Source organism: Sorex araneus, chromosome 6, assembly GCF_027595985.1.
Source record: "Sorex araneus isolate mSorAra2 chromosome 6, mSorAra2.pri, whole genome shotgun sequence".
Lineage (NCBI taxonomy): Eukaryota > Metazoa > Chordata > Mammalia > Eulipotyphla > Soricidae > Sorex > Sorex araneus.
The window spans coordinates 166,601,601-166,878,120 of NC_073307.1; the positions used below are offsets into that span (position 1 = coordinate 166,601,601).

The window sequence follows — 276,520 nt, forward strand, 5'->3', positions numbered from 1 at the left end:
GGGGGCGGGGCTCGGAGGGGGCGGGGCCTCCCGTCTCCGCCAATGGGGGCTCCCGGGAGGCGGCGCTCGCCCTCGGACCGCGGCGGCGCGGAGCCCGCGCCCCTCCCCGGGGGCGGGCCCTCGGGGGCGTGGCCGCCCCGCCTCCGCCAATGGCGCGCGGGCCGCGGGGGCGGGGCCAGCCGGGCCGGCCGCGGCGCTCGGCGCTGACGCGCGGCCGACGCGCCCGACGTCGGGCACGTTGACGCCGGCGACGCGCCGCCGGGCCCGCTCCGCCGCCGAGTGCCAGTGTCCGGCCGCGGGCCGGCCTTGCTGAGTGGGGGCGGCGGGCCCGGGGCCGCGTCGCGGGCCGGGCGGCGGGCGCGGGGTCGCCCGCACCGAGCAGCCGCCGCCCGCGGAGCCTCGTCGCCGCTCCCGCCGCCGGGCAAGGTGAGGGCGCGGGCGGCGGCGGCGGCGGCTCGGCCTGGGGCCCGGCGCGCGGCCCGCGCGGCCCGGGGTCAGCGCGGGGGCGCGGGGTCGGAGGTCAGCGCGGGGGCGCGGGCCCGGGAGCGCGCGGCGGGGGGCGCGCCGCCGGGAGTCCCCCACCCCACGCCCCCCTCCGCCGCCGCCGCCGCCGCGGGGTCCCGGCCCGGCGAGCGCGACCCCGGGGGCCCCCGCGCGCGCGCCGCGGTGGCGGTCGCCCCGGGGACGGCCCGTGCCCGACACCTGATCGCCGTCCCGGCTCCCCTTTCACGCCCGCCCCTGCCGGCCCGGTCCCGGCCCCCACGGGGCGCCTGTCAGCTCGGACCCCGCGCCTGGCTTCCCCCAGGAGTCAGCCCGGGACACGGCGGGGACACCGCCGGGTGCGGCCCGAGAAGGGAGCGGGACCAGGGCCGCGCGCACGCCGCCTTCTCTCCCGCACCGGGAAGTGGAGCAATAAAAAACAAACCGCGTGGGAGCCGGCCTGCTCAGGCCCGCACCTAGAAAGTTCAGCTCTGTAAACAGGATTCCTGGGGGTGGGCGCCGCCCGGGGAGGGCGATGGTTGCCGCGGCGGTGTGGTCACTTAGGGAGGACCAGCGTGCGTCCACTCTCCAGCCTACGCCGGGCTGCGCGGTTTCCCAGACCCGAGCCGGAGAGCGAGCGAGCGAGGTGCAGTGCCTCTGCCTCCCCCGCTGACGGCCCCCCGCCCCTGTCCTCCTAGATGATGTGCGAGGTGATGCCCACCATCAATGAGACCGAAAGCCCCCTGGGCGGCGGCGGGAGCCCGGGCGGCGGGACCCAGGACAGCGGGTCCCCGGCGCCGTTGGACGCCGACTCCCAGTTTGAGCAGCTGATGGTTTCCATGCTGGACGAGCGGGACCGGATCCTGGACACGCTGCGGGAGACCCAGGAGACGCTGGCCCTCACCCAGGGCAAGCTACACGAGGTCGGCCACGAGCGCGACTCCCTGCAGCGGCAGCTGACCTCCTCGCTCCCGCAGGTGGGTGCCTCGCGGGGCGGGTGGCTTCCGGGAGGGCTGGGCGAAGGCCCTTCTGGACCAGCCCTTCCCGGATCTGGAAGTCCCAGGTAGGTAGGTGAAGGTCGCTGGGGAGGGAGGGGGCGAGGTGGGGACTGAGCACTGCGGCCGGGCTGCACCACACACACATGAGCCCCGGCTCCGGGCGTGGGAGAGGGACAGGGAGCAGTCAGGCTGCGGTGCTGTCAGCCGGGGCTCATGTCCGACGGGCGGTGGGTGGAGGTCCTGGGGGCTACCGGCAGTGTCCCGCAGGGCCCTGTGCTCCGTCAGGCGGGCCTTGGGCCGAGCCGGGAGCCTGGTTCCTGTGGGACTTTCTCCGTGACCGAGGAGCTTCGCAGCGCTTTGAAGCGCACTGGGAGCGTTAATCTCCGCATCTTGCCGAGATTACGGACCCGATCTGGAGCCCATTCAAAGGCTTTCCTCGCGGAGGCTTTAATGACAGGTGCGGGGAGGGCGTCACGGGGGAAGTGTGAGGTCAGCAGCCCCCAGCCCTGGGGCGGGCCGGTTCCCGGGGTTCCGGGCTCCCGGGTGGCCCGGAGAGGCTCAGTGGGAATCCGCACGGGAGCAGAGACGCCCAGCCGCGGTCAGGGCTTCCGAGAGACGAGCCCGGCGCTGGCTTTCCCTCCGGCCACACCCCCTCGACGCGCTCTCAGTCCCGCCTTGCGGCCGCTCACGAACTCCCTGCAGTTCAGAGACGTCGGATTCGCTTTTCATCGGAAAGTTGGGGTCTGGTCCCTCGTGCACCTCGGCCCTGCAGCTCTCGGGGCCCCTGGACTCAGGCCCCGCCGCTGCCCAGGCCTTAGCGCCATCCGAGGGCCGGGCGGCCCCTCGGCCTTCTCCTGGCCTTTGGTTCCCCAGCCAGCCGCTTCGTTCGTGGGGTCCTGCATCCGGGGGCCAGGCCGCCCTCGCCCTGCGTCTCACTCCCGCTCGGCCAGCTTGTGGGGAAGGCGGGGGCTGGTGTGCTGACTGAGGCCGTGTGAGTGCACGCGAGTGTGTGCATGTGCGTTTGTGTGTGCATGTGTGTGCGTGTGTGCGCATGGACTCTTCTTTTCCAAGTCGAGTTTTGCTGTTCTCTGGATAAGCAGGCAGTGGCGTTGCTGGCACCCTGGGCGTCCCGGCGTCAGTTCCTTTCGGAATCTCCCTTCGTATTCCGTAGCGGCCACCCCCATTTCCGGTCCCCCGAGAAGTACAGGTGTTCCGGCGCCCCTTTCCTCTGGACCTGCGCCAGCGAAGGCCGTTTGCAGCCCTGCCGTGCCAGGCCCTTCTCAGAGGTGCCGTCCCACCGTGGCTGTCCTGCGCGTGTCCCCGCTTCCGAGTGAACCTGTGGGTTTCTTGGCGTGCCCGTTGGCGGACTGTCTCCCAGATCGGTCCGTTTGGTGGTGGCGGCGTTCGTTCTGTTGTCGAGTCGTGCGAGTTCTCTGGATGTGCACCCCGTGTGGAGTGTCTCACCCGGTCGGTGGGAACCCTTTAGGTTTCTCTGGTGCTCTCGACCTCTCTGTGGCCGATGTCCTGGAGTGTGTCACGGCATTCTTTGCACATTGTGTGATTTCACATGACGTTTCTGGCTGGTGTGCGTGAGGAGCTCGGGTCTGTTTCTGGCCTGTGGCGTCTGGGTTGCACAGCCATCCCTTGCCGAGGCTGTCCTCTCTGCAGGGTCTGGGCACCCTCGGGGACGTCGGAGGCCGTGTCCCCAGACCGGCGGGGTCGTTGCTGGCTCCCGGTGCCTGGGCTGTGTCTCGTTCTAGCACCATGCTGTTTCGATTATTTTTACCCGCTTGTGGAGTTTGAAGTCTGAATACTTCCACTTTCCTCCTCCTCTCAGAACTCCTTGGCTCATCAGGCTCTTTGTGTTAGGAACTTTAGAACTGTTTTAGTTATTTGAAAAATGCCATTGTGGTTTTCAGAGGGATTACGTTAAATCTGTGCGAAACGTTAGGTAATGAGGACAGTTGAACCGTGTTCTTCAAGTCTGTGACCGTGGCCGTGGTTCTTTGCCGTGTATTTTACAGCGCCTGTTGGCAGCGTACTGGTCTTTCACTGCCTCCGCTGCCTTTTCTAGAGATGCTTGTTGTCTGTTTTGGGGTCAGACCCAGCGGTGTCCAGGGCGTCACCCTGGCTCTGGGCGCAGGGATCACTCCTGGTGGGGCCGGGGGTCAGGCCTGGGTCCCCACGTGCAAGGCAAATGCCGGCCCGCTCAGCCCCTCCCAGAGCTGGTTTATCAGACTGGTGAGATGCGAGGCTCTTCTCTCCGTTGAGTATTCCTCTCACGCGTGCTGTGAATGGACGTGTTTGTTCAGGTCAGATTTTGGTATCCCGAGACGCGGCTGGTGTGTTTACTTAGGAGGGGTGTGGGCCGGCCCATCTCCGTTGCACAGATTGCGCTGGTGCCTGGGACCGCTGAGGCGCCCGTGCATGCGTGCGTGGTGAGGGGACGCGTCCCGGCAGAGAGGAGGGGCCGGGGTGGCTGGGCGGTGGGCGGGGGCGCGGCCCTGCCAGCTTCCCCGGGAGCCATCAGGGCCTGAAGCAGCTTGTTGTACGGCGAGTGCCCGCACCCGTGCCAGCCGACAGACCGTCCCTCTCCTGGCACTGGCTCTGCGGTGGCCCTCGTGCTGGGGGTCCAGCGAGCCTGCGCGCCCGCTGAGGAGTGGGCAGGCAGCAGACTTAGGCTTCTTTTTTTTTTTGGTGGTTCCTTGTCTTTGGGTCGTGAGCGAGTGGGGTTACTCCTGCCTCTGTGCTCAGGTCTCCTCTAGGCACCGCCGTCTGGGGCCTGTGTCGACACGGGCCAGGTTACTTTTCTCCCTGGGCGTTGGTGCTCTGCGGGGGGAGGGGCTTGGGTTTTGGGTTTCTTCCTTGCTTCAGGGTCATGCCTGGAGGTACTCAGGGCTACTCAGTGCTCCGGAGCGACCCTTGGCCGTGCCAGGGGGCCCCGTGCGGTGCAGGGGGGTGTCTCCGCTGGCTGTGTGACTGACCGGTGTCTTTGGCAACCGCAAGGTTCATCTTCTTATTTACTCTTGTTTTCCGGGGGGGGGCCGTGGGACTTGGAGCTGTCGCCCCACACACGTGACACCTGAGCTCTGCCCCTGGGCCGTGTCCTGGCCCCGACGCTGCTGTCCTTTCCCCCCTTTGGGCGGTGGTGGAGAGCACCTGGCAGTGCCCGGGGGTCGCTCTTGGTGCTGCCCAAGGGTCCAGCCGGGTCAGGTGTGCAGGTCAAGCCCGCGACCCCTGGGCTCTGTCTCCAGGCTCCCGCCCCAAAGTTTCCGCTTGAAGGTGGCAGAGTTGATCCCTCGTGCTCACCGGGAGGTCGAGGCCTGGGGCGGGAGAGCAGGGGCGGACCCCGCAGGTCTCGGAGGCTGGCGTCCCCTCCCGGCACGCCCGGCGGGAAGGCCTTCGGGGTGTGGTGCCGTGGGGCCTCCTTCCCCTCCACACAGTGGCAGACGCCGTGCGGCTTCCCATACCCCCCTGCGCCATTTATCCTTCTGTTTTTTATTATCCTTTCTGGGGTCGGGCTGGGCCACGGCGGGCCGTGCTCAGGGCTCGCTCCTGGCGGGCTTGAGGAGGACCCATACGGGGTGGGGGGGACCCGGGGCCGAGCCTGGCCGCTGCACTCACACTCGGCCCCGCCTTTTGTTTTTACACCCTCCCCCCACCCTTCCTTGCCTGGTGGCGGTGCTTCTCCTTGGCAGGGTCACGTGTTTGGCTGGGGTTGCCGCAGTGTCCATACACACGTGCCAGGGTGTCACGGGGGGCTCAGGACCCGAGACATGGGACCCCAGGGGCTGCGACTCGGGACCACATGGATGCTGCATCACCTCTGTTCTCTCTCTTTTCTTTTTTCCCCCCTTTTCGGGTCACATCAGGCGATGCTCAGGGGTTACTCCTGGCTCTGCACTCAGGATTTACCCCTGGCGGTGCTCGGGGGACCCTATGGGATGCTGGGAATCGAACCCAGGTCGGCCGCGTGCAAGGCAAACGCCCTCCCTGCAGTGCTATTGCTCCAGCCCCTGCCTCTGTTCTCCGGGCCTCTGTCAGTCTTGTCTTTCCGAGAACCCTACACTTCCTGAGTTACCGGGGCTGGAGTCATGTTGCCTCATCTTGGAAGTTTTCCACCTTTGTTCCGATGCAGGAGTACCTTGACCCTTTGCACAAGTCAGAGAAACGTTTTAGAATCTGCTTGGTCGGTCTCTGGGAGCGCCTGGGCCGCCCCGGCCTGGAGAAGGCGGGGAGTGTGGGACACAGTGTAGCCTCCCGGCCTGATGCCGGCTTCCTGTCGGCGGGCTTGAGGCTCCGACTGGGGGGCGCCCAGGGGTCGGACTCCTGTGTTTGCTGTGGGCCACACCCAGCGGTGCTCAGGGCTTACTCCTAGCACTGTGCTCAGGGATCGCGCCTGGCAGGCGGCTGGCGATTGAACTCGGCCCTGTCCCTCCCCGCCCGGGGTTGGAGCTCGGCTGCTGTTCTCCGGCTGAGGATGGTTCGTCAGCAGACACTGGCCTTGCGCTCGTGAGGTCCTGGGTGCAGTCCCCAGCCCTGCGCGGACGGAACAGAAATGAACCGTTCCTCACAAGCGTGCGGAGACGAAATTGGGTTTCGTGTATCTGTCGCGTGTGCTTGTTTCTAATAACAGCATATCAGCGTGGCGTGGGGCTGCTCCTGCCTCGGTGCTCAGGGTGGCGGCTGCGTGCTGCCCGCTCCCAGCGCCGGCCCGTGTCCCTGCGGCAGTCGGGTCGGAGGCGGTGCAGCCCGACTGTCCTGCCCAGCCTCTCCCCGGGGGCGCTGTGTGGGCACCCAGGGCCGGCTGCCACACGCCCCGGCCCCCTTCCTTTTCTGCCGGGGGAAGTTACTGTCCCTTGCTGGTCGGGTCCCCCTCGCCCCCGGCGCCTGCAGAGCTGCTGGGGCTAGTCGGGCTTGGTGCTAGGCGCCTGGGCCCGGTTTGGAAGCATCTCCGAGAGAGAAGCGGGCGGAGGGGGACGGGCAGGAGCGTGCGGGCTGCCCACGAGGCAGCGGGGCGGGGCCAGCGGTGGCTCTCGGAGGTCACAGCAGTTTCACGGTGGCCCGGCTGCTTCTGCAGTCAGAGACTATGGCCCTGGCCACAGGAAGCCTTGAACCCACCGGTCCTTTCCTGCTCGAACCCTGGCCCACAGCTTCTCGGTCGAGGCGTCTTAGCCGCTGCCCCTCCCTGTGGCCTCCCTGCGGCATCCTGGATCTCTTTCCTGCCCTCGGGCTGCCCCGCCTCGGCGCTTTCCCTTGGCCTTTCTGCCCGTCCTTGGCGGCTGCCGAGCCCGTGGCCGAGTTCAGTTCCAGCTACTGTGGTTCCCGGTCTCCGGCCCGGCCGGCGCTCCAGCGAGACCCTTCCTTGGGCCAGGCCTGTTTGTGACCAGTTCTGGCTGGTACCTGACAACTTTCGGGCCGCTCTGGGCCGTTTGTCTTCCTGCTTCCTCCCTCCGGTCGGCATGTTAGCTGAGGGCGGGTATTCAGAGCTTTTCCTTGGCCCTGGGGTGACCCTCTGCCACCAGGCGCGGCCGAGGATGCGCCCGTCAGTACACAGATCCGTTGTCCTTCGGGCGCCCGTCCACAGGCGGCGGGGAGTGTGGGTTCGTCACTGTCTGAAGCAGCGTGTGGGGTCTCGGCCACCGTCTCTCTCGTCCTTCACTTCGGAGAAGAGGACGCTTCCTGGTCTCGGCCGCACTCCGCTTGGTTCCAGCCCCAGGCCGGAGCCCCAGGGCATGGCTTCCGGCTGGCAGCTGCGTGACGACCGATGGTATTTACTTGCCTGCCCGTGGCCAACCTGGGCTTGATCCCAACACCCCGTATGGTCCCCCAAGCCCCTCCAGGGGTGACCCCTGAGCGCAGAGCCAGGAGTGAGTCCCGAGCACCCCCGGGAGTGGCCCCAAAATAAAGATTAGAAGAAAGGCTGCTTTAAATTTTCCCTCCGGTTTTATTTTCAAGTAGAAATGCAGCTTTTACTCTTCGGGTCTGGCGTGAGGGTTGACCAGCCTTCCCGCGAGTCCTGCATGGAGTGGCCTGCGCGCAGCATCCAGGGGCCTGGGGCCCGCCGTGCACACCTCCCTGTAGGCGAGTTTCAGGGCCTGGCCATGGACAGCCCCCAGGCTTTATACGTGTGTGCCCCCCAGGGGTGCCAGGCTCTGCCCTCCCGCGCCATCAGGGCCCTCCTACGGGTTTTCTGTCTTGTTAGCCGGCTGAGGGCCTGGCAGACTCAGTTTCTCCCCCAGGCCGTAGAACCCCTCAGCCGCCGCCCGCCGGCTGTCTCCACCGTGAGGGCTGGACCGGCCCTGCCCTGCCCCAGGCGCCTGGCGGTGACCTTCCTGTCAGTGAGCTGGTGGCATTGCCCCGTGCTGTGTGGTCACGGTGCGCTGAGGTGTCTCGACGGTCTGCCCCCCGGGGCCCCTTTCCCGCAGACCCACACGGCGCCCCTGGCCGGGTCCTTCTCCACCTTGAACGCTTGTTTCCTGACCCAAACTGTCCTCCACGATGGGGGTTTTCTGGCCTCCCACCTGGGCCCCCTTCTCCGAGGGGGACTCGTCTGGAGGCCAGTGTTGGGGGCTGCTCGGGGCCCACGGCCTCTGGAGGTCATTTCGGGAGACAGCTAGACAGAAACAAGCCTTTTTGTTTGTCTTTGGCTGCACCCGGTGGTGCCCAGGGTCCTGGCTCGGCCCTCAGGGCCTCTCCTGCTGGTGTGCAGGGCACCGTGGGGTGCCGGGGTGGAACCCACGCTGCGTGTGCCAGGCGCGTGCCTCCCCCGGGACCGCCAGTCTCCAGTCCCAGGCAAGAAGGTTGTTAATTTGTATTTTCTTTACAAATTGAAGTGCCATGTCCCCTTTTTTCATGTTTCTACCTTTTGTTCTATCCTGTTCTGATTTCTAGTGAGACGACTATTTTCCTAAGCCTGGGGGCGGGGGGCAAGAAAAGGACTTCAGCGTTTTAATCCCCTGTTAGAATCCCCCTACGGAGTGCCGTGCCGTTTGAGAGTTTCTTTGTGGTTCTTTTTTTGGTCCTGGGATAAATATATCTGACGCTCCGTAGTTAGAAACTTGGGCTTCAGGGGACGTGGAGTCGGGGCCACGTGGTCTGAGAGGCGATTTCCTTTGCTTGTTTCTGCTTAATTTAAGGTTTGCGCTTTTCTCTGGGGGGTGCTGTGTTTTCAGATACCCGACGCACTGCCGTGACCCCCGCGTCAGGCCCGGAGAGCAGAGGTCCCCCAGTGCCCGGCAGCTGGACCGGACCCCGTGGCCGGAGCCTTCCCTGCTCCTGGCCGGGCTCCTGCTGGTTCCCTGCAGGAAATTGCGTTTTGTCTGGAAGAAGCCAGCGCTCTGGAGCATGTCTGTTTTTTTAAGTTTTCCTTCTTGGCAGTGGGCTGGGGATGGGCCAAGCATCCGGCTGCCTCGTCCTCTCGGGCCTGTTGGTGGGAGCGTGGACCGGTGCTGGGCAGTGTCCACCGAGGCTCAGGGGCCACTTTAGGCCACTCAGAACTGCTGAGCCTTGTATTTTCTTGAAATCTTAAGATAGTATTAGGGCTGTGCGAGTATGCCCCCCGCCCTGGCCACACACACACACACACACACACACAGACACACACACACACACACAGACACACACGAGTATGCCCCCCACCCTGGCGCCACACACACACACACACACACACACACACACCCTTAAAAGTAACTTGCAGGGCCAGGGGAGGGCCAGCCAGATGAGGGGCTGGTGTCCTGCCCCCCTACAGCCAGGGCCCAGCGTGGCCGGGGTGGCCTGTCTGCAGCCTCAGTTCGGGCCTCCCGGGGTGCTTCCTGCCCATGGAATAGAAGCTCGTGTGTGACTCCGTGAACCGCAGTGGCGCGAAGTGGCGGCTCTGTGTGGCGTTGTGCTCTGTGGTTTTGTGGCCTGAGGAGCTGGCACCTCCTCCCTGGCATTGTGACGGACTGCCAGCGGCCGCCACGTGGAGAGCGGGCGGGCTGGCCTCTGGTCCCCGGGACCCCCCCGCACCCCCCACGGCGCACCCCGGCTTCACCCAGTGGGAGCACGTCGGGGTCCCTGGGACAAGCCGTGTGTGGAGGTCACCGCGGGAAGGGGACCACGCCATCAGCACCCCAGGCTGGCGGGGCACGCTACGTGCCCCTGTGAGGGCGCCCCGGGAGAGCCCTGCCCTGGCAGAGGGCGTACAGGGCCTCTGACGGTCCTGGCAGCGCAGCCCGCCCCGCCCAGCTACTGCCACGGCCCCCCCGCCGGCCTGTCCCCGCGCGCCCGCTGGTGCTGACCCTCTGTCCGCCTGGCCCGGGGCCCTGGGCTGTCCCAGGCTACTGCTTCCTGGCAGTGCCCGGTGCTGCCCGGGCTCGGCCTGCGTGAGTGGCCAGCTGGCCTTGGCGTCGGTGCCTCCACCCTCCCCGGCGCTCGGCACCAGCTCGGCCCCGCCAGACACAAACCCCTTCACTGTTGTCGTGTGTCTGTCTGGCTGTAACTGTGTGTCTGTGTCTACGGCTGACTGTGTCTGTCCGTGTCTGTGTCTGACTGTGTGTCTGTCTGTGACTGACTCTGTGACTGTATCTGTATCTGTGTGACTGTGTGTGTGACTGTGACTTTCTGTCTGTATGTGTGTGTCTGTCTGTGACTGACTCTGTGACTGTATCTGTATCTGTGTGTGACTATGACTGTGTCTGTGTCTGTGTGTGTCTGTGACTGTCTCTTTGTGACTGTCTCTGTGACTGTGTCTGTCTGTGACTGTGTCTGTGGTTCTGTCCACCCCTTCGCCGGGTCTGTGCGGACGCCAGGAGCTGCCCTCGTCTCTCCCGGGCCTCCTTCCCTGGTGCCCGGCAGGGGTGGCGTGCGGGTGAACGTTGGCCCCAGACGCTGCCACGCAGTCTCCCGCCTCGCCTTCCCCTGCCAGCCCTCTTGCCCCTTGCTCGGGCCTCGTGCCCGGTGTCCCGCGCTCCCTGTCCTTCTCTTCCCCGTCTCCAGTCCCTGGGGCACGCAGCTGTTCTGCTGTGGCCACTCCCTGCCCCACGCCTGCGCCCGAAGACCCCCGGCCCAGCCAGACCAGTCCGTGCCCCCACGGCCCTGCGCCCCCTGGCCCCGCAATTCCCTCCTTGCCGACCTCCTCCCGGGCGTTCCGGGCATGTCTGGGGGGCGGGGCGCGGCCTGCTGTGGGTCCGGGCTGGTGCTCGCCCGCCTTTCCCACAGGCCGCAGGCCCAGCCGCTCAGGAGCCGAGTGGCCTCTGCCCTCGCCCCCTGCCCTGCCCGGGCCTGTGTGCTCGTGGGGGCCCGAGGCTGCCCGCGGCTGGGGGCGCGGGGCCCGGGAATGGGTCTTACCCGAGTGTGTCGGGGGGGGCCGCCCCCGCCAGAGCCTTAGTCTGGGGCGACCCCGTGCTGCCTCCTGCCCGTGGCCGGCTGGCCGGGGACCCCCTCCTCGCTCCCCGAGCTGCCCTGGGCTGGGCCCCCCCAGAGGTGCTCGCTTCCACCCGGGCGGGCGGCTGTGGGGTGAGGGGAGTGGAGCAGAGCTGGCCAGCGTGCAGCGTGGCCAGGGCCGGATGGCTGCCGATGGGCCGCTGTCTTTGGGGTTCAGATTCAGGGGGACTGGGGGGGGGCTTCCGGGCACCCCACTGGTGCCAGGCTTTGGCAGGGGTGTCGTGCAGCAGGGCGTCTGCCGGCTGTGAGTCCAGGACCCGTGTGGTCCCTCGTGCTCCGCCAGGAGGCGCCCTGGGCAGGGCGGGGGTGTGCCCGCACCCCACCGCGCCCGCTGCCCCTCTCGGGCTGATCTCGGGTGGGTCTGAGCACCCCGCGCTCCTTGGCGGCAGGGCTGTGCCCAGCAGTGCCTGACAGGGCTGTGGTCCTGCTGAGCCCACGGCCTCAGTCACACACGTGTGCGTCACGGCCTGGCCCTCAGAGGGACCCTGCAGCGACTGGGGCTCCCTCTTCAAGCCCCGGGTTGTGAGTTCAGATCAGCCCTGGAGGCTTCCCTCAGCAACCCCTGCTGCTTCGAGCTCAGCCCTGCCAGACTCTGTGTGTGTGTGTGTGTGTGTGTGTGTGTGTGTGTGTGTGTGTGTGTGTGTGTGTGTGTGTGTGTGTGTGTGTGTGTGTGTGTGTGTGTGTGTGTGTGTGTGTGTGAAGCCCATGGTGTGAAAGGCGTGTGAGTGCCGCCTGCCTGGGTTGGCACAGCATGAAGGAAGCAGGCGGGGTGGGGACACTGGACTGGGGCAAGAGGGCAAGTTCCTTTTTGAACCCAGGCATGGGCCCGGGCTGCCCCAGGCCGAGTGCTCACCGGGCGAGTGCTCACCAGGTCTCGCGGCAGTGTGGTCTCGGCACCGGAGCCCTGGCGTGCCGCGTCATCCGCAGAGAGCTCTCCCCCGTCCCGCCCCCCTGCCCCACGGGCCCCTCCCCGCATTTGTGCTCGCTGCAGAGCTGCTTCGGGGCCCTGTCCAGAGGCGGGGCCGGGCACCGTGGCCTCACCCATCCTCCCGAGCCCGCACCAGCCTCCTCCCTGTGTCGGGCGAGGCGGGCGGGCTGCGCGCTCACCAGCCCTCTCGCGCCCCCAGGAGTTCACGGCCCTCAGCAAGGAGCTCAGCGTGTGCCGGGAGCAGCTGCTGGAGCGAGAGGAGGAGGTGGCCGAGCTGAAGGCGGAGAGGAACAACACCCGGGTGCGTCGCGGGGTCTCCTGGGGGGACCCGCTTCCCTCTCTCTGTCAGCCGCGTGTCCCTTGTCTTCTCCCCGGGGGCGGCGGCTGTTGCCCTGGGCTGAGACAGGGCTCGCTCCTTCCCGGAGCCCGCGACTCGGGCTCAGCAGCGGGCCGACGCAGTCCCCCGCCTGGCTCGGCGCGGGCGCCTGCTGGGCTCACTCGGGCTCCCCCTACAGCTGCTGCTGGAGCACCTCGAGTGCCTCGTGTCCCGGCACGAGCGCTCGCTGCGGATGACGGTGGTCAAGAGGCAGGCGCAGTCGCCGGCCGGCGTGTCCAGTGAGGTGGAGGTCCTCAAGGCGCTCAAGTCCTTGTTCGAACACCACAAGGCCCTGGACGAGAAGGTCACTAGCCCTGCCACGTGCTGGGCTCCCCGCGGGTGGGAGGGCCCTGAACGATCAGCACCCGGTCGCCCCGGGGCCTCGCCTGATGAGCACCCTGTGCCGGCAGGTGCGTGAGCGGCTGCGATTGGCCCTGGAAAGGTGCAGCCTGCTCGAGGAGGAGCTGGAGTCCACGCACAAGGAGGTGAGTGAGTCCCGGGCCCGCGCGTGCTCTGAGGCCCAGCGTCCTTCCCTCCCCGCCAGCCCGTCGGAGGCAGCTGTGCTCGGCGCAGGGTTCCCCTTCTGTTTCTGGAAGGCTTCCCAAAGGGCCTGTTTCCCTCCTTGGTTTATTCTCACGTTCTTTCCCCTCCCCCCATTTAGTTAATGACTCTTAAAGAACAGAATAATCAGAAAAAAACACTAACCGATGGGGTGCTCGAACTAAACCATGAAGAAGGAAGTGCACCGAGCACAAATGGAAAGGCAAGTCAGGCTCTGTCCTGTCTCCTCTCCTCTCTGGCGGGGCATCTGTCTATGTGCCTGCGGGTCTGTCTGTCTGCCGTGTGAGGTCTGTCTGTCAGTGTGCCTTCAGAGTGTGTGTGTCTGTGTGTGCTTGTGGGGGTCTGTCTGTGTGTGCCTGCGGGGTCTGTCTGTCTGTCTGTCTGTGTGTGCCTGCGGAGTCTGTCTGTCTGTCTGTGTGTGCTTGCGGGGTCTGTTGTCTGTCTGTGTGTGCCTGCGGGGTCGGTCTGTCTGTCTGTGTGTGCCTGCGGGGTCTGTCTGTCTGTCTGTGTGTGCCTGCGGGTCTGTCTGTCTGTCGAGGACCCTCGTGCGTCCCTGCCCCGGCCCTGTGCAGTGGGAGGTGGTGCCCAGTTACTCGGAACTTGCACTCCTCTGCCCACAGCGGTCCTCTGGCGGCTCGCTGGGCCCCGAGGAGGACCAGGCCAGAGTGCTGGAGTTGCAGGACATCGTGGACAAGCAGTCACGGGAGCAGGCCCAGATGAAGGAGCGCCTGACCGCCCTCTCCAGCCAAGTGGTCGAGCTCGAGGAGGACCTGGACACGGCCAGGAAGGACCTCATCAAGTCGGAGGAGATGAACAGCAAGCTGCAGCGCGACGTGCGCGAGGTGGGCTGCACACGGGCGGACTCCCGCACAGTGCTCCCACACCTTCAGCCTTCTCACGCTGCCGTCTCTCTCTCACACACGCACACACACACCATCCCCCACCCCAGCAACACCACCCTTTGCGGGAGACCCTCTTACAATTTGAGGGATTTCATTTTTATTGCTTCAGTGTTTTGGTTTTGGAGCCACACCCACTGCTCGGGGCCAGTCCTGGTGGGACGGAGGCCTCGTAAGCGGTGCTGGGATCGAGGTGCCTCACCCACGGTGCTCTCCGCCGGCCCCAGTTTGCACGTTATGCAAGAGTTTAAGGCGAAAAAGAGATTTACATCTGGTAACGTGATCCTTGGCAGTAGTAGATTACTGGTACAGCACATTCGGTACACGGGTTTGAAATTCTCTTTTGGAGACGTGTCACTGTCTAACTCATTGTTGTACCGTTTGGCGTTCTCGTGTGCCGGAGAGAGAGAACAGCAGGGCGGGTGCTGGCTGAGCCGCCCCACCTGGGTCTGAGTGCCAGCGCCTCCCATGTCCCTGAGCCCCGGCACGAGTAATCCTTGAGCACAGAGCCAGGACTAAGGCCTGAGCACGGTCAGCTGCAGCCCCAAAACCAGAAGGAAAAAGCCTTCGCTGCGCTAAGTTTTGGGGCCAACAGGGAAGGCCCTCGGTCGGAGTTCCAGGCTGTGAACAGGCCTTGGACCCGCAGCTCCAGGATAAACGCAGCTAAATCTTTTAGCTCGAGTGTAGCTGGGCCGGGCTCCGTGTCACTGTGTTAGCAGGGCGGTCACCGGGCAGGGTTCCTGCAGCCTCTCCCCAGGAAAGGAGACGGTGTGTGGGCACACGGGAGGAAGGCGGCCTGATGCCAGCTGTCCCCCATGCCAGTGTGGGCCCTCGGGGGCTCTGCCTGTGGTGGCGGCAGGCAGCAGGCGGCAGCCCGGCTGGGCTTGGCGTGAAGACAGACGCGTGTCCGGGGCGGGACTTCCCGTGGGCCCCCTGGCAGGCCGCACGCCCTCCGCGGTGTGCCCGCGCTGACCGGCGCCCTCCGGAACCCCTGCCGCAGGCCTTGGCCCAGAAGGAGGACATGGAGGAGAGAATCACCACCCTGGAGAAGCGCTACCTCGCGGCCCAGCGGGAGGCCACCTCCGTGCACGACCTCAACGACAAACTGGAGAACGAGATCGCCACCAAGGATTCCATGCAGCGGCAGGTGGGCGGCCTTCCCCTGGACGCCCCCGGGGGGCGGCGGGTTTCAGCACCCTCGCGTGGAGCGCCCCCTGCCGGGCCCTGACTGCCCCGCGCCCGCCCGGCCCGGGTGCTGGTGGCCGCTTAGACACGCTCGCGCTGAGGATGGCGAGCCCCGTGAGGGCCAGCGGGGCCGGAGGGCGGGGCCGGCTGCCCGGACAGTCGCGGGCCTCGGGGGGAACCCGCAGCTCCAGGATAAACGCAGGCAGGCGGGGTGGGGCAGGGCGGGGCCTGGCCTTGCGCCCCGGTTCTCGGGCCCTGCCGCGGTGGCCACAGACTGGGGGCGGGCGTGAGTTTCACTGCACGGGGTCGAGACGCTTATCGTGAGGCTTCAGAGAGAGGTTGGGGAGTGTTACCCTGGGGGGGTCTCCCCGGGGGCCTCCGCGCAGCGGTCTGTACGTGCAGACATGAGGCTCCTCTCCTGTGCTGGGTCTGGGCCCTGCAGGAGGCTGCGCTCGCAGTCCCAGAGGACCAGGCAGGGCCCGAACCCAGGCTCCGGCGTCCCGAGCACCGCGGCCCTTGAGGGCCATCGCTCTGGCCTGGACCGGACGTTTCCTTGCCTGGGTGTCCTCTGCCGCCTGCACTTGCTCCCTTGGCCCCTGGGGAAGCAGAGGGGGGCGGGACGTGCCCGTCAGCCGCTGTGCTCCCGCCACTGAGCTTTCGGGGATGGTTTTTGTTTGTTGTCGGGTTAACACCCAGCAGTACTCGGGGATCGAACCCCGGTCAGCAGTGTACAGGGCTGGTGCCCTCTGCGTGTCCTCGCCACGCCTGCGGGCGCCCGGGAGGGCAGTGCCTGCCAGCTCCCATGGTGTGAGCAGCCGTTGTGGGTCTGAGCAGCGTCCCGACGGGGTCTGAGTTTAGGGGCTGTGCCCGACTGCACTCAGGGCCGACTCCTGGCTCTGTGCCCAGGGACACTCCTGGCGGGCTCGGGGGGCCCTGGGGGTGCCAGCCGCCCTCTGGCCGTGGCACCAACGCGCGGTGTGGGTCTCGCCTAGACGGAGGACAAGAACCGGCAGCTGCAGGAGCGCCTGGAACTGGCCGAGCAGAAGCTGCAGCAGACGCTGCGGAAGGCCGAGACGCTGCCCGAGGTGGAGGCCGAGCTGGCGCAGCGGGTGGCCGCGCTCTCCAAGGTACGGCTGTCGCCGGCGTCGGCTGCCCAGGACCCAAGGCCTCCCTGTGCGCCCCTGTCCCCTGTGTGCCCTGTCCTCTCGGCCCTGTACTCCTCTGTGCCTGTCCCCCTCTGCTGTCTCCGTGTGCGTGACCTTCGAGCTCTGTTGCTGCTTCCGGGGCCCCTCGCCGGCGCTGGCCTGGGTGGACGCGGCGCGGGCAGCTGGCCTTTCCCAGAGGGGCCGGGCCCTCCGTGACGCTGACGTGCGGCAGCCAGGAAGAAACTGTCACGTGACCCGGTCGTTCGTGCCACCGTGTTCCCCCTCGCTGCCCGGCGCCGGCAGGGCAGGGGCCCACGGCCTGCGGTGTCGGGAGCCTGGTCGCCGTGCGGGCGGGGCCGTCCCCACGCGGGGCCAGTGCTGGCCAGCGCCTCTGCTCTCTCCCTCGCCGTCTGCGCGTCACGTCCGCGTCTCTCTTCTCCCCTGTCGTCTCTCCTGTCCCTCGTCGGCTCTAGCCTGACGCTCTGTCTCCGGGAAGCCCTGCTGCTCCGGACGCTAAGCTGCTGGCCCTCGCCGCCCAGCTCGGGAAGGTAGAGGCGGGCGTCGCGCCCGCGCCCGGGGGGCCTGCGCTGCTCGGCGCCGCCGCGGGCCGCTCACGCTGCGCTCTCGGCAGGCGGAGGAGAGGCACGGGAACATCGAGGAGCGGCTGCGGCAGATGGAGGCGCAGCTGGAGGAGAAGAACCAGGAGCTGCAGCGGGTGCGTCTCCGGGCGGGGGGCTGAGGCATCGAGGTGTTTTCCCGGAAGGCGCCAGGCCCTGGTGGGTACAGAACGTCCGGGAAAGAGTGGCCGCCGGTGACGTCGGTCCAGCCCCGGTCGTGCTGAGTTGGTCACGGGAGCGAGTCCTGGCCCTGCCCCTCGCCCACAGGGGCCCCTCGGTCTCGCCTTTGGGTGCACTTCCCGGCTTTCAGAGAGGTTTCGGGGGGCTTCCGGATCCGGCCTTGATCCGTTCAGAACCCGCCTGTTGGGCGTCAGGCGCTCTGAGGGTTGGCGCCACGGGGTGGCTTTACGAGGACCTTCGGGAAGGGGCCAGCCCAGCCCCACCCGGGCCCCTGGGCACTGCCGTCAGGTGGCCCCGGGACCCTCCCACCCAGGACTGGGAACACAGGCCATTTCCAGGAGGAAACTGGGGGGAGTTCAGTCAACGTGACCGCCTGGTGGCTTTGTGGCCTCACACTTTAAAATCACTTCCCCGAGCACAGCGCCAGGAGTTAGCCCTGAGCGTTGCCAAATGTGGCCCCCCCCAGCCCCCAAATTACTGCTGCTAAAACTCCTTAAGGAGATGATTATATGTGACCATCTCACACGTAAACTTCCTTTACGTGGAGGTTAACATTGGGAATGAGCTGCGGCAACTTTGTTTCCAGAGTAAAATTGTACCTTAGTCTGTAATTGGCATCATTCGCCACCTCTGAATGCAGAGCCAAGCTTGCTGTGTACACACCAGAAATTCTTGCAACGTGTAGATAAGTCCGTCCCCATGGCCAGACTCCGTCTATATGGCCAGATTCCTTCTCTGAGTCAATCCCCCTGCGCCAGATTCCGTCTGTACGGCCAGATTCCTTCTCTGAATCCGTCCCCCTGCGCCAGACTCCGCCTATACGGCCAGATTCCTTCTCTGAGTCCATCCCCCATGGCCAGACTCCGTCTATACGGCCAGATTCCTTCTGAGTCCATCCCCCTGCGCCAGACTCCGTCTATACGGCCAGATTCCTTCTCTGAGTCCATCCCCCATGGCCAGACTCCGTCTATACGGCCAGATTCTTTCTCTGAGTCCATCCCCCTGCGCCAAACTCCTTCTATAAGTTCATCATCTCTGGTCAGATTCCTTCTGTGAGTCCAGATTCCTTTTATAAGTTCGTCCCCTCTGGCCAGATTCCTTATTTTTGTTTGTTTGTTTGTTTTTGGTTCACACCCAGCGATGCTCGGGGGTTACTCCTGGCTCTGCGCTCAGGAATTTCTCCTGGCAGTGCTCAGGGGACCCTATGGGGTGCCGGGGATCAAACCCGGGTCGGCCGTGTGCAAAGCACACACCCTCCCCGCTGTGCTATGGCTCCGGCCCCATGGCCAGACTCCTGTGAGTCCAGACTCCTCCTGGGACCTCGGTCCCCTGCGCCAGCCTTCTTCCCACGCGTCCGTGCCGAGTCCCTCCCCGGCGGGTGCAGACATTCCTGAGGCGCCTGAGGCCGGGCTCTGGCCTGCAGCGATGCCCGGGGCTGAGGAGTGGCCGGGCTGCCCGCAGGGCTGTGTCTCGCCCTCTGCGCCCGCTCTGGGAAGGCTGTGAGCTGTGTTTCTCCCCGTCAGGCCAGGCAGAGGGAGAAGATGAACGAGGAGCATAACAAGCGCCTGTCGGACACCGTGGACAGGCTGCTGTCCGAGTCCAACGAGAGGCTGCAGCTGCACCTGAAGGAGCGGATGGCCGCTCTGGAGGAAAAGGTAGGGGACGGGGTCGGCCGCCGGCGTCAGGGCCAGGCCCGAGGCTCCTCTGAGCAGCACCAGGGCCCCGCGGCCTCCTGGGCCCCTTGTAGGAGGCCGGCTTCTGCCTCGGGTGCCCGCAAGGCTTTGGTCCGCCTGAGGGCGCTCAGGTGTCCTCCTCACCCTCCTGGGGGCCGGGGCCCGGCTCCATCCTGCCACCTCAGGGTCCTCGAAGCGCCACCGAGTGTCACCCCAGGGGGGTGGAGGTGGGAGACGGCATCGTCTCTGCACGCGGCTCCCGCAGGGCTGCTCCTGCTCGGCTGGGCCCCAACGTGCTCGGACCCTGGTCTGGGGGCCGGCCTGGCGCTGGGAGTGCTCCTAGGTATGGCCACCGTCAGGGGTGCCCCGCGGCCCGAGGGCCAGCTCCAGAGCCAGCCTCTGGCATCAGCAAGGCCTGCGGGGAGGGCGCGTGCCTGCACGCACACCCCAGAGAGCCCCCAGTGCTCGGGGCCCCTGAGCCCCGCCACTGGCCCGGAAACCAGACACTGAGCAGCCACGGGGCTGGAGGGGCAGCTCGGGCCGGGCGCTGGGGGTGGCCCAAAGCCAGACCCTGAGGAAAAGGAGAACCGTCAGGAAGAAGCCCGGGTCACACGGGCTGACGGCCGCTGGGACCTAGGGCCGCCCCCGTTCAGCTGCCCTCCTTGGCCGCACACGGCCACCCCCGCGCTGCTTCCTGGAGCCGGGGTGTCCCCCGTGGCGGCGTGGCCGGGCAGTGCTGAGGGGCTGCTCTGTCCCTTCCAGAATTCTCTGTTGCGAGAGGTGGAAAGTGCGAAGAAGCAGCTGGAAGAAACTCAGCACGAGAAGGTACTCGGGTCTGCCTCGGCCGGACTCTCACCCGGGCCCCCAGGGACAGCGGCCCCAGCAGGAGGCCGGCACAGGCGAGGCTGTGCTGAGCAGGCCAGAGAAATGGCCGCGGGGCCGGAGCAGAGGCACGGCCGGGAGGGGCTCGCCTCTCACACAGCACCTCCAGGGTCGGCCCCGGCACCCCGTAGGGTCCCCCAAGCACTGCCGGGAGTCAGCCCTGAGCACTGCTGGGTGTGGTCCCAAACCAAGAACCAAAAGGTCGATTGAACGTTATTTCACACAAAACCTTACCTAATTACATAACATAAAAATTAACAGGTTGGGGGCTGGAGCGATAGCACAGCGGGGAGGGCATTTGCCTTGCACGCGGCTGACCTGGGTTCAATTCCCAGCATCCCATATGGTCCCCCGAGTACCGCCAGGAGTAATTCCTGAGTGCAGAGCCAGGAGTAACTCCTGAGCATTGCTGGGTGGGACCCAGAAAGCGGGAAAAAAAAAAAAATAGCAGGTTGGGGCTGGAGAGACAGCACAGCGGGGAGGGCGTCTGCTTCACACACCGCCAACCCGGGTTCAGCCCCCGACGTCCCAGAGGGTCCCCCAAGCACCGCCGGGAGTGATCCCTGAGTGCAGAGCTCGAGGAACCCCAGTGGGACCCCAGAACCAGACAGACTCACAGACCGCCTCCCTTTGCTCTCGCGCTGGGAATCTTGGTGCTGGCCCTGGACAGTCGGGGCCCTCCCGGCATGGCGGCCTTGGTGGGGGTGGGGGTGTAGTTGAGTGGGCGAGAGAAGCGAGCGGGGGCGGGGCAGGGCAGGGTCGCGCTCGGGAGGGGTGTGTGACGCGGGCGCCGCGCCCTTGCTGCAGGACCAGCTGCTGCTCACCGTGGAGGCCCTGAGGACCGAGCTGGAGCAGACACGGCTCCGCGGCGCTTCCCTCCACCACGGGTACGACCCGGCGTGGGTGCCGGGGGTCTGGGCGCAGCGGGCAGGGCGGGCAGACGTGCCGGGCCCTGCGTCCGGGGCCCCAGAGAGTCCAGAAGTGTGGGGGGCGGTAGGGATGGGAGGCGCCGGGGCTGGGGGCTCACAGGGAGTCCGGCCTCGTGTCACGGGGGCGCCTGGGCACGGGAGGCCGGAGCCAGCTGTGGGCAGTGCCTGTTGGCGGAGTCGGGCCCGATGAGTGTGGGGCAGGGCAGCACGGTGCCCGCTGGGGGAGTGGGACCTGCCGTGGGGCACGCGAGACTCTGCAGAGGTGCCCGTGTCCCCTGCCCTGGGCCTCAGGCCTGCGGGGTCCGCACTGACCTCTGTCATTGGGCACGTCGTGTCGCGTGCCCACACGCACACCACACACACACACACACGCACACACACATGCACGCACACACGGCATCATCTGCCGTGCTGTGTGTGGCTGCACGCAGAGGTCTGGCTCTCAGCTCGTCCGTCTGCCCACCCTGGCTCTGCCCTGGCGCCCCCAGGCCTCAGCCTCTGGTTGTAGGAGTGTGGGGGGTTGTGAGACGCCCCTGGTAGAAAGTGCTGGAACAGTAGGGGGCACGCCCGGGAGGGATGCTGTCCCCTCCCTGGGGTCGCGGAGGGGGCGGGGCCCTGAGCGGTGCCTGGCCAGGCCTTTCTCTGCGTCCTGCTGCGTCCTCCAGCTAACGGCCTTTTCTCTCCCGCTGCAGCCGACCCCACCTGGGCAGCGTGCCTGACTTCCGGCTGCCCATGGCGGACGGCCCCGCAGACGCCTACGGCAGCGGCGCCGTGTTACGGCGGCCCCAGAAGGGCCGACTGGCAGCTCTGCGCGACGAGCCTTCCAAGGCAAGGCCCCGCCCCCGCTGCCCTCGCCCTGAGTTGCAGTTAAGGGGCGAGTGTGTGTGTGTGTGTGTGTGTGTGTGTGCGTGTGCGTGTGAGTGCATGAATGCACGCAGCCCGCCCCTTTCCGCTGCTGCTCCCTGGCTCACGCGTGCTTACGGGCCTGCGTTTGGGGGCTGGAGCAGATGCAGGTCCCCCACCCGAGGCGCCTGCATGGGCCCAGGACCTGGACACGCCAGGCGCCCAGTGCCAGCCTCGGGTCTGCGTGGCCCTGTGGCCCGAGGAGCGGCAGCGGGTGGCAGGGGTCGGCCGAGGGGAATGGCAGCTCTGGGGGCTGGGCCACCCTGGGGGTCGGGGGGGGCGGTGACTCCCTGCGCCCCGCCCCCTCCCAGCCAGTGTGTGCTGCGCTGCCCCGTCCTGGGGCCTAGTTTACCCGGGGGCCACCCTGGCCAGTCGGGACTTACCCCTGGCTCTGCTCTCAGGCGTCCTTCCTGCCGGGTCCTGGGGCCATCCAGGGCGCCAGGGATCGGGCCCAGGCCTGCCGTGCGCAAGGCAGCATCCTGCCCGCGGCTCCGCCATTCCGCCCGCTGCTGTTGGCTCTTGCCCAGTGTCCAGGGTGCTGGTGGCCCACGTGGCATGGAAGGTTGTGCGGAGCTCGGACCCCGCGGCCTGGCCAGGCCCAGACCCCCACGGCAGCCCCGGCCGCTGCTGGGGAGCAGCTTCCCTCGCGGCCGCAGCTGTGGGTGTGGGTCTGCACCCTGGCTGTGACGGCCGCGTCCCGTGTCCCCGCCCTCGCTCACGCGGCCCCGCCCGCCCCTAGGTGCAGACGCTGAACGAGCAGGACTGGGAGCGGGCCCAGCAGGCGAGCGTCCTGGCGAATGTGGCCCAGGCCTTTGAGAGTGACGTGGACGTGTCCGACGGAGAGGAGGACGGAGACGCGCCCCTGAGCTCGGCGGCACTGCTGTCGCCCAGCGGGCAGGCCGACGCCCAGACGCTGGCCATGATGCTGCAGGAGCAGCTGGACGCCATCAACCAGGAGATCAGGTGCCCGTCAGGGCCGGGGCTGGCGCGGGGCGTGAGGTGACGGGGCCAGCTCGGGGGGGCAGCGCCATCCTGGGGGACCCGGAGGAGAGGCCAGTGCAGGTGGCACCCTTGCAGCCCGGGTCGCTCAGAGCGGGCCTCCGAGAGGCCGGGTGCCGTGCCGCGCCCCCTCTGCCCTGCCCACCACAGCCCTGGAGGCCCCCGCAGGCAGTTCCTGTGGCACCGTGACCCCACCTTGGCTCTCAGCTGTGAGTCTGCGGGCACCCTGCATCCTCCATGTCCACTGGGCGCCATTTGCGGGCAGGGCTCGGCGGCCCCCACTGGGCTAGGACCCCCCCCGGGCCACACCTGGCCTGCCCTGGGTACTCAGGTGCCAGCTCGTGCCCGGCCCATGTTGACAGACCTCAGCCTCTTGGGCGCCCTGCGTGGAGCTTTGATGCTTCGTCACCAGGTCTGGGACCTTCAGGGCTGTGGCCTGAGGTGCTGGGGGGTGTCCACGCAGGCCCCGCCGGGTACCTGCCAGGCCAGGTGTGTGCTTTGGGATTTCTGCACCCAGCCCCCATGCACGGAATTTTCTAGAACTGCTTTCACGTTTGCCGATAGAGGAATGCCCTGTCTGTGCGGTTTTAGGCTGATCCAAGAGGAGAAGGAGAGCACGGAGCAGCGGGCCGAGGAGATCGAGAGCCGGGTGGGCAGCGGGAGCCTGGACAACCTCGGTCGCTTCAGATCAATGAGCTCCATCCCGCCTTACCCCGCCTCCTCCCTGGCCGGCTCCTCCCCGCCCAACAGCGGCCGCTCCACGCCCCGGCGGATCCCGCACAGCCCGGCCCGCGAGGTGGACAGGCTCGGCATCATGACACTGGTGAGTGCCCACTGCTGGCGCATGTGTGCATATATGCATGTGAACGAACACGCGAGCACACGTGCAGACACACCTGCAAACATGTACACAGACACACATGCAGCCTCCATGTGTGAGGGACTGCTGGCATATGTGTGAACATGTGCACTTGCAAACACGTGCATGAACATACAATCGGACACACATGCGCATATATGTGAGCATATACAGAAACATGCGTGAATACATGTGAACATAAACGTGTGTGCACAAGCAAACACATGAACATATGTGTGAACATGTACATGTGAACATGCACATGAACATTCAAGCGAACACACAGGCAGCATATGCCGATGAGTGCCTATGCAGCTGCCTATGCCATGTGCATCATGCAACATACACAAGCACATGTGAACACACATGTGCTGCGATGATCATGCTGGGGGTGTCAGGAACTTTAATTCCAGCTGCCGTTTGGTCATTCGGGGAAATTCATCATCGATCCCTTCTTGTCTGTTGTTTGGGGGGCTGCCCTCACGGGTGGGGGACAGGGGAGCGTGTGTGGTACCCGAGATCCAGCCTGGGCTGGGCACGTCCGAGGCAAGTGCCCTGCCCGCTGCCCAAGTGACAAGGACATTCTAAATACGGGGGTGCTGGTAGGGTTGGGGCCACACTGGCGGTGCCTGGTGGGGCTCAGACAGTCTCCTGTGGTACTGAGGATCCCACTGGGATCGGCCAGATTCTGGCCAGACCAGTGTGTCTTGGTGAGCAGGTGAGAGTGTCCCCTGAGCGGCCAGTGGCCAGAGTTGTCTCCATTGCTTGGGGGATTTCTGGGGGCCACACTGGAGAGCTGCTGGTCTGGGCCACGGGTGTGATGTGCTGGCCTTCTCTGTCGCCCGGTGTCACTGCGGCTAGGGTGCGGCCCTCTGGCAGCTCCAAGGGGTCCTTCCAGGGCGCCCCTCCCCTGCCTCCCTGGGCCCGCGTTCCGATCAGTCAGATCTCATTTCCCATTGGAAATAGCGTGTCAGAAATAGACTCTGCTGTCTGCACACACCCACCCGGGCTCAGTCCCTCCGTCCCGCATGGTCCCCTAAGCCCCACCAGGAGTAATTCCCGAGCACAGAGCCGGGGTGAGACCTGAGTACCGCCAGGTGTGTCCCACGGAGCACAAACTCCACAGGGCACCCTGGGAGTGCTCAGCCAGGCAGCTCTGCGGGGGTAGGCATGCACACGGGTGCAGGCGCACGCCCGGGGTCCCAGCACAGGGGGGTGGGTGGGCACGGGGCTGCAGGCGTGGCCCCCTGCCCCCCGTCGCCCTTGTCTCACGGAATCGTCAGGAAACGGGCTCGTTCCTCTGGGGCAGCTTTTCGGTCCGATTCTAGGAAGGTCTTCCCAGGACCGTTTCCTGGCCAGCCGGGAGCAGAGCAGGCCGTGCCCAGGGGCCCCGACCCCCAGCCATCTCTCACGGTGTCTGTCCTCTGCATCTGTCCTTGGTCACGGGAACTGTTGCTCCCGTGACACGTCCCCAAGTTGTGTTTTACTTGTGCTGCGGCCTTCCCTGCGGCGTGTCTGCCGCTCTGGCCCCGAGTGCGTAAACCCCGCGTGCGTAAACCCCGCGTGTGTAAACCCAGCCTCTCTTCCTTCCCTTGCACGCTGTCAGCCTAGCGACCTGCGGAAGCACCGTAGAAAGGTAAACCGTCCCCTCGCCCCGGGGAACCCCGAGAGCCTGCCCCGGTGCGCCTGGGGCGGGGCCTGCGTGCACGCGGGGCTGTGCTCTGCGCAGAGCTGCAGTTACGCCTCCGGATAGACCCTCTGTCACAGCCTGAGCTCACGGCACTCGAGGGGCCCATGCCTGGGGGCTGGTGTCACCCGCTCCTGGCAGGGTCTCTCCGGGAGGGCGCGGCCAGGCAGCAGAGAAGCCTGGCGGCCAGGGCGCCTTCGGACCTGCCCCACCCCCGCCTGGGGACGTGGAGCAGCCCCTTCCTCCCGCACCCGCACCTGCCGCCCCCCGCGCCGCTCTGCGTCTCTGCAGGGCCGGGCACGCGCCCAGTAGGCTCCGTGTCTCTGCCCGACGAGGCAGCCCGTCGGCTGCGGCGCCGGGCCGCTCAGATGCCAGTGCTGTAGGCTGGCATCCGTGCGCTCGTGCCGTCCTCGCTGGCAGGCTTGTCCAGGCCCCGCTGCTGTGCGGTGAGGTCGTGGGCGACAGCCCGAAGGGTCTGCTCTGCCCTGGCCCCACGCGTGTGCCCAGCCCGAGGTCTGCAGTGGGGCCCTCCCCAGCCGTGCTCGCAGGCGGGGTCCCTGGTGGCAGAGACCCTCTTCCGTGACCCCCGCACGCCGTTGCCCGGTTCCTCCGAGGCTTCCACGCAGGCCGTCCCCGGGACCGCGGGAGGGCGCGCTGAGCCGTGGGGGTCTCGAGCCAGCCTCACCGGCTCCCGGAAGCGTGATTTGCTGGCACGCGTGCCCGTGAGACCGCGGCCCTGGCCCTGTCCGCCCTGACGCTCCCGTCTGTCCCGCAGCCGCCGGCCCCTCGGGACGAGGTCCCGGACGACAAGACAACCATAAAATGTGAAACCTCGCCCCCGCCCTCCCCGCGCGCCCCGCGCCCCGAGCGGCTGCACAAAGGCGCCGTGCACACGGTCAGCCACGAGGAGCTGCGGGAGCTCCGCAAGTGAGTGCGGCCGGGGGGCTCTGGGGAAGGGCCAGGGGTGGGGGACGTGCCCCCCCGAGGGGCGGGGAGCCCCGGGCGCGGCTGAGACTCGTGCGTCCCCAGCTCGACAGGCTCGCAGGACGGCCCCGCAAGCAACCCCAGCAGCAGCAACAGCAGCCAGGACTCGCTGCACAAGGCCCCCAAGAAGAAGGGCATCAAGTCCTCCATCGGCCGCCTGTTCGGCAAGAAGGAGAAGGGCCGGCCCGGCCACGCCAGCAGGGAGTCCCCGGGACAAGGTGGGCCGGCCACAGCCGGACAGGGCAGGGGGCCGGGACAGGGTGGGGGGCAGGGCAGGGGGCCGGGACAGGGCGGGGGCCGGCCACGCCGTGCACTGGCCCGAGGCGCCTGACTCTTCCCTCCTTGTAGCTGGCGTCTCAGAGACAGAAAATTCATCCCCGGATGCCCTAGGACTTGGCAAACTGGGAGGACAGGCAGAAAAAAATCGTAAACTCCAGAAAAAGTAAGTTTTTCTCTCGTTCCCCTCACTTTTCCCCTCGTGGGTGTCTGAGGACCTCGAGGCAGTGGGTCCCCCCTGGGCAGGGCCGGCTTGGGCATGACTCGGCCCCTTGTGCTCACTGTGCACGGCCTGGTCTGGCCCAGCTGGCGTGACTGCCCGTGGCCCGGCAGAGTGGCGGGCGGCAGAGCACTGCGTGGGGGGGGCGCGGGGAGGGTGGTGGGTGGACGCTGAGGCAGCCCTGGAGCGCGGCCGGGCGTGGCCCACCGGCTAGCAGCCCGGCGCGCCCCGCTCCCTGGGGCGGGGAGGAGCTGCCCCTCCCCGAGACCCTGCAGGGGCCGTCCTGCCCGGCCATGCCCAGGGCGTGCTCCTGGCTCTGCACTCAGGGATCCCTCCTGGTGGGGCTCGGGGGACCCTCGGGGATCGAACCCGGGTCGGCCGCCTGCAAGGCAGGTGCCCTCCCCACTGTGCTGGGGCTCCCGCCCGAGACAGTCTGCGTTGGCGTCTGTGCGTGAGCGTCCCTTGCCCTCCCCGGGCCAGCAGCTGGGCCGGGCAGCCAGGAGGCCCCCCCGCATGCTCCCCGGCTGAGCTGAGAGGTCCCGGGAGGCTAACCAGGGAGAGTGCCCGAGTGCAGAGGGTTCCCGTGACCTCAGTGGGTGTTTCCGTCCCGGCCCTTAGCCAGTGATAAGGCTGACTTTAAGGAAAAAGCTTTACTTGTGAGGGTGGAAAAAGGTTCAAGTTACCCAGAAAAACGCTGGCATCCAGCTAAGGTTCCCGGCGTCGGGAGAGCCGAAGTAGACTGCAGAAACGTTTCCTTTCCATCAAGCCTGACTTACCCCGAGATCTCCCCGCTTCTGGGCTGGGCTAGAGGGGGTGCCCGGGGCCTGACCTGGGGTGGGCGCTGGCCCTGCCGGGAGGGTCACTCAGAGCAGGAGCAGGTGCAGGGGGCTCCGCAGCCTGGGAGTGGCCCCTGCGCATCTCCCCATGGCGGGCAGGAGGGGCAGCGGGGCGAGTGGGCGTCCAGCGGGGCGGTGGTGTTGGAGGACGCGGGCAACGGGTCCTGTTCGGAGCAGGCAGTGTCCAGGGCAGCCTGGGAGATGCTCCGAGGGCTGGGGCCTCGCTTGGCGTGTGCAGGGCCCCAGGGTTGACCCCTGGCAAGGACCAGGGCAGGGCACTGACCGCCCCTCTCCGGGGCTGGACAGCCCGGTGGGCAAGGGCCTGGCCTGCGTGTGGCCAGCCGGGCTTTGGTCCCCAGCACCCCGTAGGTCCCCCAGACTCCACCAGGAGTGACCCCTGAGCACTGGTGGGTGTGGCCCCCAGACCACAACCCTCACTGGGTGGCCCCTCCCATGCTGAGGGGCAGTCCCAGAGTCCCGTGGTCCATGCAGAGCCTGAGTTGCTGTCCAGGGGCTCTGTGCTGCCCGTCACGGCCGTGGCCCAAGGGAGTGTCTCCGGGGCTAGCGCCCCCTCCCTGCGGGGAGCCCAGGGCCGGGTGCGCTGACCGCGTCTGACCGCGTCTGTCCGCAGGCACCAGCTGCTGGAGGAGGCCCGGAGGCAGGGGCTGCCCTTCGCGCAGTGGGACGGGCCGACCGTGGTGGTCTGGCTGGAGGTACATGCTGCCCCCCCGCCCCCCCGCCCGCCCCCAGGCTGCTCCCGAGCCGGCCCCCAAGCCTCGTCTCCCCGCAGCTCTGGGTGGGCATGCCGGCGTGGTACGTGGCGGCCTGCCGCGCCAATGTGAAGAGCGGCGCCATCATGTCGGCCCTGTCGGACACGGAGATCCAGCGCGAGATCGGCATCAGCAACCCGCTGCACCGGCTCAAGCTGCGCCTGGCCATCCAGGAGATCATGTCGCTGACCAGCCCCTCCGCCCCGCCCACCTCCAGGACGGTAGGGCCGCCGCGCGGGCTGCGTCCACTCTGCAGTCGGGGTTTGGGGAAAGCAGGGAGGGAGCTCTGCAGGGGCAGCTGGCAGTGCCCGCCTGCCCAGGGGCACACCGCGCGGCCTCGCAGAGGGTCTCGTCGCTCCCCGAGCCCCCCAGCCCCCGGTGGGCGCCGTGAGCCCCTCCCCTGCCGCGTCCCGAGTCCCGGCCGTCCTCCCGGGGCGGGGCCAGGGCTGGGGGCTCACGCCTCGGGCACCCGCCTGGCAGGGTGACGTCCCGGCCCGCCCCCAGCCCACAGGTGGGAATCCCTCTGCCCCCGCGGCCCTCCGGGGCGGCCTGCGGGGGTCTCCCTCTCTGCACCCACACGCCCTGCCAGGCCTGGGCTCGGGGCCTGGGGCTGGGCACCGCCGTGCGGGCACTCAGGCCGCGGGGCTCCGTCGGAAGCGTCCTCGTGTGGTCGTATGTGTTTGTTTGTGCATGTGTGCGTGTGCGTGCGTGTGTGGAGGAGGGGCGCCCAGTCCTCTCCACTCCGCGGCCCGAGGCTCATGCGCCTGCCGCCTGTCCTCTTTGTCCCTGCTCCCCTGGACGTGCTTGGTCACGGGGCCACCCCAGAGCACGGGAAATGTCTGGTTAACACACGAAGAGATGGAAACGCTCGCAGCCACGCCACACACGGTCAGTGCCGGCCCCGGCTTGCCCGCCTCTGCTCCCGCCCGCCCGCCCGCCCGCCGCGGGCCCTTTGTTAAAGCCGAGACTGTCCCTGTCGGCTGACTTGCCCCATAAGCGTGTCCTCGGTACCAGCTGAGCTGACGTGTGAAGTGGGGTCCTTGCTCAGCCCTGGGGCACCCCCGTCCCCCGCACCCCTGGGGACGCCGAGCGGGTGGGTGGGCTGTCAGACATGTGAGCCAGGAGCCCCGGGAGGCTGGGGGGCCGCTGAGGGGCGTGGAGGGCTTGGCATGGGGCTGCATGGGGGGCTGCATGGCCGCATGCTGCCTGGCCCGCGGGACTGGCTCGCTCCCGCGCTCCTCCCCGCACCGCTCCCCCGCACCCGCGCCCCGGTACTAATAGTTCTGTTCTCTTGCATCCCGACCACGTAACCCCAGGAAGAGGCGGAGGGAAGCTGGGCTCAGGTTGGAGACTCTCTATAACCCTTCGTATGTACGGCCACAAAAAGCGTTGGGAGGATGGAGCCTTGTAATTGCCTTTTCTTGACTTTCTAACAATCCGCTCAGGGTGTTGTCGGGCTTGGCGGGGCCCGGTCGTGCGGCCAGGGTCCCAGAGCACGCCTCATGGACAGTTCTGAACGTCCCTTGTATGGCGCCACGGTGCTTGCACTTGAACTAACGCTTTGTTCCCCGCGGCCGGGGGCTCAGCCGGGGCTTTCTGAAGCGCCTTCCGCTCGCGAGCTCGGGCGGCTCACGGGGGCGTTGGGTTTTCGGATCCACCGTCGGTCGTTGCATGCTCAGAACCTCCCGTGGCCACGTGACTCGCAGCTTCCACGTGAGTTCACTGGCCCTGGGAGGCGACCCCGGCGTAGGGCAGCCCTGAGTCACGGCGTTTGAGTCCCCGGCGGGTCACCGGCCTTCAGGGTCTGCTGGTGGGGCCAGCGGGCCTGGTGCTGACCGCAGTGCTGCTCTGACCGCAGGGCTCCGCCTCTCGGCGCCCCAGTCCTGCCACGCACCCCTCTCCCACGGCTCCACTGCGGGGAGCCCACGGGGGGCTGAGGGACAGCGCGGCATGGACAAGCCCGCACTCGCCTCTGCGGCGCCGGGACCCTGGTCAGCCAGCGCGGGGGCGGGCGGGCGGGCTCAGGCCTGCGTCTCCAACCCCAGCGCCCCCCACCCAAGCATCTCCAGAGGGTCCGAGGCGCAGGAACACCCCAGGCTGGTGGAAGAAACACGATTCTTTAATCTGGCTCCTAGAGTAGAAGGAACTCCGTGGCCCTCTCCCCAGTCGTGAGCGGGGCGTGGCCGTGACCGGCCCCGGGGAGGAGGGCAGGGCCCGTCCCATCCCTGTTACGAGGCAGGCGTGAGGGCCGTGGGGGCTGGAGCGGGGGTCAGCAGAGAGGGCACTGGCCTGGCCCCCCGTCTGGTCCCTGAACCCACCCGGAGTGACCCTGAGTACAGAGCCAGGTACAGCCTAAACCCCCCCCCAAAAAAAAAACCCCAGGAAAGGCCGTGCCCAGCAGGAGCCTGGACGCCGGGCGGGGCGGGGCCACGGGGCCGGTGCCGCGGGGTTGCAGCCTGCCCTTGGCGTCCCTCAGGCCCCTCGGAGACGGGGAGGCGACAGGGGCGGGGTGTAGGGAGGACACCGTGAAGGGGTGGCCGGCGCCAGGCCCACCGGCGCGGGCGGGTCGGTCTTCCCTGCCGTCCCCTCCCACCGGCAAGTAAAGGCCACCCCAGGTGCAGCCGTGAGACTCCAGCGGCTTCTGGCCAGCCGGGCGGGGGCAGGGAGGCGGGCGTGTCTGGGCTCCCCGACACGTGCCTGGCCCCCGAGGGTGCGCGGGCAGGACTCCCAGCCCTCGGGGCCCCTCTCCGTGCAGGCCTCGGTCTGCCGCCTGCAGGTGGGTCTCCAGGCTGCCCTCGAGGCCGGCTCCACGCCCCTCCTCGTCCCGGGCGCCTGTTTGCCCCGGCGGGTGTCGACAGTGAGTGGCAGAGGCCGTGCAGAGCCGTCCGGGCCCAGGGCTGCCCCGTCCCTGATGCTGAGGTTTCCGTGAGGGAGGTGCGAGGGGCCCTGCAGAGCCCGGCCGAGTCGGACCCCGGGCCGGGCCGTGAGGACGGGGCAGGTGCCGCTCCTGCATCCGGCCGGGCCTGCTGCGCCTCCCCTTCTTGGCCGCGGGTGTCCCGGTCGGTGGCTTGCGGCGGCTCGGGGTGTTCTCGCACGTCTGGTCCTGTCCCGTGTCGTCCCGCCTTGGAGAGGGACGAGGCGTGTCCCGGCTGCCGGGAACCTGCCATGACCGGCGTCTCCCCGCACAGACTCGCAGCAGGACTCGGTGCGGCTCTGCGTGAGACGGTGGGCTGGCAGGGACAGACCCTCCCCGCGCCCCGCCGCGGCCTCTCTAGAGACGCACCGTGTCGCGTCCACTGTCTGGCCACCCCGTCGCCTTTTTCACCAGTGGTCAGTGACGGCTTTTCGTCCTCGAGTGTTCTGCCAGGGGCTGTTCGGTTGTTAAACTGTTTCTTAAGAACCAGATTTTTTTTTTTTTGTCTTTTTAAATTTTCTGTTATTTTCCTGGTTTGGGGGGCCAGAGAGATGGCTCAGTGGCTAGGACCTGGTCTGCCTGCGGTGGGCCGGGTTCCCTTCCACACACCACGCGGGAGCGGACCCTGACCTGCTGACCGGGACCCCAGGCACTGAACAAGACGGGCCGTGGGCCCCGCCTGCCGCCCCTCTCGTTGGTCTGTTCGAGGTGGTTTGGTTGCATCGGGAGATTCTTCGCTTCCCTGAGCAGTGACTGTGCCGGGGTGTCGGAGAACCGCCTGGGACGGCAGCCCGTGCTGGCCGCCGGGAGCGTTGAGTTCGGCGCTGGCCCTTCTCTCCCTTGGAAACGGCCATTTCTTTCACTTCTGTTAACCTTGTGGAGCTGCGCTGTTTCCTCAGGGGAAGTTGGAGGTGTTTGCTGATGAGGAAGAGATGAATATGGACGTTGTTACGTTTGAGAATACTTAGATGCAGTAAAACTGTGGCCTGCCGGGCGTGTCCCTGGCCAGCAGGCTGGACGTTCCTTCAGACTTGTTCATGAGTCGTGGTCATTCTCTGTCGCTCTATCACCCTACACCGGTCCCGGGCCGGGGCCACTGTCTCCCTGGGGCTGGGGGGGTGAGGCACTTGCCGTGCGATCGGCCGGCCCCCATGTGGTCCCCCGAGCGCAGAGCGGGGGGTCCCTGAATGCGGTTGGGTGGGCTCCAAAACACAGCCCGTGGAGTGTCACCGGCAAACGTAAGAGGCGGCAAGGTCCGGAGATGGGTGACTGAGCGCCCGTCGGTTCACCCCTTATGCCGCGGCCTCCCCAGGCCTGACCGCGTGCCCTTGTGCGCAGACCCTGGCCTACGGGGACATGAACCACGAGTGGATCGGCAACGAGTGGCTGCCCAGCCTGGGGCTGCCGCAGTACCGCAGCTACTTCATGGAGTGCCTGGTGGATGCGCGCATGTTGGACCACCTCACCAAGAAGGACTTGCGCGGCCAGCTCAAGATGGTTGACAGCTTCCACCGGTGAGGGGGCGCACCGCGCCGCGGGGACCCGGGCGTGCCCGCAGCGGCCGCCCCCTGACCCCTGCGCTTCCCACGACAGAACCAGCTTCCAGTGCGGGATCATGTGCCTGAGGAGGCTGAACTACGACCGGAAGGAGCTGGAGCGGAGGAGGGAGGAGAGCCAGAACGAAGTCAAAGGCCAGTGCCCGGGTGGGGGGCGCCAGGGGACACGGGCGGCGGGGTCGAGGGGGCCCGGTCTGTCTCCCCGGGAGGCTCTGTGGCCGGCACTCCCGTCTCCGTGTCGAGAGACTCAGGTACAAATGGGGCCGGGCCGGCGAGGGGCTGCACGAGGGGGCGCCCGCTGTGGTGATGCAGCCGCGCCGAGCCCTCGGGGACCCCAGGCAGGGAGGTGGCCTCTGACCCCATCCCTGCTCCGAGCAGTGGCTTTTTTTTTTAGGGGGGGGAGGTCACACCCGGCGATGCTCAGGGGTTACTCCTGGCTCTGCACTCAGGAATCACCCCTGGCAGTGCTCAGGGGACCATATGGGATGCTGGGAATCGAACCCAGGTCGGCCGCGTGCAAGGCAAATGCCCTCCCCGCTGTGCTATTGCTCCAGCCCCCGAGCAGTGGGCTTGTCCCAAGATCCGGGTCCAGTGACAAACCCCCTGAAAATAACTAGAAAGTGAGAGTCATGCGGCATATCTTACCGAGTGGCGACTCTCCAACCTCTCGCAGGCCAATTTTTTCAGTTCTCGCTTCTCGTGATGCTCGAGCTTTCCTCCAGGCTCCAGGATGCCGCGGATACCCTCGTCTGTCTCTCGGGGCCGAGACCGCGGGGCTGGGGACAGGGCGGTGCGGGGAGCGCGGGTGCCGGGGCCAGGGGGGATGGCCGATGTGTGAGGGGCTGTGCTGAGGGACACAGCGCCAGGCAGGGCCCAGGACCCCGCGCCGGGCAGCCCGGCCCCCTGGAGTCGTCCTCACTTGAGCCCGAGTCCGAGCTGAGCCTGGCTGCACTCGCTTCCGGGGAACGTTCTGTGACCCCAGTGGTCACAGCGGAGAGGGCCGGGCGGGGCTCTGGCCAGCAGCGGGGTCAACTGGGGAAGAGTTGGGGGCACAGGCTCCGGGGGCCATCCCGGACCCGCTCTGCACACAGGCGCACGAGCACACACACACACACACCCGGGGGCCATCCCGGACCCGCTCTGTGCACAGGCACACACACATACACACACACACACATACACGGACCGCCATCCTGGACCCGCTCTGCACACAGGCACACACACACACACACACACATACACGGACCGCCATCCTGGACCCGCTCTGCGCACAGGCGCGCACACACACACACACACACACACACACACACACACACACACACACACACACACACACACACATACACACACACGGGCCGCCATCCCGGACCCGCTCTGCACACAGACACAGACACACACACACACACACACACACGCCACCATCCCGGACCCGCTCTGCACACAGGCATAGGCACACACACACACACACACCCCTGACTTTCCCCTAATGCACGCGCTTGTGCCCGAGCCCCCCGTGACGCCTGTGTCCACGCGCAGACGTGCTCGTCTGGAGCAACGACCGCATGGTTCGCTGGATCCTGTCCATCGGCCTCCGCGAGTACGCGAACAACCTCACCGAGAGCGGCGTCCACGGCGCCATCATCGCCTTGGACGAGTCCTTCGACTTCAACACGCTGGCGCTCCTGCTACAGATCCCGACCCAGAACACACAGGTGAGCGCCCGGCCCGGAGAGCACCAGGGGTGGGGCTTGCCGCACTGGCCGGGCCTGCTGAGTGACCGTCCTCCCCGCAGGCCCGCGCGGTCCTGGAGAGGGAGTTCAACAACCTCCTGGCCATGGGCACTGACCGGAGATTCGATGAAGTAAGTGCTCGGCCGAGGGCCCCAGTGGTCTCAGGCTGACCGGTGGGGGACGGGCCTCGCTGAGGGGGTCAGCACTGGGGGGCTGCCGCTCCAGAGCACTGTGGAGACGAGGGGGCACCTGGCGGGGCGGCCCGGCTTCTCTCCCGGGAGACGGTGCTGGGGAGCCGCTGCCCACATGGGGCGGGCACGGGCAGCACCCGCCCAGGGCCGGGGACCGTCCACCCAGGCCGCCCCTGCTCTGCCCGCCCCACCAGGACGACGAGAAGAGTTTCCGGAGAGCTCCGTCATGGAGGAAGAAGTTTCGGCCCAAGGACATCCGGGGCTTGGCCGTGGGGTCCGCAGAGACCCTCCCCGCCAACTTCAGGGTGGCGCCCTCGCTGTCCTCCCCCGCCATGCAGCCAAAGAAGACGCAGCTGGACGGTAGGTGGCGCAGCGGCGCCTGTATCTGTCTGTCTGTCTGTCTGTCTCCGCCCGCCTGCCCGTGTGAGTGTCGTGACCTGGACCCTAACACCTGTCCTCGCTGGCCGTCCTGCTTCCTGTCCACCCTTGTCTGTGGGTGTCGGCGTCTCCCGCTCCTCCGCTCTGCGCTCGGGGCCTGAGGAAGGGCCGCCCGGGAAGCCAGACACCGGGCCCGGGCCTGTGTCTCCTGGCGCTTGCAGGCGCCCGAGCTTGTGCCGCAGCCAAGGGAGACACGGCCCCCAGGCCCTGCCGTGGACGGACACGGGGCCCTGGGCCTCACAGCCCACTCGGGCCACAGTGCCTGGTGCCGCCCCCTGAGAGAGCGACCCCACTGGCCCCCCGCGTGGCCAGCCCGCGTCCTCACCCGTGCCCGCCAGTCTCACTCCCTGCACGGGCCGCACCGCGTGTTTGTCAGCCAGCAGCACGGGCGCCCGCGCCTCCAGAGAGGCTGGGCCAGGCCTCACTGCTCTGAGGCGGCCATTGCCCACCCCGGCCCCCTGGGCAGCACTGACCCGTCGCCCAGGCGCCCTGTGCCCAGCGGCTGGGGCTCAGCTCCGCCCTCTGCGGCTGGCCCCGGCTCACAGGACCCTCCCAAGCCTGCCGGTCGCCCGAGAGTTTAAGGAGCAGAGCTGCATGTCAGTGACCCTTCCTGCCTGATCCAGTGTCCGTGTACATGAGTGTGGGAGCGTGCATGTGTGTTCATGTGTGCGTGGGTGTGTGCATGAGCATGAGTGTGTATACGGGTGTGAGCGTGCATGTGTGCGTGTGCATTCACGTGTGCCTGCGTGTGCGCATGAGTGCGTGCGTGTGCCCGCGACTAACTGCACGCCGTGTGTGCACGCTCCCCTGTGCTTGTCGAGCAGGCAGTGTGCCGGGCACGCAGAGGCTGGACCCTGCTGCAGTCAGGACCTACTCCTGCTGACGCGTCCTGACGGTGAGTCGGCGCTGGCTCCGTGTCCCGCGTGCCCGGACCCCCGTGCCAGCTCATCTGTGGCGTCTGCTCATGTCTGGCGGGAGGCAGGGGAGGGTCAGCTCGGGCTGGGGCCGCTAGCCTGACCCCCGGCAGGCCTTGGCTCGGCCTCTCTGTGGCTTCTCACTAACTGGCGACCTTTAGGAAACGCGGCCAGCTGGGCCCCTGGGGGCCGTGGCGCTCGGGGTGGCGGGCCGGCTCCTGAGACGCTGTCTCTCCTTTGCAGTGTACCCCCACTACTTCTACCGGTGACAGGAGAGGATGACATTGCAAAGTCCAGCACTCTTGCATCTGTTAATACTTGTCCTATGGACCCTAAGATATTTTATTACAGAGGTTTCAACGAAAATTTCATGACTACCATAGAGAAAATATTTTAGAACTTCATGTTTCTTATATTTATGTAAACTTACAACTGCATTTATATACTTTTTCATGTATATCCGGCCTATACATATCTTTCAAATCAATTCATGTTCTCCGGCATAACTGTAGACTTTCCAATGAATGTACTGTGATGCTCATGTGTGTAAATCCTGTGAACAGATCATGCCTTGTAAATGATGCGTTACTGTAATTACCACTGTTCCATTTTTAATAATAGGCCGTGACAGAGAAGGGGCTCGGCTGCATTTGTGACAGCTCGGGGACCCCGGCGTGTTGCCGTGGGAACACCGCCTCTGAGCACGGGCCTTCTGTGAGAAGCTGAGCCGCCTGCCGGGACGCGCCCGCCCTGGGCCTGGGAAGGGCAGGGAAACACGACTGGGTTGACCCAGGGCGGGGGCAGCGCCCCCCGGCAGGACCGGCGGGGGGGCCCTGACTGCCCCCCCGCCCCCCGAGGACCAATCAGGCCCGCACCTCGAGCCAGCGCCCACCTCTCCACCTTTCTCCGTCAACGTGTCCGTCAAGCCGTGAGCCTGTGTGAGGACCCGCCCCGGGCGGAGCCTTCGCCGAGCCCGTCCCGCTTCCCACCGGGAGGCTGCAGCTGCCAGCATTGGTGCCCGCTCTTAATCTACTTGTATAATTTATGCTTTTCTATTAATCTTTTGTGAACTCAGATTATGTAACAAAGTATGTACAGTCTACTTTTGAACTATTTTTATCACAGTATTATTTATTGCTTCTTTCAATAAAGGCCTCAAGTCATTTTCACTGCCGATTCCCAGTTCTGAGCCTGCCCTGGAAGTTGGGGTGCGGACAGAGAGGCCGCGGGGGCAGGGAGGGGCTCAGTCCCCGCCATCCCGTCTGGCCCTCTGAGCACTGCTGGAATAATCCCTACGTGCAAAGTGCACTCCTCTCCCTGTCTCCACTGGACAGCACTGTCCCCTCCCCCCCCACGTTCTGTGCACCCCGTGTGGCTCCAAAACAAAACAACTCAAAGTGTTTTTAAAAAAGTAACCGCGGGGCTGGAGCGATAGCACAGCGGGGAGGGCGTTTGCCTTGCACGCGGCCAACCCGGGTTCGATCCCCAGCATCCCATATGGTCCCCTGAGCACTGCCAGGAGTAATTCCTGAGTGCAGAGCCAGGAGTAACCCCTGAGCATCGCTGGGTGTGACCCAAAAAGCAAAATAAATAAACGGGAGGGAGGCAGGCCTCAGCCCTCCCGGGGTCCCGCAGCCAGGCCCGGGTCGGCCTGAGCGCCCGAAGGGAAGCTGCACCCCGGAGTCCACTGCAGGCGGTGGCTGTGGTGCCCAGCCCGTGACTCGAGCCACCAGGAGCCCACGTGACCCCAACTCGAGCCACATGTGTCCTGGCCTGCAGGGCCCCCCACTCCTGTCGCTCCCGTCGCTCCACTCGGGGGTCCTGGCGGGACCCGGGTGCCCCTTCCATCCCCCTGGGGTGGTCCCGGGCGTGGGGCAGGTGACAGGCTCCGGCTCCCGAGAGGCAGGCAAGCCCCCGGGCGCTCCTGACTTCACACGTGTCTCGATAAAACATGAGCAAAGTCCGCTGGCCCGAGTCCAGCGTGGGTAAGGCCCATGGCCAGCTGGGCTCGACTCCCGGCACCCGTGTGGCCCCTGGCACTGCCAGGAGTGATCCCTGAGCACTGCAGGTATGGCCCAACCCCCCAAAAAACAATTCAGGGGCGGCGTCCAGGGAGAGCGGCAAGGAGGCAGCGAGGGGCTGCCGGCTGCCCCCACCCCGTGCCCGCTGCTCTGCGGTGCTCCCACTGCTGCCCCCTGCTGTCCCCGGCTGTGGGGGTTCCCGGCGAGGGGGTCACGCTCCTCTCGGCCGCGTGTGAGGGACCTCGGGGCGCAGCAGCCCGGGCTGGAGAAGCAGGACCTGCCCGCGAGCCCACAGCCTGTCTGCACAGCCCCTGCGGCCCCGGCCCCCGCGAGGACCCCCTTTTCCAATGGCATCACGGCCTGTTGGTGGGGTCCGGCCTTGCTGGGGCACCTGGGCGCCCCCTGGACAGGACCGGGCCTGCCCTGCCCCACCCGGAAGGCGGGGACACGCCCTGCGTCCCGGCTGGCCAGGCCCTGAGCTGTGTCACACTCCGTGACACATGTGGAACACGCTCCTGAGACTGGGAGAGCCTAGGCCCTCCCCGGGGGCTGGCCCAGAAGGCCACGGAGGACACGTGCAGGACCCCCCCCCGGGGACAGCGGCCTTTCACCCTGAGAGCCCCCCACTGGCCAAGGAGGGGGCAGGGGGCTGCCTTGTTCCTTCAACCAGCAGTTTCGGCTGGGAGCTGCTCGAGGGGTGGGAGCACAGGCCCCGTGGGCAGGGACCCCGTGTCTGACCCCTGGCCCCACACGGTCCTCCCAGCACCCCCGGGACTGGCCCCTCCCCCAGGACACCGAGCACTGTCGGGTGTGGCCCCAAACCAAAATCAATCTCAATCCAAAACTCTGAAGCCCTGACGGCAGCCCTGTCCTGGGCGTGCGGACGCCGGACTGGACACTGGCTGTGCCCGCACAGGGGCAGCTCCGGGGACACTGCATCGGGCTTTTCCTCCAGGCGGGCTGGACGCATCTCAGCACTTCCTGTGGTCCCCCGAGTCCACGGGGAGAGAGTCCTGAGCTCACAGCCAGGAGCCAGTCCTGCGAAGCCTGGGGGTGGCCCCAAAGCAAATTGAACAGGCTGTAGTGGGGGGCGGTGGGCAGCTGAGGGTCCCGGCTCCACACGTGCGTGTCCACCAGACGCTCTCCTCAGCTCAGCCACCGACAGCTCCACACCCAAGTCAGCGGGGGCCGGGGCGACAGCACAGCGGGGAGGGCGTTTGTCTTGCACGCGGCTGACCCGGATTCGATTCCCAGCAACCCAGACGGTCCCCCGAGCATCACGAGGAGGAGTAACTCCTGAGTGCAGAGCCAGGAGTCCCCCCTGTGCATCGCCGGGTGTGACCCAAAAATAATTAAAAGGGGGGGCTGGAGTATCGGGTAGGTGTTTGCCTTGCACGCGGCCCACCGGATTCAATCCCCAGCATTCCATATGGTCCCCTGAGCAGCGGCAGGTGTGACCCAAAAATAAAAATGATGAAACTTAAAAAAAGTCAGGGGCCTGAGTACAGCCTGGAGGGTGTATTTGCCTGGCACACGGCCAGCCGGGTTCGAGGCACCCCGTATGGTGTGATTCCTGAGCGCAAGGCCAGGAGGAACCCTTGAGCACCACCGGGTGTGACCCAAAAACAAGAAAATTTAAAAATCAGATGATAGGGACAGAGTGATAGCTCAGCAGGTAGGGCAACCTGCCTTGCATGCGACCGACCCGGGTTCGATCCCCAGCACCCTCATGGTTCCCCAGGTTCCCCGGGACCTCTCCCTAAGAGCAGAGCCAGGAGCAACTCCTGAGCACCGCCGGACGTGCATCCCCAAAAAACACTCAGAGGAAAGTGGGTGGTGACACAGGGAAACGGGGCGTGTGTCTGAGAGCAGCCAGGGGCCGCCCAGGACCGTAGCTCCTGCCGTCCTCTGGATTCCATGAAGCCCAGCACTGGCCTTGGAGAGAACCTGGTCGCCTGCCTCCCCCTCCCCCTCCTCCTCACAGGGCACCGTCCAGGGCCAGCCGGAGTGGACAGTGCAGCTGGTGTCCCCACGGGGGGATGAGAGTCTCCAGGTTCCTGCGCCTCCCCTCCCCGTCCTCCCCGGCCGTCCCCGTGCCACCCTCGAGTTAGGACTCTGGGCACTAACGCGGGGGCTGGGGAAAGACTGTCCCCAAGGCCTCGCAGTTCATCACTTCGCGTCACGCCTGACCCCAGGGGAGGGGACCGCGGCCTCGGCACGACTGAGCCTGGCGCGGGTGGTCACGGAGCTCAGGGAGCACCGAGTGCCACCCCATTTGCGCATGTGCACGAAACGGGCGGTAGCTGCCTGGAGCAGTAATTCCACGGGGACGCACTGCGCTACGGACTCGGGTTCTGCTTGGGTTTGGCTCTGCTGTGGGGAGCACGCCCAGGGGTGCTCAGGGGCCACTCGGGGGGACGGGTCGGCCGAGGTCAGCCCCTCCACCCGACTCTCAGCTGCCCAGGGTGGGCGCTTCTTGCTTTCTCTCTGCCTCTGCGGGCCCGGTCCCAACTCTCACAGCTGCGACACCTCCCGCGTGGTGGCCGGGGCCGGCCCCAGGGCGCAGCGGGCTCTGTGTGCGTGTGAGGCCCGGCCCGGTCCCCTGCACCTTGAGGTCCCTCAGCACCTGCCGGGAGTGACCCCCCCCCATCAGAGAGTCAGGACCGAGCCCCAAGCACGTCAGCTGTGGCCCCCAAGTTAAAGCAGCCAAGACGGGAGCACTTGACGGACCTTCCCAGCTGAGGTGCCCCGCACTGGGCAAGCCGCCCCGCGTCCCCGCCTGGCTGCTGTGATGTTGGGGACCCCGCTGCGAGCGGCCCTGGGACCACTGTGTTGGCGGGAGCCCCGAGGCGCGGTGGCCAGCGGCACCCCATCCTGCCATCCCCACGGTGAAGCAGCAACACCGTGCCACGCAGCAGAACCCCCTTCTGCCAGGCCCAGCCGTGCCCAGCTCCGGTGCCGCCCACGGACCCTCTCCGGGAAGGGACATGCCACCTCCCCCACGCCCTCTCCCCGGCCCCAACCCTCAGCCACAGGCAGTTGCTGTTCCATGTAACTTTGGGGCGTCTGGCAGACGAGCCAGAGCAGCGGCGTCCGTCTCCGTCCGTTCCGTCACCTTCTAGCTTCTGAGCCGTTTGCACCCCCCCCAGGTTGATTTCACAATCCCCCCGAAAGTTCACCAGCTGCCACGGTTTCTGTCTATTGCCATGTGAGAAATTCCACCCAGGGGCTGGAGTGGCAGCACAGCGGTGAGGGCGTTTGCCTTGCACACGGCCGACCCGGGTTCGATTCCCAGCATCCCATATGGTCCCCCGAGCACCGCCAGGAGTGATTCCTGAGTGCAGAGCCAGGAGTAACCCCTGAGCATCGCCGGTGTGACCCAAAAAGGAAAAAAAAAAAAGAAAAGAAAGAAAGAAAAATTCCATCCAGAACTAGGTGAGGCGAGGGGCCGGAGAGCTGGGACAGGGGGGTAAGGTGCTAGCCTTGCACGTGGCCAATCTGGGCTCTGTCCCTGGCAGCCCACTGGGTCCCTCAGCTCTGCCCAGAGAGATCCTCGAGCACAGAGCCAGGAGTCAATCCCTGAGCACTGCCAGGAGTGAGCCCCGAGCACAGAGCCAGGAGTCAGCCCCTGAGCACTGCCAGGAGTGAGCCCCGAGCACAGAGCCAGGAGTCAATCCCTGAGCACTGCCAGGAGTGGGCCCCAAGCACAGAGCCAGGAGTCAGCCCTTGAGCACTGTCGGGTGTGGCCCAACTCTCCCCACTCAAAAAGTCCAGTTTTGGGCTCCGTGACAGTGTCCTGTGTCTCAATTTGGCAGCTGGGAGATCTGCTGGTATACAGGCCACTCGGGGGGGGGGGGCGGTGGTCAGCCGGCAGGTCCAGCTCGAGTGCCCAGCGCGGGCCCAGCGTCTGCCACGCCCCTGCAGCTGGCAGGGCTGCTCCACGACCAGTGGCCGAAGATTCAGGGCTCAGGGCTGGGCGAGGGGGCAGGAGAGCCCGTCCCTGCCGTTCCGGATATGAGTAGTGAGGCCCCGCGGGGTTCGGAGGGGCAGAGACGCCTGTCTCTCCCGCCAGAGGAGGTGCAGGACGCGGCCTCCCACCCGTCCAGACGCTGGAACCTGCTCCCAGTCTGCTGGCAGAAGTGCCTGGGCCTCTGGGGACGGTTAGATCCTAAGGATGGCACCTGGGGAAGGGGTGGGGCCCAAGGGACGGGGCCCGCTGTGCTGAGAAGGGCACAGTGCCGCGGCTTGGAGGGGCAGACCCTGGCGCTACCGGGAAAGCTGTGCAGAGAGGCCTCAAGAAACAGAAGAGGGGCGGAGCCATAGCACAGCAGGGAGGGCGTTTGCCTCGTACACGGCCGACCCAGGTTCGATCCCCAGCATCCCATAGGGTCCCCTGAGCACCGCCAGGAGTAATTCCTGAGTGCATGAGCCAGGAGTGACCCCTGAGCATCGCCAGGTGTGACCCAAAAAAGCAAATAATAATAATAATAATAATAATCATAGCACTGTCCTCCCATTGTTCATCAATTTGCTCGAGCGGGCACCAGGAACGTCTCCATGTGAGACTTGTTACTGTTTTGGGCATATCGAATATGCCATGGGTAGCTTACCAGGCTCTGCTGTGCAGGCGGGATACTCCCAGTAGCTTGCTGGGCTCTCTGAGAGGGGCGGAGGAATCAAATAAAAATACAATAGTAAAAAAAACCTTCCTGGGGCTGGAGTGACAGCTTAGCAGGTAGGGCATTTGCCTTGCACTTGGCCGACTTGGGTTCAAATCCCAGCATCCCATATGGTCCCCCGAGCACCACCAGGAGTAATTCCTGAGTGCAGAGCCAGGAGTAACCCCTGTGCATCGCCGGGTGTGACCAAAAAAAAAAAAAAAACCTTCCTACACACACACACACACACACACACACACACACACACACACACACACACACACACACACACTCTTTACCCACAGTACTCCCCTTGACAGCCAGGGGTCTGATCAGGGCTTTGCTCGATGTGGAGCAGATATTCCCCAGGAGCCAGGTCTCCTTCTCTTCTCCACTCCCTGACCAGGCCACTGGGGATACTGGCTCTTGGAGAACAATAATAATAAATTTAAAAAAACTATTTAACAAAAAAAGAAGCGAAGAAGTCAGCAAGGGCCAGAGATAGCACTTCTGAGTACCCCAAGGAAGAATATGCTAAATGCACGGAGGGTTACTCAGTGCTCACTGCGGTGGCATCCGTCCTAGTTAGGGAGGAAGTGACCAAGAATGCCCACCGATGACAGCTCCAGACAAAGGAGCTGGGCAATATAGATGTACAGAAATACTATTCAGCTACAAAAAGGACAATATTTTTTTTAAAGATTTATTTATTTTATTGCTTTTTGGGTCACACCCGGCATTACACAGGGGTACTCCTGGCTCTGCACTCAGGAATTACTCCTGGAGGTGCTGGGGGACCATATGGGATGCTGGGAATCGAACCCGGGTCAGCCGCATGCAAGGCAAACGCCCTACCCGCTGTGCTATCGCTCCAGCCCAGGACAATATTTTTTATGTCCTTCTGAGCTCAGCATTGTAAAAGAATCAAGATACAGTTAAATTTTTCTTTATTTTAAATTTTATTACTGAATTTTGTTTATATTAAAAACATTTTATATATTATATGAATAATCTGGCTGTGCTATATGGATAGCAAAGCGGGTAGGGCGTTTGCCTTGCACACAACGACATGGATTCAATTCCTCCGTCCCTCTTGGAGAGCCCGGCAAGTACCGAGAGTATCTCGCCTGCACGGTGGAGCCAAGCAAGCTACCTGTGGCGTATCTGATATGACAAAAACAGTAACAACAGGGGCTGGAGCAATAGCAGAGTGGGTAGAGCATTTGCCTTGCACACAGCCAACCCGGGTTCGATTCCCAGCATCCCATAGGGTCCCCCGAGCACCGCCAGAAGTAATTCCTGAGTCCAGAGTCAGGAGTTGCCCCTGTGCATTGCCGGGTGTGACCCCAAAAAGAAAGAAAAAAACAAAAAAACAGTAATAACAAGTCTCACAATGGAGATGTTACTGGTGCCCGCTCGAGCATATCGATGAACAAGATGACAGTGACAGTGACAGTGACAGTCCTTCTGAGCAGAGTGGAAGGATCTGGAGGGGACTCTGGGGAGCCAAGTCAGTCAGGAGAAGGAGCAATGGGTGGGATCCTCCACGCCCGCTCTGGAAATAGCTGGTGACGGGACAGAGGGGCTGTGGACGCCACTCAGTGCTGGAAAGCCTGGAGAGGCCCAAGGTTTGATCCTGCAGCAAGTAAAAAAGAGAGAACAAGAGAGAAGAGAAAGAAAGGCAGAGAGGGACCGGAGATAGGCCCGCTGGCGAGGGGCCTGCACCACGCACTCCCAGCCCGGGCTGGCTCCTGGCACTCCTGTGGTCCCCGGAGCACTGCCAGGAGCATCGCTGAGCACAGAGCCCAGAATAAGCCCTGCGCACAGCTGGGCATGCCTCGAAAGCCAAAAGAAAGGGACAGGAAGAAGGAAGAAAGGGAAAGGGAGAGAGGGAGGGGGAGAGAAAGAAAGGAGAAAGAAAGAAAGAAAGAAAGAAAGAAAGAAAGAAAGAAAGAAAGAAAGAAAGAAAGAAAGAAAGAAAGAAAGAAAGAAAGAAAGAAAGAAAGAAAGAAGGAAAGAAAGAAGGAGCAGATAGTTGCTCCACTCACTGCTGACCCAGGTTCGATCCTGGCATCCAGTGGTCCCTGAAATACCTCTGGCAAACCCTGGAGGGGGTCCCAACTTCTAAAAATAGAAGAGATGAGTCTTTAACACCTGATATCTCCTTCCCCAATCTATGCCTACAAAGTAGCTTCTTTTTTTTTGCTTTTTGGGTCACACCCGGCGATGCTCAGGGGCTCCTCCTGGCTCTGCACTCAGGAATTCCTCCTGGCGGTGCTTGGGGGACCCTATGGGATGCTGGGGATCGAACCTGGGTTGGCCGCGTGCAAGGCAAAGGCCCTCCCCGCTGTGCGATCGCTCTGGCCCCCAAAGTAGCTCCTCAAACATCTCTTGTGTGGGTTCCCGTCCACCCTCCCGCATCCAGCTCAGGACCCTGCCCTGGTCCTCGCACACAGCCAGCAGCAGGGGCGGCCAACGCAAACGTCTCCTCTGCAGGGCTCCTCCCTCTGGTGACTGCCCTTGCCCCACTGCCCTGGGGGGATGCCGGCCCTGCCCGGGGCCACACACACCCTCCCGCAGTGCCCGCTGTCTCCTCGGACTCCGGTGGTGCTGAGACGCCTCCTGGCCCCACCGTCTCCGTGTGACCTCCCCGGGTGACAGAAGGTGGGTGGAGGACAGGTAGAACGATGGGCAGATGGGGGTCGGGAGATGATAGCCCTGATGAGGGCGGTCCAGCTGCTGAGTGGCCACCAGTATCTCTCTCCCTCTCTCTCGCTCTCTGTGTCTCTGTCTCTGTCTGTCTCTCTCTCTCAGGAAGCCACACCAGGCAGTGTTCGGGGCTACCTCCAGGCGGGGCTCAGGGGCACCATATGCGGTGCGGGGGCTCGAACCCGGGGCCAGCAGCGTGCAAGGCGAGCGCCCTCCCCGCTGTCCCGTGTCCTGGTGCGTTCTCAGGCTCGCCGTGGCGCTGCCCAGCTCCCTTGCGGCCTCTGCCCGAGGAAGGGGCTCGCGACACCTGCAGGCTCTGCCGCGGGGGCTCCGGGCGGGCCGCGGAGCCGCAGCCGCAGCAGAGCCCACGGCGGGGGCGTGGCCGACAAGGGGCGTGGCCTCTAGGCGAGGGGGCGGGGCCTCGCAGGCCCCGGATGCGGCCCCGCCCCGCCGCGGAACCGGAAGTGGAGCGGGCCGGGGGCAGCGGCGCGGCGGAGCCGGAGCGACCCGGGCGGCCGGGCCGGAGCAGCGCGGGCGGCGGTGAGCGGGGGGCGGGCTGGGGGTGGCCGGGCCGGGCCGCGACGGGAAGGAAGCGGCGGCCGCGGCGGCCAGGGACGCTTCCGCTTGCGGTTGCGGTTGCGGTTGCGGGGGCGGGGGAAGGGAGCCGGGGGGCCACGGGGGGCGGGGGGCCACGGGGGGCGGGGGCGGCGGGGGAGGGGAGGGGGTCCCGCGGGACGGGACCCTCCGGACTTGGGGCGGGGGCGCGGGGTGCGGGCCGCGGTGGGCGGGCCCGAGGGTGCAGGTGGGGGCGGGGGCGCCCGCGGGTCTCGGGGTGGGGGGCCCCGGGTGAGGGGCGGGGTCCGGGAGTGCGGGGCGGGGGGCGTTGGGGTGGGGGCCCTTCCCGCCCGGCGGGTGTGCAAACGGGGTCACGGGGTCGCCCCTCGGGGCCTGTCGAGATGGGGGCCCGGGGGCGGCCCGTGCTGGTTCCGGTTCTGGTTCTGGTTCTGGTTCGGGGGGGTCGGGCCGCGCGTCCGCGGGGCGGTCCCGGCTGGAATGCGCCGATGTGGCCGCGCGGCGGGGCCGGAACCCACTTTGTGCAGGGCCGCTGCGGGGCAGGCGCCTGCCCGTGCCCCCGCGCCCCGCGCCCACGCCCCCAGCCTCCCCCCGGCCCACCGCGGGGTCCGCGGGCCGCGCACGTGACCCCGGCGGCGCCGCCCGGTTCGGGTTTGACTGGTGGTGAGTCACCGGCCGCGGGTCCCTCCTTGGAATGCGGCGGGGGAGCAGGAGCCGGGACTGTCCCCGCGAGGCCGGAGGGCGGCGGCGGGCCCAGGTGCGCCAGGGTCTGGGGGTCGGGCCCGGTGCGGGCAGGGGCCGGGTGCTGCCCCCAGTCGGGTCGGTGTGCCTGGGCCCCGGGGTCGCCCTGGGCGGTGGCTTTGCCCTCTGCTTCCAGCGACCCCTCCCACGCCCGTTCCCGCCCGGCACTACACGATTGTCCCGTCTTCCCGGCTGTTTCCGTCGCTGAGCTGCCATCTGCCGGGGGAGGGGGGGGGTGCGGAGGGCCGCCCTGGGCTCCGGGGGTCACCCGGGCTCTTTCTGGCCAGGGTGTTGGAGCCCCGGCCCCCCAGCTCGGTTCTGCAGACCTTTGTCCCTTTGGACTCTCGTGGGTCTGCTCTGACTCGTGGGTTGCTGGGTGTGAGGATGCCATGGGTGCTGAGTGCCATGGGTGCTGGGTGCTGAGTGCCGTGGGTGCTGGGTGCCGTGGGTGCTGGGTGCCGTGGGTGCTGGGTGCCGTGGGTGCCGGCTGCTGGTGCCAAGGATGGCAGGTGCCATAGCTACATTTTTTTTTTTTTTGCTTTTTGGGTCACACCCGGCGATGCTCAGGGTTCCCCCTGGCTCTGCACTCAGGAATTACTCCTGGCGGTGCTCGGGGGACCCTATGGGAAGCTGGGACTCGAACCCGGGTCGGCCCTGTGCAAGGCAAACGCCCTCCCCGCTGTGCCGTCGCTCCAGCCCCAGCTCCTTTTGAAGGACCAAGTTGTCGGTTTTCTTCTCTTCCTGCCTGGCACGGCGTCCAGCCCAGGTCGCAGCCGGTCAGCCTGGGCCCCGCCCGTGGGGCCGTGCGCTCCTCGCTGCTTAGCCGCCGTGGTGGACGGGGACGAGGCGGCAGAGCGGGGGCTGGACAGGAAATCGAGGGCACGGACAGCCCCCGCCACCCCCTCCGGCTGCTAACCGTGACGCGCCCCAAGTGGCCCGTGACCGGCTGTGCTCGGCATGGCACCGGGCTGGGGGGGGGGCGGGGGGGCCGTGTGTGGCCCGAGGCTAGCTGCCCTGCTGCAGCCTTGGTAGACTGCCCGGCCACTCCCAGCGTCCTCCAGGGCGCCTCCCTGCTCGGCTCCCTGCTCTCCCTCCCTCCCTCCTCCCCTCCCTCCCTCCTCCCTCCCTCCTCCCTCCCTCCTCCCCTCCCTGCCCCTCCCCTTCTCTCCTCTCTTCCACCCCCTCTTCTGCCCTTTGTCGTGTTGGGGTGACACCTGGCAGTGCCTGGGCTTCCTGCTGTACTCCTGATGCTGTGCTCAGGGATCACTCCAGGGCCAGGGGTCGGACCCAGTCGGTGTCCGGCCGTCTGTCCTCTCCTGCCGGCCAGAAGTGGCTCCTTTTTAGTTTGAAACCCTGCGCGCACTCAGACAGACGGTGGGGAAATGGACCATTTAGCAACTTTTGTTTTCCAACTTACGGTGCCGTAGGAGCACTGGACACGGTTGATTCGGTGTCTGCCGGCCGCGGGGGGGGGGGGGACGCCAGGCGGGCGTCTGTCCCGTGGCAGTTCAGCTCCTGGCCGTGGGTTCTCCCACTGCCTGGACTCCTTCGGCAGTGCTCACGTGGCCGGAAGTGGGGCTGGGACAGCCGCCACCGTGAAACCTGATGGCGGCTCGGAGGGCCGAGTCGATGCCGCCCCCTGAGCTCCCCCACTGTGTCCACAGACCCCGCCCTGATGCCAGGGGACGCCAGAGCCCAGAGCGCCTGCTGAACCGCCGCGGGGCCTTGGCCCAGGACAAAGGTGGGCGCTGGGGGTCCTGTAGCAACAAGGCAAGGGAAGGGGACACTCTCACCCCTGTCTGCACTTTGGGGCCACACCAGTGACACTCAGGGGCCACACCAGTGACACTCGGGGGCCACACCAGTGACACTCGGGGGCCACACCAGTGACACTCGGGGGCCACACCGGTGACACGTGGGCCACACCGGTGACACTTAAAGGCCACACCGGTGACACTTGGGCCACACCAGTGACACTCGGGGGCCACACCAGTGACACTCGGGGGCCACACCGGTGACACGTGGGCCACACCGGTGACACTTAAAGGCCACACCGGTGACACTCGGAGGCCACACCAGTGACACTCGGGCCACACCAGTGACACTCGGGGGCCACACCAGTGACACTTGGGCCACACCAGTGACACTCGGGGGCCACACCAGTGACACTCGGGGGCCACACCAGTGACACTCGGGCCACACCAGTGACAGTTGGGGGCCACACCAGTGACACTCGGGCCACACCAGTGACACTCGGGGCCACACCAGTGACACTTGGGCCACACCAGTGACACTCAGGGGCCACACCAGTGACACGTGGGCCACACCAGTGACACTCGGGCCACACCAGCGACACTTAAAGGCCACACCAGCGACACTTAAAGGCCACACCAGTGACACTCGGGGGCCACACCAGTGACACTCGGGCCACACCAGTGACACTTGGGTTACACCAGTGACACTCAGGGGCCACACCAGTGACACTTAGGGGCCACACCAGTGACAGTCGGTCCACACCAGTGACAGTTGGGGGCCACACCAGTGACACTCAGGGGCCACACCAGTGACACTCGGGGGCCACACCAGTGACACTCGGGGACCACACCAGTGACAGTCGGGCCACACCAGTGACACTCGGGGGCCACACCGGTGACACTCGGGCCACACCAGTGACACTCAGGGGCCACACCAGTGACGCCAGGGCCACCCCGTCAGGCTGGGGTCGGCCAAATGTCCTCCTCCCGGTGGGGTTCCGGCCGCTCCTTCCTGGCTTTTCTTGGGGGCCTGGACAGGTGAGGTCTGAGCTGTGGGGACTCTGGGGCCCGGCAGTGTGTGTTTGGGGGCGGACCCGGCCTGAGTGTCCAGTCGGGGGGGGGGGCGGGGGCCCGGGGCAGCCCAGCGTGGCAGAGGGCAGTGGTGGGCGCCAGTCACACCCTCCCGAGCAGCAGGCGGCCCTCGGTCCCGAGAAATACCAGCCTGACAGGAGGGACCCCAGCTGGAGCCCCCGGAGATTCGGGGTGAGGGCGGGCTCCCCGACAGCCCGGGGCGGTCCCTGAGCACGGCTGGGTGTGGCCCCAGACGCCCTCAGGGAGGAGGAGGGAGAAATGCCTCATTCCCGGCGGGAATGGAGGCCGCGAGTGGCCCTCTGAGTGGCCCTCTGCCCGGCCGCCCTCGGGGGCTGCTGGCGGTGGCGCTCGGACCCGGTCCTCCTGCTCAGGGCCCATAGCCGCCACCCCCCAGCGTCCCGGTGCTCGGCCGCACCAGCCCTTTGCCCTGACCCCCGGCCCAGCCCCTCTGCCCTGACCCCCGGCCCTGACCCCGGGTGTGTCTCGCAGATGTGGAAGGCTTCGGCGGGCCACGCTGTGGCCATCCCGCAGGACGACGGGGATGCCGATGACTGGGAGACGGACCCCGACTTTGTGGTAGGGGCCCCCTCCCCTTCCCCCTGGGGGCCCGGGGGCTGCCCCGCGGCCCTGGGCGAGCGTCTGCCCCGATCTCGCCCTCAGAACGACGTGAGCGAGAAGGAGCAGAGATGGGGCGCCAAGACCGTGCAGGGCTCCGGGCACCAGGAGCACATCAAGTAAGGCGGGCGGGGGCGGCCGAGCACTGGCCCGTGAGCCTCGGAGCGTCTCGGTGGGGGCAGGGCTCTGGCGCACACTGACCCCCTGTGGCCCCAGGTCCGCAGTAAAGCGGGTGGGGCAGGCCCGAGTCTCCCGCCGCTGCGGGAAGGCAAGACTCTGCCGGCAGTGCTCGTCCCCAGGGAGCGGGTGGGGCGGTGGCAGGGTGCCCAGCGTGGTCGTGCCCGTCTCGCCCCCCGCAGCATCCACCAGCTCCGGGAGAACGTCTTCCAGGAGCACCAGAGCCTCAAGGAGAAGGAGCTGGAGGCGGGCCCCAAGGCCTCGCACGGCTACGGCGGCAAGTTCGGCGTGGAGCAGGGCCGCATGGACAAGGCGAGTGGCCCGCTGGGGGGGCGCAGCCTGCAGGCTGGGGGCCCCGGGAGCGGCCGTGGTCAGCCGCGAGGGTCCCTCGGGAGAGGGCTGGGTGCCGGCGTCTGTCTGTCTGTCTGGCGTGGCTGTCAGGAGCCCGGGACACCTGACACACAGTGGGGGCGGGTCGGGGGCGGAGCACAGCCGCCCGGGACCGTGATCCACACTGTCCCCGTGGGGACGGGGATCGCGTGTCCTGTCGGGAGCGCTTGGTGTGAGACCCCGGCCCCCGGGCAGCCCTGCCCTGGGGTGGGGACGCGGGCGTCACCCGGCCTGGGCCCCTGTTGTGGGGACAGCCTGAGATGCACCGGGAGGCCCCGGTCCAGGGTGGTCCCGAGCAGGGGGGGCGGGAAGGGGCGGGGCTGCCAGCCCCCTGACCTGCCCCTCTGCCCGCAGTCGGCCGTGGGCCACGAGTACCAGTCCCAGCTGTCCAAGCACTGCTCGCAGGTGGACTCCGTCCGTGGCTTCGGGGGCAAGTTCGGGGTCCAGGTGGACAGAGTGGACCAGGTGAGTCCTGGGGGACCCAGACCCAGGCTCCCGCGGCCGGGACCCCAGCGCGGGCTGCGTCCTCCTGCCCCCGCCCCCCGGGGCCTGCGGTGGTGAGCTGGGCGTCCTCCGTGGGTGGTCCTGACGGCCTGCGAGAGCCGGGGCGGGCGTCACCCCCCTTCCCGATGGCCGCGGACTCGGCCCTGACCTTCCTCTTCTCTCTTGCCGCCTCCCGCTGCCCGCAGTCGGCCGTGGGCTTCGAGTACCAGGGCAAGACGGAGAAGCACGCGTCCCAGAAAGGTGCGGCCAGGCGGGCTGCGGGGTGGCTCGAGGGGGCTGGGGGCTGCAGGGGTGCCGGGGGGGGGGGCGGAGGGTGGGCGTAGGCTGTGTGCAGGGGTGGGGCGTCGTCTCCGCACAGCTGCCCAATCTCCGGCCACTCTGGCCCCTCCTTCAGCCCTGGGCGGAGACTGTCTGAGCCGGCCTGGAGACGGCCTGACGGTCCCCTGAGCCCCTCCCGCCGCCCTGTCCGCTCGGTCTCTCACGGAGGTCTCGGGGCCACACTGGGGGACACTCAGACCCTCCTCCTGTGGCCGGGCCCTGGTTCCGGGGTGCTCGGGCCGACAGTGCTCCTCCAGCGGCTCCGGCGGCTGTGGACAGGCGCGCCGTGGGCTTCGGCTCCCGGGCCCGCGCCGAGTGGTGCCTTCCCCAGGCATGGTGGCGCTTGGCGCCCTCCATCCCCCCCCCCCCGCACTCTAGAGGGCTGGGCAGTGCCAGAGGCGGCCGGGGGCGACCCCGGGCTGAGCACGTGCGAGCCTCCCATTTGCAGGCTCCTCAGGGCGCTCACTCGCAGAGTCGCCGGGGCTGGGTGCAGGCACGCGCCGCGCAGCAGGCACGCCTTCCCCGGGCGCTCACCCTCGCTCGACCGGCACAGCCTGGGTCCAGCCCTGGCACCGTGTATGCTCTCCCGCGCCCGCCAGGAGGGACCCCCGGGCAGTCGGGGAGGGGCCCTGGGCACCACTGGGTGTGGCGCCCAAGGGAAATACCAGACGGGCATTGGTTTGGGCTGGGGCGGTAGGACAGCGGGTGAGCGTGCAGCCGACACCAGCCCTGCCAGGAGTCAGCCCCGAGCACAGAGCCGGGAATCAGCCCTGAGCACAGAGTAAAGAGTCAGCCCTGAGCACAGAGCCGGGAGTCAGCCCTGAGCACAGAGCCGGGAGTCAGCCCTGAGCACAGAGCCGGGAGTCAGCCCTGAGCACAGAGTAGAGTCAGCCTTGAGCACAGAGTAAGGAGCTAGCCCTGAGCACAGAGTAAAGAGTCAGCCCCAAGCACAGCGCCAGGAGTTCGCCCTGAGACGGCAGCGTTCTTTGTTCCTGTGGCTTGGCCACGTTGGGGGTTCGAGTCCTGCGGGGGGGGGTGACCAGCCTGCGGGGGGCTGATGGTTCTCTGCCGCCAGCTGCTCTGAGCCCTGCTCCCTGCGCCACTGTGTCCCCGCCTGCTGTCCGCCCGTCTGCGGCCTGTTCCCTTCCTGGTGTGGGGCCACACGTGCTTGGGGCTGGCTCCTGGGTCACCCCGCGCCTCCCCGCTGGCCCCGCCTGGCCCCTTTCGCAGCGCCCGTCAGGACCCCGTGAGCACTGTCAGGTGTCCCCCCCCCCCCCCCCCCCCCCCGACACCTGCCCCAGGCCCCCTGCACAGCCGGCTGCCTCCGACTGCCTTTGGGGCCAGTGCTGACCTCCCGGGGTCAGCGGCCTGCCTGTGCTTACAGACTATTCCCGAGGGTTCGGGGGCAAGTACGGCATCGACAAGGACAAGGTGGACAAGAGCGCGGTCGGCTTCGAGTACCAGGGCAAGACGGAGAAGCACGAGTCCCAGAAAGGTGCCTTCCCCGGTGGGCGGGCGCGGGCAGGTCCAGCCCAGGGCGTGGGGTCCCGTGAGCTGCTTACAGGGGCTGTGTGTGAGGTCCCGTGAGTTGCTTACAGGGGCTGTGTGTGAGGTCCCGTGAGTTGCTTATGGGGGCTGTGTGGGGTCCCGTGAGCTGCTTATGGGGGCTGTGTGTGGGGTCCCGTGAGTTGCTTGCGGGGGCTGTGCAGGGTCCCGTGAGCTGCTTACGGGGGCTGCGTGTGGGGGTCCCGTGAGCTGCTTACGGGGGCTGTGTGTGGGGGTCCCGTGAGCTGCTTACGGGGGCTGCGTGTGGGGGTCCCGTGAGCTGCTTACAGGGGCTCTGTGTGGGGGTCCTGTGAGCTGCTTACGGGGGCTGTGTGGGGTCCCATGAGCTGCTTACGGGGGCTGTGTGGGGGTCCTGTGAGCTGCTTATGGGGGCTGTGTGTGGGGTCCCGTGAGTTGCTTGCGGGGGCTGTGCAGGGTCCCGTGAGCTGCTTACGGGGGCTGCGTGTGGGGGTCCTGTGAGCTGCTTACGGGGGCTGTGTGTAGGGGTCCCGTGAGCTGCTTATGGGGGCTGCGTGTGGGGGTCCCGTGAGCTGCTTACAGGGGCTGTGTGTGGGGGTCCCGTGAGCTGCTTACGGGGGCTGTGTGTGGGGGTCCCGTGAGCTGCTTGCGGGGGCTGTGTGTGGGGGTCCCGTGAGCTGCTTGCGGGGGCTGTGGGGGCCGGCAGTGCCTGTGCAGGGCTGTTGAGGTTCTGACCCCGGCCGGCCGGGGCTTAGCGCACGGTCCGGCATGTGGCCTCCTGACGCGTGTGGCCTCTCGTTGTACGTGTAGACTATGTGAAGGGCTTTGGCGGGAAGTTTGGCGTGCAGACAGACAGACAGGACAAGTGTGCCCTTGGCTGGGACCACCAGGAGAAACCGCAGCTGCATGAGTCCCAGAGAGGTACCGCTGGCCTGCCCCCGCTCCGGGCCGCGAGCAGCTGTGCTGCCTGTCGTGTGTCCGCGTGTCCGCGTGTGCCCATGTGTGTCCGTGCGTGTCCGTCTCTGCGGCCCCTCCTCACACACTCCTGCAGCCCCAGGGTGGGGCCGGCAGAGGCAGGGTGGAGGTTCCAGCCCACGTCCCTGAGCCCGTGGTGGCCGCTGGACAGTGGTCCCGCCCCCAGAGCTTCCCGCCTTTACTTCTGACGCAGCCGGTGGGTGGAGCTGGGCGGGCCGGAGCCGGGTTCCAGTCCGGTGCATTTCCCTTGGGCCACGTCCCCAGCCACAGTGATCATGTTTTGTCCCTTTTTTAAAAAAATCTTGTTTAAAAACACTTGGCTGGTGGCGCCCAGGGCCTCACCCGTGCCCGGCCCAGAGGCAGAGCGGGCCCAGGGGTGCGGGGCGCGGGGCGCGGTGGGGCCGTTCCCGCTGCGGGCTGAGGGCTGCCGTGCTCCCTGCAGACTATTCCCGTGGCTTCGGCGGCAAGTACGGCGTGCAGAAGGACCGCATGGACAAGGTGCCTGCCCTCCCCCACCCTGCCCCCACCCTGGGCTCGGCTCCGGCGGGAGACGGGGGTGGGGGGTGCTGGAGGGCGAGGAGGGCGGGGGCAGCGGGCAGGGTGCTGGCCTCACGTGGACCGACCCGGCTTCCATCCCCAGGAGTGACCCCAGCGCTGCTGGGTGTGGCCCCAGAGAAGGGCCTGGAGCGGTCGGGCTGAGCAGAGGGCAGGGGAGGATGGGCGGGCAGTCCCGCCCGGCTCCTGCGTTCTGGGCGCTGACGGGCACTGTCCCCAGGTGTCCTAGTCCTGGGTCAGACGCCCCTGAGCGCGGTTTGTCTGCTGGCTGTCCGCGCTGGGGCCCTGCCCGGTGTCCACAGTGCCCTGCCCGCCCAGCACTGCTGGTTATTTCTTTTTTTTCTTTAACCTGTTTTCTGGGTCACACCGGCCATGTTCGGGTTCCTCCTGGCTCTGCACTCGGGAATTACTCCTGGTGGTGCTTGTGGGGGTGCTGCTGGTTGCGGGGGATCAAACCCGGGTCGGCCGCGTGCAAGGCAAACGCTGTCCCCGCCGTGCTGTGGCTCCAGCCCGTCATGGCACTTTGCACCCTGACGTGTGTGTCCGTCCCACACATGCTGGTGCCGGCAGGGCCGTGGGTGCGGGCGGGGCGGGCAGTGCTGACCCTCTGTGTCCCCGCAGAACGCCTCCACCTTCGAGGACGTGTCCAAGGTGTCGTCCACGTACCAGAAGACGGTGCCCGTGGAGGCAGGTGGGTCACGTGGCTCCTCTGCCCTCGGCCTCACTGGAAGTCCCCTTGGAGGGTCGCGCTGTCTGCGTCCAAAAGCTGTTATGTCCAGGTTCCGTTCCCTCTGGGAAGTGGTGACGCTTTCCCAGCCGGGGCGGTGCCAGGGATGTGTGGGCTCTCCCCGGGAGGGGCCCGGTGGGCCTCGGGCCTGGGGGTGTGGAGGCCAGACACAGCTTCCCTCCGCAGCCAACGCCAAGACGAGCAACATCAGGGCCAACTTTGAGAACCTGGCCAGGGAGAAGGAGCAGGAGGACAGGCGCAAGGCGGAGGCCGAGCGGGCACAGAGGATGGCGAAGGAGCGGCAAGAACAGGAGGAGGCCCGCAGGCAGCTGGCCGTGAGTGCCGGGGCCAGGAGGCGCATGCACACACATGCACACATGCAGTCATACTGCACATACATGCACACATGTGCCGTCACACTGAGCACACACTACACACATGTCATAGGCTGGGAGGCGCACACATGTGTACTCACTGCACATACATGCATGTACATACATGCCATGACACACCGTGTGTACACACACACGCGTGCAGTGATATCGTCCACACTTGTAATCACTGCATGCACACATGCATGCACATGCAGTCACCATGTGTACACATACATGTGTAGACACTGCATATACACACGTGCAGTCACCATGTGTACACATACACATGTAGACACTGTATATACACAGTATACACATATGCACACACATGCAGTCACATGTGCACGCACACCCTAGCTACCTCTGCCCCTGCCCTGCCATTTCCCCGTGTGTCTTCCTCTGGCTGCCATGGCTGCCCGGCCGGGTGGTGTCTGCGGGGCGGCCGGGCACGCTGCGGGCTCACACCTGCTGGTGCCCCTCTGCTCCCGCCTGGCCCCTTACCCCAGCCCCCTCCGCCACTCCCCGCCTGCCCGCACCCTCCCCTACGGCCCTTCCCGGGGCTGCCCTGGCCCCGTGCCCCCCCCCCGCCTCTCTTACCCCCGTCCTGCGCGCGGGCACCTGGCCCAGACCCGCCCTGTGTGCCCCGCGCCCCCTCCCCGCCCGCCCCAGATGCGTGTCCGTCGGGGCCGAGGCCTCAGTGCCCCCGCTGTGCCCGCAGGAGCAGGCCCGCGCCCAGAAGCAGAGCCCCCCCGTGTCCCCCAGCCCGCAGCCGGCCCAGGAGCGGCCCCCGTCCAGCCCCGTCTACGAGGTGGGTGTGGGCCCCGCACGGCGCTCCCACCCCTGCTTCCCGGGCCGCGCCCTCACGTGTGGGTTCCGGCCTCGGGGTGCCGGGGGGCTTCTGGCGGGGTCAGGGGGCGGCTCTAGTGGGCGGCACGCCCAGAGCCTTCCCGTCTGCTCTACTCCCGGCCAAGTGCTCGGGGCCACCCAAAAAGGGGCTCGAATGTCCACGCCCTGCAGCAGGACGTCAAGGACCCCTGAGCCGGGCCCCGGCAGCAAGTCCCTGCCCCCCACTCCCCCACCCCCCGCTCCTCTGCCATTGTGCCACATCCCCCAGCTCTCGGGGGCTGCAGAGCTCCAGAACCTTCCGAGGAAAGTAGGACGTTGGGGCCGGTGTGGGGGGCTTGTCCACGCGTCCCCACCCCTCGAGCTGGCACCTTCCGGGCTGGCTCTGGCGTGGGCAGGAGCTGATGGGTGGGGTCACGGCTTCCTCCCTCGCCCGCCTGAGCCCCCTGCCCCTCCCAGGACGCCGTCCCGTTCAAGGCTTCTCCCGAGCCCGTGTACGCCGGGGCGGACGCCACCTACCAGGAGGCGGGCGGGCAGCAGGCCCTAGCCTACGCGGCCGAGGCCGTCTACGAGAGCGCCGAGGCCCCCGGCCACTACCCCGCAGGTACCGCTCGCCGCCGGCCTGGGGGCGGGGACCCCGGGCAGCTCTCGGGGCACAGGGACACTCAGTGGGCTGGGCCGGGCACGGCCCTAGTGGGGGGGGAGGGGCCAGGGGTGGAGGCCGGGCCCCGTGTGCCCATGGGGGAGCTCCTTTGGGCCCGCACTGGGCTGCGGGAAGGGCCAGGCCGGCACCCACCCCCCAGATGGGTGACTGAGTGCAAGTACTTCCTGGGAGCGGCTGAGTGTGGGTGTGGGTGCGTGTGCACTTGTGTGCTTGTGGGTGTGAGTGTGAGTGTGCGTGTGTGTGTGTGTGTGTGTGTGGTCCTGGGGGTGGAACTCGGGCCCCCACCGCCCGCCTGGTGCTCTGCAGACCCAACTGAAGTCACCCTGAGAGCTGTTCCAGTGCGTCGGGGCTGGGGTCAGGGGGCTGGGGTCAGGGGTCAGGGGTCGTGGCCTCGGCGTGACCTCCCTCCTGCTCCCAGAGGAGAACACCTATGATGAGTACGAGAATGACCCGGGGGTCACGGCCATCGCCCTGTACGACTACCAGGCCGGTGAGTGCCCCCCGCGCCCCCGGGGGGTCCTGGCCGTGGCGCGCAGGTGTGTCCCCCCCGTCCCCCCCCTGCGGGCCGTCAGTGTCTGTGTCCCCCTGCAGCGGGCGACGACGAGATCTCCTTCGACCCCGACGACGTCATCACCAACATCGAGATGATCGACGACGGCTGGTGGCGCGGGCTGTGCCGGGGCCGCTACGGGCTCTTCCCGGCCAACTACGTGGAGCTGCGCCAGTAGCGCCCGGCCCGGCCTGTGTCTCCCCCCTTCACTCCCGCCCCCGCACACGTGTGTGCGTGTGGCCCTGGGGCCAGGGGGGCCGCGAGGGAGGCGTGTCCCAGAGCCCCGGGACGGCCTGCAGGGGGCGCCTCGGGCCGTCCCCACACTCGCCCCTTGGAGGGGCTCTGCGCTTCCTGCCCAGTGACGGCGCAGCGCGACCAAGGCCACCGGGAGCGGCATGGCGTCTGGACCGTTCCCGGGCCCAGGGCCGCTGGCGCCACCCCCGCCCCGCCCCCCGCGCGCCTGGCAGCCCCGCCCGGCACGGTTAGGCCGGGTTTTATACGCAATGATCGAACCTACGTCCCCATAGCACACCTCACAGCTATGATTTTTTTAAATTAAATACTCGGAATAAACTTTTCCATCCACTGTGGTCTGTGGGTGTGGTGGCGTGGCCGTCTGTCCGTCTGTCCTGGTGCCCCACGTGAGCTGCCCCGCCCCGGGCCAGGCCCAGAGTGACAGGCCGCCTGGGGGCACAGGAGGCTGCGGCTGCAGCGCAGGGCAAGGCCCGAGTGCGGGGACAGGCCAGCGCTGGGCCGGCCACAGCCCTCAGGCAGCCGCACCTGGTCGCGGCCCCGCAGGCCCTGCCCGGCACTGACCTGCAGCGCCTCCTGGAGGAGGCCGGGGCAGCTGCTCACCGGCCCCCGAAACAGCCCCCTCTGCTCCCGCCTGAGCGCCATGTCCGGCATCCCTGGGGCCCAGGGCTCGGCCGTCCCCTGACTCCGTGCCTTCTGCCTGCAGAGGGACGAGTCCGACCCAGTCAGCACAGGGCGGCAGTTTCCTGGGGCTGGGCCCAAACCCACAGCGCTGCCCCAGCCCTGGACGGCCCCCTCAGTCTCCGTGGGGAAGCGGCCGGGTCTGAGCCGGGTCCTGCTGCCGAGGGTCCCGGCTCACGCCCTCCTGAGACCCGCTGTTCCGTGGGCCTGGGCCCGGGACGTGCAGCAGGAGCCAGTGGGTGGCCAGGGGCTCGAGGCCCCCCGAGTGGGCAGAGCTGGGAAGGCGGGAGAGGGTGACTGTCCCTGCCGCACTGCTGCGGCCCCTGCCTTGGGGGGGGGGCCCACCCTCGTGTCCCTCGTGGCCTTGGCTCCTGCCCGGCCCTCAGTGCTGCTCCCCGAAGGTGCTCGGGGCTGTTGGGTGGGTGCCAGCCGCTGGCCTAAGGGGCACCCTGCAGGGGGCGGCCACGAGGGTGCAGGGCTAGAGTGAGGCGCTGCAGGGTGACGGGGCACGGCCGGGGTGCTTTCCCACGCTGCGGGGTCAGGATTCACTGGCCGTGCACCCCACTTCCCACAGCCGCCTCTGGACAGCGGGGCCTCTCGGCTGTCGATGGACACAGCTGGGGTTGCTGCTCCTGCGGCTTCCGCCGTGGCCTTCCCTGGTAAGAGCAGCCCCCCCCACCCCCCGCCTCCTAATCTTCCTTGTTGTTTGAGTCCGGCTGGTTCTGCTCTCGGGCCTGTCTGTCCCCACCCGCTGGCCCATCCCGGCCTCTCCCCCTGCGTGTTGGACTTCGTGGCTCCTATTGCTGCTCCAGGTTCAGTGCTTGTGGGACTTGTCCCGGGCCCTGGCCCACTGCTGCAAGGGGGGCACAGAGATGTGGTGACAGGCCAGGAAGCTTTACAGGGCCCGGCCCGCAGGCTCAGGAATGGAAGACTCATCCTCAAAGTGACCGTCTTGCTTGTGTACCCACAACAGCCTCTTTTTTTTGGGGGGGAGGGTTCTCACCCAGCAGTGCTCAGGGGTTACTCCTGGCTCTGCACATGGGAATCACTCCTGATGGTGCTTGGGGGACCCTGTGGGGTGCTGGGAATCGAACCGGGTTGTCTACGTGCAAGGCAGTTGCCCTCCCCGCTGTGCTATGGCCCTGACCCCCCCCCCAGCCTCGTTTGTAGAGAGAGCAGGAAAGCATCTTCCTGTCCTGAGGCCACACCTGCGGTGCTCCCGGCTCTGTGGGGAGCTGGAGGCGGAACCCGGGCCACCGTGGAGGCCAGCGCCCTGCCCGCTGTCCGCTCTCTCCAGCCTGCCAGCGGGAGTTCTTGCTTTGCGAGACCCGGTGGTGAATCCGGAGGCCTGGGGGAGTCGGGACCCACTTTCCTTCTCCTGCAAAGATCCAGCCAAGGCCGCGGCTTCTCGGGAGCCCCGTGGGGGCAGCGGTTCCCGCGCCGGCACAGCAGGTGGACTCGAAGTGGTGCAGTGTGGCAGTGTCCCGGGGGGGGCTGGTGGAGTGGAGTCCCCAGGCCTTGTGGGAACTCGCGGGTGATTCCAGCCGGGCGACTCTCCCTCTCCCCCTGGCCCTGCGTGACTTCCTCCTCTCCCGCCCTCCCACCCACGTCGCTGGGGGGCGCCTACCCAGCAGGGCTCTGGTGTGCTCCTGGCTCTCCGTCAGGGGCACTCCTGGTGTGCTGGGGGGTGCCGGCCGCTGTACTGTCACTCGAGCCCACTTCTCTCTTTCCTCGCCACCGACGACATTTCACAGTGAAGCCTCCCAGCAGAACTGCCTTAACGCCGTGCAGTGCCCGCTTGACTTTCTGGGTCCGCGCTGGAGAGGCCGCCAAGCCAGCACACGGGAGTAGGTTTCTCCCCTGACTCGGGGCGTTTTTCAGGGTGTAACATCTCGGACAGTAAACCTTGGCGCTGGCCAGGTACGCGGGCGGGAGTGCTGGGACCCGCCACCCCCATGAGGCACGGTCCTTCCGGGATGTTGCCCGCTCTGAAGTGCTCGAGGTGAAAAGACTCATTTCTGGAGACTGTCAAGAGTGCTCTGTCCAGCCGCACATCCGTCTGGAGCGGGCAGCCTCCTGGCACTGGGCCAAGATCTTGGCTGCAGGAGACAGTTTGTCAACCCCGCCTCCCCCATGCCACCTCCCCAGTACAGCCACTAGGTGGCGCCACCCAGCCAGTGCAGTTTGGTTGTGCTTGCGTGGGGGTTTCTACTGTATTCTGGCCTCTTTGTTTAAGATTTAATAGTGTAAAAAAAAAAGTTTACAAACCATGTTCAATAAAATTTATTTAAGTATCATAAAAAAGTACACAAAAGGGGCTGGAGTGATAGCACAGCGGGAAGGGCGTTTGCCTTGCACGCGGCCGACCTGGGTTCGAATCCCAGCATCCCATATGGTCCCCTGAGCACCGCCAGGGGTAATTCCTGAGTGCAGAGCCAGGAGTAACCCCTGTGCATCGCCAGGTGTGATCCAAAAAGCAGACAAAAAAAAGTACACAAAATTGCTATCTAAAAAAAAAAAATAGTGCAGGGGCTGGAGTGAAAGCACAGCAGGTAGGGCTTGCACATGGCCGACCCGGGTTCAATTCCCAGCATCCCATACGGTTCCCTGAGCACCACCAGGAGTAATTCCTGAGTACAGAGCCAGGAGGAACTCCTGTGCATCGCCGGGTGTGACCCAAAAAGCAAAAAACAAAAAACAAAAAAAGTAGTGCAGGGCTGGGAGACAGTGCAGTGGCCGACGGAGCTTGGCCTGCATGCAGCTGACTTGAGTTCTGTCTCTGGTACCACACAGGATCTCCGGAACCATCCCTGACCACAGAACCAGGAGCAAGCCCTCCTGGCTCAGGGCTCAAAACCAAACAATTTTTTTTTTTTTTAAATAAGATTGATGCAGGAGCTGAAGAGATAGGATAGGGGCTAAAATGCCCGTCTTGCACACGACTGACCCCAGCTGATTTCTGGCACCACCTGGTCCCCTGAGCCCCAGACACTGGGCTGTTCTGGATAATGCCTCACGCCCTGGCACTGAATGGCCGGCCCAGCTGGCAAGTCTCTGACGACACCCAGCGGTGCTCGGGGACTTCTCCTGGCTCTGTGCTCGCGGATCCCTCCTGGCGGGCTCAGGGTGGCGACGGGCGAGGCCAGCACCCTACTGCCCTACTGTCGCTCTCCCCCTACCGATGGGCTGACGGGTACTCCTGAAATATTACTCAATGTGAAACGGACAGAGACCAGTATTGGAAACTGAATTCCAGACCGCAAAGTCTGCCTGGGCAGGGAAGGGGCGAAGTGCTGAGAGTGTTCTAGGGACTGACAGGGCGTAACACAGTCAGCTGTCTTCCTGTGGGGGGCGCTGGGGGTAGGGGGAGGGGGTGAGTCGGAGGCATTGTGCTCGCCACCCTGCGTGCAGAGTCTCAGCCGCTTCTCTGTCCCCCTGCCGCGGGGCCCCGTGCAGGCCTGACCGTCATGAGTCAGAAATCCTTGGACGGGCCAACTTGTTGCCAACAAAGCCCTGGGCTGTCTCGGTGCTCCCTGACTGAGTGGACCTTGAGTGGCAGTGCCCCAAAAACCTCGAGGGAGACGGTCCGAACAAGTATGACTTAGAGCATCACCTTCGAGTGATCTTTAGGACACCCCCAAGGCAGTGGTGAGCAAAATTCCAGGAGAAGAATCTGAGCTCACCATATATAATCATGATGGGTTTCGGGGGCCTCACACGGCAGTGCTCAGGGGCTATCCGGGCTTTGTGCTCGGGAGGAGTCCTGGGCCCGGGAGGGTGCTGGAGCCACTGCATGCAAGGCCAGCACCTTGACCCCTGAGTGCCGACTGAGAGCTGGGCACGTTCCCTTCCCCAGAATCGACCGAGCCCGGGGTAGAGGCCGCGGCCACAAAGCCTTCTGCAAAGGGCACCGAGACCTCCGCACTGCTAATGAACACACGCCGAGCAGGACGCGTGTCACCCGCCCGCAGAGACATGGTGGCTGCCAAGGTCGGGGCTGGCGTGCCTCTGGGCGCCAGCCAGGTGCTGGCGGGCAGGGAGGTGCCGCTGGCAGCTGAGCCGGGGTGTCCGACCCCTCCCCCGCAGCCGCTGGCCGCGCCAGATCCATTTCATAATGGTTTCTGGAGGAGCGCGGGTGCTGTGGGGCGCGAGCTATATTTGGCTCTGCCGTGATTCATATACATATGCCTGCGGGTGCCAGCGGGGCCGGGGGGAGTCGGGGAATCCTTAATAGGTTCTGGCGAGGGGGGGGATCTGCTCTTCCCTGATACGTTTTAAATTCTGCAGCACTTGTATTTTTAGCTGCTGATTAAAAAGATAATCAACCTATATTTGTTTTTCCCTCTCGCACTGCCAAGCGGGTCCCCGTGAACCGCTCGCTGCGGTGGAGCCAGCGAGGACGGGGGGCGTGGCTGGCGGCTCGGGGGGAGGGGACAAAGGGCCGGCGGCTTCCGTACCAGGTGGGTCCACCTGGGCCCTTGAGGCCCACTAGTGTCCCCTGGGGGAGTCTGTGGTTCCCTTGGCACGGGAGCGCAGCGGTGGCCGCAGGTAGACGTGTGGCCTTCATCTGCCTCTGCAGCTGGAGGCCCGAGGGGGCACCGGGCCCGGCACCCGCTGGGCCCCATCTGCCCCCGGGACCCTGCGGGGGCTGGTGCCGGCTTCCCTGCCTCTCCCCAGGTGGCCTGGGGTTCCGGGCACCGAGGCTGATTCTCAACCCCGTCAGGAGTCTCTGTGTTAGGTGGATACCCCACAGACCCCCCCCTCCCCGCGGAAGGAGAGAACAGAGCAGAGGCGAGGCCGCGGGGGCCCTCCCGGCCCTGCCCACAGAGCTCGCCAGCTAACCCCTGAAAGCGAAACTGCCTCCAGTTTATTTCCGTCATTTCTCATAACTGCCCTTGATAAACATTCATAAAAGCCAACAGTATAAAGTCATCACATTTATCAGCCATCCCCCGTCACCGGGAAACCGTCGCGGTGGCTGGTCCCGGCCAAGGTCACTCTGTCGGCAAGAATGAAAGCTGCAGGCTGCGGCTTCCCAGGCTTCTCTGGCTGCCGTCCCCAGTGCAAGAAGAAAACCACTCCCTCTCGAAATCTACGTTTTTTTGGGGGGAAGGGGCCCACACTCCGGTGCTCAGAGCTTGCTCCTGGCTCTGTGCTTGGGGGTCACTCCTGGCAGTGCTTGGGGGATCCTAATAGTGACAGGGACCAAACCTGGGGTGGCAAAGGCCTTTACTTTCTCTTCAGCTTGAAATCCACTTTTTTTTTTTTTCTTTTTGGGTCCCACCCGGCGATGCACAGGGGTTACTCCTGGCTCTGCACTCAGGAATCACTCCTGGCGGTGCTCAGGGGACCCTATGGGATCCTGGGGTCAACCCAGGTCACCCACGTGCAAGGTCAACGCCCTCCCCGCTGTCTCTGTCTTGGTGTAAGACCGTGCCCAGCGGGACCGCAGGGGTGGGGCCTATGGACTGTTTCATCGCAAGCGAAGCTCTGAAATTCAAATAAACAATTTATTTTTTTAAGTACAGGGCCCCGCGGTCCTCAGGGGCCCACGGGGACATGAGCATCTGTAGTTACGCCCTTTGAGCCATTTCTCCGCGGTTCCCCCACTCCCCGCTGTTGTCCCACAGTGGAAAATGCCCGGGACCCCCCACTAGGTAGGGGGTCTACAGAACAGCGAACTCTCGGGCCAGACATCCAGGGCCACACCTGGGGACGGACTACACGGCACCAACATGGGTCCCCGGGGTGTCAGGCCGCCCACCTACCGCTGCACGGCCCGCCCTCTGGCCCTGTGGATTGGACGAAAGCCGTCCCGCCTATTCCTGCTGGGCCAATCAGGATGTAGAATTCCGTTCCCGCCGTGATTCCGGGGGCCACTAGCTCCAGTTTGAGTCCTGATTGGTCCGCGAAGGGCACGTGACACGCAGGCCCCACCCCTCCAAGATGTGTCTCTGGGTTTTGTTCTGAAGCCCTAGCGGTGCAGCCCCACACACAGCGCCCGTGGGTGCCTGGCTGGGGGCTTGGTGGTTTCAAAGCATCCTGGGCACTTGTCCACGAAGGAGAGGGGTTGGGGCTCTCCCTACGCCTGCGAGGGTGAGGGCCATCCTGGGCGAGCGGCAGTTCCCCGGCCAGGCTGTCACCGCTGAATGCCTGCCCCCCCCCTTTTTTGGGGGGGTCACACCGGGAGATGCTCAGGGGTTACTCCCGGCTCTGCACTCAGGAATTACTCCTGGTTGTGCTCGGGGGACCATATGGGATTGCACGTGGTCGGCGGTGTGCAAGGCAAGCGCCCTACCCACTGTGCCGTCACTCCAGCGCCCCCTTCTTTTATTTGCTCTGATTGGTCCGCGCTGTCCTTTTTTTTTTAAATTTTATTGAATCACCGTGAGATAGTTACAAGCTTTCATGCTTGGGTTACAATCTCACAATGATCAAACACCCATCCCTCCACCAGTGCACATTCCCCTCCACCAATATCCCGGGTATACCCCCCTTTCCCACCCTCCCCCAGCCTCCAGCGTGCATATAGTGAAAAAACTCCATGGGGAATATTGTCTGCCCTGGAGTTTTTTCACTATATCCGCGCCAGAGGCTGTTTCCGCTCGGGGCGCCCCAGAGGGGGGTGGGTGAGAGCCCTCCCTGCCCCAAGGGACCAGCCCGGCAGCCAACCTCCACTGCCCAACCGCCGCCACGCTCCAGGCCACGTTCCACAGGCTGGGCCGAGCCTTAGGCATGAGTGAGCATATTACTGGACACATCATAAGACACTCCATACTCATTTTCCATAAAATCATAGAGGGAAATACATATATATAAATATATAAATGCATATAAATATATAAAAATATAAATACATATAAATAAATATAAATATATATAAATATATGTATTTGCCCCTCGGAGAGCCGGGCAGAGCCTGGCAAGCTCCCCATGGCCTAACCCATATGCCAAAACCAGTGACAATAACAGGTCTCGTTCCCCTGAGCCTGGAAGAGCCTCCAGTCGTTGGGAAAGACGAGTAAGGAGAGGCTGCTAACAGGCTGGGGCGAGCCGGAGTAAATCCCGAGCAAAGGGACGACAGCGATGCAGCGATCCCGAGAGCCAGGCCACGCGCGGTAGGTCTGATTGGTCGGCGCAGGGCACGTGACCCGCAGTCCCAGCATTCGCCTCGCGAGGAGGGCGGGGCAAGGGCGGGGCGAGGGCGGCTCTTCCGGAGGCGCTTTCCCGCCCTGTCAGCCGAGGGCCTCGCGGCGCCGAGTGACCGCGCGCGTCTGGGGCCACGGGCTGCTCGCGGCCCGGCTCGGCCCCTCCGCCCCTCAGGACCGGCCGGGAGAGGGGCTGGTCGCTGGCCCCTGAGCCCTGCGGGGGCGGGGAGTGAGTGGGGTGCGCGGGTGGGGGGCGGGGGCGCGGGGCCCCGGGGGGGGGGCACAGCGGGGAGGGCGCCCGGCTCGCGCGCGGCCCCCCGGGGTCCATTCCTGAGCGCAGAGCCCGGTGTGGCCCAAGGGCCGAAACAAAACAGGGAGGGAAAAAAAGAAAAAAAAGACGGGGAAGAATGTTCTAGAAACTCGTGGAGGCCGGGCGGGACGAGGCCCGGGAGGCTGCGGGCGGCGCCCGCCGACTCCGGGGTCCCTGTCATGGCGAGCCCACTCTGAGGGGGGGTCGCGGGGCGCCCGGCCGGGGGTCTCGGCGCCCAGGGAGGCCCGTGTCCTCCTGGCGGGACTCGGGCGCGGGTGCCCTGAGCGGTGGCCGGCGCGAGGCCGCCACGGGGTCACCCTGCGGCAGTGGACGCAGCGTCGCCCCGCTCTGGGCTCTGGAGGGCGGGGCGGGCCAGGCCGCCTCTGCGCCGTCCCCCCCCCCCCCCCCGCCGGCGGGACTCGGGGAGGGGCAGCTGGGGGCGGGCGCAGGGTCTGCCCGCCTGCCGCGCCCCCCGCCCGCCTCGGCCCCTCCGACCCGCGCTGCCCCTCCCCCCCAGGGCGGTGTCCATCCCTCCTCGGGCGCAGGACAGCCCCCGCCTCCCCGGTCCTGCTTCGGCCACGTGCCCCTCATGGCCAGCCTGGCCGGCTCGGGGCTGCGGGGAGGGCTGGGCGCCCTGTGGCCGTGGAGTGGGCCTGGCTGTCGCGCAGGTGAGTGCAACGCGGGGGACTGTCCTGTGAGGCCCTGACGGCTCCGGCTCCTCGCCTGGAGACCAGGGGCCACAAGCTCGGGGTGAGCCCGGGGAGTGGGCAGCGGCGCCTGCCCTGCTCTGGCCATGAGCAGCCGCGCGTGTGGGTGGGGCCGTGCCCCGTGACCCGGGCTAGCCCGCATGTGTGGATGGGGGCCGTGCCCCGGGCTAGCCCGCACGTGCCTCCCACTGCATGGAGGATCCTCGTCTCCGAGGCGCTGACTCCACCCCAGGCTCTGGTCTAGGATGCTGGTGGCTGCTCGCAGAAGCGCCACGTTTAGTTTCCTGCACCCGCAGCTCGGTGAGAGGTGACTCCAGGTTTTGTGAGCACGGCAGACCTCATTCTTTCCAAACAGACTTGAGCTTCTGCTCTGAGCGACGGGAAATAGAAAGGTCTCTCAGAACATACTGTTCATTCCTAACAAGAGGTGAGCTTGCTACTGCCGGCCTGACGCGCATGGCCAGCGGTGGCCACCAGGGGTCAGCCTAGGCAAGGGGAGGCGGCCCAGCGCCCTTCTCCAGGTCCGACCTTCCTGCTGGCCACGGAAGTTCTCAAAGGTGATTTGTATTTGAACTCATGGAAAATACTGGAAGCGATTTAGGAGAGAGGCACTCTGAATGGGAAATTAATTGATAACACAGTATTATTTCAACTTTCTTTTTATTTTTTAGTTTAAATGACTGTGTGTAGCCACAGCCTGAGGGTGAGAGCGCCAGCGCATGTCTGGGTCTTGCCAACATTCCGGGTCTCGAACTGCCGGACTGCACGCTGTGCACGGATTGCTATGGGCTTCTCAGTCAGAAACAAGGCACTATAACTATGTTACCAGCTACATGAATACATTAAAGGTTGATTATCCTCTTATGAAATAACACAGCATTTTAGTACAATATGGTTTTATGCAGATCAGGTTCAAAACACCCAAGGCACACACTTGATTTTTTCCTTTTTTAAAATCTTTTCTGAATTTATTTGAAGGCTTGTATTAAAGTTTCAGAATTGCTATAAACAGTTTCAGAGTAATCGCAAGGGACAGTGAGTGTCACAAGTTGAAACATAAAACGTAAGGACATGGGCTGTAGAACCGTGTTACAGGACAGTAAGGACAGTCACTGATACAGTGTAGACGGAACATCGATGTGGTCAGATCGGCTGCAGTCTGTGACGCACTTTGGAAATTCCCCACGTCCCTCCAGAGTATGGGTGCAGCAGGCAGCCGTGGTGACAGTCACCATGGCCCGTATGATCCATTCGCATGTGTACGTGAATCCGCACACACAGAATGACATTCCAGCTCTCTGGTTATTCTGATGCCTCAAAGAAAGCAAAGTACAAGAAGTCTTCCATCATGTTTCCCTAACCGAGACAGACAGACATCTAGGAGAGAACACTGGGCCGTGAAGGTAGGGTCTCAGGCCGTGAAGGCAGGCCTGGGAGGAACCATTGGACTAAAAGGCAGGAGCACTTGAGGATGAGCCACAGAGGGTGTGAGGGGAAACGTTCATGAGCTCAGACCCAGCGTGCGGCTCTTCAGTTGGAAAATGTGCCAGAACAGAAGAAAGGGTTCAGGAACTCAGGACAGATTTTCACGGATGAGGCCAAAGAGGAGGTTCTGTGGGAGGAAAAAGCTTCCCTAGAGTGGAAGGGACAGTCTGGTGTCCCCAGATCCGTGCTTGGCCGAAAGACACAGTCCTTTCCCTACGGCTTTCACGGGGGCTCGCTCACCCAGTGCCGTGGCTTGAGGCAGCCAGAAGCCGTCCCGTTCTGCAGCCCCATGGCAGAAGCCCAGAGGGTGTGGGGCAGACCTGTTGTCTGAGAAGCAAGCTCCAGACTGGGTCCAGCACCCCCCCAACCCCCACTTAGTCCCCCCCACTTCCATCCCTGGACAGGGCTGCGTGCTTGGTGATGCTGCCTGTCCACACAGTGTCCATCTGCACATCAGGAGTCTGTGGGGCCGGAAGCCAGGCAGGTGAGTGCAGCGGAAGGAGAGTCTACACTGATGAAAGATATTATCTGGTCAGTTCTGTAGAGGTAAAGCTGGCTGTGATGAACCCATCACCTATGTCGCACTTCAAGTCTGGCAACTTTTTAAAATTCAGACAGTTTTCACTGTTTGCAATCAGAACCACAACCTTAGTGCAATAGTATATTTATTTTTTTTACAGTAATTTTGGTTGCCATACAAGAGATTTAAGGATTGGGAGAAAGTGCAAATTACAGGAGCTTGGTTTTTTTGTTTTGTTTTTTAATAAAGTCTGAAAAGAATAAAAGCACAAAAGTAACAGCAACATAGATAATGCGAATGAGTTACACAAACTGTAGTGTGAAAATGTATCAGTATCTAAAAAACAAAAAAAAAATTTGTTCATGGGAAGAAAAATCATAATTGTGGCCCCCACACAAAAAGCCGTTGCCAGATCGCCTGGATAATGCCAGCTTGTCCAGTAACTCAGGGGAAAAAAAATCACCATTTTATTAACTGAAGTACCACAAATAAATCACTTTGTGATATGTAAAGTTCAGCAAATCAACAGTCACATTGAGTCATCTGTGTAATATGTGATTTAACTCAAAGTGTGCACAGACACCCCGGGGAAGGTGTCTTGGCAGGTATACAGAATTTACAACTTGAGAGATTTTGGTTTTGTATACACAATAGTACAGAAACTAGGCATGTAAATGCAGTTTATTTAAATTACAGTATATAACAAAAGTGGATCTTAAAATCTGGCATAGTATTAACATGATCTTGATATAAGCAGTCTAACATTTGTTCCACCATCGAAGAGGGTCACGGAATAGGGCCTGGTCCTAACGCATCCCACAGGGGAGAAGGGCAGATGTTGGTTTGAGTGAGGCGCTATTGCTTCCTGAAGCAGAGTCCTCGGGGAGAGCCGGGAGCTGCCGCGGCTGGCCCGTGTGTGCCGGGCGGTGCAGCCGGGGGATCGCGTGCTCTCCTTGAAGGAGACTGTCCTGGAAAGCGATTGCGGCCGCTCTCAGTCCTTCAGGGGCCTGTTCTGGTTGGTGGCGGATGGCTTGAAGACTCAGAGGAAGGGCAGAACGGCCAGCTCCTGCCACAAGCTACCTAAGTTCCTTAGGCCTGAAGCCACCCAGCTGCTCTCAACCCACGCGCACCTTTCTCCCCACCCTGCGAGCAGCGCGCCTGGCCCTGGGTGGAGGGTGGTGCCCGCCGGAGGCGGAGGAAGAGCCGGGCGAAGCGTGTGCCTAGTGACCTGTGTGCGCTTCCACCGAGCGGAAGACAGAGCTGTGCAGGTGTGGGTGTGTCAGCCACCTCAGCGGGCCACCAGCGTGTCCCAGCCAGGGACTGCTCTAGCGGCAGAGCCATTCGTCACGGGATGGGAGAAGTGAGCGTGGGCACTGGACGCGCGCGGTTGACTCCAGGCTGGACCGGATCCCCGCCAACAGCAGGAAGGGCTTTTGCCAAAGGTTTGGGACCAAAACTACCACTCAGGGGCCTGGCTGGAAAAACTGTGTGTGTGTGTGTATGTGTAGAAACTGCTGCATTGTGAATTATAACCGTTTTTGAAGAAATCATTGTCCTCGATGAAGTTCTAGCAAAGATAGAAAAGGTAACCCAGCTCTGCTGGTTCAGGTACATCCAAATGGGGAGGATTTAAAAAGGTCAGACTTGTATAATTATTCCACAGAAATAGTGTTATTAAATCACAAAAGTTTTTTTTTTCTTTAACTTTCTAGCACTGAAGTGGCACAAAGGCTGCCTAGTAGACCAGCCACTGTTTTTTTTTTCTTAAAATATTGTGCTTATAAACTATCTGTACAACTATTTAAACTTGCAGTAAAGAAAGAATTAAATTGCTAAATTTTACGCGTTCATTCTAGAACTGTCCAGACCTAATCAGACACTTGATTGTGAGCATAAAGGAAACAGAGGAGGGAAAAAAATCATGTTCTTATAATTAGAGATGGGCTATGCTTGCTCTGCTCTGAAATTGTAATGAAAGCCAAAATTTTGACATTTGAGTTCCCTGCACAGGTGGGAGAATGTGCTGGAAGGCTGGCTGGGATGTTCGGCTGCCCTGTGCAGATGGCGACCCCCTGGGGAAATCAGAGGGCTCCAGGGCACAGCCTGGCGGGGCTCGGGGGGCCCCCAAGACCCCTCGTCCCCTCTGCCTTCAGTGCCCGCGCCCAGTGCCCCCTCCTGGCTGGCTGTGGTGCCACTGAGACAAGCGGGTGGCATTCCTGGCCCCTCCGGGAGAGGGAGCAAGTGGACAGTGACCGTCTTGTCTGGCCTCAGCGTCGCTCACCCCGCTCAGGCCACATGTGCGCCAGTGACCTTGTACCTCGTCCTTGGTGTCCCGTGACTGCCGCCTGCACTGCTCTCTGCACGAGTCAACACGCTCCCCACGTGAGCCAAGTCTGAGAGGCAGAGAAGTCCCTGCTCCCAGTCCTGGACAGCTCCCCGGCAGACAGCGCACTGTGTCCTGGTGACCCTGCAAGCCAGCTGCTCCCCACGCCGGGGTGGCCCTCAGCGTGGTGACTGCCCTGCCCAGACTCCGCGTGCCAGCCCCTTGGCCACTGTGGAATGCTGCTCCGAGATGGGCAGAGCCGGGCTCGGCCCCGCTCAGACTCCTGCCACCGCGACAAGCCCCGGCCGGAGGGCCGCGACGGCCATCGCAGGAGGAGATGGGGCCAAGGACCGACAGCAAACGGGGGTTCCCTACCTCTCAGGCCCGAGAAGGGGCACCAAACACATGCATTGGGGGGGCAGCTCAGCCGGCGAAGCACAGGGAGGAAAAGGCAAATGTGCGTGAGGGCCTGGTGGGAGGGGGAGGGGGTGCCCTGGGGCTGGGCTCGGACCCGGCCAAGGGAGGCCCTGCGAGCCGCGCCAGCGCCCGTCCTTCCTCCCTGTGTGGCCGCCCCGAGCTGCGCGCGTTACGGTGCCAGGAGACGCCCCGGGGCCTGGGTTTGTTCTCCCGGCCCTCGGACGGTTCAGGTCAGCCCATCTCTACTTATAACAGGGGTGGGGTGGGGGGGGGGCGCAGCCACTCTTATCTGTCCAGCAGCTGCTTGAGAGCCCTTTCTATGTTCATCCTGTGGCCGACGCGCGTCACGCCCAGGTCGATGAGGTCCTCCTTCTGCAGGTTGGGGAGGTGGCTGCCGTCGATCTCGTTGTCCATGAAGGCCTCTTTGTGCTCCCCCAGGTTCAGGCTCTCCAGCCAGTCGGCCACGTCGGGCTTAGTCCACAGGTGCACGGGCTTCGTGCTGAAGGGCTTGTTGGGGACCGGCTGCTGCAGGACGGAGGGGGACGGGGACCGGCTGCGACCCGCGGGGCTCAAGCCGAACAGGTCCCCGGCCGGCGCCTGGCTCGGGAGGCTGAAGACGTCTGCGAGGCTGGGGGCGGGGGACACGGCGCACAGAGGGGCCGCCAGGGGCTCCGTGTTCATCTCCGGGGGTGAGGCCACCGGGCTCGGGGCACGTCTGGTTCCTGAGGTCCTACTTTCATAGTCGGGGGGCCGGCTCTGCAGGGTGATGGGCTGGGCGGTGCCCGGGCGAACCGTGAAGGTGACCGTCGTGCTCCGTGTACCTGAGACGCTGCTCACGACCTCTGGGCTTCTGCAACGGCAACAGCAGAGGAGACAAGTCACACGGGGGCTCGCGCGGCCACCAGCCCTGGCCAGAAGGCACACGGCAAACCACACGGGCGGCCGGGGCGGGGACACAGCACGCGCAGAGGAGAGCCGGGCACAGAACCCCCCCCCAGTCCTGCCCAGGAGGGCCCTGTCATGTCCCTGGCGAGCCTGTCTCGGGTGCTGCCGGGCCGGGCCGGGGCTTTGCTGCCCCGCAGAGGCCGGAGTCAGCCTGGCAGTTGCAGCCACGGTCCCCTGGGGCCTGGGGAGACTGCGGGTGACCCCAGGGAGGAGCCCCTGGTCTCTGGGTGCTGCCCGGCCCCGGTGCCCTTCCTGAGTGGCTCTGGGCTAAGTTTCTGAGCACAGCCACTGCTCAGGGGCCTGGCCCTGCCAGCTTGGGGCGGCCGGAAGACCTGGGCCACGTGCCTCTGGAAGGCTACCCCACCATGCATCCCCCCTTGGATCGGGACCGCGGACGTGGGGCCGGCGTGGGCTGGCAGGCGCTGTGGCCCCGTGAGGGCAGGGTCGCCCTGCCCACCGCAGGCTTGCCGGCGCGCGGGAGTGGGCCCGCCTGGCCTGCCGTGGCAGTCGGTTACCTAGGCGCCTCAGCCTCGTGACGGGCCCCTGCTTGCTGTGAGTCATAGCTCCTGCAAGTCTGGAATATTCCACGGGAGGGAGGGGCGGCAGGTCTGCAGGGGGAGTGGGGCCCCGCGGAGGAGCAGGCTCTGCAGGGCCGCGCCTGCCCCCTCACCCAGAGCCCTGTAGCCACGGGTGCTCCAGGGCTGGGGTGACCCACGGAGTGTAACGCCCCTGGGGGAGCCCGGCTCGGGGGCTACCCTCCCCGGAAAGCCCGACCCCAGGCTCTCGCGGTTCAGAGCGTCTGAACGGCGGCGGGAGAGGAGAGAGCAGCACTCCTGCACGCGGCACTTACTTCCGCTCAGCACGACCCCCTCCTGCGGGCACCGTCGGGAGCAAATGGAAAGGACAGAACAGTCAGGCCGGGCCCGCACCGCGGGGACACTGCAGGGACCAGCAGCCACAGACAGACCCGCAGGCAGCCCAGGCGCGCTCTGGGCCCTGCGCAGGGCAGACCCCAGGGCCCTGCCCCGTGCCCTGCAGCCGGGAGGCCGCGCGGGGTTCTGGGAGTGTGTCCTTCAGCCTTGGCGCTGCAGCCAGCGGCTAATGCTGGGGTCACTGACCAGCGGCTTGGTCCCCTCTGGAGGCCACACCTGCCGGGTGCTGTCTCAGAGCCCGGGTGCACCCGCTCAGCACCCCTGAAGCCGAGTCCCGTGGCAACATGAGCCTTATGTGTAAGGCCCAGGTGCGCTGGTCCCAGCGGGGGCTGGGGTCAGGGTGCACCGCCCACAGCCTCATTTCTGCCCCAGAGCGGAGCACCGTGTGAGCTGTGGGCCATGGAAGAGTGGGGGTTACTCTGTCTTCCCAGCCAGGGCTCTGCCACCACCTCCGTGGGGTCCCCTGGGCATGCCCCCGCAGGCCTCCCTGCATCCTCTCTGGTGTGAGGGGCCGTGCCTTGGGGCCAGAGCCAGAGCTCTGGGGAGGCCGCCTGCCGCGCACACACCTGCCTCGGCTTCCATCAGCATCGCAAGTGGAACCCCAGGAGTCACCCCCGAACCCGGGGTAAGCCCGGAGCACGGCCAGGCGTGGTCCCCAGACAGAGGTGCTCTGCATGCTGCCAGAGTGGGAGGCAGTGACTTGGGAGACGTGGGGGTCCCTAGGGACCGCCCTGTCACTCACGACTGCTCCGGGGCTCCCTTTGGACAGGGAGCTGTGTCCGGCTCGGAGAGACGGCAGCAAAGGGGGGCAGGGACACTGGACAAGTCCGTTCGGAATGCGGACAGGGCGCCCCCGCGGTGAGCCAGCCGGGGACGCGCCGTACCACCGGCCGGGCCGGGCTCACGCTGCAGCCCGGCTGGCACCAGCCCTTGGGCATCACGGGCGCACGCGTTCACGCTCAAGGCCACGGAGGCGCCCCTCAGCCCTGGATCACGAGGGGACAGTGCTGATCCCTGTCCAGTGCTGGGGCCCAGCTGGTACTTAGCTCACGTGGCTCCCAGAACACCGAGGCGCTGGCATGGGCGACCCAGCTAGAGGCTCACACCTGCCCCCGACCTGGCCCGTGAGCCCAACCGCAGCGGCCCCCTTGGGTGCAGGCGGGGCTGGGTGCAGGTGGGGGGGCCGTCTCTGGGGCCGAGGAGGCCAGCCTGCAGCGCGTCTCAGGGCATGGCAGACCGAGGGGATCTAGACAGGACCCCGGGGCCCAGCAGAGGGCACAGGGCCCCGCCTGGCCACTGACGCTGTGTCCTGCATTGTCTGGGGCCACGGGCTGGTGGGCAGGTGCCCTCCCTGCGGTGCTGTGCACTGGCCCCTCTGTTCACTCTCTGTGCCAGAGGGAGGACCCCGCTGTCCACAGAGCTCATGTCCCCAGGCACGCTGGACTGGCCGGGCCCACATGTGTGTGTCCCCTGCGGCTGCGGCAGGAGGTCAGGTCAAGGTCAGACTGAGCCGGGCTCCCGCTTTCCCTGCACCCACAAGCCCCTCACGGGCACAGGGGACGGCCGGGCCCGCAGCTGACCCTGCGGCGGGCGGTGAGCTAGGCGGCTCCTGCGAGTCCCCGGTCTTCGCTTCCGGCAGCTTTCACCTGGACTTCGGCCCATCCCTTCCCGGCCTCCGGGGGGCCGCCCCGGGCCGGGGCCAGGAGAGGTGAGTCCCCACAGAGAGGGACACTGGAGTCTTCCTCCATCACGTGTCCCCTGGCCTGGCCCTGCGTGCGGGTGTGCGTGGGACGTGCACGTGGGTGCACAGCGGCGCCCCAGTGAGTGGGGACACGGTGCCGCCCCTGACGCCCGCCCCGCGGCCGCCTCTGCCCGGCCACCTCCTGCCACTGTGCTGCAGAACCGCGGCGTGTCCTCGCTCCCTGCCCAGTGGCAGGCGCTGGCTCTGGCGTCCCGTGGACGAGGACGCGGCCGCCCACTTCTCTTGGCCCGTTGCTCTGTCCCCTAAGGGGCAGGTCCTGCCCGAGCGTTTGCAGACGGCGCCCAGGGGTGCCTGCACCACCCAGTCTCGGTGTCGGGCTGCCTTCACCCTGCTGGGCACTCGGTGCCTGCCCGGCCTGCCTGCCTCAGTGGCGCGGCCATGGTCACTGCCAGTGAGTGGACTCTGGGGCCCACAGGCAACCCGGACCCCACCCCCAGCTCCTCCAGTGGGGAGGGTCTTGGGGGGCCTCTGGCGTCTTCCAGACTGAGCCAGGCGCTGGGGCCCTGAGTCCCTGCCTCGGGCCAAGGCGGCTTCTATGACGTGTCCATGTCAGTCCTGTCGCCTGCTGCCCGCTCCGTGCCACAGGTCACGGTGAGCCAAGCCCCACATCAAAGTGCGTTTGGGGGCTGGGGGCTTCCTGTGGGCCCGGGATCAGGCTTGGGGCCCTGGGCTGCTGGCTGCTCCCCAAAAAAATCCCCAGTGTGGGGTGTGGGGCTCATGCATGGGCTGGCGGGGGGGTGCACGCGGCGATGCCTTCCGGCAGCACTTGGGAACACGGTGCCCGGCCCGCGGCCCAGTGCTCTCCCGCAGTGGGTCTCGGCACAGGGGGGCACCGGAAGTGGCTCAGGCCACTCACGGGCCCAGGAGTGCGGGAGATGGGGGCCCCTCGGGGGCCCTGGCACGTTCCTCCAGGGGACACTGGGCCTGGGGGCTGGCCAGGAGACGCAGACTGAGGAGAGGCCCACGCTGGGGCCAGGGTGCTCCCATAAAGTGCTCCCTCACAGGTGCTCGCATGCTGCACGGCGCCGGCAGGCTGTCCGAGGGTCCCCGTGTCCAGTGGCTTCCACCTGGCCCAGCAGGTGCTTTCCCGTGAACAAGGGCTGGCCCAGCCGAGAGTAGGGGGGAGGCCCGCCCACACCGTCCCCGCACACGGCCACGCTGGCGCAGGGCCCCACGGCAGCCTCAGCCCCCGCCCGCGTCCCCCTCCCCTGCTCCTCCCAGTGGCGCCTGGTGCTGGGGTGGCACCGGGCCCCGTGCTTGCCGCGCGTGTTGTGCCCCGGCCCTGCACACACCTGTGTGCGTCCCACGTGCCCACCTGCTGCCCGCCCACCCAGGCTGGGGGTGCGGCCGACTGGCGACGCTCGGGTGGTCTCGGCAAGGCTGCGGGGGGGTGGAGGGAGCGATGCCGTGCAGCCAGCACGGGTGGGTGCCGGGCCCGGCAGCGCGGTGCGAGCCGGGCGTCTGGGAGGCGCCCTGTGTGCGGACTCACCTTGGCGTGAGGCTGGCGGCCTTGGCTCCGGCCGGCATGTCCAGTCCTTCCCCTGGCTTGGCCGTTTTCTCTCGGTTCATTTGCTGCAGGATGGAATTCAATTCGCTAATGACGTTGGCCTTGGGGCCGGAGAGGATCGGGCTCTTGACTTCCGGGGCGTCTCCCCACAGCTTGGAGGGCCGGGCCGGGAGGGCCTTGGCCGCGCCCTGGGCGGCCCCGGGCGGGGGCGGGGGCACGGGCGCGGGCGGGGCCAGGACGAAGCCCTCCAGGTCCTCCTCCAGGAGTGCGTCCTGGTGGAGGGCGTTGGCCTTGGGCAGGAGGGGCTTCAGCTTGGGCTTCGGGGGGACCGGGGGCTTGTCCACCAGGAAGGCTTGGCCGTCTGCGTAGACGGTGCAGGTGTCCACGGGCTCCCCGCCCTCGGAGGACAGCGTGGAGAGGCTGGACACGGTGGACACGGTGCTGGTGGTCTCGAGGTGGTGGTCGCTGCTGCTCCGGCTGTCCGCCTCCTCGATGCCAGAGTCCGTGACGGCGTCAAAGCTCTCGGGGGGCGGCAGGAAGGAGGCGGGCAGGCAGTTGGAGAGGCTGGCTGGCTTCTTGGCGTCGGCCGAGGTGGCGGGTTGGCCCGAGTGCAGCGAGGGGGCCGGGGAGGCGCCGCCTTGCTTCTGCTTGCCCGCGTCCGGGGCGGGGGCGGCGGCGGGGGCAGAGGCGGCGCGGTCGTCGGGGATATCAAAACTATTTGCAAATTCCAGGGGAGGAGGCAATGGCTCTGTAAAAATAAAATCTTCGTCCAGGTCCACGGACGCCAGCGGGGGCGGGGGGATGCGGAATGGCAGGATCACCGCCTCCTCCACGGAGCCCGCCGTCACGATGGTTCTGCCGGGGGCGGAGGCGGGGCCGGCGGGCTCGGGGCCTGCGGAGATCTGTAAAGCACCTTCGGTGTCGGGGGTGCCCTCGGGCGCCTCGGGCAGCGGGTGGACGGGCTCCGTGTCCTCGTCGGCCTTCTCGTCCTCCTCCTCCAGGAAGGCGTCCGGCTTGGCGTCCACCGTGTGCACCATCAGCAGGCCGGCCGACTTCTGCTGGGACGTGTCCACGATGTCGATGAGCATGTTCTTCCGCTCGTCGCCCTTGCGCTCCTTCAGGTCCGTCTCGTACTTGTTCTCCGTCTCCTGCCGCCGCAGGGGCCCCCGCGTGTTCTGCCGGGGGACCGCCGGGAAGGCCGCATCCGGGCCGGGCCGCATTTTGGTATCGATGTAGAGAGGCTGGTGGAGGTCGGCCTTGGGGGCCTCCCCCTTGGGGCCGTGCTGGGCCTCCTTTATGGCTCGGTCCCTCGCGGACAGCGCTAAGGCCAGCGGGGAGCTGGGGTCCAGCAGCCTCCCGGTGAGCGGGTGCACGTAGCTCTCGGGGCCCCCCAGGGCGCTGTCCTCGGGCCCCTGCGCTTTGGCTGTGGGGTTCTGCGGCCTGGCGGCCTCGCCCTGAGCTCCGGCCTCGCCGGCCCCCGCCAGCTGGGCCTCAGGCGGCCTGGCCGGGAGCCCGGCCGGGGGGGACGGGGGCTCAGCGCCGCCCTCGTCCTCGCTGAAGCCGCCCTCGTCAGGGAAGGTGCCCGGCGGTCCCAGGCCCACGTCCTCGTCGCCCAGGTCGGTGGACAGGAAGGCAGGCGAGTTCCTGCGCGCCTCCAGCCGCTTCTCCCGGTCCCGCACGGCGCCCGCGATGGCCGCGGCGAAGGGGCTGCTGACCGCCAGGCTGTCGCCGGGCGGCTCGGCCTCCACGCTGCTGCCGCGGCTGCTCTTGCCGCTGCTGCTGGTGGACGGCTCCTTGACGATGATGGTGGGGATGGCGATGGCGCAGGCCTTCTCGGGGCTGTCCTCCACGTGCGGCTGCTTCACCAGCACGCCCTTCCGCCGCGCCGGCTTGGCGGGCACGTACACCGCGCGGCTGGCCACGCGGCCCACCTCCGAGTAGGGGTTCTCGGGCATCTGGCCGCGCTTGTGGCGGAAGGTGGCCTGCGCGGCCGCGCGGCTGTACAGGTCCTCCGAGTCCAGCGAGTAGCGCTGGTCCAGCTCGCGGCGCAGGTACAGCCCCTTGTCCCGCATGGCCGAGGCCACCGTGTCGGCGCGCACCGTGGGCGCCACCTTGGCGGGGTTGGGGCTGAAGGCCGGCTTGACGGTCCCGTAGACCCGCGGCGTGGGGGACTTGGGGCAGTTGTAGGCAGTGGGGGAGGGGGGCGGCGGGGACGGGGGCACCGACTGCGGCGGCGGGGGGATGTCCTCCGAGGTGTCCGGCATGGACAGGCTCCTGGTGAACTTGAGCATCGGGGGCGCCAGGAACTGCCGCTCTTCCTCTGTGATCCCTGCCGGGTGGAGGACGGGCTCAGTGCCGGCCGCGGGGCTGGCCTGGCGATACCCCCCCTAACCTGCACCGATGCGCGCATGCCAGGGGCGGGGAGGACGGACAGGGAGGACGAAGAGAGGAGAGGACGGAGAGCTGGGAGAGGGGAGAAGGACGGAGAGGGAGGACTCGGAGGAGGGCGGAGAGGAAGGTTGGGAAGGGGGAGGTCCGGGCGGAGGGCTGAGGGATGGAGGGGAGGGGGCAGGGAGGAGCGGGGCCGAGGGGCGCAGTGCGTCCTGCTGACGCGCTCTCTGGGGGGCCGAGGCTGCCCCAAGGATGGTGTGCAGGGGCGGGGCGTGGAGCTGCCTCGCGTCCCTGGCGTGGGTGGGACGCTGGGGTGAGGCTGCCGCACAGAGACGTGCGCAGGGGTGACCTACGCGAGCCTGCTGCGGCCCCGGGATGGGCACGAGAACAGCAGGAAGTGCCTGGGTGACGCCCCGACGGTCTGTGGCAGCGCCATCAACAGGACGCACTGCAGCAGGGGGCAGGCGCGGGCGCGGGCAGGGGCGGGCTGGGTGGGGGTGCCCCAGGCCCGAGGGCCACTGACCTGAGAGAAAGAGTCTGCTGTCTGGCGGGAGGAAACGGGCGGCGGGTCAGGCCTCTGGGCGAGCGCAGCCAGGCCTTCCCGACCTGGCCGGGCCTGTGCAGAGCCCTCGGGCGAGTGACAGGCGCGCGGGGGCTCGTCTTGGGGGCAGTGGGGAGAGATGGTCCGCAGGGGCGGGCGCACCAGGAGGGGACGCGCTTCCCACGCACACGGCATGGCCAGGCGGGGGTCCAGAAGGCGCCCCCGCCCCTGGCCGGGTCGTGGGGCCCCCCCACCCGTGTCCCCCCTCCCGGGGCGGCGGCGGGGGCAGGGGCGAGTCGCGGGGGGCTTCTTACCTATTGATTTCTGCCTTCGCATCGTACCTCGGGGGAGGCCCAGGAACGGGCCCTTCGGGCTCCCGGGGACGGTGGGCGTCATCACGGCGATCCCCTGGCGCTCGTACACGGACTGCGGGTGGGGGGGGTGGTGAGACGCCGCCCGGGGGGCCCCACTCCCCGCCGCCTCCCCGAGCCACGCCCCCGGCCACTCACGTTCACGTCCGAGACGGGCGGGAAGCACCGGCTGCTGGGCCGCTGCCGGATGGTGGCCACCCGGGGCTCCGCGCTCTCCGCGCCCCGCACCGCCCTGGACGCCGGGACCACCTCCTCGGGCTTATCTGCGGGCGGACACGCCGTCAGGCCGCGCTCGAGCCCCTCGAGTCTCACGGGCACCGCCGGGCCTCGGCCAGGGCCACGGGGATGGGAAGGCCGACGGCCCCCCCCAGATCCCCAAAACGCAGCTCGCTCACCACGCACACGCTGGTCCACACACGGGCCCTCACGCGCTCTCACTGGCGTGCTCACACGGTCTCGTACACGCGCTCTCACACAACACGCTCTCACACCGTACCCACATTCACACACACCCTCACACTGTCCTCACATGCACTCTCAGTCACACACACACACACACACACACACACACACACACACATACACACAGTATCACCCACATCCACATTCACACTCACCCCCGCCCCGGCCTCTCCCCCACCGGGCGGGCTTTCTCCGAGGCCCGGCCGGACACGGGCAGCCCCCGGGGTGTGTGTGGACGAAGTCTGGACGCAGGGAACGGGCACGGGGCCGAGGGCGGGGCGGGCGCCCTGTGCCCTCAGCAAGGTGGGAGCCTGAGGCGGGCTCAGGGGGGTCCCACCTCGCAACACAAAGACACACACTGCCTGCCCCCACCCCCCTGGAACGTTCTGTGCCTGTCCTGACCCCCAGGAAGCTCGTGCCACGGGGGGCACCCACGGGGCCTGACGCTCTGGGGTGCGGCTACCCCCTACAGTGGCCCAGCAGCGCCCCCGCCTGAGCTCGGCCCCTGCCCCGCACGAGGGGGGCCGGGCGCTCGTCTCACGCGGTGACGCCTGCGGCAGGCTGTCCCGGCAGTGAGCTGGTTGTGCTGCTGAGTGTGCAGGTGACCCCAGGACGACTGGGCTCGTGTGAGCTGTGCTCCCCGAGGGCTGACCCATCCCGGGTGCCCGCGTCCCAACGCCCCCGGGAGGGCAGGGCAGGGCGCCACAGGGGGCCACTGCACTCACCTGCCAGTGCTCCAGCGGCCCGGGGCTGGGGGCAGTGCCAGGTGCCCGCGTGGCCCTCTGGGGGCTGGGCTCCCTGCCCCACTGGAGCCTTCGGGGGCGTCTCCCTCCCCCGAGTGCTGGAAGCGCCTCCCGCCACCCCCTGACTCCCCCTGCCACCCCCGCCTCCCCGTGCCCTCCGGCCTGCCCTGGGGTCCCGGGGTCTCCCCCTGCACGGGACCCTCCAGCGTGGACAGACGCCACAGCTGGTCTCGGCTGTGCTATCGGGGGGCACGGGCCTGGTGCACGTGCTGGGGGACGCGTGGGGTCCCCGGGACCCCCGGGCCGCGGGATGATTTCACAGATGAGCTGCCAACTTGGGGTCTTAGTGCCAGGCCTGCGGCTTCCGGCCCTCCCAGTCCTCAGCCAGGCTGGGCCCCTCCAGGGGCCGGAGAGGCTGTTCTGGAGAGGGTGGGCACCCGCGCCCCCGTGCCCTCGGCTGGGCCCCGCTCTCCCAGGCCCAGGGGAAGGGGGTCCTGCGCTTGGCCGTGTGGGTCGTGTGGGTCGCGGGGGGCCATGGCCTGGCGCGCACCTTCTGCCACAGGCAGGCAGGGCTCAGGCCGGAGGGGCCGTGGGGGCGGGGGCCGCCTGGGGCCCCTGGGAATGCCCCGGGACACTGCAGCCCGGCCCCCAGTCCTGCCTCTGGACTCGGGGGTGCACCCGACTCCATCCTTCCGTTCTAGGGCTCGGGCGGGAGTGGGGCCCCCGCAGCGTGGGAAAGGCCTCGGGGTGGGTGCAGACAGCAGGGGGCGGGGTTTGCTGTCCTGCAGACTTGGAGCTTCCTGGGGGTCCCGGTCCCCCCCGCCCCGCCGGGACAGCCCCGGCGGCCCCAGCTCTGCCAGCACAGTGACGAGGACACGGGGGGGGGGGGCACGTGGGAGACGCATGCGGACGGGACAGACGGGACGGCACGGGGGGGGGCACAGGCGGGGCGGGCGCCCCTTACCCTTCTTCTTCCGCACGGAGGCTTGCAAACAGAGACGCAGCGTGAGTCCCGCCCCGCAGGCTCCGGGAGGCCGCTGCCCGCGGGAGAAGGGGTTCTGCAGCTCCCCACGGCCCGCCCCCCCCGGGGGGCCCAGCGCACCCCACAGGGGGCCAGAGACGACCCAGCCAGCAGCAGCGGGTCTGGGGGTGTGGGGTCCGCTGAAGGGACAAGGCAGGGGCGGGGCGGGGGGAGGCCAGGTGGAAGTGACCCCGGGGTGCCCAGGAGGCTGAGGGGTCACCCAGAGCAGCAGGGGTCCCGCAGACACTCCCAGGGGCCTCGTCCCACCCCACTGGCCCTCAGGCCCCGGCCAGCCCACGCGCTGCCCCCGCCCCCCAGAGCGAGGGTCTGAGCCGCAGTCAGCCACGGTGCATCTGTGGGTGCCCAAAACAGCGCGGGAGCTGTTTGGGGGGCACCGCCGGGCGACTTACCTTTATCCACTAGTGAGAGGCCCAAAAATTCAAAACAAAAACTGATGTTAGATACACTGAGGGAGAGGGCCCCGCCCGCACCCTGGGTCTCGCGGGGGCATTGGGGGCGTGCGGGGGCGTGCAGGGGGCATGCGGGGGCATCGGGGGCGTGCGGGGGCGGCAGGGGCATGCGGGGGCATGAGGGGCATCGGGGGTGTGCGGGGGGAATGGGGGGCCTCAGGGGCGTGTGGGGGCGGCAGGGGGGTCGGGCCGGACGGGCGAGCCTTACCGAGCTCCTCCAGCTCTGACGTCATGGACTTGGAGCGCAGGGTGAGGGCCGTGGTCGGGGCGCGCTTGGGCGGCGGCGGGGCTGGGGTGACAGGAGGCCGCGGTGAGGACCTGCCCCCGCGGGAAGGGGCCGGCCGCGTCCCTGGGGGCCCCGGGAGGGCTGTGGCCAGGCCACCTGCCCTGCCGTCCGGGGCTCACGGGGGGGAGGGAGGCGGGCCCGGCCGCCGGGGCCCCCCAGGGCAGGGATCCCCTCCGCAGCAGGGACACCCCCACGGGTCTGGGCCCCCCGAGCCCGCGCGCTCCCCCCGGCTGCCCTGTGCTCGGGGTCCCGTGGGCGCCCCCGCCGCCCCCCGCGGAGATGGGGGCCACCCGGGGCGCAGTGCCCGCCCGCGCCCGGGCAGGGGAGACCTTTCTTCCGGGCGGCGTCGTCGGGGTCGAGGGCCCTGGTCACCGTGAGCACCTTGAGCACGAGGTGATTTCCCCCCTGTCGGATCATGGTCACCACCTGCCGGTGGCCCACCTTCACCACGTTCTCGCTGTTGACCTGCGGGAGACGGGTCGCTGGGGGGGCCCGGGCCAGAACCGGCTTACCGCCCCCCCCACGCTCACGGGGACGCCCGGCCCAGCCGGCAGGGGCAGCTGACCGCCCCCCGCCCCGCCCCGGGGGCCCCGAGGTGCCCGCGCGGCCGCCCACGCCCAGAGCCACCGCCGGAGCCCAGAGACAGGCCGGGTAGGGGGGGGCCCCCAGACCCCCGGTCCAGGCCCCCAGTGTCCCCGCCACCCGCTAGACACATGCCTGGGCACAGGGGGCGCCCCCGAAACAGACCCCCAGGCCAGGCGCCTGGTCCCCAACACAGCGCGCGGGATTCTGCCCCGCAGGGGGCAGGGCACTGGCCACTCGGCCCTGCGGTCCTCCTGTGGGGGCCCCGTGCCCCCCCCAGCGTCAGCGGCAAACGGGCCAAGCTCAGAAGGAAGAGGTGGGGGCGAGGGGTGCAGGGGCGAGCCCCTGAGTGCCAGATTCCAGTCTGCTCCCAGCGCCCCGGAAGTGCTGAGTTTGGGGGTGCCCAGCCACGGGCTCCACCCAACGATGGTCCACTCGGCACCCGGGGCAGCACCCACTCACTGCACCTGCTCAGCACTCGTGGTCACCGCCCGCGGTCAGCACCTGTGGCCAGCGCCCGCTAAGGACCCGCAGCCAGCAGGGTCGGTCAGCTTGCAGGGGCGAGGCCAGCGGCCGGGGCGGGCGAGTCAGGCTTTGGGGCAGGAGCAGAGACCCCGGGTCGGGGGAGGGGAGGAGGCCGGGAACAGCCGGAGATGGGGTGGGGTGAGCGCGTGCAGCGGGCGAGTCCTTGGCCTCCTGTCCACCCCCCAGCAGTGACCTCTTGGATGGGGGCGGGGAGGGGGGCGCCGCCTGCACCAGGTGCCGCCTCAGTGCCGCAGTCCCAGCACCTGCCACTCGGGGGCGCTGCGCCACAGCACAAGGCCGCTGCTGGGCACCCTGGGCTGCAGGTGACCCGGCCTGGCCGCTGTCCCCTCCCCTGCTGCAAGCCCGCGGGCAGGTCCCTGCCGGTGGCCCGTAGCCCAAACCTAAGAAGGAGCCAGGCCCTGGACAGCACGGACACAGGAGCGACGGGGCAGTGGCCGCCCTCCTGCTCGGCCACCGTCCTTGCGCCTCGCACCCTGGCCTGAAGGGCTGCCCGGAGGGGAGCCGAGGACCCACGAAGCCCGACATGGTCCGAGACCACGTCCGCCCAGACGGGGGCGTGACCGGGAGGCCCCGCCCCTGCCCGCCCACCCGGGTCAGAGCCCGGCGTGCAGGTACTGGCCGCCCCCCCGCCCCGACGCCCCCCGCACACACCACAAACCAGCAGCTGAGCCCGGCGAGGGGGGGCGCGGCCGGGGCGCACGTGGCCGTTCCCTTAACCCTCCGTCCACTAAGTCACCGCTGGCACCGGCGCGACCCCGCACGCGGGTCCGCCCTGTGCGCTGTCCCCAGCGGCCCCGCACACCGCGGCGGCTCCCGGCTCCTCTCTGTGCGGATTGCCTTCCCCGGGGTGAAGCCATTTGCTGATGTTTATTGTTTTATTGGCTTAATTTTCTATGTACTTAACAGTAACTCAAATCCAAACGCTTCGCAATTATGTAAATCCCTTTCCGGAGACACCGGCCTCGGCGGCGTTCGCGGCCCAACAGGCCTCTCGCGCCCCGCAGCCGCGTCCAGCGCTCCGGCCCCGCCTGGTTCGGGCGCCTGCCTAGCGCCCACTCACGTGTGTGCACCGGGTGTGGACCCTCTCTCGGGCGCGGCGTGGTGCTCAGGAGTCTGCCTTGAGTGCGTGAGACCCGGCACGAGACGCCAGAGGGCCCCTTGATTTTCGCAGAGCGAGTCATCAGCAGAGTCCCGATGACAAGGGGGTTTTTAACCTTCTTCCTTGCCACCCCTGGCTGCGCTCAGGCGCCCAGATGGGGGCCGTGAACTGAACCCAGGTCAGCCGTGAGCAAGGCAAGCGCTGCCCAGTGCACTCCCTGGCCCAAAGGGTTCTGATCTGGGAGGGGGGATTGAGTATCTGGAATTGTCTTTGTTTCTGCTCTGGGACCACACCTGGCGCTGCTCAGGGACTGGCCCGGGTACAGCTGTGCCAGGCGGGCGCCTTCCTGGCTGTGCTTTCGCTCCAGCACCTGGAAGCGATTTCGTGTGTCTAATTAGTCGCGGCGGGGCCGGCCGCAGAATTCCTGGAGAGAAGCGAGGGCGGGCAGGTCCCGGGTGCTCTCCCGGGGTGGCGGCACGGCACCCGGGGTGCTGGCTCTGCACGCGGCCGAGCCGGGTTCGACTTCCAGCGCCCCGGAGGCCCCGCTGAGCCCCAGCAGGAGGCGTCCTGATACTGCTGGGCACGGCCCCGAGCAGAAGCCAAAGCCACACGCGGACGCCACCTCTCCGCCCGCAGCAGCCGTCAGCGACCCGCCAACCAAGCACTCAAGCTCCCGAGAAGTCCTGCGGTGAGGGGGCAGCGAGGTGGGGGGCGCAGGGCGGTGCAGGTCCCCTGACCCGCTGAGAACACGGTGGTCCTCCCGGCTAAGAAACTGGGAGCCCGGAGCCTCGGCGGACCAGGCTGGACGGGCGAGTGACCCAGGAGGGAGAGTCTCGGGGGCGGCCCCCAGCCCCTGACACCAGTGACGGGGCCTGAGTCTGGGCTGGCCAGGGAGTGTCGCTAACAGTCATGCCCACCGGGGTGTACGACAGGACCCATCAGAGCTCTGCCAGGACATGGCAGGGTTCGAGGACCAAGACACACACATGCTCGGGGCCCAGAGCCCTAGTCCAGCGGGGAGGGTGCTTGCCTGCCCTGGCCCCCCTACTCCCCCCGCCCCCCACTGCCCAGGTGCAGCCCGAAAACCAAAAGAAAGAAAAGAATCTTGCTGTGGACTCAGGCACGCACGATGTGACGGTCTCTCACGAGAAGGGAAAGGCGAGAACTTTGCTGTTCTCACAGTATTTGGTGAAAGAAAAGACGCTCAATGATCGGAAATTGGCAGAAAGGAAGTTTTAAAAGACGCTTAGTGGAGGGGCCGTGGGGCCGGAGAAATAGGACAGAAGGCGCTTGCCTTGCGCGGGGCCGACCCCGGTTCGATCCCCGGCATCCCATAGGGTCCCCTGAGCACCTCCAGGAGAGGTTCCTGAGTGCAGAGCCAGGAGGGACCCCGGACATGGAGATAAATGGTACCTGGAAAGGCTGGGCCTGAAAAATAGACGGTCTCTGAGCTCTGAAAACGCCACAGAACAGACCCGAGACGGAAGAGAGGGAAGCTCGGGGGCCGCGTAGAGCTAAGGGTCTGCCTGCGGGGCACTATCGAGGGGGTCCCGCAGGGAAAGGGGACGGGTGACGTGTGACGAGACACAGCTGAAAACTTCCCAAGGCACGAGGGTCTAGACTCAGACTCAGACCCACACTCCAGGGTCCAGGCCAGAGTGACGGTACAGCGAGGGGGCGTCGGCCTCGCACAGGGCCGGCCTGGGTTGGTCCCCGCGCCCCGGGTGGTCTCGGGCCCTGCTGGGAGTGACTCCTGGGCCCGGAGCCAGACGGAGCCCCTGAGCACCGCTGCTGCCCCCTCAGAGCCCACCCGACAACACAGATGCTCCGGGACTCCCAGACAAGGTAAATACCAGAAACTGCCACTGAGGCACGGCGTGGGCGCTTGCAGAGGCCAGTGTGCACGCGAAGGCCACGGCACGCGCACCGGAGTGGCGTGAATGCGCCCGGCCAAACGCGGGAACCCTGGACACCCACAGGCAGGAGGTGGGCGGGCGGGGCGGCTAAGGCCATCTGTGCACCGTCGAGTCGGAAGGCAGACACCCACAGGCCCTGCCCCGGGCCGCAGGCTGCAGCTCCGCGGGAGGTGGGCAGTGGACAGAACCAGGGGGAGGGGCGCCTGGACACGGGGCTGACTGTCCAAAAGCTGGAATCGTTTTTCCCACTTTAAAGACATCAGCAGGGGCAGCCGGAGCGATAGCACAGCGGGGAGGGCGTTGGCCTTGCACGAGGCCAACCTGGGTTCGATCCCCAGCATCCCATAGGGTCCCCTGAGCACCGCCAGGAATGATTCCTGAGTGCAGAGCCAGGAGTGACCCCTGAGCATCGCCGGGTGTTATCTTCCCCCCCCTCCACCCGCAAAAAATAAAAAAAAAAAATCAGTAGAACAGGGACAGTATCATTGTTGGGGGTTTTGTGCGGTTTACCACGGGAGCAGAGAGACGTCCCAAGAACAGGCACAGAGCTGGCAGGGTGAGGGGGGCGGGCCCACGGGGCCGCAGGGTCTGCACATCCCGGGCAGCCCGAGCTCGAGGGGGTCTGCAGAAGCTTCGCGTGTCTGGTCCTGGGGCCGGGGCCGGGGCACAGGCCAGTGGAGGCAGCGGCAGGAAACGCGGGGACCAAGGCGGGGAGCAGGTGGCACAGACAGGGAGCGGCCAGGAGCTGCAGGCCAGCTCGGCCACGGGGGGCACAGGTGGCTCGAACACCAGCAGGGTGACCGTGTCGGGGGCGGGAGTGACTGGGAGTGGACGAGAGAGGGTGGCCGTGGGAGCCAGCTTGGCGGCTTCTCTGGGCCAGCCAGAGGGCCCGGGTGGGGCCCGGGGACCCCGCGCCCAGGAGAAACGGTGGGGGGGCCTAGCCACTGTGCCCGTGTTCCACTCAGGAAGGCCGGAGAAACGGGATCCTCCAAACAGCCAGAGGGCAAAGCCCCCGGGGCCCCGCAGACGCCCCTCCCACAGTCCGGAAGCAGGGTGGGGGCCGGGGCTGGGCTGCGGGGGGCTGGGCTGCCTCTGGGGCACACACCGTTCTCCAGTCAGATGGCGGCTGGCTGCACCCCCGGGGAAGCAGGAGGCTCCAGATGGCGCGCGCCGAGGCCGCTTCCCAGCAGGCGGGGTCTGGCAGGAACGCGAGGACCCAGGGAGCTCGCCCGCGGGAGAGTCACTGGGGGTCCAGGGGACGTTCCGTGACCCCAGAGGGAGTGAGCGACGAGGACACTGCAATCTGACACGCGCGCACACGGCCAGAAACGCCGAGACCCTGGCACTCAGGGCCTGCGTGGCGGGCAACGGGCCGCGGGGGCGGGAGCTGGCATGGCCCCGCCCCGCCAGCCCCAGGCAGGGGCAGACTAGCACAGGGACACACGGGGCAGCGCGGGCCGAGGCTCGGCCACCATCCGCGGGCGGCCAGGCAGCGTCAGGGTCAGGACCTGGTCGTCGCCCACGGGTGAAGGAGGCCTGGACCTTTGGGGGGACCCGGGCCCGTCCGCTTCATCCCTGCAGTGAACTCCGGGCGTTTCACCGCCGGGCCCGGTGCGGATCCTCCCCATGATCCCGGAGCCCGCGGCACAGGGAGAGCCGCTTGCTTCAGGGCCAGCGTGACGGGACGGCGGGTAGGGCAGCTGCCCCGCACGCACCAGCCGGGGTTCGACCCCCGGCACCCTGCAGGGCCCTCAGAGCCCGCCGGGCGTGATGCCTGGGTGCAGAGCCCGAGGAAGCGCCCGGGGTGGCCCCAAACGAAAGGACTTACTTTGCTTCACCAGAAAAATAAACAGAACGTTCCGGATTCGCCTCGAGCACGCGGCCTGTCCACCGAGTCTCGACACGAAGTTGTGTCCCCTCAGCACCCTGCCCACGTGTCCTATTTTGGCCTGTCTGTGGTCCAGGCACCTGGTCCTGTCCCTGCTCTGCTTTCCTGGGGACTCAGCCGGCCTCCCCTGGGGCGTCGCCTTATGGTGCCCTGGGGCGGCTCCAGCTGGCCCCTCAGGAAGCTGCTGTCCGTACGCTCCAGGGTTTCTCCCATCACCCGCGGGCCCCTCCCTCACGTGTTTATTTCAGGACCTTTCAGGGTCCTCCTAACTGGACCCCACCAGAGGGGTCTTCTCATCAAAGAGTCGGGGGCTCCTCGTGGGGCATCTGGGGGCCGCTCCATGGTCCAGGACCATCTTCCAGCCGGTGCCGGGGCTCAGGCGCGGCACCTCCCCCCCCCCCCCGTGCCCCCCGCCGCGAGGTCTCTGCAGCCTTGAAATCTGCTTATCTGTTCCTGAGCTGCCGCTTCCTAGGAGCGTTTTGTTCTGGCTTTCAAGGACGTGCCGCGGCTCGCTCACCTTCACGACGCTTTCAGGGTGTTTTGCAGCATCTTATTTTTCTTGCATCATCTGTTCCCTCCCCCCCCGCCCCACAAGACCCCCAGCAGCTTGTCTGCTTCGGGTTCTGTCCTTCAGATTAACTCTCTCCTCGGTGTCCGGAGAGCCCCGGCTGGCAGCTCCGGCCCAGCGTGACCCCCAGAGAGAGAATCTCCGTCCAGCCTGTGATGCTGCGACCAGCGTCCCTGGGGAGGGTGGGGAGGGGGCGGGGCGGGGGCAGCTCGCACACAGCACGGAGGGGGAAGAGGCGCAAAATCCCGGCCGCCCCCAGCCGTCCCTGCCGTACTGTGAGGCCTCGGAAATCCAGGCAGTTTGGCATCGGGGAAAACAGACAGGCCGCTCCGTGGCGCAGACAGGAACAGCCCGCGAGGGGCAGGCGGGTCCGACAAAGGGGCGAGGGCGACGGAGGGGAGGGGAGGTTCCAGAGCAGACCCCCATACTGGGCAGGGGCACGCCCGGGCCTCAGACACAGCACAGACCCCCGGGCCCTCGGGCTGGAGGCCAGCGGGAATCTGGGTGGCGACTTTGGCGCTGACATTCTTATGGCTGGCACGGAGCCCGGAGTCACCCCAGGAGGTGCTCAGGGCGCCCCAGGGGCCTCTCCACGCACCCCAGCCCAGGGCACTTCCTGCGGGGCCCTGGAAGCGACTTATTTCTTCATGGCGCGGGGGCACTCCTGGCAGTGCCCCGGGTTTACTCCTGGCTCTGTGCTCAGGGATTGCTCCTGGAGAGGATCAAACCCAGGCCAGCCGTGTGCAAGGCAAGTGCCCTACCCACCGGGCCCCCCGCCCTTCCGACACGGATCAGAGACACGGATCGGGGCTGGGCGGACAGTGCGAGGGCTGAGTGCGTCCTCTGGCGGGGCCCTGCTCGGCACCCCGAGCACCTCCGGGAGCACCTCCGGGAGCACTCCCAGCCCCGCAAAGCCCAGGTCGCCAAGTGCACCTCCAAGGCCTCCCCCCTCCCGGCCATGGAGGAAGGGCAGCGACAGGCAGGATTTCATTAAAATTCAACTTTGGAAACGTGAAACTTGGCCCCCGCCCCGCCCCCAAATACACCACCAGGAAACGGACGGAGGGAACAGCGTTGGCAAACCACGGCGACGACAGCCGGGTGGGCGCGTCCGGGAGGGCCCCTTCAAGCCCCGGGGGACCTCAGGGACTGGCCAGAGGGTGGAGCCGGTGTCCCCACGGACGGCAGGGGCACCGCGGGCAGAGCTGGGCGCCCGGCGGGAGCCCAGTGGGAGGCGACAGCCCGGCCGTGCTGGCCTGGCACCCACGGCACATGCCCGCGGGCGCGGGGGGGGGGGGGGGCGCCGTGGGGCGAGGGGACCAAGCTGGCATGGGGCTGACCCCGCCGACCTCACTGGTGACGGTCACGGGCCCAGGGCAGCGGGCGGGGCGGGGCGGGGCAGGACGGCTGTGCCCCACTAGGACAGTCGTCCTTGTCTGTCAGGGCCGGGGGCCCACGCGCCACAGCGTCAGGCTCCAGGGAGGCCCCCGCACACACGCACGCGCGGAGCAGCCAGGCCCAGCGCTGGGCTCTCTCCCCACGCCCGAGTGTCCCTTTGGTGGGGGCGCACTGACTCGGGGCGGGGGGGTCACACAATTTTAGCCGGGGCATTTGCACACACCTGGCCTAGTACACGAGGAATCAGTTTTCTCCTACTTCCGGGGAGGCTCCCAAACAGTCTGGGGTCACTCCTGGAGAGCGTCCACTGGCCAGAGGACAATGCCCCGCTGGGCGCCCACAGCAGTGCTTGGGGGGCCGTCTGCAGACGGTGCTATCCCTGAGCCTGCACGGCCCCCCGGCCCCTCCCCGCCCCCACGCGCTGCCTCTGCTCTCTATTCGCCACTGAAAGTCTGGTGACCAGGGACGGCCTTTCACGCACCGACTCACTCGGCCTCTCACCTGCCTGTCACCCACGAACTCTCCTCTAGCCCTGCAGCCGGGGTGGGGGTGTCGGGGTGTCCGGGGGCGGCACCCCAAGGCTCACGGGACCATCGTGAGGATGCAGCTGAAATTCCTCATTTGCAGCAACGCGCAAATTGTCACCTGAGACAATTTCTTTCGTGGTGCAAGTATTCGTGGCTCTGCTGATTTGTTCTCTGGGCTCAGGTTTGTTTTTAAGAGACTTAAATGACTGAATTATTTGATAATGATGTGAGGTATTTACTGAGTTTCTAAAGCTGATCCACAAAACAAATTGTATTCAAGAGTCGTTCCAGGCGCTCCGATCCTCCCCCTCAGGGCTATTAAATTAAGAAGCAATTGCACATGTCAGTTCTCTCGAGAAGAAACAAGTAAATACCTGTGTGTGAGCGCATGTGAGTGCTGCATGCACGCACGTGAGCGCACAGAGGTGGTGCACACACGTGTCCATGAGTGTTCATGAGATGTGTTCTGTGTGTATGTGTACATAAGACCTGTGCCTGTGTGTGTGCGTGTATGTGTGAGCATGTGTCCTGTGCATGTATATGCTGTGTGCTCCATCTGTACATGTGTCCCATGTGTGACATCCCATGCACGTGACCCATGTGCTGCACATGTATGCTTGGTCATGTGTTATACATGTGTGCATAATGTGCTCCATCTGCATGTGTGTCCTGTGTGACGCACACTCCATGTGCACATGTATATGTGAGCATGTGTCCCATGTGTGCACATGTGTGTGTTCCCACCTCCCTCACATCTTGCTCTGCCCGTGCCCTGCGCATGGCCTGATGTCCAGGAGACGGGCGCTGCCGGACGTCACACCTGCTGTGGGGCCGTGTCCCCCCCCGGCTGGCGCTATCTCAGCCTCACAGTGGCCCATGGGTGCGTCTCACCGGGACGTGGGGCCGCTAGTGGGGTGACAGGGCTCTGAAGCCCCATCTGGTGGCAGTGGCCTGTGTCCGGGCCAGCAGGGGGCAGTCTGGGTGGGGGCGCGAGGAACAGGCCCCGCCTCCCCAAGCCCCCCTCGATACGCCCGCACATGGGCCGAGTGTGGAGCTTCCCGAGTGCCCCAAACTTCCCGATGCACCCGGTAAGACCCCCCTGCCCACGGCGCCCCAGGCACTAGCCCTCCCGACCCCCACTCTGCCCCCAATCCCGGGGTGAGAAGCAGGAGACCCCTCAGTGTGATCACAGAAGAGGGGGACGAGAGAAGCAGTTGGCTCCTCTCCTCGCACCCTGGCCCGGGAGGAGACATGGCGGAGCTAATGGACCGACAGAACTACCTGGTGTTCACCGGACACGGAGCCGGAGCGTCAGGAGTGAGCCCACATTCCTGTCTCCTGTGTCTGAGAAGGGGCTTTCCTGAGGGATGTACGGGAGCTGGGACCGTCTCCCTAACCGGGAATGTTTCCTTGCTACATTGTTCCCGTGCGCTTCTGAGACACCGTTCCCGTGCGCTTCTGAGACACTGTTCCCGTGTGCTTCTGAGACACCGTTCCCGTGCGCTTCTGAGACACTGTTCCCGTGTGCTTCTGAGACACCGTTCCCGTGCGCTTCTGAGACACTGTTCCCGTGTGCTTCTGAGACACTGTTCCCGTGCGCTTCTGAGACACTGTTCCCGTGCGCTTCTGAGACACTGTTCCCGTGCGCTTCTGAGACACTGTTCCCGTGCGCTTCTGAGACACTGTTCCCGTGTGCTTCTGAGACACCGTTCCTGTGCGCTTCTGAGACACTGTTCCCGTGTGCTTCTGAGACACTGTTCCCGTGTGCTTCTGAGACACCGTTCCTGTGCGCTTCTGAGACACTGTTCCCGTGCGCTTCTGAGACACTGTTCCCGTGTGCTTCTGAGACACCGTTCCTGTGCGCTTCTGAGACACTGTTCCCGTGCGCTTCTGAGACACTGTTCCCGTGCGCTTCTGAGACACTGTTCCCGTGTGCTTCTGAGACACTGTTCCCGTGCGCTTCTGAGACACTGTTCCCGTGCGCTTCTGAGACACTGTTCCCGTGCGCTTCTGAGACACTGTTCCCGTGTGCTTCTGAGACACCGTTCCTGTGCGCTTCTGAGACACTGTTCCCGTGTGCTTCTGAGACACTGTTCCCGTGTGCTTCTGAGACACCGTTCCTGTGCGCTTCTGAGACACTGTTCCCGTGCGCTTCTGAGACACTGTTCCCGTGTGCTTCTGAGACACCGTTCCTGTGCGCTTCTGAGACACTGTTCCCGTGCGCTTCTGAGACACTGTTCCCGTGCGCTTCTGAGACACTGTTCCCGTGCGCTTCTGAGACACTGTTCCCGTGCGCTTCTGAGACACTGTTCCCGTGCGCTTCTGAGACACTGTTCCCGTGCGCTTCTGAGACACTGTTCCCGTGCGCTTCTGAGACACTGTTCCCGTGCGCTTCTGAGACACTGTTCCCGTGTGCTTCTGAGACACCGTTCCTGTGCGCTTCTGAGACACTGTTCCCGTGCGCTTCTGAGACACTGTTCCCGTGTGCTTCTGAGACACCGTTCCTGTGCGCTTCTGAGACACTGTTCCCGTGCGCTTCTGAGACACTGTTCCCGTGCGCTTCTGAGACACTGTTCCCGTGTGCTTCTGAGACACTGTTCCCGTGCGCTTCTGAGACACTGTTCCCGTGCGCTTCTGAGACACTGTTCCCGTGCGCTTCTGAGACACTGTTCCCGTGTGCTTCTGAGACACCGTTCCTGTGCGCTTCTGAGACACTGTTCCCGTGTGCTTCTGAGACACTGTTCCCGTGTGCTTCTGAGACACCGTTCCTGTGCGCTTCTGAGACACTGTTCCCGTGCGCTTCTGAGACACTGTTCCCGTGTGCTTCTGAGACACCGTTCCTGTGCGCTTCTGAGACACTGTTCCCGTGCGCTTCTGAGACACTGTTCCCGTGCGCTTCTGAGACACTGTTCCCGTGTGCTTCTGAGACACTGTTCCCGTGCGCTTCTGAGACACTGTTCCCGTGCGCTTCTGAGACACTGTTCCCGTGCGCTTCTGAGACACTGTTCCCGTGCGCTTCTGAGACACTGTTCCCGTGTGCTTCTGAGACACTGTTCCCGTGTGCTTCTGAGACACCGTTCCCGTGCGCTTCTGAGACACTGTTCCCGTGTGCTTCTGAGACACCGTTCCCGTGCGCTTCTGAGACACTGTTCCCGTGCGCTTCTGAGACACCGTTCCCGTGCGCTTCTGAGACACTGTTCCCGTGCGCTTCTGAGACACTGTTCCCGTGCGCTTCTGAGACACTGTTCCCGTGCGCTTCTGAGACACTGTTCCCGTGCGCTTCTGAGACACTGTTCCCGTGTGCTTCTGAGACACTGTTCCCGTGCGCTTCTGAGACACTGTTCCCGTGCGCTTCTGAGACACTGTTCCCGTGCGCTTCTGAGACACTGTTCCCGTGTGCTTCTGAGACACTGTTCCCGTGCGCTTCTGAGACACTGTTCCCGTGCGCTTCTGAGACACTGTTCCCGTGCGCTTCTGAGACACTGTTCCCGTGTGCTTCTGTTCACATATGAAACGTTTGAAGTGATTTCTGCCCTTGGCACTGTCTATCGCTGTGCCCACTCCCGAGCCCGTGTGCCCGGGACGGCCGCACAGACCCTCTGCAGTGAGCCCTGGGGGCTGCGCTCTGGCCCCCGGCCCCGGCAGGAGCAATCAAGTCCCGGTGTGTGTTTCGCAGTCTGCGGGACTCTGTCTCTCTGAACACCGAGGGGGGTCTCGGTCCCGGCACCAGCAGAGACCCACCAAGTCTCCCAGTGGAGCAGCCCCCGATACTCCCCACGCCCGCCTCTGTGATGCTCTTCAGACCCCCAGGCCCGCCCTCAGCACCCCACTCCCGGGCCCTCGGGGTCCACGCCTGCCCGTGTGGGGGCTGGTGCCGGCAGGGCGAGGGGCTGAACCCCCCACCCCCGCAGCCCCACAGCTCAGAGTGAAGAGCCTGAAGTCTCTCCCCAAGACTCACACACACCCTGTGGGGAGCCCTCGAGACACCCCCACAAGCCGCCCCCAAACTCGCATACTTGCAGCCAACCCCCCCGGACTCACCCCTACAGCCATCCCCCTCCCACGTGCGCCGTGGGAACCAGAACAAACGCCAACACGGTGAGCCCGGAGTCCTGAGAGCCGCAGTGCTCACGAGAGGACACAGAGACGGGGCTCAGGCCAGCTCAGCAGCCGGCTCACGGCCCATGACAGACAGGGAGCGAGGAGGGCGGGGGCAGCACACAGGGCCGACGGCCACCCACCTGCCCCAGCAGCGTCCACCCCGCACAGCCGGGAGGGTCCCTCAAGACCCCGCACCACGTTGGAACTGAACAGACTTTCCCAGAGATGAACCGAGGCCAGCGGCACCCGAGAACGTGCTGGTCAGCAGCACAGGGTGACCCGCGGACTGGACAGTGGCTGGACAGTGACCCCAGCCACACAGGGCGGCCTATGGACCGAACAGCGGCCAGACAGTGACTGGTGGATGCCGCAGATGAACCGGGCCGTGGACACCGGGAGGATGGCAGAGCCCAGGCTTGAGCCGGCACTGTTGCCGCCATGTGGTTGGGGTGCAGGTGCATGGGACATGTGTGCGCACATGTGTGTGCATATGTGCATGTGTGTGCACGCGTGCACACGGAGCCCCGTTTAAAGTCCCGGACACAGTTCCCCAACAGTGCCCCTGCCCCAGACAGCTGGGCTTGCTCTGGTCTCCCGGCCCTTCTCGGGGCCCCGCCACGGCACTGGCCACAACCCGGGGGCCTTGCATGCTGCTCTCCAGGGACAGAGTCGGGCTTTGTGCCCGGACCCCAAGAGCAGCTGCGAGGCTTCCAGTTCTCCCAGGAAAAACCCGCACCCCCTCCTGCCAGCACCCCCAGGTGGTGGGTCGTGGGGGTCCTTACTGGACCAGTAGGTCCGGGGGGGGGGCCCTGGCACCCAAGCCTGGGTTCTCTGGGGTCGGGCCAGGGGACCCTAAGCTGGCCGAGCTGGGAACTGGGGCTCCCTGACGTGGGGGGAACCCCTGGGCCCGGTGCTCGAGGTCACGGAGTGATGGTCCGGCCACAGAGCATGGTTGGGACGGCATCTCCCAAGGGGTGGCCAGTGACCTGCAGGGTCTGGGGACAAGACAGAGGAGCAACGCCCTGGACAGGAGGACTCGGGGCCCAGCCTGGCCACTGGCTCGAGAAGCTCCAGGAGGCATCGCGGCTCTTAGTCGTCCAGTTAGAGGGCGTGTGGCCCGCGTCACTGACCCACGGGCGGCCACACGGAGATGAGCCCTAAGGACCAGCTCCCGGTCTGAGTGCTGAGCCTCGTCTCGCCACCTCCCACCCCTCCCCCACGCTCCTTCCTCACGCCCCGTCTCGGGGCTCCCGGAAGGCAACCGTCCCTGAGCTCACCCTCCACCTGGGGCGGGTCCCTCTGGCCACCAGGCTCCCCCGGGCTGCCAGAGGGCCCCTCGGGGCAGGTGGCCACCTCAGGGTGGGTGGCTGGAGCAGACGCAGGCGCGGGGCTGGGGGCCAGAACCCCCCGCCCACCCGAGCAGCCCTCCCTCGCACGCGGCAAACGTGGTAAACCCCAGAGTGAGCAGGGCCGGGCCCTCCCCAGCCAGCAGCGGGCTCCCCTGGACCCTGGGCCACGGGGCACGGCGGGCCTTAGCCCGAGGCCGTGACAGGCCCTCCCTGGGCCTCGCCTTTGTCACTCGGCGATGCCAGGGGGCTCTGGAGAACATTCTGGAAAGCGCATCCCTGCAGAGAGCAAGATGTCTGCGGGGCGCGGTGGGCGGAGCTCGAGCCGCTGTCGGCTGGAGGTGCGGAGGGGCCGCGGGCAGGGCGGGCACGGCGGGCACGGCGCAGCACGGCGGGGGCAGGATCCCAGCTCTGGGGGCCCCCGGACGCCGTGCACAGTTCTAGAGCAGCCGGAAGGCCCCCCGCTGGCCAGACCTCCTCTCTCGCTGGGGTCCCCCAGAGCAGCTGACTCGTGGCCCCCCACTGACCCTCACTTCCGGGCCTGAGGTCACCGTGGGCGAGGAGGGGCCGCGTGGACTTTCGGCCACTGCCACAGAGTCCCCGTCAGACCCTCACGGTGGGCTCGGCCCTGCGTGAAGCCCCCTCCCCCACAGCCTCCCCAGGGGAGCCCAAAACGCATTTTCCCAGGCCTCTCCGCAGGCGGGAGAGTTCCAGCTGCATGTGTGAGTCGCCGAGCTGCAAAGGCTCGGTGTTCAGTGCTCCCGGCCAGCGTCGGGGCATCACGGCGCACAGAAACGGACGGCTGCGTGTGGAACACGAGGGCGCGCAGAGGACGAGAGCGACTTTGCAGGGACCCTGGGGGTGGGATAAGCCGACAACCCCACGCGGCGGGAACTGAGGCCCAGCCAGACCCTGCCCTGGAGCTGGCGACCGGCTGCGGCAGGCCGGACCCCTCGGAGAGAAGCCCCCCAGGGACACAGGCCAGGACAGGAATTTCAAAGAGGGCCGTCCACCAACTCAGCCCCCCTGGATGCCACCCTAGCAGCGGACTCCTACCTCGCTAGAAAGCCCCACGGGGGGGGGGGGGGGCAGGCTGGAGAAACCCTGTAGAAGCCGCCTCGAACAAAGGAAGCGCGCGCGCACACGGGCCACTTGTACCCCCGTGATCGAGCACACGTGGGTCCTGAGCACACGTCGCTCGCATGTCCCATGAGGGGTGGGCCGGGGCTCTCCCCTCGCCTCCCCAAGCCAGCCGTGGGGTCCGCCGACTCCCAGCCCCCCCCCCCCCGTTCCGGGGCGAGCTGAGGGAGACTTGTCTGGGAGTGGAGGGTCGGGCCGCCGGGGGGCAGGTGGACAGGCGGGCCGCGGGCAGCATCGGGACGAGACCTCGAGCGCCTGGGGAGGCTGTGGAGCCGGAGGGACCCGCAGTGACGGCCCCGCAGCCCTCCCGCCCCCTCCCTGTCCTCTGCACATGCCGCCTGCCAGCCTCCGACGCCTCTCACCCGAGTCCTGCAGGCCCGGCTGGGGGTCGTTAGTCCCCTATTACTGTCCCATTGTGTCTCACTGGCAGCCTCTGCTTTCACTGTTCCTCTTCCCCGGCTTGCTCTGATTTATCCCTCTCCTTGCCTGGGGGTCACGCTGGGCAGTGTGTGGAGGCGCGGGGGGAGGGCTGTGCTCCATTTCCTGGACCCCCACCCCCAGCAGAGTCTGGGCGCGCAGGCGGGCTCCGGGGTCTCTTTCCTGCTGACAGGCGCTGACAGTGTTCTCCTGGTGGCCACGGCGTGGGGTTCCGCGTCCTCCTCAGCCAAATCCTTTTTTTTTTTTCTTTTTGGGTCACACCTGGCGATGCACAGGGGTTACTCCTGGCTCTGCACTCAGGAATTACCCCTGGCCGTGCTCAGGGGACCATATGGGATGGTGGGAATCGAACCCGGGTCGGCCGCGTGCAAGGCAAACGCCCTCCCCGCTGTGCTATCGCTCCAGCCCCTCAAATCCTTTCCAATTCCCATCTGACTGCTGCTCTCAGCCACCCTTATTAGAACAATATATATGTGTCTCTTGCCCCTGTGCCTGGCTGTCTTCCCCGAGCCCCTCAGAGGGGGTGGGCTGAGTCTCCCTGCCCGCCGTGAGCAGAGCCCCCGCAGCCGAAGACCCCCGGAACCCAGCCACAGCCATGCTCAAGGCCCCTCTCCACACTGCTTGGCTAAGCCTCACGCATGAAGGAACCGGCAGAGGAACCCGGGTGTGCAGGACCCAGGGCTGAGACCTCCAAGCCTGCTCAGATCGGGACTGGGCCTCTTCCGCCCAGATTCTCCGTTTTCCAGTAGCTAGGCGGTCACACCCACAAACTGTCCCTGGCACAGTGTAATCCCATCAACGGCCAATACCCAGAGACTATAAAACCAAGCTCTCCGAAGTGCGTGGCCGAGAAGTTCTCCCTCTCAGAGAACCTGGCAAACTACCGAGAGTTTACTGCCCGCACGGGAGAGCCTAGCAAGCTCCCTGTGGTGTATTCATGTGCCAAATACAGTAACAATGATGGGTCTCATTCTCCTGACCCTGAAAGAGCCTCTAATGCAGTACCGTTGGGAAGGACGAGTAAAGAGAGGCTGCTGGGACAAATGGAGATGTTACTCGGCCCGCTCGAGCAAATGGACAATCAACGGCATGACAGTGATAGTGATATATACAACATATACATATATATGTACATATATATATGCTAAAGCGATAGCACAGCGGGCAAGGTGTCTGCCTTGCACACGGCCAACCCGGGTTCAATTCTTCCGTCCCTCTCGGAGAGCCTGGCAAGCTACCTGTGGCGTATTCAATATGCCTCATCCTCTTGCTGGTCCCTAGCCAACTGCAGCGCTGTGAGTCAGCCGAGATTTGTTTGATGATGGGGCCGGAGCAATAGAACAGCAGGTAGGGCATTTGCCTTGCACGCGGCCGACCCGGGTTTGATTCCCAGCATCCCATATGGCCCCCCGAGCACCACCAGGAGTGACTACTGAGTGCAGAGCCAGGAGTAACCCCTGAGCATCGCCGGGTGTGACCCAAAAAGGAAAAAAAAGAGAGAGACTTGTTTGATGAGCAGGAACATGGCTGGTTCCTGTAACAGTTCCGAGCGCCCTTACAGAGAAAGCAGGGAACGTTCGCCCAAGGTGAGGCGGCCGGCTGGCGGGTGGCCCCGGCCCCGGCTGTGGGTTCCGCGGGGCTCGGCGTCTCTGACTTCCCAGCCCCGCTCCCGCGAGCAGCCGTTCCTGGAAAGAGCGGGGCTTCCCGGCCCCGTTCACACGTTCCTCAGCGCCAACCTGGTGTGATTAGTCAGCGGGAGCGTGGAGGAGTCGGCCGCTGGGCGCGTCGGCTCCCGGACCCCCAGCTCCCTCCCGAGGGGGACGCGCCAGCTCTGGGCCGCCTCCCCGCCCGTCTCCGCAGCCGCCGAGAAGCAGCTGTGCCAGCGGGGGCTCCCCGGGCGGCCCGCAGGGTGACGGTGGGCTAGCCGGGTCCCCATCACGACCCTCCTCTGAGATTTCCACGTTGCTTTAAAAATGGTGTTTGTTTGGGGCCACGGCCGGCGATGCTCGGGGGTCACTGCTGGAGGTGCCCAGAGAACCGCCCAGGGTGCCGTGACTGGAGCCGGGCCGGCCACTTGCTGGGCACGTGCCATAACCACTGTGCTCTCCGACCCCCCTGTGAGTTCTCTCTCCCTCTTCTCACTGTGTTAAAGTAGAAAACTGCAAACATGAGCCAAAGTTGGGGGGTGAGCGAGGGCCCCTGGAAACCTCCACAGTCTCCCGAGGCGACATCAGACCTGGCACGGTGCTCGGCCCGTCCGCCTCTCTCCTCCCCTACTCCCCGGGCGCCCACCTGGGCCCTGTCCAGCGGGACGTGTCCCTGACCCACTGTGGAAGGCTCCGGGTGGCCCAGCGTGGACATGGGGCCTGGGGGCTCTGCTCCGCACCCTTCACCCCCTCTTCTTCGGCTCCGGGGTGGCCCAGACTGAGGGGCTCCAGCTGTTTCCAGGGTCCCCTTCCAGAGCGGGGGAGACGGCCCACAGGAAACTGGGTGCCAGCTGCCCGACCCCCCTCAGGGGAGCCTGTGAGAGGGAGGGAGCCGCGGTCCCCCCCCAACCCAGGGCGTGAGTCGCGGGGAGAAGTGCGCCCCGCCCGAGCGCCACCGTCACCCCGGCCGGCCGGGGACACCCTGCAGCAGTGGGGGCTCCGGGGACGCCGCGAGGCTGTGGAGAGAGGCTGTCCAGCCGAGCCCCGCCACGTCCCCGGTCACCTGCGGAAGAGGACAAAACCTCCGGACACTGGCCGGCCCCCAGCAAGGACGCCCACCGGGAACAAACCCCGGAAATGCCGACTCCCCGCTGGAGGCAGGACGCTGAGGGACACTGGGCACCGCCCACCCTGGCGCTGGTGGGGGTCACTCACTCACACACACTCACTCACACACTCACACACACTCACACACTCACACACACACACACACACTCACACTCACACACTCACACACACACTCATACACACTCACACAACTCTCACACTCACTCATACACTCACACACACTCACACACACACTCACTCACACACACACTCACTCACACTCACACTCACACACACTCACTCACACACTCACACACTCACACACACTCACTCACACACACTCACACACACACTCACACTCACACACACTCACACTCACTCATTCGCGCACACTCACACACACTCACTCACACTCACACACACTCACTCACACACACTCACACACTCACTCACACTCACACACACTCACACTCACACTCACATACACACACACTCACATACACACTCACACACTCACACACACTCACACACTCACACTCACACACTCACATACTCACACCCACTCACACACTCACACTCACACTCACGCTCACTCACACACACACTCATTCACTACCTCACTTGCTCATTCTCTCATTCACTCACTTACTCATTCACCCGCTCACACAACTACTCACCCCTCACAGACACACCCCCTCTTCCCCTCACTCACACACCTACACCACCCTCACACAGTCTCTCTCACACTCCCCCTCAGTCACTGACTCACTTACTTGCCCCTGGCTCCTGCCCGTGTCGGGCTCGCGCTCCCCAGGCCGGGGTCAGCAGGAGGGACACAACAACGGCCCACCCCGAGCCGGGGGCCGCCAGCCCCGCCCTCCCCGGGCCGCCCTGATGGACAAGGAGGCGCTGGGCTGCCCGGCGCCGGGTGGGGCGACCCACGCCCCCCCTCAAGCATCAAGAGCGGCGAGGCAGAGCACCCCAGGCCTCGGACCCCAAAGGGCGAGTCTGGGGACGCCAGGTTCCCCCTCCTGGACACAGCTGGGCCCACGGGACCTGAGTGGCCCCCTCGGTGGCGTCTCCCCACGGCTCGCTTGTCCGCTCACCCCCACTCACAGCCGGGCCCGGGGGCACCTCAGTGGCAGACCCGCCTTTCCGCTCCCTCCAGGGGACCCGGGCACGGGTCCGGGTGGTCCCGCAGCAAGAAGCAGGTCCCCGGGGAAGCGAGTGTCCCCGAAGGCCAGGCCACGGCCGCACGGCGAGCGCGGGCACCGGGGATGCGCGGCCAGCCAGGGACCCCGACTCCGCAGGACACGCGCTGCAGCACTGCGTGGAAGAAACATCCAGAACAAACACACAGAAGCAGCAGGGGGTGGAGGCCGGGCGCGAGGAGGGCCGGAGTCTCCGGGGATGGAAAGTTCCGGAAGCGGCAGGGCGGCAGCTGCGGCACGCCGTGGGCACACACTGGCCCTCCCTCCATGCCGAGGCGCTCGGGGGGTCTCTTCCCGGCGCCTCCCGGCCAGGCCCCCTCTCCCGGCAGCTGCCCCCACACCGCCAACACTAAGCCGGGGCCCAGGGAACCTCCGGCCCTGGCGCGAGCCCCGGGGCCCGGCCCCCCCGGCCCCCCAGCCCGCAGGCAGCTGAGCTGAGGCTGCTCTTTGTTAAAAATACACAGCACCATCTGCGGCAACGTGCAATTTAATAAATTTATTTATACGCCACCGAGGCTGCGGGGTTTCCGAGGCGAGAGGCAGAGGGCACACCGAGGGGCCCACCTGGCCTGCAGCCCCCGGACACCCTGAGCCCCCGTGAGGGAGGGGCTCGGCCTTCCCAGGCCCAGGGCCCCTCTTTGGAAATGGGGCAGAGCAGGGTTTGCGGGGCCCGAGGCGGGTGGAGTGCGGCCCCATGCAGGGCTCCGAGGAGGCAGCCAGGACCGTCCAGGGGGCGGAGACGTGTGTGGGTGGGCTGGGGTCTGCCCCTGACACACCCCTCTGGGGACTTCCTGCCCAGGGGTCCCACGAGCGCCCTACAAATCTGGGGGTGCGTCTCAGAGCCCCACACCTCCCTGCCCGGGTTCCCTCCGCCAGGTCCTCCTGCGGTACGGAAGGAGGAAGGGTGTTCCAGAAGAATCCACGGGCCCTGGAGGGTCTCTGAAGGAACGGCGGGATGGGAGGGGAAGCGGGCGTGGGGTTTGGCCTCTGGCCGCGTGGCCACCCCCATCCAGGGCTCCCCATAGCTGCCCACAGCTGCCCACACCACTCTCAGGCCCAGGACGGGCGCGGCGGGGCTGAGGGGCCTGGGTGGGGGCCCGGACACAGGGCTGCATCCGCCCGGCCAGCCGGGGCTCCCGAAGCCCCAGGGAGCCCCCAACTCCCTCACCGCGCCCTCCGCCTCTGGGTCTCAGGCTCTGCCTGGCCGTCACCAGCCCCGGGACACCCCAGATGCAGACGCCTTCATCCACGGGAGCCCACCCCTCAGGTGTGGGGGACACGGAGCAGGGGGCCACCGTGCAGCTGCCCCTGTCTGCTTCCAGAAGCCAGCGCGCACCTGGGTCCCCCTGAGTGAGGTGGACGGCTCCGTGCCCACCACAGGCCCGTGCCACCTCCCAGGCCCCGGGGCCCAGGCTCGTCGAGCAGTGGCCATGGCACCTGGGCCCACAGGGGGCCACGGCCCCACCCACGGTGCGGGCACCGGAGCTGCAGAGCGGAGGGGACACCGTTTGCCGGGGGACGTGGAGAGGTGACACGTATGTGTCGGGGACAGGCCTGGGACAGGGCCCCACAACCCTGTCTGAGTATGAGCCGCACGACCAGACCTTCCCTTCACCCTCCACTGCCAGCGCCCGCCCAGGGCCCGCCGGAGCAGGCGCCCCTGCAGACCCCAGAGGCGGGACAGCAGCCGGGAACCTGGGCATGGCGCTGCCACCGTCTGCCCCCATGAGGTCGGGGCCGCGGCCACGCTGCACACACGGGCAGGGCCTGGCCTGGAGGACGCAGCCAACGAGCTCAGCGCCTCGAGCAGAGGAGCGAGACCCTCCCCCGGGGATGGGCCCAGCGCCTGGGGAGGAGATGGCGCGGAAGGCCATCTGTCCTCTCCCCAGGAAGCAGGAGGGACCGGGTGACTCTGGGCAGCACTGGCCACCCCAGATGGACACGGAGTCCTCACCTGCGGGAGGCCCAGCAGAGGGGGGACGAGGCACACGTGCCCATTTGGTGGGAAACTGGCATGAGCTGGGGCATCTGGCCCACGCAGCGGGCATCCAAGGAAGACCACAAGTGCGACCACACACGGGCAAGTCCCACCCGGATCACTGGCCACGGAACTAATTCCCACCCGGAACAACAGCCACGGAATTAATTCCACCTGAATCAACAGCCACGGGATTAACTCCCACCCAGACCACCCCGGAGCTAGCAGCATATTAAGCCCACACCCACGGAAACAAAGGCGCCGAGGGCAAGGGGCTTGCCCTGGTTTTGGCCTGACCCCCCCGCCACCGCTGGGGCTAAACCCTGAGCACAGACCCGGGAGTAAGCCCTGAGCACCACCAGGGCCCCAAAACCCCAAACAGGAAAACCAAGCAACCTTCCTCCCCCAGTACGGCCAGACCTGGCGGGTCATCAAAGGCCACCGGGCTCTTCTGGGCGGCCCAGAGGCAGCTGGTGGACCAGGGGTCACAGCGGCGTGGCCGTCGCCGTAAGCACAAAAGCCCTCGGTAAAACCCAATATCCACATGCAGCTGAGCCCCAGCCCGGGACGCCGGCAGAGACGGAGAGGACCCACCCTGAGGCTGGGCGCCCCACAGCACCGAGTCAATGGGTGTCCTGAAAGCGTTTCTTTGGCCGCCAAGCATGGCTGCCGGGACGCCCTCTGTGCAGCGCCGTGCTGGGAGACAGTGCCAGCCAGAGGAGAGTAAACACAAGGAACAACACACTGACAAAAGATGAGGATTACAAGACAATTCTGCAAGGTGGCCAGATAAAAGGAAGAAAAAAACGTCAATATGCCCAATCATCAGCTTTGTCCCTTCCTGCTCCCACCAGCCGAGGTACGCTGGAAAAATAACTGATGAAACGGCAAAAAGGCACGTCCCGAGCAAGGCCTGTGCTGTTCCCGTGCAGGCCCTTCCGACCGACGAGGGCGAAACCTGTGCCAAAGACACTCCGCCCGCGGGGACCGAGAAGCAAGGCCTGTTCTTAGATTAAAGGACGAGCCAGTTCTCCCCGGACTGGTCAGTTCAGTTCCAATGAATATCCTGAGGGTGGTAATCCGTGTGTGTGTGTATGTGTGTATGTGTGTGTGCATGTGTGCGCATATGTGCGCGTGTGTGTGCGTGCACGCGCATTGAACTGGATGAACTGGTGGAAAATGTACATGGAAGCACAAAGTGCCTGGAATCTCTAAAATCTACAGCTGAGGAGGATGCCGGTGGGTGGGGCCAGAGGGAGTCTCGCTCAGGAGGGGCTGGGTGCCCCACACAGCCTGGCATCCATGAAGCGCTGCCTGGGGAATGGGCTGGCGTGGGCATCGTGGGCGAAACGCTCTTATTCTACAAGTGTGTGGGGAGAGCTGCCCACGTGGGGGGTACCCGGATCCTTTCCTTACGCCACACGCACAGACACATGCACGCATATGCACACGCATGTACGCATGCACACGCACACATGTACACGCATATGCACATACACACACAATGCACCCACACACAAGCACGTGCGTGCACAATGAATTCCTGGGTCAGTTCTCCCTGACGCTGGGGCAAACCCCGCGGGCCACGCCCTGTCCAGGAGGCGGAGCCAGACCGCGGGCCACGCCCTGTCCAGAGGAGGCGGAGCCAGACCGCCCACGAGGCTCGCTCTGATTCAAAGGCGACAGTACAGTGCGGTCCGCCTTGCATGCAGTTGACTCGGGTTCGATCTCCAGCAACTCATACGATCCCCGAGCCTGCAGGAATGACCCGCGTGCAGAGCCAGGAGTAAGCCCTGAGCACCACCAGGTGTGGCCCCAAAACAAAACCAAAAAATAAAAACCCAAGGCCAAGGTGAGTGACGCGGAGAAAGGACCCGGCCCTCACCGCAAGGCAGCGCGGGGCCAGCCTGGATTTGACCCCCCAGCGCCTCTTGCCCCCCTAAGCTTCGCCTGGAGACCCCGAGCACCGCCAGGAGCAGCCGGAAAGGCGGTTTCCCCCTCCCTGGTGTCACCTGCTCTGTGTTTTCCCCACTGCCGCGAGACCCGGACATGCCAACGCAAGGAAATTCCCGTCGGGACTCCACCAGACCCGAGCGCGTGACAGGGCCCACCAACAGCCTAAAACCCCCAGGCAAGGGCTGTGGCACTTGTTGCGAGGTGACCCAGGACGGAACCAGCCAGGGCAGCACCAGGGCACGCTTGGCAGCGCCCGCCCCGACCGCCGCCTTCAGGGGAGAAGCAGAGACACAGCGCAGGCCCCGCGGCCACCCCCGAGGCCCCCTGAGCAGCCCGGCAGCCCCCACTGCCTCGTGAACAGGGGCCGGCTGACCCTGGGGCCTGGGGCGGCCGGTGCTGGCCCCGGGCACCCGAGGCTGAAGCAAGGCGGCGGCCATCCTGCACCCCGGAGGGTGTCACTGCCTGACCGTCCAGCCACCTGCTGGCCCTCGGCCCGGGGCTCCCTCTGTCCGAGCAGCGATGGGGCCGGTGGCGTGCACAGCGACATGGGTCCCGGGACGCTCTCCGCGGAAACGCGTCCACCTGTGGGCAGACCCAGGCTGCCCGTGGGGATGGAGGGCGTCTGGCTCAGCAAAGGGGGTGCGGGATGGAGACCACCCGCACAGGGGGCACGCGGAGTTCCGCCCGCCGCCTCGGCACTGCCACGCTGGCTCCCCAGGTGGCTTCGTCCCCGGCACCGTCGGCTCACAACGACCAGGCGGGCTGCGGAGAGCAAACTTAGCCAGGGGCAGCGCCACCCGCACCCCGGGCCAGCCAGGGCCGTGGGCAGGGGTGGGGCCTCTGCTTAAGCCCCCTGACTCTGCCTCTGGCACTTTGCAACTGTCATGCTTGGTCATCCCACAGCTGCGGGAGCACACAGCCACGCCCACTGATGGGACCACAGAGCCGCGCCCCCTGATTGGCCACGCCGCCACGCCCACTGATGGGACCACAGAGCTGCGCCCCCTGATTGGCCACACAGCCACGCCCACTGATGGGAACCACAGAGCCGCGCCCCCTGATTGGCCACACAGTCACGCCCACTGATGGGACCACAGAGTCCCGCCCCCTGATTGGCCACACAGCCATGTCCATTGATTGACCAGAATCTCACCCACTGACTGGCCACACAGCCACGCCCACTGATTGACCAGAATCTCACCCACTGACTGGCCACACAGCCACGCCCACTCAGATGGGACCACAGAATCGCACCCCCTGATCGACCACACAGCCACGCGAATTGATGGGACCATAGAGCCGCGCTCACTGATTGGCCACGCAGCTGTGTCCCATCTGAGCACCAGGCACTGGCTAGGGGTGTCTGAGTCACGCTGCCTTGCAGGTGGGCACAAGCCCATGGAGAGCAAAGCCCCCGGGAGCACTGCTTTCCAGGACTCTGGGGTCCAGCATCCAGCAGTTGAGGTCTCTCCCGTCACGGTCAGCGCCTGGGGCCAATGCGGCCTGGCTCAGCGGCGGTGGGTCCCCGAGTGGCCCGCAGCCTCCAGGCACTGCCCGCTGGCAGCTTCCACCCAGCTACCGTCCCGGCGGGCACCGGTGCGGGCCTCCCCACACCTCGTACTGCCTTCCGCGGGAGCGGTGGGCGTGAGGAGCAGGACCCCGGCAACACCGTGTCCGCGTGAGCCGCAGGCTTCCCGCACAGGGAACGGGACACCCTGCTGGGATCAGACCCGCAGGGACATGCAGAGGCTGTGCCAACCGCAAGCTGGCAGGGATCGATTTCCCCTCTGCACCCCGCCTCCCCGCAGGCAGCCAGGGCGGCCAGGCAGGGATGAAACGGTCCCCGGGGACTCATCTATTGATCCTTCCTCCCCGAGACAAAGCGCGGCTGTAATTCATCATTCAGGAACTCCGGGGAAAAGCCAGCGGGGGTGGGACCCCAAAGGGCCCCGGACGCGGGGGTGGGACCCCAGCGGGCGGACTCAGCGCAGGAGGCTGGGTCCTGTGCACACCGGCCCGGTCCACTCCGGAATCTGGGAGTAGCAGGGAGAGCTGGTGCCTTTCCGCCCTGCATCCGTCTCCCACCCCACCCGCTCGGACCCACCCCCGGAGGCCGAGCGGGAGCGCGCCTGTGTGTGGCGTTCAAGTGCAAAGGGCGGCACAGGGTGGACACAGTCCCACCTCTCCCACAGGCTCCTGGAAGGTGCCAGAACCTATGAACAGCCGGGTCACGGGGAAACCAGTATAGGGACCTCCACAGAAGTGCTTGCAGGCCCCAGAGGAACCCTGGAAGGGTCAGGAGTAAGAATGAGCACCAGCCCATTCTTGGAGCACCACTTAGCAGCCTAGGCTGGGGGAGGGGCCTGACAGGGGCGGTGCCTGGCAAGGGCAGGGCCGGCGGGGGCGGGGCCTGACAGGAAGGCGGGGCCTGGTGGGTTTGTGGGCCTTGGCGAGGGCGGAGCCTAGCAGGTGGGCGGTGCTTGGTGGGTGCCTGGTGCCTGTGGGGCGGGGTTCGGTGGTGCTGGACAGAGCTGGGGGGGGGTGGTTGCAGTTTTTGGAACCAGCCACACCACCTGCTTCCGCAGGGGCGGGCAGTCCTGGGGAGGGCCTGGGTACTGCCCTGGACACGGGGGGTCAGGATGACTGAGGCAGTCACGAGAGCTCTGTGGGTGGCGTCTGAGCCTTCCCGTCGCGCTCCTAGAGAGATGACTTTAGTTATGTGCTGTCGGGAGAGAGGCAGAGGCCCGGCTGGGGCCCCTCAAGAGGGCAGCCCCCTCCCACCCCCCAACACCGGGGCTGCTTCTCCGGCTGGAAACTCAGGCATGCGGGCCGGGCCAGGGGGGTCTTCTCCCTGTACCTAAGAGCTAGTCTGCACCCCTCATTAGCTGCACAAGGTCAGCTGGGTCACTGGCCGATTCAGCCCCAGGGGAAGGACAGCAGGCCTAAGGGACCACTTGGTCTGACCCCAACGCTGGGTCTCTGAGCTCCAGAAGTTCAGGCAAAGCATTCAACCGTTTCCTTAACTGCTCCTGAGAAGGCGTCTGGAAGGACCTGCAGGGGCCGGGGGGAGGCACAGCTCCCGTCCACACTCCGGGAACCCCCAGAGACTGGTCAGCGGCGGCTCTGGCGGCCCCCTACCCCCCTCCCAGCACGGCCCGCCTCCCACGGGTCCCCACGGCCGAGTTGGTGCTGTTCCGTCTTGTCTGTTTACAGCACACGCAAATGCTTGATCTCACATTAGCAGCCTCTCGGCTAAACTCGTCTATTACGACAAACCTCACTCCCGGGCTATAAATAACCAGCACACCCAGGCCCCAGGAATTCTCTGGAAGGATGCCACCCCGCTCTGAATAATGAGATCATGAAAACAAAGCCCCCTGCTAATGAGTCTCAGGCTGGGTGAGCCCTCCAGGTGACTGGGTCAGCGGGGAGGGGCGGGGTGCGGGGGGCTGGCCCTGCGCGGGCACGCAGGCGGGACACGGTGTTCTCCGAGCTCAGGAAGAAAAGGCAGAGGCTCCTACAGGGCAGGCAAGGACGGACCTGCGCCTGTGGGCTGCGGTCACCCTCTGTCCGGCCGGAGCCCGGAGGGTGTGACGGACACCCCGACTCGGCCGAGGAAGGCCCGCACCCCTATTCCCAGTTGATGAGAGATGGAACCCGCCAATGCCGAGGGCGCAGGGACCTAGTGAGGCCCCTCGGGGCCGGGCCGGACGGGTGGCCTCAGAGCGGCTGATGCTGGCCCTGGCGCCAAGGACGCTGGCACGCCGAGCCACGCATGCGCCGGCCCCCGTGACGCCGGGCTCAGCGAGCAATGCACAGGCTTTCCGTGCAAAAGCACTCCGGTTCTGTGCCCAGCACTGCCGAGGCGTAGCCCCCAAATTAAAAATAAAAGCAAGCCAGGTGGCAGGCCTGGGGGAGGCTGCGGGGGAAGGCTGGCTGCGCGTGGGCCCCGCCGGGGGTGACCCTGCCCCGTTCCTCGGCCCTGTTCAAAAGCCCCTATGATAGATATTTTAGTGCAGCTACAATGGCGGCCCCTGAGGGGGGTCTCAGACGGGGCACTCTGGTGGCCCCATTCCAGCACGTGGACAATGGGCAGCTCCCGGCTCCTCCCCAGGGGGAACTCGATCCATCCGGCCAGACACTCACGCCCCCTCCCCCAGTGCAAAGGAAAAGCTGGAGCCAGGCTCCCCAGCCAGCACCCGGCCCCGCTGGTTCCCGGGATGCCACACAGCCACCTGAGGACCCAGCACCTCCCAGTCACACCTGCAGTAGGGGAGTCCACGCAACCCCAGCCGAGACCCCCAAACCCATCACTGCAAGCAGGCATGGCCCCCAGACGCCCTCCTGCTCTCTAGGATTAAGGGACGCCAAGTCCGCAGCTCCCAGACCCGGGGTGGGGCCTGTGAGGAAGCGCAAACTGTGTCAAGGACCGATTTTGGCCACTCGAGGCTCACGGGTCTGGAGAGAGACGGGCCCCTCCCGCGCCCGGTGCCCACCGCGGCCACTGTGATCCTTACTTCCTGCAACCTAGTGCCCCACAAATGCCCAAAGTTTACCCTGGCCCCAAGGGCAAGTTCACGGGGTAGACCAGCACGTTCCCCCCCCTTGCGCCCCCTTGTCTGCGCCTACTCACCCCTGCACGTGCTGGTCTCCCAGCATCTCTTCACAGTCACCCAGCACCCCTCAACACACACATTCAAGTCTCAGGAAGTCGCCTTCCTGGGGCCGTGCCCGCAACCTGGGCAGAGACTGACACCGAGGACCTTCCTCTCTCATGTCACTCCTGTGACCTGCCTGGAACCCAGACTCTGAATGGCTTTGGGCACAGAATGGCTTCGGGCACAGAGGGAAGGGCGGGGCCCCAATGGGCGGGGCGTCCCAGGGGCGTGGTCACCCACCAGGTGGGCGTTCCAGGGGCGGGGCCATCCAGCAGGCGGGACCCCCCAGTGGGCGGGGCGTTCCAGGGGCAGGGTCGTCCAGTGGGCGGGGCGTCCCAGGGGTCGGGCCATCTAGTCGGCTAGCTGTCAAGTGTTGAGGGGTTCTGGGCACTTAGGAGGAGCTTTCTGGGAGGAACAAGAAAGATTAGGAAATGGCCTTCTTTTTTAATAAAAACAGAAAAAAGGCCAATTTCCGGGCCTTGTGCCAGGCATCGGGGCGCATGGAACCTGCCGCTCTGGATGTGGGCAAGGGCTCCCCGGGAGCTGAGAGCCTCCTCCCCCCGCCCCCCCCCCCCGCAAGCAGCACCTGCTCGGGCTTCGAGGGGGTGAAGGCTGTGGGTGGTCACAGGCACTGGAGGTGTGGGGGTGGGGCATCGCTAACCCCCTCCCAGCCCGCAGGGGGCCGTTGGTGCGCATGTGCAGACACCCGCTGCAGGAACCCCGCGTTCTGAGAGTGAAGATGCAGCCTGGGAAGGGCAGTCGCACAGAATAAGCCTCCAGCTGCTGCACCCACAAATCCAGCGGGGTCCAGCCAAGACCCAGATTTGGGGAAACGCCCCTGCTCCTCGGGAACCTGAGCACGGGAAGGCTCAGGGAAGGGGTCCTGGGACTCCCTCGCTTCCTGCTCCCCACAGGACGTCCTCCCTGCTGGACCCCACGACCCATCTCTCACCTGAGATGGGCTGTTAGGTCTGCGGGGCTCCCTGGGGACACGGGCAGGGGGAGACCTGGGACTCCCCTTGTCCCAGCCTGGCGCAAAGCCGAGGAGACAGGTGTCCACTAGGAAGCCAATGGGCACAGCATCCCCGCTCCAGCATCGGGATGAACCTCGCTGCCTTCACTGCCAGAGATGGGCCAGCCTGGTCTTCATGCGACGCCGGCAGGGGCAGCTGGGACCAGCGAGTTTTCTCTACATGTACGGACCCTTGCACACATACAGACGCACGCACGCATGCTGCGGAGCCTTCATGCCCCATGTCAGTCTCCAATGCCCGCAGAGAAGGGGGTGAAGCACGCCTGGAGCGTTATTTAACGAGACGAAACACAGACCCAGAAAAGCCACGCCTTCCGTCCCTGCCCCCGGGGAACAGGACCCCCCACCCAGTCATTTTCAGGGCGGCCCGTGCAAGCACCTGCGCCTGCACCTCTCCCCCGCAGGTAGCCCCCCAGCCTCCTCTTTTGTGGGCTCACTGAGCACCCCGCACGGCGGGTCCTAGATCCCGTCTGCGGGCTCCCTTTCCTCTGCACGGCCGGGGGCGGCTCTGCTCAGCCTCAGACACGCGCAAGCACCGCCCGAGGTTCCTCCACAGTGGCTGGAGGCTCCTCCCCGGGGCCCACCGCCGCCTCAGGACCCACCTCTTTTCTAATTCCCTGTCACTGCGCCTCTATGTGCCCATGGGAGTGGGCACCCAGTGCTTACTCTGGGCAAGTCTCCAATTCCGGAGCTCGGGGCTGTCCTGGGGAGTGGGCACCTGCCTCCTGCCTGTCCTGAGGAAGCCCAAGGTCCTGCACGCTGCTGGGTGCTGGAGAGTGAAAGGTGGGGTGGGGGTGGGGACGCACTGCCCAAAGAGGGGCCAACATCCCGCCCCCTTCCTGCGACAGTCCCCATTTGGGATACCTGCTCCGCACCCCAGATCACGGTGCCCACTCTGAATCCAGAGTGCCCAACGCTGTTGCGACCCCAACCCAAATCCATGGTCCCAGCCCCTATCCCCCACCCCCACGGCTCTGCCCCATCTATCCCGCCCCCAGGATCTGCACCCCGCCCTCACCCCGCCCCTCAAGGCTCAGCCCCGCCCCTACCCCCATGGCCCTACCAGCCTATCCCGCCCCCACGGCTTGCCCCATCCTATCCCGTCCTGCCCTGTGCCCCGCCCCTCGAGGCTTAGCCCCGCCCCTATCCCCGCCCCCACGGCCCTACCAGCCCTATCCCCGCCCCACAGCTCTGCCCCGCCCCTATCCCCGCCTCCACGGCCCTTTCAGCCCTATCCCCGCCCCCATGGCCCTATCAGCCCTGGCCCTACCAGCCCTATCCCTGCCCCCCCCACAGCCCTGCCACGCCTTATCCCTGCCCCCAGGGCCTGTGCCCCGCCCCTCAGGGCTCAGCCCCGCCCTATCCCCCGCCCCCTTCCCAGGTGCTGTGCTGGTGGCTCAGGTTCGCCCTCTCAAAACTGCTCGCTGATCCTGCTCCACCAAGTCTCCAAGCACCGTCAGACACTGGAGACGGGCAGGGGTACCCCAAGAGGAAGCCCTCCCAGTCCTAGGAGGGGTGTGCCAGCCCCAGGCTCACCCGGAGCACTGAAGTCAGTCCCAGGACACAGATGCCCCCCCCCAAGCTCAGCAGCAGGAAGCAGCCACGTGGCCTGCGTGGAAGCATCAGCCACCCCAGCACGGCACGTGAGAGGCCACATCCTGCTGATGCTGGCCTGGCCAGAGAAGGGCCGGGACCTGGCTGGGAAGGGCGCACAGATGCCTCCTGGACCACAGGGCCAGGACCCGGACAAGCCCTTTTGGGGTCCAGCAGAACAGGTGTACCCACCCCCTCCCCCACCCCGGGGCTGTCAGTCTCAGTGGTGCCACAGTCACAGTCGGGGTACCGGGGGCCGCCTCTCTCCAGGCCCAGGAGGCGCCCGCGCGCTGCTCCCGGCGCCCCCGGCCACCAGCATTCCTGGCCGCACCCCCTCCATCTGTCCGTCTGTCCCCTGTCAGGGGCCCGCGTGGGTAAGCCTAGGTTACGACTCCGTGGCATCTGCCACAGAACGCAGCAGCGCCTTCACGGGCGGGGGAGCAGCGTAGCCCGGGGCCCCGAGACCGCCCTCCGTGCCCACTTCCCTGCCCACCTCTCGTCAGCACTCCGGGATCTTCAAAGCCTCCGGGCAGTGGCCCACACAGCCCCACGGCGGCCGTCCCCGGGGTGGGCAGCAAGTGCGGGAGACAGGGCAGTCAGCACGCGGCGTGGCCTCAGCTGTCCCTAAGGTCCAGGGAGCCCCCGTGAGGGGCTGAATGGGGTGCAGAGGTGCCCTCTGGCCTGGGGGCAGGCTCTGGGCCCCGGGTGCGGGGGCGGGTGGGCCTCAGGGGCGCCCTGCAGAAGCCCTAGTGTTGGAGGCAGAGCCCAGGGAGACGGGGTGGCCGTGCAAACAGGCCGAGCCCACCTGGTTCCCTCCACACACCCTCCCCACTCGGGAGGCCCCCCCACCCCCTGCAGCCAAGGCCCTGGGGCAGGAAGTTGGAGCTGGACAGAGCTTGGAAGCCTGGTCAGGTGCGACAGGTGAACCCCCAGTGTACCCCACCATGTGGAGGGCTCGCTTCTCTACCAGCCGCCACCCTGGGTGCACTGCGGTGACCCCCGCCTGCTGCCCGGAGCTCTGGGCCCTCTTTCATGCGTGCAGGGTCCGGGCCAGGCACAGACCCACCACCAGAGATGGACACGTGTCCCCTCCCCCACAACTCTGACCCCAATCATGCCAAGGCCTCAGCCCCCAGGCTGACGCTAATGGTGATGAGGGGGTCCTGATGGGAACGGGCCCACGTCCCACAATAAGTGACCTCACAAACCTCCGTTTCCCCACCTGTGGGGGGAGGTGAAAGGGCACCCCAAGGCCCTGGGGTTGAGGTCCCCAGGATTTCAGCTATCACCGTGCATGACGGTGACCACAAGCTTCCTACTCGGTCAGCTGAGACCCCCGGGCCCATTCCTTCAGTCGGGGATGTGGAGGAGGTACCAAACAGTGCTCAGAGATCACAGAGGTGCTGGGGGGAGGGTAACCAGAGCCACACACGGCAGTGTCGGGGGCCAGGCAGATTTGGGGGTCAAACTCACACATGGAACCAGGTGCTCCACCCTCGGAGGCATCTCCCTGGGCCCCAGATCTGCTTCTGAGGACACAGTGTCCAGCGGAATTTCCGTGGGGAGACCCTGGCGGCCTGGAGCCAGCGTGGGGTCCACTGTCCCCCAAAAACATCCAGTGGGGGTGCCCTGAGGGGTCCCGGCAACATCGGGGAGGAGTGACAAACCATAGTCCTGGGCTGTCCACCTGACGCCTGTAATAGGGGACATGTGTATTGCGGGCACCCAGGACTGTCCATGCAGACGCCTGTACCACGGGCACCCAGGACTATCCACGCAGATGCCTGTATCATGGACATATGCATTCCGGGCACCCAGGGCTGTCCATGCAGACGCCTGTACCACGTGCACCCAGGACTGTCCATGCAATGCCTGTATCATGGGCACGTGTATTCCGGGCACCCAGGGCTGTCCACGTAGATGCCTGTATTGTGGGCACCCAGGACTGTCCATACAGATGCCTGTATCGCCGGCATGTTTATTCCGGCACTCAGGGCTGTCCACGCAGATGCCTGTATCATGGATATGTGTATGCCGGGCACCCAGGGCTGCCCACGCAGATGCCTGTATCGTGGGCACGTGTATTCTGGGCTGCCCGTGTCCCGGCACCTTTGGGGGGCCAGGGCACCAGATGCAGGCCCTCATGGACAGCAAGGGGCGCTATCACCGCCCCTTCCCTTATCCCCGACCTCTGGGACCGGACTGAAACACATAGGGGTCGCTGGCAGCCATGGGGTGGGGAGGGTGAGCCTGACAAGAACCCCTGTCCAGGGCTGGAGAGGGACAGCAGGGAAGGCATTTACCTCGCATGCGGCTGACCCTGGTTTGATTCCTGGCACCCCAGAGAGTCCCGTGAGGCCCGCCAGGAATGACCCCTGAGCACCGGCCAAAAGCAGTACCGCCCCCAAACCAAGCAAAGCACAGCTGGTCAGCGCTGCCCTCCTGCCACTGCCCAGACCCCTCGGGACAGTTACGGGGCAGCAGCAGGGCACTGTCCACATCCACTGGAACCCCGGAAGGCGTCAAAGGGCCCCATGACCCATTTGTGAACTGTGTCCTTCACCCCCTGTCCACTCGCCTCTCAGCCACAGCGCTCTCAGCTTCCGGACGACAGCGACCTTTGACGCGTGCACACATACCCCGAGTCTCTACCCGGGGGTACCCTACTGCAGGTGCCTTAGTCCAGGAGAAGGCACCGCAATGCCAAACGAGGGTCCCTGGGGCTGGAGACACAGCACGGGGGGAGGGCGCTGGCCTTGCACGCAGCCAACCTGGCGGGTTCTATCCCCACTGGTCTCTGGAGCCCACCAGGAGTGATTCCTGAGTGTAGTCAGGAATAAGCCCTGGGCACTGCGGAGTCTGCCACTCCCTCCCCGACGACCAAAAAATAACAATAAATAAAAACCCAACTCAAAAACCCCAAACCTCAAACCAAATGCGGTTGTGTGTGTGTGTGTGTGTGTGTGTGTGTGTGTGTGTGTGTATAAGCTGGGGCGGGGAGCGGCCCTCTAGGCCCCTTGCACTACCGCATGGGTCACAGCCGGCAGCAAACCGTGCTGCCTGTGGCCTCTGGGGACCTCCAGGTGCACCTCACTCCCGCCCTTGTACCTTCTGCTCCCCAGAACCCCCCCAACCTGACCCACGGAGTAGCCCCCAACCTCTCCGAAGGGGCGCTCCGGCCCCTGCTGACCTCAAGCAGCAGCTGTTGTAGAGATACCTAGTCACTGTGTCCGCCTGTCCACTGGGCAGGGGGTCAGGCTAAGGTAAGGAGGAAGGAAAGGCCGGCCAGAGGCCTCTGCTCTGGCCGTGCGGTGTGCGGCCCCGCCCTACCGCGATAGCCCCACCCACTGAGCTAACCACGCCCACCACTGTAGCCCCACCCACTGTGCTAACCACCCTCACCACTGTGGCCCCATCCACAGTGCTAACCACGCCCACCACTGTAGCCCCACCCAGAGTTATAGCCCCGCCCGCCCACCTAGCCCCGCCCCACACTAGCCCCGCCCCCAAGCTTGTCTGGTTCCCCGGCCACGGTGCTAGCCCCGCCCCCTGGCAGTGACGTGCCCTGCCAGCACACTGGCTGGACCGGGGCGCCCAGCAGCGCCGTGTGGCCAGGGGCTGTATACCAGGCAGGCGGGTCCTTTCCAAATCAATCCTTCCCACAGCGCTGCTCTCGAGCCGTTTCCCAGCCTTGTCCAGTACGTGGCCCCTCCCGGCTTGCTCCTTCTCGTGGAACCCCGGTCCAGCGGAGCGGCTGCCCCGAGCCACAGCCCTCAGGGATGCCGTGCTCACCGGCGGGTCCGGGGAATATCCGGGCCCCCCACACCCTCTGAGAAGTGCTGCTCCCGACCCGGATGGGAGATGGAGCCCGCCGTGTCCTGGGGGCTCAGGCCTGGGCTCTGTTCTGTTGTTTCAGGGGACTCCCGCGTGGTGATGAGGGGCCTGGGGGCTACTCCGGGACGGCCTGGCTGGGTGAAGGTCCAGCCCTCTGAAGGTCAGGCTGCTCTTGGGCCCAGGTGCTGGGGGCCACCAGGGCCGCAGCGGGCAGTGCCAGCATCAGACGTGGGGTCGCACTGCAGCCCGGAGCTGTCTCCCAGCTCAGGGCAGACACTGCCCCCCAGGAGGGCGGCCCCCAGCGTGCTCGGTCTCCGAGGACCACCCCTCACTGCAGAAACAGGGCCCTGCCCCAGGGGCCCTCCGCCTCGGATGGGCTGAGGGTGGTGACCCGTACCCACCGACGGGCAGGACGGGGGGCACTGGGCAGGCTGGAGGAGAGCCTGGCTCTGAGGGGACCCGCCTCCCACTGAGGGGCGTCCATGCTGTCCAGGACTGTGCTGTCGCGAGCCAGGCTGAGACGGGCCCCCTGCTCACAAGGGCAGACCCACGCCGCGGGCCCGCTGAGCCTGACCCCCACCGGCCAGGGCCATCCTCCCTCTGCTTCTCGCCTCCAGGCTGCCCGCCGAGTTGGAGCCACTGTGCCAGGCCTGTCCCCGTAATCCCACCTGCCACTGCGTCACCGTGACCGGCCTCCGTGACCCCAGCGCCGGGCACTCAGACCAGCCAGTCTCCGTCCCCTCCAGACCCAGCCCAGGCCAGGTGGCCGCCAGCCTCGGGGTGTGTGTGGCCCCCTGGGAGGAGGTCATTAGGCCTCCCGCTCCCACCACCTGCCCCAGGCTCCCTGTCCTCCTCAGCAGGCCTCAGCGGTCACCCACACCCCAGCAGGGAGGCTCCGAGCTCTGAGCGCTCCCACCCCTGCTGCTGAGCCCCAGGGGACAGCTTCCCTCGTCCCGCCCTCTCGGCCAGACAGGCCACCGGGCTGGCCGTATCCTCCAGGGGCCCCGTGGCCCAAATCACAGTCCCTGGCCTGGGGGCGCTTCGCTGAAGCCCATTTTACACACCAGGGAACCGAGGAACACCCTGCCCCCCCACCTCTGTTCTGTCCCTAGAACCCCCTGTCCACGCCTTCCGGAGGCTGGCGGTGCCCACGTGGGTGCCACCACCCCCCACTCCGCTTACCGGAGAAGGCGTGTGGGTGCGTGCAGGCATGTGTGCGTGCGTGTGCGGGTGGGAGCGGGGCCGTGTAGAGTCTAGAATGTACACAGAGCAGGCGGGGGAGGAGGGGTGCGGCCCCCGGACCCCCGGGTGGGGGTGGTGCAGGCTGGGGCGGCCCGACACCCTCCCTGCCAACAGCCTCCGTCCCCGCCCCCCAGCCCAGCCCGGCCCGGCCCGGCCCGGCCCAGCACCCACGGTTGCTAGGAAACGGTTGCTGCACTCTCCACTCAGCCGGCAACGGAGAACAGCACCGTGGGGCCCACTCACGGGCCCGTCCTCCCGCTGGGCGTCCAGCCGGGCGCCCCGAGACCACAGGCACGCTCTATATTTAGGGGTGGTTACGAAACAGACATGCCGCCCCAGTACGGCCCCGGAACAGGGAGCCCGGGAGTGGGGGGCGGGACACGGGGCCCCCGCCGGAGACCCCAGCTTCACGGATGCCCGGGGGCAAGAACACGGCTGCTCCAGACTCCCCTTGCTGGACACCGAGGCCACACTGACTTCACATCCAAGGGCCCCGCAGGGCCCTGGGCACCCTGTCTGGCCGTGGCAGTGCCAGGCTGCCCGGAGTAGAGGTGGGGGTGCTGTGCCCGCACCCCTCCTGCCACCAGGCCACAGCCCAGCAGGCCCGGGCCCTGCTCGGGGGCTCCCGGGATCAGCAGGGTGTGGGTCCCATCCCTCGGCCCCCCCCCGGGGCTGCTATGGCCGCAGGGGCCTCCGAGATGGAACGAAAGACCCGTGTCCCCATCTGAGCTTTGAGAGCCGCTCAGGGCCCCACCACGCCTGCGGGTCACTCTCGAGGCACCCCTCAAGGGGGTCTGACACCGAAGGTGCCGGGTGGGGCCTGCGGGAGGCCTGGGGGGCGCGCACGTGCAAGCGGGGGCATCTCTCCTTCCCCTGCTCTCGGCTCCCTCCCTGCGCCTCAGTTTCCCCTGTCTGCATGGTGGGCCCTGGGGCCCCCAGGAGGTGGAGCTGCACCCCAGTAGCCCCGGCCCGGGCCAGCCCACACCCACCTCCATCTGTCCGCTCGGGTGCGGCTTGAGTGGGCTCACTGCTGGCCCCCGAGGGGCTCGGGACAGAGGGGCCTGGGCACAGGCTGCCGACAGGCGGCGGGAGAGCCATGAGGAGCGAGTGCCAACCCGGGGGGTGAGGGGTGCCGGCCGGGGGCAGCGGGGGCCAGTCCTGGGCACACGCAGCCCCTGCCTGGTCTCCAAGCACCGTGTGGCAGGGCCGGGTGATGGGCACAGGGGCAGGGTGCAGCCCCAGTACCTCCCCTGGTGGGGCCCTCTCGGAGGGACGGTGGGATGGCCAGTCCAGGCCAGGACCCCCAGCCCGGCTCCGACGGGCTCCTCTAGAGCAGGGTGGGGTGGGGGGGTGGAGGTGGCTCTCCAAATCACGCGGTGGCTGGAGTGACAGCACAGCGGGGAGGGCGTTTGCCTTGCACACGGCCGACCCGGGTTCGATTCCCAGCATCCCATATGGTCCCCCGAGTACCGCCAGGAGTAATTCCTGAGTGCAGAGCCAGGAGTAACCCCTGAGCATCGCCGGGTGTGACCCAAAAAGAAAAAAAAATCATGCGGGACACTCACTGGTTAGACCCCCACAAGCTGGCAGGGAACAGACTCCTAAGGGCCGCGGACGCTGCTCTGTCCTCAGGAGAGCAGGCGGTGACTCAGTTGCCCTCCCAGCACCTGCACCCACAGGAGGAGTCTATTGACACCAGCGTTCGCTTTTCTGGAACCTCCTTGGACAACAAAGACACCCCCCACCGCCCCACAAGCCCCTCCCAGGGTGCCCCGCCTGCCGGCCAATCCTGCTGGCCACTGCCACCGCCAAGCTCCCGCGTGTTGGGCCGCCCAGCTTCCGGCAACGGACGCCTCGATTCAGAACCGGGCGGAGCAGCAGGCACCTGGCTCGGCCCGCAGGCTGGGGAGCGGGGCCCGGGGAGACCCTGGGCGGCCCCCACCCGCCAGCCCCTGAGAGCCCACACTTCTAGTGACAAGCCACGGACTGAGTCTGAGCCTGCGCACAAGTCCAGCACGGCCCCGAGTAGCCCTTTCCCAGGGACGGGGAAGAAACGCCCGGCGCAATGGACACAGGGATCACTCAGCAAAGCAGCACTGCAGCGAGACGCCACTCGGCCGGTGTGATGGCGGTCCCCGCCCCAGTCTGATGGCAGCCCCCGACCCAGTCTGATGGCCTCCCTCAAACAAGCCAACAGCCAGTGTAGTGGGTGGGGGGTTGGGAGGGGGTCTCGGCTCTGCTGGTGGAAGCGGAACAGACCCTCCTGTGACCAGCGCCCCCTCCCTGCGCCCAGAGCGGCCCCAGGGCCAGCAGTGGGGGCGGGCGATGGTCCCGGGAGGGGCCGTCCTCCCTCCCACGGGTGCTCGGGCTGCGGGACCCCTGTGGTTGCTCAGCACTCAAGCCCTCGGCATCTCTCTCCGACTCGGGGACCCCGGTGCCAACTGTGGCCCTGTCTCCAGCCGTCAACGGCCAGCACTGTCGGGGCAGGTTGGCTGGACAGTGTCCCGGGCAACACCGTCTCCTCTCACAGGCCTCACGTCGGGGGCCAGAGGCTACCCAGGGCCCAGTGACGCGGAGGTGCTGGGGGCCAGGGGGCCTGGGAACAGCAGCGCCTGCTCCAGGTGTTCCCCACGGGGGTGTCGGGGACTCACCTCGCTCTTTCCGGCGAGCCGTGGGCGCCGGCCTCCCTGGCAGTTAGCGGTGGCCAACGGTACGGGGGTGGAAGTGACGCGTCCCCTCCTGGGACTTCCTGCCCACCAGTGGACGCCTGGACTGTGGCCACCGGCCCCCACGTCCTGGGGATGGGGGGCAGGGGACGAGGGGACAGCCTGGGGTCCCCGTGGCAGCTGGGGCAGGGCTGGCTGCTGGTGGTCACACGGCATGTTCCGTCCAGTCCTGGGCTGCTGGTCACTGCGTGTCCTCACCTGGACAGGCCTTGGGGTCCCATGCCCTGCCCAAGATCGGGCCAGGGGTGGAGGCCCTTGAGCAGTGCTGCGTGTCTGGCTGTCCGTGTGCTGAGGGTCAGGGGCCAAGGCCTGGGCTGGCGTCCAGCTGTGGGGCTGATTTTGTTCATTGTATGGGCGCTGGGTGTGCGTGGGGGTCTGGAGGGACTGGGGGTCCGGAGGGACTGGGGGTCTGTAGTACAGGGGTCGGGGGGGGGCTGAGGGGGTCTGCAGTGTGGGGGTCGGGAGGGACTAGGGGTTTGTAGTGCAGGGGGTGGGAGGGGCTGGGGGATCTGCAGTGCAGGGGGGAGGGGCTGGGGGGTCTGTAGTGCAGGGGGGAGGGATTGGGGGGTCTGCAGTGTGGGGGGAGGGACTGGGGGGTCTGCAGTGTGGGGGGAGGGGAGGGACTGGGGGGTCTGCAGTGCAGGGGGGAGGGATTGGGGGGTCTGCAGTGAAGGGGGCGGGAGGGACTGGGGGGTCTGCAGTGCGGGGGGAGGGGAGGGACTGGGGGGTCTGCAGTGCGGGGGGAGGGGAGGGACTGGGGGGTCTGCAGTGTGGGGGGGCGGGAGGGGCTGGGCCTCAGCCTGCTGAGCTACTCCCAGTGCCGTGGGGGTCTCTCCCCAGCCCCCACAATCCTCCCGGGGCACAGTGGCCGGACGGGGGCTGGCAGGCTGACTCCAGGTGAGGTGCTCTTGTCTGATCAATGCCGCAAGCCTTCTGGTTCTGATTTCCTTTCTCGTGGGGCTCAGGGTTAAAGTCACAATCTCTGTGGGGGTTACGGCCGGGCACAGGCTGGGAAGGTGACCTTGGGTCCCTGGACACGCCGGGGAGGACCACCGTCTGCATCTCCGGGGCAGCAGCTCAGGGCCCACCCGAGGGTCGTGTGACCCCGCATTTCTGCAGACTGGTGCAGAGCTCGGGGGTCTCGCCTCTGAGGCCTGGGCCCCCGAGGCCAGCGCACGGGGCCTGTTCCTCAGGCGCAGGCCCGGCCCCGGCTTTGTCAGGTGACAGGTTTTGGAAAAAAGAAAAACATTCCAAAAGGACCACCACTCCCCCAAACCAGTGCGGAACCTTCCAGAACTTGCACACAGCTAGCCCACATCCTGCCCATTGCTGGGGAGCAGCCCCGATGGCTGAGGGCAGTGGGTGGTGGGGCGACCCTCGTGGCATGTCCGGGACACCCCCAGCATCTGTGGACTCCTGCTCAGACCCCGTCCCCTCAGAGCCAGGAATGTCCGGCTCAGGCCAGCGGGGACAGCCCCACGCTGGAGCGGGGCTGGCTGGGGCCGGAGGGGGCCGGGCACAGGCTGTTCGCCCAGTCTTTGGGTCTCTCCCACTGAGACTCCTTTGGGCATCGCTGATGGGCTCATGCTTGCGCCCAGGACACACTCGGCACCGGGTCTCAGGCCCCCCCCCACCAGCCAGGCAGGGGGCGGAGCCAGAGACAGACGCTGCCGGTTACGGTTACGCTGGCGCCTGCTCCAGGGCGCGGTGCTCAGGGCTGACCCTGACTCTGTGCTCGGGATCACTCCAGGCGGGCTCAGGGAGCCACGCGGGTGTCAGGGACTGAGCCAGACCATCTGCACGCAAGGCAAGTGCCCGCCACACTGTGCTCTCTGCCCCGGTGGTTTTTTTTTTTTTTGCTTTTTGGGTAACACCCGGCGATGCTCAGGGGTGACTCCTGGCTCTGCACTCAGGAATCACTCCTGGCGGTGCTTGGAACCCTACGGGATGCTGGGAATCGAACCCGGGCCGGCCGCATGCAAGGCAAACGCCCTCCCCGTTATGCTATTGCTCAGTGTTTTAAAAAGGCAAAATCACTGCTTCCGGCTCAGAAGAAAGGAAGATCGCTGATTGGTCAGGCTGGGTCACATGCGCCCTTCCTCGGCAAGCGATTGGCTCCGCCGGCCAGGGGGTGGAGCGTGGGGGCCTCCCCCCTGCTACTGGAGGCTCTGCCGTGTCCCCACGGGGGCACTGGCCCGACAGAGGTCTACACAGGCTGGGTGTGTGCATGTGTGCGTGTGTACATGTACAGGGTCTCTTGGTCACAACCCTGCCCCCAAACATGCCCATCTGAACCCCCTGCCCCCCAGCTCCCTCCCTGAGCTGACCTGCTGCTCGCCCCCCCACCCCCCCCTTCCCAGCAACGCTCCCCTCCCATCATCCGACTCTGCACCCCCCACTGCTCCTCAGTCTCCACACCGGGTCACATCCTCTCGGGTGAGACCTGGGCCCTCAGCCCAGCAGGGCCCCCCCACCCCCTCCAGGCCAGCGCCCCTGCGTCAGGCCACAGGGAGCCCGACAGGCTGCCCCTCTCCCAACACTCTGCAGGACAGGCAGCTCCTGACCGTGCCCAGTGCCGACCCGGCCCGCCTGCAGCAAGGGCCAGAGCGCTGGTCGGCTTTCCCGCCCAGCCGCACCGCGCAGTGGCCACGCTGGGGCAGGGCTGGTCTTTGCACCAACAGACCTAAGAGGAGGGAGGAGGGAGAGGAGGGGGGAGGGAGCCCGGTAAGGCAAGCCCACCCCAGCAGGGCTGGGTTAACAAACAGCAGGCAGGGGGCTGTGGAGTCAGCATGGCACCCAGCCCGGCTGCACAAGCCGAAAAGGAACATTCCCTCCTGGCACAGATGCGGGCAGACCAGACCCGCTGACCCCCACCGAGTGACGGGGGCAGGACACTGCCCTAAGGACAAGGTGCCGGTCCACTGCTGGCCACCAGGCCTGCGCCCCTGACAGGCATGGGCCAAATGTCCCGCTAGAAGGGGGCCGGGGGGAGCCCCCGCCGATGCTGACCAGCGCTGCTCCTGACCCCACACTGTGCGGACCCCAGCCACCTGTGTGGGGATGTCGCTGTGCCAGCCAGAGTCCCCACATGGTTACAGATTAAACTCTCACACTGGAGTTCTGACGGCCCCCACCCAATACACCCAGGTGTGACCCAGGCCGGGAGGGGGACCCCACCGCGGGGCCTGGGGCCTGTGGGGGCACCGGTGCCTGCTGTCTGCCATCTGCACCTGGGGCGCCTGTGATGGTCGGGAAGCTGTCCGTGGGCCAGGGGGCTCTCCCGGCTCCCCCACCCCACCCCCACCCCGCATGCGTTTGCAAGCAGGAGCTCGGAGGGCACCCAGACGTGCAGGGATAAACGTCCAGACAGCAAAGAGCAGAGTCCGCAGTCTGGCGGCGGCTCCTCCCGCCGCCAAAGGCTCCGGCCGAAGCACCTGGACCTGGGTGTGAAGGTGCCTCAGTTTACCCCTCAGCTACGCCCCGGCCTGGCTGCCCCCTTCTGTCCATTTCCGGGTCCGCGTCTGCTCCCCTCCTCTGCACTCAGCGTCACCTGCGCCACGTGGCCGGTGCCCACGTGGCCAGAGGCACCACCTGAGTTCCGAGACCCTTGGCGGCTCGCCTCTGAGGCCCAGGGGGGCGCCACGGCGAGTCCCGCGCTGCAGGGACACATGCAGAACGGGAACCGCCTCCAGTAACAGGGAAGGCCCCCATGCTCCGCCCCCTGGCCAAGCGGAGCCAATCCCTTCCTTGGGAAGGGCGCATGTGATCCAGCCTGGCCAATCAACATCTGCCAGTGGAGTAGTTGCTCATTGGCTCCGGGATGGGCATGTGACCCACAGCGGGCCAATGAGATGCTTTCAGAGTCTCAGCGTTTGCAGCTTCGGGCCCAGGACCAGAACCTGCATGGTGGAACCTTGTCTGCTCCCTTCTGGGGAGAATGAGCGAGAACGAAGCTGACACGGAGGGAACCAGAGCCGAGCGAGGGGGCAGGAGCGTGGCGGCACAATTGGGCACCTGGATCCAGCCAAGCCTGAAGCCAGGCCTGTCTGGGGTTTTCAGCTTCTTGCACCAACACACTCCCTTCACAGGACGTCTCAGTTGAATCAAGTTCAACTTAGAGGGGCCGGAGCAACCGCACAGCAAGGAGGGCACGTGCCTCGCATGCATCGACCTGGGTTTGATTCCCCGCACCCCATATGGTGCCCTGAGCACCACGAGGAGTAATTCCTGGGTGAAGAGCCAGGAGTGACCGCTGAGCATTGCAGGGTGCGGCCCAAACACAAGAACAAACATACACAAACGAAACAACTTTGTGCACAGGAAGTTCTGGAATAACACAGATGTGGGGCACTGAGCAGAGAAGCACCTTGCTTTGAGTCCGTCCTGAACCAAGGCTCCAAACAGTGCTCAGGGAGCCTGGGGGCCGCTCCCAGCCACAGTCGGCCGGCTGGGCTCGGGCTTCAGTGTTCAGGCCTCAGCCGTAGTGCTCTTGCAACCCATTTGTTCAGCATTTCCACTCAAGCCGGGCTGACCCCCCGTGGGTCTCTGTGGGGCCCGGCCGGCCTGTCAGTCACCTCTGAACCCCAGGACCTGGGGACTGTCCCTGCTCTCTCCACCGCTCACCTCCCCGCCCTCTCTGGGGCGCCCACCTGAGGCATCTCCCTCTAGCTCCCCCGCCCCTGGCGCTCACCCACTGAGGAGCCCACGTCCTCACTGCCCTCGTCTCGTCCCCCTGCCATCTGCCAGTGCGGTCACGCAGGGCCTCCTGGGCACCACCGTCAGCCCCAGCCTCCACCAAAGCCCCCCGTGCAGCAGGGCCGGGGGCCCCGCTGGTGACGCCTCTCTCGGTCTCTCCCGCTGCAGCCGGGGCCGAGCCCAGGAACGTGTTTCTGCACCGAGGCCTCCACCAGCCTGGGCCCCGGCTTCCAGGACGCATCTTCCCCGCAGACAGGCCTGAGGGTGGGCACCTGCCCCCCGAACCCCCGCAGGACGCAGAGACCTCGCAGGCCCCGTCCCGGCTCCCAGGGAAGCCGCATGCTCAGGCCACGCTCGCAACAGTGTCGGGGGGCTGGGCCCACGGCAAATGCCCGTCCCTCCAGCCCGATGCTCTGCCCCACGCCACGGCATGGCTCTGCGACTCACTCATCCACTCCTCCACTCGCTCACTCACTCACTCACTCACTCTGCGACTCACTCATTCACTCATCCACTCACTCACTCACTCACTCATTCACTCCTCCACTCACTCACTCACTCACTCTGCGACTCACTCATCCACTCCTCCACTCACTCACTCACTCACTCACTCTGCGACTCACTCTGCGACTCACTCATTCACTCACTCACTCATCCACTCACTCATTCACGCACACAGACTCACTTATTCACTAGCACTCATTCATCCACTCACGCTCATATTCACTCACACACGCTCCCTAACTCACACTCATTCATTCACTGACAGATTCACTATTCACACACTCACGCGCTGTCACACAGACCCACTCACGAACACTCACCCGCCCACTCACTCCCTCCCTTACTCTCACTCACGCTTACTCACACTCCCCACACGCACACCCACCCACTTACTCACACTCAGCGTGTCTGAGACAGCGCCCCGCCCTGCCCCGCTGCCTCTCTGCCTCCTCCTGCACTAAAAGGTGCTGACAGCGACTCCAAAGGAGCAACATCAGTGAGCCCGTGCAGCGAACCCCCAAATGAGCACATGGGACCCCAAAGAGGGCACATGAACCCCAGTGTGACCCCAAACACTGCTCTCGACCCTCAGGTGCGTGCCCCCTGGAAGGACTCCCGGGGCCCCTACTCTGCTGGCACCCCAGAACCAGCTGGACACTGCAGGCCCTGACCTGGGCCTCCTCACCTCCCCCCGCCCCCGCACGTGCCCCCGTCGGCCCTTCGCTCGGTGGACAGGCCCCCGTCTCGCAGAGCCCACAGGACTGCCAGGCAGCGTGAGCGGGTATCACAGGGCCCATCACACAGGCTCCTCGAAGCCGAGAGGGGCTGGTCAGAGGGCCAGAGAGCCGTGAGCAGAGCAGGCAAGGACCAGCGCGGGGAGACCAGGAGGGGACCCAGGCTGGAGGCACGAACCCTCCCACCTGCCACAGGACCCGCCCCTTCCTCTGGGCCCCGACCTGAGTGGGACCCGACATGGGGATGCCCCAACCCTGCCTGTGGTCATCTGCAGACTCCGAGGCCCCCGCAGAGGACAGCAGAGACGGTGCGGGAACGGTCAGCTCTCAGCCCAGGGCTCCCGGCCAGCCCGCGGGAAGGGTCCCGCCAGGGCTGGAGTCACGGCCCCGGGCCTGAGGCCGGGCCCTACCGGCTCCATCAGCTGCGAGACTCCAGCGCACAGACAGACTCGCCTGCAGCTCCTCTGCCAGCCCAACCGCGCGTGGCGTGAAGCTCACTCAGGGCCGCAGCAGACAAGTCAACGCTAATGAGACCCTGCGGCAGCACCGGGGCGGGGGGGGGGGGGGGGTGGGAGGGAGATGGGGAAGGGTCGGTGCTGAGGCCCCGGGGCCCCTTCCAGGAGAACAGACGCGCCAGACACCGCAGCCGGAGGTGCGGGTGCACGAGTAGGGGGGGTCTCGCAACCAGGCGTCTGCAGGACTCACCCCGTGGAGCCGGGGACGGGGGTCTCCAGCACCCTCCGTAGCTGAGCAAGACTGCAGGGTCACATCTCAGCAAACCCGAGTCCCCGGCACACGCCACACGCACAGCAGGCAGTCAGCCTGGGCGTAGGCCACCCCTGGGGGCCGGGCGGGTGAGCTGACCTCTCACCCCCGGGAACGCGGGCACGGAACACCTTCCACACAGGAGCGCCCACCACGGAGTGTGAGATCGGGGCCCCTCCTGAGAACTCGGTACGACACTGGGAACCGGAAACAGACATAAGGTCCCCGCGCCCACCCGGAGTAAGCCCGAGCCAAGGCCTGCCGCTGGCCCTGAAACAAACCACAAAGGGACAGCAAGGAAACGCGCTGGCACTGGTCCGCAGGCACGGGACGGGCAGCACGACAGCCGGACGCCACCGGACAAGACCCCTGCGATGGGAGACAGCTGCGGTCAGGGAGGGGGCTGCAGCGTGGTCAGTGGCAGCCTCGAAGGCCCACCCCACGCGAGCATTGGTGTCAGGGATGGAGCCCAGGAAACCGAGGCTCCACCCCCGCTGCTCTGGGTTCACGCGCCCCAGGTTTCAGCACCCTGGAGAAGGCCAGCAAGGCGCGATTCAGGACCCTGGAGAGCGCCCGAGTCAGGCCCGCTCTCAGGACAGGGCAGGCGCCCCCGGCCCCCACCCCCACTGCGCTGCCACGACCTCTCTGGCCCGGACCGTCTCTCCGGAGCCCCTCACCGGCTGTGCTGCGTGGAGAAACTCGCCAACTGTCACTGTCCCCGCAACACGCCCCCGACACCACGGGCCTTCCGTGCTCGGCTGCATGTGCCCTGGCCCTGACCCAGGTGTCCCCCCCCCCCAGGAGATCCGTCTGTCCGCCTGCCTAACCCCTGCTTCCAGGCTCAGGAAGGGCCCCCCGTGTAGATGGTGCAAAGGCACCGGGCGCCCCGCGGGCTGCCGGGAGCTCACACCGCCGGGGGCTGTGACGCGCCACAAGTTTTCATTTCCATGGGGCCGAGGCCGGGAACCGAGGCTCTGGCCGCGCCTGCGCCAGCCGTGCCCTTGACCGCGGCTCCTTCCTGCCCCCACCGAGCCCCGAGTGCTGCCATCTGCGGCCCCACTGAGCCTGGAGCAGGGCAGCCGTGGTCCCCTGAAGTGACTCGGAGTCTTTTTTTAGCCTGAAATTGGAACCAGTGATGCTTCAAATTAGGGCCCAAAAGTGAACACGCCGAGCCCTGAGCCGGGGGACACGGGGGACACGGGGGACACGGGGGACAGCGGCCACAGCAAGGCAGCGCTCAGCCTCCCAGAGACGCAGAGAGCAGAGACCCTCAGGCCAGGGGCCCCAGGAAGTGGAGCCCCCAAGCCCTGACTCCCGGGGATGGAGCCAGCACGTGGCCCAGGGCGCTGTGGCTGCTGACGGTGAAGGGCCCCTCGAAGTCCCCCCGTCACCCCCGTCTGCTCTCAGCCGTCACGGGGAAGTCGAGGCCGAGCTTGCAGAAAACGGGGGGTGAGGGCACGTCCAGACAGCACCAACACCCCTTCCGCACGGACACAGGCGTGGCACCGGGCCGTGTCCCATACCAGCAGCACGAGAGCCCCGGGCCGTCACCGGACCCCACTTGCCGGGACCTGAGAAACCACCGAGTCCAGGACGCGACCCCCCACCCCAGCTAGCCCTGGAGCCCACCGCCCGCCCCCTCCTGGCGCCCCGACTTTCTGATGAGCTCGGCCCACCCTTGGCCTCCTGTGTGGCCGAATTAGGCACCCCCGCTGGGAGCCACGTGAGCAGACGTGAGGTGGGCAGGGGAAGGGCGCCCAGAGACGGCATCCGGCCTGTCCCAGAGAGCCCGAGAAAGGAAGGGGCGCAGCGTGGCACGCCCTGTCCGAGGAGGCTGGCCCTGTGCCTTGGCGGGGCGCTGGCCGGCCTGGCGGGCACGAGTGTAGAAACTCCCAGACTGCCTGGGAGCGTGGCGGCCGGGCCTGTGCCAAGGCACAATTGAGCGAGGCCGCGCGCGCCCCTGGAGCCCGGGCCCCGGCCAAGTCGGCAGGCGCGTCTGCCAGGAGTGCTGGCACGGGCCGGGCGGCAGGGCCGCAGGAGCCCGCGCTGGCGGTGCCGTGCCCGGCCAGGAGGCCGTCCCGGTGGCGGTGTGGCTGCCGGAATGTTACTCTGCACCCAGCACGTCCCTGTGCCCTCCCCTCCCTGGCCCGTGCTCCCCGGGTCCGGCGACCCCGAGTCCTCCTGGGGGGGTGCACAGGGCGCTCGGGGTCCCGCACGCGCCCGCAAAGGTGCCGGGGCGGGAGAACGGTCAGCGGGTGTGCGAGGGCTGTTCCGGAAGGGCTGGGCCTGCCGCTGCTGGGCGAGCCCGGGGGCCTGGGGTGGGGTCTGGGCAGGCAGGGGCGGGCGCGTGGGCAGGACCCGGCTGGGGGTCCCACCAGGCGGGGAGACGCGGAGGTGCCGTGAGACCCGGGGCCGGCGGGGCCACGTGCAGCTGGAGCACCACTCGGCGAGGGCGAGGAGGACGGAGGACACGGGCTGGTGCTCTAACGGTGGGGCCGGGGCGGGGGGGAACCTGCTCGGGGAAACTGGCCCGGAACGAGATCGGCCACTTCAGGGCACCGGGGCCCGCAGGTGCCGAGCCACAGACCCGAACAACGTCACGATGAACGCAGAGGTCACGGGGCCACGCGGGCACCAGGCGGACACCACGCCCCGCCTCCCGGCCACACTCCGCACAGGGGAGGACACGTGCCGAGACCAACACGGCCCCGCCCTCAGACACGCGCGCCCACCCGTCCCCTGGACGCCACAGCACCTGACACACCTGCCCTTCCCGGCAACACTTTCCACCAGGACCGAGAAGGTGCAGGAAGACGGTGTGTGTGTGTGTGTGTGTGTGTGTGTGTGTGTGTGTGTGTGTGTGTGTGTGTGTGTGTGTGTGTGTGTGTGTGTGTGTACGTGCATGCGCACGCGCGTGTGTGCATGTGTGGCTGGGTCTCACCGAGGCGCAGGAAGATGGGGTGTGTGTATGTGTGTGTGTGTGTGTGTGTGTGTGTGTGTGTGTATGTGTGTGGTATGTGTGATTGTGTGCACGCGTGTGCGTGTGTGGCTGGGTCTCACCGAGCCGTGCTCAGGGAGCACTCCGGGTGGTGCCGGGCTGATGGCGTGTGTGTGGGGGCCTGGGCCCGGGGTTGCTGTGGGCAGGGCACACCGGACCCTCCTGCCGTCTCTCTGGCCGCAGCAGCACTCTATGACTTCCAACGCGTTCCCAGGTGGACAGTGGGGAGGGCGGCCCCTCGGCGCCCCCGCGGGCAAGCTCACTCCCCTCTGCCACGCGGCCACTGGCTGAGCATGGGGACCAGCCGGGTCCTGGACAGGACGTCCTGTCTGGGGTCCCGGCTCTTGCCCCACACTGCCGCCTGGGCCCGGTCTCCTTCCGGCTGTGTCCAGTGGGTCCGGCGGAAGAGACCACAAAGGGCCTGCGAGTTAGGGGACCCTCGGCAGGGCTCGGAGAGAGACAGGCAGGAGCGGGGACAGGGCCCCCCGGCCTTGGTGCTCAGCCCCGAGCCTCCCCTCCCCCCCACCCCTCTTGGATGTCCAGCTCTGCTTCTGGCCTCAGCAAAAACACCTGGAGCGGCAAGAACCGGCCAGACTAGGTGGCGGCAGGAATGGGGGAGGGCGGGGGGGGCAACATGCTCAGGGGCTGGGCCGGGGCCAGCCAGCGGGGGCTACTCTGCAGGGCTCAAGGACCCCGCGGCCCCTCCCAACCATCGTGGTCAAACAGGTGAGAGGGAGAAACTGAGGCAGGAGGCGGAGGGGGGGACAGGCTGGGCGTCTGTGAGCCGGCAGGAGGTGGGGGCGGGGCACAAACCCACAAAGGGGAGCCCTGCTGTGGTCTGCACAAAGGCAACGCCAGCCTGGGGTTATTTTCCAAGCCACAGAGAGAAAGAGGGCTTGGCCAGGCGGGGCGGGGTCTCAGGGGCTGGGGACACCCACCAGCGTCCCCTGTCGTCACAGCGGCCCTGCACAGCTGGAGTCCTGTCCCCTTGGCCCCTGGAGAGACACGTGATCCCCCCACCCCCGCTGTGGCCTCGGGTGCCAGGAAGTGACTCGGGAACTCCGGGTCATTCAGATCCAGGTCAGGGAGAACCCCCGCCCCCCCCCGCCCCTTCCCGCAGCCTTGGGAGGGAGAGGGGGGCAGTGGACCCTCCCCGGGCGTCCCCCTCCAGGCCGCGATGCCGAGACCTAACACAGTCACACCAGAGCCCTGGCCTTGGCAGCAGCCCAGAGCACGGAACTCTGCCAAGGTGGCTCATCCGCGGCCGCCTCCGGAGTGTGTGCGGGCGACGGAGGCACCTTGGCCAGGGCGAGCGCCCGGGCGCCTCTGCCCCGGCCGGCCCCGGGCCCGGCCAGGCTCCGCTTCCTGGGGAAAGACCAGACACCCCGCAGCCACCACGCCAGCTTCCGAGGGCCGGCCCGCTGAGGGGAGCCCGGGGGCCTCCACACGGGGCTGCTCCCGGCCCGCAAAGCTCCATCTATTATTTACCAGCAGGAAACAGCAGCCGCTCTGCCGGCCGGCCGGAGCCCTGCGCGCTCCCTGGCGCTCCACACACACACACACACACACACACACACACACACACACGCACGCACGGGCGCGCGCGCACACACACACAGGCACACAGGAAGGGCACTTACATCACAACTCCAGCCTACGGAGGATGATTCAACCCAGACTGCATTTTCATGAGGTTACAAATCGAGTTAGCCCGTGAGAGTCGCATCGGGCTCCGTCTCTGCACCCCCCGCCGCCGGGGGGGGGGCGCCGGGGACAGATCCTCGCGTGTCCTCCGAGCCGGGGTGCCACTGGCCAGGCCTCCGGGCTCCTTCTCTCCCCGTTTTGTGCCCGCCCGGCCCTCTCCCGCCTCTCCCCTGCAGCACGGAGGTGCCCGGGGCCGGCCCTGAAGCTGGTTCCCGGTGGCCCCGGCTCCTCCCGCTCACAGCCAACGACCTGAAGCCCCCACCCCGCACCCCCCCACCCTCACGTGCGCCCCGGGCAGGCCCACCCTGGACGCTGTCCTGGCCCGGCCGGTGACCTGCGTGCGACAGGCTCGGCCAGCCTCAGCCCTTCGAGCATCACACACGCCTCGACAGTGAGAAGACACACGGGGGCCTTCGGGGGCTAGCGTGGCCACCGCGGGCCGCCACCAACAGGGCTCCACCGGGGGGGCCCAGACACCACGAACCCACAGACCCGGGGGCGCTGAGGGCGCCCGCCCTGGCACGGACGCTTCTCTCTCCACGGGGAGACGCTCGCACCCCGCACCTACAGGCCAACAACGGTCTTCGCAGCAACTGAGTGAGAAAGTTTGTTGGGTGCCGTCAACTCCGGCCATCCCGTCGCCCGGGCGTCTCGGGCCCCAGAGGCGTCCCTGGGCAGCCCCGGTCAGCTGGGGAGGCCACCGCGGCTGAGAATGAAGCCTGGAGCCGCCCGTTCACACCCGCACGGCCGCGCGCTCCAAGGCCCCGGGGCCGAGCGCCATGGACACGGCGTCCCCCCTCCGAGAGTGCTCGCCAAGGCCCCGCGACAGCAGACGCCCCATCTGCCCGCGGCCAACGCGGGGGCCGGCACCCGGCCCTCGGCCTACCTCGATGAGGAAGTCTCCGGTCCGCAGCCCGGCCTGCCAGGCCACGCCGCCCTCGTCCACCGACTCCAGGTACTGCAGGGCCGGGAAGGCCGGCGTGGGCGTGAACTCCTCGATGGGCGTATCCGCTGCAAGGACAGGGCACGGGTCGGCGCCTGGACACGCGGCTCCTCGGCCGGGGGGCAGCAGCCGCTGGATGGCGAGGCCGGCGCGGCCCTGGGCCTGGGCCAGCACGAGGCCCCTCGGCCGGTGTCTCCACGCTGCCATTTTCTTTAAAGCATCAGTGACTAAACATTTTCAGGGCTAAGACCAGGATGCCCATCTCGCCCCCCGCCCCCCCCATGGCAAAGATCTGCCCCTGCCCCAAATCCCCATGGATGCAGGCTCGCCCCCAGGCGTGGGGTCCGAATAGCCCGTGCTGCTCCGGGCGCCTGCAGGCCCAGGGCACGCTGACGGCGACCTCTCGGGGCTCAGCAGCCCGGACCCTGCGCCCTGGCACGGCCAGGCTCGGCGGGGCCGGGCGCCCAGCTCAAGGGCCACAGGGGGACGATCCTGGCCATCGGGAGCTGAGCGGCCCGGGATGGGTGGGCGGGAGGATGGACACGGCCTTGGCCGGGGAAGGGGACGGGCCCTGGTGGACGCTCTGTGCTCTCCGGACAGACCCTTTAGCAGGGCAGCCGGTTCCTGGCTCTGGCCAGGGGCCACCGGCAGAAGCTCTCCCAGCGGGAGTGTGGGGCGCACGCCCCTCTCAGAGGCCCCCCAGGTAGAACTTCAAAAGCTGACCCACACACGCTGTGGACAACTGCCGGCCCGCCTGGGGCCGATGCCATTTTGTTTCCTTTACGAGGGGAAAACCCCCCCACCCCCGCCCCCACCCCGGTGGCGGGCTGGCCGAGGGAGGGGGGAGGGGCACTGCCTCGGGTGCATCCCTGGAGCCCCCCACCCCCCACCCCATGACGTGGCTGCTGCCAGCTGGGTCCACGGCCCGGAGCCCATCTTGCCACCTTGCCTCTGCAAAGTCACCTTAGGAGCGGGCACATGGGCGCCTGGCGCGCGCCAGCCCCAGCCCACTCCCGGCTCCGGAACTCAGAGGCCAGCCCGCAGCTCCGGGAGCCCAGCCCAGCCGCGGCGCCCAGCCACCATCTGGCTGGGCAAAGCCACCGAGCAGACTCCATCCATGATTTGGGAGGAAAGAAGCGGGGAGAGAGGGAGGGAGAGGGTGGGGGAGGGAGGCGAGGGGTGGGGGGCGCCGGCGGCGAGCAGGCTCGCGTTCAGAGAAACACAGACACGGGCGCCCGCCGGCGGCCCCGGAGCGCGGGGGGCCGGGCAGGGCGCTGCTGCCCGCGGGGTCCCGGGAGCCGCTCCCGGGCTGGGGACATTCTCCCTGCAGGCGCGCACACGGGCATGGGCACACGCACGCACACACATGGGCACACACACGGGCACACCGGCACACTCGCACGCACGGGCACACACGGGCACACGCGCGCACACACTCGCGCACACACACACACGCGCACACGCGCGCGCACACACGCGCACACACGCGCACACACGCGCCCCCGCGCCCCGCGCGCGCGCCGGGCCCGGCCCGCTTACCTTTGGCCCCGCGGAGCACGAAGCCGAAGCCCTCATTGTCCCTCTTCTGCAGGACCACCGTCTTGTCCTGGACGCTGCAGTCGCTGTGGGGAGAGTCCCGCGGGCAGCGGCCGTCGCCGGCCGTGAGCATCGCGGCGGCCAGCCCGGCGGGCGCGTCCCTCCCGCTAGCCCGCGCGCCCGCCGCGGGAGGCGCCTGGGCGGGGGGCGCCGCGGCCCATGGTGCGGGGTCCGGGCGCGCGGCGCTCCCCGCTGCACCGCGGCCGCCGCCCTCCGCGCCGCCCCGCCGGGCCCGCGTCCGGGGGCGCAGGGGTGCGGGCGGAGGCGCCTGCCCCGGAAGTCGGCCGGGATTGGGGCGCCGGCGCCGGGAGGAGGGGCGGCCGCCGGGCTTCTCCGGGGTCCTAAGAGGCCCACGTGGGCCGGCCCGCGCGGGGCCGCCGGGCGCGGGGGGCGCGGGCAGCGCGCGGGCAGAGAGGGGGCGGGGGGCGGGCTGAGCCTGGGCAGGGACTGCGGAGTCCGGGCTCTCCCCAGCCCCCCAGCCAGTCACCTTCCCACCGCGAGACCCCCAAGCCTGCGGCGTGCTGGGGGGCCTGCGGGAGGGGAGGGGCCCTCTGAGCCTCAGTTTCCCCTCACAGTACCCTTCCCGGATCAGCGAGGTCCTTGAGGAGGGGCCACCCCCGGAGCTGCCCGTGTGGCAGAGGAGTCAGGGGCAGGGGTCTCCCAGGCCGCCCCCACCTCCCCACGAACTGCTCCAGCCAGGGGTGCCCACCCCAACCCCCAGCTGCTGCTCCCAGAATCCTGAGCAGACCCTGAGCCTCTGACACGAGGTCCCCACCGCGGCTGCCGGGCTCCCAGGGGACCTGCCATGGGGGGGCGGAGGTTCCCTCACACCCCAGCTTCGCTGACCCCAAGGTCACGCTGACCTTCTGGGACCAGGGGGGCCCGAGCCGTCAGTGGGAGGGGAAGCTGCCGGCCGCGGGCCTGGGGGGCTCAGGTCATGTGGCCGAGTGTGGGTCCACGTGGCACGTCTACACACCAAGCGCCCGGAGAGGGGTATGTGGGTGGAGCGCCCCCCAGAGCCCCTGCCTGCCCCGAGGGGCTCCATCGACCCCCCCTCCCCTGCAGTCTCTACCGTCCGGGGGCTGTCGGCATCCCAAACTCTGCCTGCACCCCAGATCCCACCGCACCCCGGCTGTGGCGGCCGTAACAGAGCACCCCCCACCCGGAGCCGAGCACCTCTCCCCCTCACCAAGGAAGACCCCGGGAGACCCGCACTCAGCTGGGTTTGCATCCCACCCGGGCATCTGCAAAACCCAGTCTCCCCCCTTCGGGGACCCTGCCTCCAGGCCCCGCCCCTGAGGAGCACTTGCAGTGAGACCCCACAGGCAAGCTGGCAGCCCCCAGGATCCAGGACTCGGGGTCTGGGTTCTCTGCCCCGTCTCCCAGAGGGCCACGGCGCCCACGGGGGGCCTGGGGCCGGGGAAGCCGAGGAAGGAGGGGCCGGACTCCAGATGAAGGCGGGGCCCAGCAAGAGTCCCCAGGGTGCTCAGCGCCCGGGCCAGCAGGGATCTGGGCTTCTGAGAAAAGCAGCGGAGACCAGCCCCGCCTGGGGGAGACACACCCCCAGCCCTCCCCAGCCCAGAGACCCCACAGGCGGGGCCCGGGGAGCAGAGTTTAGGGTCAGCCCAGCACCGCTGAGGGTCCCCAGAAGCCCCAGAGCCAGGAGCCGGCCAAACCCGTCTCTCCGCAGCACCAGCCCCACGGGGGTCCTCATGCTCAGAGGTCACGGCGCCTGACCCCAGGGGAAGCAGGGGTCCACCCCCAGACGGGCCCTGCACCCCCGTTCTGCCCGGGCCGCTCTGGCCTTCCTGCCGAGACCCTCCTGCCCCGGGAAACCCACCCAGGCCTGTCCAGGACCCCGCCCACCTCCCTGCCCACCACGCCTCCCAGACAGGAGACACCCGAGGTGGGGCGTGACGCCTGTCCCGGAAGGGCTGTTGCCAGAACCACAGAGGCCGGCCCTGCCCCGTGCCCAGCCCCCGCCAGGGTCCCCCAACTCCTGCCTGCAGCTGGGCAGTGAAGGCAAAGGGTGGGCAGCCCTGCCCTGTCCATGGTGCTGGCCGGGCCCAGATCAAAGACAGACACCCTTGGGCCCGATGGAGCGGTTAGGAAGTGGACCCCATTCCACCACACACCTCTACCACAGTCTGGTCTTGGGAGGGGCCGGGAGGACTTCCTGTAGGAGGCGGCGGACACTCAGAGGGCTGGGGAGGGGGGCTGGGAGCTGCAGAGCCAGGAGGCCTGCGGGCAGGAGTGAGCCCTGAGCACCCTGTGACCCCGTAACAAACCGAACTCTCGGACGGGCGTGCGGGGTGACGAGCCCGGGAAGCTGCCGGCAGGATTCTCCCTCCCCGCTGCGCGTTAGGCCATGGAAGGTGCGGGCTGGCTCTGGGGCTGTGGGGCTGGGGGTCCCCACGGCCCAGGGCAGGCGGTGGGTGCCCCAGAGGCCGGCTCCCCGGGACCGGACGGTGCCGGACAGAGGGACTCGGGGAACAGAAGCGCCACATCTGCCCCCGAACTCCGAGGCTCTGCCAGCCCGGCCCAGCCTGGGGTCTGGGGGCCGCCGTAGGTGCCCCCGCACGAACAGTGGGTCCCTGCCACCCGGCATGCCCACGGGACCGTCCCCTGCCTGGCGGCCTCCGGGGCTGGGGGGTCCGCGGGCAGCCTCGCCCCTGCCCCCATCCGAGAGGCCAGTGGATCTGTCCCTGTGGACCCCCGGGGCGGGCAGTTAAGGGGCTCCTGCCACGGGCACTTACAGGCTCAGGGCCTCACGTGGCTCCCGAGGGAAGCGGCCACGTGCCACGGACACACCCCCCAGCACCGCCCGCTGCTTGTGAGCAGGACGTGACCCAGCAGGGGGCTGAGGTCGTGGTCCTCGCGGGGACACAGAGAAACAGTCTAACGGGCACCCAGGGTCCCTGGAGACCCCGGCGTCCACATCCACCTGAAACCGTGACGCCCACTAGCCTCAGAACCACCGGGCACGGCGGGCTCCTCCACACGGGAGGTCTCACCTGAGCAGCATCCCTGCGGGTGACGGGGACCGGGACAGTGCTGAGACTCAGAGGACAGAAGTGCCATGCCCGCCCCAGGAAGCTCTGCCAGTCGGGCATGGCCAGGCCAGCCCCAGGAGAAAGGGCTCCTCTGTCCCTGCAGCCGAGCGGCCCCTCCCTCTGCCTCCTGTGTTCCAATAAAACTTTATTTACAAAAGCAAGTGGGGGGCCAGAGCGCTAGCATGGCAGGAAAGGCACTGGCCTTGCCCAGGGAGACCCGGGTTCAATCCCTGGCACCAAGTATGGTCCCTCCAGCCCCGCTAAAGGTGATCCCTGAGCACAGAGCCAGGAGTAATTGCTGAGCACTGCCAGGCATGGCGCCCCCCAGCCCCAAAACCAGAGAACCAACCATAAAAAACAGGAGGAGGCGGGTTTACCCGCAGGCCTCAGGCCCTTCATCTACAAGGTGTCAGGGACACTCGGACTGAGTCCACGGGTGCCCACACGCAGTGTCCCAGACAAGCCACACCCCCGTGAAAAACCCCGAGGGAATCCGCATGCGTGTCCCTGTCCAAACCCTCAGGCGTGCCTGCCGGGCTCCAGCAAGCTGCAGAAGACCCTCGGGGAGACCCCACCTGGAGGGGGCCCGGTGCTGGTCCCAGGGTGCTGTGCGGGCTGACACCCGTCCCCCAGCTGCCTCCAACCCTACTCGTCTCTGTCCTCTGCCGGGTTCTCCACGCCTGCACTCTGGCCACCAAACTCCTATTCATCCTCCAAAGCCCCCTTAAGCCTCACTCTGGGGAGGCCCAGTGTCCACCCCTAAGCGACCAGGCAAGCTGAGCCTGGTCTCCTGCACGTCCAGCTCCCAGTTCCCCCTCCCCCGCTTCCCACTGTAGGGGCTGGTGTGCCCAGCTCTGACCTCCCAGCCTCCTCCGCATTGGGGCCCGCCCTCCATCTGGCCTGGTCCCAGCAGACCCTCGGGCCACGCTCCTGGGCCCTCGGGGGAAACCTCACTGGTACCCGGGGAGGGAGCACTTCCCGGCTCTCTGTTCCCTGATATTCCTATAGAGGATCTGTTAGGAGGAGGTGATGTCCCAAAAAGCAAAAAAAAAAAAAAAAAAAAGGAAGCCCAGATAGCACAGCAGGTAGGGCATTTGCCTTGCACGCGGCCGACCCAGGTTCAAATCCCAGCATCCCATATGGTCCCCTGAGCACGGCCAGGGGTAATTCCTGAGTGCAGAGCCAGGAGTAACCCCTATGCATCGCCAGGTGTGACCCAAAAAGAAAAAAAAAAAAAAAAGAGGAGGTGATGCTTGGAGCAATGGCAGCCACCCGTGACCACGAGGAAAGAGCCATTTGCACAACTGCCACTGAGCCCTGCGCGGGCCTCCTCAGGGCTTGCTCCTGACCGCTCAGCCACAGTGGGGGGTGGGCGGGTTGTGGCCGAAGCTGGAGCTTCTGAGTGGACATGGGAAGCAGGGCCGGCACCACTGCAGGGCTGGGGGCAGTGACCGTGCCGCAGGCTTCCGGGGAGTCGGAGGGGGTGGCCACGGTAAGGACGCCGTGCGCAGGGGCCCAGGGCGGGGACGGGGCGGGGGGACCCCCTTGGCCCTGTGGAGCACGGCCGAGTGTGGGTGAGCTGGAGCCCCGGGTTCAGTCCCCGAGGGCGGCTGAGGGGACCCTGAGCAAGCACGGCTGCTCCTGCAGAGACCCCCGAGGTCGCCTCCCTCACTGCCCTTCGCTCACGTGGGGGGGCCCCGCCTGTCCCTCCCCCCCCCGCCTGCGTCCTCCCGGGTGCCCAGGGGATTCCCAGCCTCTCCTGCCCGCTGCTGTTTCCTCCTTCCTTCCTTCCTTCCTTCCCCCTTCCTTCCCCCTTCCTTCCTCCTTCCTCCCTTCCTCCTTCCTTCCTTCCCTCCTTCCTCTTTCCTTTCTCCCTTCCTTCCTTCCTTCCTTCCTTCCTTCCTTTCTCCTTCCTTCTTCCTTCCCTCCTTTCTCCTTCCTTCTATCCTTCCTTTCTCCCTTCCTCCTTCCTCCCATCCTTCCTTTGTCCTTCCTTCCTCTTTCTCCTTCTTTCTTCCCTTCTTTCTCCCTTCCTCCTTCTTTCCTTCCCTCCTCTTTCCTTCCTCCCCTCCTCCCCTCCCTCCCTCCCTCCCTCCTTCTGTCCATCTCAAGGAGGCTGGGGTCTGGCTCAGGGCCTCACAGCGGCCAGCGTGGAGCTGGTGTCCCCAGGAGGCGGTCCTGGCCACAGGCCTTGCCCTTGCCCCTTCAGCCTGGAGGCCAGGGTCGCCGCCTCTCTGTCTCCACTAGGACCTGGGGTCCCATGTCCAAGGGGGGCTCCCAACCCCCGCCCCTGCCACGTTGCCCGTGACCTCTGCCCTTGACCCCTGCCCTGTCTCAGCCGCTGCTGGGCAGAATCTCCCTCCCCACGTGCTCCTGGAACCACTGTCCTCGCGGTGGCCCCCCTGGGGCACCCAGGGTGGGGTCCGTCTCAGGCCCCCACCCCGCCACAAGCCCCTCACGGTGCTGAGTCCACCGCGAGGACCGCCGGGACTGTGGGGCGGGGGCGGGAGAAGGGGTGGGCGGCTGGGGCGGAGGCTCTCGTCCAGGCCTCTGGTAGTACCCGAGGGGGGGGGCGCTTTTTAAAAAGTTCTGCTTTTCAGGCCGCACCCAGTGGTGCTCAGGGCCGAGGCCCGGCTCTGTGCTCAGGGGTCCCTCCCGGCAGGGATTGAGCCTGGGTGGGCCGCGCAAGACCAGCCCCCCACCCCGTCCTGTCATTCCCGTTTTGGACTCCTGAGTTCAATTGGGGGGGGACCTTGCAGACCAGGGGCGGGGCTGCGGGACACGCCTGCCACCGGCTGACCGAGAGAGGGGACAGAGACGGGCGGGCAGCAAGAAGCAGGGTGCTGCCGCAGGGCCTGGGGGGCAAAGGGCAAAGGCCATGGGGGTGAGAAACACGACTCCCTCCCCAGCCCCCTCGGGGTGGGGTCTGATGAGGCCCCATGGGAAGGTCCCTGCGTCCAGGGGTGCGGGGGCCGCCGGACAGCGGGGCTGAGAAGGTGGAGGGGCGAGGGTGGGGGGCAGCAGGGGGAGGAAGGACCCTCAGATCCATGGGGGGCAGGGGAGGGGCCAGGGTGGCTCGGGGGGGCCTCCGTGGGTGGCGGTGGGCTGCGAGACCCCGGAGCCTGCTGTGTCTCTGGGAGCCTGGCTCCAGCCCTAGGACCCCCACTGGGCTGCCGGGGGGGTTGCTGAGGACCAGGAACGGGGACGTCTCTGGCCAAGCCCCCCACCGCAATTTCTGTGTCCTCCAATTAGAAAAGGAACGAATGCGGGTCACCCCTCTCGCACCCTGAGGCACAGCCAGCCTGGGCCCAGAGAGCCAAGCCCCTTTCTCTGCGGTGCTCTGGGCGCAGCCCCCAGGCCCGGGAAGGGGGCTGCGGACACAGGATCACGGACAGGGCTGGGGGGCCGGGGGCGCTCGGCCTGAGCCCACGGCAGCGCCAGGCCAGCTGCCCGCGCACCGCACGGTGCCAGGGGTTCACCTACCCCGCCCACAAGCCGCGGTCCAAGAAGGCGCCGTGCGGGCCCCGTGCACGGGGGGGGGGGGGGGGGGCGGGGACGGCAGGCTGGGGGCACCACAGCCTTCCCAGGAGCTGGGGGGGGAGGGGAGAGGGGCCCTCTCGGAGTGCCGCGCTGAGCCAGGCCGCTCCGGCACGCTTGGAGTCTCTTAACCCTGCGTCTGTGTTCCCAACTAGCAATTTAAAAAATATATAAAAATTGGATGGCGTGGTTTGAAAGCCCCGAGAACGCGGAGCTATGAATAGTGGATATTCAGCGGAGAACGCAGCATAAATTGCCATCCTGCTCGCTGCATCCTTAAGAGAAAATGGGTTTTGGAAGGAGGAGCAGAGCGCCGAGCCCTCCTCGCCCCCCAGGGACTGAGAAGGCAGGTTAGGGGCGCCTCGGGGCGGGGACCTGCACCCCTCCCCTCTGTCTCCCGGGAGACGGGCCAGACCTTAGTTCTCATTCACCCCCCTCCATGTCCCGTGCCCTGTTCCATCCTTCCTAACCTCACCCCCCTCTCCCCTTCCCACACCCCGTCCCCCCACCGCCCCCCCAGGACCACATCAGCCTCAAACCTGCTTTGTTTCTGTTCCAGCCTCCAGGGCGGCTCCCACAGCTCGGGACTCCGCCCACCTTTGCCCTCTCAGGCCTCCCCTGGCCCCCGGCCCCTGCCCCGCCAGTGCTCAGGCACAGAGGACCACGTGCACTTCCCTGCTGTCTGCGCTCAGGTCTGCTGCGGGGGTCCTGGCTGGCAGACGGAGGGACGCGGGAGAGCTGCAGGGGGCTGGTGGGGAGGGCTGAGTGGACGGTGCATGAGGGGGTGGGAGAGAGGGGTGGCGCGGGCGGCGGGGTGCTGGGGGGAAGGGGGGCGGGAGGTGAGTCTGCAGGGCCAGGCGGGCTGTGCCTCTGCTCCCAGCACGCCCCGTGGGCACATGCCGCTGCCCAGGCTGGGGGCACAGGGAGTCCCCGGGCAGTGGCTGGGGTTACAGTGGCCGGTGGGACCCACATGCTCCTTGTTGCCCGCCCCTGTCCGTGAGAAGTGGTGCCCGCACCCCGTGGGCCGAGGGTAACCCTCCACCTGCATTTCGGGACGAGCGGGATCCCCTGCGACCCGCCCCCACCTGCCGACTTTGGGGGAGCCGGTCATCCGCCCCAGCCCCAGCTGCCCACTGGCCTTCATCTATCTCCCACCTGGCTCCTCAGGGAGAAGGGCCTTAACGTGGCCTTCCCGCCTGGGGACGTCGCTGCCCTCCCAGAGTGCGGGAAGTAAAACTAAGGAGGGGGCTACTGGAGGGCGTGGTCAGAAGGTGGGGCTTGGGCGCACTGTGGGCGGGGCTGAGCTAGGCGGGCGGGACTTAGGTGGGCGGTCTAAGACGGATAGGAGGGCTGAGCTAGGTGGGCGGGTCTAAGGCAGATGGGAGGGGCCGAGCTGGGTGGGAGGGGCTTTGCGTGGGAGGGGCTAAGACTGACGGGAGGGGCTGCACCAGTTGGGCGGGGCTGATGTTAATGGGCGGGGCTGAGCTGGGTGGGCGGGGCTAGGTGGGTGGGGCTGAATTCTGGGCACAGCAAGGTGGTCTCTGATGCATCAACCTCGTTTTGGACAGAGGGCTCGGGGACATGCCAGCTCTAGCGCCAAGATGAATCAGCCACTCCACCCGGGTCTCCGTCCCAGGGCCAACCTCCGGCGTCTGACAGCTCATGAGCAGATGGGGAAACAAAGGCAGAGCCGCCAACACGCACCCAGGTATGTGTCTATCTCCCGGAAGGGGCATCCTGACCCCGAGGGAGGGGTGCCAAGTGACAGGAGACAGACCCTGGACAAACACCGCGCGACCTCCTTGCCCCAGGGCCCTGCAGCTCCCAAAGCCAGAGACAGACGAGGGACGGGGTGCCCGGGAGAACGTCTTGGAGACAGGGAGGAGGGGAGAGCAGCCTGCAATCAGCCTCGCACCCAAGGTGGACACTGCGCTGCAGGGAGGCGGGGAACTCAGCCCTGTGCAAAGCACCTGAGCGGGAAGAAAGGGCAGGTGGCCACGTGGGTGTGCCCAGAAAGGGGCCTCGGCCGTGACAGGTCACGCGGATGTGGCTCACACACCCGGGCTGCACAGCCCTTTCCAGGAACGCCCAGGACAGGCGGAGGCGAGCCCAGCTGGGCAGAGGGGCCCTCGGGGCCTGGGAGTGTCCCTCTGGCGGAGGGACGCTCTGTAGGACACAGAGCGAGGGGGCATTGGGGTGTCTGAGTACACTCAGCGCCATGGAGTCGCACACTTTAAAGAGGTCGCTTGGGGCCAGGTGCATTTTCTCTCTTTTTTCTGTTTTGGGGACACACTCGGCAGTGCTCAAAACATTTTTTTTTCTTTTTGGGTCACACCCGGTGATGCTCAGGGGTTACGCCTGGCTCATGCACTCAGGAATTACTCCTGGCGGTGCTCGGCGGGCCATATGGGATGCTGGGACTCGAACCTGGGTCGGCAGCTTGCGACCGCGTGCAAGGCAGACGCCCTACCCACTGTGCTATTGCTCCAGCCCCAGTGCTCAGAACTTCTGGCCGTGTTTGGGGAACCATACTAGGTGCCTGGGATTGAAGCCGGGTTGGCCACGTGCAAGGCAAGTGCCTCACCTACTGCACTATCGCGCCGGCCCCTGTGTGCCAATTTTCACCAGCAAAAGCAAGCCAGAAGGAGGTGGGAGCAGGTAGAAGCAGCGTGGCACAGACCCGCGTCCCAGGGGCCGCAGGGGACGGTGGGGACTGAGCACCACGGCACTTCACACATCCCGTGACAAGCACTTCCCTGGCCCGCTCAGGGTCCATTCGCTGAGCCCCGTGAACCCCATGGACCCCAGTCCCGAGGGTCCCCTGGCACCTGCCCCATGGAGGAGGCTGGTATCACAGAGGCAGTGAGCTGGGAGGGACCTGGTGCCCCCTGGGCAACAACAGCCACATCTCGCCCAGCAAGGCCACAGCGTCCCCTTCCCGACCCCCAGCCCTCCCCCTCCCAAAACCCTGCGTCTGTGCACTGCAGCCCCACCAACCCCAAACTTCAGGGGGCTGGATCGGCCCCGGGGGGTCTCCAAGCTGGGGGATCCCAGTGCCCCATGCACAGGCCCGCCTCAGAGGGCGCAAGTCTCACCTGACGGCATCGAAGCTGTCATAGGAGCCCACGGTGTAGTGCCGGAAGAGCTTCTTGCTGCGGTCCGCGCGGGGCTCTGCAGGAGGGAGAGGGAGTTCAGAAGAGACCCCCAACAGAAACCCCACCACCTGCGCGCCCGCACGCGCGCGCACTGAGGTCTGCTAGGGCTGGGAGGGGCCTGGCAGTAACCTGTGCACCCACGGGGGAGGGGCGTGGGGGGAGGGAGCGGACAGCTCCGTTCTGGACTGAAGGCGGGGCCGCGGCAGTCAGTGCTCGCCTCCACGTGGCTGCCCCCACTCCCATCCCCGGCACCGGCGCCCCACCGGGAGTGACCTGGGAGCACAGCGTCAGGAGGAAGCGCTGAGCACTGCCGGGTGTGGCCCCAAAGGGGCAGAACTCAGGAGGGCAGGGCAGGAGATGGCGTTTTCAGTGCGAGGAGGGTGTGTCCTGCCGGCCACGCCAGGGCGGCGTCCCCGACACACGGACGCTGGTGGAGACGGTGCTCCTGGGGACAGGAGGGACAGACTTGCTGACTGTCCACAGACCCTCGTCCTGGTTTATGGGCAACGATGGGGACTTCGTGATGGTCTAAGGGTCAGCCTGGGGCCACAAACATGGAAAACCTGCTCCCCACGAGGTGGACAACCCAGGGATGCCCCGGCCCCCAACGCGATGGCCAGGACTGTCCCAAATGCACCCAGCTCCGCAGGGACTGCAATCGCCCCGCCCCCGCCCCCGCCCCACGTGGCCGCCTGCTGCCTTTCCATTGGCTGTGGAGCTGGCTGGGGGCGGGACTGACTGCTCATTTCCCAGGTGTCCTTGCGCCAGACGCAGCCATGTGACCAATTCCCACCAATGGCGGGTGCAGCCGAGCCCCACAGCCCCTTCCGGGGAGTTTCTGCAGGAGCAAGTGTCCCCACCCTGCCACCTTCCCACCTCTCCTGGGCCCCCAGGCGGGTGGAGGGAGGATCCCGCCTTCCGGAGGGTTCGGGGACGATGGCTGAGGGTGCGTGCGCAGAGCAAGCATTGCGCTGTGCCCCCCTGCAAGGGGGTTCCCTATCCTGGCGTGCATGTGCCCTGGCTGACTTGGGGGCACCCAGGAGATCCCCGGCTCCCCACTCCTCACCCCTGCACTTCCCCAGGTGCCCACGGCCAGCACCCTCCTGTACTCGCTCCGGTGCACCGGCCCCTCCGCAGGCTGCCGGTCCAGCCACGGCCCCTTCCCGGACCCCGGCTCAGGATCCGGGTGTTCCGCATGCGAGGCCTGGGCGTTGCCATCCCCGAGAACGTTCTCCAGGTGCCCTGCAGCCCCCAGCCACCCGTCACCCACCCCCGGCCCCTCGGCCTTGGAGCATCTGAGCCCTCCTTCCCCAGCCCCCAGCCTGCTCAAGTGCGGGGGTGTGGTCCTTGTTCCCAGACCTCCGGCAGGACGGGGACAGTCCCAGTGCGGCGAACCCCAGGTGGACGCAGCAGTGTGGGGGCCTGAATGCATGGGCCCCCGAGCTGCCCTGGGGCTGGACCTAGACCGGAAGTGCCCCTCCCCCCAACAGGGCACGCGGGTCCCGGTCACTGTTTATGGAGCCCCTGTGGGAGGGGGCCCCAGGTCCCGCACACGGGGACTAGGGAGAGACGCCAGGGGCCAGGGGTGCGGTGAGCAGAGCGGGGGGCGTGCTGTGTGCACTGGGCGGGTGGGCCAGGCCTGGGGGCGGCACAGGGCGCGGGTGGGCGGGATGCCATGCCAGCAGCGCCGGGTTAAGCAGAATAGCTCGTGAAGCCGCGAGACGCGGCCGCGGGGACGGTTGCTAATTGTTTTTATTCTCTTAATTGCTTCTGCTGCCGGAGCCCCATGTGGCCACTCTGTGGTTGTCTGGGGAACCGCAGGGCACTGAGGCAGCCCAAGATGGGGACAGAGACAGGGTCCTGCTTGAGTGTGCGGCTGCCGACAGCAGGCTGCGGGGCGTGGGGCCCCAGCGCGGGTCACTGAGGGGGGGTGCGGGGGGCTGAGTATTGAGGCCTCAGAAGCAATAGCTTTCGGTTCTTATTATTGAGTTTTGGCTTTAGGGTGGTGCTCCGGGCTTACTCCCGGCTCTGTGCTCAGGGACCGCTCCCGGCAGGGCTCGGGAACCCTCTAAGGCGCTGAGGGTTGAACCCCAACCAACCACACGCAAGGCGAGCGCCCTGCCCGCTGCACTATCTCCGGCCCCGAGCGACACGGTTTTAAATAGAGTGGCGACCGTCTCAGACTGACCAGGTCTGAAAGTGGCCAGGCAAGGCCAGCAAAGCGACCGGTTCCCCTCCAACACCGCCGAGGCCTTGGGCAGGTCCCGTTTCTGCCACTCTGTGGGCGTGGCACAGCCCTTGCCTGCCCTTCCGCCTGGGGAGACGGTTAGCACGGCAGGTTTCGCCAAGCCTAGTGCCGTCACCCACTCACGCCACCGTCACCTCCGTCTCTGGCCTCGTTATCGATTATCGCCACCCTCGGTGAGTGAGACGCGACCTTGAGTTTCAGGCGCTGGGCGAGCCTCCCGCCGCGGTGGCCGTGTACATCCCCCACCAGAGAGCACGCGGGGGCCCCTGCAGTGAGCGCCTGGGTGGCCTCCTCAGGACGCAGGTTCCTGGCTTAGTCGGAGGCCAAGACTCTCCCTCGGAGGGACCGACAGGGCAGCCCGGGACCCACAGAGCCAGACTGGACGCACAGTGAGGCCCCAAAGTGTCCCAGACCCGCCCGCACCCCAGCCTCCTCTCCACGGCACTGCGCTTCCCTGGGGTTGCCCCCACCCTCGCTGCCTCCACACTGCGACTCTGCCCCAGGACCTTTGCATGTGTCAGATGGAGCGCTCCTATCTCCCTGCACTTCTGGCTCCACCTCCTACCCAGAAAATCAGCTGATACCCAGAAAATTCCCTGCAGCCTCCGAACGATGCAAGAAGGAGGCAGAACCCCAAAACCTTGGGGGTGACTGTCACCTGGGTCCCTCAGGCCCAGCCTTCCCCACGACAAAGCCCAATAGTTTGGACCCAGGGCCATGACTGAGGGTAGGAAGTGTGGAAGACCCTGGGCTGGTGCCTGGCCCCCCCATGGCCCCCCAACACTGCAGAGAGTGGACCCCCACAGGGATAAAGCCCGGCGGCTGGACGGAGGGCCTGTGGCCCCGGCATGGCCGACACCCTCCAGGGCGGGGGTCCCGGGGCGCCCCCTGGCCCCGTCTGACTGAGATAACCCCGAGTCTTGCTGAGCGTGGCCAAGCAGAGGTCCGGGGAACAGCCCTGGGGCCACTCCGATGTCACCCCCCAGATGCCGGCAGCCTCTGATGGCCGCGGGGGGCGGCTGCAGTGTCCACACGGGCACTCGCCCTGCGGCCCCCCCGGCTGCCCCTAGGTCCCAGTCCCCGTGAGCCGGAGGCTGGACGGTGCTTCTCCCGGGACCTCCAGCTCCCTCCCCTGCCCCACCCCGGACCCCCGCATCTCACAGCCCACCGGCGCCTCCCCAGGACTCGACCACGCCGTCACCCGCGGGGCCTGGGGTACGGGCCCCCCTCAGGGTCCCCACCGAGGCCCGCCAAGACCTGTGTCTCCCCCAGGAGCTCTGGGCCCTGAGAGCCTAGCGGGCCCGCCTGAGCACTGCTGGGGAGTCCCCAGCCACAGCACGGGCTGTGCCAGGGCCGTGGGCGGGAGCTCTGCGCAGCTGGGGAGGGTGGGCGGCCGGGACACGGCGTCCCCGCAGCCAGGACACGGCGTGCCCCACCCAGGAACTGGCCGCACGGTACTGAGCCCAGCACTGCCTTCCAGCGAGGACACCCCAGTCACTCCCAGCCCTGTCAGCGCGACACGAGGTCAGACGCGCAGGGGTGCGGGGCCACGGGACACTCAGAGGTGAGGGGTCATAGGACATGCAAGGGCAGGAGGCAGCGGCCACCTGGCATGCAGGGGTGAGGGACCACGGTACACGCAGGGGTAGGGGAGAAGGGGCGCTGATGGCTGCCCCAGGGAGGTCAGGTCTGACCGTGGATGGGGGAGGAGGAGGGGGCGGGGGAGGGGTGAAGGAGGAGGAGGGGATGGGGGGTCGGGCCTTCTCACCCCACGGGAGCACTTGTTGCTGAGCCCCGGGGAAGGGGGTCCTTCCTGCAGGAAAGTGACTCGTGGCCTCGGGGCCGGGGTCCTGGCCAGACCCCAGATCAGAGCCTGTGTCTGGCCTCTCCTGGGCCCCCGGCTCCACCTTCAGCCCAACTCGACCCTCGACCCGCAACCTCCTGCAGGAAACCCAGGCGACCAAGAGCAGGCTGGGGTCAGCCCTCACCTCTGCACAGCTGAGCCCACCGTGGGGGCCCTGCGCCCTCCCGCCTGCTCCTTCCCGCAGCGCCCCTGGGCCCCAGCCTGTCCCTGCTGGCCGGGGAGGGTGGCACAGGCGGCCGGGCACTGGCGCGGCCCCACAGCCCCGAGCCGGCTCTGCTGGCACCGGGGGGCCCGGGGGGCCGGGCCTGGGGAGCTGCTGCTTTGGGGGTGTCCTCAGGGCACTCGCCGAGGGGCACGGATGGCGCAGACCGAGGCCACAGAGCGCGGCCACGCCACGGTGCTGACCACAGCCCCCCCGCCCACAGCCCTCCAGGGCACAGGGACAGGCCGGCGGGTGGGGCGGGCGCCCGTGCTGCTGGGTGCCGGGTCCCGGCTCAGAGACCCCCAGAGGGTGCCCGGCTGCAGGCCTGCCCCTGGCCACCTCCCGCCCCGCACTGCCCCCTCCCCACGGGTGTGGTGGCGTGGCACCCAGCGAGCGTGGTCCCCCTGGCCGCACTCCCGGGGCTCAGCTCCCGGCCGGCCCCCCACTCGCTAGTAATTGGGGGTTTGTGTTTTAATCAGCCCGGGCGGCCCAGCGCACACGTGTGACCCAGACATGGCACCCGCCGGGCCATTTCGGCAGAACGCCAGTCAGCAGCCGCCTCTGCCGCGGGTGGGGGGCTGTGTCCGGGAGCCCCTCCCCCACAGCGCTCCACCTGCAGGGACCCCAGCTCCCAGGGGCCGGCAAGGGGGCCGTGGGCAAGGCATCCCCGCCCCTCCCCCACCCGCCCCCCAAGACCACCTCAGGGGGGTCCCCCAAAGGCAGTCCTGTGGGGACCCCCGGAGGTGCTTCCCGTCTGGGGTGGGGCTCCAGGCACCCCCCCACCACCACGCCCCCCAAAGCCGGGCCCAAGGGCACAGGCGCGGGAGCAGGGCTGGAGGGAGCCCAGGAAGCCACGGGGGCGGAGGATCCGTTTTAGGTGCCGAGAGTCTTTTTTTGGGGCCCCTGGCAGCTGAGCTCAGGAAACAGGCCCGGGAAGGCAGGGCCGCCGGGCGGGGGCGGGGGGCAGAGAGCTGCGGGCGGGACACGCGTCCGCCAGGCAGGGGTCTTCGGGCGGGCGGGCGCCTCAGGGCGAGGGGGCTCACTCTCCGCCTTCCAGGGGCACAGGGCTGGGTGAGGGGCACCAGCGGGGGGTCCGTCCTGCCGACACCCTCTGAGCCTCAGTTTCTCTCGAAACCTCCATGCGAGCTCCAGGAGGGGAGGGGGCCGCCTCGGAGAGAGGCACCGGGTCTTTCTGGGTCACGGAGCCCCACCCGACGGGACCCTGGTCTGCCGCCACCTGGGATTCAAATAAGCCCCCCAGCACCCCCTTCCCTGCGGGCGCCGCCCTTCCCCAGTCTGTGAGGGGCCGCGGCATGCCGGCTCTGGTCTCCGCAGGGGGGGACCCACGCGGCCGGGGCTCCTGAGAGCACAGACGCCCAGCACCCCGTCCCCGCAGCCCCCGAGACAATAGCCCGAGACGCTCCCGGGGCTCACACCGGCTTCCCGCCAGCCCACCCGCTGTCCCCAGCACCCCCCACCCCCGGCCGGGCAGGGAACAAAGACCCGGCAGGGCGGGGACAGCCTGTACCTCCGAAATGAACTTTCTTCCTGAACCGCGAACTCTGGGCCATCCTCTCCAGCCGGGGTGTGACCATCTCACGCAGCCCCGTGCCCCGGCCGCCCGGGGTGGCCGCGCGCCCCGCCACGTCCCGCCGGCCCCATCTACTATTGTCTGTGCATCCACGAGGCAAAAAGTTGCCGCTGCGCGGGGCCCCGGCAGGCAGGCAGGCGGGCGGGCAGAGGCGGGGGCCCCGTGCCCGGCGGGCCCCGGTGGGCAGCGTGGGAGCCGGGCCCAGGGGGCAGCCGGGCGGGTCCGGCCGAGACTCCGCGCGCGGGCACAAGTTGGGAGCTCCCGGTCGGAGCCGGTTCCCTGCCACTTGCCACTGTACCGGGGACTTTTTTTTCCCTCCGAGTGCTGGTTTCCATGGCGACGCATCAGTCACTAGTCTAAATAAGTCGGGGTGAAGGACGCGCGGCAAGGCAATTACGCACACGCCATTAGCAGCGAGAGGCGATGATTCAACCCGGCTATTAGCACCGGCCGAGGTAACACTCGGAGGCTGTCGGCCGTCCCGGGTAATTGCTTTCCCGTTTGGGAACGCTGGGGCTTTTCTCCGGCTCCGCAGCCTCAGGGACCCCGAGCCGTCGGGGGGCGGCGGAGGGGGGCAGAGAGGCCACACTTGTCACTCAGCCCGTAAGCCAGTGGCTCGGGAGGGAAATGGTCCCGGCCAGAGGCTCAGGTGAAGCCAGGCGTGGGGGAGGGGCGGAGCAGGACCCTGCGGGGACCTGCGGGTACCGGGGCCAGGCTGGGATTTACCCTGAAGGCGGGCGGGGCCAAGGGCCTCAGGGGGACTGGGCGGGGCGGGGCCCACCTTCTCTTTCTCCTGCTGGGGGGCAGCTCCCGCCGCCAGGGGTCTAGGCTGAGGCACAAAGGCTGGTGGATCCCTGGAGGTTCCCTGCACCCTGAGAGGCGGGTCTGTGGGATGTGCCCCCTCCGGCCCCCAGGGCTCTGTCGGCCAGCTGCTCAGGCTGGCGGCAGCAGCGACTGGGGCTCGGGCAGTGCCCCTGGAGCACTGCCATGTGGCCCAGACTTGCCCCAGGGGTTGGTGGTGGTCGTGATGGCTGACACACGCAGAGGAGGGGCGCAGAGAGGGTGAGTGAGCGAGCCAGGGTCACACAGCCAGGTGGAGGAGGCCCAGGGACCACGCGGGCTCCCGGCCCATACTCCCGGAGCCTGCGACTTCCGGCCGAATGCAGGGCTGAAGCCAGAGCTGGGAGCACTGTGAGAGGGGTGTGCTTCCCAGGGAAGGCAGGGGGTCTCCAGGGGGCGGGGGTCAGCGCGGGAGGATGCTGGGTGAAACAGCACGGGGGTTCCCGCGGCCTGAGGGGCCGTCAGAGGCCTGGGCTGTCCGGCAGGGCCCGAGCACCCGTGTGCGGGAGGGAGGCCTGGACCCGCCTGGCCGGGCAGTGGGGCCCGACCATCCCCGCCTCCCTCCAGGCTGTGCCCTGACCGCGCCATTTGCACTTGGGACCAGGGGCCACGCGTGTGCCCCCAGGCTCCGGGCGGGGGCAGTGCAGGCTTTGCAGCCCCCCCTGCCGCCCACTGCTGGGGGCCCGAGAGGCGACGTGGACAGAGCTGCCCCTGGACGTCCTCCCTGGGCCTTTGGGCGGAGACCCGGCTGGACCGGAAGGGCGGGCCACCGAGGGGTTTGTGCCCGACAAGGAAGTGGACATGGTTGCTGAACCCGGCCACCCGGGCAGGGTCAGTGTGGCCGTCAGGACGGGCTCCTGGCCAGGAAGCAGCCGAGGGGGACGGGGCAGCACCAGCTCCGGGTGAGGCCCCAGGTGCCTGCACCAGCTGCCAAGGCCTTCTGCCCGTCCACCAGGCCCACAGGGGCCTCGAGGGGAACAAGTGTCCTTGTCAGGGGGACCCTGCAGCCCATCTCTGAGAGCAGCAGGGGTGACAGCCTGTGTGCTGTCAAGCATACACACACGCACGCATGTAAACACACACGTAAACACATGCACACGTGAGGCAAACGCATGCACACATGAGGCTCATATGCACACATGCAAAAACACATGCACACATGCAAACACACATGCGCACATGCAAGAGCACAGCATTGCACACTGCAGTCACATAAGTATGCACATGCAAACACACATATACACAAATGCATGTATACAAACACGAATAAGCTACACACATGTAGACATGTAAGCAGACACGTGTACACATCAAATACACGTGAACACAAACATATGCAAACACACATGCAAACATACAAGCACCCACAGGTAAACACACAAACACCACAGCACACATGCAGACATACAAGTGTACACATGCAAACACACATACACAAAAAATGCACACATATAGAAATGAAAACAGTGCAAACACACAAACACATGAAATACATGCAGGTGTCTGCAGAGACATGCCAGCACACATGTGAACACATACCTCCACACATTAGCAACATACCTGCACACATGTGAACACATGCACACACAAGAACATGCTGAGATACACACGTATGGCCATACCCAGCATGCACACATGTATACACATGACCACACGCACGCAGATACTTGCAAATGACCTGGTACACTTGTATCAACATACAGACACACAAGAACATGTGTAAATGCATGTCTGAGCCACATGGGGACACGGTGAACATGGGTCAGAGGCTTATGCACACACGGGGAGGGAGCTCTGGGGAAGAGCCCGACCCCAGCTTCCTGCGCTCCAGGACCCCTGGGCCTGCACGTGTGTCCTCTCCGTGCCCGGCCTGCACAGGCCGTGGGCGGGTCTCCACGCCCGGGCGGGGCAGAGCCTGCAGGAAGTGGCGTGGCCAGGCCCGGGGAAGGCACAGCGGGGCGTGGGGGCGGGACCCCTGCAGGACAGCCCAGCTCTGCCACGTGCAGCTGCCTGCGGACTGGACACGGGGCCTCGGCACCAGCCACCAGCTGCCCGGCACATTCCGGCTGGGATCTACACCTCACGCTCGGCCCCCACATCCTGCCCCAGGGACGCCGCTCCAGGCAAGACCGGACTCCGCGGGGCGTTCTTCTGAGGCGCCAGGCCTCCAGCACGGGCACCCGTGCCCTTGGTCACCTGGAGCCGCCTGGAACGTCTGTCCCCAGCTGCGGCCACCAGCTGGACGGTCCCTCAGGTGGTGCTCGGGGACTCGGGAACTGTCCCTGCTGCCCCGCTTCTCTGCCCACACACCCACAGGGGGCACCGTCTGAGGGTCCGGGAGGAGCTAGTGCTTGTGAGTGCGGCCAGCGTCTCCCCTGCCCCTGCAGGGCTTCCCCGCAGGGGAACACGGGTCTCATCTCAAAAGCAAAACTAGCATGACACGGGACACACAGGTCCAGCTCTCCCTGGGAGTCTGAGCTTCCGGACGAGAGGTTTGGAGGTAACCGGAAGCTTCCCGAAGGGGCCCCGTGGTTACACCAGTCTCCAGCGAACCCCCCGAAGCCCGCGAGGGGTCTGCCGAGCCCGACTCTCCCCTCCCGGTAGCGCTTTCTAACAAGGCAGCACCAAGCCCCCAGTCTGTGCAAAATGACGACTTTTACATCTGGGGCTGCTGGCTTCAGTCACGGCAGCACACAAGGCCAGCGTCCTCCCCGTGTACTGGCCTCCCGCCCCGAGGGGCCCGGGGACGATTCTTCACTTGCTTGGGGCTCTACAGTACCTGGCGGAGCTTTCTGACTTTCACGCGCTCCCCGCTCGTCAGTAGGTTCTGGGGGCCCCCCGGGAAGCTGTAAGAGGACGCAGAGCCTGGTGGCGGAGGGGGCGGTGCATCAGGGCTGTGCTGGGCCTCAGGGGGTCCTGGACCAAGTCTGCAGTCTTAGCAGGAGTAACCTGCACGCGTGCCCGAGCCCTCCCACAGCGCAACAGGGTCACCGCTGGCTCCCTCGCCTTTATCGGTTTATTTCAGCTAATTCACTTTTGGACTGGAGCGATAGCACAGCGGGCAGGGCGGTCTTCGATTCCTCTGTCCCCCTCGGAGAGCCCGGCAAGCTACCGAGAGCGTCCTGCCTGCACAGCAGAGCCCGGCAAGCTCCCCGTGGCGTATTCGATATGCCAAACACAGTAACAACAAGTCTCGCAATAGAGACGTTACTGGTGCCCACTCGAGCAAATCGAACAAAGGGACAACAGTGCTACAGTGCTTTAGTTCTTTTTTTTTTTTTTTTTTTTTTTAAATGTCCCATGTTTATAGTTGGGAAGATTTCAATATTTATTTTATTTTATTTTATTATTATTTTTTTTTGCTTTTTGGGTCACACCCAGTGATGCACAGGGGTTATTCCTGGCTCTGCATTCAGGAATTACTCCTGGCTGTGCTCAGGGGACCATATGGGATGCTGGGAATTGAACCCGGGTCAGCTGTGTGCAAGGCAAACGCCCTACCCGCTGTGCTATTGCTCCAGCCCCAGTGCTTTAGTTCTTATTCTGGGGACTTGGAGGCCACTCCTGGCATGCTCAGTGCCTACTCCTGGCTCTCTCTGCACTCAGAGCATTCCTGTGGGGACTACATGGGGAGCCGGCGGCTGGGCCAGGTCACCTACATGCAAGGCAAGTGCCCCCCCCCCCCGTCATGTTGTGCCAGCCCAAGTGACTAATTTTTTTTTTTTTTTGCTTTTTGGGTTACACCCAGCGATGCACAGGGGTTATTCCTGCTTCATGCACTCAGCAATTACTCCTGGCGGTGCTCAGGGAACCATATGAGATGCTGGGAATTGAACCCCGGTCGGCGCATGCAAGGCAAATGCCCTCCCCGCTGTGCTATTGCTCCAGCCCCACAAGTGAGTAATTTCTGACAGCCTGTTACGGGTGCCGAGGACCCCACCTCCCTGGGGGCTCCTTCCTTGGAGGGATTTGTCCCATGACAAAGAATGGCCAGAAGGCCAGGGCGTGGGCACCTGGTCACGCACCACCCACAAGGCCGAGGTAGCCTTTCCAGCCAGCATCCACTGGGGAGACTGGCTGGGAGGAAGGCGGGCAACTCACTGCAGAGCTCCCCGGTCCTATGGATGCCTCCATGAACACACACACACGGTACACAGTCATGAACATGGATTCACATGCATACACATGGTACACAGGCACACATGGGTACACAGACATGCACATGGATACACATGCACACACACGGGTACACAGGCACACACATGGGTACACAGGCATGCACATGGGCACACATGCACACACGAGTACACAGGCACACGCATAGGTACACAGGCATGCACATGGGTACACAGGCATGCACACAGGCACACAGGCACACACGGGTACATATGCACACACATGGGTAGACAAGCACACATGGTGTAGACAGGTACTCGAGTACACAAGTACACATGCATGTACACAGGTGCACAGGCACACACACGGTGTCACATACAAGGGCACACAGGCATACATATGGGAACACAGGCACACAGATACACTTGCATGCACACAGGTGTACAGGCACACACGATGTCACATACACACATGGGCATACAGGGATACACATGGGAACACAGGTACTCACACAGGTACACATGCATGCACACAGGTGCACAGGCACACATAGGTACAGACATGTACACACACAGGCACACACATGGGTACACAGGCACACACACATGGGTTCACAGGCACACATAAATGCAAGCACACGCACATTCACACAGGTACACATGAACACAGGTACACACTCATATAGATAAACATACACAGGTAGACATGACACATACAAGCAGGTACACACATGCATGCATACACAGGTACACAAGAAGGTATGTATGGAGGCACACGTGTGTAGGTAGACACATGCACACATGTATATGCACATACAGGTTGCACACATGAAAGTACATACAGGTATGCACACAGGTTGCAATGTGTGCAGACACAAAGCAGGTACACACATGTACGCACGCATACACATAAATGTACACACAGGTATGTGGCATGCACACATCAGATATGCACACGGGTACGCAGGCACACACATATTCACATACACACACAGGCAGTTCTGCCTGTGCCTGAGGTGGGGGGAAGGGCTTCCTACACCTTCCGGCAGAGCCCAGGGCAGCCCCGGCCACAGCAGCCCCCACGCCCCCCTCCACACACCGAGAGGTACGGGGGTGGGGGTGGGGGGCACGTTCTCACTCCCCCCACCCGCATGGGCAGCCCCTGCAAGTGTGCGTGTGTGGACAGGCCCCGCGTCTCTAGCAAACCAGTCCTGGGGCCACAGAGATGATGGGCGCCCGGGGCTCGCCTGGCCCCGGGGTCCACGCGGCCCTGACCCCGGCTCCCACTGGCCAGGCAGGCACCGGCTCGTGCCGGGAGGGGCCCGGGGTGGGCCACGGTGAGGGGGCAGCAGGGCAGAGGGGAGCGGGGAGCTGGCTCTCTGGGAAACCTCAGAGCGGGGAATCCTCGAAGCCGCCGTCGTGGGTGCGGCTGCAGCCGCGCGTGCCGTGGGGCGGGGGGGGGGGGGGCTGCACGGAGTGGCTTCCCTGAGTAACTGTTTCCCCACGAGACGCATAAACGCCACGAGCGCCCGAGCCAGCGGCGCCTTGCGGATCTGCAGCTGGTTCCGTGTCACATGGGTGACTCACCGGCAGCCGGGGCTCGTCCTCGGGAGGCTTTTCCTGGGAGACGGGGACGCGCGGGGCACGCGGGGCCCTCCCAGCACCCACCCCAAGGCCGGCCACCCCGAGGCAGGCCCCTGGACCCAACTGGACGGGGCTAGGGTCCCCGCGGGCGGCCAGCCTCAGAGACCCCCGCAGAGAGGGACCCTGGTGCTGGGCAGCTGCTAAGACCCACATGCCGCGCCGGCGACCCCTCCCGGCCCCGCCCTCGCCAGGCCACGTCCTCCCGGTCACTCGGCTCAGCCTGTGGCTCGCTGGTCCTGCTGCTGTGGACGGGGCCACGGCGAGGAGGCGGCGGAGAGGCCGCAAGCGCCCAGGAGCAGAGGCGGCCCTGGGAGGGCCCGGACCCCAGCCTGCGTACGGGAGGCCCCCACCCCCCTTCTCTGCTCCTGGACTCACCCCCCCGGCTGCGCCTGCAGGGCCCGAGCTCCCGGCTCCCGCCACGCCACCGCCCTCCCGCGCCAGTCCCGCCCTCGCGGCCCGAGCCCGCCCATCTGCGCCTGCATGTGGGGTCTGCCCCGTGCTGGCCGAGGTGACCCGTGTGTTCCTGCCTCAGTGTCCTCGCCTCTCTGTGGCCTCAAGGCCACAGCCAGGGCGGCCCGAGGGGCCTCTCCCCCCGCTGCGGGTCCCCGGGCCAGGCCCTGGGCGTCCCCAGTCACTTGCTCCTGAGACTGCAGCCCCCCACATGTCCTGCCCTGGCTCCAGACAGGCCTCCCGCTGCCCCACATCCACCCAGGGCTGCCCGCAGACCCCGCATGCTGCTTCCTGTTGGAACCGCCAGGGGCTGCGCCCACATGGGCTTCCGGCCAGCCCAATCCACCCAGTGCCGCCTCTCTGCTGCCCCAGGGCCTTTGCACTCACTGCTGGGGCTGTGCCCTGAGCCGGTGAGCACCTCCCGGGATGTCTGGGGAGCAGCTCCCCGAGGCAGGGACGGGACCTGCCGCCAGCCCCGCCCGTGCCACCCTGCTCCCAGGCCCCCCACACGCATGGCTGTGAATGAATGGGTGTGAGCGTGTCTGCCTGTCAGAGCTGCGGATGGAGAGATGAGTCAGGCGCGGAGGGCGGGCGGGCGGGCAGGTGGGGGAGACGGGCGCGCAACAGATCTTCACAACAGAGTGGGCTGCCTGGCGGGGGGCGTGGCGTGCGGGAACTGCCGGCGGGGCGGCGGGAGGAGGGCTCTGCGGGAAGAGAGGAGAGCAGGGGCCATCTTGGCGGGGTCTTGTGGGACGAGTAGGAGTTCGGCAGAAGCATGCGTGAGGGCGGGGCGACTGAGGCAGGAGGAACAGCGCCGGGGCTGGGAGGCGGCAGAGCTGGCTCTTTCCTCCTTTTCACGGAGGTCAGGGGCCAAAGCGATGCTGACCGGGACTCTCTGGGCCACAGGGAGCTCTGGGCAGGGCTCCAGGCCAGGGGTCCAGAACTGCCTCCGTTGTGTGGGTGGGAAACAGAGAAGCGGCTTCTGCTTTTCCAGAAGCTTCCCAAGCCTGGGACGCAGAAGGGGATGGGGAGTGGGGCCTGCGCTCCTGATGGCCGGTGCCTGGGCAGGCGGTGGGTGCGGGGGTCCTGCCTGCTCTGTCCACAGTGTCCTGGGGCGCCCGCCCCCTCCCCCCTGCTCCATCCGTGGCCGTGTCAGGGCAGCCCAGAGCGACCTGCCTCGCCACCTCCCTGGCCGGCCACCCACGTGACAAGTGACAGGAGGGGAGAGTGTCCGGCCGGCCGGGTGTCCTCTGCGGTGTCCACACGGAGGTGCCGGGGAGGGGGCCGGGCGGGGGCGGGGCGGTGAGGGCTTTGGAGTCGGGGCCTGATTCCCAGGGTCGGCTCAGCCCTGCTCTGCGGGCTCAGGCTGGCGTGAGACACACACACACACACACACACACACACACACACACACACACACACACACACACACACACACACACACACACACAGGCCCGGGGCAGCGGCCCGGGGGCAGCCCTGCGGGGCGGCCCCTGCCCCCACCCTGCCCCGCGGGGGGAGGCGGGCTCAGGCAGCGCGCAGGCCCGGGCGGAGCGCGTGCTATTTTCAGCCGTGATGAGGATCCTGTTGCCCTGGAGACGGGGCGGGTGCAGGCTGCAGCGTGCGGAGCATCTGTGCTGAGCACCAGGCCTGCCGTGGCCGGGGGCTGGGGGTGGGCCGCCTGGGGGGTCTCGGGCCCTGGCCGCCCCCGACAGGGAGGAGGGGAGGGGGGCAGGGCCCCGGCACGCCCCGCACCCCGCAGCCCCGCTCCCGCCAGCACGTTCACCCTGTGGCCAGTACTGTCCCTGCCTGCCGGGCGGGGCCGCAGCCGTGGCCCCCGCGCCAGAGACGCACGCGTGGCGGGCCTGAAGGGGGGGCCCGTCGCTGCGTGTGCTGGAGGAAGGCTCCCGAGACGGGCGTCACCCCGAACCCGAGTCAGGGCTTTGAGGAGTCCAGCAGGGCTGCAGGGGTGCGGCTGGAGCAGGGGGCCTCTGTCCTTCCCCCTGAGTGTGAGGGTCCACCAAATGCTTAGCGGCGTCCTGGGGACCCGCCCCCCGAGCAACGCACGGACCAACTGGCCGCCTGTGCAGAGCTCTGGGCGTGCCCGCCACGGGGACTCAGCCCCGGACAGGCCCTGCGGACACGGCTCCCCCCGGCCCCAACGCGGCCCCGACCCAGGGCCCTGAGCAGACATGACACAGGGCGGTATGGGCTCAGGGCAAGTGCCAGGCACAAGGTGTGTCCAGGGAGGCCCCTGGGGACGATACCACGGAATAGTGGCCTCCCGAGAGGCTGCCGCCCCGGGCCGCCTTCTAGAATTCTCCAGAAGCCTCCACGGGTCTGACGCCTACCTGCTGCCTGCTCTGGGACCCTCAGCGCCAACAACCCCAGGGAATGCCGAGGTGTGCCCCCCCCTCAAGCGCCTTCACGCCTTCCCAGCACCCTGGGATACCTCTACCCTGGGGCCACTCCTCGGTCACTGCTAGACGGCAGGCTCCCGGGACAGTGCTCACGGACAGAAGGTCAGAGGAGGAGGAGCCCGGAATAGGGTCCGGGCGGAAGGACCACCGCCCAGTGCCTGGCCCAGATACGCCAGCTCTGGGTGCCCCTCTTCACAAATGGGAACCTGACCCGGGCAGCCAGTGAGGCCAGAGTCCCTGGGCAGCGGCCCGAGGATGATGAACAAAGACATTTCCAGGTTCGGGGGGAGGGGGTCAGAGGCAGAGCCTCCCCAGAACCCAACTCTAGAGTGGCGGCCTGCAGTGGGGATGGGCTCAGCACAGGGGCAGCCTGTCCAGCCTGAGAATCCTGGGGCAGGTCAGTGCCCTCAGCAGGCCCCTTGTATGATGGGCGGGGCTATAAATATGGGCGTGGCCAGTGGTGGGTGTGGCCAGAATCATGGGCGGGGCAGTGATGGGTGTGGCTAGAATTGTGGGCGGGGCCAGTGATGGGTGTGGCTAGGACTATGGGCGGGCTGCTGATGGCATGGCTAGAGCTATAGGCGGGGCTAGTGATGGGTGTGGCTAGAACTATGGGCGGGGCTAGAGTGATGAGTGTGGCTAGACCAGTAGGCGGGACTAGGATGACAGGCGGGGCTAGAGAGGTGGGAGGGATGAGCGTGGTGGGCGTGGTTAGAGCAGTGGGTGGGGCTAAAACAATGGGCGTGGCGAGGTTGTCCTCTCTGGTGCCCAGCCCGTGTGACCCAGCCACACTCGCAGGCATACTTGTCTATCCCAAGTGCTCTCCCTGGACTGGCATCTGCCTGTGCCTCTAACACTCTGCCTAGGCCCCTCTGCCATGGGCTTATCTTTATGGGCACTGTAGCACTGTGGCACTGTCGTCCCGTTGCTCATCAATTTGCTCGAGTGGGCACCAGTAACGTCTCCATTGTGAGACCTATTGTTACTGTTTTTGGCATATCGAATACGCCACGGGGAGCTTGCCAGGCTCTGCCGTGCGGGCGGGAGACTCTTGGCAGCTTGCTGGGCTCTCCGAGAGGGGTGGAGGAATCAAACCTGGCTCGGCCGTGTGCAAGGCAAACGCCCTACCGCTGTGCTATCGCTCCAGTCCATGTTTATGGGCAGTCATAAAAAATTTCTCAACCCACAATGGCCAAAACCGAGTTCGGCGCCAAGCACGCGGGGAGCCCTGGGGTTTCTGGCCGCGCACACCCGCCGGGATGCCCGCTCCAGTGGCCTGCAGGGGCCTGCAGACTCCCCGTGTGCTGCCTGGCCCCAGGCCTCCTACTGACCCTCACCCGGAGGCCAGAGCACCGAGGGTGTGCGTCCCCATGCTCGGGGTCAGCTCAGGTCCCTGCATGCCAAGGCCAGCATGAGGAGGCCTGTCGGGGCTGTGGGCCAGCGGGGGGCGGCACCCATGAGCCCTGCTGACACCCAGTGACAAGGAGTCACCAGGGTGACATTTCCACAGGGGCCTGGCCGCGGAGGCCCAGAAAGGGAACACAGCCCCCGAGGCCACACAGTAACCGGGGGAGGGCACGCCGCTGGCCTCACACCCGGGGGAGACGGCGAGGGCAGTGTCCGGAGGGGCCTGCCCGCGGGGAGGAGGTGTCAGGCTCCGTGTCCTGCGGCAGGAGTGGCCGCACAGAGCGCCCCGACAGCGCCCGTCCCGACGGAGTCTGGCAGAGACGAGGCCTGGGCCCCGCAGACCCTCACCCCGTGGGCATTCCCAGCCTCCAAATGCCGACTCAGGGGCCTGCAGCAGGGACGAGGCTGCCACGGCTTCGAGGGTGGACAGAGAGAGAGGACGCAGGCAGGGGGCTCGCCTGGCACGCTGCCGACTCAGGTTCGACCCCTGGCATCGTGTACGGTCCTCCAAGGCCGCCAGGAGTGATCCCTGAGAGCAGAGGCAGGAGTGAGCCCTGCGGACCCCAAACCAAGACAGAAAAACAAAACATAAGGCTGCAAGGGGCGCGGGTGCGAGGGCAGCGCCAACCCCCCACCCCGGGCACAGAGGTGAGGGCAGTGGCCCCCCGCCCTGGGGGGTTTGCCTGAAGGTCACCCCCCAGACCCGTGCTCACTTGCTGTTTCCCCCGTTGGGGCTCGGCTGAAACAAACCCTCCTTTCATCACAGGTCTGGGGGCACAGCCCACCCTCACACTACACCGGGCCATCGGGGCTCTGGTGAGGCTGCCCCGCGGGGGGGACGACACCATCACCCCCAGGGGCACCCACTGCTCCGGCCGGGCTCCCGGCTCCGCACCCGCCCCTCGGCCGGCCAGGTCCCCAGCGGGCTCTGGCCACCCTCGGAGAGATCAAGAAGAAAGAAATCTGGGTGCTGGGGGCTGTGCCCTGGGGGGTGGGGGCCCTGGGGTCCCAAACCACCCCCAGACGGGTCTGACATGAGAACACTCCCATGGGCCGTTAGCAGACAGGGGGGTGACCGGTGTGCTGCGCCCCTCCGGGGAGCCCCAGGAAGCCAGTCCAGGGCCAAGCCTGGCCTGAATGGAGGGGGTGGGAGCAGGGGCTGTCCCCGTGCGCGGCTCGCAGACCCCCGCTCCCTGCCGCGGCCGAGGCAGGGCACCCTTCGGTGCTCTCCCTCCCTCCCCCCACCCAGCGCGGGCTCGAGAGGCCCCTGCTCTGGCATCAGCCAGCCCTGGTTATTTTTAATCCCGTGATTACCAGGGGTCTTTGTCACTTCAACAGTTTAATTGGGAGCTGCTGCACTCCCACAGCCGCGCGGCTGCGGGGACGTCACCGCGCGCCCCGCGACACACCGGGGGCCGTCCCGCGGCCAGGCCTGCCCCGGAAGCAGAAGCTGCCGCGCCCCTCTCCGAGGGCGCTCGCTGAGGAGCTGCAGCTCCGGGGGCTGGGGATCAGTCGCAGCTTCTCTGGGGGCAGAAGTTAGGCGGGGCCTCAGCTTACCTGCCTTCTCCTTCCTTGGCTCATTCACCCATCTGCCCGCCCCTCCCACCCGCCTGATGACCGCCTGACCTGCCCGTCCCTTACCCATCAGTCCATCCAACCATCCCCTGCCCGTCCTCTCTTCACCCCCATCCACACATCCATCACTCACCCACCCTCATGCTCCACCCATCCACCCACCACCTAAGCACCCATCTATCCATCTAGTCACCCACTCACCATCTACCCATCCATCGGTCCATCCTCCCATCATCCATCGTCTGCCCACCCACCCGCCCACCCCTCCCTCACCCACCTGTCATCCACTGACCCACCCACTAATTTACCTATACACCAATTACTCATCCCTCCATCATCAATCTATCCATCTGTCCATCATCTATCCCTCCATCTCCACCCCTTCATCCACCCACCCACGTACCCACCCACCCATGTACCCACCCACCTCTCTGCCCAGACATCCAGCCACTCAGGCACGCTCATTCTGCACTTACCAGATATACTCTCACAACTTCAGACCCACCCAACTTCCTGGCAGTGTCTGTTGCCTATTCGTCCATCTATCCTATAATACCATCATCCTTATATCTCACCTTATAACTCACCCATCCACCCATCCATCCATCCATCCATCTACCCACCCACCATCCACCCACCCATCATCCACCCATCCATCCACCCATCCATCCACCCATCCATCCATCCACCATCTATCCACTCATCCATCCATCCATCCACCCATCCATCCATCCATCCATCTACCCACACATCCATCCATCCACCCATCTATACATCCACCCACCATCCATCCATCCATCCACCCGTCCATCCACCCATCCACCCGTCCATCCACCCATCCATCCATCCATCCATCATCCATCTACCCATCTACCCATCCATCCACCCATTCACCCGCACCATCTCCCCATCCCATGCATTTATCTGTTGTTCACAGAACACCTCCCAGGCACTTCCCTCCTCAAACACGTGCGTTACAGGAAGTGGTGCCTCCTTGCTGTGGCGAGGCACTCTGCCCTCCACACCAGAACCAAAGAAACCCCTGCTCACCCCTCAGGAAGGAAGCAGCCCCAGACCCCGGCTGAACGCGGATGGCAGCTCCTGCGACGCTGAGGCTCATGCTCCCCAGACACGCGCCTCCACGCCCGCCCGGAGACGCCCGCACGGGCGCAGACAGATGCCGGGACGGGCCCTGAGCACTGCATCTGAGAGTATTCCCGGGGTTCCTGTGCTCCGGGACCAAGACCCTCCTGCTCTAGGACCTAGGGCCCTTTCTCCCGAACCCCGAGTCCTTCCACCCTAGGGGCCAGATCCCGCACACGGGGGCCAGGATCTGCCACACTGGGATTCCGGATTCCTTCCATTCTGGAACAAGGGCCCCCGCACTCTGGGGTCCCCCAACCCTCCGTGCGGACATGACCCCTGCCCCCCAGAACAGGAATTTGGGAGCCCCCGGGGGAGGAGTCCTTCTGCCTACAGAGGAACGGAGGGAGCCCCCAGTTCTGCAGCTCCTGTGTGACCCCCAGATTTAGCTGACCTCGGCGCTGAGCCGGTGCCCCTGGGGTGAGGCACAGCATCCACTCCAGCCGCCCCATGGGCACGTAGCAGGCCGAGTCTGCATGGCGTCCACCGCGCGGTCTGACCCACAAGTACACACTGCACACATGTCCAAGCACACGTGAACATACATATGGGTGTGTGCACACCTGCAGACATTTACATACCCACAAGTACACACTGCATATATGGGCACATGAAGTAGGCACATTTGCACGCACACCTGCAAACATTTACATACCCACGAGTACACACTGCACACATGTAAACACGTGAACACAGTGGACACATGCATGCACAACTGCAAACATGTACACACAACCACAAGTACATACTGCACGCATGTGCACAGACACAAGTGCACACACATGTGAACACAGGCACACATGCTTTAGGGCCCTCCCCACACACGTTCCCTTCATACATGTAAACAGGCGAGACCCGGGTGCCAAGTCAGCAGAGAAGCAGCAAAGACACAGCAGGGGCGGCCGGGAGGAAGGGGCAGTAAGAAACCAGAGGCGGGCGAGGAGCTAGAACACGGGGACATCAATGAAACTAAGAGCCTGGTCCTGGGAAATTCAATATGGTCGAGAGAATTCCAGCCACAGTGACAAAGAAAAGGCAAAGTCCCCAGTGACCAATACCCGGGAGAGAGGCCTTCGCCAGGGTGGCCCGTGCCTGCTCGGGCTCCTGCCTCGCGGGGTGGGGCTGAGAGTCCGGCCACCCCAGCTCTGCCCACACACGTGCCCAGGGCCACCGCAGTGGCACTGCCCCTCGGGGTCCCACTGCCGTGCCATGCTGGCGACCCCCAGTACCCAGCACCCCAGTACCCAGCACCCCTTTGTCAGAACCACAGAAGGGAAAGGCCGGGCTCGGGGGACACGGCTACCGAGAAGCCCCCCAGCGACACCTGGACTTCCCCGAGACGGATCAGATCATTTACAGGGTTAGCTACCGGTTGGGGCCACATCAGGCTGTGCGCAGGGGCCCTCCTGGGGGGTGCTGGGGGGGTCCTATATGTGCCAAAATCGAGCCCCAGTCAACGTGCGCAAGACAAATGTCATTCCGGCGCTCTCACTATCATTTATTAACTTCACTTAAAAATATTTTTATATTTGTATATTTTATATAATCAAAAACTTATAACCTATACATATAAAAATCACATTTATCGCGTGTCCATTATCTATCACCCGGGACTCCATCATTTCAAGTGTGACCAGCCCCTACTGGCCGGGCCTCCTAGGACAAAGGAACTTTCCGAGTTACTGACCAGAAGCCAGGCCAGCGACAGTGCACGGGCAGAAACAGCGCCCCCAGGAGCAGGGGCCCAGACGCACACCCCAGGGGGCCGACCCAGGGTCACAATCAAGGGAAATGACCCCGGGCTGGGGGTCGGGGAGCAAGGCTGGTGCAAGCCCCACAAGCCCCCGCCACCACCCCGGGTCCACACGCAGGGGGAGCCAACCCAGTCAGCAGACGCGGGAAAGGCCGGGCAAGACAGAGCATGCGCGGGAAGGGGACAGCACGTCCTGCAGGCCGGAGGGTCCGCGGGGAGAGACCCCATACGCCAGCAGTGGAGCATTCTGCCCGCCTGGAGACGCAGCAAGGCTCCCCCGGCTGGCGGGAGCTGCTGGGCGTGTCTCCGGCAAGGGTGCTGGATGGGTCACAGCCTGGGGCAGCTCTGAGCATGCAGTGACACAGCAGGGACACACATGTGACCACAGTAAACGGAGCCCCCGAGAGCTCCGAGTGGGTCCTGGGGGGTGAACCCCGCTAATGACGGCACGAGCCTGCGATGCTAGGGACTGTATGTCGGTGACAGCAGCGCCTCTGCCCCCCGCCGACCTGAGTACACAGGTGGGCAAGTCCCAGCGCCCTCCCCCTTCTACACAAGGGGAAGCCGAGGCACAGAGCAACAGGACCCCAGGGTGGGGAGGTGGGGGTGGGCCAAGCCCGGGGCGCTGGGAGAGGCAGCTGGCCCAGTGTGCGTGGGGACATCACAGAGGCTGTGGCAGGGAGGGACCTGGGCAGGGGTCTCCCACCAGGGTCCCCTCCCCCATCTCCTTGAAGACTGTTAGGGGAGGCGGGGGGGGGGGGGGGGGGGAGAGGGGTCATCTGGTTCCCCCCAGCTGCTGGACCAGGACTGTCCAGGCCCTCACAGGACGCCCAAGTCGACACCTGGTGGAGCCGTTCCTCCGTGCCAGCCCAGCCCTGGCGCCGCGCAGAGCCAGGGTGCGGCGCGGGGGGGGGGGGGGGGCGGGGACATGAAGGGAAAAGGGGTCCGGGTGGCTCCCCAGCGGCCCGGGCCGCGCGCCCAGCCCCGCTCCGTGCCGGCGGCCGCCATCTAGCGGCCAGAGAGGGAACAGCGCCGAGGGGCGCCGGGACCCCCGCACCCGCCAGCGTCCGGGAGGGACAAGCCCGAGGTGGGCGCGGCGCCCGCGCGGCCCCGGGAGTCCTCATCGCTCTCGACTCGGGGAACCCGAACCTTTACTTCACGGCGGCGAGGGACTGGGGTGTGAATAATCAGAGCCCCCGCGCGTGCGTCCACACCGCCTGCTGGGCGACCTTCTTTCCAGTCCCATTTATCTGGGTTTCTGGGCCACCGGCGGGCTCGGGACTTACTCCCGAGGGGCTGGGGAAGCATAGGGGACGCAGGAGGTGGAAGCGACGTCAGCAAGGCCGGCTGCCCGCGGAGTGACCTGGGCCTGCGCCTCCCGCCCCTCCTCCTCTCGTGGTCAGGGCGGGGTCAGCGGGGCTGGGAAAATCTGGGTGTTGCAAATGCTCGGTGGGACTCCCTGACCCCCGGATCCCACCTGGAGAGGCGGCATGGTTCACAAAACCGCCCGAATCCCTGACACTTTGCTGAACAGGGACCAGCACTCGGCCAATCCCCGCCCCGTTCCAGAGCCCCGCCCACAAGCCACAGAGCCCCGCCCACAAGCACCCAGGACCCCGTCCCCAAAGCCCGACCTCCACAGAGCTCCGCCCCGCTTCAGAGCCCAGAGCTCCACTCACAGGCACCCTGAGCCCCTCCCCGCAGAGCTCCGCCCACAGCACCCAGAGCCCCGCCCATCAACCCCCGCCTCATCCGGAGCCCCGCCCTACCCACCAAGCCCCGCCTCAAAGAGCTCCACCCAGTCCCACTTAGCCCCGCCCCACCCACCAAGCCCCGCCCCACCCGAGACCCGCCCTACCCTGCGGAGACCCGCCCCACAGCCAGCGGGTGCGCCCACCTCTGGCGCCCTCTGGGTCTGAAACCCTCAGGAGCAGGTCAGCTGAACTCCTTTGCGGGTCTCCCAGCCTTGCTTTCTACAGCGGGCCCGGGTAGGGGGTGCAGGCTGAGCGCTGCCTGGCCTCACACTGGCTCTGGGCAGGACCCGGGGCCCGGGGTCCCATCCAGGGGCTCAAGCTCCCCCTACACGGTGTTCTGGGAAACGCCCGCAGGCCTGACACGCCCCTTTCCCAGGACGCTGGTGACTTCCAGACCGAGGGTCCAGGAAATCCAGGGGTACGACTGACAGGTCAGGCAGGCGCTTCGCCCATGCCGCGTCCCTCCTGCCCCCTCCACCTTGCACCCTTCACTTCCGGGCCCTCCGTGGGGTTCGGGACACCCCTGGGCAGGAAGCCCAGCTCTGCCCTGCCCCCGCCCTGCGGAAAGAATGCAGGTAGCTGGCTCCAGCTGCCCTGTCCCCAAGGCCGACCCAGCTCTGCCCCAGGGTTGAGGGGCTCTGCCACATGTGGGGTGCACCCGCCTTCCTGCCTGTGGCCACCGCTGGAGGTGCCCCCCTCCCGCCCCAGATCATGCTCCTCCAGCAGGGGTGCGCCACGGCCGCCGAGCCTCCTGAGAGGGCCTGGCGTTCCCACACCAGAGAACTCTTCTCAGAACCCGGGGCAGAGCTGCACGCCGCCATGAAACGATACACTCTCCCTCATCCGTCATCCATCACCCATCATGCAGGCGACCATCCGCCCATCATCCATCCACCCATCCATCACCCATCCATCCGCCCATCATCCATCCACACATCCATCACCCATCCATCCATCCATTATTCATCCACCCATCCATTATCCATCCATCACCCATCCATCCAACATCCACCCATCATCCAGCCATCATCCTCCCATCCACCCATCATCCATCCACACACCCATCATCCATCCACCCATCCATTATCCATCCACCCAACATCCACCCATCATCCATCCATCCATCATCCATCCGTCCATCCATCCACCCATCCATCCACTACTCAACCATCCCTCCATCCATATACCCATTATCCCACCATCCACTGACCCACACGCCCACCCATCATCCACCCTAGCTCCATCCGCCGCCCCTCTGTCATCCACCCAATCACATACCCACGCGCCCTCCCACCCCTACACCCATCTGTCTATCCACATCCCCCACAGGCAACTCAACTACTACCCGTCTACCCACCGTCCACCCACCCCTGACCATGCATCCGCCCATCGATCAGCCTGTCTGTGCCCCTGTCTGTCATCTGTCTCTCCACCCATGCTCCCCTGTGGCCACCCCTCTAGCTGCCCCCCCCCCGTCTGTGCCTTTCCACACCACGCGTGTCCTGGGCAGGCATGACGGCCCGAGGAGTTCTGCTCAAAGGGTTTCAGCCACAAACAGCCTTAAAGACCAGTCAGCCAACAGGGAGCCGTGCCAGGGTCAGTCCTGGCCTGACCGGCGAGGGGAGACACGGGGCAGAGACCACAGACACGGCAGCAGGAGGACAAGGCAAGTGTGGGCTCATGGCCAGCACTTCCGGGAGAGACCAACAGTGTGTATGAGTGTGAGGGTGTGTATGGCTGTGTATGAGTGTGTGTATGTGTGTAAGTGTATGTATGTATGAGGGTGTACATGAATGTGTGCGTGAGAGCATGTTATGAGGCTGTGGGAATGCGTGTGTGTATGTATGAGCATGTACGGGAGTATGAGTGCAATGTGTGAATGTGTAAATGTGTACAAGTGAGGGTGTGTAAAGCGTGTGAATGCATATGTACAGATGCATGAATGTGTGTATAAGTGAGTGTGTATGAGGGTGTGTAAGTGTGTGGATGTGTATCAGCATTTGTATCTGTATGAGTGTGTATAGGTGTGTGTCTATGAGTGTGTGTATGAGTACAAGTGAGTGTGGATGTGTGTGAGTGTCTGCATGGATGTGCACAGGTATATGAGTGTATAAATGCATATATGTGTGTAAGGGTTATGTGTAAGTGTGCGGATATGCACAAGTGTATGCGTGTGTGGGTGTGTATGAGTATGTGTGTGAGGGTGTATGAGTGTATATAAGTATATGAGTGTGAGAGGTGTATGTGTGTGTAAATGCATGTGTGTATAAGTGTGTATGTGTGTGAGGGTATGTGCAAATGTATATGTGTGTGTTTGAATGTGTGCATGAGTGTGTGTGAGGGTGTGCGTGTATGAGTGTGTGGCTGTGTATATGCGTGTGAGGGTGTGTGTGTGAATGTGTATGTGTGGTATATGTATATGCGTGTGAGAGTGTGTGTGGCTGTGTGTGTATGTGTGTGAGGATGTGTATGGCTGTATATGAGTGTGTGTAAGGGTGTATGTGAATGTGTATGAGTGTGTGGCTGTGTATGAGTGTGTATGTGTGTGAGGGTGAATGGCTGTGTGTGAGAGTGTGTGAGTATGTGGATACGTATGGGTATGTATGTGTGTAAGGGTGTGTGAATGTGTATGAGTGTGTGGCTGTGTATTTGTGTGAATGTGTATGAGTGTGTGGCTGTGTATGTGTATGAGGGTGTGTATGGCTGTGTATGAGTGTGAGGGTGTGTGTGTGGCTGTGAGTATAAGTGTGAAGGTGTGTGTGAGTGTGTACGTATGAGTGTGTGGCTGTGCAGGGAGCCACCTGCTCTGACCGTGGCCGTGGCCAGGGCTGGTCACCGAGTCCCTCCTGTGCGTGCTGCCAGTCAGCTCAGGGCCGGGCACGCGCTTCGGGCGGGTCTGGTGAGGGCCGCGCCTGAGCCTCTCAGGGTCCGGGGAGGGCGCGTCCCTCCAGCCCGTCACAGAACCAACCGTGCCGCCGCCGTCTCCACACGCGTCCCGCGTCCCCCAGCTGCCCGCGAGCAGGTTCTCAGGGGAACAGGTTCCTCCCGCTGGCGCCTGGGGCCGGCCCGCCTGAAGTCCCGTCCTGGACTCTAAGGCCGAGGGAGCTGCCCGTGGACACAGGCGCGAGCTGGACAGCAGCCCAAGAGCAGAGCCGGCGAGAGTCCGTGGGACGCGGGGCCGGGAGGCCGGGGCAGGCGCTGACCACGTGGGGCCTGTCCCCAGCCTGAGGCCTCCTTGGCGGGAATCCCGGCTTCTCCCCCCCCCCCCAGCGTCCCTGCCCTCCCCCAGGGGCGTCTCCAGCCGAGCCATGAGGGGCTCCAGAGGGGCCCTCTGGGGAGCAGGCCAGGAGGGGCAGGCCCTGGAAATGGAAACGCGGTCCCCTAGGAGGGGCCTCCCAGGAGGGGTCGAGTCAACCCCTCACACTTCCCCGGAGGCAGGCGGCACTGGGACGCAGACTGCCTCTCCCTCAGCCTCCCGGGGCTTCTGCGGAGCCAGCAGCCCCCGCCAGGAGCAGGCGCCCTGCTGCAGCCCTTCGAGGGAGGGAGCAGGGAGCCGTTGTCTTTCCCTTGCCCTCAGCCGGGACGAGGATGTGATGGCAGGAACGGGAGCAGCCGCCGTGAGGCATGAGGCTGTGTGCCGAGGACGGGGACCTCTCGGAAAAAGCCCGTCCACCTTGAGCCTGGGGCCCAGGCCAGCCAAGAGGCCCGCGGGGTCCTCTCTAACCACGCTGGTGCCACGCCGTTAGTTATGCCACACCCAAGGCTGAGCCACAGGTGCCGCACTCAGTGCGCTCCATCAGAGACTGAACCTCCTCCTGTCTCGCATCACGAGGGGCCGCTATGAACCTGAGCGGATGCAGAGACAGGGGGGCTGGGGACCGAGGGACCCACCCTGCGGCGGAGCGGGAAGCAGGTGGGGAAGGGGGGTGGGGGTCTCCCTCCGCAGGCGCCAGGAGGCCTCGAGTGTCCCCAGCTCTTCAGCTGGTGCCTCGACACATCTCCGCACCCCACTGGCTCCGCGCGGCCGCCGTGGGCCCTGGACGGGCAGGCGGGAGCGCGGCAGGGGTGGGGCGGGCGCGCGGCTCTAACAGGTGGGCTGGCTCCGCCCCCGCCGCGTACCTGCCGGCTCCCCTTTTGTTTCGTAACAACTCCATTTTCTCGCTCTAATTTTAGCGGCAGTGTTTCTGCTCCCATCAGCCGTCACGCCGGAGAAGTGGGCTGCCGCGAGGGTGACTGGCGTCGCGGGGGACGCGCGCGCGGCCGCGGGAGCTTCGGAGCCACGCTGAGTCCTGAGTCCTCGGGGGGCTGCGAAGGCTCGGGCTGGACCCCCGGCTGTCTGGGGGGCGTGTGCGGGCGGAGGCCGTGGGGCACAGGGCCGGCCGGGCGGGCCCACTGGCCCAGGGGGCGTGCGTGGGCGTCGACGCAGGCGCTGGGAGCCCCGTGGCAGATGCCCGCTGCGTGCTGGGCCTCTGTGCAGCCGGGCGGCCAGTGCCCTGTGCGGTGGCCAGCTGGCCCCCGGGGTGAGCACTCTCAGAAGGGCCCCCATCGCGGGGGCAGCGAGACCCAGCGGTGTCGCCCCGCGACGCTCACCAAAGGCGCCTCGTCCCCTCCACAGACGCTCCCAGGGACAGACAGAGCGGCCAGGCCCCGGGGTCCGGCAGACCCAGCGTGTAGGTGATGGGTCCGAGACCCACGCGTGTGCCACGCACGGAGAAGGGACGTTTGCAGAGACGGGCATGGATGGTGGGTGGGTGCTGTGCATGGGGCGGGGGACGCCGGTGTCCACAGGGAGACCGGGCGCCAACAGGCTGAAGAGAACGTTCTAGAATTAAAGGTGCCAGTGGCTGTTCCACCCTGAGTGCCCCAGGCGCCGCCTGATCACTCACTGTGACCGGGTGGATTTCATGCTAGGTCCCTCACTGCAAGTTTTTTTTTTTTTTGCTTTTTGGGTCACACCCGGCGATGCTCAGGGGTTACTCCTGGCTCTGCACTCAGGAATTACCCCTGGCGGTGCTCGGGGGACCCTATGGGATGCTGGGATTCGAACCCGGGTCGGCCGCGTGCAAGGCAAACGTCCTACCCGCTGTGCTATCGCTCCAGCCCCTCACTGCAAGTTTTGAAAAAAAATAGAAGAAAATCAAAGATTCTAGAATGTTCCACCTGGGTTCGTCCCCCCACTCCCGAATTCCTGGGTGGTTGTCTGGTGGCTGTCGGGCCCTGCCACCCCCTCCCCACCCCCCTCCATCCTGGGGAGTGCAGAGACGCTCAGAGCCTTGTACAGAGGGTGGGAGGAGGGGAAAGGGTGGTCCGCAGCCACTGCGGTGGGGGTGGGCAGGCTGAGGGCTGCACCTGACCAGGTGACAGAGGCGGGAAGGACATACGCTCTCACAGGGGACAGGCACACCGCAGGGACCCCCATAGGAGAAGCATCCAGCGGGAGTGGGGGAGGGGGGGAGGGGTAGAAGAGGTTGGGGTGGGGGGAAAAGGGCATGGGGGGAGGGGCAGGGAGGGGAGGGGGGCCCTCAGGAGGGCAGAGGGGGGTTCAGATGGGGGAAGGCTGTGGAGAGGGCACAGGGGGGCAAAGGGTGGGTACTCCCTGAGGAAGGGGCAGTGGAAATAGGGGGAGGCCAGTGAGAGGGGAGGGGAAGCAGGGGTGGGGCGGGCTGTGGAGGGCACAGGAAGGCGCAGTCACCCGCCCGGGAAGGGGGTGCTGGGGTGGGTGCAGGCTGCAGACCCGAGTGCTGCACCCCGGGAGTCAGCAGTGGGGGTGGGCTGGGGGGTGCAGGGGTGCGGCCGGCTCCCTGGCTTCTTGGGACCAGCCTGCCAGTGGATCAAACAGTGAACGAGTGAGGGAGGAACTGAAGGAAGGAGTGAAGGAGTGCATGAACCAGAGAGCGGGTGAAGGGTGAATCAGCGAACGTATGAGCCAGTGGACGAAACCGTGAGTGAGTGAGGCAGTGACCGAATGGGTGAATCAATGAATAAATGAGTGGCTTAGTGGGCGAACCTGAATTATAGTGACATGGTGAATCAGTGAGAGGGGTGAGAGAGTGCGTGAATCAGTGAAGGAGTGAAAGGGTGAATCAGTGAAGGGGTGAGTGGGTGAATAAGTGAATGGGTGAGTGGGTGAATCAGTGAATGAGTGAGTGGGTGAATCAGTGAATGGGTGAGTGGGTGAATCAGTGAATGGGTGAGTGGGTGAATCAGTGAATGAGTGGGTGAATCAGTGAATGAGTGAGTGGGTGAATCAGTGAATGAGTGGGTGAATCAGTGAATGAGTGAGTAGGTGAATCAGTGAATGAGTGGGTGAGAATCAGTGAGTGAGAGTGAGTGGGTGGATTGGGCAGGGAGTGTGGTCGGGAGGCGGTGTGTGTGTGGGGGGGGGGTTGGGAGGCGGTGTGGCCGGGTGGGGGGTTGGGAGGCGGTGTGGCCGGGTGGGGGGTCGGGAGGCGGTGTGGCTGGGGGGGTCGGGAGGTGGTGTGGCAGGGGGGTCGGGAGGCGGTGTGGCCGGGTGGGGGGTCGGGAGGCGGTGTGGCGGGGGGGGTCGGGAGGTGGTGTGGCCGGGGGGGTCGGGAGGCGGTGTGGCCGGGTGGGGGGGTCGGGAGGCGGAGTGGCCGGGTGGGGGGGTCGGGAGGTGGTGTGGCGGGGGGGGTCGGGAGGCGGTGTGGCGGGGGGGTCGGGAGGCGGTGTGGCCGGGTGGGGGGGTCGGGAGGCGGAGTGGCCGGGGGGGGGGGTCAGGAGGGGGTGTGGCCGGGTGGGGGGGTCGGGAGGCGGTGTGGCGGGGGGGTCGGGAGGTGGTGTGGCCGGGGGGGGGGGCCGGGAGGCAGAGTGGCCGGGGGGGTCGGGAGGTGGTGTGGCGGGGGGGTCGGGAGGCGGTGTGGCTGGGGGGGGGCCGGGAGGCAGAGTGGCCGGGGGGGTCGGGAGGCGGTGTGGCGGGGGGGTCAGGAGGCGGTGTGGCCGGGGGGGTGGGTTGGGAGGCGGTGTGGCCGGGGGGGTCGGGAGGCGGAGTGGCCGGGGGGGGGTCGGGAGGGGGTGTGGCCGGGTGGGGGGGTCAGGAGGCGGTGTGGCCGGGGGGGTCGGGAGGCGGAGTGGTGGGGGGTCGGGAGGCGGAGTGGCGGGGGGGTCGGGTGGGGGGTCGGGAGGCGGAGTGGCGGGGCAGCCTGCGCGTGTCTGACAGGCGGCCGCTGTCAGTAAGTAGGGCGGCCTGCGGCTGGTCTGGCCAGCTGCCACCTGCCCTCCTTTGCTCTCCGTGTCCCCGTTGCATGATGAACGACACGGTCAGACGCCTTCTAGGACCGTCCGCGAAGAGGCGGCTCTTCAGGAACGAGAACTGGGTCAGGCAGCCCGCGCCCGTATCTGGGCCACGCTCAAGGACGGCACGGCCCCGAGGGGCCGCCCTGGCCGGGTGGGCCCCCAGCTGTGTGTGCTCAGGGGGCCACGCAGAGGTGAGCCCCGAGGCCGCACACTGGCCGGAGAGATGCCACAGCAGGGAAGCTCCGGCCCCCCCAAGCTAGCCAGGACTGAGCACAGAGCCAGGAGTAAGCCTGACACAGCCGGGGGGGCCCCAAACGAAGTGACAAGAGACAGAAAAGTACAGGTACCCTGCACACGTGCACGGGGCTGGCCTTCAGCACCTGTCTGTGACACTGCTGCCCACGGGACACCCTGCCCGCCCACAGGACACCCTGCCCGTCCACGGGACACCCTGTTGCCCACGGGACACCCTGCCCGTCCACGGGACACCCTGTTGCCCATGGGACACCCTGCCCGTCCACGGGACACCCTGTTGCCCACGGGACACCCTGCCCGTCCACGGGAATGTCCTGCCCATCCACGGAACACCCTGCCCATCCACAGAACACCCTACCCGCCCACGGGACACGCTGCCCACCCACGGGACACCCTGCCCGCCCACGGAACACGCTGACCGTCCACAGGACACCGTGCCCGCCCATGGGAATGTCCCGCCTGTCTGCACAAAGGCGCCGCTGAACAGGACGGACCTCAACGGCCAGTGCAGGGCAGGAGTGAAAAGGCAGACGCCGCAGGTCTGCGGGGCGTGACTGACCCTCTGGGTGTGGGAGGCCCCGGGAGCGAGGCCCCTCCTCCCCCGACTCGACGACCAGAGGGGCCGCCGGCCTCCACGGCGCTGCCCGCCGGCTGGGTGTCGGCTCCGGAAGCCCGCGGTCCTGGAGGGCAGCAGGCCACGACCTCGCCTTCATGTCCGGGAGTGGCCCCATGAAGCCCCCCTTCCCGGCAACAGGGGCCTGGGCAGGAGCGCGCAGCCCCTCTCCCCAGCAGCCCCCCGGGGCGAGCGGGCTCCCCACCCCGCCCCCAGCGCCCAGCCAGGGCTGCAGCGCGCCGCGGCGCCGGCAGAGGGCGCCCCCGCCCGCCACACGCGGCCAGTGGCCGGCCGGACACCGGCCGGGGACCCAGAGGCGGCGGGGAATTTCGGGAGGGGGAGGGGCGCGGGGAGACCCCCCCCAGGAGGCCAGTCCCTGCTCTCGGCGGAGGTGGTTTTCCATCTTCGGGGGCGCGAGCCGAGGGGCGTCGTGATGCTGCCCAGCGCTGACCCGGCTGCGGCCGTCCGTGCTGCTGAGGCCACAGTCCAGCGCGGGCCAACGCGAGAGGAGTGGACAGGCGGCGCCCACCCTGCCCTGCTGCTTCCAGGCTTCGGCGCGGCAGAACCCCACCCAGGTGGGCCAGACTTGCCCAGGTGGGCCCAGACCCCGCCCAGGTGTATCCATAACCCAACCAGCATAACTAAGGCCCCGCCCAGTGTGGGCCCAGACCCGCCCCCCGCCCCAGGTGGATCCATACCCCAACCAGCATAACTAAAGTAAGGCCCCGCCCAGCAGGCCCAGACCCCGCCCAGCGTGGCCCAGACCCCGCCCAGACCCCACCCAGCACGGCCCAGACCCTGCCCAGACCCCCCCACCCAGCACGGCCCAGACCCCGTCCAGACCCCGCCCAACACGGCCCAGACCCCACCCAGCACGGCCCAGACCCCGCAAAGACCCCGCCCAGCACGGCCCAGACCCGCCCAGCATGGTCCAGATCTGCCCAGCACGGTCCAGACCCTGCCGGGAATAACCCAGGCCCCGCCTAGTGTGGCCAGAGCCTCAGCCCGGTGCACTGGCCCCTTCAGGGTTAGCCGAAGGCCGAGTCCATGTCCATGGGGCCCGCAGCCTCGGTGACGAGCTGCCCAGCTCCGGGAACGGTGCTCCCCACGGGCCTCCGGCGTCTCAATAGGGGCCTTCTTCAGAAGGGCCGCTGAGACGGGCAGAGGTCACCCCCAGATCACCGCCCACGGCATCTTTGGGTCCCAGAAGACTCCCTAAGCCGGGGCTGAGACTCCCCTGGGGCGCCCTGCCCATCGTTCCAGCCACCTGCCCGGCTCAGAGGGCCTGCAGCCGTGGGGCACCCTGCCCCCCCACTCTGACCACTGAGACCCCAAGGGTACCCCTGGGGCCTCCTCCATCGGTGTCAAAACCAAACACTGGGTGAGAAAAGGTGTCGCCTGGGGTCCTGGGCGAGGGGACAAGGGGCCAGAGCTCAGCCTTTGATGGAGAGTTCTGGAACAAGGCTCCAGCCATGCTCAGCAGTACGGCGGATGTCTCAGGACAGGCCCGGTGGGGGGGACAGAGGGCAGCCCGGGGTGGGGCCGGGGGCGGGGCGTTACGGGGACAAGGACCTTGTGGGAGCAGCATGTCTGCCCGTCCAGGGGACAGGCCAGGGCACGTCCAGCCCCCAGAGAGTGCTGCTGGGTGCTGGGCACCGTCTGAGGCCCTGGTGGGGGGCGTGAGGGCCACACAAGGCGGGGGTCAGCGAGGTCGGCCTTCGAAACCCCTCTGCACCCCGATCTGGTGACTCCCCGGGGCTTCCGGGGTGTGCGGGGCACATGTCCCCGCCCGGCAGGAGCTGGCCACTGCCTTGCCGACGTGGGTCTTAAATCAGAATCCGGGGCTGCCGCGGGTGGCATCCGCCCGGGGGAGGGGCGGGCGGCCCCCAGAAGCCGATGTTTATTCATGATCCCGGATCCTTCCCAGTGTCTATTTCAGAGCAGCCAAAAACAACATCCCCGCCGCCCCCCGCGGGCGCCATATGATGGCCCGCCTTCCCCAGAAGGAGCCGCGGCCGCGGGGCGGGGGGCGGGGGGCGGCCAGGGCGGGCGCACTGGGCCTGCAGGCTGGGGGGGGCAGGCGCTGGACGGGTTGGTGACTCTGGGTCACTCCCGAGAAGCCCCACGTTCTGCACAGCCGGGTCACTCCTGGCCTGGCCCCCCCAGCCCCCCCCCGTGCCCATCCTCGTGCCCACTGTGCCCACCCCCAGGCAGCCTGCGCCGTGAGCCCAGCTTGGTGCCGGGGGAGGGGCCCAACGTCCCCAACACGGACGAGTCCCCACCTGACGTGCTGCGGGCCAGGCTGAGGGCGGCACCAGTCACCTGTTCTGTGGGCCAAGGACAGGGGGCCCCCCCGGCCCCCTCCTGCACCTTCCACAGTGACCCCTGCCCCCCTACCGGTCAGAGGGGCAGCGCGCTGCAGCCTGGCCCGGGGCCGGGAAGGCGCCCACTAGGGCTGGGGGGCGGGGCGGGGCACGCTGTCCGCCACACATCACCCGCCCAGGCTGACACTTCCCTCCGCACCCCTGGAGTGGCAGGAGGGACAGTGGGGGCCCCGCTGACCTGGGCCAGGGCTGCTGGGGGCTGGGGCCCGGGCAACCCCGACCAACGGGACCCCAGAGGGCGGCCTGGCCTGGCAGAGCTCGGGGGCGTGGCCGGGAGCATGTTTTAATGAACCGTGTGGTGGCTGGAGCGGTAGCACAGCGGGGAGGGTGTTTGCCTTGCACGCGGCTGACCCGGGTTCGATGCCAGCATCCCATATGGTCCCCTGAGCAAGGCCAGAGTAATTCCTGAGTGCAGAGCCAGGAGTAACCCCTGAACATCGCCGGGTGTGACCCCCCAATAAATAAATAAACAAACCACTGTGAAGGTGGTGGGGGTGGGGCACGCCTTTCACCAAACTGAGCCATTTCTCTTTCACCAGGGACCCACCCATGACTCCTCTGCAGCCGGCACGGGGCTGCTCACTAATATTCCAGCCGACACCAGTGCTCACGGAGCCGTCCGTCCGCCCAGACTCTTCCATGAAACACGGTGGCCTCTGGCCGTGGCTGGCGCACTCGTGACTGAGGGGACTTTGTGGACAGGGCCGGGTCTGCTGGCCCCGCCCCAGGGACACGGGACACGGGGTGACAGCCTGGCCTGTCCAGCTCCCAGGTCACAGACACCTCCTCCTGCCTGCCCCCGGGCCCTGACCCAGCCCTGGCCCGGTCCCCAGCTGCGGGGGCGGGGGCAGTCCAGGGGGTTTTGCGCAACAGGTGGGCAAGACAAAGCCCCCCCCCTTCAGAGCCGGGAGCCAGGAGGGCACCAGGCCCAGCTGTGGCCAGAGAGGAGAGCTGCCAGGGAGGAGGGAGAGAGCTGCCCTGGGCACCCCCCGGCACACCAGATCCCGCTGTTCCTGAAGCCACGCCGGAGGGCAATTTCCCCCGCGGGCACGTGGGTGTCCGAGAGGGCCCTGCGGCGTCCTGAACACCTCCCGGGAAGGGGTGGTGGCCAGCGTGGCTTCCGAGCTGGACAGAACAGGCAGATGGGGAACCGTTGTTATTCGTGTCACAGCGGGGGCCTGCCTGAGCGCCCCCCCCCCGCCCGTCGAGCCCCCTCCAGCGGGCCTGGAGCCGGGCGTCCTCCCGGGGCCTCAGCGGCCTCCAGGAACCTGCACCCCGCCTCCTCTGCGAGTGACCTGAATAAGCGACCCTGCACCTATTTTTAAAGCGGGAACTGGGCCACCAGGGTCCCCAAAGCCACTGCGGGCACCGAGCACTGTGTGGGTGTCGTCCGCTGGAGACGAGCGCCAGGCTGGGGTTCTGCGCGTGGGACCCCTCCCCCCAGAGCGTCACCGTGCGCCGCCCTACCCCAGTCAATGCAAAAACCAGCCAACCGGTCACTCCTCGGGTGCCAGCAGGCCACGGGCAGCGGGGCCACCAGGGGCCAGCTTGGCTATGGGTGGGGTGACGTGCCCCCCCATCTGATCCAAACAGCCAATACAGCCCCACAGACAGTGCTCGGACTCCGAAGGAACTAGCGGAGCTGCACTGAACGCCCCGAAGCCTTGGACGGGCACTGACCAGGGGGGACAGCATGGACGATCGTCTCCCCAGAGCCCAGATGCCCCAGGGGGCACTCACATGGGGGTACAGACCTCCGAGGCCAGAGCAGAGGAGTGGGGGGCGCGGTGTGTGTGCGGTCAGCCCGTCTCACCCGCGACCTGATCTCCACCTTGCTCCGCTCCTAGAAGCTTCTAGAAGTCACGGGCACAGGTTCACCTGTAGATACACCCCACCTGCTAGAGGGCAGTAACCCACGGGCCATGGCACTTCCCAGGGAGTCACAGCAGCTGTGCCCCCAGACCCCGGCTGTGCACGTGGCACCCCAAAGTCCAGGTGGGGCTGCTGGTCCGCGTCCTTGACTGGGAGGGGGGACTACATCCTGGCCGGGGGTGGGGGACCTCAGGGGATGGTTTGGTCTCTGCTAACATCAGCTGTGACCTTTGGTGACAGTGGCCCAAGGGCGTTCCTGGCTTCGAATCGACTCATCCATCAGTGGGTCCCAGCAGCCACCTCCTGGGAAGTACTTCCTCCCCATTGCCCATTCGGGATCCAATCTGACCCCGCCTCTTCCTTGGGCCAATCACAGGACGCAAAGGGATCCACCCAGGCCCCACCCCTTCCTTGGGCCAATCGCAGAACGCATAGGGATCCAACTGGGCCCCACCCCTTCCTTGGGCCAATCGCAGAACGCAAAGGGATCCAACCGGGCCCCACCCCTTCCTTGGGCCAATCTCAGGTCGTGAAGGCTCCAACCAGGCCACGCCCTTTTCGCGGGCCAATCACAGGATGTGAAGGGATCCAACAGGGCCCTGCCCCCTTCCTTGGGCCAATCGCAAGCCAAGAAGATCTGAGTCCAGTCCTCTGCAGCACCGGGGACTCCCTCGGCCTGCGCCCCTGTCCCGGCCCTATTCTGGGGTCTCCTGCCGACCTTGGGTGCTTGGTTCGTGGCCCCGAGTCTGCCTGACCCTTTCCAGGCGGTTTCCGTTGGTGGGACACCCCGACACAGGAGTGAAGGGCACGAGGCACATTGCCCCCCTGACGCTCCCCAGCCCCGTCCTCAACCCAATATTGGGGACATGGTGCCACCAAGGATGGCTGGACACGCGGGCAGGCAGAAGTTCCAGCTGGCGAAGAAGGGCAGTAGACCCTGGTGCTGGGGACACTGTGACTCAAGGTGGGAGTGGTCATTGGGGTCCCCAGACCCCCATCACGGGCCACGGAGGGTTGGGAAGTGGGAAGGAGCCAGGAGCGGCGTCCAGCGTTTGGCAGCTGACCCAAGGAGCTGCCCTGGGGCATGTGGACGTGGAGCGTCTCCCTGAGAGAAACCACACGAGTGCCCCAAGACAGGCTCTCCGAGGCCCCTGCCAGGGTCTGTCCCCACCAGCCCAGATGGAAGAACAGGAAACGGGGGACAGACATGTGGGGACAGACCCAGCAACCCACAGACCGAGGCTGCCCCGTCGCTGATGGCAGCCGGCCAGGCTGTGTGCTGGATGGGTCAGGAGAGGGACCCCACCCCAGAAACACAGCCCCCTCTGCCTGCCGACCAGCACCCACCCAGCACAGGCCCCCCAGACTCACGCCAGCCCAGTCCCAGGCGAGGTTCGGGGTGACCACCCGACTCTGGACTGTTAGGGCCCCTGCTGTGGTCAGTAGGAACGGACACTCCTGGGCAGAAAATCCTCCGACAGGCCTGGCTGAGCCCCACAAGGAAGCATCAGCGGGAGCCAGAGGCCGGGAGCTGGGGCGGAGGGTGTGGGCCAGGGGCCCGGGAAGCCCAGGATGGCCAGGGTGGGGTCCCAGTGGGACCTGCAACAACGATGAGGGAGCCCCCCACGGCACCATGGCTGGACAGACACACCCGCAGGGCCTGGAGCACAGTCAGGCCCTCAGGGCCCAGAGCCCATGTTCCAGAGTGGACAAGCTGACCGGGACTCGTCTCCTCACAGGTCTGGCCCCGTCCGTCCCCATCACAATGTGCCCCCTCGCACCCGTCCAACAACTGGCCACTGGCCACGGCTCAGAACCACGGGGCAACCCCGCCGAGCACTGTGCGGACTCCCCCGGCAAACCGAGTTCCCCGAGCAGGTTCCCCCGACGCGCCAAACCACGCGAGCTCCCGGCGCCAGGCCCCAAGGAGGGGCCTCAGGCCGGCCCCCAAGGCCTCTCCCAGGGGCCAGGCCCCGCAGCCAGGCCCCCGTGCGCGCGTGTGTGCACAGACCGTCTCCCCCCGCCCGCTCGGATGTGCCCCCGCAGGTGGGCGCGTGAGGCCGCACCCCGTCTTACCGGCCGGTGCGTCCGTGGGCTTGCCCTGCACCTCCTCCACGCACTCTGCCGGGAACCAGCCGATGTGGCCGCGGGCGCTGCCTTCCCAGAAGCCCCCTTCGCCGATGCTCAGAACTGGAAACCAGGAGGGCGAGAGTCAGTGGGTGGGCCGGCGGGAGGTGGGGGCACAGCCCCCCACAGCCCCCACAGAGACCCTCTTTCTGCTTCCCGTGCCCAGAGTCACTGCGTGATCAGATGCACGTCCGCCACGTCGGGGTCGGAGGGGAGAGGTGGGGTCTGACGGCCGTGGGGGCCCACAGGCCTTTGCGAGCAGCTGAGAGGTGGGGGTTCACCGCGGACACAGAACAAGCGGGGAGGGGGTGTCTGGCCCCCGGGGGAGGGCTGGGTGACAGTTTCCCAGCAGCGCTGCAGAGTCACCCGCTCCCTCCCGGTGCGTCCACCCCGAGACGGCCCCGCTACCCCCCCGCCCATCCCCCGCTGCTTTCCTCTCTCCCTCAGGCTCCTTGAAGAAAACGGTGTTTCCGCTCTGGGGGCACACTCGGTGGTGCTCAGGGCTCACTCCTGGTGGGGCTCGGGGACCCTGTGTGATGCCGGGGATCCAATCCCGGTGGTCACTTGCGGGACCAGCAGCCTCCCGCTGTCCCGTCTCTCTGTTCCCTGAATCTAATGACCGCCCCTCCCTCCTGGGCTCTGCAGGAACCGGAGGCCTGGGGCGGGGGGGGGGCAGGCCCACCTCTCCTGCAAAGACCCTCCCCTCGCCTGGGCACCAGGCCCTGGCCCCCCAAGGACGCGGGTGCCGGGGGGTCAAGCCCCACAGCGTGCAGACCGTGTGCTCGGGGCCGCCGTGTCCATGTGGCACGGGGGCTCGTGGCTGCTTCCTCCTGTCCCCCTGGGGAGACGATGAACAGGAGGGTCCCGAGTCCCCTGCCTCTGCCCCAACTCCCCAGCGTCTTCCTTGGGGACACGACACAGGACACCTACATCAGGGAACTCTCAGGGCCCGGAGTTGGGGTGAGGGACGGGGGCGGGGCGCCGGGGAGAGTGGGTGTGTGAGAGGGGTGTGGGGGTGGCGGCCCAGGTGCCCTCAGTCCAAGTGGTCCGGCCCAGGCCTCTGGTCTCCAGGGGCCACAGAGGGGCCGCATGTGGGCTTGACCCCGAGGCCTGTGCCCGCCCTCTGCTCCCCGGGGAGGCTCCTGGGGCAACTCAGTTGCTCATTCATCGACCTGGAGAGAGTGCGGTGGGCAGGGCACTGGCCTTGCACTCGGCTGACCCAGGTTCAATCCCCAGCACTCCACAGGGTCCCCCAAGCACTGCCAGGAATGACCCCTGAGCACAGAGCACAGGAGTCAGCCCTGAGCACTGCTCGGAGTGCTCCCCCCAAACTCCCCTGTGTTTCTGGTGCCGGGGTGGACTCAGGGCCCCCGGGAGTGGCGGGTGGTCCCCGATGGCCCCACTGCACCCCAGGAGGGAGACGCGCAGGAAGGAGGGAGGGTCGCCCCCGAGCGGCGTGAGCCCCCCTCCGGGGTCTGTCCCCAGGAAGCCCAGGGGATCCCGTGTCCCTGGGAGGAGGCCAGGCAGCTGCTGCTGGTGCCCGGCCCCAAGTCGCGGCCGGAAAGAGCAGGTGGAGGGGTGAGGGGTGGGAAAGCAGGTGACCCCAGGAACTAGTACTCAGGGCCCTGCCCTGAGACAGGTGTGGGCCCCGTGTCCATGAACAGCAGGATTACCCGCCCCCTGGTCACCATCCCGACAGTGACTGTCCCCCAGTGACTGTCCCCTAGTGACCGTCCCCCCAGTGACCATCCCACAGTGACCATCCCCCCAGTGACCATCCCGCCAGTGACCGTCCCCCAGTGACCGTCCCCACAGTGCCCATCCCACAGTGACCGTCCCCCCAGTGACCATCCCACAGTGACTGTTCCCACCTAGTGACGATTCCTAGTGGCCATCCCCCCTGGTGATCATCCCCGAGTGACGTCCCCACCTAGTGCCCATCTCCCTCGTGGCCATACCCACCTAGTGACTCCCTGCTACTGCCCGTCCCCCCTTGTTTTTTTTTTTTCTTTTTGGGTCACACCCGGCGATGCACAGGGGTCACTCCTGGCTCTGCACTCAGGAATTACCCCTGGCGGTGCTCAGGGGACCATATGGGATGCTGGGATTTGAACCCGGGTCGGCCGCGTGCAAGGCAAACGCCCTACCCGCTGTGCTATCACTCCAGCCCTGCCCGTCCCCCCTTGTGACCGTCCCCTCCGACTGTCCCCCCCAAGTGGCCATGTCTACCTCGACCCAGCGCTTGGTCATCAGCTCGTAGGGCGGAGGAGCACACAGGAGCCAGGGCAGGAGCTGCCCCCTGCAGCCCTGGTGGGCTGGGGCGCTGGAGTCCCTGGGGAGGATGACTGCCCGGGGCTGTGGGCTCAGCGGCCCCCGGGCTGAGACGGGCAGGGCAATGCGGGGGCGGGACAGGCCCGCCGGGCCCAGGCCAGGGGTCCAGCCGCAGGAGAGACTTGGGCACGGCTACTGCCAACAGCGGTCGTGCTGCCCGTCCCGCTGTTCAGGGACCCTGTCGGGGGGCCCTGTGGGCTCGGTGTCCGGAACGTGTTCTGGGACCCCCATCCCCGGCTCACCCTCACGTGCTCACACCCTCACATGGCGCAGCCGGCGGGAGAGAGCCCGTCTCCGAGCAGAGGGAGCGGGGGCGGGTGACACTGACCTTTGACCCTGTCCCCGCGGTGCAGCGGGATCTCGCCGTCCACTTGGGGTTGGTATGGCTTGACGACGACGAAGAGCCGCCCGGGCACCGCGCTGTAGAGCTTCCGCCGGGGCGCGGGGAGCTGGAAGTCGGGGAGCTGGTCCTTGCTGGCTCCGGGCACAAAGGGGGGCCTACAGGGAGAGGGCGGGGGGGCGTCAGGGCTGCACGCGGGCCCTGCTGTCCCTGTCTCCGCGGCCGGGGGTCTGTGCGGACCCACCCAGGGGGCAGCTCGGTCACTCAGCCTCCGCCGGGAGCGTAGAGGCCACAAGCGCCCGAGAGAGTCCCAGGCTGGAAGCTGCCCCACACCCTGGGCTGATTCAGGCTCGACCCCCAGCACGGACCCCTGCGCCCCTCGGGAGGAAACCCCAAGCCCCGAGCACTGCCGGGGGTGGCCCGAGCCAATAAAGTAAAATAAAACATCCACCGAAGGGACTCAGAGTACAGGGCCTGGGGTTCAATCGAGGCAGCACCTGGGTCCCTGCCCCGCCCTCGGAGTCTCCGAGCCCCGGTCAGCCCCTCCTCGTCGAGGAAATGTCCAGAACCTTCCATGAGAGGCTGTGACGATCATGATGCAGAAGCAGCGGCCACCCCCATACCCTGCAGTGTCCCAGCCAGCACTCCCGTCCCTCCCTGGACACGCCTCTGCAGCCCGGCCCCCCTGGACACGCAGGGGACCCGCGTCCTGCATGGCTGGGGCGGGCGGGGGACAGGTGGAGGCCCGGCTCCCGGGGGTGATGCACTGGCCACAGTGTGGGGGCCCGTGGCCTGGCCTGGGCAGGGCTGGGGCTGGGGGGTGACGTCCAGCCCCGCGGCCTGACAGTGAGGTCCCCGGGAGCCGCGGCATGGGGCTGGGGATGGCCCCCGATGGCCCCTGGGAGGGGGGCTGCAGCGGGGCAGTGAGAGGTGGGCAGGTCAGCCAGGTCCCCCGGGTCAGTCCAGGAAAGCAGCTGACCCCACGGGGGGGCACTGAGAGGAGGACCGGCTTCCCAGGAGGCAACAGGGGGCCGAGGGCAGAGAGAACACTAAGACAGGAGGCCGAGGGGGTGGTCAGGCAGAGGGCCCTGACCCCAACGGCCAGGCTGCAGCACGCGGGTGATGCTCAGAGCTGGGACGCTAAGGTCCCCGTGCTCTTAGGGGACCCCCCAGCGGGGTGGCCGCGAGGGCTCCACTTACTCAGAGTCAGCAACTGAGCCCACCTAAACCCGACTCTCAGGAGAAATCCTGGCCCCTGTTCGCTCATCCATCATCCATCCCTCCGCCCGACATCCATCCATTCGCCCGCCCGACATCCCTCCATCCATCCACCTGTCATCCATCTGCCTGTTTTTCATCCATCCACCCGCCCATCATCCAACCATCCATCTGCCTGTCATCAATCCACCCGCCCATCATCCATCCATCTGTCTGTCATCCATCCATCCATCCGCCCATCATCCATCCATCCGCCTATCATCCATCCATCTGCCCATCATCCATCCATCCATCCACCTATCATTCATCCATCTGCCTGCCATCTGTCCATCCCTCCGCCCGACATCCATCCATCCACCTGTCATCCATCCATCCACCCGTCATCCATCCATCTGCCCATCATCCATCCCTCTACCTGTCATCCCTCCCTCCATCCATCCATCCATCCCTCCATCCGCCATCCACCATCATCCATCCATCTGCCCCATACCTGCCTGCCCATCATCACCCACCCATCTACCCATCCACCCATTATCCATCCATCTATCCATCTACCCAAATATCCATCCACCCACCTACCCGCCATCTACCTGCCCACCACCCTCCATCTGTCTACGCATCACCATCCATCCAGTCATCCAGCCAATATCCATCCATCCGTCTCCAACCATCGATCCAGCCACCCACCCACCCACCCACCATTTGTCCACCTGACCAAACATCCATCTACCCATCTACCCGCCAAACATCCACCATCCTCTCACCATCACCTACCATCCCTCCAGTGACTCCTCCATCCACCCACCATCCATCCACTGATCCATCCATCCATCCATCCATCCTCCCATTGGGCGCCGAATCCATCCTCCATCCTTTCTTCCACTCCCCCCACCCCCGCCTACCCACCCTTTCACTTCCCCTCAGTCACCCGCCCGCCCTCATCCACCCATCACTCGTCTGCCCCCTGACTCAGGGTGCCAAGACCTCACGGTGCCTGTCCAGCTGGGGAGGGCCCTGGCCAAGGCCACATTCTTCATGTCCAGTGGGTCAGCACGAAGGACTGGGCAGGCACCGGGGCCTGGGGTGAGGGCAGAGGAGGGCAGAGTGGGGCTGAGAGGACGGGGCAGCTGTGGGAGGGGCCGTGGTGCCCAGCGGGAGCCTGGACACTGGGGACCCGGTTCAGGACAGGAGGGTGGGGGACCCCGAGCCACAGCAGAGGCTCCGGCCCCTTGAGCCCACAGGAGCCTGCACCATGCAGCCTCGGGGCCTCTGCCATCTCTGCCCCCGAGGGCGCGCCCCAGCCCGCCCTCCCGTAATGGACGGTCACCAGCAAGCCCCGGCCCCGGCCGGCAGGGTCACACAGCAGCCCCTCCGCACTGGAGAGGGGCATACGCTGCCCCCGAGGCCCACACCTGCCCTCCGCACGCGGCCCGAGGCCAGGCACCGTGCACCGCGCAGGGGGCAGTGAGCAGGCCGGGCAGGGCCACTCGGCATCCCTCCCCATGCGCAGGAGGACGTGCCAGGCTGGAGCTGCCCACAAGCCCACACGCGTCCCCGCACGTGACCTGCCCTGGACTGTCACTGGGCCGCCAGGTGCCTGACCAGGGTCAGCAGTCAGGGCCCGCTGGCCGCCCACTCGGCCGGACTGTGAAAGCGGGGGGGGGGTCCCCACTAGGGCAGCCCCAGGGAGGGTGTCACGACCAGGGAGGACTCGGGGGCCCCGTGTCCTGCCCAGCAGCCCCTGGACCATTCGTGCCAGCAAAAAGGCTGGGCTGTGGGGGTGAGGGGGGACGGGCGGGGTCTGGCCCCACCGTGGGCCCTGACAGTGCAGGCCCCCCCATCACAGGTGGACACGGCCAGGCAGGAGGGGTAGGAGGCAGGGCCCAAGTCCAGGAGACGGGCCGTCAGGGGTTCCCCGAGACCTGCCCGTAGCACACGCCCACATACGTGGGGGACTCCGGGCAGCGCTGACCACCCCTGGCATGGGTGAGGCTGTCGATGCAGACTCACTGTCGGCCAGTGCGGACAGTGCATGGGGCATGGTCAGGCTGGTGGCCGGGAGGGGTTGCACGGGCACATACACACAGACACAGAGACATGTGGATATACAGAGACACGTGCAACACAGGCATGCATGCACGCAAACACATATATGCACACACGCGCAGATATATATGCACAGAGACATGTGCAACAGACAGGCATGTATGCATACAAACATACATAGACATACACGTATGCAGACACACATACATACATAGATACAGACATGTATAACAGACATGCGTGTACACAGTACATGTGCTCATACACATGTGTACACATTATGTACACAGACATGTAAACACAGGCATGCATCTACACGTATTTGTATGGACACATACACATACAGACACACACGTGTACCCTCATGGACAGACACATGTGCACAGACACGCACACTTGGCTTGGGGCCCGCACACCCTCCCCCCGGCTTTCCTTTCTTTTCTCCAGTGTTTTGGGGGCCTGGTGGGCGGGTCTCAGGGGTCACTCGGGGGCGTGGTGGGGATCGAACCCTCCTCAGTGCTGGCCGGGCTGCCCTGCTGCGGGCTCGGGAGGGGGCGGGGCGGGCGTCTCAGCCTTGTGCCCTGCTCCGCTGTGAGCACTCTGGGGGGGCCCGGGACTGAGCCTGAAGCCGCTCCCAGTACGACCCCCAGGGCCAGCCGCACCCAGAGTCCAGGGAGACTGGACTCGGTCTTGCTGCTCGCAGAAGGCGGCTCTGGGGGAAGGGCGGTCGACCCCGGCACCCCACAGGGTCCCCCAGACCCTGCCCAGAGTGACCCCCGAGTGCAGGGCCAGGAGGAAGCCCTGACCAGTGCTGGGAGTGACCCCCACAAAGGTGCATCTGGAGGCCCGGGGCCGGCACTGCAGGGGGCGGCAGGGGCTGGGTCTCCCCTCTCCCGGCCTCCAGATGGCCCCCCTCCCGGGCCGGTGACCCTGGCTACAGGCCCCCAGCCCAGCCTGCAGTGGGGGCCCTCGACCTCCGGAGTCAGTGCCGGGACGAAACAGACCTTGAGCCTCGGCCCACGCACGGTACCAGCCGGGACACCTGCCTCCGGGCATCCACCCAGGAGGCCGCTGGGGGTGTGGCCAGAGCCCCTCTCGGAGTCTGGTCAGCGTCCACCCGGCCCTGCTAGCCGTGCGGCCTGGCCTCAGGGAGCATCAGGCCCCGCCGGGCAGGCGTGTCCCCGCTCTGTCCACCCTAAGCTGGCCCCGTCTCAGAGCAGGGCCAGGCAGCTGGTCACCAGGTCCCCGGGCTGGCCTCCTCCCACCCCTTCCAGAGCCCAGTGTCCCTGTGGGCGCAGCCATGGCACCTGTCCCCTCCGTCCACCCCGAGCCCGGGCCTCGCCGGGGCCTGCCATCCCCTCCCGGCCCCGACTCACCCGACGGGCCACGGCAGCGGGGTCCTGGCGCTGTCCTCCGGGCCGCCCGGCCTGCCTCGGGGGCCGGGCGGGGCAGGCAGCAGCTGCGGGGACAGGCTGCGGGGGCCGGCGGGGCGCGGGGCCCACTCGGGCGCGCTGGCGTTGAGGTTGTTGTCGCTGTTGGAGCGCAGCAGCACCCGGGGGGCGGCCAGTGTGCTGGGGGGCCGCCGCCTGCGGTTGGAGTATGCCGGGGCCTCCCGGAAGGGCACTGCGGGGAGAGCAGGGGGGCGGGTGAGGGCGGGCAGGGGCCGCCACCGCCAGCACACCCCCCCCCCCTCCGCGCCGCCATGCCAGCCGAGACCAGGACCGGGGCTGGGGGAGCAGAGACGCAGCCAGCGCAGGATGGAAGGGGTGCGGCGGGGGGGCTTCCATCCTGCAGCAGGGGTGGGGGGCAGAGGGGCCCCGTGGCCCCAGGACCCCTCATTCGGAAACGGCCTGCTGGCACCCTGTGACCCGGAGTGGAAGGTCGGGGGAGGCGGGATGTGCAGGGGGCTCGGAAAGGGGGTTTCCGGGGTGGGGGGCCAGGCTGTGCATGCAGGGGGGTCCCCGGTTGCTCCCTGAGCCCGGAGAAGCCCCTCGGCGAGCACCGCTGGGGGGGCCCAAACCAAAGGCACACAGAGGGCAGTCCGGGTGCAACAGGTGCCAGCGCCCCGCCCCCCCGCCAGGGCACAGTGCACGGGACAGGGGGACGGGCCAGCTGGGGGGGCAGCGTCTCCATGGCCGGGACCCCCGGGCTCTCAGCGGGACAGCGGCTCTGGGGCTCGCGTGGGTGGGGGTCAGGGCCTTCGGGGGTCAGCTGTAGCAGCCGCTGCAGGAAGAGCTCGGGCAAGGGCACTGACCGCAGGAATCCAGCGCAGGACACTGACCACTGGCCGAGCGCGGGACCCTGGACTCCAGAGCCGTCGCCGGGCGGGGCCCGAGGCTCGGATGGGAGCGCTGGGACGCCGAGCTCAGCACAGCCGCTGAGCACTGGGCCTGGGGTCTGCCTGCCGCTCCCCCCCATACCCCAAACTGGGAGGTGCTGAGCCCCAGGGAGTGTGTCCCCCGCCGGGAGGGGCCTCAGGACCCCCAGGGCAGGGTCCCGTCCATCCACACTCGTCTGCACGGAGACACGGGAACCTCGGGGACACCGGGCGGCCGGAGCCTTCACGGAGCCACACGGGCCGCAGGGCTCCAAGGGCAGCCCGGGCTCTGTCCACCTTTGCCGTCCCTGGGGGACGAACGCGTCTGGGTGAGCGGCGGGGGCACACTTGGGAGCTGCTCTGAGATGGCCCCGGCCACGCTGTCCAGGAGCCAGGGAGTGGCCCTGTCCACTCTGTGTCCAGGGGATACACCGAGACGGCCCCGTCCACCCTGTGCCCGAGGACACACAGAGACGGCCCACGGAAAATGTCCTGTCCACTTTCTACCCAGGGGCCACACCGGTGGCCTCGCGCTCTCTGGGCGGGGGATGGGTTCGGGAGCCGCTCCCAGTGGTCTGTGTCGGGAGCGGGGTGCGAGGTCTCGGGGGGCGTCCACCACCTCTAGTCCCCGTGCATGCTGCAGGCGGGCTGACACGGTGGGGGGCACCCCCGACCACCCCGACCCTGCTGCCCCCCCCCCGGGATTCTTGGGCCCGTGCCCCGCCCCCACCTTGGGGCCGGCTCACTCCGTGCCACTTCCCCAGCCCCCCAGACGGGGCGAGGTGCCTAGAAATGGGGGTTTCCGCAACCTCGAGGAGACCCGAGGGGAGACGAGCTCCCGAGCCCCCCGTGCAGACTCGGCACAAACCAAGCCCCGTCCCGGACCCCCGCGCGTGGGGGAGCGAAGGTGCCGGGGGGAAGCGGAGACAAAGGCAGTTTCTCACGGAAACTCGGAGAGCGAGGCCCGGGAGGCCGGCTGGGGGGGGGGCTGGGGGCGTCAGGACGCACGTGGGAGTCACCCCACCGCACCCCCGCCCTGCCGGAAGGTGAGGGTAAGAGAGGGGGGTCGTTTGCGCGTAGGAATGTGCCCTGAGGGTCCGGCCCGCGAGTCAGCTGGAATCTCAGCGGTGACGTCAGGGCCAAGATTCTAATGAAAATTATCTCACTTAATTACCAAGAATCACATTAAATTAGTTTGCCGTGCGGTTTAATTGGAAACCTCTTCCCCGCGCGCCCCTGGCTGGGGCGCGTTTCCTCTAAGTCACAGCCCGTAAACCCGCCTCGCCGGGGCCATCCGTGGAAATGTTCAGTTTCTTCTCCCCACCCCCCCCTTTTTTTTTTGTGAAAAGGGTTAAAAATAACTTTTCCTGTCTGAAAATGATTAATATTCCACCCAACTGTTTCCTTCTCCCCGGCAATCTGCGATCTCCAAGTGGGCGGATACTTTCTTAGCCGCCTTCCCTGCGTTTATTTATACCCCAACAATAAAACCCAGAAGCCACACCAGGGACGGCAAGAAGCGTCTGTACTTTCAAAGTCTGCCGGTGTCTCTGCCTCGCTCCCCGCGCCCGAGGAAGAGCCTCCGCCAGCGGGCTGGCACCCCGGCCGCGCGCCCGGCTCCCGGCTCCCCTAGCAGTGAGGGCTAGTGAGGGCTAACTCCCCATGCCGTCCGGGACGGCCCCCGCGGCGTCCTCTGCCCTGTCCTGGGGGTGGGGGGGACACGTGGCTGCGAGTGGCCGGGGCAGCGAGGCAAGGTCAGGACGCGACGGCTCACACAGGGCTTCCCTCCTCAACTCCGACAGCGCCGGGGCACGCGCCCCGAGTCATTGTCCCCTTCAGCGACGGGCAAGCGCGGGCCCCCGAGCAGGATCCAGGTGGGGTGCCCCACCCCACCTCCCCGAGCGGTGCTCGCGCGGGCCCGGCATGCAGCACCCGCCCCTGCTTACCTTCCTTCTTGCTGAAGGCATTTATCAAAGACTTCATTTTCCCTCCAACGCGGGCGCGGGGCCGCTCATTATATAACCGTGTCGGCCGGGAGGAAGGGGAGGCGGGCAGCCTGGCCCCTCGGCGCTGGAGCGGCTCGGACCCCGGGCACGGCGGCTGCAGGTGTCTGGGCGCTGCCTGCTGCCGCGCTCAGCCGGGCACCCCAGCCGCGGCGTGCCGGTGGCAGGGCCCCCCCCATATTCCGTCAGCTGGGAACCCCGTGTGTGCAGCCCGGGGCAGCTCCGAGCCGCTGCCGCTGCCGACGCCCGTCATGTGAGCATTGATTCCGCTTTGGGGAGCCGTGTCCTCGGGAGGAGGGGGAGCGGGCACGGAGATCCCCGGGGCTCCCCGCCCGCCCGCCGCCCCGAGAATCCCGGGCTTTCTGGGATGCTGACGCGTCCCTAATGGGATTTCTCAAGAAGCAGCCAAGTTTGCTCCGGCGCCATTGGGCGGCCCGCGGGGGCCCCGAGATCAAACCCGCGAGGGGCACAGCAGCCTCGGCCCAGCCCCGCGTGCCCTGGGCAGCGGGCGGGCGCGCCACCGGCTCTGAACATGACCTAGATTCCCCCCGCTCAGAGAAGCATCCGGCGCGGGGACCTCTGACTCCCCCCGCCCCGCCCCCCCGGCCGCGGCCGTCACCGTCACCGGCAGGAGTTCCTCCTCCCTTCTCATAAGAAAAAAATAAAACACCGCCCCCCCCCCAAAAAAAAAAAGCCGGAGAAAGGAAAAACCGCTTCAAGTGCAGCCAGCACCAGCGGGCGCCCGGGGCTGAGGCGAGAGCCACTTCTCAGGCAGGCTGGGTGCTCGGTGCTCGGTGCTCCGGACCCGGGAGGGCGGGACGCTGCCGGAGGGGTGCCCCAGGGCGGGGCGAGCCCCCCCCCCCCCGCCGACGGAGCAACCCCGCGGGCGGGCGGGCGCTTCTGTCTGCCCAGCTGCCGGCTGTGATTAAGCTGCGTTTCTCCGGTTGCTAAGAGAGCCGCTTCCGAGATTAAAAAAAGGGAGAGAGAGGCAGAGGGAGCGCGGAGACGGGAAAAAGCCAACGGGACGTGCGAGTCGGGTTCCACATGGTGCCAACGTGGTGCCCGCGGCGCCTGCGGCCAGCACGGGCAGCCCCGCCCACGGCCAGGCACCGGGGCCCCTGGTCCCCTGTACGCGGGACCTCTATCCGCAGCAATGAAGCCCGAAGCCAGCCCTGGCCCCGTGGCCACCGCGCCGCCCCCACCCCCCTGCCCTCGGCGCTGCTCTGCCGCCACACCGCGCCCAGCGTGCCCAGAGGGGGCACCCACGGGGAGCCGCCGACACCCACCCGCGCCCCTCCCCCGACGGTTCACAGCCCTGGGGAAGGGCTCGGGGCTCTGGGCACTGTGGCCTCCAGAAGCTTCCGGAAGCTTCTCCCGCAGATGCTGAGATGCCCACAACGCCCAGGCTCCCACCGGCAGACCCGGAGCCGGGCCCCCAACAGGCCCCCAGGACGGTGCCCGGCTCATGGGGGTGCCCCCGAGTCCTGTCCCTGCCTGTCCCTAGGCTGGCCGAGTGGGCCCCCAGCAGGGTGGAAGCTGGGGTTCAGCCCCCCCTGGTGCCCCCTCCCGAGCTGCACCTCGTTTCCTGCCACCCAGCTCCTGGCCGACCGCGGGGCCAGCCGCCCCCGCCCGGCGGTCACCTGCTCTTTGCCGGAAGGATGAGGGGTTCCTGGGTGCCGAGGGGGACACCCGCCTCTCTCCAGACTCAGGCGCCATCTCAGCATGTGGGAGAGCACTGTATTGGGAGCACTGGCACAGGTCCCCTCCAGCCTCACCCCTGCCCCTCACAACCCTGTCTCAGAAGCCAGGATGGGGACCCTGAAGGGACAGCCCCCCCTCTGCGCCCTGGACGGGGGACACATGGGGAGGGGCAGGGCCCGGGCCCCTGAGGACCTCTCGGGGGGTGCTGGCGCCTGACCTGGCAGCAACGGGGCTAAGGGCCCCGGAAAGACCATTTGGCAACTGGGTCCCACTGGCAGGCGCAGTTTCCAGAGCTGCAGGCTAGACGCGGTGTAGACCTGGGTCAGACACGGTGTAGACATGGGTCAGACACGGTGTAGACATGGGTTAGACACAGTGTAGACATGGGTCAGACACACTACACATGGATCAGACACGGTATAGACCTGGGTCAGACACAGTGTAGACATGGGTTAGACACGGTGTAGACATGGGTCAGACGTGGTATAGACATGGGTCCGACATGGTATAGACATGGGTCAGATACGGTGTAGACATGGGTTAGACACGGTGTAGACATGGGTTAGACACGGTGTAGACATGGGTCAGACGTGGTATAGACATGGGTCAGACACGGTGTAGACATGGGTTAGACACAGTGTAGACATGGGTCAGACACACTACACATGGATCAGACACGGTATAGACCTGGGTCAGACACAGTGTAGACATGGGTTAGACACGGTGTAGACATGGGTCAGACGTGGTATAGACATGGGTCCGACATGGTATAGACATGGGTCAGATACGGTGTAGACATGGGTTAGACACGGTGTAGACATGGGTCAGACGTGGTATAGACATGGGTCCGACATGGTATAGACATGGGTCAGACACAGTGTAGACATGGGTCAGACACAGTGTAGACCTGGGTCAGACACGGTGTAGACATGGGTCAGATGCGGTGTAGACACGGGTCTGTCGCGGTTAGAAAAGGGTAGGACACGGTGCAGACACCAGTCAGATACAGTATAGACAGCTCAGACACAGTGTAGACAAGGTGCAGTCAGAGTGTAGAATGGGTGAGACGCGGTGTAGACGCCCGTAGGATCAGTGCAGATGTGCTGCGGGCCTGGTGTAGACTGGGTCAAGGGTGGAGCACGGCCCAGATGGGCTAAGACACAGTGAAGAAGTGGAGAAGGTCGGGGCCGGAGCGATAGCACAGCGGGTAGGGCGTTTGCCTTGCACGCGGCCGACCCGGGTTCGATCCCCGGCATCCCATATGGTCCCCCAAGCACTGCCAGGAGTAATTCTTGAGTGCAAAGCCAGGAGTAACCCCTGAGCATCGCTGGGTGTGACCCAAAAAGCAAAAAAAAAAAAAAAAAAAAAAAAGAAGTGGAGAAGGTGGCGAAGAGGCGGCGGGGCACGACCAGGTGTGACCAAGCGCGGGCAGGCGCGGTCAGCAGTGGTCAGGACTGGTCAGGCCCGGCCAGGCGCGGCACAGCCCCCGTGGGATGAGGCTGCCCCAGCCCGGGCAGGCCCTGGGGGCAGGAGCACCCTGGGGTGAAGCTGCCCTCAGAGACGGGGTTCAGGGTGCTCCCTGCTGCGTGCGGGTCCCCCCGTCCCACCCACTGCGACACCGTGTCCTTCCCTCAGCACAGGGCCGGCGAGCCGGGGAGGGCGGGCGAGACGGGTGCTGGCCACTTCCTGTGACGGCGGCCACCGGCCCCGGGCACTCACGCCGCAAGGGAGTCTCGTGGGAAGCTGGGACACAGGTCAGCACCCCTGTCCCCCCCCCCCCCGGCTGAGGGGGCCTGAGCGAGTCGTCACACGCCCACCCACGCGGGGCCCTTCCTGTGTAGCTGCCCCAGGGAGCCCCCGTGTCCGACAGCAGCTGAGCCCACCCTGGACAGGGCAGAGCACTGCGCACAGAGCACCTCTGGGTCCTTCCAGACCACCCGCGGGCCCCCAGGGTCCCGAGGGCCGAGGACGTCTGCTTTCACAGGGTCTCTGATGGGGGTGGGGGGAACGGGGGCAGGGGCGGTGGGCGTCTGGGGGGGTCTGCACCCACCGGCCGGCTCGGGCCCTGGGCCGGGAAACGGACGTCGGCAGAGGGGCGGGTGGAAGGGAGACGCCCCCGTCCCGCCAGCCCGCCCAGAGCGATGTGGGGGGAGGGGAGTGCAAGCCGAGCCCCCGCCCCGTGGCCCCCGTGGCTCCGTGCCCGGGACCCCCGGCCCCCGCGCTCCCGCCCCCTCTCGAGCCTGCTCTCAGCCCTGTATTTGCTCTGTCTTTTGACAACTGCCTGACAACAGGCTGAAAATAATGTCATTTCTCATATAAAAAAGGCTCTTCGCACATCAGAGTCTTCCAGACGCTCGGCGTGCTGGCGGCGGTGGGGGCGGCACCGGATCAGTGCCGCGCCGGCAGGGAGCTTGGGGACGGGGCTGGCTCTGCACCCCTGCACGGCCCCTAAGCCTCGGTTTCCCCAGCAGTGAGGGCCGAGAGACCAGTCCCTGGGCCCACCGGCCCAGAGGGGTCCCAGAGGAGCCTGGGGAAGAGTGACGGAGGAGGAGGCGGGGACCCTGGGCGGTGCCCTCCGTGAGCGCAGGATGCCACCTCCTCCAGGAAGTCTCCCAAACTGCTTTCCCGCAGCTGGCAGCTGCAAGCCCTCCGGAGCTCCTCAAATGCCCGGCTTCCCAATCCCCCCCGCCCCCGTGAGGTGAGCATGACTGAAAGGGGGTCCAAGAATGCAGGAGGGGGGGAGGCCCTCCTGCTGTGTCACCTGCTTGAGGCCCACCTGACTGACACCCCACCCTTACCCGCCAGGGAAGCCCCATGTCCACCATCGCGGCCAGGCGGGGCGGGGGCTCCCTCAGCGGGCCAGCGCGACTCCTGTTCGTGGCCGACTGTGAGGGTCCCACCCTCGGGCGGCATGACGGGCCCTCTCGGCCGCCCGGGCAGCTCCAGAGGCCACAGGCGGGCGAGTCCTGACCTCAGGGCGCCAACTGTGACCCAGGTCCCGCCTCTGAGGAGCAGCAGCCACCTGGGGGCGGCCCCAGTGTCCCCCAACCCTGGGTATGGGGACCCCGGCCCGTCGGGGGGAGCACGGGGCCGCGACCTCTCCACACAGGGTCGCTTCCCGGGTCCTACCTACCTCCTACGGGCCGGGAGGAAGGTACGGGGTCTCTAGCCCACCGCCCAGATCCAGGCTTGGGGGGCTGAGGCCTCCCGCTAGCGGGGAAGAGGCCATGAGGCCCCAGCCGGCCGTGTGGGGCCCAGGTGGGGTGCGGGGCTCCCCCCGCAGACCCCGCTGCTGCTCCCGAACAGTGACTGCCCCTGGAATCACTCTTTGAAAAATAAGGCGGGGGCTAAAGTGATAGCACAGCGGGTAGGGCGTTTGCCTTGCACACGGCCGACCCGGGTTCGATTCCCAGCATCCCATATGGTCCCCTGAGCACTGCCAGGAGTGATTCCTGAGTGCAGAGCCAGGAGTGACCCCTGTGCATCGCCAGGTGTGACCCAAAAAGAAAAAAAAATGGCGGATGTGAAAAGGTGTCCCCACAGTAACTCGGGGCCGGGGGTGCTGGCAACGCCACCAGCCGGCCCGGGAGTGCCCCGGGGCCCCCCACGGGTGAGCCCACAGGCACCGTGGGCAGCACCTCTGACCGCCCGGAGGGCCCCTGCCAGGGGAGCACCCAGCTGACGCCCCCGCGGAGGGGGCTGTGGGGGTGGGGTCAGCATTTCCCACCAGACCTGCTTCCCGCCTTCTAGGGCTCAGGGTCAAGGGCGCGAGTGGGGTTCATCCGCGCTGCTTGCGTGGGGGGGGCGGCCGCCTGCGCCCCCTCCGCGAACTTCCTGCGGGCAGACACGCCCGGGTCAGTGCTGGGCCCCTGGAGGGGGGGGCTCCCGGCTCGGAGCCAGGCAGGGACACGGCAACCACACAGGGCAGTCACCGGCCTCCTCCCGGGAGGGGTGACGGGCCCGCAGGCCACGGCCGTCCTGGGCATGTCCCCTCCCCCCGTTCAGGCCTCAGGGAAGGTGGGGGTCCCCGGGACCCTCCTGGCTGCCCCCTCACAGACGCACAGACTTGGGCCCGGGGGGACACTGAGGGGGCCGCATCCTCCCGAGACCTGCCCGTGCCTGGTTCTGGCTGCCACATCGGGTTGGGGGGTGGGGGGTGGGGGAGGGCGTGTTTCGGGGATTCCGCGGCCAGCCTGCGCCGAGCTGTCCACTGGCGGCCTGGACGCGCCTCCCAGGACACCGGCTCAAGTTTCTCTTGACCTTTCCTGTGACGCCCAGCTCGGGCGGGGCCCGTGTTCACGTGAATAGAGTCCTTCTCCCCAGGGGCCGTCAACACACCCCACCCCAGATACGCCCCCGCCTGCCGGGGGGCGCAGTGCCTCCACCAAGCCCCCCACGACGGGGGAGCTTCCCACGGCTGCGCTTCTTCACCCTCGTCTCTGAACAGCGAGAACTTTCCAGAACCACTGACCCTCCGAGCACAGGCGCTCGTCCAGCTCATTAAAGTTCCGCTTAAAAAAAAAAATCAGACGCGGAGTGGTGCCCTATTTTCCTAACCGGGTCAGCGGAGCGCGGCCCTGGGCACAGCACGGGCGGCCCCGTGCTGGGGCCAAGCTGCCCCGTCCCTACCCGAGGCCAGCGCAGGCCCGGGCCGCGGACACGGCCAGTCCAGCCGCACCGTGACGGGGACGCGGGAAGGTCGGCCCCAGAGACGGTGCAGGGGAGAGGCGCTGCGTGCGGCTGATCAGGGCCGCCCCTTTGGACGCGGCCCGGCCCGCTCGCGCCCCGTGTGCAGTGCCCCGGGGCTCCCAGGGGGACGGTCCCCAGGGCGGAGGCATCGGCCGTCTGTGCCTCCAGCAGCCGGAACCAGATCTTCTTTTTTTTTTTGCTTTTTGGGTCACACCCGGCGATGCTCAGGGGTTACTCCTGGCTCTGCACTCAGGAATGACCCCTGGCGGTGCTCGGGGGACCCTACGGGATGCTGGGGATCGAACCCGGGTCGGCCGCGTGCAAGGCGAGCTCCCTCCCTGCTGTGCTCCAGCCCTAGATCTTCTCTTTAAGAGAGGAAAGAACCGCAGCTACCCGGGGCGAGGGCCAGGCGAGTCGCGGGAACCGCAGCTGCCCGAGAGCCCTGCCCAGCTCGGGCACGACGGGCAGGCCGGGCACTCAGCCCTGCTGGACCCTCCTGAGTCGGGCGGCCTGAACGGCAGCTGCCTGCAGGGGTCTGATGTGGGCTGGGGGGCCGGGGCCGCGGGAGCCAGATGCAGCTGTGAGAGAGAGGAAGGTTCCGGAGGATCCCCCTGCCCCAGTCTCCCCCCCGCCCCTCCCCCCCCCGTCTCGCCTGGGCAGCGGCTTCAGGGGCCCCAAGAAACCGGGACTCATAGGACACGCCCCTTGCGTCACCGTGGGGGCGGGGCACGGGGCGGGGCCAACCGGCTGCCGCACGCCCATCCTGGCGGGGAGCAGAGGGGACGCCCGCGGCTGCAGAGGTGGCCACTGCCTGCTGCGTCCCCAACTCCCCCCCCAGGGAAGAGCACCGTCCAAGAGTCTGCGTCTCTGGGCGAGCAGAGAGGCCGGCGGGGTCACGACCCCACAGGCACCCCAGGGTCCCGGCATCCGGGGTGAGAGCCGAGTCCTGGGGGCCAGCTGGGCGGAGCGAACTCATCGGGCGATGGCGACTGTCCGTGGCACAAGGCTCAGGGCGCGGGACGCTCCCCGCTCCCGCCGGGCACCGTGGTGGGGAGCCCGGAGCTGCCCTGCAGCGGGGCAGTGCCACGTCCTCCGCTTCTGGGCCCTCCGCCCCCCTGGGCGCCCGCCTGCCCCCCCCCGCCCCCGGGCACGCAGAGAGACAGGCGCCCCCCCCCCCCCCGAGGGTGGCCTCGGGGCGGGAAGCCCGAGGGCTGGGTGGTGGGGTGCTCTGGGCTCGGGGCTCTGCCGCTGAAGGATGCTTCCGGTGGCAGAGGGGGGTCCCGGCCGGGCAGGCGGGAGCCGTCCCCGCACCCCGCTCCCCGCACCCCGCTCCCCGCACCCCGCACCCCGCACCCCGCACTCCGGCTGGCGGGGCCGCGGCGGCACTCTCGCACGACTTCCCAAGAAAACGAGCCGCGCACGGGGTTCGGGCGACTCCCAGACACCCACGTTATTTATCAAGGGCTTTCAGGGAACTTCCGCCGAGCCAGGAGCAGCTCTCAGGGAAGATAAGCTAAAAAAAAATCCTTTTTTTTTTTTTTTTTTTTGACAAAGAGCAAAATGGCTTCATTTCAGAGGCTGTGGGAGCCTGGGAGGAGTTGCCCGTCCGCAGGGGCCCGGGCTCGGCCCTGGACAATGTCGCGTGTCCTGGCCCGCTCCGGGGCCTTTGTTCGCTCTCAGGCACACGCGCTGCTCTCTCCCTCCACCCCTTCTTTCTAAGCAAACATTCTTCAACAAGGAGATACAGACACAGGGGCCGGAGCGATAGCACAGCAGGTAGGGCGTTTGCCTTGCACGCGGCCGACCCGGGTTCGATCCCCGGCATCCCATAGGGTCCTCCAAGCACCGCCAGGAGTAATTCCTGAGTGCAAAGCCAGGAGTAACTCCTGAGCATCGCTGGGTGTGACCCAAAAAGCAAAAAAAAAAAAAAAGAAGAAGCTACAGACACAGGTGCGCACTCCTGAGCCCTGGGGAGGCGCGAAACAGCCAGATCCCGGAACCCACGGCCACACCCATGGCCACACCGCCCACGGCAGAGCTGGGGTGTGATGGGAGGGGGCTGGAGGTCTCCCAGCTCCGCTCAGGGTCCTGCATGGACGACCAGACGTGTGCTGAGTAGACACCGAGGCCAGCTCTGTCCCCTGCTTCTCCGGTGACCGCCCGGTGGTGGGCACGGGGGCCGGGCTGGGGGACAGATGGCCCTGGGCCAGCTCGGTCTCTTCTCCCGGGCCGCCAGAAGTAGCCCACGAGGGTCTCGGGCTGCCACGGCTGGAGCAGCGGCCGGTCACAAAGCAGGACCCTGGGCTGACCGTCCACACGGCTGCTGAGCGTCCCTCAGACACGCGCTCTGCCAGTCCAGGCTCCCAGCCAGTGCCCGTGTGGACTGGACAGCAGGGCCTCGCGCCCGTGGGACGACCGGCTGCTGCCTGGGGGCTGCGTGGCGGCACCGGGCAGGACCCAGAACTCGGCCCACCCGCCACACCCTGTCACCCAGCTCTTACCTTAACCTCAGAACTTGTCCAAAGCTTCCCGCTATGGCCAGGGGGGGCCCCCAAGGCAGCTTCAACCTCGGAAATCCCTGGCTCCCCTGGCACAGGGGGCACCCGGGCCCAGACCCCATCCTAAGACCACCCCACCTCCATAGGACCCTGCAGCCCCGCCCTCTCCTGTAGCCCCGCCCTTTCCCGTAGCTCCACCCCTCTCAAGACCACACCCTCTCCCGTAGCCCCGCCCGCTCCATAGCCCCGCCCTCTCCAGTAGCCCCACCCTCCCTACAACCACACCCTCTCCCGTAGCCCCGCCCACTCCTGGAGCCCCTCCCCTCCCCACGACCATACCCTCTCCATCTGCCCTCACTCGACTATAGCCACGCCCTCTCACTAAGGCCCCCCTCCCTATGGCCACACCCTCTCTTCATAGCCCCACCCCTTAATGGCCCCCTCCTTAAGGCCCCGCCCTCTTCCCTGTGATCCTACCCTTTCCGTACAGCCCTGCCCTCTGCACCCACCCCATCTTCTTCCAAGCCCCCAATGAACCGGCCGGCACTCCATCCCGCCTGGGTCCCCGTCCACTGTCACCTCCTCCCATGGCCACAATGCACACTGGTGCTGACAAGAACAGCAGCATCGGGAACTTTCTAACAACTCTGCAAGCGCTGACCTCACTGAGGACCTAGGAAGCCGGGGCTCATGTCCCCATTGGACAGAGGAAGCCGGGGCTCACGTCCCCATTGGACAGAGGAAGCCGGGACTCACGTCCCCATCTCAGACAGAGCCTCACTGTGGGGGTGCAGAGACCGCTTCCATCCCCCAATGGTTCAGAAAGGGGCCAGGTGCCGCCGGCGGCCCTCACCCCACCGGCTCCGTGTCTTCCGAGGGCCGGCATTCCCTACTCTGGTGGAAGCACGGTGAGCGGGAAGCTTCCCAGAGCTGCCCAGCCCCGAAGAGTGCATGGGAGGACGGCTGGGAAGGGACCCGCCTGCACAGGCACAGGGACACAGCACAGCGGGGTGACGCTGCCCAGTGAGAGTGCAGGGATTCTGGGTTCGAGTCCTGGCCCTCGCCCCAGAAGCCGTGGGTGGCTGGGGACAAACGTCAGGGATAAGTGCCTTGAAGGCGGGACAGGTGTGCCCGGTGCATTCCAGAGGGTGAGCTCAGGGGTGGGCGAGGGAGGAGGGGGCGGGGGGGGGGGAGGAGGAGTGGTGGGGGCACAGACTGGATGGTGGGTGGGAGGGCACAGGCTGGCGGGCGGGGGCTGGCACGTGCATGATTCAGATCTGACAGTAAAGGACTGAGTGGACAGATGGTGGACAGACAGACACCGAGAGGAAGTCAGGGTGGGAGGAAGGAAAGGACAGAGGGTGGATGGGTGGGCGAGTGGGTGAGGCTGGCTGGGGTCTAGTGCTTTGGTGAAAGGATAGTTGGGAGAGAGGAGGGCTGTGTGGGTGAGGGGCAGGAGGGTGGGTGCACGGAAGATGGATAATGGTGGACGGGTGGGCACATGGGGGGTAGGTATGTAGGTAAGTTTGGGTATGTGAGCTGAGTAATGGGTACACAGATGACTGGTGGGTGTATGGAGGGGTGGGTGGAGGTGTATGGTGGTGCATACACCCCACGGATGGGTGGGGGAATGGGCAGGTGTGTGTACAGGTAGATGTAATGTTGGTCTTTGTATGTATGGAGGGGTGGAGGGTTTCTGTATGGGTGACAGGTGGGCGGGTGAGTACATGGATGAAAAGGTAGAATGTCGTTGGATGGACGGATGAATGGGTGTAAGGGTAGGTGGGTAAATGGAGGGCATATGTGTATGGGTGGGTGGGCGAATGTAAAAAATAGGTGATTGGGTGTACAGGTGTGTGCATGTGAAATGGGTGAAAAGATGGATAGGTGGGTGGGTCAGTGGGTGGATGGGCGGATGGATGATAAGATTGATGCATGATGGATGGGTGGATGGTGGTTGGATGGGTGGGTAGATGGAAGGTAGGATGGATGGGTGGGTGGATGGGGGATGGATGGATGGATGGTGGACGAATGGATGGGTAGGTGGATGTACAGTGGATGCATGATGGGTAGATGGGGGGATGATGGGAGGACAGATGGATGGGTTGATGGATGGATGGTGGATGGATCGGAGGACAGAAAACGGGTGGGTGGACGGATGGTTAGGTGAATGGGTGACCAAATCATGAGAAGATGGACAGCTATGATCAGACCCAACATAGATGACATCAGGGTGAAACTAAGTTGAAAACAGTTGTAGAACCACATGTTAGCTTTAGAAGTGCACCGGATACTAGCACTGAGAGAGGACTGGCTGCTCAGTGGTGCTACCTGATGGAAAACAAGCACTGCAAGGGGTTGTGTGCAGGGAGGGAGAGGTTTTGCCAAGTCCTTTAAGTGCTGTCTCTATCTCTTTCCTTTCTGCACCCTGTATAACTCTGGACAGAAGCTACGTTCTAGCCAAACTGTATCTGGTTAAATCATCAATCAGTGGTCCCTTCTTCCTGAACACCTTTCTTCCACCACTCTGTCTCATATCCTTCCATTAATCATTTATCTACCCATCTAGCCATCGTTCATAATTTATCAACCACGTATCTGTTTTCCAGTCACCATCCACCCACCTTCTGTCCATCATCTAACCACCATGCATTCATTCATCCACCCATCCACCCACCCACCCATCCACCCACCCATCCACCCACCCACCCATCCACCCACCCATCCATCCATCCATCCACCCACCCACCCACCCATCCACCCACCCATCCACCCATCCACCCACCCATCCACGCACCCATCCATCCATCCATCCATCCATCCATCCATCCATCCACCCACCCACCCACCCATCCACCCATCCACCCACCCATCCACGCACCCATCCATCCATCATCCACCCATGCATCCACCCATCCATCCACCCATCCACCCACCCACCCATCCACCCACCCACCCATCCATCCATCCACCCACCAACCCACCCATCCATCATCCACACACCCGTCCACCCGTCCACCTGTCCAGGCACCAGGCTGGGCAGTGGGTGACCAAGTCAGGAATGCCGCAGTCCCACAGAGCTTATTCTCTAGCCGGGGGGCGTGGAGGCCGGCACCAGTGCAGGAACCATGGCCTCCGGCCCCTTCTGCAAACCCGCGTCGCTCCAGAAGCCCAAGGCAGGTCTGCGGCCGGGTTCTCGCCCCAGGGTCCCAGGCCACGCGTCCATACCATCCCTCTCCTGCTGACTGCCCAGGGCCACACCCACCTGCTGTGTCCACGCGGCTCAGGTGCCAGCCGGGGTCAGCCTGCGTCCCCGTGCGCTCACTGCAGCTGGCCGCCCCGCTGGCCGCCCTGCTCCCACCTGGCAGCAAGCCGTCGGCACTCTCCCCCCCCCCGCCGCCCCTTCACGTGCCCGGGAAAACCCGGCGATGCGTCACACCCCGCACGCGGGGCGGGAGGACCCGGCACTGTGGGAGCACCACGGTGGGGGCACCTGCTGCAGAGCCCTCCCGCCTCTGTGCTGCCCCCGAACGTGCATCAGGACCGGATTCCAACCCTCGGCCACCGCCAAAGTCTGCCGGGGCAGCGAGCAGCCTCGGAAATGGGAACCAGAGTCGGGAGCGGGTGCCAAGGCCCCGTCGGCGCCCCCCGGCCGTGGCTGCTTCCCTGCCTGCAGCTCAGCGCAATGGGCCTGTGTGCGCCCGTCCCCGAGGCCACACGCTGCAGGGCCACAGGAGGACCACACGGCCCGGCAGACACAGCCACGGCAAAGCCCCCCGGCCAGACACACGCGGGGGCGACGAGGGGCAGCCGGGAGGGGCTCCCAGGGCCGCGCAGAGCAGGGGGGCACAGCGGGGACGGAAGCCCAGGGGCTGGACCTGGGGGAAGTGGACAGGGGTCACACGGAGGGTCACTCTGATGCGGGGGCCACTCGGGGTCCTGCCCGCCGGGAGCAGGGGAAGGCACACAGTGGGGGGCCGTGCGGGTGGGGGAGGGACTCAGCGCCTTGGTGGAGTCTGTGGGGATCCCAGAGAGGGAGGGGACAGTCGAGAGTCCAGTGGCCCTGAGGTCAGTCGTGGACACGGCTCCGTGTCCGGGGTAGCAGTGCCGGGCCAGGCGCTGGCAGGCGACTCGGCAGGGCCGCGAGGGGTGGCCGGACGCGGGCTGCCCGGCCTGGGGGGCGGGAGGGGCCGGACTGCAGATGGACGGGCCGGTGCTGGCCACACAGCCCAGAGGCACCCGCGTTTGGGGAACTCACGGAGGGGGGAGGTTCAGGGCGGCCTGGGCAGCCCCTCGCCCCGTCACACGGGGGAGACCCCGCCCTGCTGGCCCCGCGGACCCCAGAGGCAGGGCCCAGGGTGAGGACACAGGCTGGGGGGGGGCAGCGTGCTGTCCACTGCTCGGGACCCAAGGCCACTGAGCCCCCTTCACCAGGCCTGGCACTCTGGGCGGCGTGCCACACACTGACCACGGCACTGACCACGGCACTGACCACGGCCGCAGCCTCCAGGCATGAACCACCTTCCCTGGGGCCATGTCTGCGGCTGGACCAGGTGACTCGGTGTCCCCAAGCCCTGCCGGGGCCTCAGTGGGGGCGGGGCCGGGACACAGACACACACAGAGGCCGAGACCGGGACCCCGGCCGGCAGGACAGGACGGCGGGGTCTGTGGCTGGACCCGGCCCATCTCGGGGTGCTGACCGGCCGCCCGAGCCTGGAGGTGACGGGGAGGGACACTGACCCGTCCCCCGCCCGCTGCCCCCCCAGCCGGCCCTGCCAGGGAAGGAGCTGGGAGCACCCGACAGCCGACAGCCGGGTCATGGAGGCTGTGTGGGCAGGAAGGGGTGCAGGAAGGGAAGGGGGGCGGCTGGAGAGGCCCCTGGGACTCCCCTGTTCCATTCACACATTCCGAGGCAGGGGAGGTGAGAAGAGGAAGCTGGAGGGGAGGAGACGGGAGGAGGCGAGCGGGAACAGCTGCAGGCAGCTCCGGGCGCTGTGGCACCCCCAAGCCCCGGGGGACCCCAGACCCTAGGTAAGAGCCCCAGGACGGGAGTGGGGGTCTCAGGCCGACACGGGCCGGCCCGAGCACTGCCTGGTGTGGCCTGAACAAACCCAGCACAACAAAATGACAAAAATCCTGCAACGGCCCAGGCCGCGGGCTGCCCACCCCTGCCCTGGCCGCGGGCTGCCCGCCTGACCCCCACAAGGGCTCGTGGCTGAAGGGATGAAAGTCCACGGCCGTGGCGCGGGTGGGCGGGCGGGCGAGGGAACCCTAATGGCTTCCTGGGTTTCCCCGCGGGCGACCCCCAAACGCAGCCCAGATGAGGGGCCCCCACTTTCCGGAAGCACCGGCCGTTTCCCGGCGGTGGGCTGCTGGGGCCCCACTGAGGAAGCTCGCCCTGAAGGGAGGGGCCGGCCAGGACAGAGTGGACAGGGCCGCCTCTGTGGGGCCGGGGGGTGGCCCTCGGGGGGGCTGGGGGGACGTGGTGCTGCCCCAGGGCCCACTGGGAGGCAGCTCCCTGACGGGACCACAGACGTGGAGCTGCCAATGCCCAGCACAGGCGCCGGGCCGTGCCCCGAGTGGGCACAGTCCTGCAGGTGTGGGAGCAACCGGGACGTGGGGTCCAGCAAGCACAGCTGGGCACTGGGGAGCCTGTGTCCCCTCGGCTGCAGGAAGCGGGCCGTGGAGGCCGGGGGGCCGCCCTGTCTCCCCTTCGGTCACGGGGAACCCGCCCCATGGGTCTCGGGGACACGCCACCCCCGTTCTCCTGACCCGGCCCCCGCAGAAATGAGATAGGCCAGAGCCGGGGGTCCAGGAAACCCTGCAGGTGAACCCCCACTGGGGTCTGTCCCCCGTGGGACACCCCACCTGAGAGACTATACCCCATGGCCACACCCCAGCTGGGGTCTGACCCTCATTATACCCTATCTGGGAGTCTGGCCCCTGGCTACCCCCACCTGGGGGTCCGTCCACGTGGATACACGCCACCTGGGGGTCTGTACCCTGTGCCTGTACCCCATCTGGGGGTCTGTACCCTGTGCCTGTACCCCATCTGGGGGTCTCACCCCTGGCTATACCCCATCTGGGGGTCTCACCCCTGGCTATGCCCCATCTGGGGGTCTCACCCCTGGCTATGCCCCATCTGGGGGTCTCACCCCTGGCTATGCCCCATCTGGGGGCCTCACCCCTGGCTATGCCCCATCTGGGGGTCTCACCCCTGGCTATGCCCCATCTGGGGGCCTCACCCCTGGCTATGCCCCATCTGGGGGTCTCACCCCTGGCTATGCCCCATCTGGGGGCCTCACCCCTGGCTATGCCCCATCTGGGGGTCTCACCCCTGGCTATGCCCCATCTGGGGGTCTGTACCCTGTGCCTACACCCCATCTGGGGGTCTTACCCCTGGCTATGCCCCATCTGGGGGGTGTGCCCTGTGGCTCCACCCTGTCTGGGGGTCTGTCCCCCTTGGCTCCACGCCACCTGGGGGTCCACCTCTGCCTCCCCCACCTGCAGCCTGAAGTTCCCAGGGTGCACAGGGGCCACGAGCCAGCCCCCAGCCTCTCCTGGGGGCCCCCACGAACAGGTGCCTCTCACAGCCCCTCCTGCGCCCCCGCGCCCCCCCCCCCCCCCCCCGCACACACGCACACCCCCTCCAGCCTCTCCAGGAGGAACCCGGCCCCCCGGGCACCAGCCGGCGAGACGCGCAGCCTAGCAACCGTTGCCAGGGCTCCCCGAGCGGCCAGACACCCAAACTCCCCGTTCCCGGGAACAAAACAAACGCCCCCTCCCCCGCGGAGGCAGGCCCCCAGCACCAACCTCGCTCTGCGGAAGCGGAACAGCCCATGCCTGGCGCCCGCCGCGCCCGCGCCCGCCGCGGCGCAGGGAGGGGCCGGCTCGCCCGCTCGCCCCCCGCTGGCCACCCACCGGCTCGGACGCCGGCCCCCCAGCTCCCTCCCGCGGGCTCCGGGGGTCTGTGCCCTGCGGGGGCCATGGCCGGCCCGGCGGACGCGGGCGGGCTGGGCGCCCGGAGCGGCTGGCCAGACGCGGCCACCGTCAAGGGCACGGGAGGCGGGTGGGGGGTCGGCCACGGAGGGGGGCTGCCGGGGAGGGGGCGGGGAGTCCGGCAGCCCTGCACCCCAGGAGACGCGCTCGCTCGCCTTTAAAGGGGCAGGCTCTCTCTGCACAGTGCTCCCTCCCGCCCGGGCTCGGCCCGCCCCTCAGCTGGCCGCACCGTCCCCTGTCCGCCGCCTACTCCCCCAGCCACACCCCTGCCGCGGTGTGAGGCTGCCCGTGGGTGGGGCCCGCGGGGCAGGACGGGGCTGTGGACGGTCCCTCTCCCCGGCCCCCAGCCTGGAGCCCGCACACGGGAGGGCGCGCGGGCCCCGCACCCAAACTCGCCCAAGCCGCAGGGGCAGCCGTGGCCCGGGACACGCCCCTCGGCTCCCCTCGCCCCGCCGCGCCTGCGCCCTGGACAGCCGCGTGCAGGGCCTGGGGACCCCCACGACCGAGCCCGTGCAGGTGGGCCAGGCTTGGCAAGGGGCCCCAGAGGCCATGACCCCCGCCCGGCCCAGTGACCCACACGCACAAGGGTGACCCAGGGGGTGCCGCGAGAGGCCCAGCGTACCCCGACTGCTCCCACCCCAGGAGCTGTGGGACTGACGAGGACCCCGTGTGCTAGAACACGTGTTTGGGGGTTGGGGGTCGGGGGCTCCCGGCACACACAGGGCCCACTGGGATTCCCACAGAAAAGGAAGTGCTCAGGATCCCAACCGGGTGACCACACCGGTGGGGCCCGGTGTTGGGGGTCCTGTATTAAGGGTCCGGGTGTTGGGGTCCGGGTGCTGGGGTCCGGGTAGTGAGGGTCTGCGTGTCGTGCCCCCAAGTGTTGAGGGTCCGGATTTTGGGGGCCTGGGGGGTGTTGGTCTCAGCGCTGGGGGCCAAGGCGTTGGGGTCTGGGTGTCGGGGGCCGGCCCGGCCGGGGTGGACAGCTGCGAGCGGCTCCCGTCTCCTTCCCAGCCCCGGTGTCCCTCCACGCGGGGCCCTGGCGGGAAGCTCGAACGGCCAGCGCCCCTCCCCCCCCGCCCCCGTGCCCCCTCTCTGCTGCCGCTCTGTTTCTGGGCCCGGGTCCCCCGAGAGACCCAGCCCCCAGCAGCAGGCTGGGCAGGGCAGGGGCGGGTGAGACGCAGGCTGCAGGGGCCGTGCGCGGGGGGCAGGGGCGGGCAGAGGGACCAGCCACACGGCAGGCGATGCACAGCCAGGCCGAGCCCCCCCCGCCGCCACGGCGGCCTCGCCAGCTCACCACTGCCGCTCCACTGCGGCCGGTCGCCGCTCCGGTGCCCGCCCGTGGCCGCCACGCACGGGCCGGCTGGCTCCTCCGGGATGCGAGACGGGGCCCAGCCGCCCGCGGCAGGGCCCTGGGCGCGAGAAGGCGCCCCAGAGACGGTCCTCCTGGTGGGCACAAGGGGGACTGGGGGGGAGGGGACGTGAGCACAGCCAGGGAGGCAGCTCGGCCCGAGGGGGCACGGACCCCCGGGAGCAGAGAGCGACCCCGCGGGGCGGGAGCCGGGACCCAGGGGGCACGGGACGCTGCGCCACGAGACCCCCGTCCCCACGGACACACGCCGCGGGCCCCGCCAGCGTCCCCCGCGGCCACTCACCCACGTCCGTCTCCTTGTGGTTCTTGATGTAGTCGGCCAGCTCGAAGTTGCCCGCGATGATGGCCACCTGCGGGGACAGCGAGTGTCAGGGGCCCGAGCCCACAGGCCACCGTCACCCTAGGAGGGTGGACGCCCCTCGTCCGTTTCCCTTGGCTCCTCCTCCTCCTCCTCACTCATCCTCTGAGTGTGACGTGGGCGGCCCAGGGCCCCTCCAGAGTGAGGGGACACTCGGCCTGAGGGGTCACCTGAGTGAGGGTCACTCGGCCCAAGGGTCACCCGGGGTGAGGGGTCACTCAGCTTGAGGGGTCACCTGAGTGAGGGTCACTCGGCCCAAGGGTCACCCGGGGTGAGGGGTCACTCGGCTCGAGGGGTCACCTGAGAGGGTCACTCGGCCCGAGGGTCACCCGGGGTGAGGGGTCACTCAGCTCGAGGGGTCACCTGAGTGAGGGTCACTCGGCCCAAGGGTCACCCGGGGTGAGGGGTCACTCAGCTCGAGGGAACACTGCTGGCCCGATCACCTCACCCCGCACAGCAGTCTGACGGCCAGCCCTGGACCGCCCCGCTCAGCATGGCTGTGGCGGGCAGTCGGTGGGTGGTTTTCCGCGCGAGGCAGCTCGGGGCGGCGGGGCCCCTGGCGTGAGCGGGGAGTGTGGCCGCAGCAGCTCCCCGAGGCCTCCCCAGGCCGCACTGGCCCTGAGCAGAGCAGTGGCGGCCAGTCGAGGACATGCACACGCGCCCCCCCCCCCAGTGCCTGGCCGTGTCCTGCAGGGCCCCAGTCACAGGACATGGGGGTCACACTCAGGGCGCCAGCACCGGCACCCCTGGGCGTCCCATGGCACAGAGAACAGGAGTTACCCAGAGAGGCACGAGGAACACACCAACCCCACATCTGGAGGTGGGTTTGTGTTTGTTTGGGGTCACATCTGGCAGTGCTCAGGCTGACTCCTCTGTGCTCAGAGCTGACTCCTGGCTCTGTGCTCAGAGCTGACTCCTGGCTCTGTGCTCAGAGCTGACTCCTGGCTCTGTGCTCAGGGCTGACTCCTGGCTCTGTGCTCAGGGCTCACTCCTCGCTCTGTTCTTAGGGCTGACTCCTGGCTCTGTGCTCGGGGCTGACTCCTGGCTCTGTGTTCGGGGCTGACTCCTGGCTCTGTGCTTGGGGCTGACTCCTGTCTCTGTGCTCGGGGCTGACTCCTGGCTCTGTACTCGGGTCTGACTCCTGGCTCTGTGCTCGGGGCCCCTAGGAGGTGCCCAGGCTCTGAGGCTGGCCATGTGCAAGGCCAGTGCCTTACTAACTGTCTTTCCAGCCCTGGGTCTCGTTTTGAAATTGGGGTCACAGCAGGTGGTCTCAAGGCGACCAAGGGACAGGCAATGCCAAGGACGGGTCTCGGAGCGTGTGCTGGGCCCTGGGGGGGTCTCCACTGCCCTCGCTCCTCCCGTCCCCCCCCCCCAGAAGCCCAGAGTCGCTCAGGCTCGGCTCCCAGACACGGTCTCGGCAGCCAGGAGCCCCAGGAGACGCAGGTCGGGGGCAGGTGTCCCGGGCAGGGCTGTGTCCCTCCGGGCCGGGGACCGATGTTCATTCTCTGACACGCCAGCCTGCAGCGGTCAGGGGCACCAGGGCAGACGGCCCACACCCAGCGGGCAGTGCCCGGGGGCAGGGCAACATGTGGCCCCCGCTCCCGGCAGGACGCAGGGGTGCTCCCTGGGGCTCACGGGGCGCCTGGACGACGGCAGGGTCGCGAGGGAGCGGAACCCCAAGTCCTGTGCCCAGGAGGTGCACCGCAGGCCAGGGCACGGGCAGGCGGGTGGCAGCTGCGGAGGCCCCGGGGCTACTGCCCAGTGGCCCTGAGACGTCCAGCCATGCTCTCCCTTCAGTGCTCTCTTACCCAGGAGAGTCAGATCAGAACTGCCGTCCATGTCCTCCACCTCTGGGGCCCTTTAAGAGTCACCCTGAGGGGCTGGAGCGATAGCACAGCGGGTAGGGCGTTTGCCTTGCATGCAGCTGACCCGGGTTCGATTCCCAGCATCCCATATGGTCCCCTGAGCACCGCCAGGGGTGATTCCTGGGTATATGAGCCAGGAGTAACCCCTGAGCATCGCCAGGTGTGACCCCCCCCCAAAAAAAAAACCAACTGTGAGCTTTCTGAGCATTGTATAACTGAGACTTAAACCTGAAACTTTTGTAACTTTCCACAAGGTGATTCAATAAAAAAAATAATAATAATAATAAAAAAGTCACCCCAAGAACTTCCCAGCCCCAAGTTGTTGTTTTTTTAGCTTTTTTGGCCACACCTAGTGATGCTCAGGGCTGACTCCTGGCTCTGCACTCAGGAATCACTCCTGGCAGTGCTCGGGGGACCCTATGGGATGCTGGCGTTAAACCCGGGTTGGCCGAGTGCAAGGCAAACGCCCTCCCCGCTGTGCTATCACTCCGGCCAGAGTTGGTTTCTTATACTACGCGGGGCGCTACGGGGGTCAAGGGCTTACGGGGGGGGGGTGGCGTGGGAGAACTGGCCACGGCGGGAGGAATTTCAAGTCCACTGCGGCAGGACCCCGAGGTGACCGGGCGGCCCTCGCCCGGCCGTGTTCCCCGGCACGAAGGGGTCGTGCATGGAGGAGGTACGGGGCGCTCAGCTCGAGCCCCCCACCTGGAAGTAGGTTACATAAGGCACGCTCCCCCCGCCACCCCGCACCCTCACGCACACGGCTATTACCAGAGGCGCGTCTCAGCTGCCGAGACGGAGGGGAGGTACGTGAATTAGATTCAACACGAATAAATAACATCAAATTGCCTGCTGATACCCCAAGGAGAAAAAACACAAAACAGCTCCCGTCCCCCCCACCCCCCCGCCCAAGAATAATCCAGCCCCCACCCTGAAACTGGAGAGGTTTCGTTCAGGGCAAACTTGGAGCTGCTGGCTTGAGTCTGAAGTCGCGAGGACAGCTCGGGAGGGAGAACAGAGAGGAAAGCAGGGGGGAGGAGGGGGCCGGCTGGGAGGGGCGGCAGGGGCGGCCAGGAGGGGCGGGCAGGGGGGGCGGCATGGCAGCGGGGGGATGGCGTGGCGGGCGGCCAGGCCCCAGAGCCCGGCGAATCCCTGGAAACCACGGACACCCGCACCTCTGGGGCACAGAGTCTGCCTTGCACGCGGCCAACCCGGGCTCGATGCCCGGCACCCCTGGGCCCCCTCGCCCGCAGGAGCCAGCCCTCAGCACGGCAGACGCGGCTGCAGACCGCAAGGATCAGAAAAGCCGCAAACCAGATCAGATACAGGACGTGTCCCCGCGGGCTCGGCCCCCCAGCCAGCCGGAGGGACAGACGCTCGCAGCTCTCACGCGCGGACTCGGAACACACCAGCCCGGGGCCCGGGGACAGGACCGCTCAGCGGCTGCCACAGGAGGGGGGCCGGGGCCAGAGGGCCCATGTTCCAGCAGCCAGGCGAGACCCAGGCCTGTGACATAGGCACCTGCCTTGGCGCGAGGCCCCGCCCCGCCCGGTGCCGCTGACATGGGCCACGCGCAGCGTCTGCGGTTCAGGACCCCCGAGGCCACCAAAGCGTGTGTCTTGGCATGTGCCCGCGCCCGGGAGAAAGGGGGCGGGAGCCCCACACCGCAGGGACGCCTGCTCCACTCGCCCCAGCACGGGGGAGCCGGGGGCAGAGCAGACACGGGCCGCCGAGAAAGCGCCCGGTGGCTCCTACGAGACCGAGCCACGTCTGCAGGGCATAGCAAGCTCCCACCGGGGCTGAAGACTCAGGCACCTTTCCGTGTCCCCCGAGCAGTGTCCTGAGTGTCTGAGTCCCTGAGACAGGCAGAGACCCTGCTAAGGCCCCGAGGCCAGCTGCGGTCATGGCTCAGCCGGCTTCTCTGGGATGCTCCCGGCCTTGCCCCCGCCCTCGCCCCCCCCCCCACCGGGCCGCCGGGCGTCTGCATCTGTCCATCTGTCCATCTCATGTGGATTCATGAGCCACGTCCTGCCCCAGGCTGGCTGCGCCCGTCACATCTTCACTGACCCCGAACGGGGCCAGGGACTGTCTCTGCTGCCCAAGGTGGGGTGGGACCTGGGCCTGCGGTGAGGGAGGGCGACGGGGGTCCCAGGAAGCAGGGGGGAGGGTGCAAGGGTCCTTGCTGGAGCCACAGGAAAGGACAGAGGAAGCCGAGAGCTGGACCACAGGCCATGTCCAGCCCCAGCCTCAAACCGGACAGGACGGCTGTCCCGACGCACAAGAGGGTTCCGGTGGCCCCATGTGGCCCTCAGCCTCAGGGGCCCCCACCGCCGCCTCCCACCAGGCCCCACGGGGGTGGGGGGACAGGCTGCAGGGCAAAATGGAGGTCAGGGGTCAGTCAGAGATGGCCGAGGGCACAGGGACAGGCCCAGGACTGGTCACTGCAGCCCTGACCCCTCATGGCATCAGAGGCTGCTACACCCGCCGTCCACACCGCCCGCAGCAGGGGGCCTGGCCGGGGCTCACACGGGTGCAGCCAGGCCACGGAGAGGAAGGGGTCCCAGACCGCCACGGAGACACCCCCAGACCCAGGCTGTCGGGGCGAAACTGGCGCCTGGACAGGGCTGGGCCCCAGCCTCAACTCCTGGCACCGACACATCCCGGCCGCCCCGCCAGGACACGGCGCCCGGCCAGCGGCCTGCACCCCCCGGGGGTCCCCGGCCAGCAAGGGGCCCATCCACCACGAGACCCCGAAACTGCCCTTTGTTAACCGGGAAGAACGAGTAGCTCAGGGAGCCATCAGCTGTGACCGGCGGCTCCCGTCCGGCCGTTTCCTGGCCGCTGTGGCCACCGTGCTCGCCTCACGCCGGCCCTGCATACCCCACGGGACAGCGTCGGGCTCCGGCCAGGACTGCGCCGTGTGGGTGGGCCGCGGCCCCCGCTCGGGCGGGCCACCAAGTCCCTTCGCTCTGCACCAGTGTGTGGGCCTGAAGGTCGGGCCCCCGGAGCCCCACTCTGGCCGCGAGAACCGGAGCAAAGGCGTGTGCGGAGCCCGGGGCCCTGCCCGCCGGACACGGGGCCACGCGTGAGAGCTGCGGGGGAGGGGCTCCCGCCCCAGGACCGAGCGCTGGGGCCGCCAGTGTTCCGGGGGCGGGGGGCGTTTCCCACACTGAGCCCCCCGCAGGCCCGTCCTGGGCAGGGTATGGGGGAGCTGGAGCAGGCTGGCAGCGTGGGGCAGGGACGCGACAGACACAGGCCCGCCGGGCCGCCCCGCGTCCCCCTTTCCGTCCAGCACAGCGGCCAGGGCAGCCCGAGCTGTACACGCCACGCCCGCCCCCGCACACAGAGAAACAGAAACAGAGACTGCGCCCGCACGGCCCGCAGCCTCCCCCGCCTCCCCCCTCCCCCTGCCCCACCTCCCCTTCCCTCCCCTGCCTCTCCCCTGCCTCCCCTCCCCTCCCCCTGCTTCCCCCTCCCCTCCCCCTGCCTCCCCTCCCCTCCCCTCCCCCTGCTTCCCCCTCCCCTCCCCCTGCCTCCCCCTCCCTCCCCCTCCCCATTCCTCCTCTCCCCTCCCCCTGCCTCTTCCCTGCCTCTCCTTACCTCCCCCATACCCCCTTCCTCCCCGTCTCCCCTCACTCCCCCTGCCTCTCCCCTGTCTCCCCTCACCTCCCCCTGCCTACTAACCTCCCTGCAGCCTCCCCTCACCTCCCCCTGCCTCCCTTTGCCTCTCCTTGCCTCCCCCCCCATCTCCTCCTACCTCCCTTCCTCTCCCCCTGCCTCCCCTCACCTCCCTGCGGCCTCCCTCATGACTCCCTGCAGCCTCCCCTGCCTCCCTGCGGCCTCCCCTCACCTCCCCATGCCTCCCCTCGCCTCCCCCCTGCCTCCCTACAGCCTCCCCCTGACTCCCCTGCCTCCCCGCGGCCTCCCCCTGCCCGGCTGCTCCGTGTCCTGCCCCTGCTGACACCTGAGAGGGACAGCAGGCCTTCCCCGGACACAGCCTGGCGGGCATGTGGCCTCCGCCCCGCGATTCCCTGGGCCGTGGGCTGCTGGGGCCGCACACACGCCAGAGCTGGGGGCCACAGCCGCGTTTCCCGCACATGAAAGCCCCCGCGGAGCAGGGACGACGTGGCCCGGGGCGGCCAGAGCCAGTGTGTGGCGGGCACGGCCGGAGCCCACGGGACGGCGTTCCCCCGCCAGCACGTGGGCACCGCAGGGGGCCGCCGGGGCCGTCCAGGCAGGCGCTGGGGTGGGCGCGGGCTCCCGCGAGGCACGTGGCGGCCCAGACTCGGCTCTCCGGGGAGACCCCGCAGGCCCCACGGCAGGCCCGTGTCCGGGTTCCGAGAGTGTTTCTAGGGCTTGGCCCGGACCCCAGACCCCAGCGCGGAGAGGAGCCCTTCCCCCTCGGCCGGAAGGAGGCCCCCGACCAGGGACACGCGTGTGGGAGGGCCATGGGCACGCGGGGGGGTGGAGGCGGGTGCCGGGGGGCGGGGCCTGGGGTCGGTCCCCGCCCACCCGCCCCCGTGCTGCGGCTACATGAGTGGAAGGCGGGTCCTGGAGTGACCGGAGGGGAGCGGGGAGGCGGGGCCTGGAGTGACCGGAGGGGAGGCGGGGCCTGGAGTGACCGGAGGGGCGGCGGAGCCTGGAGTGACCGGAGGGGAGGGGGGAGGCGGGGCCTGGAGTGACCGACGGGGCGGCGGGGCTTGGAGTGACCGGAGGGGCGGCGGGGCCTGGAGTGGCCGGAGGGGCGGCGAGGCCTGGAGTGACCGGAGGGGAGGAGGGAGGCGGGGCCTGGAGTGACCGGAGGGGTGGCGGGGCCTGGAGTGACCGGAGGGGTGGCGGGCCTGCGGGCGCTGGCCACCCTCGCGGGCAGGGCAGGGGGCCCGGCCCTCCCGGGGTCCTCGCCCCACATGCGGTCACGCCCCCGGGAGAGGGCGGGCCCTGGCGCAGGGAGGGCGGGCCAGGTGCGGGGAGGGCGGGGACAGACGCGGGGAGGGCGGAGGCAGGCTCGGGGAGGGCGGGCCCAGGCGCGGGGAGGGCGGGGACAGGGGCGCGGGGAGGGCGGGCCCGGGGAGGGCGGGCCAGGCGCGGGGAGGGCGGGCCCAGGTGCGGGGAGGGCGGAGGCAGGCGCGGGGAGGGCGGGCCCAGGCGCGGGGAGGGCGGGCCCAGGTGCGGGGAGGGCAGAGGCAGGCGCGGGGAGGGCGGGCCCAGGCGCGGGGAGGGCGGGCCCGGGCGCGGGGAGGGCGGGGGCGGGGTGCGGGCGTACCTGGAAGGGCGTCTGGCTGTTGTAGTTCTTCAGCTCCTTGTCCCCGCCCCGGAAGAGCAGCACCTTGGCGCAGCTGTCCTGTGGGCGGGAGGGCACCGTGAGCCAGCCCCGCCGCGGGCAGGAGTGGCCGCTCCGACGCCCCCGGCCAGCCCCGTCTGAGCTGCGCGGGGTCTTTGGGCGGGGCCCGAGGGGCGGGAGCGCGTCTGAGACCACGTCCTCGGGGCGCCTGGCGAGTGGACACACCCCCAGATGGCACCGGGAGCCCAAGCCCCTGGCCCCAAGGTCCCGGCCAGGCCCCACTGACCAACGGTGGCAGAGGGTGTAAAACCTTCCTGGCATGTAAGGGGTGAGGTGGTGCAGGTGTGTTCAGGTGTGTGTGTGTGTGTGTGTGTGTGTGCGCGCGTGCACGGATATAGGTGTCGTGTGCAGGTGTGTTATGGGCACAGGGTTGCGTGTGTGTGCAGGGACAGGTATCTGAATGTGTGTTCGGGCGTGTGCACAGTTATGCTGTTTGAGCATGTGCGGGGGGATCCGTGTTCAGGGCTGTGCACGCAGCTTTGAGTGCAGGTAAGTTGTACGTACAACATGGGCATGTGTGTAGGTATAATCATGTGTGTAGATGTGTATGTGCAGCCATGGGCATGTGTGTGGGTGGGTATAATCAGGTTTGGGTATATGTATGTATGTATATTCGTACATGTATGTACGTGCACACGTGTGTTTGGGTGTGTCATGTGGGTGTGTGCAGGTATACATGTGCAAATGTGTGTTTAGGTGTGTGTGGGGGTGTGCAGGTATGTGTGTGCAGATGCGTCTGCAGGTGTGTGTGCAGGTATGCGTGTGCAGATGTGTGTCTAGGCGTGTGTGCTGTGCTTAGGTATGCGTGTGCAGATGTCTGTTTAGGTGTGCAGTGTGATGTGTGGGTGTGCGTGTTGGGTGGCGCCCACACACGCTCTGTAGCTGAGAGATGAACCTGCTCCTTCTGACCGACCCTCGCAGCGGGGTCCCCTCCGCCGGGCGGGGCCCAGGGGGCGCTTCCCCACGGGCCACATGGGGCCTCGGCACCGTCCACGCGTCAGGACGGGGGGCCGGGGGCGTCCAGCCCCTCGCTGAGCTCTCCTGGTGGAGAGTGGCTGCCCCCCCCGCCGCCCCAGGCCCACCCGCGCTGTGGATACAGACGACACTCTGTCCTTACTCAGGCCGCGGGCGAGGCCCTTCCTGAGAGGCCGCGCGGGGCTGCGTGGGGACGGAGGGGCCGACAGTGCCGCCTGGGCCAGCAGCCCAGAGGGCAGGCGAGTCTGGCCGGGGGCCTGGGGACACAAGAGCGGGGCCGGTGTCCCGCCTGCGGGGCCAGCGGCGGCCGTGGAGCAGGGGGGCTCGCGCCAGCTCTGAGGGACGGCAGCCGACACGCCCGCCCGCCCGGAGCCTCTGGCAATTCAGACGCCGACCCTCGGCCTGTCCCTCGCCGCCCCGGCTGCAGGCCGAGCAGGAGACAGGAGCACGGGCGCCCGGGGCCCGAGAGGCGCGAGCACTTGGCATCTCAGACCCGGGCGGCCAGTTACGATCAAAGCCTGACCAGCCCGTTTCACCCGAGGAGGGGGCCGCTCCGTCACGGCGTGCAGATGAGGCCACCCCAATGTCTCAGACGCACGACGGTCTGCGGGTGTGGACGCTTCCGGGGCAAACCCAGAGGCAACCAGGGAGGCTCTTGAGGTTACCCGCTTCACCACAGTCACTGCTCCGGGCACCACCACCAGCACGATCACATCAGCACCGTCACCGTCACCAGTATTACCATCACCGTCACATCACCACGTCACCATCACATCACCATTATCACCACCATCAACATCACCACCATCATCACCATCACCATGATCACCATCATCACCATCACCACGTCACCATCACGTCACTGTCACCACTGTCACCGTCACCACATCACCATTATCACCACCAACACCACCGTCACCACCACCACCATCATCACCATCACATCACCATCATCATTACCATCACCACCGTCACCATCACCACGTCGCCGTCACCACTGTCACCGTCACCATCAATGAACTCACTGTCCCACAGTCCTTACCAGCCCTCCTAGTGTCCACTGTTACCACCACCACCATTCCCGTCAGTGACACCACCATGCCCCTGTGCCCGTCCCCGCTGTCACTGTCACCCCGTCACCCCCATCCCGCCGGGCACCAGGCACCCCGAGGCCTGGCCAGGCCCGTCCCACTCCGCACTGAGAGGCCCCGAGCCCGGCACATCGCCCTGCTAAGGGAGCAGCTTAGCACGAGCCCTGAGGGCCCCCGACTCTGCGGCCCCCACATCCGTCCCGGGCAGAGGGGCCTCTCTGCTCACGAGCCCGGCCGGAGGCGGGGAGGATGGGGGTGCAGCTGGGACCCTGTGCCTGCCACGGGGTGGCCGGGGCCCGCGCCCAGTGCCAGGCAGGGGCTGGACGGCATGGCTGCGCTGCACACGTGCCCGGTCCATCCTTCTCCCCCGGGCACGGCCGGGGATAACACAGGGGTAAAGGGGCCACCTCGGGTGCCCAGCCTGGGGACGTCACTCAGCCCTGAGGTCCCCAGAGGGGTGACCCCATGACCCCGCCATTGCAGCCACACTGGACCCTCGGCCCCGGCCCAGCTGCTGGGGAACAGCCACGGGGAGGGCCCAAGGGGAGTGTCCACGCAACACGCTGCCTCGGCTGCCCTCAGCTGGGGACGAGGCCCAGGCCTGAGAGATGACACCCAGCCCGGGAGGGCCCGGGGCAGCACTGCGCAGGCCGCTCTGGCCCAGTGGACACGAGGCTGTGCGGGCACTCGTGGTTCCGCTGTGGTCCGGGCCCAGCCGAGACACGGCGGCAGCGTCCACAGCCCCACGGAGCTGTGACCACCGGGCGTGGGGACTGCGGGGTCTGCCCAAACACACCCGGCGGGCACTGCCGCCAGCAGGCACAGGGGCTGCCTCGGGCCCACCAGAGCCACACGAGAGGACCGGAGTGTCCCGGGTAATTTCCAGCGACAGGAAACAGGTTTCTCTGTCTCGGGCTTTCTCCAGATTCTGAGCTGGGCCTTGGCCGTGCCGGGCGGGGGCAGGGCGCCTCCTCCAGGCAGCAATTAGGCACAGATGCGGGTGTCTCCGCCCAGAGAGCCCAGCCCCCCCCCTCGGGAGCTGATGTGTGTGGGACCCCGGGGAAGTGCCCCCTATCCCGAGACAGGGCAGGGGGCGCCCAGCCGGGCAAAGGAGGCAGAAACCCACTCCCTACCCAACGAGCGCCCCCCCACCCCGTCCAGCTCGCTGACCAGAGTCCCAGGTCCCTCCCTCGGACACAGCAGCGCCCCCTGGCCCTGGTCAGGAAGCGGGTGCAGGAAGTGCCCCCCCCCAGGGCTGCCTGCGGAGAAGGGCGTGCGGGACGGGGGGGGGGGGGGGGGCACACTGACCTGGTTGTAGAGCGCGCAGATGTGCAGGGCCGTGTTCCCCGACGCGTTCTGGGCGCCCATGTCGGCCCCGTAGAACAGCAGCTGCTCCAGGTGCTGCACGTGCCCGTACCTGCAGGCCTGCGGCGGGGGCTCGTGGGCGCGGGCACCCCGGGACTCCCGGGACCCCCAGACCCCGCGACCCCTCGGAGACCCCACACGGGAGACCCCGGGACCCCCGAGACCCCTCGGAGACCCCACACAGGAGACCCTGGGACCCCTCGGAGACCCCACACGGGAGACCCCGGGACCCCTCGGAGACCCCACACGGGAGACCCCAGGGCCTGGGGCCCCTCAGGAGACGGCGCTGGGAAAGCGCCTGCAGGACAGGCCGCCACCCCTCGCGGATCTATGGGGGTCTCGATGCCCAGGGGTGGACGGCAGAGGGTGGGGGGGAGGCTGAGTCACCACATAGCTGTCTCCCCTCACACACCTCCCTGAGAGTGTCCCTGAGGGGATGGACACTCCCTTAAACATGTCTCTGAAGGATAGACCCTCCCCCGACTGTGTCCCTGAGGGACGGACCCTTCCTGACAGTGTCCCCTGAGAGGACAGATTCTCCCTGAAGTGTCTCCTGAAGGGACAGACCCTTCCTGACCGTGTCCCCTGAGGGGACAAATCCCCCCCCCCCCACTGTGTCCCTGAGGGGACGGACCCTCCCTGACTGTATCCCTGAGGGAACGGACCCTCCCTGACTGTGTCCCTGAGGGGATGGACCCTCCCTATGTCCCTGAGGGGATTGACCCTCCCTGACCGTATCCCTGACGGGATGGACCCTTCCTGACGGTGTCCCTGAGGGGATGGACCCTTCCTGACGGTGTCCCTGAGGAGACGGACCCTCCCTGACCATATCCCTGAAGGGACACGGTGGGTGCTGGATGCTGTGTCACCTGACAGGCTGACAGGACTCAGCGGCAGGCTGTGACTCGGGAAGCGTCAGCCTGAGCAATCGGGCAGACGCCTGACCCTGAAGGGCTGGTGGGAGGAGGGACCCAGTGGGGCCGCCCGGGTCCCGGGCTGAGGCTGGTCCATCCTCGGCATTTCTGGGGTGCCTGGGACCCCCGGTGCCTCTGGGGTCCTCCCCGTCGTGGTGGAGGGAACACGGGGACAGATGCAAAGGCCTCCCCAGAGCCGCGTTCCCCACTGCAGGCGCCCACATGGCCCCCACTTTGTAACAGGCCCTGTGTTCCCAGGGTGGGGGGGGCAGGGCTGCCGGGCAGCGCGGGGCAGCGGTGTGTGTGTGGGGGGGGGGGGTTGCCCGAGCACCAGCGTCACCGCCAGGACTGGGAGGGGACAGGGCGCCCCCTCCCGGCCCTGTGCTGCCACCTGCGGGACACCCGTGGGACTGCACCTGCTCGGGTGTCCTCAGCCGACCGACAGGGCTGGTGGGTCCCCGCGCCCCCACCCGGGCTCCTCTGGCTTGGATGCAGCGACAGTGAGTCCACCTTTGGGCCTGGGGCCCGGGGGCTCCTCCTGCAGCGGCCACTCGGCAAGGACAGGGCCCCGCTCCCCAGGGGCGCAGGCACAGCTGCCCCCTCTGCTTGTGTCCTTAGGACAGTGGACACCCCCACCCCTTCGCGGGGGCAGGGCCTCGGCCCCCAGACTCTGGGACTCCATCACGGGAGCCCATCCAAGACTGCGGGCGCCCCCGTCTGATGCCAGGCTGCTGCCAGCACCCCGATCTCTGCCAGGAAGTCAGGAGCACGGGTTTCTAGGAGGATGGGGAGGCGCCAACAGCTCAGGGGTTCTGCAGAACCCGGGAGGCAGGGACGGGTGGGTGCCCCTCTGGCAGGGTTCCCGTAGGACAGAAGAAGGGGCTGAACCCGGGGTCTCCCTAGGATATGAGTTGAACTGGGTCTCTTAGGACTGAGGCGAGACACGTCCAGGGTCCTCTGGGTGCCGCCCCCAGCCCAGAAGGGGCGGGGCCTGCTGGCCCGGCGCACCTGGTGGATCTCGTGCCAGCCGTTCTCATCCGGGCAGCAGAGGGTCGCGTGCTCGTGCAGAAGCAGCTCACAGCAGCCGGGGTCGCCCCCCACGATGGCTGTGTGGTACAGGGGCGTCAGCCCACAGCTGTCCTTATAGTCGGGGGACGCGCCGAGCTCCAGCAGGGTCTGCGAGAGCGAGAGAGGCGGGGTCAGCCCTGCTCCTGCAGCCTGGCTCGCAGCGCGGCCAGCTCCCGGCAGTTTGCAGTTGGTGGGCGCCGCGATGGGCGGAGGGTGGTGGAGTCCCCCCAGGCCGGGGACCGCAGCAGTGAGGCTGGGCCTGCATCTCGCCTCTGGCTCCTGCCCAGAGCCACACCTGGGCGTCCGAGCCTGTGGTCTGTGTCTTCCCGTGGGTGGGGAAGTCGCAGCTTCCTGGCCAGTCTCCTGGGTCAGGGTCCGGGACAGGGCAGGGCACGGGTAGGGGCGTGGCTTCAGGGCGGGGCTTGGACAGGACAAGGCATGTGCGCTGGGCCGGGATGGGGGTGGGGCCGGGGCCGGTGGGAAGTAACGTGTGGGCGGAGCCGGAAGTGGGCGTGGCTGGGGCAGGCAGCGGCATGTGGGCGGGTCTTGGCTGGGGGCGAGGCCGGATGCAGTACATGGGTGGGGCTGAAAGTGGAATGTGGGCGGGGCCAACTAGGGGTTAGCGCTGGGCGGCGGTTGGCTAGGGCTGGGCGGGGCTTGGCTCAGGGGCGGGGCAGGGCTGAGCTGCTCTGGGCGGGACTTGGTTGGAGAGGGGCGGGGCAGAGCTGAGAGCTGCTCTGGGCGGGGCAGGGCCGACTAGGGGCGGGGCTTGGCTCAGGGGCGGGGCTTGGCTCAGGGGCGGGGCGGGGTCTGGTGGGCGGAGCAGGGCTGAGAGCTGCTCTGGGCCGGGCTTGGCTGGGGTGGGGAGGGGCAGGGCCAAGTAGGGGTGGGGCTTGGCTCAGGTGTGGGCGGGGCCTGGTGGGCGGGGCTGAGAGCTGCTCTGGGCGGGGCTTGGCTGGGGCCGGCCCGGGGCCGGGTCGCGGACCCACCTTCAGGGCCGTCAGGTTGCGGGCGCGGGCTGCCCGGTGCAGGGCCGTCATCCCATCCTTGGCGCGGAAGTCCAGGTGCGCCCCGCCGTTCCGGAGCGCTTTGATCAGCTCTGCGGGGTCGTCCAGCTGAGCGGCCAGGGTCAGGGGTGTCTCTGGGGGTCCAAAACACCTGTGCTCGGAGCCGGCACCAGGCACAGCGGCCCACCAGGGCCAAGTTGGAGACCCGCCCCTGCCGTCCCCCCTGCACAGGGCTCATCCCACCCCACCCCCACGTGGGGGCCGAGACCCTCCAGGAGGCTGGCGAGCAGCAGCAGGGAAGGACCGCGACCCTGCAGGGCGACACGGGCCGGCCCGGGAGCAGGTGCCCACAGTCGTCTGCACGGGACCTGGGCTTTGCCTTTGGGACTTTCCTCAGCCCCACACTGGCCGGGAGCACAGCAGGGATCCTTCCTGCTGAGTCTGAAGACCCCACGCTCTCGCCCAGCTGCTGGGAGCTGCCACCGAAGACCCCCGCAGGATGTGGGCAGTTGGGGCTGAGGCGCCTGGAGAGCCAGCAGGGGGCGCTGGTGCCCCTAGGTCAGGTCTCGGCCTGGGCCCGAGCGGGGGTGGGGGGGCGGGGGGGGGGTGGAAGGGTGGGGGGCTGGGAAGGGCAGTACCTGCCTCCGCACACGCGTCCTCAGACAGAGAGAGCAGGACACCCAGATTATTTGAACGACCTCCCCCTTACAGAGAAATAATTCCCTCACCACCCCCTCCCCCGGGAAATCTCATTTTAAGCGACTCCTTGGATGCCCCCTGGGCTATCCCAGTGCCCTCCCCCACTCTGGGAAAGACGGGCCACTAGGGCACGGGGCAGGTGAGACCCACATAGAGACTCAGTGTCCCATAGGGCTGGGCTGGGTCCTCCAGGAGCCAAATAGGGAGGGAGGGAAGGGGAAGAGGAAGAGAGAGGGAGAGATGGAGGGAGGTGGAAGAGAGAGGAAGGGAGGAAAGAGAGGAAGAGAGGAAGGGGGAAGGACGGAGGGGGAAGAGGGGAAGAGAGAGGGAGGGGGGAGAGGGAAGAGAAAGAGAGAGGGAGGGGGAAGGAGGGAGGGAGGAGGGGAAGAGAGAAGAAGGGGAGGGGGAGGAGGGAAGAGAGGGAGGGGGAAGGATGGAGGAGAAGAGGGGAAGAGAGAGGGAGGGGAGGGGGAAGAGGAAGAGAGAGGGAGGGGGAAGGAGGGAGGGAAGAGGAAGAGAGAGGAAGGGGGGAGGAGGGAGGGAAGAGGAAGAGAGAGGAAGGGGGGAGGAGGGAGGGGGAAGAGGGAAGAGAACCGGGCGAGAGCGGGTGTTGGTAGCTGGCTGAGGAGGGACAGATGGAAGCATGACTGGATGGAAGGCTGAGCAGGTGGGGGTGGCTGCGGGGGACTAGGGAGGAGGGGGGAGGGAGGCCGAGCCTTGGGGCGGGGCGAGGTGGGGACACTCCCGTGCACAGAGCTGGGCTGGCCAGGACCCCGAGCTCGCGCGCGGCCCCCAGACCACGCCAAGTTCACCTCCTCTAGAACCACTCCCTCGGCTGGGAGGTGCTGGCCTTGCACACGGCCGGCCCGGGTTCAAGCCCTGGCATCCCACGTGGGCCCCGAGCCCCACCAGGCATGGGCCTGGAGCACACAGCCAGGAGTGGGCCTGTCCCCACCCGCCGGGGCCAGAAAACTAGGAATCAAGCCAAAGTGCCTCCAGCCACGGGCCCTGAGCACGACGGAGCCACGGCACAGGAAGGAAGCTCCGAGCCCAGGAGCCGGAAACAGACCCCCAGCCTTGGGACAAGCCCCCCAGCCTTGGGACAAACCCCCCAGCCTCGGGACGGGGGCACGTGCAGGGGAGAGCCCAGCAGCCTCTCGGGCCACTTTCTGGAACCTCTAAGCCCGCCACGCTCTGAGCCAGTGGGGACAGTGGCCACAGGAGGTGCCACGGCGGACACCCACGACCCAGAAACACCCCCTGAAGCCTGTGCCGGTGGTTCTGGAAACAGCCTGACTGTGTGTGTGGCCCTGTGGCCAGCCAGCCCTCCCGGGGGCACTTCGGGGAGCCCCCACCCAGCCTCATTCCCCCTGCGCCGGGGCACCCGGGGGCTGTGATCTCCGGGGCCTTCCCCTGGGGCGGCCCCTGGGGAGCAGGGGAGAGGCGGCAGGTCCTGAGCACGACGCCAGAGGCAGGCGAGCCGGCAGCTTCGGGCCCACAGATCCCCGGGACTAACTGTGCAGCCTGGGAGCGGGATGCGTCCCCGGAGCCTGCGGGGCGGTGGGGGCACAGGGCCTGGCCGCCGGCCGCAGGGGCTGACCTGGGCTCTGGCCACCCCGGCCGCCCACCACCCCCCAGGCTTCCTGCTGGTTCCGGGGCCACAGGGACCCTCGGCGCTGTCTGCCTGCCTGAGCCCCCCACCCCACTGTCTCTTCCCAGATGTTCCAGCCACAGCGGAGACAGCCCGGCCCTGGGGGCGTCTGCTTCCCTCCTCTCGGCGCTGTCTGGAACTTTCCACCGGGCAGGAGAGGGCCAGCACCGGGTCCCCGAGCCCCACGGCTGCAGCCGGCTCCAGATCCTGCAGCCTCCGCCACATCCCCCCCCACCCCGCAGACCTTGGACCTTCGTGCTGCGGGCACCGCCCCCAAGGTGTGTCCCGAACTCAGGAAGGGGCTGCTCCTGGCTTCCTAGGGGGCTGTGCGTGCCCGTGTCCCAGGCATGCTCATGTCCCATGCGTGACCGTGTCCTGTGCATGCCCGTGTCCCATGCGTGGCCATGTTCCAGGCATACCGTGTCCTGTGTGTGCCCATGTCCCATGCATGCCCGTGTCTTGTGCATGGCGGTGTCCTGTACATGCCATGCTCTGTGTGTCCCTCACACGCTGCATGTCCCGAGCATCCTGTGTGTTGTACTCTGGCTCTGAGTGTCCCCTGCACAGAAGGTGCATATGTACCCCCACGCTGCTGTCTCAGAGCCCAGGGGTGACCCTCCTGAGGGGCCTGGGACCCCAGCGGCCTCACCCTCTGAACTGCACATGACCACGGGTGTGACAAGCATCTAGCACAGGGACATGGGGGGGGCAGCAGACTGGCCTCTGCCTGCCCCCAACAGCGCCCCTGCCCTGCTCCCGGTCTCCTGCCCCCCCCCCAGGTCACTGCGGACATTTCTCAGCACCCCCAGAAGAGATTGTGCCTAGGGACCCACCCCAGGATAGCTGGTGAGATGTGGGGGGACAGTGCAGAGCAGCAAGGAGCGGCAGGACGGACCCCCACGCCGCACGTTCCCCAGTGGCTGTTCCCAGGGCAGCGGGAGGACAGATGTGGCCGCTCATCTTGGAGATAAGGCTGCAGGCGCGGGGGCGACAGAACTGCAGGCTGGAGTCACCCCCCCTCGCACACAGTGACAGCCCGGCTCAGCGGGGGGGCACGGAGACCAGCGACAGTGTCCCCAGCGGAGCCACACCCACCTCCTGTCTCCAGGTCGTGGAAGTTGGGGTCCAGGCCGCGCTCCAGAACCTTGGCGACCTTGTCCACGGCGCGGTGCTGCACGTGCTCCATGCATCTCCTCAGGTTGGTCTAGGAGGGCAGTCGCGGCCACTTAGCAGAAGCGCCTGCCCGCCATGCTCGCGCCGCCCTGGGCATGCCCCTTGCAGAAGTGGGCCCTGAGCGGGACGGGCAGCCACCTGCTGGCCCAGACTCTAGGTGACCCGCGCTGTTGGGACTCGAGTGAGGGCAGGACACAGTCCCGTACTGCCGGCACACACCGAGAGTCCCTGCAACGCCCGGCCCCTTGCCACCCCCCGCACTGCCCCGTGTCCACCTACAGCCTCCGCGCTGTGGGAGCCCAAGCCCAGCAGCCCTGCTGCTCGCTGCACTCGTGCCCACTCGTCTGCCCCGCCCACAGCCCTGTCCTCCCAGTCCACCCACAGGCCCGCCTCCCAGTCCACCACATACCCCATCCACCCATACGGCCCGCCCACACGTCCCTCCCACATGCCCCGCCCATTCACACCAGACCCACCCACATGCCCCGCCCATTTATACACCCCGCCTATTCACACACCCCGCCCACCCACATGCCCCGCCCATCCACGCCCCGCCCACCCACATGCCCTGCCCACACACCCCGCCCATCCACACACCCGCCTACCCACACGCCCCGCCCATTCACACACCCCGCCCGCCCACATGCCCCGCCCACCCACGCCCCGCCCACCCACATGCCCTGCCCACACACCCCGCCCATCCACACACCCGCCTACCCACACGCCCCGCCTACCCACACGCCCCGCCCACCCACACGCCCCGCCCATTCACACACCCCGCCCACCCACATGCCCCGCCTATCCATACATCCTGCCCGGCACTGTCCTGCACTCCCCACAGTTCCCACCCCACATGCCCAACTCTTCTCACCCCCTTGCCCGCACCCCCATGCCCCCACCCGTGCTGTTCCTGCGAAGCACCCAAGGGCTCATCCTCACGCTGCCCCCTCCAGACACAGCCTGGGGGTGGGGGCGGGGTCAGAGGGCAGGTTCCCGCGTCTTAGACAATCTAATCCTTCCGTCTGTCTGAGCAGGTAATGCCCCGGCACCGAGGGCAGCTGTGGCTCCAGGCCCAGGGCGGGGTCCCTATGCGGGCCAGTCAGCGCGCACGCAGCCCTCTGGGTCCCGGGGGTGGGCAGTGTGCCACCTGGGCAGGTTCCCAGCAGCCCCCGCCCTCCCCCGCCTCACCTTGGAGTGCAGCTTGGCCAGCTGCTTCTCGTCCAGGCTCGCCTGCTTGTACACCCGCTTCTTGTAGCGAAACTGGGGCGGAGACAGGGGGCGGGGGGTGCGGGTGAGGATGCGGGCTGCGGGGAGCCCCGGGCGCACCCCAGCACCGTCCCAGAGCACCCCTTGCCGAGCATCTACAGCGGGAAGGCCACGGCAGCCCCACGCCCTGGGGAGCTCCCCCAGCCCACCCCATTCCTGATGTGGGTCCCTGGGGAGGGGCTGCAATCACCCCCTCCCGGCGGCTCCGGCCTTTGTCAAGGCGGGGGCGCACCGCCCAGGGCTGTGCCCACGGTGCCTCCTCAGCTGGGGGTGACGGGCAGGGGGCCAGCCCCGCACGTGGAGTCCCCAGCTGCCCCCGCCACCTCCCTCAGCCCCTCCGTGGCCCCAGTTCCACCCGGGGGTGTGAGAGACACGAGAGGGGGCTGCCAGTGTGGAAAGAGACGAAGCCGGTGGTGGGGGCCACGGGGGTCCAGAAGCCCGTTCCACACGCGCCGCCCCCAGCCAGGGCGGGCTTGGACGGGACAGCGGCATAGGAGGCCAGTGAGGCCAGTGAGGCCCCCCTCGCCCTGCAGGGGGCCGTCCCGCCCCGCCTACCTCCAGCGAGGGCACGCCCTTGCCCGTGGGCTGCGGGTACTCGCGCAGGAGCCGCTCCTCGTCCAGGAACTTGCCGTCGCGCCCGTGGCTGGCGGGCTGGAAGAGCCCGTAGTTGAGCACGTCCTTCAGGCTCTGGTTCAGGGAGCACAGGACGCGCTGCTTGGCCGCCCACACCGTGGCGTCGGGGTTGAAGCGGAGGCACTTCTGCAGAGGCAGCCGCGGTCAGGCACCCCGCGCCGGCCACGGGCAGGGCACCCCACACTGGTCACGGGCAGGGCACCCCACGCTGGCCACGGGCAGGGCACCCCACACTGGCCACAGGCAGGGCACCTCACACTGGCCATGGTCAGGGCACCTCACACCGGCCACGGGCAGGGCACCCCACACTGGCCACGGGCAGGGCACCCCACCGGCCACGGGCAGGGCACCCCACACTGGCCACAGGCAGGGCACCCCACACTGGCCACGGGCAGGGCACCCCACACTGGCCACAGGCAGGGCACCCCACACCGGCCACGGGCAGGGCACCCCACACTGGCCACGGGCAGGGCACCCCGCGCTGGCCACAGTCAGGGGCGACCCAAGTGGCCACGGTCAGGGCACCCCCAATGACACCACATGTATCCCACCCAAGCAGCGGCCACGGCCCCAGGGGCAAGCGGCAGGGACAACCCCCCCCAGGGCCCCTCAGAGCCGGGCCAGGAGGTGAAGGGCAGACCCCTGAATGCGCAGGCCACGGCGGTGGCGCGGTTGGGGGCGCAGGGTTACTGCTCCGGTCAGCACGGACACTGCAGCAGTGCCGGTCACCACCGGGAGAAGAGCCGACTCAGCAGGGCGGAGGGAGGGAGGGAGGGTCCGCCAAGGGACAGTCTCAGGGGCAGTGAGCCCCCAAAGGGTGCCCGGGGCGGGGCCTGAGGGCGGAAGGTGGGAGGCAACGGGGACCCTGGGCAGGAGGGCTCCTGGGGGGGAGGGGGCTCAAGGCCCCCCCGGCAGGCTGCAGGTGACTAACGGGGAGAGGTGGAGGAGGGGGTCTGGGGTGCCCTCTGCACCCCCCATGCCCAGCCCCCACAGCCCCAGGCACTGGAGAGGGACTGGGGGGGGCGGCCCTGCACGGGGGTGGGGGACCCAAAACCCGCGCGTGCGGGGAGGGCGTCCTCCGGCGGCCCCTCAGGTCACCCGCGTGCGCTGATGCAGGGGTGAGGGGGTGGGCAGGACCACGCGGCTTCTATTTTGAGAAGTGGCCGCCAAGGTCACTGAAGGCTGGGGGCACTGCCCGCCCGAGGGACGGCGGAGGGGGCGTGGGCGGCGGGCAGGCCGAGCTGCAGCTTCGGGGACAGTGGACGAGGGTCCCGGGCAGCCTCCAGGGTGGGGGGGAGCGCCCCGAGGATGCCAGCAGTGAAGGGGGAGGGGACAGGGACACGGCCCTGGGCTCTGAGCCGCAGGGGGGCGCCAGGCGTCCACCACACACCAGGGCAGCCCTCGACACCCACCCGTTCCCGGACAGGGCACCCCCAGGAATGACGGGGACAGTGCTCCTGAGGCCCGGCTCGCTGGCCGGTGCTGCCTCAACTCACCCCAAAGGCCGTGGGGACCCTGAGAGGGCCCAAGTGGAGGGGTGAGGACCACCACAGTCCCTGCCCACCAGCGACACCAAAGGGCATCACCCACGGCTAAAGCTCAGTCCAGAAAGGGGCTCGGAGCCCAGAGTCACCTCAGGGCCTCCTGACCACAGCTGGTCTGAGGGAACAGTCACGGTCTGAGGGGACAGTCACGGTCTGAGGGGACAGTCACGGTCTGAGGGGACACCTGGTCTGACGGGACAGTCACGGTCTGAGGGGACACCTGGTCTGAGGGGACAGTCACGGTCTGAGGGGACACCTGGTCTGAGGGGACAGTCATGGTCTGAGGGGACATTTGGTTTGAGGTGATGCACCTGGCCTGAGGGGACACATTTGGTCTGAGAGCATACCTGGTCTGAAGGAAAACACCTGGTCTGAGGGACACACCCCGTCTGAGGGGACACGCCCCTTCTGAGGGACACGCCCCCATCTGAGGAACACGCCCCTTCTGAGGGGACACACTCTGTCTGAGGGGACACACCCTGTCTGAGGGGACACGCCCCGTCTGAGGGACACGCCCCTTCTGAGGGGACACGCCCCGTCTGAGGGGAGTCTGAGGGAACACACCCCGTCTGAGGGGACACGCCCCGTCTGAGGGACACGCCCCGTCTGAGGGGACACACCCTGTCTGAGGGACACGCCCCGTCTGAGGGGACACACCCTGTCTGACGGGACATGCCCCTTCTGAGGGGACACGCCCTGTCTGAGGGGACACGCCCCTTCTGAGGGGACACGCCCTGTCTGAGGGAGCACCCTCCATGCGCCCTACAACGGCAGGCCCCGGTGCACCCTGAGTCCCCGCAGCAGGATCGGGGCAGCAGCCCACACTGGGCAAGGGGGAAGGACCCTGAGTCCAGGCCTGGGAAGGACGCTGAGTCCAGGCCCCGGGGAGGACCCTGAGTCCAGGCCCCGGGGAGGACCCCGCTCCAGGCACTTGGGGCGGGCAGGTGAGCAGAGGCAGGAGGAGGCCGCCTGGGCAGAGCAGCGTCCGCCAATGCTGCCCATGGCCCCGCGAGTGCCAAGGCAGAAAATGGGCTCAGCCTAAAGCTTCCTCAGGGCCCCCAGAAACCAGCTCCGCCGCCTCCCCGAGAGACGGGCAGGGGGGGATAGAGGCAACCCGGGCGCAGCTTCAGAACGTCTCAAAGAGGCCCCGGAAGACCTTTCTAGAACCTTCGCCTCTGGAGGGTCCCAGACAGCAGGTGTAACAGGGAAACCTGCTTGCCCGCTGCGCCCCGGGCAGCGTCCGGGCACGGGGTGAATGCCCGCTGCGCCCCGGGCAGCGTCCGGACACGGGGTGAGTGCCCGCTGCACCCCGGGCAGCGTCAGGTGGGGTGAGTGCCCGCTGCGCCCCGGGCAGCGTCGGGCGGGGTGAGTGCCCGCTGCACTCTCTGGCAGCGTCCAGAGCGGACGGCAGCGCTCTGCAGCGCGCCCTGAGGAAGCTGCCCCAAAGATCCCCGAGGCCCCCGAAAACCCTCCTGACAGCACACTAGAGCCATGCCCGCGGGCCGGCACAGCAGATGGGGACTGGGGGCCCCACAGACACAGTGAGAGCCTCCAGGAATGGGCGACCCAGAGGCCAGGGGTCAGTCGGAGGGTCCCAGGAAGTGCAAGAGCTGCAAGCAAAGGCTTCGGATCCAACAGAGCCCAGGGCAGGGTGCCGCAGGACTGGGGGGCGTGTTCCTTTGCCCTTGACGCTCCTCCATGCGGAGGGGACGAGAGGGCACAGGCAGGGAGCAGAGCCAGCGGCAGGGAGGGGCCGTGCGGGGGGTGGGGCCATGTGGGCGGGGCGGGACCGTGGTGGGGGCGGGGCTGGCGGGCTGGGCGAGACCGTGGGCGGGGCCACGTGGGCAAGGTGGAGCCGGGGTAGGCCCAGTGGGCGGGGCGAGGTCTGTAGGTGGGGTGGGGCCTGCTGGCAGGTGGGGCGGGCCCGTGTGGTCAGAGCAAGGTCACTGGGCGGGACTGTGGGCAGGGTGGGCGGGGCCAGAAGGTGGGGCGGGGCCTGCGGGAGGGGAGGGGCCAGGCCTGCTGATGGGTGGGGCGGGGCTTGTGGGTAGGCGGGGCTAATGGTAGGGCGGGGCCAGAGCGCCAGCGGGGCAGTACCGTCGGGCAAGGACAACCGTGCTGGGGGTGGGGCGTCCCCCGGAGCCCACCCACCGTCTGCTGCAGGTCGTGGATGAGGATGCGGATGACCAGCGTGTGCTCCTGGCTCTCCTGCGCCCGGGCGGCGGCCGGCTTCCCCGACGCGGCGCGGATGGTGTCATAGACGGTCTCCTCCTTGGAGCTGTCCGACTCGGAGCCCGCCGAGTAGTCGGAGAAGCTCTGGGCCATCTCGTCCTCGCTGGACGTGGGGCTGCGCGGCATCGCGGCCAGAGCTGCGGGAGGCGGGGGAGCAGTGAGGAAGGGGATCGCGGGCCGGGCGCTAGGCCCGGACACCCCCCACACGGACGGGGGTGGGGGCCCACGCGTGGGTGCCGCAGCTTTGATTCTGCAGTGTGCAGACAGGCGTGGGTCAGGTTCTGCAGACTTCCGTGGGAAGGACCCTGAGTCCAGGCCCCGGGAGGATGCTGAGTCCAGGCCTGGGAAGGACCCTGAGTCCAGGCCCCGGGAAGGACGCTGAGTCCAGGCCCCGGGGAGGACCCTGAGTCCAGGCCCAGGGAGGACACTGAGTCAGGCCCCGGGGAGGACCCTGAGTCCAGGCGCTGGGGAAGGACCCTGAGTCCAGGCCTGGGAAGGACGCTGAGTCCAGACCCAGGGAGAACGCTGAGTCCAGGCCCCGGGGAGGACCCTGAGTCCAGGTCCCGGGGAGGACACTGAATCCAGGCCCAGGGAGGACCCTGAGTCCAGGCCCCGGGAGGACGCTGAGTCCAGGCCCCCGGGAGGACGCTGAGTCCAGGCCTGGGAAGGACCCTGAGTCCAGGCCTGGGAAGGACGCTGAGTCCAGGCCCTGGGAGGACGCTGAGTCCAGGCCCCGGGGAGGACGCTGAGTCCAGGCCCCGGGGAGGACCCTGAGTCCAGGCCCCGGGGAGGACCCTGAATCCAAGCCCAGGGAGGACCCTGAGTCCAGGCCCTGGGAGGACGCTGAGTCCAGGCCCCCGGGAGGATGCTGAGTCCAGGCCTGGGAAGGACCCTGAGTCCAGGCCTGGGAAGGACGCTGAGTCCAGGCCCTGGGAGGACGCTGAGTCCAGGCCCCGGGGAGGACCCTGAATCCAGGCCCAGGGAGGACCCTGAGTCCAGGCCCCGCAGCGCAGGCTCAGAGCTGGGTGTCCCAGGAACAGAGGGGCCTGAGCAGAACCACGCGGTGCAGCCCTGGTCCCTGTGTCATCCCGGGAGCCCCGTGCCAGGCCCAGGCCCCCGTGCACGTAGAGGGACACCCCTAAGACACCGCCTGCTCCGCAGGGTCCCTCGGTGGGGGGGGACACCTCACAGCGTCCCCGCCCCCCGGCGCCCCTGTTCGTGACAAGAGACGCCGCACCCCTGCCGTCTCCCCGCCTCCCACTCTACCGGGGTGTGGACGGGCCTGCGACTGCCCAGCGCGTCCCTCTGCGCCGGACACACAGGGGGTGCTCGGGTGCTGGGGCAGATGTGGGGCAGAGGGTGGGCAGGGTCAGACCACTCCAGTTGGGTCACAGGATGCAGCAGCGTGCGGCAGGGTAGAGCCGCATGAAGTGCAGAGGCGAGGGTGCAGACTCCGTCTGCAGTGCTCACTCAGCAGGACCAGACGGGATGTTCAGACCCAGCTGAGTTCCAACTCGGCTCAGAAATGGCTTGGAGACAGACCTGACCCCGCGAGGCTGGACACACAGCCCTGCCCGTCCAGCCACACCCCCAGGACACTGGCCGTTGTATGGGGCTGAGAGTGACCCGTGAATGGGGGCCCAGGCCCCCACCGTGGTTCTGTCCAGTGCTCCTTGGAGCCGGAGAGGGGGCTGGCCCCTGAGCGGGGGTCTGCACAGGGCCCCTTGGTCGCCGCAGAGTGTGGGAAGCGAGTGCCCAGCAGCGCGTGGTCAGTAACTGCGGGGCCAGGTGCCAGGGCCGAGGTGCCCGCTGACACTCGCACCCGGCCAAGGCAGGATCTGCCGCGTGTCGCTGAGCTCGGGATGATTCTGCCAGGGGCTTCTCCCCGTCCCTGCAGCTCACCCACCACCCTCAGCCCATGCTGGGCCTGGGATGCGGGCGCAGGTGAGGGCACTGAGGGTGTCCGGGCACGGAGGGACGGAATGGCCCGCGTGAGCAGAGGCCGGGGAGGGCCCCCCGAGAGAAGCACCAGCGTGGGGGGACCCAGGAAAAGCCATGCCGGGCCCGGACACGCCCCAGCGAGACCCGGATCCTGGGAAAGTCGAAAACCTCAGCTGAATGGAGTCCAGCAGGCCCCGCGGCCAGCGCAGCCAGGCAGCAGGACATGAGGAAGGGGCTGTGTGGCCCCCAGTCCCTGCCCACATAAACCAGGAGGCGACCCCAGAGCACGGCCTTGTCCCCGCTGCCCGTGATGACCCTCTCCGTGCCGGGACCTGTCCCCATCTCTCGTGATGACCCCGTGCCAGGACCTGTCCACACTGCCCGTGATGACCCTCTCTGTGCCAGGACCTGTCCCCACTGCCCCTGATGGCCCCATGCCAGGACCTGTCCCCACTGCCCGTGATGGCCCCGTGCCAGGACCTGTCCACACTGCCCGTGATGACCCTCTCCATGCCGGGACCTGTCCCCACTGCCCGTGATGGCCCCATGCCAGGACCTGTCCCCACCACCTGTGACAGACAGGCAGAGCCCCCTGCTGGCCACGTGGAGAGACCTGGCCGCTGGCCCCTCTCCTGGGCAGTCACAGCCCGACGCAGTCCAGACCCCCGTGCAGGGGACACACTCCCAGTAGGCTTCGGGTGAGCCCCTCACTGACCGCCTCGCTCACCCGCAAGTCCTGGAACCCAGAGGGTGGGCGGGGCAGCCCAGGCTGGTCTGTCCCAGAAGCACGGCGAGGCGAGGCGCCGGCTGGGGGGGCCCAGGGTCCCCGTGAGGCAAGTCCCGGGAGGGCCCGTCTGAATCGCCCTAAGGGGCCGTGGCCAGCACCCCTGATGCGATGCTTAAAGTCGCTTGCACTGAAGTGCACTGTGCCCCCAAGCCCACGTGAGCCCACACACCCTTGCACATGCTTAGGGGGCCCTAGGGGCCAAACTGGGGCCAGTGGGGCTCAGTGCTGTGGGCGTGCACCCACAGCTGCACCCTGCAGACACTCTCGGGCCGGGGTCTCTCTCTGCCTGTCACACACGCACACACACAAACCTGCACAGATGCACACACATGCGTGTGCACACAACACACCCAGGCGTGCACACAGGCACAAATGTACATACACACACACCTACAGCCACATGTGTACACATACATCCACACATCTGCCTATGCCCATGCATGACACATGCATAGCTACACAGCTCACACAACCACACAATGCGCACACTTGCATATGCACAAACATGGCACTCATGTACATGCACACACGCACATACATGTATACAGCCACAGCCCATGTGTGCGTGCATATGCGCACACATGAGGCGCAGGGGAGGGCGGCCAGCCCGGGGAAGGGCCGTCCCAGCAGGGCCGAGCAAGGCAGGATGGGTCCTGGGAGACTCCACATCTGCTACCAGGGCCGCCCACACGTGCCCGGCTCACCTGCAAAACCGAGGCAGAGTACAGCTGGCCTGGGGGCCGGAGACACTCTGCCCCCCACGGCAGCCCCCCGCGGCAGCCCCCCACGGCAGCCCCCCGTGGCAGCCCTGCTGCTAGCAGCAGCCCCCTCTGGCTGAGTCCCGGGAGCGTTCCCAGGGCTGCGGGCACGGCGCCCCCATGACACACGGCTGACCGCTGCGGACAGGGGCGTGTGCCGACGGTGGCCAGGCCTGTGGGGGGTCTCCGGGGAGACAGGACAGCCCAGAGCAGCCCTGCACCAGGATTCCGGGGCTCGCCGGCGGGCACAGCGTCTCGGTGACCGCGTCACGTGGCCCTGTCCTGTCCGAGGGCGGCGTGGGGAGCCCAGAGCCCTGCACGCTCAGGTCTGCAGTGGACGGCCCTTCACAGGGGCAGGGGCACCGGCCTCTGCTGTGTCTGCCGGGGTCCCCACTCGATGTCCCTTTGGTTTGTCTTTGTCTTCTGGCCACTGCGGGTGAGACGCAGCTTCTCGCAGGCACTGGTCAGGAGGAGGTGCCCGGCCCGGGGCCCCTAAAGCACCCCCAGCCCTGCCTTGGCGGCCCACGCTCTCTGACTGACCTCCCTCCCGTGGGTGGGGCTGAAAAGAACCGGCAGAATGTTCCGGAATGCTCCAGCTGGGCACTCCTCCCTCCCGGGCTCCCTCCCATAGCACTTCCCAGCCCCCGGCCCCCGGGCAGGAGGTGGGCACAGCTGGGGGACAGGCATGGTGACCGAGCTGGCCCTCCCAACTGCCCCGGGCCCCCGGCACGGCCCCTTGGCCCGCACCCATTCCAGATGTTTCCATCACTCCCCACTGCCCAGGCCTGGGGACGGTCACAAGACGCCCGTTTCCTGTCCCTGCAGCCGGGGCGCACAGGACACCGCCCTGGGGAGAGGACGCTGGACGCAGTCGCCTGGTCTCCCAGCTCCCGGGGGGTGAGGACCACCCCCAGAACCAACGGCCTCCGCCCTGTCCCTGCTCTCGGCTTCCCCTCTGGGCCCGGGAGGCTGCAGCCTGGCCGCCGCTGGCCCTGCGACAGTGACCGCCCGTCCCCCACTGCGCTGGGCTCACGCAGGCGTGGGCAGAAGCCAACGCGGCCGGAGTGGAAAGTGCTGCTTCCCTGCAAACGGGGACAGAGCCAGGGCCGCCCGCGTCCCCGAAGAACCGCGGCGTCCAGGGACCTGATTCTGCAGAATTAAAGAGCGGAACTTTTCATTCTGGTGGCGGCAGCGCCAATGGCCCACCGGGGCCTTCCAGTGGTAGGCATGTCCTGGCCTCTCTCCGGTGCCCATGGCACCAGGCCGGACACCGAGGCAGCGTCCCTGGGCTCATGGTCACCCCCGCGCCTCTGTGTCTGCTCTCTGCACAGCCCCCTCGGGAGGAGGCCCGGTCAGCCCCGGGGCCCTCTGTCCCCGCGCACTGTCCCTGCCCCCGTGTGGCCCCCCGAGCGCCTGTGTGTTCTCTCCTGGACAGGCCCCGGCTGGGTCTGCCGCCGTCCCCCTCCGCCCTGGGAGCTACAGCGGGAGGGCAGGGGGACACGGCGGCCTCGAGGCCCAACTCGGGTGGGGGGTGTCCGTGGGCATCGGTGTCCCCTGTGCAGGCACAGTCCTGCAGCTGGCGGGTCCGTCTGCAAGTGCTGACCAGTGGCTGGGCCTGCAGGGCACTGAGGGGAGGGGTCAGGGCTGGCCCGCCCTCGCGCCCCTGCTGGAGAATGGGCTTCTGCTCACGGGGACCCCAGAGTGGGGTGCGGGTGTGGGTTGGGGGGACCCCAGAGTGGGGTGTGTGTGTGGGGACCCCAGTGTGGGGTGCGGGTGTGGGGACCCCAGTGTGGGGTGCAGGTGTGGGTGGGAAGACCCCAGAGTGGGGTATGGGTGTGGGGACCCCAGTGTGGGGTGGGTGTGGGGTTTGGGGGACCCCAGTGTGGGGTGCGGGTGTGGGTAGGGGGACCCCAGAGTGGGTGTGGGTGTGGGTCAGCGTTAGGCTCAGCAACGGGCCGCCCCCCTCAGGCAGGAGCACACCCTGCCCCCCCCCCACTGGTCACCCTGGAGCAGCCCGGACGCCCCTGCAGCCGCTCCTGCCCTGACGGCATGTCTGCCCCTCAGGGTGGCACTGGGCTTTCAGGGGCAGAACCTTCCAGATCACGGGCTCCCCAGTTCCAGAGATGCAGGACTCGGATGTCACGACCACAGCCAGGACACCAGGACATGCCCCCACAGCTGCACCGGTCACTCTTGGGCACCACAGTGCACGCTGCTGACCTGATGCCTGTTGCTCCCGTGGAGGCCACTCTCCGCCCAGTCCAGACATGGACATGTCCACCTCTAGTTCCCAAAGAAATGTCCCCATGGTCAGCACCACCTCTAGTGGCTAGCAGCGTCCCTGGTGGCCAGCACTGTCCCTGGTGGTCAGCACCAGCCCCAGTGCCCAGCACCGTCCCTAGTGGCCAGCACCATTCCTGGTAGCCAGCACCGTCCCTGGTGGTCAGCACTGTCCCTGGTGGTCAGCACCAGCCCCAGTGGCCAGCACCATCCCCGGTGGTCAGCACCGTCCCTGGTGGTCAGCACCAGCCCCAGTGGCCAGCACCATCCCCTGTGGCCAGCCCTGTCCCCAGTGGTCAGCATGTCCCCTGCAGCCCCCTTTTGTCTCCCATGTGGGTCTATCCAGCCTGGGCCGCCCCCGGGAACCTGTTCTAGAACATTCAGCCCCCGCCCTGGGCCAGCCCAGAGAGATCCCCCACTCGGGCCTCCCGCGCAGGCGCTGTCTGGGGACCCAGCCGCGCTCACCGCCACGGCCTGGGGTCAGTCCCGGGTGCAGGCACGCGGCGGGGCGCAGGCTGGCGTCACCCCTCCCTGCGCCTTCACCCCACCTGGGACACCCCGAGAACACCATCAGCCCCCGCGCCCGGGCCCTGCCCAGCCTTCCGGAAGCCTCTGCAGGAACAAGGCCCGCTGCCCCCACCACCGTCCCGTCGACCTGCGCGGCACGGACAGACGGACAGGCAGACAGACACAGAGACCCTCAGCACGCAGCCAAGGTCTGAAATTTTGTTAACAGCATCCAGGTGTTATCTATGTTTGCGTGTAAACAACAGGGGTCTGACGTTCCGAGGCTCGTTCAGCCCTGGGTGCGGGGTGCTCCCAAGCGGCCCACCCAAGGGCACTGTAGCCGGAGTGCCGCGGGCGAAGGAGCGGCCAGGCAGCCTGGCCACCACACGCACCATCCCGGGGCGCGGCCGCCCTCCTGGGACCTCGGGGTCCCCCAGAGTGCCCGCAGGGGTGCGGCCGCCAGAGGGGCCACCGTGGCCCCCACTCAGAGGTGGCATCATTAACACACGTCACAGTGCTGGTGCTGACCCTGAGAACCCGCAGTCGCACCCTCACTGCACCCGCTCTCCACCCGACACCCGTCACCCGCCCGGAGAGGGTCTCCCAGGTCAGACTCATCACCCAAGAGTTTGTGCTGTTTGTTTTTGAGGGTGTCACACCTGGCTCTGCACTCAGGAATCACTCCTGGTGGGGCTCAGGGGACCACTGGGATGCTGGGGATCGAACCCGGGTCAGCAGCGTGCAAGGCAAATGCCCTACCCGCTGTGCTATCACACCAGGCCCTTGAAACCGATTTTTAAGACTGCAGTGACTGCGCCCAGGAGGGGCTGCGACCCCCAGCTGTAGAAGCTGGGGTCTCCGGCAGAGACAGGCCCGAGTCCCTCGCTGCTGTCTACGAGGCAGAACTGGCTCCCAGCAGCGGTGGGTGAGACTGAGCGTCCGTGAGACTGCCCTCAGACGGTGCTATCGATGTTTATATTTAAGCAACAGCGATCTGAAATCACGAGGCTCATTCGCTCCCGAGAGGGGCGCGCTTCCCAGGGGCTCACTTCAGCAGGAGTCACGTGGGGGCTGGGAAAGCGGGACATTTGCATCTAATTTACATGCTCACAAAAGCCTGTTCTGATCCCACTCGCCCTGGAAGCTTTAAGGGCTGAGTTACTTGGATCCAGTTCTCCCGCAGAGCGTCCATCGGGGAGGGCCCAGACAAGGAACCGCGGCAGAAGTGGCAGAAGGGCAGCTCGGTCAGACAGACTCGGGGACGGCCCCGCCAAGCGCCAGTCTCGGGGAAGGCCTGAGTGGCCTACCGGCCACCAGCCAAGCGCCAGGTACTGCCGCTGCCCCCGCCCCCCTGCAATGTCGGGATGAAGCGCAGTCACTCGGCATGCATCAGCGACGGACGTCCTAGGACGGGGACCCCTCCGGCCGCTGTCCTCTGGCAGGGGCGTCTGCGGGTGGGCAGGCAGAGCTGCCTTCCTGTTCCCCAGGACCCCGGGCTGGGGACAGGGTGAGCCTGCAGGGTGGGGGAGCCCACCGGGCTTCCGCTCAGAGCTTCCCGGCAGGAGCCAGCAGCCCCGGAACTCTCCAGAAAGCGGCTGTGCTCAGCCTGCTCCAGCCACCACAGAGCCAGAGCCGCAGAGCCCGGGGGGACAGTGACCTCAGCCGAGCAGCAGGGACACCCCTGCTGGGTAGGACCCCCCGGCCTCCCTTACTCAGTCACCACCGCCACCTCTGCCAATGCATGAACTGCAGGGGCACCCGAGTATACCGGGCACTCAGTGCCCAGCTGGGCGATCGGGCGACCCCTCCAGCCCCGAGTGACCCCTCCTGTCCCGAGTGACCCCCTCCTGCCCCGAGTGACCCCTCCTGCCCCCAGTGACCCCTCCTGCCCCGAGTGACCCCTCCTGCCCCCAGTGACCCCTCCAGCCCAACTGACCCCTCCAGCCTCGAGTGTCCCCTCCTGCCCTAAGTGACCCTTCCTGACCCAAGTGTCCCCTCCATCCCCAAGTGTCCCCTACAGCCCCGAGTGACCTCTCTTGCCCCAAGTGACCCCTCCTGACCCAAGTGACCCCTCCTGCCCTAAGTGACTCCTCCTGACCCAGGTGTTCCCTTCTGACCCAAGTGTCCCCTCCATCCCCGAGTGACCCCTCCCGCCCCGAGTGACCCCTTCAGCTGAGTGAGCCCTCCTGGCCCAGCAGCCTCCTGGGCGCAAAGAGCAGGGAGAGGCCTGGAGCTGACCCCTGCTGACCTGCCCTGCTCGTCCCCAGCCCGGGCTCAGACAGGGGAAACCCGACTTTAGAGGGCCACAGCCAAGTGAGTGAACACCGCCGGGCCGGCCCAGGACCTTCCCCGTGACTGTCCAGGCTGACCCCCAGGCACGCTCCAGGCCCCCACGTGGGGAGGACCCGCCCCTGGCCCCAGTAAGATGCCTTCGGGCGCTCTGCGAAGGCGGCGCCTTGACCTGGCGGAGACAAGGCCATGACTCCCGGCCCTGACCACAACCTGACACAGAGGACCCCACCCGGCCCGCGCACACACACTCCCAACACACACAACGCACACAGACATGCACACATACAACACATATACAGCACACAGAGAAGCAGCCACTACACAACACAGAGACAGACATGTACACACGCACACACAACACACACAGCAATACACATGGACACACACCCGCAACACACAAAGACATGTACACAAGCACACACACAAACACACATGGATACACACCCGCAACATACAAAGACACGTACACAAGCACACGCACACACACGCACAACACATACACACCAAGCACACACTGAGACGCACTCACCACACACAACACACACGGAGACACATACACCAGCACACGGTGAGCCACGCCGGTTTCCTTCAGCCGCGCAGGCAACCTGGACAGGGGCCCTGGACACTGTGCCCGGGGACGCCTCGGGGACTGGCCACACGGCAGAAGCACAGCCCGGGCTGAGCACTCTGGGGCGCAGGGACGAGAGCGGAGAGCAAGGCTCGCCAGGGCCAGAACAGGGATGAAGCGGGGAGGGCAGCCGGGTACCACGGGGGGCTCCGCGCCCGGCAGGGAAGAATTAATGCAGCAACAAACCACAGGAAACCGCGCCCGGCGGGGGGGGGCGTCTCTACCCCCAAGCCCCCCCACTGCGCTGGGGGCAGGATTCAGCCACGCGTCAGCCACCACCATCTGCTCGGGCCACGGAGCGCACGGAGGGGCTGGCCCTGGAGACCACCAGGCATGTCCAGGAACGGCCACAGGGCCAAGAGCAGGTGGGGGCAGCTGAAAGGAGGAGCCCGGGGCTCCACTGAAGGAGACGCGGTGAGGCGGGGAGGGGCCGGCCTGGGTCGGACCCGCCTGGACGGCCGTCGGATTACAGAGGACAGCAGCGCCCGGGGCCGGCAACACGGAACCAAACACCAGCGACACGGGCCAGAGTCGGGAGGGCCCGACCCAGATGCACAATCCCCGAGAAAGATTAATTTGGATTTTTTGGGTCAAACATTCAGGCTCGAAAGCCAGAGGAGTTAGTAGTGGGTCAGGGACCGAGAGAAAGTGTCTAACCAGAAAAGGCCGGCTGGGAACAGCGGACAGCGGGGCCTGGAGGGCTGAGGGGCCGGTGGAGGGTGGACGGGGGGCCTGGCAGGGCCTAGAGGCCGTGGAGGGTGGACAGTGGGGACAGGCGGGCAGGTGGACAGCAGGGCCTGAAACCACAAGCCAGGTGACGCGACGGGGCCACACATTTTTGACAAACGAAGACTTTTCAGCCAGAGAGAAGCTGGGTGGGCGGGAGGCCGCGGGACAGACAGACAGACAGACAGACAGACAGACAGACAGACAGACAGGCGGACCTGGGAAACCCCAGCCCCAGGGACGTGCCTGTGGGCACTCGCTCGGGCGGCTTCTCTGTTTCAGCTCCTGCAGGAGTGACCTGACCCGCAAAGGTGTGAGGGGGCGCGGCCCGGGGTCTCCAGGAGGGGGCGGAGCCTGAGCGCTGGGCCCGCCCCCAGCCCCGGCGAGGGGGAGGGGAGGAGGACGGCGGCTGAGACTAGCTCCGGGCCGCGGAGAGACGCACGTTGGCAGGCTGGGGAGGCGGCGGGGAATGTGGCGACTGTGCCCCACCAAGGCAGGGGGCCGTCACCCACTGGCCCCGGCACGCGCCCTGGTGGGACAGAGTCCGCCCGGGGCGCCCCCTTGTGGCACCCGCACCCCACGCGCACGTGAGCACGCCCCACGTGCGGAAGGCCAGCGGCCAGGACGGCTGACCACCCTCACCACGTGGATGAAACCCGCCGGCACCCGCTGGGGTCCGACGCGCCCCCGGCCTCACCCAGCACCCTCTGAGCACGGGAACGGGGGCCACAGCGCCCGGCCCGACACAGGAGCCCACGAGGGCCGGGCTGCTCCCAACCTGGGGGCTGCGGGGGTCTCCGACAGGGGCGCGGGCAGGAGCGAGAAGGTCCCTCCACGCGGCGGGATGCTGAAGGGAAGGAGGGGCCTGGCGAGGCGGGGCCCTGGACGTGCCGCAGTGGGGACCGAGATGTCAAACCACGCACCGAGCCCGGCCCGACCACCGCGGGACCCCAAGAGGGTCGGAGCCACGCCCTCGGGGGCGCTTACGGGATGACAGACCCGGGGTGTGAAGGCCGAGAGGGCTCCGCAGGGTGGGCATCCGGACAGGCACCCTCGCGACCTGACGCCGCCCCAAGGCCTCTGTGCTGGGGCCGCCCCCCACGCGTGCCCCCCAGTGCAAGGATGGGGGGTCCTGCAGGTTCCCGAGCTGACTCCCACGCGCAGGAAGGAGCCACCATGCAGCAGAGGCCTCTGGGTTCCCCCCGCAGAGGCCCCCATGCCCCCACCCTCTGCTAGAACAAAGCACAGGGCAGAACGAGCTCTCTCCACCACAGCGAACTCTCCCTGCGAGTGGGAGAAGTAGAGGTGCGGTGGGGGGGGGGCAGGCTTTGTTTACTGGGAGGCTGAGCCATCCCAGGGCCTCGAGAGGAGGAGAGCGGAGAGTCAAACCCACAGCCCGGGGGGGAGTGGATAAATCTCACCTCACCCCCCCCATTCACCCCTGCCTGCCCCACTCACCCCTGCCTGCACCACTGGCCCCTCCCCATTGCACTCGCCCCGCCTCAAATGCCCATGCCTGCCCTTCTCACTTCTGCCTGCACCAGTTAGCCCTCCCTCCCCCACTCACCTCCCTCCTCCTGTCTCACCCCTTCCCACCCGCCCCTCCCTCCCCCACTCAGCCCTGCTCCCTGCCTCGGGGCTCTGGTGGAAGCAGCAGGTGGAGCTTCTCGGGCTCCTGCTCTTGGCATCAGACTGAGCTTCCTCCCGCCTTTGCCCTTTGAACTGCCGCTCTGCTCTGGACAACAGCCTGACAGACAGACAGACAGACGGACGGATGGACACACGCCTCCTCCTCCTCCTCCTCCTCCATCATCCCCCCAAGGCAAACATGGCTGCCCTCCCGGCCGAGGCAAGTGCGTGGCTCTGTCACAGGGCAGGACGTGTCGGGGAGACCCCGACTGTCTCCCCAGGTGTCTGGTCCCCTGTGGCCCCCGGGGGCCCCAACAGTGGCAGAACCTCCAGCTCCCCCGCCCCCTCCCACCAGCCCCAGGCCTTGAGTCTCCCAGAAGTGGGCGGCTGAGCCTGAAGGATCCCTGGCCATGGCGACTGGCACCGCTGACCAGACCCAGGGGGCGAGGTGGACAGGTCAGCGCTGCAGCGGGCACCCCCACGGGGGCAGGCTGGGCACTGCAGGCCTGTCTGGCCTGGCATCGCCCCCTGCAGATCGCCCGGGGCCTCGGGGACTCTGGCCGGGACAGGGGCTGGTGGCATGGGTGGTGGCAGCGTCTCGGGACAGGGGTCAGACCCGAAGATGCGGATGTGCAGGGTCCCTGGGGCTGGGCACTGTCCATACAGAGTCAAGACTGGCCTCTGCCACTCGGCCAGCGGGAGAGAGAGCGGCAGGAGGCAGGAGCGCCGTGTCCCCGCACCAGCTGCCCCCGAAAACCCGTGTCCCTCTGTCTGGAGCAGCTCCCGGGCCTCCCGGAGGAAGGAAGCACCCCCAGCCTGGCTGCAGGCCCTGGGCACCCCCCGGACGCAGGAGGAAGGACGAGGGTGCAGCTCCTCCCGTTTCCCCTGGGAGCTCTGAGGAGCGGCTGCGGCAGGGAGCAGAGGCGCTGCGGGCGGGCGCCTTAATTAAGAATCAGCCAGGTCCGCGCTCATGGGCGTAAACAGTCCCATTAGCCCAAACGCGGGGGAGCGAGCCCCCGGGGGCCGGGGCACTGGCGGCCACTCCGCAGCGCCCTGCAGGTGAGTCACCTTGAGCTCCTCGGCGGCTCCCCAGACTCCAGCTGCCCGAACAGGTGACGGCTGGCAGCACTGCAAAACCGTCAGCACAAAGAAGAAAAGCGATGAGTGTGGATGTAGCGGGCTCTGGTGCGCCTCCAGACCCCCCCTGGCAGAGGGCCATGTGCCAGTCTGGCTGAATCACAGGCTGATTGCCCTCCCGTCCTCTCCAGGAAAGGGGGCCTGGCGCTCCCCCTCGCACTTGGCCGCTGTGTGCAGGGATGTGGCGGAACCTTGATGCTGGAAGCAATAAAAAAAAAACGATGTAGAGGAAAGGGGATGCTGCAGGGCCACGACCCCGCGGAGCCACGCCCACAGGCCACGCCCCGCGGGCCACGCCCCAAAATGAGCCATGCCCCCAACAGGTCACGCCCCGCGGAGCCACGCCCCCGACGGGCCACGCCCCTATCAGGCCTCGCCCCCTGCGGCCAGCGTGCACAGCGCACCTCTCCGCCCGTTTTCTGCAGGTGAGCCAGGTCGTGGGGCGCCCACACTGCCCAGCTTAACAGCCACAGGAGCTGGGAACTCTGCGCCCATTCCTGTTAGTTTCAGGGTCCCCTCGCCCGCTGGTCAGCAGGGAAGTGGCCTCAGGAGCTGGAGGGCACATGTACACACAGGAACCGGCACGCACACACACACACACACACACACACACACACACACTGAACAGGCACATACAAGAACAGGAACACGTGCACACGTGTACACACATGAGCTTGCACACACTCAGACTCACGTTCCCACGCCCTCATGGGTCAGACGTGGCATGGGGCGGAGCTAATCAGACGTCCGGGGTGCAGCTGCATCCGGGATCTGGTGGCTCTACACGGGGGGTGTGACACGCTCCGCTGGCTGTGTCCACTGACGTGGCGCTAAGGGGCCCCTTCACCCACCCCCGAGATCCCACCAGAGTCAAGGGCAAGACGCAGCCACCCAGGCCGGAGAGACCGCATTCCACACGCAGCACTCCCGGGGCCAGAGGCGGTAACGGCACACACGTGACTCAGCCCTTGGTCCCGCGGCTCCCGGCCACACCCGGACCTGGGGACGGCTGAGGCTCGGCCACCACCCTCAGGGAGATTCGGGGCACTCGGCGGGGGCTGTGGAAGGGGCGCCCTGGCTCCCCCTGGACAGTCCAGCACGTGTGGGAACCGTCCACTGCCAGATGCACACGCAGCCCAGCCAGTGGAGGGCGGTGCACGGTGGGGTCCCGCCCTCTGCCACCTCCAGCCCCCCGAGAGACCCCCTGCCCGCCCCAGTCCCAGGAAACCACCCATCCGCTTCCTGCCTCACGGGGCCTGGGACACTCCACGGACAGCAAGTGGCCACACTCGGTGCTGCTCAGGGCCTAATCCCGGCTCTGACTCCACACAGACGCACACAGAGGCGGCCACGCATGCACAGACGTGGACACATAGGTGTGAACACACGTGCAGAGACACATGCCATATATGCATTCACAGGCACAGATATGCCCGCCCTGCTACACCACACACGTGCACATGCGTGCACACACACATGTACACATGCACAGACACACATACGGGCTCCTCACGCGCAGCGACGAGAGTGATAGGACCCCGCGGTCAGGACCCCGCGGTCAGGACCCCTCGAGGACCCCGCAGTGAGGACCCCGCGGTCAGGACCCCGCAGTCAGGACCCCTCGAGGACCCCAGAGTCAGGACCCCGCGGTCAGGACCCCGCAGTCAGGACCCCAGAGTTAGGACCCCGCAGTGAAGACCCCGCGGTCAGGACCCCTCGAGGACCCCAGAGTCAGGACCCCGCAGCCGCAGGCCCTCGTCTCTGACGTGCCCCCATCCCGCTCCTGTGACGCTGAGCATCCCCGCGCCCCGCCCCGTCCCTCCCCTGCAGATGGCCGGGGGCCGGTCCACACCGGGAGGCAGCCGGGGCCTCGGCACACCCGCCCCGTGCCCGCACCACCAGGAACGCACAGGTCCAGGCAGCGCCTGTGTCCGCGCAGGGGCTGCGCCCAGTGGGGTCCCTGCGGGGCAGCCGCGCTCAGCCCTGGCACAGGCGGGCAGGTGTGGGTCCCAGGGGCGGAGAAACCGCGACAGGAGAGCCCCACTGGAACCTTCCAGAAAACTCCGGTCGCACCCGACTCGGGACTCGAAGACATGTTTGTGCAAAGGAGAACTTTGAGCAGCCAAACAGTGTGTGTGTGTGGGGGGTCCGAATCCAGCGGAACCCCAGCTGCACGGCGCCCGTCCTGGGGTGCAGAGGACACAGAAGGGTGTCACGGGGCGGGGGGAGGGACTCGGCGGCAGGGGGCGACACAGAGGCACCCCCAAAGCTCAGACCCAGAGCCACTGAGCGGGACACCAGGAGGAGGGCGGGGCCCTGCTCTGCCGCCCGCGCCCACAGCTGCCTCCGTGGCCACTGGGCCACCGGCCCCCCAGCGTCCCCGGCAGGAGCGCCAGTGAAGACCGGGCGTGTCCGGCACGCGGCGGGTGGCACTGGGGCCGGGGAGGGGGCTCTGGCGCCTGTGCCCACCTGAGTGTCTGCCGAGCCCTGGAGTCCATCCGAGCCGGAGGGGCTGAGGACAGGCCGGCGCGCGCAACCCCAGGGGGGGGACGGAAGGCTGTAGAGACGGGTGGGGACAGGAGTGGGGACAGGGGTGGGGACGGTCGCTGGAGCAGGCCCTCGGCTCAGTGCCACTTTCCCAGGCACCACAAGACAATCACGACGGTAATCGAGACTCCCCGCGGTGGGAACATTCACTGGGGAAACGGCACAGTGAGGAAGCTCTTGCCCTGCACACGGCCAATCCCGACTTGGTCCCGTGCACCCCAGAGACCCCGAATCCCTCCCGGAGTCAGCCCTGAGCACAGAGTCAGGAGTCAGCCCCGAGCACCTCCAGGTGTGGCCCCAACCCACAGCAGTGAAGACGGACAAGCTGGCGTGTTCCCGCACGTCCTCCCAGGTGGGCGCGCAGGGAGCGCTAAGGCCCCGCCCACACCCGTCTGCGTCCCCCACGCCCCAACACTCAGGCTACGGGCGGGGGGTCTGCACCCCTCTGGCCCCCTCGCGCCCGCTTGTGCCGCTCAGGCTGACTGTGCAGGGCCTGCCCCGCCTGCGGGGAGACGCTCAGTCTCTGCGGCACCGTGGGGCCACGCAGGGCGCTCGGGAGGGGCGGGCCTGACAGTGGACGACAGAGCCGGGCCTGGCCGCCCCCCACGTCCCCGCACCCGCTCTACCGAGGGGCCTCTGGGCCAGCCGCACACGCCCCCCACCGCAGTGAGGGGTCTGGAACCCCAAAGCAGAGCTGGGACCGCTGGCCTGAGGGGGAGGCCCCCAAGCATGGGGGTGGTGCGGCGGGGGCTGGCTGACCACCAGGAGCCGACCGTCCTCTGCACCCGCACACAGGGCTGGAGCGAACCCGGGTGACCACGTGGCCGTGGGGACAAACATCACAGAGACGAGAAGCTGCTCGGCCGTCTCGGCCCACGGCACAGACGCTGGGTTTGGGCCCGGCCAGCACGGGGACCGCAGGCACGTCCAGAGCTGCTGGAGACAGGAGGGGGAGGGACCAGCAGAGGCCAGCGGGCACGGGACGCTCGGACCCGGGGCCTCAGAGGCTGAGTGAGTGGAGTGGGGGACGGACAGCCAGAGACCGGCACCTCCGGGGACGCTGGCCGAGTTGTGCAGGCAGCAACGCCCCCCCCACCCAGACGGGGGCGGTGAGCTGGGCCCTCACGGCCGGGGGAGGCAGCATCGCCCCCCCCACCCCAACCCAGACGGGGGTGGTGAGCTGGGCCCTCACGGGCGGGGGAGCAGCAACGCCGGCACCTTCCCCTGTGAGAGAATCAGAACAGCCGTAAGGACACCACAACGCATCCTGGACGGCACCACAGCGCCGGAGACCCTCCAGGCCCCAGGCCGAGCTAATTTCGCCGGGGCCCCAGGATGGAGCAGGTGCGGTCTCCCCGCCTTCTCCAGACGGGGCCCCGGGCCCACGGGCTCCCACAAGCCAGGCCCGGGTAGGCGGGTTCCGGGTCTGAATCTCCTTGCCTCACGGTCCCCGGTCTCTGCCCGCTCCTTGCCCTGGTTGTCACCCCCACACCGTCTGCCGGGTGCCACCTTGGTGCGCCAGCAGCCCTGGTCCAGAGATGCCCCAGTGAGTCCCAACTAGCTTAGTGCTCTGCAGAGATGTCTCGAACCCAAGCCTCTACACCCAGGGTCCCAGAAGCGCGCGGCCACACTGCTGCTGTGCGAACTCTTGGGATGTTCGAAATGGGCAACGGAAAATAAGGGATCCAGCACCTGCCCCGGCAGGCAGGCTTGGAGGGTGGGGGGAAGATTTGGGACAAGCATAACGCCCCAAAGTGGAGAGAGAGTATTGGGGAAACCGTCTGCCACAGAGTCAGAGTGAGGCCTGGGATGGGGGGTGTGGAAAATGGGGACATTGGTGGTGGAGAATGTGCACGGGTGGAGGGACGGGTGATCGTCATAGTACGGCTGAATCTCAAACATGAAGGCTTTGAAACTATCTCACGGAGATTAAAAAAAAATAGTAAGAGGCCCGAAGGGGTTGAGTCAGACCTGAGAATAGCCAAGTGCGGGGCCGGGCACGGTGGGCAGGGCGGCAGGGGTGGGGCGGGGACACTGTCTGCTTTCACCTGTGAATCCGCGCACCTAAAATGAGGAGATGGGGGCTGGAGCGATAGCACAGTGGGTAGGGTGTTTGCCTTGCACACGGCCGACCCGGGTTCTATTCCCAGCATCCCATATGGTCCTCTGAGCACTTCCAGGGGTAATTCCTGAGTGCAGAGCCAGGAGTGACCCCTGTGCATCGCTGGATGTGACCCAAAAAGCAAAAAAATAAATAAAAAAAAATAAAATGAGAAGATGGAAACCGAAGGAATCAGGGCAGCCCCACGCTCTGTAACAGGGAGGGCGCACGGACCACCCACCGGGAGTCATCCAGGGGGAACCAGCAGGAGCCGGAGGGGCGGGGGAGCCGGCACGGGGCCAGCGTCAGGGGGACCCCACGCCAGAATCCCCGAGGCAGCCAGACTCACTGGCAGCGCAGAGCCGGTGTCTTTCCCGGCATCCGGCACCGTCACTCACGGGCCTCTGCCAGGCGAGTATGTGGGATGAACGTGGTGACAGTCACCGTCTCTGTCGGGACAGTCTGTGAGGTGATGCGTGAGGGTGAGCCCCGGGCGGTGTGTGCTGGCGGGGGGGACAGCCAGGCGTGAGCCCCGGTGGCACACGCCGTGGGAACGCGTTCGCGCCATCCCCAGATGCTGCAACGAGCAGCGGCCAGCACGCGAGAAGGGTAAACCGGAGCATCTCTGCGCGAACGGAGGGGCAGGAAGTGACGCAGAGGAGCCGGAATCTACCCACCATGGGGACCAGAGCGTCGGGGACCCTCGAGGCCACCACAGCCCGCAGCACGCACCTGAGGAGAGGCGGCACGTCCAGAAAGGCGCCAAAGGACGAGGAAAACGTCCCAAACCAGGAAGCCTCACAAATGCCACAGAGGCTGGGTCACGGGACTTCCCGACCAGGCGGCTCCTGATTAAACACGGGATGACCAGACGGGTCAGGGCAAACGGCGGGTTTCGTGAGTGAACCTGTTCCCGGACTACGCAGCCACAGGTGCGGCCACGTGACATCTCACGCCCCACACCACTCGTGCTCCAAGCGCAGCGCAGGGGAGGGTGGGAAAGGGGGGTACTGGGGACACAGGGTGGGGAATGTGCACTGGTGACGGATGGGTGTCCGATCATTGTGTGACTGAAACTCACTGTGTGACTGCAGCTGCATCTCAGCAAAACAACGTTCATGAAAAACGAACTAGTCCCTGACGCTCCATTTGCTCTATTGAACAAATGGAACGAACATCTCCGAATGCAGCAGCTATGTGTACCTGGGTCAAGAAATCAACATGAGGAACGACTTGGCGCCAGAACTGCGAAGGAGGAAGAGAGCAGCGTGGAATGCATTCAAGAGCATCGAAGAACGTGGTTAAGAGGACAAAGAACCTCCGGCTCCGGGCACATCTTTTCAACTCCACGGTTCTTCCTGCACTAACATACGCCTCAGAGACCTGGGCCCTACGCAAACAGGATGAGAACGCTATTCGGGTATCCCAAAGAGGAATGGAAAGAGCTATGCTTGGAGTATCACATTTCACTCAAGTGAGAGAAGGAATCCAGAGTTCCGACCTCTGTCGACGGTCAAGAATCAGGGACGCTGTCTCGTTTGCCAAGGCATCAAAAATCAGATGGGCCAGACATGTAATGCGATTCAGAGATGACCACTGGACTAGAGCTGTTACCAACTGGATTCCACGGGACATCAAAAGACCGCTGGCTGCCCACCAACGAGATGGTCAGACTTCATCAAATCCCTGAGTGAATGATTTGAGGCTCTTCCTATTCCTGGAGCGAGCAGATATCATTGGGCTACACTAGCACGTGACAGGGACAAATGGAGACGTTACTGGCGCCCACTTCAACAAATCAAAGATCAAAGGGATGGCAAGTGATACAAGTGATTGAAACTCAAACACGAACGCTTGTAACTGTATGTCACGGAGATTCAATTTTTTAAAAAAGTAGCACACCACATTTGTTGGGGTTTAAAGTAGAAGGCAACCAATCTTAGAAAGAAATATATTTTTACAGAAATATATAAAAGCACACAAGACTCAGCCCTTAACAACATATTAGTAATCTCTTATGGAAGGGCCCTTGAGTGAAATACAACAATCTTCACACACTTTCCTCTAAGGACATTTTTTTGGAGCATTTCCAGTAGTTTATTCTGAACAAACAGTACAAAATCAATTATTTCGGTTCTGCTTTGGGTCAGGGGTTGGGATTCAGGATGGAAACAATCAAAATATGGTGGTGGGAAGGTGCCATGGTGGTGGGGTTGGTGTTCTATTAAAGGTAATCAAATATTGTGAACAACTTTATAAAAATAAATAATTAAAAAAAGACAGCTGGGGGGCTGGAGCAATAGCACAGCGGGTAGGGCATTTGCCTTGCACGCAGCCGACCCGGGTTCGATTCCCAGCACCCCATATGGTCCCCTGAGCACCGCCAGGGGTAATTCCTGAGTGCAGAGCCAGGAGCAAACCCCTGTGCATCGCCGGGTGTGACCCAAAAAGCAAAAAAAAAAAAAAAAAAAAAAGACAGTGGGTCTGTGGGTTTCTCTGTCACCAGGGAAGCGGTGAGGACGGAACGGCCATGCACGAGCCCAGACTCAGGGGCTGGAGCGATGCCACAGCGGGGAGGGCACCAGCCCTGCCCGCGGCCGCCCTGGGTCCCAGCCTCAGCACCCCCTGGGGTCCCCGGGCACCCAGGAGGGACCGCGGGGTGCAGAGCCAGGGGTGAGCGCTGAGCACTGTCAGGCGTGGTCCCCAAACAAAGCAAAGGACAACCCTAGAGCCCGTGTCCTGTCAGACGGGAGGGGGGCGACCACGGCAGTGCTGGGTGTGTATCGCGTGACCTCAGCCCTGCGGGGGCGGATCAGAACCCCTCTCTGGCCCTCACACTGGCCCATCTGGCCAGCACTGCCTAGAGGGACACCACGCAGCTCTGAGACATCCCTCACGCCCCTGTGACCGGGTCCCCCAAGCAGGTCTCAAGCGAAAGGAAATTAAGAGACTCTGTCACCAGCCGACCCATCCCAAGAGACAGGAAAGACTCTCGAAACAGAAATCAGTGAAAGAAGAAAGACTCCCAGAGCCCCAGGAGGGGGACTCGGTCAGCAGCACCACGGGGTCACACGGCACATCCGCTTTCTCCTCTCGAAGTGTTAAGTCACACAGTTGAAGCACGACTTACGCTGCAGTGTGGCCAGAGCGATACTACAGTGGGGAGGCATCAGTCTCGCTTGTGACTGAACTGGTTCGATCCCCAGTGGCACACGGGAGGTGACCCTGAGCACAGAGCCAGGAGTAAGCCCTGAGCACAGCCGGGTCTGGCGCAAAAGAAAAAAAAGTAAAGTCTGACTGTTTTTTTTTTTTTTTTTTTTTTGCTTTTTGGGTCACACCCAGCAGTGCTCAGGGGTTACTCCTGGCTCTGCACTCAGGAATTACTCCTGGCGATGCTCAGGGGACCATATGGGATGCTGGGAATCGAACCCAGGTCAGCCACGTGCAAGGCAAATGCCCTCCCCGCTGTGCAATCGCTCCAGCCCCAAGTCTGACTGTTTTATAAAAACCGATTATTTCAGCTGGGGAAGGGGGGCAAGGTATGAATATATGATGCGGAGCTACAGAAACCGCTTTGAAAGCTATATGAACCTCAGAAAATGCAGGTGATTCAAAATAAAATACAATTCTTTAAAAAAAAAAATACCTATTCAAGGAATTTGAAAGGCAGGAAAAATCAGGCAGAGAAATGAAACAGATCAAACAAAGAGCCCAGAGTGTGAGAGGCAGAACCCCCGGGATCGACGGCACTAAATGTAAGTGGCCAAAACTCACCAGTTCAAAGGCAGAGACTGACCCGGAGGCGCCTCAAATGCCTGAGAAAACCCGATTCTCTGAGGCCCAGAAAGGTTCGCCTGAGCCATACTGGCACAGCGGGCTAAAGTTCGAACGCGTAGAGTATAAATGCAGACGTTAGCCGGGCAAAGTGGGCACGAATACATGAATAATAAGGCGGATCTGGAAGCGAGGAAAACTACCACTGGAAAACGATTACATAATGACCAAAGGGGCAGTCTGCCAAGGAGACAGAGATCCGAAGCGCAACGGAGACGCAAAATCCCAGACAAACAGAAGCCGACGCTCCTACGACAGGCGCGGGGCGGAAAGGTCAGCGCCGGGAAGAGCGAGGCAGCCGCCCTCCATGACGGCCGGAGAGGCCAGCGCGGCGCCCAGGCCGGTGGGGGCACACGCCAGCACGAACCAGCAGCCAGGGCTCGACCCCTGCACACACACCCCCAAAGCAAAGCGCACCAGAGCCCCCAGACTCTGAGGTGCGCATCTCCCCTCCCGGGAAGGCCCCTGCTCTGTCCTGCCGTCAGAGCCTGGAGTCTGCTAAGTGGTGAGGCTTCAGCCAGACTCTTTCACACGACTGTCCTGAAACTCTGCAACAATTAAAGTGCCTCGCTGGGGGCCAGAGAGAGAGCACAGTGGGTAGGGCACGTGCCTTGCACGCCGTCGACCCGGATTCAATTCCTGCTCCCTCAGATGGTCTCCCAGGAGCAAGGCCTGAGCACAGCAGGGTATGACCACCTCTCACTCCCCTCCAAAAACACACAATTACCCCTGAGGCCAGAGAGACAGTGCAGTGGGTAAGGCGCATGCTTGGTGATCTACCAGGTTCGACCCTCAGCACCCCATGTGGTCCCCTGAGCACTACAGGAATGGTCCCCGAGCACAGAGCCAGGAGTCAGCCCTGAGCACAGCCAGGCGTCGCCAAAATAAATAAAGTGAGTTGAAATGCAAAAAGAAAAAGCCGTATGTTGCAATACCAATATGTGACATAAAAGTAACTGAGCAAATTGAGATAAAATAAAAGAAACCTGGGCCTGGGGGCCGGGAAATACCAACACATCAAGCACGAATACAATTAGTTAGAAAGATCAGGGGCTGGAGAGATATCACAGCGGGTAGGGCGTTTGCCTTGCACGCGGCCGACCCGGGTTCAAATCCCAGCATCCCATATGGTCCCCTGAGCACGGCCGGGGGTAATTCCTGAGTGCAGAGCCAGGAGTGACCCCTGTGCATCATCGGGTGTGACCCAAAAAGCAAAAAAAAAAAAAAAAAAAAAAAAAAAGATCAGCAGAACCATGAAAGAACTCAAGTCTCAAACCCCAGCAACCAGTAAGTGCTCTCTACGGCGCATCCACTCCACAACAGCAGAACGGAAACTTCTAGACTGTCGGTGGGACATGCACCTCGTCAGAGCGCGTCCCCATCAGAAAACAAGCCTCCCCAAATTCTTTTTTCTTTTTTGGTGACACCCGGCAATGCACAGGGGTTACTCCTGGCTCTGCACTCAGGAATTACTCCTGGCGGTGCTTGGGGGACCATATGGGATGCTGGGACTCGAACCCGGGTCGGCCGCATGCAAGGCAAACGAATGCCCTCCCCGCTGTGCTATCGCTCCAGCCCCAAACCTCCCCAAATTTAAAGGAAGTGAAGTCCCAGAGTGTTCTCGGATGCACAGACTCAAGCTGGGGATGCAGAACCAAGGGGTCCTCGAAGAGACTCTGGCACGAGAGTCACGGGGGGCGGGGCGAACCCCTGAAGGCTTCCCAGGAGGGGGTCCCCTGCAGGCAGGCCCTGCACCCGCCCGCCCCGACCTCCCCGGCCATTTGCAGGGCCTGGCGCTGCAGCTAGTCTCCCAGAGGCGCCAGGCTGCCCCGCAGCTCGAGAGTGACCCTGACTTTCCCGGTGCTCCTGCGGAGAAAGTTCCGGAGAAGCCGCTAAGCTCAGTGGCGGCAACAGTGACAAGGCTCAGCTCCTCACACGGTGACTGCAGGGTGCCACGGGGAGCTCTGGGGCTCGTAAGAAGCAACAGAGAGTCAATTCTTTGGTGCCCGCTAAGGGGCGGGCACGGGGGTGGCTGGGAAGCCGGGGACAGTGGCGGAGGGACGGTCGCCCTGGCGGCGGGAATGGTGTCGGGACCCGAGTGCGAGAAGCAGCTGTACTGGGAGCAACTCTGCAGATGACAGCGCTGGAACCAAGTTTCAGCCGGTAAACAAAAGGCGAAGGACACCTCCAAAGGCTTCCCAAGGCCCGCAGCGCGCGCACACACACACACACACACACACACACACACACGGCCAGTGGCAGCGGCTGAGGCAGGCGGAGCTGAGCAGGAAGCTAAGCGAAGCGTGTGTGTGTGTGTGTGTGTGCCACGAGCAGAGCGGGGCCGGGACACGCAGGGTGTGGTGCAGGAGCCGGGAGAGGTGACCGAGACTCAGCTGCTTTCTCATCAAGAAGTCAGGAAGAGGGGCTGGATCGATAGCACAGCGGGGAGGGCGTTTGCCTTTCATGCGGCCGGCCCAGGTTCGATTCCCAGCATCCCGTAGGGTCCCCCGAGCACCGCCAGGAGTAATTCCTGAGTGCAGAGCCAGGAGTAACCCCTGTGCATCGCCGGGTGTGACCCAAAAAGCCAAAAAAAAAAAAAGAAGAAGTCAGGAAGAAAATAAACCGACACAGCCAAGGGAAGGAAGAAACCTGAGCGAGAACAAATAAGAACAAAAAGGAAAAGGGAAATGAGACAAAAAATGGAAGAAGGAGCTGGCTCTCTGCAAGAGTGAATGAAACGGACAGAAGCCCAGCGGGGTGGTCACGTGGGAAAGAAGAGACACAGACCGCCAGCCCCGGGAACGGCAGGGACAACTGCCTCTGACCCGGAAGAATCAGAATAAGGGAAAGCCGCAAATAATAAATATAAGAGTAATAAGGGAAAGTCTCACACACACACACACACACACACACACACACACACACACACACACACACACACACACACACACACACCCTGACAGTGAAGATGAAACGCACGAACTCCTAAAGAAACACAAGTTTCCACAACTCATCCAACAGAAAATGGGTCTCTGAATAGCCCGGTAACTTTTATGAAAATAGAATGTATTGTTTCAAAACATGCAATAGTGGAAGAAGGAAGGAAAGGAAGGAGGAAGTAAAAGAAGGAAAAAAGAGGAGAGAAAAAGAGAAGGGAAGGAAGGAGAAAGAAAGAAAGAAAGAAAGAAAGAAAGAAAGAAAGAAAGAAAGAAAGAAAGAAAGAAAGAAAGAAAGAAAGAAAGAAAGAAAGAAAGGAAGGAAAGAAGGAAGGAAGGAAGGAAGGAAGGAAGGAAGGAAGGAAGGAAGGAAGGAAGGAAGGAAGGAAGGAAGGAAAAAAGAAAGGAAAGAAAGGAAAAAAGAAAAAGAGGGGGCTGGATCAATAACATAGCGGGGAGGGCGTTTGACTTGCATGTGGCAGACCCGAGTTCGATTCCCAGCATCCCATATAGTCCTCTGAGCACCACCAGGAGTAATTCCTCAGTGCAGAGCCAGGAGTAACCCCTGAGCATTGCCAGGTGTGAGAAAGAAAGAAAGAAAGAAAGAAAGAAAGAAAGAAAGAAAGAAAGAAAGAAAGAAAGAAAGAAAGAAAGAAAGGAAGGAAGGAAGGAAGGAAGGAAGGAAGGAAGGAAGGAAGGAAGGAAGGAAGGAAGGAAGGAAGGAAGAAGAGGGAAGGAGAAGAGGGAAGGAGGGAGGGGGGAGGGAAGAAAGGAATTTACAGACACAATGATTTCACTAAAGAATTTCATGAAATTGGGGCCGGCCACACCGGCTAACAGGGGAAATATCCTTCTTCCTTGGTTTTTCTTCCCTCCGGAAGGAGGAGGTGTGGTGTCCGCCATTTTATGGAACTTTCAAACAGGTATGAACTTGGTGGCGCGGGGGAAAAAAAAAATGTGTTTTGAACTTGAAACAGCGGGACGCCTGGGCAGTCTCAGGCCGGGGCTGGTGCCGGCTTGAGCTCCGCTGAGATTCGACCCGGGTGGCCATGCCTTTGCACAGCCGCTTGGCTGCTGAACTACCAGGATCCAGAGCCTGCTATATGACTTGGGGTCCGAGCGAGTGCTTGCAGCCATGTCTCCAGACTGTGAACTAAGCCTTTGCTCCATGCTGCTCCAGGAAGGGAAATGATTCCATTTCCAACTTAAATCTCCCTGGACTTAATTACTAAAATACAGAAATCCTAAACCTGAGATATAAGGCAGTAGTGGCCGAGCAACTTCATATCTCTTCATTCTCATCAGTGGAAAACTAATTATCAAATGTTTCCCTGTCAATAGGGCCGTATTCTTGGGGGATAAATTCCAACAAGAATAGTGAGTTCTGTGTTTAAACTCCAACAACAATAGTGAGTTTTGTGTTGAAATATGGAATATAATCAAAGTAAAGAGAAAAGGAAGTGAAATTTATCAGTTATGCGGGGGGGATGGGGGGAGGTATATTGGTTTTTTTGATTTTTTTTTTTGGTGGTGGTGGAATATGGGCACTGGTGAAAGGATGGGTGTTTGAGCATTGTATAACTGAGACATAAGCCTGAGAACTTTGTAACTTTCCACATGGTGATTCAATAAAATAAATTAAAAAAAAAGAAGAAATTGGGGCTGGAGCGATAGCACAGCGGGTAGGGTGTTTGCCTTGCACAAGACCGACCCGGATTCGAATCCCAGCATCCCATATGGTCCCCTGAGCACCACCAGGAGTAATTCCTGAGTGCAGAGCCAGGAATAACCCCTGTGCATTGCCGGGTGTGACCCAAAAAGAAAAAAAAAAAGAATTTCATGAAATGTTCACAAAATTAATAGCAATTTTACATCATCCTTCCAGAAAACAGAGAAAATACTTCCCATTTTTAAAGGAGTATTACTTTGATTTAAAAATTAGTGCAGAAAAGACATAAATTCCAGCTCAAAGGGCCTCATAAACGGAGTTGCAAGAGCTCCTAGAGAAATCAGAAAACACATCCAGGGGAAGTAGGGAAGGACTGCCCACCCTCCCAGGAGGGGCGTTTACTCCAAGGATGCGAATCTGGCTGAGCTTTGTGGAGAGGCAGGGCGGTGGGGGGGGGATCTGGGGGCCTTCCCTGAGGTTCTTGGGGCTCCAGAGCTGCACCCTGCGATGTCCGGGGCCTCGCCTTACCCCTGCACCCTCCGACTCCGTTTCAATGATAATTTTATTTATTTACTTATTTATTTTAATTTAATTTTTTAATGAATCACCGTCACTGTCATCCCGTTGCTCATCGATTTGTTCGAGCGGGCACCGGTAATGTCTCTCATTGAGAGACTTAGTGTTACTGTTTTTGGGTAGCTTGCCAGGCTCTGCCTTGCCGGGCGAGTAACAGTAAGAGTAACAATGAATCACCGTGAGATACAGTTCAAGATTTACAAACTTTTGTGATCACGCTTCAGTCATAGACAGTCGCGTGCCCATCCCTCCACCAGGGCCCACTCTCCACCGCCCATGTTCCCAGTACCCCCCACCACCACCCCCACCCCACGCCCCTGCGGCAGGCACACCCCCTCGTACTCTCTCTCTCTCCTTTGGGGTATTGGGGTTTGCAACCCAGATACTGAGCGGCTGTGCTCGGTCCATAGTCTACCTTCCAGATACTGAGCGGCTGTGCTCGGTCCATAGTCTACCTTCAGCACTCTCGTCTCCCAGCCCGAGCGAGCCCTCCGAGCATCACTGACTTGGTGGTCCCTTCCCTATCCCAGCTGCCTTTTCCCCCAGCACGGGAGCCGGCGGCTTCCAGCAATAATAATCTGTGAATCAGCCACGCCATCCAATGGCTAAAGAAGAATCACGCAATCCTAGTCAGCAGAGCTGATTGACAGAATTCCGCATCTGCTACCACACAAACGCTCCCCCGAACAGGAAGAGGGGTGGGGGGTCTCCTCGCCTGAAAGTGGAACTACTCCCCCTAAACACCGAACTTCGTCCCGCATAGGAAGAACCAAATGTGTTCCCTCTGCAACGGGGAACAAGGGGGCGAGTCCTGCCCTCAGCCCTCCTGGACACAGGGAGATCACCGGGCACACGCCGAGCACCGGGTCGGAAGATTTGCATCCTTGGGATAAACGCCCCTCGCTGGGATGGCGGACAGTTCTTCCCTGACTCACTGGACGGGAAACAGACACACACGGCACGGCAGGACGGCGTAAAGCTGTCCCTGTCGGCACGTGACAGGGTTGGGGGAAATCCCAAGGAATCTTCCCAAATCAAGCACCAATAAACACCCCCCCCCCCATAGAACTGATTGGAGCAAGATAACAAGATAGAAAATCAACTTTTAAAGATGGGTGGCTGGGCCGGAGGGAGCGTGCACTGCCTCACGCGTGCCCTCACGCAGCCACCCCGACTTAGGTCCCCAGCACCACGAAGGGCCCCCTGGAGATTGCCAGGAGCGATCCCTGAGTGCAGAGCCAGGAGCAAGCTCTGAGCATCACGGGCTGTGGCCCCAGGGTCCCCTCGCCCCAAAGGAAGTCAGCAACCTTGACCTCGGAACCGGGAGCTGCAACGTTTGCTAAGCCCGGATGTCAAGAGCAGACTCTTCAGGAAGAAAAATAGTCGTTTCGGAGCTCATCAAAATTAGGCACATGGGCCAGAGCAGTAGCGTAGCGTAGCCTTGCCCGCGGGTAGGGGGCTGCCTTGCCCGAAGCTGACCTGGGTTCAGTCCCTGGCACCATGTACGGTGCCCCTGAGACCCACCAGCAGTCAGCCCTGAGCACTGAGCCAGGAGTCAGCCCTGAGCACTGCCAGGTGTCCCCCCAAATAAAACCAATCAAACTTAGGCGCAGATGCCGGGAAAGAGGACGACGAGGAATGGGAACCCAGGCCCGATCCGACAGGGTCCAGATCTGAAACTCAGCATCAGAAAACCCGAAGATCCGAGGCTAAGGAGAGCTCAGGCTGCTTCACGGAGCGCAGAGCCGGAGACACGGGCCCGGCGCCCAGAGATGGGCGAATCAGACGCTCAGGGAGAGGCCTTGGACCCCTCCTGGAGCGGCCGGGAGAAGAGCCCGGCTCCCCGCGCGGGAGCGAGGCGCCGAGTGCAGCCGTGCGTGGCGGGAAGGTGACACGGAACGGCCGTGAGCGGAGAAGCTTCCCGCCGGCTGCGAAAACCGAGACAGGCAGCTCCCCCCGACCCAGAAACTGCGCTCCTGGGCACGTCTCCCCGGGAAACGGGGACAGAGGCGCCCGCAGGCGCCCCCTGCGCCTACCGGGCCTGTGTGGGCCCCCGTGCCCCCTCCGAGACGGCAAGGGGCAGAGCGATGCCCAGGCAGAGGCGGCGTGGGCACGACTCAGCCGAGGTGCCAGGGGGGCAGGCGCCCTCCCGACCCCACCGCGCGTCTCTGCGTCGGCAGAACGACCCCAAGACAAGATGCACGGAGCCGGGGTCGGGCCTAGGGTCGAGGTGCTGGGGGAGGAGGAAGCGGTGGCCCGGGGGTCCAGGGGCGAAATCCAGGCTGCGTGACCCCATGGGGTACCCTGGGCGCCGGGGTTAGCGCTCAGGACAATGACGTGGACACGGAGGCGGCCACCATTCCAAGGACAGTGCGGCCCAGGGTCAAGTCTGGGGACACGGGGCTGAGGACAGCAAGGGGCGGCAGAGTGGCAGGAGGACCCGCCCGTCGGGAGGGAGAGGAAGCATCTGCACCGCCGGGCGACCCGCCCACCCCGGAAGCCTCGGGGGTCCCGCGTGCCAGTCTCCCCCTCGCCACCCCGGGGGGCTCAGGAACGGAGCCTTCAGCGCTCGGGCTGGGTCCAAGCCCAGAACCCGGGAAGCGTCGACCCAGAGAGAACCCCGCGGCCCCGGGAGAACAGCTCAATTACGGGGCTATTTTAGAGCGAGCGTCTCTGGCGGCCTCTATTTATACGCGCCCAGCACCGCCTCGCGGGGACGCGCCCCCGATCCGCCGGCCCCTGCCAGCTAGGCGGAACTTTCTGGAAGGTGTGGAAAGGGCCTGGTTCCTGCGCTCAGAGCTGGCTGTCCGTGAGGTGGGAACCAGGGCCTGACCCTGGGCAGGAATGTCCACGGCCTCCTGGGAAGGCGGCTGGCCACCCCGGGCACTGCCCACACAGGCCGGCTGCAGCAGGGGCAGGGCCGGCTGGGGCAGGACCTGCCAGTGGGCGGGATACGGCAGGGGTGGGGGGGGAACAGGTGGGCACCTCTGGGGAGATGGGGCAGATGATCTCCCAGGGAGTGGACGCAGGTGCTGGCCGTGCAGCCTGGACGGCGTTCCAGGGGCCAGAGCTGACGGCTGGCCGCGCCCGTGTCCACTGTCCCAGCCCTGAGTCAGCAAACGGCTCCCAGGGCTCCAGCCCCTCGCCAGGGGGAGGGGACGGAGGCCCACGCCCGCAGAGACGAGGGTCCCCGAGCACCGCCGGGTGTGACCCGAGACCAAGGGGGCGAGAGGGAGATGCTGTCGTGGTGGGCGCTGGCACGGAGCCCCGGGAGCCCACCTCGCCTGGGGGATGGTGGGGGGTGACTCGGGCCCGTCCACGCCCACAAACTGCGGGGGGCTGGGCAGCAGGGCCGGGACGGAGGGAGGCGGAGCCCACTGCCCGCCCCTGGGGTTCCGGAGGCTGGGGGCGGGGCGGAGAGACACCCCCCCCCCCCCGGCTTCCCGCTCCCGGTGGCGGCTCGAGTGGGCCCCTCGCTGTCCTGGAGGGAGGCGGCCAGGCCTGGTGTGTCCAGGGCCCCGCAGGACACGACTCCCACAGCCGCACCCGGGGGTGTGACCGCCCGTCCATGGAGCGGCCCCTCGGGGCGCTAAGGCCCCAGTGGGGTCTCTGGACGGCAGACGCCAGGCCACGGGGGAGGAAGCCACGGGGGGGCTGCCCGAGACCCCCACACGGGGCTGGGCGACGCGTCACGGAGACTGGCTCACCGGGGCACGTGGGCACTGGCCCCCCACACGCCCTTGCTGTGGTGTGAGCAAGACACGGGCCTGGGGAGAAAAATCCCTTTCGCCTTGAAACGGGTTCGAGTCAGGATGGAAAAGCATTCGGGATTCTTCAGAAAATCCAAATAGGGGGGAGAGAGAGAGAGAGAGACAGAGACAGAGAGACAGAGAGAGACAGAGAGACAGAGACACAGAGACAGAGAGACAGAGGCAGAGAGACAGAGAAACAGACACAGAAACAGAGAGAGACAGAGAGACAGAGACAGAGAGAGACAAGGAGACAGAGAGACAGAGACAGAGAGACAGAGACAGAGACAGAGAGACAGAGACAGAGAAACAGACACAGAGACAGAGAGACAGACAGAGACAGAGAGACAGAGACAGAGACAGACAGAGACAGAGAGGCAGAGACAGAGAGACAGAGACAGAGAGAGACACAGAGACAGAGAGAGAACGGGGCTCCCGGCGGCCAGGCGCACACCGCTGGCCCTGGTCTAGTCCCCGAGGGCGGAGCCGGCCTCAACCCGACCGCGAGCTCCCCACCCCCTCCCCCGCGCCAAAATTAAAATTAAAAATAACTGCCCTACAATCGAGCAACCCTACTTCTGGGCATTTGACTGAAATCACTTTCTGGAAAAATCCACGGGCACTCGGCGGCTCTCTGCTCGGGACTGCGGGCGAGTGGGGGGCGGCCGGGCGGCAAGAGGGGACGTGATGCCCTGGACACGGGGGGAGGGAAGCCCAGCAGGGCTCTGGGCGTGGGCGCGAGCCTCACCGGGCCCCGGGCACCCACTCCTCGGTGCCAAGGCCACGGGCCTCCCCGCCGGGCGCTTCAGGAACAGGGACGGGGGCAGACGCAGCAGGGACGGGACGGGACGGGGACCAGGACGGGGACCAGGACGGCAGGAGCAGGGCGGCCCCGGGGGTAACCCCAGGCAGACTCGCCGGTAAGGAAGGGAGAGAACGACCGGCTGGCGAGAGCCGGGGCTGGGCCCGCCCGGGGGAGCGGCTGTCCCCGTGGCCACCCCGGGACCCCACGAGCTCGGCCCCGGGCTCGCAGAGCTCAGCTTGCTCCAGAGCACGGGACAGGGGAAGCCGCCGCTCACGCACCGGGCGGGTCCCCGGGCAAGGGACACGGGCACGCCCCCGCCCTCCGCGGGAGACGAGACGCCCGGAAAGCAAGGCTGGGGACCCCGGACTCTCAGCCGCTGACCCGGGCGGGCAGGTGACCGGGAAGCAGCAGCCGTGCCCACACCCCAGGGCCGGCCCACGGGCCCCGCACGGCACCGTCCCGTCAGAGCACACGGGCACCGGCACCAGCCCCGGGCACTGCCGGGGGTCACGGAAACAGAAGGCGGTCCTGGAGCGACAGGACGATGGGGACGGCCCCCCGAGCACCAGCAGGAGTGACCTCTGAGTGCAGAGCCGAGGCTGAAGACGGACACAGCCGGGGTGGCCCCCAAATAAAAGAGAAAGAGGAAGAGAGGGAGGGAGGGAGGAAGGAAACAAGAAAGAAAAAAGAAAAGAAGGAAAAAGAAAAAGAGGGAAGGAAGGAAAGAAGGGAGGGAGGAAGGGAGGGAGGGAGGAAGGAGAAAGGAAGGAAGGAGGGAGGGAGAAAGAAAGAAAGGAGAAAGAGAAAGGAAGGAAGAAAACAAGAAAGAAAAAAGAAAGGAAGGAAAAAGGAAAAGAGGGAAGGGAGGAAGGGAGGGAGGGAGGGATGGAGGGAGGGAGGAAGGAAGGAAGGAGAAAGAGAAAGGAGGGAGGGAGAGAGAAAGGAAGGAGAAAGAGGAAGGAAGGAAACAAGAAAAGAAAGAAAAAAGAAAAGAAGGAAAGAGGGAAGGAAGGAAGGAAGGAAGGAAGGAAGGAAGGAAGGAAGGAAGGAAGGAAGGAAGGAAGGAAGGAAGGAGGGAAGGAAGGAGGGAAGGAAGGTGGGAGGGAGGGAGGAAAGAAAGAAAGAGGAAGGGAGGATGGAAAGAAGAAGGGAAGGATGGGAGGAAGGGAGGAGGGGGAGGGGAGGGGAAGGCCAGTGGGCGGGGGCTGCCTCCCTCATCTGACCGGGTCCCGCCGTGCTGCTGCGTGCGGCCACCGAGGCTGGTGGGGGTCACTCTCGCCCACGGCGCCCAGCGGGCAAACCCGCCCAGGCCCGAGCACCCCAAAGGAGAGGGTGTCCGGGAGCCCGGGGAGGAGGGGGAGCGGGCGGCGAGGCCCTGGGAGCCGAAACCACCTGATGCGTGACCCTCCCGCTGGCGCCCTCACCCCACCCTCGGGTTCCAGGCGGGCACAGCCCCTCGGGGAGCTAGGAGGGCATCAACCCCCCCAGCACAGACCCCCGCCCTCTCCCCGCCCCGCACAGGGGCCAAGGCTCTCTGGGGCCCAGCGACAGGACGGCATCCGCCTTGCACGCGGCTGACTGGGCCTGATCCCCGGCACCCACAGGGTCCCCCGAGCACCGCCAGAGTGACTCCGAGTGCAGAGCCAGGAGCAGCCCCTGGGCAGCGCCGGGTGTGACCCAAAAAGCCAAAGAAAGAAAAAGTTCTCTTCCCTGTCCAGAGAGTCCAGACGGCACCAGAGCGGCCCCGGCTAGCCACCCTGTGGGACACTGCGCGGCTAGGAGGGGCCGACCCCCTGCAGGCCAGAGGGGAGGGGCAGGCAGGAAGGACCCGCCCGGCCCCCCACAAGCCTCGTGGGGCCCAGGGCAGGCGGCAAACACGGCCCAAGGCCGCGGCTCCAGAGCCCAGTAAACAGGCATTACACAACCCGGGTCAAGGCCGGAGGCCTCGGAAGTAGCCGGCCAGCCGACGGGCACACCCTGCAGGAGGCCCGGCCGCCCCTGCCTGTCCAGGCCCCGTGGAACCAGGCTGGGACCCCCGTCCAGAAATGCACAGAAACGGGGAGACGAAGCACCTGTCCAGCTGGTCAAGGCCTCGGAGAGCAGAAAACCTGGACGGGGGGGGAGGGGAATCAATGACAGAGTAGCACCGCTTAGGGGACAGGCCCAGAGCCAGGCTCCGAGGGAAAGGCACGGCGGGGACTGTCCCCGTGAGAAAGAAGAAACGTCCCCAATCCACCACAGATCCCTCCCACCTAGGAAACTCTAAAAGGACGGGGCCAGAAAGATAGTGCAGTGGGTAGGGCTCCTGCCTTGCACGCGGCCGACCCCGGTTTGATCCCTGGCATCCCACAGGGTCCTCCAGCACCACCAGGAGTGATGCCCGAGCACAGAGCCAGGAGCCAGCCCTGAGCACCGCCAGGTGTGGCCCCAACTCAAACACACAGGAACACAAGTGGAAACCAACACAGAGGGGGAGGTGAGAGAGACGGGCGTGGGGATGGTGGGATTCAGAAAGGAAATGCCACAGGGAAAAGCCTTCAGTGAAGCCAAAAGCTGGATCCTTAAAGATGCCAGTGACACAGACACACTTTGGCCAGGCTGAGCAGGGACTCCAGGCAAGCCCAGACGGGCCCATTCCCCCGGCCACAGCGGAACAGGGACCCGGAGAACACAGGGACCAAGCAGGGTCCCAGACGCGCCGGGCAGATACCCGGGAAACAGGACATCTGAACACAGAGACTGAACAAATAACTTTAGAACCTCACACCAATGAAAGCCTGGCCCCAGACGGCCGCACCAGCGGGTTCTACCACACAGTTCCAGAAAAATGAGCCGGGTCCCTCGCAGCCTTTTCCAGGAAGTCGGAGGGAGCGCTGGCAGGCTCCCCCCGCGAGGCTAACTCGAACCCCGCTGCCGTGGCAAGCAAAGACCCAAACGCCGTGTGCACATACATACACACAAGAACAACACAAGGCCACTGGCCGAACCCAGCGACGGACGCAAAGAAACACACCCGGAGGGGGCCACGAAGGCTGGTTTCACAGCTGGGAATCAAGGAACGTGACACGCAGCGTTTGTAGAGGAAGGGACAGAAGGCAGCGAAGAATCCCCACAGGACCGCACGCGTGGGGCCGGAGCGACAGCACAGCAGGGAGGGCATTTGCTTTGCACACGGCCCACCTGGGTTCGATCCCGGAGGCCCCTAGGGTCCCCCGAACCCCCAGCAAGAGTGATCCCCGAGCTCAGAGCCAGGAGTAACCCCTGAGCACCGCCAGGGGTGGCCCAAACGATAAACAACCAAAAGAAGCACTGGACAAACCCCGGCACCTCTTCCCGGCGACTCGGCTTCCCAGACTGAAAGCCCAGCCAAGCCCAGAGGGGCTCCCACCGCCGGAAGGGGGCGGAAGCCCCTCTCACCTCGGCCCGCAGGGACCGAGCCACGTGTCCCAGCGAGTGACAGACTCTCGGGTGTTGCCAGCCCGGGACGCCGCCCGAGCAGGTCGGACAGGAGGCGGGCCGGGAGGGCCACGCCAGGATTCACGGCGACAGACCAGAAAATGTAACTGAGCAAGTTTCAGGGCCAGAGATGGCGCCCAGTGGGCAGGGCCCTCGCCAGGCACGGGGCCAACCCTCGTTTGCTCCCCTGACCACCTCCAGGACGGACCCCTGAGCACGGCCTGGCCTGGCCCGGCCCTGCAGAGAGAACTTTCTCACTGGCATTCACAGCTTCCACAGCAAAAACTGGGGGAATCGGCTGAACAAGGAAAGTATGGTTTTTTTTTTTTTTTTGGTTTTTGGGTCACACCCGATGATGCACAGGGGTTATTCCTGGCTCTGCACTCAGGAATTACCCCTGGCAGTGCTCAGGGGACCATATGGGATGCTGGGATTAGAACCCGGGTCGGCCGCGTGCAAGGCAAACGCCCTCCCCGCTGTGCTATCGCTCCAGCCCCTGAACAAGGAAAGTATGAAGTCGACTGCACGAACGTTAGCAAGACGGCCAGAAGCACAAAAAAAATAAAAAATAAATAAAAAATAAATGGGCCTTGGGGCTGGAGCAATAGCACAGCGGGTAGGGCGTTTGCCTTGCACGCGGCTGACCCGGGTTCGATTCCCAGCATCCCATATGGTCCCCTGAGCACCTCCAGGAGTAACTCCTGAGTGCAAAGCCAGGAGTGACCCAAAAAGCAAAAAAAAAAAAAAAATAAAAGATGTCAAAACTCTTCTTAAAAAAAATAAATAAATAAATAAATAAATGGGCCGGAGCGATAGCACAGCGGGTAGGGCATTTGCCTTGCACGCAGCCAACCTGGGTTCGATCCCCGGCATCCCATATGGTCCCCCAAGCACTGTCAGGAGCAATTCCTGAGTGCAAAGCCAGGAGTAACCCCTGAGCATCGCTGGGTGTGACCCAAAAAGCAAAAAAAAATTAAAAAAAAAAAGACGGCCGGAAGCAGCGAAAGGACCCAAGAAGGGGCTGGGGACAGCCGGGGGGGGCGGTGTGGGGGGGGTGCCGGCCTGGCACCTGGCCGAGTTCAATCCTTGGCATCCCATGTGGTCCCCGAGCCCGCCGGGAGTGATTCCTGAGTAAAGAACCAGGAGTAGCCCCCAGCATCGCTGGGTATGGCCCCCAAACCAAATGCAAACTCTTTTTTTTTTTTTTTTTTTTGCTTTTTGGGCCACACCCGGTGATGCACAGAGGCCACTCCTGGCTCTGCACTCAGAAATTACCCTGGAGGTGCTCAGGGGACCTGGGAATCGAACCCAGGTTAGCCGCGGGCAAGGCAAACGCCCCCCCCCCCCCACGCACTATGGCTCCAGCCCCTCAAACGAAAACTCTTACAAGACAAAAGCATCTGCTATTCATGACCCCAGGGACGTAAGCTGTTAGGAGGGCGACACCCCCCAACTCGAGCTCCGACAACCCGTCTCAGTCACTCCGGGGCTCTGGGCAGAGGCGGATGAGCCGGTGTGACGTCCGTCCGCGGAGCCGGGGCCGTCACGACGCATCAACGCTGTGGCTGGAATCATAGCGGAAGGTTCTCGCATCCCGATCTCAAAACTTGGGGCGACAAACTAGCCCGGCTGGCACTGGCCTGAGAAAGGCCCCCGGGTCCAGGGGGTGGACCTCAAAGTCCAGACACAACGCCGGGCCTCCGGGGACACCCAGCCGTCCGCACGCAGGTGACGCCCATCCGCTGGCTGGGCACAGAGACGCACAGGCCTGGGCGGCCTGACACCCTGGGGTGGGGGTGGGGGAGGGGCTGTCGGGGGCTCAGGGGAAGCAAATCTTCAGTGTGACCCAAAGCACGAGCAACAAAAGGGGGAAAAACAGAAAAAGAGAAAAACAACTTCATCCCTTTAAACTTTTCACACATCAAAGGACACGATCGATAAAGTGAAGAAGATTCCGCCGAGTGGGGGGCGGGGCCTGCACCGGCAGACAGAACCCTCACCGCTTTTTAATAAAAGGCTGAAATCCCCAATTCCATAGGGAGCAGAGGCTCTGACGGGCCTCCAAGCCTGACGCACACACACCCAGGAAGCAGGGGAAGAGGGGTCACGCCACTGACCCTGCGAGAGATTCAAGTTCAAAAACAAGGGGAGGGGCTGGAGCGAAGGCACAGCAGGGAGGGCGTTTGCCTTGCACTCGGCCAACCAACCCGGGTTCGATTCCCAGCATCCCACAGGGTCCCCCGAGCACCGCCAGGAGTAATTCCTGAGTGCATGAGCCAGGAGGAACCCCTGTGCATCTCTGGGTGTGGCCCTCCCAAAAGCAAAAATAAAAATAAAAACAAGAGAAGCAGCAGCACGGCGCGGAGGGCGTTTGCCTTGCACGTGTCCAACCCGGGTTCGATTCCCCAGCATCCTATATGGTCCCCTCCGAGCACTGACAGGAGGAACTCCTGAGTGCAGAGCCGGGATTAGCCTCTGAGCATCGCTGGGTGTGACCCAAAAGAGATAAATAAATAAATAATATAAAACAAAGAAAATTAAAACATACATAAACAAATAAATATAAAAAATACAAATAAAAAGGGGCTGGAGCAATAGCACAGCGGGTAGGGCGTTTGCCTTGCACGCGGCCAACCCAGGTTCGATTCCCAGCATCCCATAGGGTCCCCCAAGCACCGCCAGGAGTGATTCCTGAGTGCAGTGCCAGGAGTAACCCCTGAGCATCGCCGGGTATGACCCAAAAAGCAAAAACAAAACAAAACAACAAAAAATAAAAATAAAAACAAGGGGCCAAACCTCCGACGGCATTCTTCCCAGACAGAGAACGTTACTGTCCCCTTCTCTGTCCTAACTGCCCTTTGCCCCACACAATTGTGGCAAGGTCCCAACCCCGGGCCAGTCCTCCTGGCCCCTGTTTTTCTAGGCCTTGGATATTAGTCTTATACTATTTTTTATGTTCCACAAATGAGTGCAGTCATTCCACACCTGCCCCTCTCCTCCTGACTCCTCAGCGTGACGCCCTCTCCACTCTGGGCAAGCACTGAGAGTAGGTAAAGGAATACACATGATAATCCTTCAGTGCCTGTATGCAAACCATAATGGCCCCAGACACACACACACACACACACACACACACACACACACACATGGGGGGAGTGTCTGCCACAGAGCAGGCACGGGGGATGGGTGGGAGACTGGGGTCCCGGTGTGTAAATGTAGAACATTGTTACTGAGCCCCAATTATGAACAACCTTGTAACTGTGTATCTCACTGTGATTCAATCAAACTCAATTACAACGGAAAAGAGAACATCCCTGCAGCTCAGATGGGACCGTGGAAGGCCCTGGGTGGCCAAAGTCATTCCAAGATAAAAGGGGATGGGACACAGCACATCCCCCAACTCAAACTCTTCCACTAAGCTGCAGCTGCGTGTCCTGGAGTGAAAACAAGCACACGGGAAGAGTAGGGTAGTCCAGAAACAAACCCATACATACATACATACATACATACATACATACATACATACACGCATACAGCTGACTTACAACAAAGGAACCAAGATTAACATACAAGGGAGAAAAGTGAGTCTCTCTGGCAAACGGGTTTGGAAAACTGGACGGCGGTAAGCTGAGGTAGGAAACGGAGCACAACCTCACAGAAAAACGAGCTCAAATGGATTCAGTAGCAGAGGAAAGGAGGGGAGGGAAAGGGAGGGAAGGGGAAAGGAGGGAGGGGAGAGGAGGGAGGGGGAGGAGAAAGGAGGAGAGGGAAGAGGAAGGGGGAGGGGAGGGAGGGGAGTGGAGGGGAGGGGAAGGGAGGGGAGAGGAGGGGAGGGGAAAGGAAGAGGGGGAGTGGAGGGGAGAGAGAGGAGGGGAGAGGAGGAGAGGGGAAGGGAGGGGAGTGGAGGGGACAGGAGAGAAGAGAGGAGGGGAGAGGAGGGGAGAGACGGACCCTCCACCCTATGGGCCTCAGCGGTATCTGCAGTGACTGACCCCAGTGATGGGAGGTAAGAACACACAAACTGCACAGCCGGCAGCCGAGGCGCTCCTGCACCAACAGCGCCCCCTGCGGGAAGGGAGGGCCAACTGCACACCTGATGCCCAGGGTGTCCAGAGACCGACGCCACCGAGACAGAGAGACAGGAGCAGGACAGACACCCGGGTGGTCCACGGGCACAGGGGAAACGGACACCGTCACTGTGGAGAAAGCGCCGAGAATGACGGAGTGAAGTACCCAACCACAGAGTCAACCACACTGAAGCCACGAGGCCCAAACTTCCCAAAACAAACTTACCAGGTGCCTGTTGCGACGGCAGCTGGGGCGCGGGGTGGGGGGGGGTAGGGGTGGGGGGCATGGGGGGGCAGAGGGAACCTGGGGGCGCTGCGGGCGGGAAGCTGACCTTGTGGTGGGTTTGAGACGGAACAGCGTTGGTCAAAAGCCCAACCAGGGATAACTAACTCATGGGGCTTTCATAAAAAAAAAAAGTTTGGAGAAAAAATAAAAGATGTGGGGGAGGGTGGGGAGGACAGCCCCAAACCACAAAGGGCGAGTCCCATGAGAGCGGCCTGTGTCACGGAGGCAGCGGCGGGCGTGGGGAGGAATGCCCGCCCACGGCCGGCGGGAATGCAGCCGGCCCGCCTCTCTGGAAACCAGGACGAAACTTTCCCAACAGAACAGAATGAGGCTGAACACCTGACCCTGCACCTCCCTTCCTTGGGGTCAGCCCCAAGAAAAGGGAATGACAAAGATCTAAGCACCCCTATGTCCACGACAGCACTCCCAACGGCCCCGGGGCCCCAGACGGGTGAGCGGCTAAAGCAGCATAGGCGCGGTGGAGTACTACTCAGCTGTGAACAAGGACGTGGCCTTGCACTTTGCGGCAATGGGGGCAGACAGGAGAGAAGAGACAGATGCCAGGCGACGTCGCTCAGGGGTGGGACAGAAGGAAGCAAAGCTCGGGGACGGACAACGTTCAATGAAGACAAACCGGAAGCCTCTGCCCGCAGAGCTGAGGGGCACAGCTCTGGGGCAGGGGCTCCGGGGGGGGCTCGGGGGCGCCCGTGAGCGTCAGCCCTGCAGTGCCGTGGCAAACACTGGCACGGTGAGGTAAGCTGGTGTCACCTGAGCGTCACGCGCTCTCAGTCCGGGGATAACCGTGCAGATGCCCAGGGCCCGGCGGAGGCTTCCAGCCCTCCTGGGCAGGGATGGGGGGGGGATGTAGGGGGTGGGGGGGCTGCCGGGCAGGGCTGCGCCGGTTAGATAACTCGGCTGCTCCCAGGTGTCCGCCCGGGAGCCATGAAATGTGACCACACGCAAACACGGACACAGAGGCCGCGGCAACTCGATGCCAAGTGGAGACAGGCCAGTGCCCGGCCGCGGGCGGGCGGGCGCGCGCCACACTCCCTCCTCACCGGGGGAGAGCTGGTGCGGGTGCAGGTGGGCAGCCCGGAGCAGGACGCGCTGGCCGGGGCATCCGCCGCAGGAAACCTCGGACGGAGCGCAGGCGGCGGGGAGGGGCCTGGACAGCTCAGCACCCCGGACCCTGCCCCGGACCCCAGCCCAAGCACTGGCGGGGGCTGGAGACACAGCACTGCGGGCAGGGCACTCGCCTCACACATGAGCCACTTGGGCTCCGGCCCCAGCACCGGACAGGGCCCCAAGCCCCGCCAGGAGTGCTCCCTGAGCACTGGCGGGTGTGACCCCAAAACCAAGAGAAACAGGTTTAAAGCTACGGAGGCCAACATCTGGCCACTACGCCGTCTCTGAGCGGCTGATGACGGCCTGCTTGGACCCCCCTTTCCCGCCCGCACAGGGCCCCCTTTGAGACTCTCCCAAGACAGGCGGGAGAGAGGGGCCGGGAGGCCGCAGCCCCCCTGCACGCTGCCCACCCCAGCTCGATCTCTGGCACCACCAGGAAGTGATCCTTGAGGGCCACCCGGGGGCCTTGGGGGGGGGGGAATCCTGCGACCCCCGCCACTGCACTCAGCTTCTCCTGAGACAGACTAAGACAGTCACCAGCCTGGTGCTCCCCCAGGGCCCCCCGATCACTGAACCCACCAACCTGGTCCGCGCTGGGCTCGGGGCGCTCTGAAACAGGCAGCTCGCGGGGCAGGCGCGCCCAGGGAGGAACCTTCCGGAAGCCCGAGAGAACCCAAACCAGATGCCGGCGAAGAAGCCCCTGACCGTGTGCTCCGGGGGCCGGAGCTCAGGCCCTGCGTGCGGGGGCCCGGGGCGGGGAGCGGGCACTGCCCCCACCCCCGAGAAGACATTCCAGCTTCCTCCGCGGTGCCAGGCCCCGCGCCAGCAAACATTCCAGGGTTATCTCGGAGAACAAAAGTGCCCACGGCACCTCGCCGGGCCGCAGCCAGGAGCTGCCAGGCTCGGAGGCGCGGCCACAGGATGTGAGGCCAGCCAGGGCCGGCCGGGTCACCGCTGTCCTGCGGCACGCCCAGGGCGCGCGGCCTGGCCCGAGGCTCTGTTTAGCCCACGACCCCCCCCACGCCTGCCCGGGGTGGGTCCCCTCCTAGCCGGGCACCTCCGGGACCCCGAGACGCAGAGAGAAGCAAGGCCCGCCTTCCTGGGGGCTTGGCCCGGGGCGTGCTGGCCCAGCTCCCGCGGTGGGGGGGGCCGGGAGCCCCTCGTGAGACGCGGCCGTGCCCCCGAGGGTGACGAGACCGCAGGGGTGCCCCTCCCGGGAGAAGAGTCCAGGCCGACAATTCCAGAAGGGCGGGGACCAAGGACTCCTGCTGTTGTTTGGGGGCCGTGGGGGCCGCCCCGGGGGTGCTCAGGGCTCGCGCCTGGCTGGGGGGGGCACCCTAGGCAGTGCTGGGCAGGGCACGCCCAGGCTGACCCCTCCTCCCCGTCTCTCTGGCCCCCAGGCCCGTCCTGAGCTCCCCGGGGTCACACCGGCCTCTCCCCGCTGCCCGCGGCAGACCTACCGTCCACCCTGGGAAGCGGCCCCCACACTCCCGACTCCCCCCAGAACTGTCGGTTCCTGAATGACCCTGCGGACTCGGGGGGGGGGGGGGCGGGGCCTCCGGGGCTGGACCTCCTGGCCACCGCCCCCGAGGGCTCTCCCCTGCCCCCCCGCACCTGTCCATCTAGCCACCTGTCAATCTGCTTGTCTCTCCGTCCAACTGTCCATCTGTCCCTCTCTCCCTCCATCCGTATGTCCATCTATCCGTCTCTCCACCCCGCTGTCCGTCTGTCCGTCATCTGCCCACCCATCTGCCTGGAAATCGCTTTCCTGCCCCTTCTGCCCTCCAGGGTCCAAGGCAGGAGCTGGGTGGGCACCACCGGATGTGGCCCCCCAGTAACATACGCGAATAACGAGCAAAGCAAAGTCCAGCGCGGGGGCCCACTGGGCCGTCCTCAGCACCCCTGCCTATCCCCTGGGAGCGGGGAGCCCAGTCCCTTCCCCATCTCTGCAGACCCCCCATGGCCCCAAACGGGGGGGGGGGGGGGGGTCCCTCGCCTGCTCCGTGCCGCAGGGGGTCTGTCCCGGACAGCGGGCCTCCCCCTTCAAAGGACAAAGAACATTGTGAAGTTCCTGTTTCACAGGAGCCAAGGGGGGCGGCAGCCGCAGTGGTCGCGGGGGAGGGGGGCGGGGGGAGGGGGACAGTGCATGCGGGAGCAGCTCTCTCCAAGTTCAATATTGACGTGCGGGGGAGGCCCCGCTTCCTTGGCAAATATTGAAGCGCACGAAGAACGACTTTCCACTCAGAAACGCGGAAGCCCAGCCCCGCGGCCAGGAAGGCATCCGGGGCGCAGAGCCAGCCCGGCCAGGCGGGGACCCGGCTGGGCCTGGGGGTCAGCGGTCCCGGGGGGCGGAAGCAACCAGGATTTCTCAATGGACACTCGGCCCGGCCCGCGGGGCCACGCGTGCATACGGTCCCGCGTGGGCCTAGGGGACCCCAAGTTAGGCTCTTTAAGTAGCTCGGGAATTTCCCACCCAGAGTCTGGGGTCCCAACCCCAAGTGGGGTCCCAGGAGACCAGACGCAGAATCCCAAGGGTAGGGAGGGCTGAGGCACCACCAGCTCAACCACCATGTCGGGGTGGGCCGGGAGCCCCTCACCCCCGCGGCGGGGCTCGCCCTGGAGCGTGCACGGGAGTGGGGGGCCGTGCGCGGGCAGAGACCACCGCGCCCGGGGCTAACGGGCCCTCTGATTAGCGGCTGCCCTCGTTACGCCGCGACTGCACCAGACAGAAAGAGGTCAGGTAGCCGCCATGGACGCCGCATTTCCAGGCAAACCACTTGACTTTGGGCGGGGGCGCCGTGCCCACCGCGCTGGCCCCTCTCCAAGACCCCCAGGAGCGCCTCCCGGCCTCCCACCTGAGTGTCCGGCGCCTTCTCGGTCTCCACCCCACCCAAGTCCAGAGGCAAGAGCCAGGGCTTTCCGTGCCGTGCCCCCCCCAGCCCGGGACACCCTGATGTCCCCCCGCCGGAGAGGCCAGGCCGGCCGGGTGCGGGAGGACCGAGCGCGCCCGCAGCCCGCCCCGCGCCCCCCGGGCCCCCTCCCCGCCGCCCTCGCCCCGCCGCCGCCCCCGCCGGCACCAGCCCCGGCGCCCCCCGGGCGGGGGTCTCACCTGCCGGCGCGGCCCCGCGCGCGCGCCCCGCGCCCCGCGCCCCGCCGAGGGGTCCGCGCCGAGCGGCGGGGCCCGCGCAAAGTTGCGGGAAGTGGCGCGCGCCGAGCGGCCGCGCCGGGCTCCTGCATGCTGCGGCGGGCGGCGGGGGGCGCGGGGGGGCGCGCGGCGCGCGGGGCGGGGCGGCGGCGGGAGTCCCGGTCCGGGCCGGCCCGACGGAGCCCGGCCGCGCGCTCCCCGCCGGACGGTCCCCGCGCCCGCCCCGCGCGCCCCGCGCGCCCCGCGCGCCCCGCGCCCCGCCCCCCGCGCGCCCCCTGGCGGCCCCGCGCGGCCGCTCCGCCGAGACCCCCGACCCCGGCGGGCGCGGGCGCGGGGGGCGGGGGCGGGGATGCGGGGCCGGCCCGCGCGCTCCCCGGGCCCCCGGGGTGCAGCCCCCCGCCGCCCCCCGGGCCCGGCCGCGGCCGCGCAGGTGCGCGGTGCCCCCCCCCCCGGGACGGCCCTTACCTGGCGCAGCGCGACGCACGCACCTGGCGGGGCGCGGGGACGCGGGCGGCGCAGGT

At 66.4% G+C, this 276,520-nt stretch overlaps 3 protein-coding genes across 23 annotated transcripts; 2 read left to right on the forward strand and 1 right to left on the reverse strand.

The window, feature by feature from the left end:
* The first annotated feature begins 271 nt into the window (after positions 1–271).
* Positions 272–36,725, forward strand: PPFIA1 (PTPRF interacting protein alpha 1). Of its 12 annotated transcripts, none has more exons than XM_055141613.1 (32): positions 272–426; positions 1,179–1,457; positions 12,032–12,133; positions 12,348–12,512; positions 12,619–12,693; positions 12,870–12,971; positions 13,390–13,611; positions 14,669–14,815; positions 15,846–15,980; positions 16,472–16,546; positions 16,630–16,713; positions 18,319–18,450; positions 19,231–19,293; positions 20,158–20,237; positions 20,972–21,107; positions 21,922–22,145; positions 22,773–23,004; positions 24,647–24,676; positions 25,503–25,654; positions 25,757–25,929; positions 26,060–26,153; positions 27,675–27,756; positions 27,834–28,034; positions 28,639–28,701; positions 29,130–29,156; positions 32,066–32,241; positions 32,321–32,418; positions 33,820–33,995; positions 34,076–34,144; positions 34,399–34,564; positions 35,467–35,537; positions 35,800–36,725. In XM_055141613.1, the coding sequence occupies exons 2-31, from the start codon at positions 1,179–1,181 to the stop codon at positions 35,523–35,525; spliced, it is 3,819 nt and encodes a 1,272-aa protein (XP_054997588.1). In that variant the 5' UTR covers positions 272–426; the 3' UTR covers positions 35,526–35,537; positions 35,800–36,725. The 12 variants fall into 12 exon arrangements, with proteins under 12 accessions (XP_054997588.1, XP_054997591.1, XP_054997594.1 ...); XM_055141616.1 differs by having other exon boundaries at positions 36,178–36,725; XM_055141614.1 differs by lacking the exon at positions 272–426 and adding an exon at positions 959–973.
* An 8,633-nt stretch (positions 36,726–45,358) lies between these two features.
* CTTN (cortactin) lies at positions 45,359–57,910 on the forward strand. 3 transcript variants are annotated; one of them, XM_055143092.1, is made up of 16 exons: positions 45,359–45,484; positions 47,923–47,999; positions 49,594–49,680; positions 49,765–49,838; positions 50,079–50,208; positions 50,641–50,751; positions 50,976–51,030; positions 52,493–52,603; positions 53,443–53,553; positions 54,050–54,105; positions 54,784–54,853; positions 55,076–55,224; positions 55,982–56,071; positions 56,566–56,710; positions 57,189–57,260; positions 57,362–57,910. In XM_055143092.1, exons 3-16 carry the CDS (start codon positions 49,594–49,596, stop codon positions 57,496–57,498), a joined length of 1,398 nt encoding a protein of 465 aa, XP_054999067.1. In that variant the 5' UTR covers positions 45,359–45,484; positions 47,923–47,999; the 3' UTR covers positions 57,499–57,910. The 3 variants fall into 3 exon arrangements, with proteins under 3 accessions (XP_054999067.1, XP_054999069.1, XP_054999068.1); XM_055143093.1 differs by lacking the exon at positions 45,359–45,484 and adding an exon at positions 46,143–46,274; XM_055143094.1 differs by lacking the exon at positions 53,443–53,553.
* A 10,640-nt stretch (positions 57,911–68,550) lies between these two features.
* Positions 68,551–233,155, reverse strand: SHANK2 (SH3 and multiple ankyrin repeat domains 2). 8 transcript variants are annotated; one of them, XM_055143017.1, is made up of 25 exons: positions 232,938–233,155; positions 229,165–229,368; positions 228,532–228,603; positions 227,266–227,374; positions 223,803–223,954; positions 222,754–222,921; positions 220,775–220,891; positions 217,323–217,400; positions 210,120–210,186; positions 209,762–209,929; positions 189,634–189,880; positions 184,982–185,151; positions 182,272–182,385; positions 144,752–144,827; positions 135,010–135,092; positions 133,414–133,538; positions 82,924–83,059; positions 82,517–82,597; positions 82,249–82,257; positions 81,782–81,802; positions 79,751–79,875; positions 79,556–79,667; positions 79,224–79,244; positions 76,292–78,638; positions 68,551–72,013 (listed from the first exon to the last, which is right to left on the reverse strand). In XM_055143017.1, the coding sequence occupies exons 1-25, from the start codon at positions 233,142–233,144 to the stop codon at positions 71,449–71,451; spliced, it is 5,574 nt and encodes a 1,857-aa protein (XP_054998992.1). In that variant the 5' UTR covers positions 233,145–233,155; the 3' UTR covers positions 68,551–71,448. The 8 variants fall into 8 exon arrangements, with proteins under 8 accessions (XP_054998992.1, XP_054998995.1, XP_054998991.1 ...); XM_055143020.1 differs by having other exon boundaries at positions 79,583–79,667; positions 82,249–82,268; positions 82,516–82,597; XM_055143016.1 differs by having other exon boundaries at positions 82,249–82,268; positions 82,516–82,597.
* Positions 233,156–276,520: the final 43,365 nt, after the last annotated feature.

Excerpts from the sequence above, each read along its gene's own strand:
- PPFIA1 (XM_055141613.1), top strand. The coding sequence starts at position 1,179 with ATGATGTGCGAGGTGATGCCCACCATCAATGAGACCGAAAGCCCCCTG. Across the intron at positions 20,238-20,971 it reads GGCGCTTCCCTCCACCACGG|CCGACCCCACCTGGGCAGCG; the intron begins GTACGACCCGGC and ends CTCCCGCTGCAG. Across the intron at positions 21,108-21,921 it reads TGCGCGACGAGCCTTCCAAG|GTGCAGACGCTGAACGAGCA; the intron begins GCAAGGCCCCGC and ends GCCCGCCCCTAG.
- CTTN (XM_055143092.1), top strand. The coding sequence starts at position 49,594 with ATGTGGAAGGCTTCGGCGGGCCACGCTGTGGCCATCCCGCAGGACGAC. Across the intron at positions 50,209-50,640 it reads AGCAGGGCCGCATGGACAAG|TCGGCCGTGGGCCACGAGTA; the intron begins GCGAGTGGCCCG and ends CTCTGCCCGCAG. Across the intron at positions 51,031-52,492 it reads GAAGCACGCGTCCCAGAAAG|ACTATTCCCGAGGGTTCGGG; the intron begins GTGCGGCCAGGC and ends CTGTGCTTACAG.
- SHANK2 (XM_055143016.1), bottom strand. The coding sequence starts at position 233,144 with ATGCCGCGCAGCCCCACGTCCAGCGAGGACGAGATGGCCCAGAGCTTC. Across the intron at positions 227,375-228,531 it reads TGGCCAAGCTGCACTCCAAG|ACCAACCTGAGGAGATGCAT; the intron begins GTGAGGCGGGGG and ends CTGCCCTCCTAG. Across the intron at positions 83,060-133,413 it reads CCGGAGACTTCCTCATCGAG|GTCAACAGCGAGAACGTGGT; the intron begins GTAGGCCGAGGG and ends CGTCTCCCGCAG.